We start from the raw sequence: 288,358 nt of genomic DNA on the forward strand, positions 1-288,358 counted from the left end.
AATAATTGCAAAATCTCTGTACCATGCCAAGTTAGCTGTCCAGGCATTTAAGCTAAATAAAAAAAATTTGAATATTTTATTTCCATATATTTTATATACCTACAGGGTGTTTCAGAAAAAGGTAATATCGTCTCTAGGATAGGTAAAACACTGAAAAATAATTGAGGTTTGCTCAGTAAAAAATTTTTATAACGCCATCCGTTTTCAAGATACAGGGCGTTGAAGAACAAAAAATTTTAAATATATTTTACGATTTTGCCGAAATTGCTGGCAATATTGTACGTCATGAAATTTGGTGGGTTTTAAGAAGTGTCTTCCTAATTATTTTTTATCATACAACTAAGAATTGTATTATTCATTATTGACGCGCATACAGGTAATGGTCACAAATATTTAAAGAAAGAAAATAGTATTCCACTAAGATATTTCAAATTAAAAACCATTTTTGAATTTTTCATTCAATTTGTGACAAAAAATATACCTGGCTTTTTTTCATACGACGCGCCGTTTTCATGAAAAAAATAAAACATCTTAACCCTTACATAGTATTCGAAATAAGTTTCTACAGGTTGTTTCAAAAAAAGGTAACGCCGTCTCTAGAGTAGGTAAAAATTGAAAAATAATTTGGATGTGCTTGGTAAAAAATTTTGTAACGCCATCCGTTTTCAAGCTACAGGGCATTGAAGAAACCAATAATTTTACAAAAGTTTTATAAATTATGAATGTATAGAAACTTATTTCGAATATCTACTATGTAAGGGTTAATATTATTTTATTTTTTGCATGAAAACGGAGCGTCATAGGAAAAATAGGGAAGATATAGGAAATGGATTTTGGGAAGAGCTATGACCTTGAAAATGTTACAAAGAATATAACTAAATATCTCTTTTCTTACTCCGACTCTTTAAAGTCTTTTACAATATTTTAGAATCGAAAATATTTGGTTATATTATGGTATTAAGGTATTGGATTTTGATAAAAGCTAGAGCTATGAATTATGCCGATTTAGTACGCATGTTTATGGGAAATTTCCAAGGTTATAGCTCTTTTCAAAATCGGCAAAATCCATTACCTATAAATGTTTTGTTCCAAATTGAACGAGAAATTAAAAAATGATTTTTTGAAGTATCTCAGTGGCGTACAATTTTTTTTTTTAATTCAGATCATCAGCATAAATCAGACAATAACTGAGAAAACACTGAGAGATAGAATACCGAACGACAGAATAAGAGATCTCTGTAATATACAAGATATAGTACGGTGGGGAAGACAGAGATGACGAGAGTGGAATCAGCATGTGACTAGAATGGACAGCGAGAGAATAGCCCGTATACGCTTAGAGCTCGTACGTAGAGGGGATATTTACAAATTCGCGAGCGCCAGTAGTGGCAAGTCTGTAAACGTTTACCGGAAATTTGACATAAATGTCAAAGTGATTAATTTAAAATTAAAAGTAAAAACATTAATTATAAAAAATATTAGTTGGTCAAAGCTGTGGTATATATTTTTACCTTAAATATACTTACGTTTTAAATACTGAATTTCAGTTTTTTTAATATTCCGTAATATGTAATTATAAATTACTCTTAGCGCCATCTACACGATAATTGTGAAAGTATCCGAAGTAAGAAATTCATATTTTATCAATAGAACGTCAAAATGATTAGCAAAATCTTAAAAAAATCGATTACAATTTAATTAATTTTTTGCGTTGTAAATATTAAGCGATAACAATTAAATAATAAATTTAAAAATTACCGGTGAAAGTTGAATTAGTAATCCGCCAGGAGCGCCACCAGCGAAGCTCAGGGCGTATAGCCAGGGATTCGAAGCCAACAGGCAAGAGACCAATAGGAAGTCCCTTTAAAAGGTGGCGAGATAGCTGGCAGTCAACATCACAGTTACAAATACAAGCTCAAAATCGGTTAAGAACAGGCCAAGTGACCTAATATAAGAAGAAGAAGAAGAAGAAGAAGAAGAAGAAAAAGAAGAAGAAGACCATCAGCATATGCACGCCAATGATAAATATAAAATTCTTAGTTGTATGCCAAAAATGCACAAAAGCTACTTCTAAAACTTACCAAATTTCATTACAATGTTGCCAGTAGTTTCGGCAAAATCGTAAAAAATGTGTAAACTTGTTTGTTCTTCAGCGCCCTGTATCTTGAAAACTGATGGCGTTACAAAAATTTTTTACTAAGAAAACCCCAATTACATATTTTCAGTTTTTTACCAATCCTAGAGACGGTGTTACCTACCTTTTTCTGAAACACCCTGTGGAAATAGTTATACTGGGTTGGGATAAAGTATGGAACCAAGCAAATATCTTTGAAACGAAAAGAACAATATTTATGAAACTTTGCATGCAAGTACAGTGACGCAAAAGGCATCTGTTGCCATATTTTTTGTTACTATTCCACTTCCGGTTTTACCGGAAATACCCATAACTTATTTAATTTAAATGGGACACCCTATATATTTTTGCGGATTTTAAAAGAACTTATTATTTTTAATTCATACATACCAAATTTGGTAGAGAAAATTTGTTAAAAAGTGTCTGTAGATAATTTTTTGTATTAATACAACCTAATAGGAAATAAACGAGTACCATCTATACTGTAGACTAAAATTGTTGTTTACATGCACTGCATGACTTATTTGAATTTAGTATAGTAGGTAAAACTGTTACTGAACTAATTGACAGAAATAAGTTGTATTAAAAATGGTTCATTTAAGTGGAAAAGATCGTATTGAAATATTAATGATAATAGGTTATGGTGAATTTCCATTTTTTGGCAGTGAATTTTCCAAATCCATGGATTGGACGTAGAGGATTCATAGAGTGGCCCACTCGTTCTCCGGACCTCAACCCGTTAGATTTTTTTCTTTGGGTTATCTAAAATTACGTGTTTACGTTAGGCAACCAACATGCTTGTAGGATTTGAGACAAAGAATAATAATTGATGAATGTGAAATGACTCACGAATTTATTTATAGGCTTGCACGCTGTCAGGAGGTGAACAGCAAACATTTTCAACATTTGAAATTATTTTTTCTATTTTTAATATCATTGGTCTAACGTAAATAAATTAACCTCTTTTTAACTGTAAAGAGATTTATTTCTTGTTTTTTATAGTTTTTTCTTCCAAACTTGGTATGTATGAATTAAAAATAACAAGTTCTTTTAAAAGCTGCAAAAATATACAGGATGTCCCATTTAAAGTAAATAAGTTAAGGGTATTTCCGGTGAAACCGGAAGTGGAGTAGTAACAAAAAATATGGCATCAGATGCCTTTTGCGGCACTGTACTTGCATGCAAAGTTTCATAAATATTGTTCTTTTCGTTTCAAAGATATTTGCTTGGTTCCATACTTTATCCCAACTCTGTATAAAAAATAATATATTTGAAAACTATGCCTTTTTATTCACCGGTATAAATTTCGTTAACAAATTGAATCTAGTGCGTTTAGTTAAACTTTTTAAATAAAATTATCTGTTACGGATCTCTAAGTTGAGTAATTCGAGATCAGATACACGAGAAACGCGAGATCCATTATCGACAGGTCACGTGCACTTTGCCCTTTAATCTATCAGATCCCCGGATAACTAACTGCTACAAAATATACGGCTCAGCTCCAACTATACCCTTTCATTTCCCAGAGTTAATTGCAACGACCGAATTGAAAGCTGACCCGACGATCCAGACTGAAATCCAGCACCGGAAGAGACGAATCTAAATCCTCTGGATTGATACCCAGAAAGTTAGTTTAGCGACGAAATTGCTGGTAAACGCTATACGCCATATTAGAGCGACGTCACATCGTGATATTTTGAGGTTAGGTTATTCTGAAAAAATCGAATTATTCGCGTTAGTTCCATAGTAATAGCAAAAATCAGTGGCGTGCGGTGACTTTTTCGAAAGGGGAAGCAATTCAATAAGGATATAAAAATATTTTCTTAAGGGTCGAGGGTCGAGCAACTTTCCACCTGATAACACTCTGATACGCAGGGGCTCTCTATCAGCAAAGTACTTAATTATGTGAGACGTCCTGCGTACAAGGACTCACACACTAAATCCGTGACGCGTGAATGCGTGAGGTACTCTATTCCCGCTATTTCTAGTGACTAGTGACCTATCATTGATCTGTATTGCTAGCTCGGGCCTTGAGTCCTCGCGCCGGGCTTGGTTTTCTAAAGAAGAATCCTATTTAAAAAAAAATATACTCCGAGGCATTTTCCACAACACACAACTTTCACTAAAATAACACTTATTTATACTCGAGGTCTATTCTCCTGTCAACTTCTGATAATTGTTGAATGCAGTCTTTTTTAATGGATAATAGGGCTAACTTTCAAAGTCTGTCTTCGCTTGTTGAATTTCTTTTAAACTCTTAATTTGAAACTTTTAATGCATCTTAATACTGCAAAACTTCGTTCAACTGATGCACTTGTGTCTGGGATAGTTAGTAGTACTAATTCACACAACTTGACCACTTCACACAGCGACTTGTTTAAACCAGTAGTTATAAAGAAATCCCAGATTTCTGGGTATTTCTTTATCATTCATGCCAGTTGTTTCATAAATGATACTTAACTGAGAATGCAAAGCTGGGATATCAAAAAATTTTCATTATTTAATCGTAATAACATAAATTCCTCTGTGGGAAATGTTGATGAATTATAATTAGAAATATTAAGATTATATATAATTCTACAAATTTTAAATCGTTAAAATTTTGAAAGCTAGAATTCATTTGTTGTAGAATATTATCAAAAGGTCTCTTTGTTTCCTCTGTTTTCTCTGTCTCTCTGTCTCCGAAATTATCAATCTTCATTATTTTTCTTTCATGTTCAAACCCCATATGTTCAGTTTTATCCCAAATATTTTTAAACTGCTCTCGTTTTTTTAATTATCGTATTAATAAAGTCATCAATTTGTCTTATACAAAATGCAATACCATTTGATTTCTGTAAAATGTCAAATAAAAGATCAGGAAAAGGAAATATCTCTGCAAAAAATTTAAATCGAAATATTCTTTAAGCGAATGTATATAATACCTAAGCACCCCTTAGCAGCAGTAACAGTCGGAGCATCTCACTTTCGGGAAGGCGATACGACGAGCGCTTCCATGGCATACCAAAATTCGCGCGACTAGTGGGTGCGGTCATTGAACCCTGGCCAATCATATTAAGTTCGTTCGTACGCGATTAATTTTTAATATTTTTCAATGCCTATTGGCTAGGTAATATGTAGATTATTTGGATTAGGGAAAGAAATTTTATTATTAAATATTAATTAATAATATATTTTCTTATATCGACGAATAAATAGGGAAGCGGCGCTTCCCCCGCTTCCATGGACCGCACGCCTCTGGCAAAAATAAAAATGAAAACGATTTGTAATGCAAACTGGAGTAGGGAAATAAACTATGGCATAGTCAAATTAAATCTAGAACAAATAAAGAGTAAATAAATAAACTTACGTGCATAGAAATCGGCCCACTTAAAAATTTGGTCATTTTTGATGTCTCATATTTCCTAAATCCTAAACCTGTTGGCCGATTTAAGTGATTTTTTGAATTTGTTATAGCCATTCTTTAACAATACCACTATAATAATATTGTTGCTAAATAGGTAAATTTTCATTGTATATTGGGTGTACCAATCAAACTGTATTTTTTTTCAAAGTTCGCATCACGCACCGTATGGAATATTATAGCATCTATAAAATACTGAAATTAAAACCAAACTATAGCCTCAGGTTTTCGTAACATTCTGTTTTTTGATTCATTCGTTTATGTTGGATAATAAAAACGTTAGGTACTTTAAGAGGATCGGTACGTATTTTCGGCTGCAATGCTATTCAAATGGGGATTCATTTTTTTCGAATCCTGAGAAAACTAATAAGTATTTTTGAAAAATTTAAACGCAGAATGAAAGAGTACGTTATTAGCGAGGGCCGAAAGTCCCTGAGAACTTCTATAATGTTTATTTTAATAAGTTACAGGTGTGAAAAACTAAGAGAAAATTTAGTGTGATTTTTAATTTCAAATATATCATTCAAAATAAACTTTTTATTTATTCTAAGGGACTTTCGGCCCTCGGTAATAATTTAGTCTTTAATTCTGCGTTTAAATTTTTCAAAAATATTTATTGGTTTTTTCAGGATTCGAAAAAAATTAACACAATGCCGTGGTAATATTTTCCAAATCTATCTTTGTCTTACAACGCACTCAGCCGAATATAATATTGTCAGCATATATTGTCAGTCAGACATTGACAATCAGTGACAATTTTAAATATTTGACATTGCATCGGGAATATGTTGAGTTATTGATTAAATATTATTGATATTCTTTTTCTCATGATCATCTTTCAGTGCGTCACAGTTTTTCGATTTCTCTCTAACGCATTAAATTGTATGTGACAGAAAAAAAGGCACGTCTGTGAATACTTTGGTAATTATTTTAGTTCGGTGATGATTCTAGTTATCGATAGATGGCGCCATAATCAAAAAAGAATTAATTATTAAATAAAATAATAATATTATCAATATAGTCTGTACAATTTATAAGACTATACAAATGAAAGAAAATACCATTTTATAAATGCAATAGACACAATTGATTTGGTTTTATTCCAAATTGAAAATAAAATTTGACAACTGTCAGATTTAACTAAAATGTCACGTAAGAATAAATGTCATAAATGTGTATTATCACGGACTTACCTTTTTTTCTATAATTCGTGACGCACTGAAAAATGTTCATGAAAAGGAGAATATATAGTGTATTTGATAAATAATTGATTTAAGACGTGAACTTAATAAAAAGTTATTTATTGTGTATTATTTGTGGAAGATCCAAGCAGAGAATAAATCAGGATAATATATTCTGTGATACAAGTATTTTGTTGTTAAAGATATTCAAAATTGTAAGCGTTCCATAACAATATATTATTAAAAAATCACTTTAACACTTTTCCTCTTTTCTCGATTGATTATTAGTCTTTGTTGTACAAATAAATTATTACAATCACTGAATACATAGTTAGTGAAAAAATTATCACATTTATTAACTGAATTAATAATTTGCAATTATAAAAATAACAGTTATCCAAGAACATTCAAAACCCATCTCTTTAAATTAATGATGACATTTTCAAGTAGAATGACATTCTAGTAATGTTTACATATCCATACCAGTGTGAATTTTACTACACGTAATTTGCCGTGTAAAGACAGAAAAAGTAGGGATACACGTAAAATATTTGCGAATTATGTACCCATAGCCTTAACAACCAGACATGTTCTTCATCTTCATCAATACACGGTGGTGTTTCTAAATAAGTGTGACAAACTTTAAGGGGTAATTCTGCATGAAAAAATAATGACAGTTGGCTTGATAAACGTATGTCCGCAAATGTTTGATTTCCGAAATACGGGATGTTGAATTTTTTCTTACAAACTAACGATTTATTTATTGCTTTAAAACCAGTTAAGATATGCAAATGAAATTTGGTAGGTTTTAAGTGATAGTTATTGCGGATTTTTTTACATAAAATTAAGAATTTTATATTCACCATTAGCGTGCATACGGGTAATATGATCGGTCATAGTACACCTTGGATAGCTCATAGGACAAAAGTTTCCATTCTAAACCAACTCGAGATTAAAAAAGGCTGTCCACAATATGTCTGCAACGAATTGTACAATTCTTCGGTCACGTGGTTTGCAGAGGTGACGATAGTTTGGAGAGATTAATTGTTTCTGGAAACGTTCCGGGGAGAAGATCAAGAGGACGATCCCCAACTAGATGGTCCGACCAAATAAAGAATTCAGCTGGAAACTCATTCTGCGAAGCTCTAAGAGCAGCTGAAGATAGAGACCAATGGAGAAACATTGTTGGAATATTGGAAGAAATCACGATCCTCAGTACTGGGGAATCGACAGACAGGAGAGAGAGAGACGTTACTCAATAATAATAATCCATTGAAAGATCAAAAAATGCCGATATGAAACTCTTATGATCTATAAAAAACGATGGCCTATAATGGATTAAATTGGATATTATTGCCAGTATCTTTTCTTAAAAACCTCCTCTAATAATTGATTGACATGCATATGATCGTATACATCTCACTGAAAAATTTTACATTATATTGCTTCCTGCGTAGATTATATTGCTGTGTGTCTTGCGAATAATTAGCAATCTATTACCCACAGTAAATTAAGCCAGCAGTTATAGGTACTAGGTTTTTTTTTCAAGAAAGTGCAACGGTAAAGTATGTGAGAACGTTAACATCACGACACAAAACAATTGAAACAGTTCCGGCAAATAAAAGTCTCAAAAATTCCGCTCGAAGCCACTGTGCTGAAGCGTAAAAAGCACAACAAAAGAGTTTTCAACAAAAACTGACTAGAAGCAGATATCCACTGTTTCAATTTCCTTAAATTTTATCTTCCACGATGCAAAAAAGTTAACATGGTCGTTTTTTTTCTGTCGACCATCTGCTTTACACTAATCAATTACTTTTATGACGTCATTAAGCGGTAATCGACGACACCTTCATTAAAACGCTGTAAAAAGGAGTAAGCTTGGCTAATTGAAAAAATAAAATGGACAAAAAACAAGATGCTAAAGACCAAGATGCGGGAAAGTTTGAAGTAACTATAAAGTATCAAACGCTAGAACATGTTCATTTTTAAAATAATCATAATAACAATAATGAAGTTATTAATTTTCTCTTAATACATAATATAAAATAAAATCCACAAGTAAATTAGATTCAAAAAATCCACGAGGAAAATAAAATTCCTGTAGATGGCTGTATACCATAAATCACAAAAAATACAGGATCCTTTGTGAAAGCTATATTTAAAAGACCCTAATAAGGGTTACATCACAAAACAAAACTTTTTCGGATTAACAAGTAATCCATCATCAGTGTTAAGCCCTAAAATGATAGTATAACCTAATTAATAAGAGAAAATGTAAAAGTTGACGAATTGACTAAGGTCATACTTACAATAACATGCATGTGTAATCCACCAAAAAGTTATGGGTAAAAACCCTTTAAAAGGTATAAGATCTTATATTATACTACATATTATGATGAAAGGGTTGCCAATGCGAGTCCATTATACAATTGGATATGGTAATTGAGTCAATACTCGCAATCTTTAGTTTGTATTTTTATTAGTTGTTACATAATCGTGGGGCAACCGGTTTCGAGTCTTACAATATATGACTCATCATCAGGCCCAGTACAAAAAAGGTCTTCTCAATACAAACTACAAGCTAAAAAACACAAAACGAGAGACATGTACACATATATATACAAAACATAAAAACAACTTTGTCTTGGTTTTAATCACACACCATGAAGCCAAGCAACTGTGTAGTATTGAACTCAACCTTCCATAGTATGTAAAGATGAGACTTATTGTCATTGGGAGCGACCAATCTGATGAAAATTGCTTGGTATATAATTTTAATATATATACTACCATCATTCCTCAACTAGTTAAGGGATGATGGAGTTCTGACAAGATAGTATGCGATCAAAAGACATAATATAAAGTTATTAGTAATTAGTATGTACTTACATAACAGCCATTGAAACTGTTCCACAGCTAAAGATGTACATGCAGTCACCAGCTCCCATAAGGATAGTTGATCGATCAAACAACCTTTAGTCTCTTATATTGTAAGTTGTGTTCAATGTGGAACTTGGAAAAGAAAAATTCTTATGTTCCCAAAGATGTGTGTTTTATATCCTTCACAGTTGTTTTTTGTCAAGCTTAGCCGTTGTTTTTATATGTTTTATGTTTAGTAAATATACTATTACTAAACATAAAACATATAAAAACAACGGCTAAGCTTGACAAAAAACAACTGTGAAGGATATAAAACACACATCTTTGGGAACATAAGAATTTTTCTTTTCCAAGTTCCACATTGAACACAACTTACAATATAAGAGACTAAAGGTTGTTTGATCGATCAACTATCCTTATGGGAGCTGGTGACTGCATGTACATCTTTAGCTGTGGAACAGTTTCAATGGCTGTTATGTAAGTACATACTAATTACTAATAACTTTATATTATGTCTTTTGATCGCATACTATCTTGTCAGAACTCCATCATCCCTTAACTAGTTGAGGAATGATGGTAGTATATATATTAAAATTATATACCAAGCAATTTTCATCAGATTGGTCGCTCCCAATGACAATAAGTCTCATCTTTACATACTATGGAAGGTTGAGTTCAATACTACACAGTTGCTTGGCTTCATGGTGTGTGATTAAAACCAAGACAAAGTTGTTTTTATGTTTTGTATATATATGTGTACATGTCTCTCGTTTTGTGTTTTTTAGCTTGTAGTTTGTATTGAGAAGACCTTTTTTGTACTGGGCCTGATGATGAGTCATATATTGTAAGACTCGAAACCGGTTGCCCCACGATTATGTAACAACTAATAAAAATACAAACTAAAGATTGCGAGTATTGACTCAATTACCATATCCAACTACATATTATGTTTAAAATAGTTGGATGTTACAAATATTCCTGGATATTACCCAGGGCAACACAGGACTCTAACCGACGTGGATGTGATATGAGAGGGATGAACCTCACATATTGAAAATTGAGTGTCAACTGAACTGAAAGGTGAAGGAACTTCAGAAGTATGACAGAGACAGATTGTCAATAGGACGTTATGAACTGTTTTGTTTTGTTACTTCAGCCAATGAATTTAAAATTTATATTGATGTTAAAAAATAAAACATTATCAAATATCCATATATTGTTGTTTAGTCCAGAAAGCCACTGCGCATCCGCTAGGAAAAATATTCTAATTCGGATTTTTTGCACAATCTTACTCAAAAAGGACTCCTTTTAACAAATTTGCATGTTGCCAGGACCGAAAGGTGGTCAAAAATTTTTTAAACGTTTTTTTTTGTTTTTTTCCTAAAATTATTTTTTTTGCACGGAAAAAAGTTTTTTTTAGATTTTTTGGATCATTCCAAACAGAAAAGGTCTTTAGTGACTTTTCTCTAAAAATGATAGTTTTTGACATATAAGCGATTAAAAATTGAAAAATTGCGAAATCGGTCATTTTTAACCTTCAAAAACTATGTGAAAAACTGAAAATTTAAATGTTGCCAAAAAAGATAGATAGTCTTTAAACATCGATTGATGAAATCCCGAAGAGTTTTTTGCAATACAATATTCAAAACTCCTTTGTTTTTTAATTGCTAATCCAGCGTGCGCGACACTATTTTCCACCGACAGTATGGTGCAAATGAAAGGAATAAATTCGTTATTTCGTTAACAGGCGACTTTAAGGAAAAATCCCGAAACAGGTCGATTTTTATTTTTAAGTTATGATATTGTGGCATGCATATATGGTATACTAGTGACGTCATCCATCTGGGCGTGATGACGTAATCGAAGATTTTTTTAAATGAGATAGGGGTCGTGTGCTCGCTCATTTGAAAGGGTCTTCAATTTTCTATTTAGTAATATAAACATTTATATAACTATTTATACAGGGTGTCTTTCTACTTCTTTTTTTGTCAAATAATTCAATTTAATAAAAAATGTTTGGACACCCTTTATAAATAATTATGTAAATGTTTACATTACTGAATAGAGAATTGAAGAACCTTTCAAATGAGCTACCACACGACCCCTATTCTCATTTAAAAAATCATCGATTACGTCATCACGCCCAGACGGATGACGTCACCAGTATACCATATATGCCACAATATCATAACTTAAAAATAAAAATCGACCTGTTTCGGGTTTTTCCCGAGTTGCCGGTTTACGAAATAACGAATTTATTCCTTTCATTTGCACCATACTGTATACACATGAAACGGTGTCGCGCACGCCTGATTAGAAATTAAAAAACAAAGGAGTTTTGAATACTGTATTGCAAAAAACTTTTCGAGATTTTATCAATCGATGTTTAAAGAATATCTACCTACCTAGGCAACATTCAAATTTTAAGTTTTTCACATAGTTTTTGAAGGTTAAAAATGGCCGATTTCGCGATTTTTCAATTTTTAATCGCTTATATGTCAAAAACTATCAACTTTAGAGAAAAGTCACTAAAGACCTTTTCTGTTTGGAATGATCCAAAAAACCTAAAAAAAACTTTGTTCCGTGCAAAAAAAATAATTTTAGGAAAAAAACAAAAAAAACATTTAAAAAATTTTTGACCACCTTTTGGTCCTGGCACCATGCAAATTTGTTAAAAGGAGTCCTTTTTGAGTAATATTGTGCAAAAAATCCGAATTAGAATATTTTTCCTAGCGGATGCGCAGTGGCTTTTTGGACTAGTTAGAAAAATCGAACTTAAATGTAGAAAATTGTAAAGTATGTAATGATTAAATATATGAACATGACAATTGATAAATAGGTACTGGAATTATTGAAAAAGAATGTGTGTGTACTTTGTACGCACGTAAGAAGTTATACTTCTATTATATGATTATATAATTATAAACGAAATTAATATACTTTTTATTTATATTTTATTTAAATATAAAACTAATTTATACTTACTACTTCTCAAACATTTTTATTAAAACAGTGCCAAAAATTAAAATAATAAAAGAATAAAACACACACAAACACATTAAAAATGCCACAAATAATTTCTGAACATTAATTGTCGGAAATTTTTTAACTAAATACGTATTTTCTGAAAATAAAATTATATAATAAATATACTTACAATCATAAAATGTATAAAAAAAATAAAAAAATAAAAGTTTCTATTGGGATTTGAACCAACTTACCAGCGCGGCTGGTATTGGCTTTGTATTGGGGTTTACTCGCATTTTACGCTTCGCCACGGAGACAGTGTGTCACTATGTGCGAAGATCGACTAACTAAACGGATTAAACTTTTGACATTTTTGCATTATGTAAATCAAATTATTTTGATTTTGAATTGAAATGATTTAGAATTGAAAAAATACAACAAAACATAGAGTAAGAAAACAATATATTAGGTGAATATTAATAGAAATTTTGATGGTAATCAAATTATGTAAATAAAAGTATTACATACTATGTATTTTGGTAGGTTCAAATGATAGTTCAAAAATGATATTACATACTATGTATTTTGGTAGGTACCTATGATACATTTACAATTATTACGTACCTGTTGCTTTAAAAACTATTTAAAAATCACTACAATTATAAACTTTTTTGTTTTGCCATATTGGATAATTTTTGTCATGTCATTTGAACATCCAATCAGAACAAAGTTGTAATGCGACTGCGCCGGGATCAAAGGTTTTAATCCTATTAAAATTCACCCTCTATCGCGCGTAAAGAAGTATAACTTCAAAAACTTAGAATTATTGAAAAGGCCTTTTACGTATTCACGTCTAGGATATCAGAATTTGTTTAATGTGTACATAAATGTACAATTATAAGTTATTAATTAATGTGTGAGTGTTTTCCATCCATCCAATGGCACTACAGCCCAAATCGAGCCTTGGCCTCCTTCAACAAGCTTCTCCTGTGATTGTGAGTGTGAGTGTTTTGATGACTGATAATTTGATCTAATTTGTTGAGTAAAGATGACATCTTGATGTAGATGTCTGTATACTATTAATCACAAAAAGGTACTAAAATCCTTAATAAAAGGTATGTTTTATTAAAATCCCTTAAAGGTCTATATCACAGAACGTTTCACGAATAACAATTTCATCATCAGTGCTTTTTACAGACTAAAAACGTGCTTGATACTCCAAAATATGTGGGTGAAAAAAAGAAAAGATATTGCTCAAAAAATAATAATGATACAGCGATTCTGAGGCATCCACATGAAAGAAGAAGACTTATGTTTTCAACGTATGTATTGAAAAATTCAATAAAAAGTCATTTTTCCAGTGCAAAAACATTTTACTAAAGTAGTCATTTTTGGCTTATAAATAATTTTCATAACTTTGTTAATATTGACTGTAGACTATATCCAACTTGCTATTTGAAAACCTGGTATTTTTACACGATTTAAAAAAAAATGACCTTGAACAATTAGGGTCAAAGTTAGTCACTTTTTTTAATTTATGAATTTCACAGCCACTTCTATTTACAGGGTGTTTGGTAAAGAATGGGCCATAGCTTAACCTTAGGCTCCTGAGCTTAAGATAGGTCGATTTAAGCTAACTTACCTTAGTACAAAAGTTGATAATAACCTAAATACAGGGTGTCAAAGTTAAACTTTTATTTTATTTATTTTTGAATATTTCCTGACAGGCATGGGACAACAGCACGAAATTTTGTAAGTGGTGCTGGTATTGTACAATCTAATAAATTATGTTAAACAAACGTTTCTGGCTACTACCAGAGGCGTACGACAAGGGAACATGAATGGTTTACCCTTCCCAAATTCTACGCCACTGGCGGAATTGCTATTTTAGTGCAATTTTTTGATTCTCCAATACTTTTTATGTAAAAACATACTCCTCATTGGTAACGATAAAGCCATTAGTTTTCGAGATATTTGAAGCTAAAAACGAAGGAGCATAATACATTAATCAAAATAAGTGTGCCTTTTCATTTTTAGCTTCAAATATCTCGAAAACTCATGACTTTATCGTTACGAATCAAGAGTATATTATTTGCATAGAAAGTATTGGAGAATCTAAAAATTATGCTAAAATAGCAGTTTCATCAGTGGCGTAGAATGTGGGAAGGGTCAACCATTCACTTCCCCTGTCGTACGCCTCTGGTATTAACCACAAACGATTATTTAACATAATTATTAGGATGTACAGTACCTACACTTTCTGCCAAGTACCATAAGGATATGTCAAATAGTTTTATAGTATCGCTCACATATATTTCTTAAAGTTTTAAATAAAGAATAAATTATTTAAAAAAAAGAATACTTTAAAATAATTTGGCATATCCGTGTGATACTTGACAGAAAGTGTAGGCACTGTACACCCTACTAAATTATGTTGAATAATCGTTTCTGACTACTACCAGAGGCGTACGACAGGGGAAAGGGAATGGTTGACCCCTCCCAAATTCTACGCCACTGATGAAACTGCTATTTTACCATAATTTCTAGATTCTCCAATATTTTATATGCAAATAATATACTCTTTATTCGTAACGATAAAGTCATGAGTTTTTGAGATATTTGAAGTTAAAAATGAAAAGGCACACTTATTTTGATTAATGTATTATGCTCCTTCGTTTTTAGTTTTTAGCTTCAAATATCTCGAAAACTAATGACTCTATGGTTACGAATGAAGAGTATGTTTTTTTACACAGTATTAAAGAATCAAAAAATTGCACTAAAATATCAATTCCGCCAGTGGCGTAGAATTTGGGAAGGGTCAACTATTCACGTTCCCCCGTCGTACCCCTCTGGTAGTAGCCAGAAACGTTTGTTTACCATAATTTAGTAGATTGTACAATACCAGCACCACTTACCAAATTTCGTGTTGTTGTCCCATGCCTATCAGGACGTATTCAAAAATAAATAAAATAAAAGTTTAAATTTGACACCCTGTATTTCGGTTATTATCAACTTTTGTACTAAGGTAAGTTAGCTTAAATCGACCTATTTTAAGCTCAGGAATCTAAGGTTAAGCTATGGCCCATTCTTTACCAAACACCTTGTATATAGATAATATTATATAATTCTCGTGTCACAATGTAAGTAAGCATTCTCCTCCAAAACGGTTTGAACGATTTTTTAATTTGACCCTTTCAAATGACTTCATAAGGTCCACGATACATAAATATACCGGTTTGTTGTATTCTAATGATTTCTCTTGCATTTCCCTCATTATAAATATAGAGTCAGTGCATGATATTCCCGAAATAAAACCTTGTTGTTCTTCTGCTAGTTTTTTAATTTCATTCAGTTTTTTGTTAGTACTTTGGTTGTTAATTTTAGTGTATTGTTTAATGAATTAATTCCTATATAATTCTGCGGGTCTGATTTGTATCCCTTTTTGCTCGATATCCATTCTAGGGTTATTCTGTTTTATTGACCCTTCGCTTCGTTATCGAACGTATTCGCTTCGTATCTGTTTAGTATACGAAGCGAATACGTTCGATAACGAAGCGAAGGGTCAAAAATCGACGCCCAAGTCCTATGTGCTTTATAAGAGTTCATTTGGTGTTCTGTTTTCATCTAATGATTTTCTGTTTTGTAACTTCCTTAAAGCTTCCTTTATCGATCCCTCCTCAATATTTATTTTTTCAGAAATGATTCAAAAATGAATAACCATTTTCAATTTCGTTGCAAATCGAAAATACAGCCTAAGCATATTCCAGTCCAATCAGAGAGTGCAGCAAGCACCTCTAACGGTTTCGAAACTCATTAGTCTCTCATCACGAGGCACATATGCTGCTCTCCCCAATCCAACCAAAACAAACCCCGGCGTGCAGTCACGGATTGCAACGAACGAAATGGCATAGATGCCCTAGCGGCAACTGCTAGCAAAAGATTAAGTTTTCACTCTAATGGCATAAAAAACAACGTAATGTTACTCTACATTCCACCAGACCGAAAACAATGGGAATCTTCTCTGCTTACACCTCCGAGGCTTCTACAATTTGCAAACCATATGGATGCTGAGACTAAGGAAGATGAGGGAATTTTACAATTTATAATTCACGTCCCATCTGCTCAGCGCGGTAAAGCTCCAACGAGAATGGTTGCCATATTGCCATTAGAGTGAAAACTTAGTTTCAAGATTATACTTATCAGTATATCGAGTAGATATATTACATTACAGCGGGATAGAATGCATGTCGGCGCTTTTTTGAATGGAACATTCTCCGGTTAATCTCCCATCCACTCGTACGATAGCTTTCTTCTTATAGTACAAGTTTTTCATATGTAAATCGCTAACAACAATGTTTTGGGTTATTCATTTATTCAAAAGCGTTTTGTGCTGTATACCCTATCGAAAGCCTTTTCGTACTCGGTGAAAGCTACAGAAATATCTTAACGTGGGTTTGGGCATTTTTTGATAAGGAAACTTAAGCCAAAAGGTGCCTCCTTATACAAAGAAACTAAATTGATAATTTTTTCTAATAGACAGACACCTTTTTGAAGTTATACTTCTTTAGGCGCGATTGAGACTGAGGGTGAATTTATATTGATCTGCGCGCATGCGCACACCGACAGTTTGGTATTAGTCTTTATACGGGCTCTGATTGGGTGTTGAAATGATCTGTCAATAATTGTTCAATATGGAGGTTATCGGTAAACAAAAATGTTGTATAATATATTAGTTTTTATTGTTGTGAGGACAGAAATAAAATCAAATTTATAATTATAGTGACTTTTTAAATAGTTTTGAAAAGCCACAGGTACGTAATTCTAAATGTTTCAGTTGTATTTCAATAAAAAATTATCTTCATACCTACTTGGAAAATGTAAACAAAATAATGTACTTACCGAGTACTTGCTATACTATACCCCTAGTAGGCAATGCTTTAATTTACGTAATCTGATTACGAACAAACTTTCTACAAATTTTCATCTAATGTATTGTTTTCTTACTCTATATATTGTAATATTGTTGTATTTTAATTCGACAAAAATCAAACTAATAAAAATTCATATAAACAAAATGTCAAAAAGTTGTTCAGTTTGTGTATATTCACACATGACGTATACGCGAAGGTGGTGCAGGTTGAAATCGCTTCGACTCTCGTACGGCGAGATACACGGGAAGTAGGTTCAAGCCCAATGCAAGTTATATCATTTTTTTTATTTTGTTATAAATTTTATGATTGTAAGTATATTATTATATAATTTTTTTCAGAAAATATGTATTTAGTTAAAATTTTTGGCAACAATTATTGTTCAGAAATCATTTGTGGCATTTTTCAATGTGTTTGTGTGTGTGTTTTATTCTTTTATTTTTTTAATTTTTGGTATTGTTTTAATAAAAATTTTTGGAAAGTAGTAGAGAAACTGTTTAAAGTATATTGATTTCGTTGAAATCATATAATAGAAGTATAACTTCTTACGTGCGTACAAAGTACACACATTCTTTTTTTTTTTTTTTTGTTTCACGCCTAGCACCTAAATTCAATTTAACTATCTACTCTGGGGTAATTAGCAAAATTCATGGAAAAGTTATTTACCAGCAATTTTATTGCTGGAATCGAATTATAAGATTCTATATATTAATAAAATAGGTTTGCAAAGTCCGCAGATAGTGTGCTACTTTTTTTATAAACAAAATGGCGCTGACAAATCGTATTTTTTTCAATTATTGCTCTATAACTCCAAAGATTTTAACTTAACATCAAAAACACCCGAATAAAAATTCACCACAATTAAATTTTGCATAGAGATATGTTTTCCCGATTTGCTCCGACGAAAATTTTCATCGGAAAATGCGGGTTTTCCCAACAAAATCTCTAATTTTCAAATAAAGTTTTAGGTAAGTAATTATTAATCAATAATTAAATAACTTAGTGACATCAAAGCTTTATTGGTATAGATTGTAATTCCAGAAGCCGGTGAAAATTAAACGAATATTTTAGCAACAATTCAATTAATAATTAACAATTTACGATCGCAATAATAACCAAAATAATCATGATACATTGATCAAACTTGTAAAGATTATAAAGATTAGATGCTTATTTAATATTTTATCGACAAAATATAAATTTTTCGGTTTTTTGCATAATCTTTAAATTTTGAAAAATAAAATAGTTATAATACGCTGGCCTAATTACTAAAGTACAAAGAAAGGATATTTACCAGCAATTTTATTGCTGGTGAAATAAAAGCTTTCTTGGTATAGATTGTAACTGCAGAAGCCGGTGAAAATTAAACGAATATTTTAGCAACAATGCAATTGTTAATTAACAATTTACAGTCGCAATAACAACCAAAATAATCATGAGACATTGATCAAACTTAGAAAGATTATAAAGATGTGATGCCTGTTTAATATTTTGTCGACAAAATATAATTTTTTCATTTTTTTGCACAATCTTTAAATGTTTAAAAAAATAGTTATAAACAAATTAACATTTCTCAGAAATTGTTTATTATATTATAATTTTAAAAAATACTTAAAATGCGTATTTCAAAGGTCTTGAAAATGAATTCTTTAAAAAAATTTTCCAACCATTTGCAAAAAAGTTATGAAACAGCAAAGTAAACATACGATTACTCCGTTTTTTTTATTTGTTTTAATTGTTTCAAAGCTTAAAAGTGAGTTTATGGTACAAACTCATTACTCTCAAAAAATATCAAACATTAGTTCAATGGTTATATTTTAATCAAAGAATAAAAATGTTTTTTTTGTAATTTTTAGCGCGAAAGTAGGCTTGATACAGAGCCGGAGCTAAAATGTTCACTCGAAGCGATTGACACGCAGCATTCAAATACGCGTGGCGGTCGTCGCTTCGAGTGAAAATTTAGCTACGGTACTGTATTAGTCTACTTTCGCGCGTGTAAATTACAAAAAAAATATTTATAATCTTTAATTAAAATATAACCATTAAACTAATAATCGATATTTTTTGTAAGTAATTAGCTTGTACTTTAAACTCACTTTTACGCTTTGAAAGAATTAAAAAAATTATAAACAACTTAGTAATCGTATGTTTACTTTGCTGTTTCATAACTTTTTTGCAAATGGTTGCAAAAAGTTTTAAAGCATTCATTTTCAAGAACTTTGAAATACGCATTTTACCTATTTTTTAAAATTAGAATATAATAAAAACTTTCTGAGAAAAGTTAATTAGCTATTTTTTTTTAAACATTTAAAGATTATTCAAAAAAATTAAAAGTTTATATTTTGTCGACAAAATATTAAATAGGCATCTCATCTTTATAAGATTTCAAAGTTTGATAAGCGTATCATAATTATTTTGGTTTTTATTGCGACCGTAAATTATTAATTAACAATAGAATTGTTGCTAAAATATTCGTTTAATTTTCACCGGCTTCTGGAACTATAATCTAAACCAAGAAAGCTTTTATGTCACCGAGTTATTTAATTATTGGTAGATATTTGAAATTTAAAGATTTTGTGGGAAAACTCGCATTTTCCGAGGAAAATTTTCGTCGGAGCAGATCGGGAAAACATTTCTTTATGCATAATTTAATTTCGGTGAATTTTTATTAGGGTGTTTTTGGTGTAATTTTAAAATGTTCAGAGTTATGGAGCAAAAATTGAAAAAAACACGTTTTGTAGGCGCCATTTTGTTAATAAAAAAAGTAGCACACTATCTGAGGACGTTCCATACCTATATTATTAATATATTGATGTGATCTTGATTATTGATATGAGATAATATTCTTATATGTTACTTAATTTAATCAATGTATTAATACTAATCTAATTAATTAACCAGATCACATATCAATATGTTTTCAATCTCAGGGCGAATTATAAATTAATTACTTACTTCCGTGGCTTCTAAATATTTCTTAATGGTTCCTAATCGGGATAGAAAAGAAAAGAGTAAAAAAAATACACATATGGGTTACAATTATAATCAAAATATTTTTTATTTTATTTAAAAGGCAATCAATGCTTAATATTTGCTATTTCTTATTATCCTTAAACATAACATTTACAAATGGGAATCTTATTTCCTTTTGGTTTTCAATTGAAAGTTTTTATTAACATTTAACTATTAGGAGTTATTAGGAACAACTCTATTTAAGTTTGATGAAGCTTTTCTGATATTATTGATTATGTTATTCAATTTTTTTATATGGAATTTAATACGAAAAACCCATACATTCATGTCCAAACAAATGAGACTGACCTTTTCCTGGTGAACTGAAAATGTCCTCACACAAGACCCTTTCCTGCTATCCTTGGCTGCGATCAAACCTCGTCCTGGCTTCCAGTGATGTTCTCCTTTGAAAAACTAGCTCGAATAGCTCTCGTTCCTGCTTTTGTCGTGATGCTGTGTTCTACCTTTCTCGAAACTGCTATCAGCTACCGGGACACTCTGGGCTCAAGGAGGTTCTTTTACTCTCGACCTGGCCTACTTCTCGTTCCACGATAGATACTCCACACTCACGGAACTACACCGGCTTTTTCACTCCTCGAACACTACCGTCTACTACTCGACTTCACTTCTCGACAGCTCAAAACATTCTGATCTCACTTTGTCATTCATTCCCCTACTTTCTAAATATCCCTTCCAAATTCACAAATCAATCTTCCACCACCAACTCTCATTCGTAATATTCCTCAAAACCAATTTTTAATCTTTCTAAATATGCTTAATGGATTTCAAAAGAAAATATTTAATTCCCATTCTAAAATACTTTCTAACTATTTACAAATTTTAATGACCTATTCTCTCTTTCAAATGAGTCTTATTTAGCATAGGCTAATGATCGAAACCTTCCGCGAAAAACGATAATGAACTATCATCTATTTCACTGAGTTTTATTTAGCATAGGCTAATGATCGACCTTCCGCGAAGAAACGATAATGGTACGCGTCATTCACTTTGTTTATTCTAAGCACATTGTTCCGAGTTTCGTACGCTTATTCTAATCACTTCTTAAAATTACATATAACAATTTGTTGTATACAGGTTGTTTTAAATTTATATGCCCGTGGTTGAGAAAATTGAAAATATTTTATATTAAATTGAATTCTGTTTATAATTATCAAAATTTAATTTTCATATCAAATAGAAATATAACAATATATAATCATAAGCTTCGATTCCAGCAATAAAATTGCTGGTAAATAACTTTTCCCAAAAATGGCCTATTCTTGGATAATCAGCCCAGACTAATCGTAAACTTGCCAACAATAAAAAAATTATAAAAATTGCACTCTAAAATCTCAAAAAAGTGACTTTGTTTAGATTTACACATTTAAAGTTTAATATCGACATTTTCTGTTCTTTCAATGGATTAATAGAAAACTTTCAAAACTGACTCCCATTAAAAAGTTCCTATCAAAATTCTCGATATCTTTTCGCACCTATCTAAAACGTCAATATTCCAAGGAGTAGTTGACTCACTTACAGAATCCCGGATTTGAGCCTCGGACAAGTCCGGGTAGTCAAGTGATTCTCTCCATTCTAACTTAATTTAGCGGAAGTCCTCAATTCACTTCCAGCTTCCCTTTCGGATGAAACTAGAGGTGAGAATGTTCACATAGTGTAACCAGTTGGTACGGTATGAGGAGTATTTACAATACAGTGACGAGCGCTCTAATAACCGGCAGAATAACGCAAATGATGGAAAACATATCGAGTTGTGAGATAAAAAGAAATGAAACTGTTAGAGGTGGGAAATTTAGCGATAAAAACCTATAAATTTATATTATATTTATTGTTTCTCAACTTTAGACGTATCGCGCGAGTTTGGCAACTGCCAATGTGACAGTGATAGTTTTAGTTGACATACTCCTCTGATAAGTCTAAAGATAGGAAACAATAAATATAATGAAAATTTATAGGTTTTTATCGCTAAATTTCCCACCTCCATTAGTTTCATTTCCTTTTATCTCACAACTTAATATGTTTTCCATCTTTTGCGATATTTTGCCGGTTATTAGCGCGCTCATCACTGTATATGAATATATCTTTTTAGTGTATTAGATTATTTTTATTTGTATTTGTTTTATATCTTTTTATAGTACGTTCTTTAAAGGTAAAATATTGCAAAACCTCTAAATTTTAAAGAACCGCTTGGATTGACATGAAATTTGGCATACACATAGCTAACAAGTCACAGAAAAAAAGTGATATTGTGCCGATGTGTGCCTTTGCCTTAGGGGTGAGTTTGACCCCCTTTTGGGGGTGAAAACATATGTTCAAAATAAGTCCAGAAATGGATAAAATTACTAATTCCAAGCAACTTTTGTTCTATAAAGTTTTTTCACAAAGTTAATAGTTTTCGAGTTATTTGCGAGTGAATATGTTAATTTTTCTACAAAATAACCACGTTTTCAGGGAGTTTTTTTGCAAATAACTCAAAAAGTAAGTATTTGGTCGAAAAAAAATTCTTATCAAAAATATAGCACGTAAAAAAGTAAAAACATGGTGTATATATTAGGTCAATATACGTAGTAGAAGCAGAGTTATAGCTAATGAAAAATAGGTTCATATTCGTCAAATTCCAAATCAAATATATTAGCGCGCCATAACAAAAAACGAAGCACTTTTTTGGAGAAAACTCATTTTAACTTTAAAGTGTTTAAAAAATGCTTATTTTTTTTATTTTGTTTTTATTTTTTAGCATCAAAAGTAATCAAGTTACGCTCAAAATAAAGTTGCTCCCTTTTTTGGTAATAAAATGGGAAAATTACCCAATAATTAGGATTTCAAATTAATTAATTGTTACCACTGCACAAGTTTTTACTCGTGTATGTATTGATCATATGATCTGTAAGTTTCATCGGTTCAAAGTCCTTATTTTTGAAAGAGCTGTAGTTAAAAGGGCTTGAAAGTTTGCGAGTGAATATGTTAATTTTTCTACAAAATAACCACGTTTTCAGGGAGTTTTTTTGCAAATAACTCAAAAAGTAAGTATTTGGTCGAAAAAAAATTCTTATCAAAAATATAGCACGTAAAAAAGTAAAAACATGGTGTATATATTAGGTCAATATACGTAGTAGAAGCAGAGTTATAGCTAATGAAAAATAGGTTCATATTCGTCAAATTCCAAATCGAATATATTAGCGCGCCATAACAAAAAACGAAGCACTTTTTTGGAGAAAACTCATTTTAACTTTAAAGTGTTTAAAAAATGCTTATTTTTTTTATTTTGTTTTTATTTTTTAGCATCAAAAGTAATCAAGTTACGCTCAAAATAAAGTTGCTCCCTTTTTTGGTAATAAAATGGGAAAATTACCCAATAATTAGGATTTCAAATTAATTAATTGTTACCACTGCACAAGTTTTTACTCGTGTATGTATTGATCATATGATCTGTAAGTTTCATCGGTTCAAAGTCCTTATTTTTGAAAGAGCTGTAGTTAAAAGGGCTTGAACGAGTCACTTATCACGAGTGTATGCAAATTTAGAAACACCGAATCTTAACCAATTTTTGTCTTACAGAAAAACAAAAAAAATACAATGTATTCAGATAAGTAAAGCCTACTATTTTTATTGTTTAATATTTTTGGTATCTCTAACAATTTTTAAGTTATTTCGAAAAAAAGCATTTTTTTCAAAATTAAAATTTTTAAAAATTTTACTTAAAACCAAATTTTTTCAAAAATAAGCACTTTGAATAGATGAAACTTACAGATCATATAAACACAACATATGTAAAGTAACTTGTGAAGCGGTCACGATAAATTTTATTTAAGTTGCTAATTGGGGGGTGATCTTCCTGATTCTTTTTTGCCAAAACAAAAGGGACCAACTTCTCTGATCACATCTCTGTTCTCTCAGCGGTAAAAATCCTCCCATGGGCTATGTTTAGAGGCGTTTGGCAGAGGCACCTGACAATATAAACGAACATTACTATGCTTATTTTTGAGACTTAATTCTAAAAGTGTTAAATAGGAACTTGAAGATTTACGATTTAAAAAGAATAACACAATTTACCCAAGGCAATTTGGACCTAGTAAATAAACATTTAAATTTTGTTTATTCTGGTTCAAAGATTCTTAGATGCAATTCAAATGTTTATATCTTTATGATATTAGAAATATGTACGTGAATTAGAAACTTACGAACATAATTCAACAGTATTGAAATGTTTTCTTTATTTTTACATTACTCACTTTGGAACCTCGAGCCTCCATCTCTATCTTCGGTGATAGATTCTCCATCGAGTGGACCAGTCGGGGCAGACGGACGTATATCTCCGTTGTATTGAAGAAGACACCTTCAGCGTTCAATCAACAGATTTTCGAGGGATCATACAAGTGATAAAATCGATTAAGGGCAAGGAAAAATAAACACACTTACTACAACAGAAATAGGAATAGAAAGAGGTCTATTGACTACAAAACGGTTTGGAAATTTTCCTATTACATAAAACTTGACATAAAGTAGAACATCGAGTGACAGGTTGATATTGTAGGTTTATGTCTTCATAATTATTTCAGCACAGGATTACTACAGACCAGAAAATTAAATTAGGAAATCTTGGTAATTTCTTATTAATATATTAGTAATTTTATTCAGGATCCAATCAATTGCCATCTACAGTGACTTCACCCGATTTTTTTTCAAAATTTTAGAATCAACAATCTTTCAAAAGAATTAAAAAATTCTATTTTTAAAATAATAAAGCCTTGCGCGTAAGCAAAGTAAATATAAAGTATAAGCTACATCCTTAAAAACAAAAGATATCCACAACATCTAAGACCAGGGTATAGTGTAACAAAACTGACTTTTCTATGATCTTTTGGGCACTAATGTTTAATTTTAGTTGACTTTATTTATTTTTAATAACTTACATCTAAACAAATGAAAAGCACTGAATTTATATCCTTTATTTAACAAACTACGATATCTAATTTATTTATTACACTAAATCTAATAACTTATCTAATTACAAATTCAAAAATATACCGCGTCCGTTACATATCAAAGTACACCGACGTTTTCAAATTCACAACTGCCCTGCTAATTACAAAAACCTACTATTTATACAACATTCAATGTTCTAGAAATAAATAACATCTTGAATAGTATTTACAAGAAACAAGAAAGAGTTTACTCCAAAAGTCGAGAAGGAATAGAACATCATAAATCATAAAAAAGGTTACTTGGTAAACAACTCGGGTCGGGAGCTGAAAACAGTATGTGGCATAATTATGGCACAATAGGTACAATCCATCCTACTTCCTATTCTCACTTATGGTTCTCAAACGTGGACGTTTACAAAAGCAAACATGGAGAAAATCATAGAAACACAATGAGCAATGGAAAGGCAAATGTTGCACATAAGACTAATGGATAAAAAGAGAAACGAGTGGATAAGAGAGAAAACTAAAGTTAGGGATGTTAGACAAGGAGTTGCAAAATTGAAATGGAGATTTGCCAGACACAATATAAGACAAAAAGAAGACCGATGGAACAAAAACCTTATAAATTGGAGACCGTGGGAATATAAACGAAGCAGAGAAAGGCCCCAAATGAGATGGGCAGATGATATCAAGAAGCATATGGGCTGTAGGTGGATAACTGTAGAGGCAGACAGAAAAGAATGGAAAAGGTTTGCTTAAAGGGAGGCTTATGTCCAAAGATGGACCGAAGAAGGCTAATTAGATAGATAGGTAGATAGTATCAACAACATAAGATACGCAGATTATACGGAAGTATTCTCTGACCAGTTCTGAAGTGCTGCAGGAGTTAATGAATAGGATCACAGAAGTAAATCTGTGATATGGACTTCCATTAATATTAATAAAACAAAATGTATGATGGTATCTAATAGCTCCTTCCCACGGTCTGCGATTCTACGGATCATCACGCACAGCCGACGACTACGGACAAGAACGCACCGCGGACAGAGATCTTCCCATGGTCCGCTGTCGGCGACAGTCTGTGTTTTTGATTGAGATTGAACTATTTAACTTTATTCCTCGCTAGCGAAAACACTGACGGTATCACTCATGTGACTCATTTAATTTGTAATTTAATTTGGGTATTGATTACATTGCATTTCTCATGTTTCTTATCACTTTCAATGTTTTCGTTAATAGCATACGGTGTGAAATGTGTAGTATGCACATTCCATGTAACTCAATAATTATACATATATGTGTTTTATTTTTAACAAAATGTGTTAAATTATCAACTTGTAAAAAAAATCGTTGGCCAAAAACAAATTTTGGACCAACTTTGGATATGCTTTATATTAGCCCAAGAGGAAGCGTCAAATTTGACCGGAGCATTTTAGCATGGGTGTTTTTCTTTATTTAATAGTTAGGTGTTCCATTAACAAATGAGGTGTCAGCTGGCCCAAAACCGGGGCTTTTAGGTAAAACAAGATAAAATATGAAACTAGATGGAAAAACCCTACAACTTTTATGTCAAACATTTATCTCCGTGGCTTACATCCATCATGGCCTAAAATACCTAGCTCCTGGCTTTCACCCAGGCGAGCCGGGTTCCATTCACCACGTTGGAAGTTTTTTTTTGTTTTAAAATTGACATTTTGATTTGAAAAAGAATTATTTTTATAATATCACGTTTTTATTATTTAGGTATACTATACAATATAAAAAAGTCTGTATGTCCTTTATAGAATCGTAAACTATGCATTTGATCATATAATATGATAACCTCAAGCAAAGTTTTTGTACATGAACCCGGGAAGGTTTCTGAGTTAATACGCCCAACCTAAGTCATCATTATTTACACAGACACCACAAAAAACTATTGTTTATTAGAAAAAACGGTTGTTTAGGTTGTATGTATCTTCTGGTTCTACATCATATAAAATGAAGAAAAAACAGTTTGTCCAAAAAAATAAAAAAGAATGTCAGGGGGGGCAAGCCACCAGATTGGTCGTACCAACTCATAATTATTTTTCAAATCAAAATGTCAATTTAAAAAAAAAAACTTCCAACGCGGGGAATTGAACCCGACTCGCCTGGGTGCAAGCCAGGAGCTAGGTATTTTAGGCCATGATGGATGTAAGTCACGGAGATAAATATTTGACATATAAGTTGTAGGGGGTTTTTCTATCTAGTTTCATATTTTATCTTTTTTTGCCTAAAAGCCCCGGTTTTGGGCCAGCTGACACATCATTAATTTGTTAATAAGCTTTGGAACACCTAACTAAATAACAAAAAACAGCCATGCTAAAATGTTCCGGTCAAATTTGACACCAGCTTCCGGGCTATAAGTCCCCCATTCAATTAAATACAAACGCTGAATTCTTTTGAATTCAGCTAGCCCAAAGTGAAAGTATTCCTTTGTATCCCTTTGGATACAGGTGGCCTAAATGATCAAAGTTATTTGTATCTGTAGATGTAAATGATACAACTGGCGTTTAATGTGTTAAAAAATCATGACAGCATCCGCACGGGCCCATAACGCACCTTTGATCTTTACCGATTTTCGACGGATCACCACAGACGTGTCTGTGCTACCACGGACGACCACTTCCCACGGTGCTTGGTGCGAGCTGGTTTGTGTCCGTCCGCGAAATTACCGATCCTGGGAAATCGTTGTTACTACGGACCAGCACACACCTACTTTGGTACAAACGTCAATGAATATTGGGACCATTCCCTAGAAATCAAATGTAGGTTAGAGAAAGCAAGATGTGCGTTTCAAAAAATAGCTAAGCTATTCAAATGTCATGATTTATCAATACCCATAAAAATTATATTACTACGGTGTTATATCTTTCCTATAGGTACTGTTATATAGGTATTTCCTATACTGTTGTACGGAGTTGAGTCGTGGACTTTCACAGACGCCACCTGCAAGAAAATTGAGGCTTTTGAGATGTGGCTTTATCGTCGAATCCTGAAGATATCTTATACCGACCACATTACTAATGAGGGTGTTTTGCTGAGAATGAAAAAAGAAAAAGAGCTGTTAATCAAAATAAAAACAGTCAAAATCGAATACCTCGGTCACATCATGAGGAACAGTGAGAGATATGGACTGCTGCAACTGGTCTTGCAGGGAAAAGTAGAGGGAAAGCGAGGACCAGGAAGGCGAAGGATTTCCTGGCTGAAAAATCTACGAACGTGGTTCAACACAACCACTACAAATCTTTTCAGAGCAGCAGTGTGCAAAGTGCAGATTGCCATGATGGTCGCCAACATACGAAACGGATAGGCACTACAAGAAGAAGATAGGTACTGTTATACGGAGTTGAGTCGTGGACTCTCACAGACGCCACCTGCAATAAAATTGAAGTATTCGAAATATGGCTTTTTCGTCGAATCCTGAAGATATCTTATACATACCATGTAAGGTACTAATCAGGTCATTTTATTAAGAATATAAAAAGAAAACTGGGTCAATGGTGTCTGAGGGATTTAAGGTCACGAAAGGATTGAAGCAGGGTTGTTGTATTTTGCCTAAATTTTTAAAATTTATCTGGAACAAGCACTCAAGCTGTGAAAAAGAAAATGTAATGGCATGGGAATCCCTCTCAATGACGACACAACCCTATACACTTTATGTTTCGATGATAACCAAATTCTGATTGCTCAGGATCATGACGACTTGAATTACATGACGCGGAAGCTAATAGAAGAAGCTAATAGAAGCTAATAACAAATGGGGTCTCGAAGTCAACATTAAGAAAACTGAAGCCATGTGTATTGGAGGAACAAAGCAGTCCATTACATTAGACGATGGGGTAGAAATTAAACACTGCGATGAATACAAGTACCTGGGCATGAAGATAACTCAAGATGGAACACTCGATGCTGCTATAAAAGACAGAAACATACAGGGTAGAAAAGCCATATCCATGATGAACGGCATTCTGTGGGACCAGACAATATCTAAAACGAACAAACAGCTCATATACAATAGCATACTTAAAAGTATAATCAGATATGACAGTGAAGTTTGGCCACTGAAACAAAGAACAGAGAAAATGTTACTAGTAACAGAAATTGACTTCTGGAGAAGAGCAGCAGGAAAATCAAGAAGAGATCGGATACCAAATGAGAGAATACGAGAAATGATGGGAGTCACACATACAATCATTGATGACATAAAAACAAAACAACTAGTATGGTACGGCCATGTACAGAGAATGCCAGATGACAGGATCCTTAAGCAGATTTTGGCATGGACACCACAATGGAGAAGAAAAAGGGGAAGGCCGAGAAGAAGCTGGAGGGAGGGAATTGAAAAATAACTAGAGGAAAGAGAAATCCCTCCAGGTCTATGGGTAAACAGAGAAGAATGGCGGTTAGGAGTCGGAAGGCGTCAGAGAACGCTGTAAACTGATAGTAGTAGTAGTAGTAGTAGTAGTAGTAAAAGAACAAGGAGCTGTTAATCACAATAAAATCAGCCAAAATCGAATACCTCGGTCACATCATGAGGAACAGTGAGAGATATGGACTGCTGTAACTAATTAACTAATTTTACAGGGAAAAGTGGAAGGAAAATGGGAACCAGGAAGCCGATTTTCTTGCTGAAAAATATACGTACGTCGTATGTGGCTCAACACTACAACCACAAATCTTTTCAGAGCAGAAGTATGCAAAGTACAGATTGCCATGATGTTCGCCAACATTCGAAACGGATAGGCACTACAATAAGAAGAAAAATATTTCAATAAACATCGTTGCCTAGACCCCTGTCATTAACAACCCTTTAGCCTAAACTCTCGACAACTACTAAATGAGACAGTCGATTACGAGATATTCATTTATTTTGTATATAATCTCCACCATCTGGAGGCCGGAGGCCTATGCCTATATAAACACTTCTTGATTGTATCCACTTTGTGTATGTCACTTCCCGTCTTTAATAGTTCTTAATATTAATTAAATTACCTTTTTATTGCATTACATTCTCGCCTCGTGGGTGCAGGTGCACCTGAAAATATCAACGAAGTATCGCTCAAATGTTTTATGATAAATTTTACGACAAAGCAGTTGTGGGACGTAGTGTTACAGGTGGAGGTATCTATAAGATGGTTACATATTATTGTCTGCAATATCCGTCATAAATAGTGGCTTCAAAAAATAAAGAAAGGAAAAGCAGTCGGACCAGATGATATTCCTGGGGAAGTATGGAGAGCATTGGGAGAGACAGGAATAAGTCGGCTAGCAGGGCTATTTAATAGAATTATGGAAGTTGGACAAATGCCAGATGAATGGAGAAGCAGTATATTAGTAGCTGTCTACAAAAACAAGAGAGACATACAACAATGTACAAACTACAGGGCTATAAAACTACTTAGCCACACCATAAAAATATGGGAGAGAGTAATTGATAGACGGATACGTGAAGAAACCGAAATATCCGATAATCAATTTGGCTTTATGCAGGGCAGATCAACAACAGATGCAATTATCATTGTAAGGCAACTGATGGAAAATACAGGAATAAAGAGACCAACGCTCATATGGTATTCATTGATCTTGAGAAAGCATATGATAGAGTTCCTCGAGAGATTATGTGGTGGGCACTCAATAAAAAAGGAGTCCCTGGCGAATAGGTAAAGATTGTGAGAGATATGGATGAGGGAGTAACGACTAGTGTTAGGACAGGTGTGGGAGAGACTGATAAATTTCAGGTGAAAGTAGGATTGCACCAAGACTCGGTGCTTAGTCCTTATTTATTCTCATTAGTTTTGGACCAGATAACAGCGACACTACTGGGTAGCATTCCATTATGCCTAATGTATGCTGATGATGTAGTGTTAATAGGAAATAGTGAAAGAGACTTAAAACAAAAACTGTAACAGTGGAGACAAGCTATGGAGGAAAAAGGTTTAAAACTTAGTAGGACAAAAACAGAGTAAGGTGAGTCGGGGTAAGATCGAATCTGGGGGAAGACCGTCCACTGTCGCTGTAACTCGGATTACTTCATGAAATCACGTCACCGGTAGTGCTTTCGCTTGCTTTACGGATTAGTTGGATGGTACCAAAGTTGGAGCGTGATTACTTACACTTATTTTAGGAAGTGAATATTCTTAGATTTAGTGTGTTTTTTTATCTAAATTTAGCTATTCGGTCTTGCCCCCACAGAAAATAAATCCTGATTCGAGGTAAGTACACACATTTAACTATTTAATACCGACTATTTTGTTACTTAGCTGTTGTCCCATGTGCTTATAAAATATAGCCTTACAATATTCGTAGATTTCTATAAAAATCCGATCTTGCCCCATGAAGGGTAAGAACGGACTTGTTATATGCATATGGAAATATTTTAAGTCCGATCTTGCCCTGTGTGCATTATATATCATTTCTTTTGAACAGTTCTCAAAATAAAATGGCTAATATATACTTTTTTTCTTACAGCAGTCATAATGGTTCGTGTATATGTCCGAAAATCAGAAAGAGCTAAGAAGTATACTAAAGACGATTTAAATGCTGCCATCGATGAAGTAAATAGAGGCGTGTTAACTATTCATGGTTCTTCACGAAAATATGGAATACCTAAGAGTACTTTGCATGATCATATAGCTGGAAAAACTGGTATTAAAAGTCAATCACTTGGTAGAAACCTGGCCATTCCACTAGCCCAAGAAGCAATTTTAGCGGATGGTCTCCGAACATTAGAGCGATGGGGCTTTGGTCTTTCGCGGAAAGAAGTGATTCTTCTAGTGTCCCAGTTTGTTATCCAAAATAAACTAAACACCCCTTTTAAAAACAATATCCCAGGGTTTGATTGGCTCACAGCCTTTAAAGTACGCCATAATCTGTCAATAAAAACTCCACAAGCTGTGGAATTTGCTCGTAAAAAAATGACAGACCCATTTGTTATTGGGGATTATTTCAAATTATTGAAGACAACCTTAGATGACTTGCAACTCAACGAAAAACCTACCCAAATATGGAATTTGGATGAGACCAGTCTCTCGATGTCACGAGGACAGTCAAAAATGATAATGCTGACATATTAGAAGCTGGACCAAGTGATGGTTTTTTAGAAGTCGGGCCGAGTGAAGCGTCATTCCAGGATCTTTTACTTGACACAGTTAAGCAGCATACAAGCAGTAGTCCAACAAAGAAAAGACGGATTGCAGCGGGGGCAGAAGTGATAACTTTGCAAGAAGCCAAGGAAAAAATTGCAAAAGCAGACTCAATTAAGAAGCAAAAAGGTTCTAAGTCAAAGAAGAAAATTAATAATAGATTAAGCAGTAGCGAAAGTGATGAAGACGATTATGAAATAAAAGAAATTTGTCAAGACTCAGATGATGACATAGATTTTCTGGATCAAAACAGTCCATTGGGGGAGGAGAATATAAGTGATTTTTCTACTGAAGTTAATTCCTGGGTTTTGCTAAAATATTGCCCAAAAAAGGTTTTTAAATACTATGTGGGACAAGTGATAGAAAAGACATTGAATGATGAATACCTGGTAAAATGCTTAAAACATAAGCATAACAGTGTCCAGTTTTTTTGGCCCGAGCAACCCGACGAAGATACTGTAACGAAAGATACAATTGTAATGATTTTACCAGAACCTGAGAAAGATCGTCGAGGCTCATGACTTTCCATATTGAATTTTCTGGCATGAACTTGTGCTAAAATTATTAATGTTGTATTTTTTAAGTTTCACCAGAAATTACTTTTTATTTTGTAGTTATTCAAGCACACATTTAGTTATAATGGGACTTTTCTTTATGTCCAGTTTTGTTCATAAGCATTACATTATTTCTTGTTATATACTGACTTAAATAAAATACTAAATTACTGCCATCGTTTGCACAGACAATTTATTTTCTCATTGGGGAAGAATGGAATTCGAACTTCCACCTTATTAGAACAAATGAATGTTCTCTACAATTTTGACCTCTTGTTCGGTCTTGCCCAATAAGTAGGTATAAGATCGGACACTGACTATATATTATTATTTTTAATATTTCAGTAAAACGGTTTTGTTAACTATAAATCTAACCTTGTAGATGAATAGAGTATGCCTTGAAAGTAGAGTATGCATATTATTATAATTCTATGCCTAATTTTCATTTTAGAATTGTAAGACAAATTTCATGTTTACATTTTTTGGTGCGATCTTACCCCGACTCACCTTATTTGGAATGTTCATTTAAAGATGGAGTTACTACAAATAAAATGGTATCTTTGGATGGTGAAATGATTATGAAAAGCAATAGTTTTAAGTACCTAGGATCAGTATTACAGAGTAATGGAGAAATAGATGGAGATGCATGCAGTAGAATTAGAGCTGCATTGATGAAGTGGAAAGAAGCGAGTGGTGTGTTGTGTGACAGAAAAATTCCAATGAAGCTGAAGGGAAAATTCTATAAAACAGCCATAAGACCGGCTATGATGTACGGAACTGAATGTTGGGCAGTGAAAAAGAAAGAGGAACAACGAATGCATGTGACGGAAATGAAAATGCTTAGATGGATGACGGGCCCCTGTCATACAATCAGCTACAGCCAAACCAAAACCACAAGCGAGACAAACAACAACAAGAGCTCCATCCGCCGAAGGTGCTGCACTGGAACATCAGCCGGCGCTCACTCAAGCGGGACGACCGAGGCAGCGCATGAGATGGACTGTGCCCATTAATGAAACCATTTTGCGCTTCTACTACAAGGTGACAAACCTCGGTCAAGAAACAATCGGCTACCGACAACAGCTGTATGCCGAATTTTGCAGGACGTACCCAGATATTCAAGTATCGGAGCAACGAGTATCAGACCAATACCGGGTAATTCAAAGAAACAACCTGATCCCAGAGACCAGACGCAATGCCATCAGAAGCGAAGTCAAACGGGAGATTCATATCCAGGGGCTAATTTTAGATCAAGTCCCTAATGAGATCGATGATGATCAGATTCCTCAGCTTCCCAACCCAGAAACTCAACCTGATGATACACAGCAGGAAAACAACGAATTGCGCGATAGTCTAGCAAACAAAACGGCTCGTGGCGTACAAGAGTTTAATGGAACAAACCCACTTAGCAGACCACCGCTACCACGAACAAACTCTTGTAAGAAACTAGGTGCGCTGTTACAAATTGTGAACACTGAAGTCCTACCCAATTATGTCGTAGAAGCTCACACGTTGGAATATTTGCATATGCGAATCTACTGTGCAGCAACAGAAATTGCTAATGTAATGGGCGTTAAAATCAGAACACGACGGGGTACAAATAACGAAAGAACTGGTAACAGAATTGCACCCTGGGAAAAAGGACTACTCGGAAAGATTCGCTTACTACGTAGGGATATTGGTATAGTCACAGAATACATACGAGGTGTAACAAGTAGAAAAGTTATCAGGGGGGCTGAAGAAATAATGCTGAGTACGGCAAGACTCTCAAGATATGGTCCAGAAAACAACACAGCCCATCAGTGTCTGGATACATTAAAACAAAAACTCTCAGTTTATTCAGGACGACTAAGGAGGTACAAAGTTAGTAACAACCGCAAAAGCGACAATGCTCTTTTTGAAAGTTCTGAGAAGGCGTTCTATCGAAAACTCAATTCCACTGCAGAACGTGTCGATAAGACTTACCCAAGCCAAGAAGAAATTATATAAAGCCGATGATAATATAGTGACCTTTTTAGAGCATATAATGACAGAGCGGAAAACTAGAATTCACCTTCAAATACATGGTGAAAATAACATCTAAACTGAAAATATCGCAAAGTCAGCCGGGGCTTGTTTCAAGGAGATTCGTTGAGTCTTCTGTGGTTTTGTCTAGCTATGAATCCACTATCTCAGCTATTGAACTCCACAGACGCAGCATCGAGACCATGGGTGAAAACGATATGTATAAATATCTTGGAGTAAAGCAAGCGCGGAAAATTGACCATAAACAAATGAAAACAGAGATAACTACTGAGTTTATACGAAGGGTAAAACAGCTGCTTCGCTCACACTTAACAGTAGAAATTTGTTTAAGGCACTAAACACCTACGCATGTTTCGCGCTTAGCTACTCATTTGGCATTGTTAAGTGGACAAAAACGGACATAGAAAATCTTCAGCGAAAAGTAAGAACGCACCTCACAAAGGCACAAAAACACTATCCCAAAAGTGCAGTAGAAAGAACGACATTACCACGGAATTTAGGAGGAAGAGAACTTATGGATATAGGCGAACAATTAGACAAACAAATTGCTAACTTAAGAACTTATTTGCAGATGCAGGCTGAGACATCTACTCTACATCGCGCTATCTGCGCAGTAGATGACACAACACCGATCAAACTGAGGGAACCAGAAATACGCATAAACCACCTCACTAAAGACGAAAAAATGCGCACCTGGATGGGTAAACCTCTACACGGACGACATCCCAATGAGGCCAGCCAAGACTATGTCGAAAATACAGCGTCGAACTATTGGTTGACATCAGGAAGGATGTTCCCTGAAACGGAGGGATCATTACTGGCCTTCAGGATCAGGTTATACCAACCAGAAACTACCTGAAATATATCGTCAAAGACCCTCAGGTTCAAAACGACAGATGTCGATATGGATGTCAAGCCCAAGAAACCATCTAACATATTACCGGGGGCTGCCAGGCATTTGCTACAACTGAATACAAAGAATGACATGAAATAGTTGGAAAGATCCTTCATCAAGAGATAGCTATCAAACTGGGACCTCTTCAAGCGGACCATCTCTCATATTATCAATATGTTCCTGAAAGTATGCTTGAGGATGGCAACTACAAGTTATACTGGGAGCGCACTATGCTCACAGACCAAACAGTGGCACATAATAGACCAGATCTCGTACTAGTTAATAAATTAACAAGACAAACAACACTAATTGATGTGGCGATACCTAACAACAATAATCTACGTAGTAAATTTACTGAAAAGATCGCCAAGTACAGAGATCTGGAAATTCAAATACGGAGACAATGGAGAATGCAAAGTACCCAGACAATACCGATTATTATGTCCAGAAGTGTGCGAAAATTTTTGGGAGATACACCTGCATACCAAGTCACCTAGGGCTCGATAACATGGAAAGAGTCCCATCAGAGCTCAATCCTTTTGATACCGTAGGTATCTGGGATGAGTCAATTTTCCCCTTAGAGGGAGTGTGAGCCGTATGGCTAAATCTGGGTAATCAGTAAAGAGCAGATCAGATGAAAAATGGAAATTGATGGCATAAGTATTGAACAAGCACTGGAAATAATTGGAATCCCACTGTCTAGCTACGGAGACCTGGACAAAGAAGTGAGAAATCAAGTACAACAACCAAATAGACTGGCAACACTATATGGAGAAACCGACACACCAAGAATTTATAAAGCTAGTGTAAGACGAATAATGACATAATAAGCATCAGAAACAACACCCGATACAATCACAACACAAAGACTACTGGAAACGGCATAGATGAGAGTACTGAAGAATTACAGCATATACGCTGAGAGATCGAAAATGGAGTGAAGATATTAGAAGAAAATGTAACGTACGGTAGAATAGCCACACAAGCAGAATGGGGAGAACCGTGTGATTAAAAGAGCAAGAGATAAATCACCAATCGGAAGAAGGAGTATTGGTCTACACCGCAAAAGATGGAGTGACAATCTTCTATTGAGTTATCAATTTTCCAATGTATAAGCAGAAATTAATCCTGAATTTATAAAATATGGACACCCAAACTATGGGATATGCTTAAAAAACTTTTCGAAAGATGTCTAAATGGAGAAAAAGTACCAGATGAATGGCTAACATCACATATTACTCCCATACATAAGAAGGGACCTAAAAATAACCCCAAAAACTATAAGGGAATCGCAGTCATCAGCACCATTGGAAGATTATACTCCAGGATATTAAGAAATGAAATAGAACGAGAAATTCAAGGAAAGCAAGCTGAAGAACAAGCTGGTTTTCGTGCGGGACGTTCAACGGTAGACAATCTCTTCACTTTAAAAATAGCATTAGAAAAAAGAATACAGAGAAATCAGGAAATCCACATCGCTCTTATCGACCTAGAAAAAGCATGATTGTGTCCCCATAATAGAACTATGGAAGTCAATGAAAGACATCGGTATCGATGGAAAACTCATACAAGCAACTAAAATGTTATATGAGACCACTAACACCAGAATCAAAAACGGCAAAAATTTCACTGAGGCATTTAATACTTCAAAAGGCCTCCGACAAGGATGTTGTCTATCTCCCACTCTCTTTAAAATATATCTTGACCAATCCTTACAGAGGTGGAGAAAAGCAGTAAAACCGATGGGACTGAAAGTGGGAGACGACTCCCTATTTATATTGTACTTTGCGGACGAGCAAGTTGTTATAGCCCAAGATCAAGATGACTTAAGCTATATGATACGGAAGCTAAATGAACATTACCAACAGGCAGGATTAGTAATAAATATGGACAAGTCAGAATACTTCATAGTGGGAAACGAAGACATTGAAAACCTACCATTGGAACAAGGATATACTGTTGGTGTGAAACAATGCAAATATTTGGGAGCTATATTTAACAAACAAGGAAATAGTGAAGATCCACATCCACATCCTACTATATACATCGGCGACTTCAACAGCCACCACGAAATGTGGAAGTACACCACGAATGATGAAAATGGGGAGGCACTAGTAGAATGGTCCGAAGAGCAAAACACATACCTAGTTTTTGATGCCAAAGACAGAGGAACATTTAAGTCAGCTGCATGGAGAAAATAATATAACCCAGACCTATGTTTTGTCTCAAAAGATACCAATGACAGACCACTAACAACTGCGAGAAGTGTCCTTGCAGACTTCCCACATACTCAACATCGTCCGGTGCTTATCACCATCGGAATATCAATTCCAATAATTAGATCATATCCTCGACCCAGGTGGAATCTTAGAAAAGCAAACTGGAAGAAGTTCTCTGAACAACTAGACCGGACCTTGAGCTGGGTCCCCCCTCCAACCAGCAAACATTATGAGAGGTTTGTGGGCGCAGTAATAAGCACTGCCAAGAAAACCATCCCTAGGGGGTATCGCAAAGAATATGTGCCTGGATGGACTGAAACATGTGAAGACTTATACACGAAGTTTCTCGAAAGTGGTGACCGAGAAATAGCCGATGAGCTTTTACACAACATCGATACAGCTAGACGCCAAAAATGGATAAAGACTGTCGAAAACCTTGACTTCAAAAAATCAAGCCGGCAGGCATGGTCCTTGTTGCGGAAAATTGGAGGAGCTAACCAGCTGGAATCCAGAGAGTCTAAAATGTCTCCTAACAAGGTTGCCTCCCATATAGTATCTCTATCCAGAGCTCCACGAGATCGAACACATACTACCAACGTGAAAAGAGACTTAAGGGCATTAAAACAAATGAACAGAACGAACTCCGAATATTCAGCAAGAATACTTATTTCTGAAATCACACTTGCGCTGAAAGAAATGAAATCAGGTAAAGCACCTGGCTTTGATGGTATCCATCCAGAGTTCTTGATACACAGTGGTGCATACACGAAACAGTGGCTTGCAATGTTCTTTAATGATATACTTCAGTCAGGTAACATTCCTTTCTCACTTAAGCGAACAAAGATAATTGCAATTCCGAAACCGGGCAAATCAAACGATAAGCCAGAAAACTACCGCCCCATAGCTCTACTCAGCATGGTATATAAACTATTAGAAAAGCTTCTCCTCAACAGAATTAGTCACAGGATACTAGAAAATGCCCCCATTGAACAAGCTGGCTTCCGCCCTCATCGAAGCTGTACGGACCAAGTGCTGTCATTAACAACTTTTATAGAAGCTAGTTTTCAAAAGAAACAAAAGACAGCAACAGTATTTATAGATCTAACAGCAGCATATGATACTGTTTGGAGACAGGGATTAATATATAAACTGGCCCGCATTATCCCCTGCAGAAAGATAATTAACCTCATTGACAACATGCTGACCAACAGAGCCTTCCAGGTTATAATGGGAAAGGAGACGAGTAGACAGATGAAACTTAACAATGGTCTTCCACAGGGTTCTGTCCTTGCCCCTTTACTTTTCAGCCTCTATATTGCTGACATGCCTGAAACCGAATCTCGGAAGTTTGGATATGCTGACGACTGGACCCTTGCAACAAGCCACCAATCTTTAGAAACTACAGAAATCACTCTCACGAATGACTTATCCATCCTCAGCGAATACCTTAAGAAATGGAGACTACAGCCAAGTACTACAAAAACTGAAGTATCAGCTTTTCATCTAAACAACAAGTTGGCAAACAGAGAATTGCGATTGTATTTTAATAACAAGCTGTTAAAACACAATAAATACCCGAAATACCTTGGGGTTACTCTAGACAGAACGCTCACATTCAGAGAACACCTGACGAAAACAGCAGCAAAATTGAAAACACGCAACAATATAATACAGAAACTCTGCGGCACTACATGGGGGTCCACAGCATCAACATTAAGATCCTCTGCTCTTGGCCTGATATATCCGGTGGCAGAATACTGTGCTCCAGTGTGGCTAAATAGCAGGCATACCCACCTGGTCGACACCCAACTAAACCGTACTATGCGTATGATAACAGGCACAATTAAGCCCACCCCTACAATGTGGCTACCTACCCTTAGTAATATAGCACCACCCAACCTACGCCGCGAACATGCATTGGTTAAAGAATATAACAAAATAATGGACAGTCGCCAGCTTCTAGTCCACAACGACATCCCCGATATTCTTGGAAACCGTCTCCGATCCAGGTTACCCCCTCTACAATCTGCTCAAGCGCTGCAGCAATCCAACTTTGACTTAAATACCCGATGGAGAGAAGATTGGGAAAGTAGGACAGATCCGCATTACCATAGTCTACCGGACATCATAGGGAAACCTGGCGAATTTGAACGTCCCCGTAAGATTTGGGCAGCCCTTAATCGAATTCGAACAAACTGTGGAAGATGCGCCGACTCCCTCCACAGATGGGGTAAACTCCCCTCGCCTTCTTGTGACTGCGGCGCTGCAAGACAGACGATCAGTCACATTGTTCAGGACTGCCCACGCAGAGCATACACAGGCGACCCTATAGACTTTGTAATGGCAATCGAAGGGTCAATCGAATATATAAAAAAATTGGACATCTGTTTGTGATGCATTGTATAATGCATAAATCTAAATATATTCTGTGATATACTTAAGCCATACGCTAAATAAATAAATAAATAGTGAAGATGAAATACAACACAGAATCAATAAAGGTAGAAGCATCACTAGATCCCTCAATTCAATTTTATGGGACAAAGATATCAGGAAGGAAACAAAGAGAAGAATATATGAAAGTATAATGAAGAGCGCTACAATCTACGGTGCAGAAGTTTGGGACATAAGTGCAAGAAATAAAAAGAAGCTACTTAGTACAGAAATGGACTTTTTGAGGAGAAGTTGCCAGGTCTCAAGATAAGAACATGTAAGAAATGAAACAATTAGAGAACACATGAAGGTGGAAAAAACTATAATAGACGATATTGAAAGGGGACAGCTGACATGGTTCGGTCACGTTAAAAGAATGAATGAGACTCGCTGGCCGAGAAAAATATTAGAGTGGGTCCCACCGGAGAAAAGAAAAAGAGGACGACCACGGAGAAGCTGGAGGGACAATATTCAGGAGGCAATGGATTCGAGGCAATTAGATGAAGATATGTGTTACGATAGAAAAAGTTGGAAGCTGGGTATGGACAGGCGGCGACAGCCGTAGAAATCCATTATATATATAAGCAGAATTGCTTATAAAGAGGAAGAAGAAGAAGACCTAATTTATTTCAAAACTCAATCTTCTAATCTAAAATCAAAGAAATAATTTAAAAAAACTGTATATACGATTCTGTTCTACCTTTGTTTATTTCTTCTGGTGCCTATGTATTTTATTTAAAAAATAGTTAATGACATAATTGGGGAAGTAAGAGACGCACCGATAACGAAAAGCGAATTAACTTTATAAACAACTTCTTACCAAAACTCCTGCGAGTAACTTCATTAGCAAAATTTATTTATCTCAACCAGAAAGTCGTCTCCGGGCCTACCAAGGTACGCGGTCCGTATTGTGTGATGGGGATGTATTATTGATAATGTTATAAACTCAAGTAGGAACTTGGCTAAAAGCCCCCACTCGACAAGGTGCCGGTCTTGTAGATAATGACGTTACCGATCGATTCTGACTGCGTGTTTTGTTTGGAGCCGGGGGGTTTTTGTGAAAATATTTCCCTCTGTTCAGATTGGAAATTTAAATCCTTATATCCTGCTGCTTAAGTAAAAGGCGTCGAAATCATAATCAGCCCGAAATTAAGACACGCTGTTCTAAAGGGTCTTTCTTATAAAACGAGGGGGGAAATTCATGCCGGAGAAATATGATAAGGTGCGAGAACAGGTTGAAAAAGTAGCGTTTGCGGGTATTTGTTTTGACAGCAGGATAAAATTTGATATAATAAGTAATAAATTAAATATTTCACAGGAGTATAATAAACGCATAAGTATCTACATGAAACTAAATATAGACTAATAAGTACAAACGTATTTAACATAAATAGTTGGTTTCTTCTTGTTGACGTGCCATATTAGAATAGGGAACTTGCACTAAAAAATTTTTTTGCATAAAATTGTTAATTTATGTTTTAAAATGTTATATTCAAAATATTACGTCTTAACAATGAATAGTGTACGTACAACATCTGATCAAAGTTCCGCGCCTAAAATTTCCGTTTCAAACAACTTCAAAAGCGAGAGATGGGGTCTGACGTCATAGGCCACTCGTATCGTTGAACGGGACTATTGCATTTAATGCAGTTTGCCCATAGATAAATAATATAGTTGAAATATCTTGTTTTACTCTGTGGCAAAAATGATTTTTTCTGTGACAGGCAAAATATTAACATTTTATCTCTGTTGACGTGTATCAAAAAGTTCTTTTTTATGAAATTACTTTTGTCGTTTCTTGTGTTGAAGAACAAAGAAGAAACAAGTAACTCAAAAATAAACGAAACTTTTAGTAATAAAAGTAAGAGTAACTAAAGAGTATTGGTGCTACTATAGTATGCGGTCTACAGTCGTGTTTCTACTATAGCTTGCGGTCTACCGAGGGATGCGGTGTAAGTATAAGCTGAGATGATAAAGATATTAACTTGTAAAATTACAATCATGATTCTTCTTATTTATGCGGATTATTAACTTTGTAAAGAAGGATTTTGTTGGCTATGTACACGTTCTATCGGTACGTCTGCTAATCACCATAATCTTTTCTCAGAAGGCTTTGAACACAATAATGAAAGGCTCCAGTAGGTACTAATAAACATTACAATAAAATATAATCTTTATTATAATGCAAATTACACCGTAATCTTTTCCAGGATATACGAAATCCTTCGATTAGAGGTAGGTAGATCAAACCCACGGAGTAAACCGTGTACTATAATATAATGGTACCAAACTATTGTTATAAACGGTTTAAGCATGCTTATTAATAACTCTTACTTATTTGCCTTGACACCTCGCATTTCTCCAATAGAATAGCTTTCACTACTTTTTACAAAAGTTTCCACCATGAAGCATAAAGACATCAACGGTAGGTAAGTTGTCAGACTTACCCTCGTCCGTCATATTATGCGTTTTAAACTCTTTACAAAGTAGCACTCAACTTTATCAATTTCAGTTTAAAACTAAGCTGATTGGGGAACTACTTATTACAATATATAAGATGAACATAAATAATATCTAGGAGTTTTCCATTAAAGACGATTAAAATGTAATATACCCGTGATACCTACCCTAATCGCGTTGTTTCCGACTGCTAGTACGGTTGACCGTGGCCCGTGACGTCGGACCAATAGAAGGAAGTTCAAGAGCCTCCTAAGATATTTGAATTTTATAGCATTTTCAAAGCGTCGTAATTAGCGTAAGGGTTAAAAATATTTGTTTTTTTCGCATGCAAGCTTTTTAAGATCGTGTTACCTTATGTTTTTAATATCATTTTAATATTTAAAAATTTATGCAAATTTCCTATTTGCGACGTTGGCGATCACCATTGTGAAAGCTTCCCGATCTTCTGCAATATAGAAAACTCATATTGTCCTGCATTTGATATCTGAGTCCATTCATGACTGTTTTTGAGTCCACTCTATTTGCCTTTAGGGATCAGTTGTAGTATTATACAGGGTGTCCCGAAAAGATTGGTCATAAATTATACCACACATTTTGGGGTCAAAAATAGTTCGATTGAACCTAACTTACCTTAGTAGAAATGTGCACAGAAAAAAGTTACAGCCCTTTGAAGTTACAAAATGAAAATCGACTTTTTTCAATATATCGAAAACTATTAGAGATTTTTTATTTAAAATGAACATGTATCATTCATATAACAGGAACATCTTAAAACAAAATTATAGTGAAGTTTGTCCACCCCAAAAAAATTTTATGGGGATTTTGTTCCCTTAAACCCCCCAAACTTTTGTGTACGTTCCAATTAATTCATTATTGTGGTACCATTAGTTAAACATAACGTTTTTAAAACTTTTTGCTTCTTAGTATTTTTCCATAAGCCAGTTTTTATCGAGATACGGCTTCTTTTTTAACATATTTACATAAAAATTTTATGGGGCTTTTGTTCCTTTAAACTCCCCAAATGTTTGTGTACGTTCCAATTAAACTATTATTGTGGTACCATTAGTTAAACACAGTGTTTTTATAACTTTTTTGCCTCTTAGTCTTTTTTTGACTAGTCACTTATAAATTTTCAGATTATTAACAGGTCTCTATAATCGTACTTAAAATATTTGTTGGATTCGACAAATATTCAAAATAGGTCGATAAACACTAGCTTATCGAAAAAGTACTTGGAGACAAAAAAGTTTTAAAAACATTGTGTTTAACTAACGGTGCCACAATAATAATTTAATTATAAAATAGAAATATATACCATTTTTATTCAGTTGCAATGCGAAGGCAAAACAATCTTAATTTTCAATTAGAATACGGAGCGCAGTCCAGTCCTCTGAATCGCGATTTTCGGCTCTTATTGGAGCCTCATCGGAAAGAACGTAGGCACTGTTCTCCATACCCTAATTGACCAGCGCCGAGAGTTTTTCCCACCCATTGCAACCGAAGTGAAGGTATTAGGTGACTAGCGTCATCCGACAATTGAAAGATGAAGTAGTTTTCAATCCTAGTAGCAAAATTTATAATATTGAAAATATTAAAAATATTACTAAAAGATTTTTAAATTGAAAACTTATTGGTACATTTACCTGGTGACACCTCCAAGGCTTCTACAATTTGCAAGCCAAATGGATGCTGCAGTGAAAACAAAGGGAAGGAATTCTACACTATGAAATTCACATCCCCCGTCTGCAGCTTGGTAAAGTTCCAACGGAAAATGCACCTGGTTACTCTATGGAGTAATACGACTATAAAATAAAAATGTATACCATTTTTATTCAGTTGCAATGCGAAGGCAAAACAATCTTACTTTTCAATTAGAATACGGAGCGCAGTCCAGTCCTCTGAATCGCGATTTTCGGCTCTTATTGGAGCCTCATCGGAAAGAACGTAGGCACTGTTCTCCATACCCTAATTGACCAGCGCCGAGAGTTTTTCCCACCCATTGTAACCGAAGTGAAGGTATTAGGTGACTAGCGTCTAGCGTCATCTGGCAATTGAAAGATGAAGTAGTTTTCAATCCTAATAGCAAAATTAATAATTAATAATTTAATTATAACGTACACAAAACTTTGGAGGGGTTTAAAGGAACAAAACCCCCATAAAATTTTATATGGGGTGCACAAATTTCACTTTAAATTTTTTTTTAAGATGTTGCTGCCATAAGAATGCCACATGTCCATTTTTAATAAAAAATCTCTAAGAATTTTCGATATATGAAAAAAATTTGATTTTCATTTTGTAATTTCAAAGGGCTGTAACTTTTTTGTGTGCACTATTGTATATAGGTAAGTGAGATTCGATCAACCTATTTTTGACCCCAGAATCTGTGGTATAATTTATGACCAATCTTTTCGGGACACCCTGTATATCGATTTCCCTTCACTACGTTATGTCTCAGATTTTCCGGTGTTTAACAGTCTTTCCCTCTCTGTGCTGACTCTCCTTATAGTACTTCCTCATTAGTTTGTCTTGCTCTCCAAGGCATCTTCAGCATCCGTCTACGAATCTACATTCCCAATGCTTCATTTCTGTTCATGGTCGATACTTTTAGTGGCCACACTTCTGCACCATACAGAAGTACAGACCAAACATAGCACTTAACCATTTTTTTATTAAAGAAAAGTTACCGCATCCACTAACAGGTTATTAGCAGCATTACTTGATAAACAAAGGTTAACAATTAGTTTTAACAAAAAACAACTAGATTTGGTACAAAAATATTGATTTAGATTAGATAGTAAATCTTTTACTGGACAGTTTTCTCCTGATAAAGCTGGTAGAGTGCTTGGTAGATTGTTTATCGAACGTTCACTTTGATATTTTGGACACTCAATTAACAGATGGGTGACAGTAGTACATAGGTCGCACCTGGGACGTTCACTAGCCGAAAGTAAATATGAGTGTGTAACCTTGGTGTGTCTTATAAGTAGGCGCGTTTGAACCGTTTGAATAAACCGTGAAATAGCACTTGTTTTCCACTGTCGTGTATCTGGTTTTACCGATCTTAGTTTAGATTTCGACAGACACCATTGGCGTTGCCACTGACCAATCACTTTTTGGAAAAAAAAACGAGATAATTACATACACACTCGCGCACTAATTCAGATTCTGCACTTGTTGCTGCATTACTAGAACTTCTGTCTGCCTCTTCATCCCATCCTATATGTGATGGGATCCATGTAAATTTCGAGTCGTGCTGTTTTCTTGGGCAATTTGTAGTTCAGTTTTTATTACTTTCTCTAAAGGATTTTTAGGATACAGATGCTGCAATGGAAGAAGACACTTGGGCGAGTCGGTGGGAAACAGGGATATTTGAGAGGTTTGCATGTTTTAGGGCGCGATACAGAGCAAATAGTTCGTTGAATGTAAAAAAAGAACATAACAATAGATAGAAACCAGCTGCTAATCTATGATGACTGTGATGCATCACTTTCTAATCCGGAGCCCACCTCTCCAAGATGAGCAAGTATTTTTTTATTCAAGTTGGTCAGCCTTGTTTTTATTGATCTTTCTATTAAGTAGGGACAATTTTCCTTTAACATGTCACTGAGACCTCTCAAATCAGAAGTGACGTCATTGATTGTGATGGGGTTTGATAAGCCAGCTATTCTGTTTAGGAGGAGGACTAATTGATTCTTGTTCAGCGGATAAGGTGGTTCGTGATTTTCGATGAAGGTTTTGACAGGATTTATCGTGGATGAAATGGATATATTCGAATGCGTTGTTTCTTCAAGTTTAGATGTCTTTGGCTTCTTTCGAGTTGCTGTAGGTTTTGGCACTACAAATGGGTTTTCTTGAAGTGCAATGTCGGTTTCTGGAGAGGCGGCTTCACTTATAGAGCGATTTAAATGAGTTTCTTTGTTTTCGGTTACGTCTGTATTTACATTTGGTAATTTTGACTCAGTATATTGTGAAATGGACGGGCATACATTTGACATAACAATTCTTTCAGCAGGTGTTATAAGTCGTCTAGCCTTTAAAAGTTCTCCTCGGATAGTGATTTGGCCATAATTATCTAAAAACTCATCTAGGATATTTTTGTTCGCAAGGTACATGCAAACTCGTTTGTTGGAATGACAGGAGGCGAAAATGATATTTTTAGGTTGAATAATATTACCAAGAGGGATTAGGTAGTCATGAAGTGAAGTAATTTTGATTGCACTAAAGACTAGTGCTTGGTCTTTTAAAGGAAATTTAAATTGATTTGTCACTGCTGAGTAGCTTTACGGTGAAATTTGGTTTTGTTGAGATTGTTGATCCATGCTTGCTTCGGTGGAGATCATTTTAGAAGAAGAGGTATCACCCGCAAGAGTGAGTGCGGCTCTTCTTTGCTGTTCCTCATGTACTCCTTCCAGGAATTTGCTAGTTTTGGATCAATTGGTGCTAAGGTTGCACGCGGAACAGCGGGACGCGGAACTTATTCTTGTACCGTTCCGGATTTCTTTTCATTCACACACATTTTTCCATCTGCCCCGTCCCGTGTCGTGCTGTCCCGCAAAGCTAACTTAAATTATTATATTTTTAAATTATGTTCAATAACTTTCAATGTATTTGAAATGCCCTTATATGCCTGTCAAAATTTTCAATGTATTTTAAATGTAATCATTTTTTTCGAATCCTGAGAAAACTAATAAGTATTTTTGAAACATTTAAACACAGAATGAAAGACTACTTTATTACCAAGGCAGAAAGAATGAATAAAAAGTTTCTTTTGAATAAGAGATTTAAAATTAAAATCACACTAAATTTTCTCTTTGTTTTTCACCCCTGTAACTTATTAAAATAAACATGAAAGAAGTTTTCAGGGACTTTCGGCCCTCGGTAATAACGTAATCTTTCAGTTTGGGTTTAAATTTTTCAAAAATACTTATCAGTTTTTTCAGGATTCGAAAAAATGAATCCCATTTAAATAGCATTGAAGCCGAAAGTTCGTACCCATCCGCTTAATTCAGACCCAAAGAGGACATGACAATTAGAGTTAGTAGAAGAAACTATCGCAATTTTATAAACAGGAAAATAAGGTTTATTTTTGTGGTTTTGTTTTCTTAGAATAAATTCTTTAATTCACTGAAACAAGTGTAACTATTTTTTTTAATAAAAACTGACGTCAGTTTTATGATTGAGCTAAATTACCTGCACATTCGTCGTTTTTGAGGTGGCCTCAGTCCATACAGGGGCATCAGTCACTGTCACCCTGTGTACCCCGGGGTGACAGACACGAACACCGTGATAATGGATCGGCTCCACGGCTCTCCGAAATGTTTAATTTCGTTCTTTTGATCTAGTCATCATGGTCTTTTTCTCACCACACCAAAAATTATACATATATATCATATATATAATTTAGTTTCTAAATGTGACGCAAGACAGTCCTACGGGTGGCGCAAAAAGTACTGCTGACATTTACCTATATCGCGTTATTAGTCCATTCACTCACCGTAGTGGATAAACTGACGAACTTTTGTTACATAGAGTATTTTCACTAAATCGATACTTTTCGAGTTATTTGCGAGTCAATATTTTCATCTTTCAACAAAAAAAATACGTTTTTAGACGGTTTTTCGCAAATAACTCAAAAGAAGTAGGTATTTTATCGAAAAAATACTCACTACACATACTAACAAAAATATAGCTTATAAAAAAGTGAAAAAAAGGTGTATGCAGGCGCGGATACAGGGGGGTACCACGGGCCCATGGACCCCCCTATTGTATTTAGCCTATAAGTATTTTTTTATTATTTATTATTTTTTTCTGTTAACTCTAAACTTTAAGCCATCAGTACAACACTAAATTACACGACAACCTCTTCCAAAGAATTGAAAGAAGCCATAAAATCTAATAAAACACCCTTCTCTGAAAAATAATCTGCAGGCGCATTTGTTTGGGTACCGGTGGAACCATAAACAACGGAAATATTTTTCTCAATTCAAAGACTAACAAAAATTATATTTTAAAATGCAAATATATTACACTGGGTATAAACCTTTTCTCATGAAAAGTCACGTTTGAAATTTGCGATACAATAAAGATATAAAAATTTGTATTTTACTAGATAATCCATGCGTACCTACCCATTGATGGTGGAAGGGTTAATCTTTATGGTAAAGAACGACCTGTGAGATTAATAGTCGTGAATTGTCTATCAATCCTTTTGATACCGTAGGTATCTAGGATTATATAGTGTATTTTATCCTTAGAGTAAGTGTAAGTCGTATGGCTAAATCTGGAAAATATAATATTTATTTGAGGTAAGTCTGGCCCCCACTATTATGAATTTCTAGATCCGCGCCTGGGTGTATGTATAAAGTCTGTAGACCCAGTTCAACCAGAGTTGTAGCTAATGAAAAGTAGGTTCTTATTCGTCAAATCCCAAATCGAATATTTCAACGTGAAATATCCAAAAAATGAAACATTTTTTCGGGAAAAACTCGTCACGACCAATTTAAAGTATTTAAAAAAGCTTTAGTTTTGTTTTTTTTTTAGTTTCTAATATCAAAAGTAAAGAAATTACAGTCGAAATAAAGTTGGTAAGTTTTTTTGGTGAAAAAATCGTTAAAATCACTCCCTAATTACCATTACAAATGAAATTAATCGTTACCGCTTCACAAGTTATTTTAATTATGTATTGTTTACATGATGTGTAAGTTTTATTGATTCAAAGTGCTTATTTTTGAAAGGGTTGTAGTTGAAAAGGCTTGAACAAGTCACTAATCACGAGTGCAAATTTTGAGCAGTAATATCTTAACGTCTTGACCAATGTTTGTCTTACAGAAAAACAAAAAATCGAAAACGTACATTTTTTTATTTCTTTATATTTTTGGTAGATACTAATCAAATTATAAAACAAAAAAAATTACTAAACCAAATTTTCTTTTTTGGCGAATGGATTTAGTGTCCGCAGTCATATAAACCCAAACAAACAACAAATTTTTTCAAACATCAGCACTTGGAGCCGATGAAACTTAAGGCTACGGCTCCACGGGCTGGAAATTGACGCTAGCAGTAGCCGCAAAACGAACTTAAGGTCCACGGAACGGAATAGGAATAGCCGAACTGAACCGACTACGCACAAGTCCTGTAGTCGGTACAGTTCGGCTATTCCTATTCCGTTCTGCGGAACCTTAAGTTCGTTTTGCGGCTACTGCTAGCGTCAATTTCCAGCCCGTGGAGCCGTAGCCTAAAGATCATATAATTTAAGTAAAGTAACTTGTGAAATGGCAACGATTAATTTTGTTTAGCATGATAATTAGGGGGTGATTTTCACGATTTTTTTTACCAAAAAAAGACAACTTTACTTTTTCGTGTCTGGATCAGACTACGTCTACACCCTTTGTATTTGCGAGCCATAAATCATCGAGGGTGCGTATACAGTTGAGTGTCCGCCAGGTTCTCCAGTCCAGGTTCATTCCATTGGGTCTTTCTAGATGTAGGGGGAACAGTTCGGGTGGTTCGACGCTGACATTTCTCATAAACCTTTTCCTTGATTTAAGTCGGCTGGTTCCTGGCGGTTCGTCAAACCCGTATCATTAGTGCCTTTCATCGGAAGTTTGTCTGCACTTCTCCACATATTGTGAGGCGCATCTACGGTCGTCTGGTAATGCGAATCCAGCTGCCCGGTACAGTAGGGGCAGAGGGGTAGGCTTCATACAACCGGTAATTATTCTACATGTTTCATTTAACGCCGTGGTGACTTGTTGGGCGTGTCTAGATCTACCCCAGACGGGACAAGCATATTCCACTGTTGAGAAACATAAGGCCTCAGCTGTTGACTTTAAGACCTGGGAGTTTGCACCCCACTTGTTCCCTACAAGTTTCCGGAGAAGGTTGTTTCTTGTAGAAACCTTTCTAGAGGTTTCACTAGAAGACACTACGGTCTAGTAGACGGTCTAGTATCACTCCAAGATATTTGGGCCTATCAGTATGTTCCAAGCTTTGTCGCTCCCAAGAAACATTCAGATTTACATGCGCAAGATGTTTGTTGAGATGGAATGCACATACTTGGGTTTTAGTAGGGTTTGGCTTTAATGAGTTTTGTTTGTAGTAAATTGACGTCATGTTTAAAGCCTCTTCCATTATCGACTCTACTCGTGTGAGTGTTTCCCCTTTACGGCGATACCAAGGTCGTCAGCGTAAACCAAACTCTCAGTATGATGGTGCCTTGGTTGGTCGTTGGTGTATGTGTTAAATAGGGATGGCGCCAGAACGTTTCCTTGAGGTAGGCCATTTTTTCGGGTTCTCCATCTGCTCTTCTTTCCATTTAGCACAACGTAGAAGCGTCTATTACACAACAGTGATCTACTGATATTTACCAGGTCATAGTCAAGCACAGTGTTATAGATCTTAGTTAGCAAGGTTCTGTGGTTTATCGTATCATAGGCCGCTGTGAGGTCTATCAAGGCTGGGTGTCCACTATCTCTTTCTGCTCACATCCGTCTTCTATGTACTCTGTATAGATTCACCACTTGGCCTGTGCATGATTTACTTGGTCTGAAGCCTGCTTGTTGTGGGATTAGATTAGCATGTAATTTTTCCTGGATGCGGTATTTGCAAAAAATCGTATAAAACGTGTTTTTGTTGTTGTTGAAAAATGAACATATTCACTCGCAAATAACTCGAAAAGTTGTGACTCGGTGAAAAATGCTCTATAGAACAAAAGTTGCTTAGAATTGGTCAGTTTATCCACTTCCTGGCATTTTTGAACGTATGTTTTTTCAATCCCGAGAAGAGGTGGTACTCACCCCCAAAGCAAGAGCACACATCGGTACAATATCATTTTTTTTCTCTTTGGCATGCTATGTGCATGCAAAATTTCATGTCAATTTAAGTAGTTCTTTAAAATTGAATGCCCAAAATGTAAGTAAATGAACTAAATGATGATTGTAGGTAAAATTGTAGAATAAAATATTTGAATGTTCGCTACCCTTTCTAATATCCCTAAAATGAATATGCTTATAATTGTTCAACGACTTTATGACACGAACAGATCCTTATCGCTGCTAATTAATATGATAAGGGAATGTGATACGTTGCTGATAAGGAAGTGACTTTGAAGTATTTTACAGTGCCATTTGGGCTGTTTAAAGCTATAATTATCAGGGTGAGTATACCACATAGATATAAAACTAGGAATTAATTAATACAAAAGTTAGAAAACGTATTTTGATGATTTATTCATTTATTTATTTAAGAGTAAGTACAAAATACTACAGTCATAATAAATAATGTAAAAATTTAATCAAATTAAAATTAAAACTATCTACATTTTAAAACTAGTTATAAATAAAATAGATACCATCTATTATACAATCTTCTAAGATTCTCTATGGTTTATTGAGCTGCATCTCCATTGTTTTGGATATGACCTTCACTCAGAAAGGACTTGGACACTTTTCTTATGTAAAAGCGGTTTTAGTTAAATTGGCTAAGACTTTGCAGAGAGGTAGTTTCTGAGTAACAGAGAATAAAATTCAATTTGAAAAATTTATAATGATTTCGAAATTTTCATAATACATAGCTCAGAACTAGATGATAATGCAATACTCAACAGCACTTACATGGATGCATTGAGTTTTATTTGGAATTTTCATCCATTTTAAATTGTATATGGTAAAATTAGTTGTCACTTTTCTCAAAAAATGGCGCTACTAGTGCCTATAGTACTGAATATATGTTTTTTTCAATAGATGGCGTTACTTTCTATATCATGTAAAATTTCCTTCTTCTTCTTTACGTGCCATCTCCGCGACGAAGGTTGGCAATCATCATTGCTATTCTAACTGTTGATAAATATTCAAACCATTATCTGTGATTTCTCAGCCAGGACATTTTTCGCCTACCTATGCTGCGCCTTCCTTGAATCTTTCCCTGCATAATTAATTTTAGGAGTTGATATCTGTCACCACGTGTTATATGACCAAAGTATTGAAGTTTTCTTATTTTGATGGAATCCAGTATCTCCCTGCTGTTCTATATTCTTGTTAAAATTTCCTATTCACTTGTAGCCGCTACTGAATATTTAAAATTTAATAAATAATTAATATTTCCTTTGATTTATGACTTTAAAATAGATTATAAAATTCTTTCATGACATAGGAATTGAAACAATAAAATAGTTTATAATTTTATATTGTGTCCTATAAATAATAAAAACGTAGTTGTAGAGATTATAAAAAGTAATTTTTTATAAAAGTGTAATTATAAAATAATATTTTTACACTCGATATACTTTACACCAGGCACGAACCAAGCACCACTGGTCTTATTCCTCATTAACACAGATAATGATACAGACTCTAGTCTCAAAAATGTTGTATGTGGGGTACCACAATTTTCAGTATTGGGTCCTCCACTTTTGCTTATCTTTGTTAATGACATCACTAGCTTAAAAATCGATAGAAAAGTTTTTCTTTTTGCTGATGGTACCAGTATCACTTGGAGCAACTCAAATATCGCAACTTTTCATGCTACTATAACTTCTGATCTACTCACAATAAAATCCTGGTCCGAGTCTAATGTACTCTCTTTTAACGTAGATAAAACAGTAGCATTATCCTATAAAGGAGCTCTTACCTCTTGGTATCGATGTGCTAAGCAAGAAACCATCCTCATCTTGCTTTAAAATAAGACCTGTTTCGAAGGAAATGAATTTAGCCTCTTCCAAAATATCATATTTTTCTTTGTTCGAGTCCCATCTTCTATATGGTCTCCCTTTTTGGGGTTCTGATACCGCTGCCAATCCGATGTTATTTTTAAATTACAAAAAAGAGCAATAATATATCTGTTTGGCCTCAGAAGAACAACACATTGCAGAAGCTACTTCAAAGATCACAGGATTCTAACACTACTTTCTTTATATATTTTAGAAACTAACTAGTTCTGAGAAATAAGCCACAATTTTACTAAAAAAATTATTTTATTAACGTTTCGACGCACAAATCGGGTGTCGTTATTTCCCATCAAAACTAGTTAATTGCAAAAATGCCACAAGAAAATAGCTTCAGAACAACATTTTAGAAACTGTTTACTTAATTCGTAAACATCTACATGTCATTCCAGCAAGACCTAGACATGACTATTCCACCAGAAATTCTACCTTTGACATCTATTTACCGATCCCGTCCAGTGAGTTAGTAAAGAAATCTATATTATATTCTGCAAAAAACTATACAACCATCTCCCTTAACAACTTGAATCTGCAACATCTTTCCCCAAGTTCCGTAAAATGACAAAAGCTTATTTATCTGAAAGACCATATTATTCAGTAGCGGAGTTTCTTATCGAATAACTAAGAAAGTACAGTATTCTTATTTATAAGTAGAATCTTAATCTATATTTGAGTGTCATAAGCAGCAGCTTAACTTAACTTTTTAAATTTCTTAAGGTAGATTATGCAATTTGCAATTTTTTTAAATATTGCAATAGACTTACTGTTTTTTGTTTTACTTCATTATATTTTATTTATATTGACGATTTATATAATTTTAGTAAATTGTATTTGTTATTGTTTTTATTTATGATTCTTGTAAGCTTTGTCTATAAAATTGTTAAATTTTTCATGACAATAAAGCATATTTCTATTCTATTCTATTCTATAACTTTTAATAAACTGCTAATTATTAAATATAGAGAAACTTTTATTTTCAGAAATATTAGGGTCATTCCATTTCAAATCATTCAATTTTGGAGCAAAAAAAATTTTGGACGTTCGATTTGTCTGAAAATTGGTATATAGCTTCTGCGGGACGTAAAAATAAGATATTTAAGGTCAAAAAATCATCTTCTTCTTTTTTTCTCAAAATGTTATTTTATGCGATTTTACAGTGATTTGGTGTTTATTTATACAAATTTGCATTTTCTATCGTAAAGTATCAATGGAAAACATAATATTTTAATAGAAGGGATTCAAAAATGTCATTATATGGCATTATAACAAGTTACTTTGATTCAGAACAAGCTTTTGATCAAATTTTATAGTGTAGAAAACGTTAAAATACCGTTTTTAGATTTTTCTCCATTCCCAAAATACATCATAATTGATTTGGCTGAAAATTTGCCCACAGATAGACAAAACATAGGACTTTAAGTGGTGAGAAGGATTTGAATTTTATTACAATACCAAAAAAGTTACATGCAATATTATAGTCAAAAATATAGGCGTCTACTGTAAGTACAATTAACTCGAAAATATCGACCTCACGACAAAAATTTTTAAAAAGAAATTGTAATAATTGTAAATAAGATTTATTTGGAACAATTTCAGTTCCTACCATTTTTGTCGAAAAGTTAGAAATGGCGGAAATATTGAGCAAAACAGGTTCTCCCTTAAAATCAAGATGGCGGCTAACGTAACGGAGGAATTCATTCGTGATTTTAAATTTAGGCTACTATTGACTCCCCTAAAGATCAGAAAAATAAAATTTTGGGCAGCTTGGCATTCAAGGTCAAATGCTATCCCGACTGGACTAATATATACTTTTGAGTCTGATATTATTGCATGTAACTTTATTGGTATTGTAATATAATTCAAATCCTTCTAATCACTTAAAGTCCTATCTTTTGGCTATCTGTGGGCAAATTTTCAGCCAAATCGATGATATTTTGGGAATGGAGGAAAATGTAAAAAACGGTATTTTAACGTTTTTTACACTAAAAAATTTGATCAAAAACTTGTTTTGATTCAAAATAACTTGTTATAATGCCATTTAATGACATTTTTGAGTCCTTTCTATTAAAATATTATGTTTTTCATTGATACTTTACGACAGAAAATGCAAATTTGTTTAAATAAACACAAAATCACTGTAAAATCGCATAAAATAACATTTTGAGAAAAAAAGAAGTAGAAGATCTTTTGACCTTAAATATCTTATTTTTACGTCCCGCAGAAGCTATATACCAATTTTCAGAAAAATCGGAGATCCAAAATTTTTTGCCTGAGTGATTTGACATGGAATGTACCATTAATATTTTCTGATAAATCGCGTACTTAAATGTCGTTTTAGGTTGAAGATAATGTATAAATAATATTAACCTTTCTCCTTAGGGGAAAAGTCTTGGTGAAAAAATGGTTGGAAAGGTGAAAATCTTAGTCCAATGTTATCTAAGCATTCATTTTTTTCGAATCCTGAGGAAACTGATAAATATTTTTAAAAAATATTTAAACGCAGAATAAAAGATTACTTTATTGCCTTGGGCTGAAAGTCCCTTAGAATAAACAAAAATATTCATTTGAATGAAATTTTTGAAACTAAACATCCCACTAAATTTTTCGCTTTTTTTCAACCCCTGTAACTTATTAAAATAAAAATTATAGCACTTTTCAGGGATTTTCGGCACTTGGTAATAATGTAATCTTTCATTCTGCGTTTAAAATTTTCAAAAATAGTACCTACTTATTAGGTTACTCAGGATTAGAAAAAAATGAATGCACTTAAATAACATTGGACCAAGACTTTGCGCATATCCCCTTAAATGAATAATACAATTGAATATGGCAATACATATATTTATTTTCTTAAAGTTATTCATCGCCAGTTTTGGTTGAAGGAGAATCGCTATAAGAATACACGCACTCTATAAAACCATATACATATATGTATGTATATACATATGTATCTTTATATGATATTTCCATTTTCCACATAACTTGTCCGCCTTCCCCTGAGTACGTTTATCAAAAAAAACCACCCAGATCTAGATCCCTCTCAAAGCACAAAAACACGTTCATCTTCCAAAATCCAATACGAAATATTTTCAAGCAAATTTAGTTCAGAATCGAGGTGGATAGACATGAGATGAATCACTCCATCAGCTCGCGAGGATGTCTGACATTTTTTTGCTATTTTCTCATCTTGTTCGGTGTAAAGAAAGGTGTGAGGTAATCTCAGACTGACACTGAGGGTTTGTTCTTTTAACGAGGGAGGATATTTCTGAAAGAAAACGAAAATGAAAATTCTACAGGGAAAAATGATGTACTGGGTTCTTGCAGCATCGTTTCTTTGTTAGAAAAATAAGTTTGCTGAAAGAAGTGAGACGTTAATTATTGTTAAATTCTAAAAATGTCTAGGAGCAGAATATGGAAAAATAAACAGAGATTCGGAAAATATGAAAAAATTCTACGAAAAATAAAAATACTTTTTGGAACTAAACTGCAAATTATAAAAATTATAGGTATAATTATTTTACATTTTAAAATATTGTTTTCACCCATTTTGAAAAAATGTGTAAACCTTGAATAATCCCTGTCTGTCTGTCCCAGAGACTTCACCAACACAACTCTCCGCCATTAAACCAGATAGGATGACAAGCGAAGCATCGAATGAAAGTTTATAACTAAAATCCGGATTATAAGTATTTTGCATTTTTTTGCTTTTTTTGCTTATAATTAGGATTTTTAGTAAAAATGCATATTTTAGATTGCAAGATATGTTGCTTATCTTTGTTTATTGTACTTCCTATGATAAACTATAGTGAAATTTCGTGTTACTTCCTGTGTTAAGCAAAATTCTATGAAATATATAGAGCTATAAAACTTTAATAATTCAATAAAGCATAAGAATTTTAATCCCTTAGGCTTAGGAGATAAACAGGAAAATCCATCGTTATACCTGTCATGTAATAAACTAATATGTGTCTGCAGACAGCCCAAATTTATTATATTGTTGTAAAATAGTACCGGTACATTTGTCTAAATTTAAATACGCACCAACCACATCTACAGATGTTGAAAGAATTTTTTCTACGTATAAATATATGTATACAGATAGAAGACATAGCTTTTTACAAGAAAAATTTGAAAAACATTGTTGATTGTTTTTTTGCTAATGGCCATGAATTAAAAATATATTAATGCTAATTATTTTTCGATTTTTTTTATTATATTATAGCTTAACATTTTGGTAATTTTTTATTTATTGTTAATAATACGATAATCAAAAATAATAGTTATTTATGATAATAAGTGTTAAAAGTACACGTTTAAGGCACGCATGTGAGTAAACGTAAATTCACATGAGTGTCTTAAAAATATACTTTTTAACACGCATATCATACAATATTTTTTCTACAAACGTAATTACAGAACAATATATACAAAAAGTTTTACTTGAACTTGACTGACATTCCATTTTTATATTTTTTTGACATTACATCAAAATTGCCTATACGGTCAATTAGACAAGGCGGAAACGGCGGGTTCGTTGGGAAAAATATTCCCATGAGATATTTTTGCATAATCACATTCGTGAGACATCCCAGAATAAGGTTCAAGAAGTCGCCCACGTGAAAAGTGGGCCAATTTTTTTTTAACAATTTTTTTTAATCAAATTGCAAAAATCAATATTTTTGGCCCGAACTATTTTTTTTAAGATTTTTTGGATCATTCTTGATAAAAAAGCTCTCTTATAATTTTTCTCTAAAGTTGATCTTTTTCGAGTTATAAGCAATTTAAAATTTGACAAACGCGAAAATGGCCATTTTTAAAACTTAATAACTCGGTTAAAAATTATTATTATGAAAGTCAGAAAGTGACTAAATCAAAGTTTAAAGTCGCCGCTACATGATTCTGAAGAAATCTGTGTCATTAATTTACTACTAAGCTGTTATTTTTAATTAAACACAATGTGCGGTTAGATCGTATTGACGCCGCTGTAAATGTGAGTGCGAGTAAGATGCACAATTGGACTGCTGGAATGGCTTCTCTCTCGCACTCAGAATTTACAGCGGCCGCACACGTGCATGGCTCTTATTATTATTACCTAAAAATAACAGCTTAGTAATAAAATAATGACAAAAATTTCTTCAGGATCTTGTAGGGGGGCTTTAAACTTTGATTTAGTCAGATATTGACTTTCATAATAATAACTTTTAACCGAGTTATTAAGCCTTGAAAATCGTCATTTTTCGTTTTTTTCAATTTTAAATTGCTTATAAGTCGAAAACGATCATTTTTAGAGAAAAATTATAAGAGACCTTTTTTGTCCAAAATGGTCCAAAAAATTAAAGAAAAAATTGTTCGGGCCAAGGATATTGATTCTTGCAATTTGATTAAAAAAAAATTGTTAAAAAAAAATTGGCCCACTTTTCACGTGGGCGACTTCTTGAACCTTATTCTGGGATATCTCACGAATGTGATTATGCAAAAAAATCTCATGGGAATATTTTTCCCTTCGAACCCGCCGTTTTCGCCTTGTCTAAATACGAAATGCAGTGCCTTAAAAATTTTAAAGCACTAGTGCCTTAAAGTAGCATTTTTAACGCTCGTATGGAGTGCTAAAAATTGCATTTTTAACACGGTTGTAGAAAAATGTAATTTAATGTTAATGCCCTTTATTCATATTTATATCATCATATCCATGTTTACTTACACGTTTTTTTTTTGTTTCCACGTTTTTTTTTTCTTGAACCTTGCTTATTTCATAAAAACTTTGTTTATTTTTGCCACATTTTTGGCTTATATAAGTACTTATTTTGATCTTTCTGTCATACTTATAATCTGGACTTTACTTCTTATAACCCAAGAGTGGTACTGAAAGTGAAAAATTTGAACTAGGATTTTCGGTTTTAGAGTTGCAACCGGAAGTACTGTTTTAAAGCCTCCGAATTAGTTCTAGCGATATATTATTCGACTCACGTTCATCATCATCCAGCCTTTTGCATCCAAAATTGAACATAGGCCTCCTCTAATGTCTTCTACCCTACTTCTTGGGCTTCCTGCAACCAATTCCCAACAACATTTTGACGTCGTCTGTTCATCGTGTATGTGGTCTACCTCTACTTTGTCTCTGAGAGTCAGTCCAAGTAGTGACGTTTCATTCTTCTTTGGGTCGACTTGACTTCTTTTAGCAAGACAAAAATAAATATATACTTGCGGTTTTTATATAATTTCCGGTTAAAATGGTGTAATTGAAAGTGCCACATTATAGTCGCAGAAATATTAGGTACATCTAATACATCAATCACTGCATATTGAAAAGTCGAGCTGCAGTATTTAGTTCCGGTTTTAATGGCATTTCCGGTTAAAAGTTATGACCAGAAATTTGGCAAAATGACTCAAAATTATAAAATTGTATTTCAATCGACGCAAAGATACACGAAAAGTTCAAATATCGATTTCCAGTAGTAGTCCAGAGAAATAAGATTTTTCTCGTGACACATCCCCCTCCAGGCCGAAACTAAATTTTTTGAGTAGTAAAGACATCTATATTAATAACCTATATGTTTCCTGCAGCCGATTTTGATGATATACATAGTTATAAACAAATGAAGATCAAAAAACGGTAAAGTTTCTCTTTTTTCGTCTATTACTAAAAAATAAAGCATTCTAAACAAATTTGAGAATAAAAAGCTCATAAATCATATAAAAAGATTCAATATAGCGTTCGCTAAATATGTCTAACCTTATTTGTTGCTTAGAAAATTGCAAAAGAAAGTCATAAATTTTGAGATTTTATAAATGTTCATAGTCGGTCTTGACGGTCCAGTTAGCTGGGGCTCAGTCGATCGACAAGTTTAGTGGATTTGCGATTTGCGGTCGCTGGTTCGAGCCTCAGCTAGGTCATGAAATTTATAAAAGGCCAACGCCGTAGTATAAAACTCAATAGAGTCTACGGCTTGGTCTGGAATAAACTGGCGTCTGATCGGCCTATGGAGGAGCGGTACGGGAAGGGATAAGGGCTTCCGGCTTGGTGATACTCCTCCATAGATCCCTACCGAAGGGCGTTGACGCCTAAGAACGGTGTATACATATATAAATGTTCATAACTTATGTAAAAATTAAGTTAGAACCTTCTTATTACACGGAATGCTGAGACTTCTTGTGCTTAAATTATATTTTAAATTTCGAAGCAATTGGTAAAATAGTTTAAAAGTTATTTAATTTGTTTATCCCAAATTCACTTTTTTGCAACACTGTAAGTTAGAAAATTATAAGGTTACAGTAACACTTCGGACAGTTTCTGAAAGAAGATCATTTATACTATTAACTTAATTAAATAAAAATGACAAAAAGTAATTTTAAACAGTGTAAAATTATTTTGCAAAAACATGTCGACTTTTTGCTTACTTAAAAACAATTAGAATAACTTTTTAACCGTTACCCGTAGAAAAATTATTTTTTCATATTTAGAAAGACTGAATTTTTATACACATTTAGAAAGAAAAACCATTGTCCCAGGACAATTAGGGACGAAGTTACCCCCCCCCCCTTTTTAATTCACATGTTCTTGCAAAATAATTTTGCAAAAGCAAGCAAGCATAGTGATTTAACCCAGCCTGAGAGACTTGCTCACCCCTAGAGAATAATTTTGCAATACAGTGGAACCCCGATAAGTCGGCCCCCGATAACCCGGAAGTCCGGCTAACCCGGACCGATTTTTATCAGACAAACATTTCAACAATAAAAATGTATGCAATATAATATTTGAGAGATAATGGGTATGGGTATTTGTGTAATTTGAACTACATATACGATAGTAAAAATGACTCATGACACACGACGTTCATTGTCGTGACATCGGAAACAACAGACACCTGTAGTATCCTTTATTTATTTCAAACTGTCTTAGCATTGTTTAAAAAAGACTAAAAGACTATTAAAAAAATCTTTTTTAAACAATGGTCTTAGTCTTTACTATTATTAATTAACATAACATTGTTGCGACATCGTATTGTGTGTAGTACAGTCGTATTGTTCGCTTCCGTTCTGTAATCGTTCGTAAATCTATTCAGATTTTGTGTTTCCGTGTTTTTTTGTCTACGTAATGGCAACAAAACGTAAAAATGTTGTAGTGACAATGGAAAAGAAACTAGAAGCATTAGGTAAAATTGATAAAGGTGTAATTGATATGTAATTCAGATGTGTACTGTGCATATATATTTCATGTTATTTGAATTATAACGGAGTTTATCTGTAAGTATACCGTATTTTATTAATTTTTACCATTTTCTCCGGCTAACCCGGATTTTCGATAACCCGGATCGGCCGCGGTCCCGATTAATCCAAGTTAACGAGGTTCCACTGTATTTAGAATTATTTTTTGTCATTTTTTTGAATTAAATTAATAGTGTAAATCTTCTTTTTTCATACACTATCCATAGTATAACTGTAACTTCATCATTTTCTGACTTATAGTGTTACAAAAAAAATTTATTTGTGATAAACAAATTAAATAACTTTTAAACTATTTGACCAATTGCTTTGAAATTTAGGGTCTGATTTAAGCACTAGAAGTCTCAGCATTTCGTTTAATAAGAAGGTTCTAAGTTAATTTTTACATAAGATATGAATATTTATATAAACTCAAAATGTATTATTTATTTTGCAATTTTCTAAGCAACCAATAAGGATAGACATATTCAGCGAACGCCATATTGTAGTTTTTTATATGACTTATGAGTTTCTTGCTCTCAAATTTGTTTAAAATGCTTAACTTTTTGGTAATAGACGAAAAAAGCGAAAGTTTACCGTTTTTTGATTTTCATTTATTTATAACTATGTATATCATCAAAATCGGCTGCAGGAAACATATAGGTTATTATTATAGATGTCCATACTACTTCAAAAATTTGGTTTCGGTCTGGAGGGGGTTATGTCACCAACAGGATATTTTTTTCCCTTATTTCTCTGAACTATAGGTACATGGATCACGTAAAGTTTGAACTTTTGACAAAATATTCTAGGTACCTACTACGATTATTTTCAAAATCGATATGTTTGAGCGTTTGGCTTATTTGGTACAAATAAATAAGTTAATAGAATGAGAAATTGGTAACACAATACAAAGCTATACAATAGAAAAATATATAATGCTAAGATGTAGCTCAGAATGAATTCCTAATGAAAGAGAAACTGAAAGACCAAGAATGAATTGGAAGCACCGAGAACATTGACATAAGTGGTAGAATTATAATCTATCATGCAAAAACAGAAAAATCCAGTGCTGGATTAACCATTAGGCAAAGTAGGCAGTTGCCTAGGGGCCTCGGCCCCAAAGGGGGCCTCGCACACTCAAAAAAATTTAGTTCGTAATATTGATTAACAGTAATTACTGAATAGTATAATGATTATTTTAATAAGTCACAGGGGTGAAAAAGAGAAAATTTAGTATGATTTTTAATTTCAAATAGACATACCATTCAACAGAAACTTTTTGTTTATTCTAAGGGACTTTCTGCCCTCGGTAATAATGTAATATTTTATTCTGCGTTTAAATTTTTCAAAAATACTTATTAGTTTTCTCAGAATTCCAAAAAAAATTAATGCGTTTAAAAAGAATTCGATAGAAATTTTGCACCTGCGCTCTCAAAAAGGATTAAATTGCTATACATTTTTGGAATATAAAAACATGTGCTAGAAATAAATAAGTTAATTAGCGGGTGGGGGGAGTGTAACACTTATTCCAGTACACTGTATAAGTGAAATCATATGAAAAATCACACAGTGTAAAGTCCTTTAGGTTAAGGACAAAAAAAGGGGGATTTAAAAAATTATTATTAATCAATTAATATCATACATTGGGCTATTGCATTCAGTAATTATTAATATAAAATACGTTCATAGTAGGAATGAACGAAACTGATTGTAAGAACAAATAGAATTGCTTGTAAGAAAAACCGTATTTATTGTGGGAATGAACGGAATTAATTGTAACAATAAACGGAAATAATTGTAGAAATAAACGAAATACGTTATGAGAAATAACACTGTTATTGACACAACGAATAGTCTTCGTCGGTCAATTAACGACGTTGTTGTTTCAATAAATAGTGTTCGTTGACTCAGTGAACAGAGATCGTAATACCAATAAAGTGATATTATGGTATGTATGTAATGTTCATCCATTCAATAAACGTAATACATTGGCTCAACGAACGAAAATAATGAATTGATGAGCATCGCTTTGTTGCTCCAATAAAACCAAGAATTGGACAAATTTTAAGTATTGCGTTTGTTGTCTGAATTAACATTTTTATTGATATTACGTACCTTTTTCGTTGAGTGCAGAGCCCAAAACGAAAAAATAATAATTAGAATTAAATAAAAACTGTATATCATATTATGTTGAAAAATTCAAAGAAAAAAATATCCAAGAGTCGAGTATAAAAACACAAGAAAAGCAGGAGAAAGCAAAGATCCCTAAGCAAGATCTAAAACAGAAGCAAAACTTATTTAAACTCAGTTTCACACGGAAATCCATAGCTAGTAAAGCTGCAATTAATAAAAATGCACATAATGAAATAGAAATAACTGAAGGAAACATAGCTTACGTAACTGAAGAAGATGAAACTACATGTAACGATAGTTCTATTCCATTTCAAAAAGTTAAAGAACAAGAAATCGAAACTAAGTTAGAAACTGAAGTTAAAGATAAATTGGGTCCTAAATTCGGAAAACGACATAGGATTACGGAATACAATAACTGAAGAAGTAAGGAAATTTTGGATTGGGAAAGGTCTTCAGAATGTAAAAACCTTGATGGAAGTATTTCAGCATCAAAAAGAAATTTTGAAGGCATTACAAGATTTTTACACAATCTATGGTTTTTCAAAAACAAATCAGGGGAACAAAAATTAAAAGAGATTGGCTGACGTATTCTCCCCCAAATAGAATATCGTATTTTGGGTTTGTTGAGTTCGTGTACAACTTTTTTCAGCCTCTACTCACCGTTTGGATGTTATGATCAAATGCTTAAATGAAACTCCACTAAGCGATCTCATTCGCCACGATCTAGTATAGTCCTTAAAAGAACAAGCGGCACAAGATGGACTGCAAGAGCAGCAGGTGCAACAAGACCTTTGTCTAAAGATTACAACGCTTTCAAATCTGTTCTTCATACTCTTGCTGAAGACACTAATCAGAAAGCTGAAACAGTTCATGAGGCTAAGTGTTTGTTGAAAGAAACAGAAACATTCATAATGCATGAGTTTTGGGCAACAACTTTAAAACTCATCAACGCTGTCAGTAAATAATTACAGAGAGAAGATATTGAACTTCAAACTGCAACTTGTAAATTCATTTTTGGAGATGGACATCTTAAAATTCCAAAGAGATAATTTGGCTTACTACCAGCAAAAGACCTGCGATCTACAATACTTTGAATATTCCGACGCGAAAACTACATTTCGATGATGCTAATTTATTCTGATGAAGTTTTTCTACAGGGTGGACAAAAGTTAAAGGTTAAAACATATCTACCAATGTTCGATAAGCTAATTACTGAGCTGAGTCGTCGGGTGACAGTGTACGGGCCAGTGAACTCAGTATAATTTGGTATTTTGTGTGTTTTACAAAATTGAGCAATACACAAATAAAGGAGTGTTTCAAAACTACATGAAAACTATGCTGATGATATTTTGAAAACAATTTATTCCTGCTTCAGTCATTTTGGGTCATTTGGCAATAGGCGAATGGACATTTTCAAAAATGAAAATTATTAAAAACGGAGAAAGCCTAGGTTTCTTAAGGGGCTCATAGCTTGAGTTGCGTAGGGGCCTTATAGCTTGGACCGATCTTCGCTTCGATCATACGTATATATTTGTTCTCGTCCTGCTAAGGCGCGTCGAATAATATATCGCCTATACTATTTCGGCGACTTTAAACAGTACTTCCGGTTGAAACTTTGGAAGCGGAAGTCTGAAATCTCTCACATCTAAACCATCTTTGGGTTATAATCTCTTAGTCGACACCTCATTTGTTATTCTATCTGGTTTAATGACGGAGAAGTTGTGTTTACAGACGGTTACATAGACATGGATAATTTAACGTCACATTTTTGTAAAGTGGGTGAGAACAAGAAAAACTAATCTTCTTCTTAACGTGCCCTATCAAGTCCCCTTGACGTTGGCGATTAACATGGCGAAACTGTCTCTGTCTCGAACTATTCTAAATAGGTGTTCTGCTTTCTTTATTCCTGTCCACTCCCGGATATTCTTCAACCAAGAGGCCTGCTTTCTACCAATTCCTCTGCGCCCTTCGATTTTACCCATCATAATAAGTTGAAGAATATTATACCGGTCTCCCCTTACTACGTGTCCAAAATAGGCCATCTTTCTATATTTGATGTTATCAAGCAGCTCGCGGGTAGCATTTGCTCTCTTAAGGACTGCCACATTTGTCAGCATAGCCGTCCATGGTTTTTTCAGAATACGTCTGTGCAGCCACATTTCAAAGGCCTCCAAACGGTTAATGGTGGATATTTTTAATGTCCATGCTTCGACACCATACAAGAGGACTGACCAAATGTAGCATTTAATCATGCGCTTTCGAAGTTGAAGTTGCAAGGTATCAACCTCATTTTTAAAAATGTCGTGCGGGCTATCTCGATTCTACATTTTATCTCTTTATCTGGATCTAGTTGTTCAGTAATATGGCAACCAAGATATTTAAAACTGGTTACTCTTTGAATTATATGACCATCAACATATAACCGTGAATCTTGATGGGCCAAACGGCTAAATACCATGTATTTTGTTTTTGAACAGTTTATATTTAGGCCAAACTCTCTTCCCACTGTGTCAATGGCATTTAAAAGGTGTTGTAATCCATTCATATAATCACTTAAAATAACTGTATCGTCTGCATATCTGATTGTATTTATCAGAATTCCATTAACTTTCACACCCCATTCCAAATTATGCAGCGCTTCCTTAAATATTCTATCTGAATATAAATTGAATAACGGTGGGGACAGTATAGAACCCTGTCTGATACCTCTTTGTATTTTGCATATTTCTGTTGATTTTCCATTTATGCAAGCTGCCGCTGTTTGACGCCAGTATAATTTTTCTATGATCCGTACATCTTGACTATCAACTCCTTTATCCTTTAATATTTTAATTAATTTGTGATGTGGTACTCGATCAACGGCCTTCTCATAGTCAATAAATACAGCAAAGACGTCTTTCCTTTGATCTCGGCATTTCTGCAATAACACATTTAGTGCAAAGAGTGTGTCCCGGGTTCCCAGTCCATTTCTGAATCCAAATTGTGTTTCATCCTGGTCTTCTTCACATTTATCTCTGATTCTACTGTGGACGATACGTAGAAAGATTTTCAAGGTGTGGCTCATAAGGCTTATCATTCTATAATCGCTACAGTTTTTCGGACGTTGTTTTTTGGTAGGGTTATGAATTCGGAATTTAACCAATCTTCAGGGATATCACCAATCGAATAAACATCATTGAAAAGTTTGACTAGTATTCCAATGTTTTCCTCATTTATGAGCTTTAACATTTCTGTAGGTATGTTGTCGGGACCAACGGCTTTCTTGTTTTTTGCCAATTTTATAGCATGTTGTATTTCTGATTTTAGTATTTCTGGTCCTTCACCTTCATCTAAAGTCTCCAGTTCTTCGGGTCTATCATCATTATACAGTTCATTTATATAATTATACCAGGTAGTTCGAATTTCGTGTTCGTCTATTATCATTTTTCCCGACGAATCGGTTATAGTATGTGGAGTTTTCTTATGATAAAGACCAGCTACTTCTCTAACTTTTTTAAACATATTAAACGTATCATATTTTTCATCCAACTTTTCTAATTCCTTGCATTTATCCTCCATCCATTTTTCTTTAGCTACCTTTATTTTTTGTTTAATTAGTTTCTGTTTTTCTTTGTATTCTGTTTTGTTATCTTTCGGTTTTCTTCAACCATTGTTGTTTTTTGTGCCTCTGCATCGTTGTTGTATATTTTTCCATTACTTTCCAGGTAAGATCTTTAAACGTGTTCCATATTTCTGTATTGTTTTCATTTGTTGAATTCTTTAGCTGATTATTCAGGTCATTTTCTATTAGCGTTTTGTTGGATGCTGATATATGTAATTTTGGTGATTTGGGGTGTTTTAAAAACTAATCTACCTTGTTAAATTATAACAGGAGTTGTAGCTTATTAGAACAACTTTAATCTGCAAAGAAATGTAATAGCTTATAAATAAAATAAGAAGTACAACATTTAAAGAGATTCTTCTGCAATTTTCTTCTTGCCGGCACGAAATACCGCTACACCCCGTAGATCTCGTATACCATAATTATCTCAAATACATAATTTGAAAACACAGTAGACGTTTCGATGGCATCGGGCATCCCATCTCGAGATGGGATCTCATCCTGGGTCTCTAGCATTACCATAACTCAACGTGTCATTCTCGCTTTATCCTTTCTTAATTTAGTGTCTCTAATTGGTAGGATCAGAAGAGTTGGCACCCTGAAGGTGCGAAGTAAACACCACGATGCCAATGATACATCGAATTTTTAGGATAATTATTTCAGTCACACCCATTTAACGCTCGATTTCTCTGATATTTCCGATAAAAACTTGAACATGAACATGAACGGAGATGTTTGAAGAGATCGGGCAAAATATAAGAACTGTAATACATGTTTCCACCTACCTCTACCGAAAGTATACTTTTCCTGACCTGATTGTAGGGAGCAAAGTTGTACTTTTCCTCCCTGAGGAGGAAAAGTAAAAGTGACGTCATGGTATTTCATTCATGAAATATAACTTATTGACGCCTTGTAGAATATCTATTTTTTATTACGTAAGTATCTAGTCGTGACCTACATCCCGATGCAAAGCTTCAATTAAACGGAGTCCAAGTTGAGAAAGTTCAGAAAATGACATATTTGGGAACTGTGATAACGGACCAACTAGATCCAGACATAGAAATAAAACGTAGAATAGCAATGACTAAAACTACTTTTATGAAAATGAAGTCATTTCTTTGCAATAATAATCTCAGTTTTGAACTAAGACAAAGAATGGTCAAGTGCTATGTTTGGTCCGTACTTTTGTATAGTGCAGAAGTGTGGACGCTAAAAGTATCGATTACGAGCAGAATTGAAGCATTAGAAATGTGGATTCATAGACGGATGCTGAAGATACCCTGGACAGCAAGAAAAACTAATGAAGAAGTACTAAGGAAGGTCAACAAAGATAGAGACCTGCTAAAGACTGTTAAACATGAAAAAATGTCTTATCTGGGACATATAGTGTGGGGAAGTCGATATAAAATATTACAACTGATTCTTAAAGGCAAAATAGAGGGCCGTAGAGGTGTAGGAAGAAAACAAGTTTCTTGGTTAAAAAACATTCGTGAATGGACTCAGATATCAAATGCAGGACAATTATTCCATATTGCAGAAGTAGAAGATCGAGAAGCCTTCGAAATTGTGATCGCCAACGTCGGATAATTCTGATATAGGCCAGGGTAATAAGACAAAAATATACCCTGTTCGTGACACTCGAGCAGCCAGGGTACTGAAGCGTTTTTTCGACAAGTAATACCTATAGGAACAAATTGTAACTATTTCCTGCGTAGGATCTGGCGGCCATTTTTATTTATAAACAATTAACTGTCAAAAAATGGCATTTTTCCCTTTTTTTTCAAATCAATGGAAAACAGTGAAACTTATGATTTTTTTAGTACAAATATCTTTGAGATTATGGAAAAAGCTTTAAAATGACATATTACAAAGTTTGATATACTCATTTATTGTTAATATAATTGCGAAAACAGGTCGGAATTGCAAAAAAAATTATTTTCGCAATAACTGCTGTAAAAGTTAGTGTACAGGTTTGAAATTTTTGTCAAATGAGGGTTCTTTGGTGCTTAATATGTGATAAAAATTTCAACTCGATTCATTCAATTGTTTAAATTTTATTCGAATTGTTTATCTCAGTGAGCATTTTTTTTGCACTAACATAAGTCAGAAAAAAATGACGTTAGAACCATTTCACAGGTGTCAAATGGAAGAGCATGAACTATATTTTCAACTTGGTTTAAAAAAAGCGAATAAAAAATGCATTTATTAGTAATAAATAATTGTGCAAAAGTATCGTAAATCTTTCCTTATAAACTTTTTGAATAACTTTTTCCAAAAAAATTAACTTTTTTACCCTGTTTTAAGTGCACAACTACCAAATAATGTTATTTATATCATAGTTGATAAAAAATTGTAATAAATATATATAATTTCTTATATAACAAAATAAAAAGTTTATAAGGAAAGATTTACGATACTTTTGCATAATTATTTATTACTAATAAATGCATTTTTTATTCACTTTTTTAAACCAAGTTGAAAATATAGCTCATGCTCTTTCATTTGACACCTGTGGAATGGTTCTAACGTCATTTTTTTCTGACTTATGTTATTGTAAAAAAAATGCTCTCTGGGATAAACAATTTGAATAAAATTTAAACAATTGAATGAATCGCTTTGAAATTTTTATCACATATTAAGCACCAAAGAACCCTTATATGACAAAAATTTCAAAGCTGTACACTAATTTTTACAATAGATATTGCGAAATTAATTTTTTTTGCAATTCCGACCTTTTTTCGCAATTATATTAACAATAAATGAGTATATCAAACTTTGTAATATGTCATTTTAAAGCTTTTTCCATAATCTCAAAGATATTTGTACTAAAAAACCATAACTTTCACTGTTTTCCATTGATTTGAAAAATAAAGGGAAAAATGCCATTTTTTGACACTTAATTGTTTATAAATAAAAATGGCCGCCAGATCCTACGCAGGAAATAGTTACAATTTGCTCTTATAGGTATTACCTGTCGAAAAAACGCTTCAGTACCCTGGCTGCTCGAGTGTCATGGAAAAAACCTTATTACCCTGGACTAATATGGCACGTGAAGTATCTATACATTTTAACGTTTATTTATAAAACACCTGTATTTGGCAGAATGGTAAAAAACAGTAAATTGTTATTTTGATTTAACAATGTTTACATTAATAATCTTACTTATATTTGACAGTTGACAGTTATATTGTACCTACTTGTTAGTTTTAGTTCTAATAAATTTTGTTGGTTAGTTACATAATTAAATTAAGTAAAAATAAAAAAATTACTTGTTATTTGAGGAAGGTGGAAAAACCATATGTATAACATGGGAGTAAAGTGCCTTTTCCTCCCTTGAATGATTACTGCCCTCCGCTACGCGTCGGGCAGTAAACTTCATTCTCGGAAGGAAAAGTAGCACTTTCCTCCCTTGTTATACAAATAGCTATTTTTTACGAGCGTGCAAAAAAGTCTACTTTTCCGCACGCGTTTTAGTTTTTGTAAAGTTTTACTTTTCCGCACTGAATTTAGATATTTTAATATGGCCTTAAAATAAGTTTAATACATGCAATAAACTAATATTTAGATACAAATGTATACCATTTTTTATTCAGTTGCAATGCGAAGGCAAAACAATCTTACTTTTCAATTAGAATACGGAGTGCAATCCAGTCCCTTGAATCGCGATTTTCGGCTCTTATTGGAGCCTTCATCGCCCAGTCGTATTACTCCGTAGAGTAACTAGGTGCATTTTCCGTTGGAACTTTACCAGCTGCAGACGGGGGATGTGAATTGCATAGTGTAGAATTTCTTCCCTCTCGTCTTCACTGCAGCATCCATTTGACTTGCAAATTGTAGAAGTCTTGGAGGTGTCACCAGGAAAGTGTACCAATAAGTTTTCAATTTAAAAATCTTTTAGTAATATTTTTAATATTTTCAATATTAATGATTTACTGTTAGGATTGAAAACTACTTCTTCTTTCAATGCCAGATGGCGCTAGCCACCTACTATCATCACTTCAGTTGCAATGGGTGGGAAAACCTCTCGATACGAATCAGTTAAAATATGGAGAACAGTGCCTACGTTCTTTCCGATGAAGGCTCCAATAAGAGCCGAAAATCGCGATTCAAGGGACTGGACTGCACTCCGTATTCTAATTGAAAAGTAAGATTGTTTTGCCTTCGCATTGCAACTGAATAAAAATGGTATGCATTTTTATTTTATAGTCGTATTACTCCGTAGAGTAACTAGGTGCATTTTTCCGTTGGAACTTTACCAGCTGCAGACGGGGGATGTGAATTGCATAGTGTAGAATTCCTTCCCTCTCGTCTTCACTGCAGCATCCATTTGACTTGCAAATTGTAGAAGTCTTGGAGGTGTCACCAGGAAAGTGTACCAATAAGTTTTCAATTTAAAAATCTTTTAGTAATATTTTTAATATTTTCAATATTAATAATTTACTATTAGGATTGAAAACTACTTCGTCTTCGTCTAATATTTAGATATTATTTACTAATTTATTTCAAATATATCTTATTATGTTTATGTTTTAATGAAATTAACGGGACAATTCGATGAAATAAAATTATTTTGACATAATAATATTCGAAAGTCAAATCAGTAGACAATAACAGTGGTTTTGAATCGTCGTCATGGAAACCAAGATCGTCGTCATGTTAACCAATTATATTGTAGGTTTGGTTTTAACAACCTTGTCAAAGAATTAATTTGTGTATGACAACACGACAATGAACGTCGTGTGCCATGAGTCATTTTTACTATCGTATATGTAGTTCAGATTACACAAATACTCATTAACTCTCAAATATTATATTACATACATTTTTATTGTTGAAATGTTTGTCTGATAAAAATCGGTTTGGGTTAGCCGGACTTCCGGGAAAAAGCAAACTTCATGCAAGTTTGTCACACTGTAACTAGCAAGTTTGATTTAAACTTGCTGCAAGTTTGCAAAGTTGCCATGGCAAACCTGCAACAAGCTTTTATGTTTGATGTATCAAACTTGTTGCAAGTTTGAAACAAGTTTATATTGCTATCTGGGTAGTAAATGAGCTATAAATAGCTTGCTTTAAAGAGACAAGTTGGAAAGGCAAATCCGCGAAAAGAAGAAGTAGAAGTTGTAGACGAGTGATAGAATAATGTCAGTGAAATTTGTACTTGATAACTAGATGTTACTAATTATTGTTGTGTGCGCATGCTCCTCAAAGAAGGCTGGGTGAGAATGAAAGAAAAGCTTGTTGTGATCAAATAGAAACAGTACATGGTGGGCTAGGGTTTGAAACTATAAATTAAGCTGGAGGTGATATTAGCAACAGTATGTTTTGTGGATGTTAAAAAATGAGAAGAAAAGTATGTATAATAAGGGAAGAATAGTAGAAAAATGTATTGTTACATTAATGGAAGTCCTAATACAATTTGGACGAAGATGGCCTGTACCATTAGAGATACTACTACTGAAATACTTCAGGTAAGGAAAAACGTCAGGAAAGAAATCCGACAATCAAGAGACTTGGTGATGATCAAACAAAGTTCAAGAAGAAATAAAACAGTAAAAGCGTATAAAAATCTTTCAATAAGCTTTCAATAAAATTATTGAGATATAAGCTCCTACTTTTCCGAGAATGAACAAATAAAAAATAAATTTGAATATCTCGTTGCATTGGAATAACAAAGTTCTATCTGCCTGTCTGCCTCAGGTGCCATTTTTAGTTATGGCTGTTTAAAGTTTCTATGTTATGTATTTATTTTACTATTGTCGCCACCTGTATGTGTTAACATTGTAAATTAAAAAAAAAATTAATATATTTTTATTAACCGTAAAATGTTACTTCAATAGTTAATACAAAAGAATTTGATTTGAGAAATGATTTATACATATAAATTCAGGTTCAAAACGTCCTCCGACGTTGTCCGACCTTGTTGCCAATATCTTCTATCATTGCAGTTTTCGTCTTCTAATCCTCGTACACTCATTGATCGTCTTACTCCTTGTATCCATGCCGTTCTTGGCCTTCCTCTTTTCCTGTTTTCTGTAGGTATCCATATTATCATTTTCTTTGGCAGTCTCTCCTCCCCCATTCTCTGAACATGTCCGTACCATGATTTAAATTTATTTAATAAAGGTTTATCTTCCACATATACACTGGTTTAACAATTATTATATAATAACAATTATATAATAAAGTTATATGATAAAGTCTTATTGTTAACTTATAAACAGTTTTAGTTTTTTCAGATAGGACCATGTGTATTTAGTTGACTGTTTTTTTTTATGTCAGTTAGAACGTTGTTAACTTATCGACATTTAAAATTCTCTTAGATAGAACCTTGTCACTTACGTATTTCAGCCTCCTCCTCTGTCCTTTATCCTTCGTAAGGATGTGGTGACGTTATGGTATTTGACGAATGGTTGCTATCCATTCTTCTCTCTCCTGGGCGCGGTGTGCTGCCTCAGACAGAGAGTAACCGGTGGCGCATTTTATTTGGTCTGACCATCGGAGTGGCGATCTTCCTCGAGTTCTTTTACCCTCTACCTTGCCTTCAACCACTAACCTCTCCATGCCTTCTCTTCGTCTGGTAATGTGTCCAAAGTACCTCAATATATTTTGGTTGATGATGGTGGTAAGCCTAGTGTTGATGTCGTGTTGATGTCGCATTGAGTGATGTCTAGTATTTCAGCCACCTGTTAATATATGTCGGTGCTAGTATCGTATTAAGGTGAAGAACATAAAATAGAAACAAGTTACATAAAAATCTCAGTTTAGACAAAAATTGCAGATAGAACCTTGTTATTCTGACGCAACGATCTGGATAACCTCCGCCACTGGTGGATTCATCATTTCTTTAGATTTTTTAGATAATAAGTATAATAAATGGCGCAAAGAAGCGATGCGATGCCGCATATCGCCTGCATCCACGATTCTTTTTATTAAAATGCACATTTTAATTAATGGATTCATTTGCATGTGTTTCTTTTGAGATAAGCGGTATACCTTCCCACTTCCCACTTTTGGTACTACTTGTGGGTACGTTCAGCGCCGTGGGCTATGGTTGGTTCTACTATATTTTTTTGGATACAGTAATGGGACCTCTAACGCCCTCGCCCGTGCCAGATGTACGGAACTACATAATTATGGTTTAATTTTTAATAATCTAAATAATTATATCTTTGTCTTAGTCAGTGGCGTTAAATCGCACGCAAAAGCTAGACATTTGTGTTGCTTTCTGGAATTTGTTCCGTTTCTCCCTAAATCGCTGTTTATTATTTTCCTTTTTCTTCTTCCTTCTTTATACAGTGCATTCATAAAGTGTGGAAACGGTCTATTATCTCATGACTTAATTATTTTCAGAGTTAAAGCTCTGACAGGTCGATTTTTATTTTTAAATTATGATTTCTTTACGTATATCCCATAATAGTGACGTCATCGAGTTGGGCGTGATGACGTCATCGATGATTTTTTTAAATAGGAATAGGGGTCGTGTGGTAGCTCATTTGAAAGGTGATTTAATTATCTAGTCAGTAATATAAACATTAACATCATTATTTATACCGGATGGCCAAAAAAATCATTTTTGAATTAAATTAACTTAAAAAAAAGGGAAGATAGAATTCTTTTCACAAACTGAACAAGGAATTCAAAAATGTTTTCTAATTTGATATATCGCAATGACGTACTATTTTTTTTTCTTTAAAGAATTCAGACCATTACCCGTATGTGCGCCAATTACGAATATCAAATTGTTAATTGTATGCGAAAAAATGCACAATACCTACTACTTAAAGCCCACCAAATTTCATTACAATGTTGCCAGGAGTTTCGGCAAAATCGTAAAAAATGTGTCAAATGTTTTTTCTTCGACGCTCTGTATCATGAAATCGGATGGCATTACAATTTTTTTTTACTAAGCAGACCCCAATTATTTTTCAGTTTTTTACCTATCCTACAGAACAAATGGTGTTACCTTTTTTGAAACGCCCTGTACTTATACTAAATTTATTTTATTTCGAATATTGTGGAGGTTTCTAAAAATGTATTTTTTTATAGTAAAATAATCAGAGTAAAATTTAGGTAATTCGTCAATTTTTGGTGATCGCAAGCCGTGTCTTCGCATTGTTTCACGAGAATTAAATCTCGCCAATCTTATTTCTATTCCATAAATATTTCATATGGGAACAACCAATAAAAGAAACATAAATCTGTTGGTTCTCTCGGTGCAATTACTGTACACAATGTAAAACATTGTAGAAAATTGCCCTTGTCATATTCCAAACGCACTAAACATTGATTTGTGTGTAATTTACAGCCTCTTAACGGGCTCCGCTCTTGAACAACACCAGGAATATTAATTAATGTGATTTTGTTGCACCGACATTAAGTCATAACCATCGAGGGAGTACAATGCAAGCGATGATTGCAAAAGTCCTAGTAATTAATAAAAATATTTTCTTTGGTCAAAACAAAATACATAATTGTTTGTAAAGCTTTCCGCAATTGTCTTCTTCAGCTTTACTTTGACTTTTATTAATCTGCATATTTAGAGGTAATAATTAACAATGAAGAAATAAAAACATGTAACAAATAATAATGAATATGTTTTAAATCGTTAACAATACTATGTACATTTTTCAATAATATCTATGACACTATAATATACTTAATATATAGGCTATATTCCAAAAGATTGTCTAGTTTCAGAAATTATTACATTATTAAAGAAACATAGTGAAAAAGTACGGAGAATATATGCTAATATGTCATAATAATTTCATTGTGGAGAGCATTTAGGAGCAATTTTTAAGTGCCTCAGGCACCTCAGGGCACCTAAAAATGTCCTCGAATAAATTGGTAACATCCATAGATGGTCAAAATTGATGTGTATGTAGAAGTCATACAGTCTTTTTCAATTCATATATGGACTACATGATGTTGAAATGCAACAAGTTCTCCGATTACAAATTACAACAGCACAAAACGCTAAATGGAGCACTAATCTCAGCCAGTAGTAGAAAGCAGCGAAAAGATATTTTCAGATCTCGCCCAAAATTAAAAGAAATAAGATTTAGAGAAAATTAGGGAGTCATTACCGCAGATAACCATCAATCTATTTGATCCCAAATGTTAAGCATACTACAGAATCTGTAACACAAATCTCAAATAGAGAACAGAAGATGTTTTAATTGCGTAAGAATAGGAAATTTGCAAAATAAATTCAGAAGCCAATCACAAGCAAGGAAAGAAGAACCAAGAAGTAATGAGGTCAGAAGATCGCCTAGATGGATATACAGATGTCCGTCACCTTTCAAGGTTATCCTAAATTTGAAAGAAACTTTAGTTTCTGATGCAAGAGTTATAGTGAGCAAGGATACAGAAATTCCTCAAAATTATGAAAGTTTCGTGGCGAGACTTAAGTAAATAACTCATTAGTGAATAATGGCCGGGATACACGAGGCTAGTTTTTCAAGCTAGGATAGCAAGCTAGATATCCCGGTATCCTAGCCTGAGTTACTGTCCTGGCTTGGCGCATGCTAGAACGGTTTACATGTAGCTAGGAAATTTTCAGCCAGTAGCTAGTACTATTGCAAGGTCAATAGAGCAACAAATCCACTAAAAATGGTAAATATTTCTAAAAAAAAAACAATGTTCGAGTGAACAGATACTTTGGAAACTGTGTCAAATTGCATTGGATGAATTAACAAGATTTAACGAAAAAATGCGTTTTGACAACGCTGAATCACGAATACACTTATACTTGCAATACATTTGTACAAAATTGAAATTAATCTCGGCACTTAATTTTGGCATATTAGTTTTAGAGGCACGGGGTTATCTGTTTGAAAAACTAAAACAGGTTGACAATACGCACTTGCAGTTCGAAAACACTAGCTTTGCCGGCCAGACGAGGGTGTACACAAGCCAGGATAGTAAAACCAGTAGAGGGGGAAGCAAGTAGCTTAACAAAATAGAACTCCATGCTATTAAACTATCCTAGCTTAAGGCACTGGCTTACTGTCTTTCTCACTAGCTTACTAGCCTAAAAGCTAAGCTAGGTCTGTATACATGAAGCTAGTAATACTAGCTTGCTAGTTTAAAAGCACTAGCTTGCTATCCTAGATTGAAAAACTAGCCTCGTGTATCCCGGCCATAATGGAATTTTGATAGCCAGGTGGCGCGTTACTGTAGATGAAATTTACGGAGGTTGGCAATCATCATAGCTATTTTAATTTTTTAGGCAGCAGCTCCAAATAGTTGTTTTGAGCTGCATCCAAACCATTCTCTCAGGTTCTTCAGCCATGAAATTTGTCTTCTTCCGATGCTTAATCTGCCATCTATCTTTCCTTGCATTATGAGTCGCAGGATGCCATACTTCTGCCCCGCATCACACGTCCGAGATACTGTAGTCTTCTTTCTTTAATTGTAAGTGCAACTTCCTTCTCTTTGCCTATTCTTCTGAGTAGGTACTTCATTGTTTGTAACTCTATCTACCCAGGAAACCCTCATAATTCTTCTATAGGTCCACATTTCAAAGGCGTTAAATCGTCTCATTGTCTCTACATTTAACGTCCATGATTCCACTCCATAGTATAGTACACTGTATACTTAACATTTTGTTAGGCGCACTTTAAGAGCTAATGTTAAATCTTTGCTACATAGGACCTTTTTCATTTTCATAAAATTAGAACGTGCTTTTTCGATTCTGACTTTGATTTCTGCAGTGTAGTCATTAATTTCTGTTATAAGTGTTCCTAGGTAAGTGTACTTTTTTACTCTTTCGATCTGCTAGCCCTCTACTATCAAGATTTCGTTAGTATTATGGTTGTTTTTACTAATTTTCATAAACTTCGTCTTTTTGATATTAAGAGAGAGTCCGTACTTCCTACTACACCTTACTATTTTACTCATGAGTATTTCCAGGTCTTGTAAACTATCGGCTATTATTACTGTATAATCTGCATATCTGATGTTGTTAACTAAGACTCCATTTACTCTTATGCCGACTGTTTCATCTTCCAGAGTTTCTCGCATTACCTCTTAAGAATAAGAGTTAAATAATAGAGGTGATAGTATGCAGCCTTGCCAGACTCCTCCCTTTATTTTCATTTCTTCAGATGTTTCGTTTTGAATTCTTACTATTGCTCGCTGATTGTAATAGAAGTGTGTTATTAGTCTTAAATCTCTTTCATCTAGGTTTTTATTTTTTAGAATTCCCATGAGTCGATCATGTTTTACTTTATCAAACGCTTTATTGTAGTCTGTAAAAGAGAAGTAAAGAGGAAGGTTAACATCCAAACATTTTTGTGTCAGCACGTTGAAGGAGAATAATGCCTCTCTGGTACCCATTCCATTGCGGAACCCTTATTGAGTGTCACTAATATCCAGCTCCAGTTTAGAGTGTATTCTGGCGTGGATAATTTTCAACAGAATTTTCAAGTTATGTGTCTAATTTGTATAAACAGCCTTTTAAATTGAAGAAAGAACAAGAAATAACATTCTGCACGTCAAAAAGGAAAAAAGACAAAACATATCACAAAAGGATGTCCACAAGGATCAGTATGTGGACCTATGTTCTGGGATGTAATGCTAAAGGAACTGTTGGAACAATTGACTATAGATCCTAAAGTGCTTGGAAGCATAGCATATGCAGATGATTTGTTGTTGATCATAGATGCAAACTCAAGAAGAGAATTAGAAAATAAATCAAATGAAGTATTAATAAGAGTAAATGATTGGATGAATAAAGTAAAATTAACAATATCAGATTCAAAAACAACATATAGTTTAATAAAAGGAAATTTAGAAAGAGATCCAATTATAAAAATTAGAGGGAAAACAATAAAAAGAAAAATGGAAACAAGATATTTAGGTATTATAATAGACGAACAAAAATTATTTACAAAACACATGAGTTGTGTCTGTGAAAAGGCAACAACGATCATGCATAGCATTGCTAGTCTAGAACAGAAGGAATATAGAATTTCGTTCCGACAGATGAGAATATACCTAAGTACAATACTTGCATCAATTGTAGGGTACGGTTCAAGTGTATGGGCACATAGATTAATAAATAAAAAAAAATGCAGAAAAATTAAATAGAGCTCAGAGAGGATTTCTTGTAAGAATGACGGGAGCATTTGGAACAACTGCAACACAGGCACTCACAGTTTTAACTGGAGTAATGCCAATGCACTTAGAAACACAAAAAAGAGCATGTAATTATTGGCTAAAAAAAGAAAAATATGAAAAAATAATACAAATAATAGGATTAGATATAAGAAATAAAAGAGAATTAAAAGAAATAATAAATAGAAAAAGACAAAATGAATGGGAAAATTCAACAAAATCTAGATATAAAAATACAAGGATCAGTATGTGGACCTATGTTCTGGGATGTAATGCTAGAGGAACTGTTGGAACAATTGACTATAGATCCTAAAGTGCTTGGAAGCATAGCATATGAAGATGATTTGTTGTTGATCATAGATGCAAACTCAAGAAGAGAATTAGAAAATAAATCAAATGAAGTATTAATAAGAGTAAATGATTGGATGAATAAAGTAAAATTAACAATATCAGATTCAAAAACAACATATAGTTTAATAAAAGGAAATTTAGAAAGAGATCCAATTATAAAAATTAGAGGGAAAACAATAAAAAGAAAAATGGAAACAAGATATTTAGGTATTATAATAGACGAACAAAAATTATTTACAAAACACATGAGTTGTGTCTGTGAAAAGGCAACAAAGATCATGCATAGCATTGCTAGTCTAGAACAGAAGGAATATAGAATTTCGTTCCGACAGATGAGAATATACCTAAGTACAATACTTGCATCAATTGTAGGGTACGGTTCAAGTTTATGGGCACATAGATTAATAAATAAAAAAAATGCAGAAAAATTAAATAGAGCTCAGAGAGGATTTCTTGTAAGAATGACGGGAGCATTTGGAACAACTGCAACACAGGCACTCACAGTTTTAACTGGAGTAATGCCAATGCATTTAGAAACACAAAAAAGAGCATGTAATTATTGGCTAAAAAAAGAAAAATATGAAAAAATAATACAAATAATAGGATTAGATATAAGAAATAAAAGAGAATTAAAAGAAATAATAAATAGAAAAAGACAAAATGAATGGGAAAATTCAACAAAACCTAGACGTTTATACAATTTTATACCAATATTAGAAAACATTCCAAATTATTTTAATCCAAAACAAGGATTAGTACACTTTTTAACAGGACATGGACGTACCCAACATATTCGGAAAGATTTAACTTAAAAGATGATGCATATTGTGAATGTGGAGAACTAGGTACACCAGAACATATAGTGTTACATTGTGAAAATACTATAGAAAATGAAGAACATAGAGAAATGAGAAGAAGATTAGAAAGAATTGAAATAAAAGATATATTACAAAATGAAGAATATTTTAGAATATTAAACAATCTAACAGCAATAATATCTAAAAAACAACAAGAAATCTATAATAATAGAAGAAGACAACAAATAATCCAACCCTGATGAAGTTGAGTAAGATAAACTTAAAATAAATAAAATAAAATATAAATTCAAAAATAGATATTTACAATTATAATAATAATAATTTAATATAAAATAAATAAATAAAAATAATAATTCAATAAATAATTCATTAAATTTTAAAAAAAAGACTACCAACTCTCTTCTGAAAATAGAGGGACTGTCTTTATAACTTAGAAGGTAATAAATTGTAAAAATAGATTAAGTAGTTTAGTAATAGTTATTTTCCTAACAAGTGCAGAAAGTCATTCTTTTCCGCACGCGACTGCAGTTTGCCGAACGACGCGAAGCGGGAGTTCGGCAAGCAGTCGAGTGCGGAAAAGAGACTTTCTGCAAGAGTTAGGAACAATATTTTTTCTAAGAGTCTTTAAAAAATTACCAAATCTTAATAAATTAATTTAGTTAATATGAAAATACATACACAAATTAATTCTTTGACAAGGTTGTCAAAACCAAACTTTCAATATAATTAGTTAGCATGACGACGATCTTGGTTTCCATGACGATGATACAAAATGACTGTTATTGTCTACCGATTTGACTTTCGAATATTATGTCAAAATAATTTTATTTCATCGAATTATCGCGTTAATTTCATTAAAACAGGAACACAATAAGATATATTTAAAATAAATTAGTAAATAATATCTTAATATTAGTTTATTGCATGTATTATATTTACTTTAAGGCCATATTAACATATCTAAATTAACACGCGTGCGGAAAAGTAAAAACCGCGTGCGGAAAAGTAACACGCGTGCGGAAAAGTGAAACTTTCTAAACTAAAATGCGTGCGCGAAAGTAGACATTTTTGCACGCTCGTAGAAAAAAAATGTAATAATATAAAAAAATATCTGTAATCCCATCAGGAAAAAACGACCTGGATTAGTCACTGGAGGCCAGGTCATATGTATAAACAATAAATAAATAAATAAAATTCTGCACGTCAATAGAAAAACTTAGTGAAAAATATCTGAAAAAATACAGCTTCCAGTTACCCAGTTGACGCTAACCTTGTGAAACGAAGAAACAACTAATGTTGTAATAATACTTACCACTCATGATGTAAAAAATGTTGATAACTTAACAATTGAAGAATTAGAAAAAATTAATTAACATATTAATGAAACCTGCGCAGTGGCGACGCGTGACTTTTTCTGAAGTGTTACCAAAACCAGATGCAAAAAATCTTATTTAAAAAAATGAAGATATGGCTAAATGTATATATACACTCACAGGCACAAAATTCCGCCACCCAAAATTTTTGATTAAGTTTGACAATCTATAACTTTATTATTTGTACTTCGATTTTCAAGATTCTTGCACGAGTTTGTAGGTACACTTCGCGTCATATAAAACTGGTACACTTTTTTTTCCCAATGTAAACCTGTGTCCAGACTGACAATTACGGTTCGTGAATCACTTCGTTGTTGCCATCACAGATAACGGAATTGCACTAAATCTAAATACAAAAAAATAACGTTTAAAATGTATATTTCCAATTGTAATACATACCTATATTTAAATTACACACTTGTTCACTGTATAAGTTATTCATTTTGTATTAATTTCAAATTAAGTTTTTAATTTTTCCAGTGTGTTTTATTTATTCTACACAACTTAATGCAGTTTTGTCCTACAATTTACGAGAAACCAATCACACCTCTCGATTTGACATTAAACATAATAATTTAAAGTCATGTCAAGATTTATTATCTATCATTATTTTTGAATTGAAATATTTTCATAAATTATAATAAAACACGAATCAATGTATGGATACTTAATTGAGATGACGGTAAATTACAATTGTTTTAGTTTTTAGTATATTAAAAAATGCGGTCTGTCGCACAGCCCCGTTTTTACCTAGTTTGATATAATATTTTCGTTGAACTGGCAACGTTGCCCTATAAATTGGAATGACACTTGTGACAAGATCAACTTACACAACTTGAAAAACACGATTTTCGGTTATAAGAGTTGTACCAGTTTTTTTTGACGCGAAGTGTACATGTATTCATATTGTTTGATATTATTCCGGTAATAAAATTTTTTTGCTTAGATGGCATTATAAGGGGGTGAATATAAGCGTTGTTTTTTCTCCTAACTTTAAAAAATTCTGTGGAAAAATTGGAGGGCTGATTTTGTTTCATACTCTTTTTGTATTATCCTAGAGGTATCAGTAAGGTCATGTTTTTTGAGTTATCTGAATATCTCTTTTCTTGTAAGAGCTGTAATTAAAAACACTGCTTTGAAGGTTTATTTAATTAAAAATATCAAACGCACTAAAATTAACAAAACAAAACAAATTTAACAACAAAACAAAACAATTCAATAGCGGTTATGTCCACCTCTTGCAGCAACGACTGCTCGCAATCTGTTTAGCATCTAATAAAGATGTGTTTTCCTTGCCTGGGGAATAGCCCGATATTCCTCTACCAGGGCCATAACTGTACCAAATTTTCTCGAGGCCTAGGATAATGGCAAATAGCTTTTTTATTCATCCCATAAATGCTCAATATGATTGAGATCTGGGCTGCATGCGGACCATTCTAATCTTATCAATCCAACCTCAATTGTATGAGTCAATCAGTGTTTTTATTTACAAAAAATGGTACAGCTCTTACAGGAAAAAAATATTCGGATAATTCAAAAACCAAAATGTTGGTGATGCCTCCGGGAAAATATGACAGGACTATGAAACAAAATCAGCTATTCCATTTTTCCACAGAATTTTTTAAAATTAGGAGAAAATACAACGCTTCCTTTCACCCCTGTACAACGACATGCAAGCAAAATTTTTTCTTACCGGAGTAATACCAAACAATATGAATACATGTACCTACAAACTGGTGCAAGAATCTTGAAATCGGAGCATAAATAAGAAAGTTATAAATTGTCAAACTTAATCAAAAATTTTGGGTGGCGGAATTTTCTGCCGGTGAGTGTAGCTTCAATAATATCATTTTGTATATCACTTGAAACTCTCTAAAAAACAGATGTTTCTAGATGTTGACAAAATTTTTGATCTTTTTTGGCAATTAATGTTAACAATTCCCTGTAATTGCCTCGATTGTCAGAGTCGTCGCACTCAAAATGACCACGAAACGCTAGTTCTTGTTTGGCCCAAAAACATACAGTATACAGTATCTATTATAAGTGTGCTAAGGATATGCCTATCTATTTTTTTAACAAACTCATTCTAGCAATATTTGCTTTAAAAGCTTGGTTAAGAGAACTTTTGATTTTTGTTTTGCCAAACTGAATCAAATTGGGTATACATCTTACATGTAGGTAACGGAGAAATTTCATGTCTCCTTTTTAAAAATCTAACACTATTTAAATCGTGAACCTGGTCCACCCATTTTTCTGTAGAAACCAGAAGACATGGCCAACAATACAGTATATTTTTCTTGCAACCATAATACATATAACCAAGGATTTTCACTGTACCTACCAACTAAATTTAAAATATCGAACTACTTTTGTTGATTCCTTTTTTAAATTGTTTAAAATAGGTCTTTCATTTTTAATCTCATTTTTTTCTTAAAAATCATACAAGGAGAATTACTTTTCAAGTAGTTGATCGATTAAGAAGCGACACTCATCTATGGTTAACTGCACGCACACTTTTTATAGGTACTGTCACCAATTTTAAATCTGGTAACAGCGCTACCGATACACAGCGCGCTTATGCCGTCGCTTCTTCAACATTTTCAGTCACTAGCCGGTCCCGAGCGCCAGCGTGCGTATATAACCATTTTAACCAGAAATGAGTCTGGTAACAGAGTATAATAAAGTGCAACTGAGTCACATAAACTCGCCAATATTTTCGTGTCTACGAGTAGTTGGCTATTTACTGAGTTAGGTACTATTACCACATAATATAATAATATATTTCTATTGGTAAAATATTGGTAAATAGAATTATTCATCGTCATAAAATATTTATTTGCAAGATTTTTTTTAACTGTTACCAATGGTAACAGTGGTTACATGGACGCTTCGCCAGTGAACCTGCGATATTTTTGAATCCGGAAAATTTACACGTTACCGTATGGTTAGTTTAACATAGAATTCATACTGATAATGCAGACCAGTTCGTCAAGCCCCGCGGAGATTACAATTTGCTAAATAAAAAAAGTTGAAAATACAGGGTGTTCAGAAACTCTACCGACAAACGAAGACAGGAGATTCCTCAGATACTTTTAAGACAATTTAACCCAATTCACCTAGTCCGAAAATGCTTCCTAAGGGAGCTAGAGTTATTTGAAGATGGCGTCATGTACTTAGTTTTTCTTAAATACCTCCAGAATGCTTCTATTTAGAAAAACGAAATTTTTTATGCATATTTACTTTCCAGAAACGAATCGATTCCATCCATTGCGAATTTCTAGTACCGGTCATAGGCGTCAGTTAGGTTATTTTATCGCATAACTTTTTTGTCTTTAACTTTTAAGCATTTTAATACTGGATTATTAAATTGTGAGGTATTCTAGTACTAAGAGATACTCTTGTTTTAAGTCGATAGGATACACCGTTTTCTAGAAAAATCGATTTGAAAATTTTTCGTTGTTTGGATTTAAAAAAAAATTTCAAAAAAAAAACAAATTTAAAAGGACGAAAACTGGTACATTTATTTATATTCCAGAGATGAATCGATTTCATTAATTGCGAATTTCTAGTACCGGTCATAGGTCCGTTTTGGGTAGGTCAACAGTTATTTTATAGCATAACCTTTTTGTCTTTAATTTTCAATCATTTTTGACACTAGAATATTAAATTATGGGGTATTCGAGTACTAAAAGTTACTTTTGCTTTAAGTTGGTAAAAACATTGTTTTTTTTTTTTAATTTTCAATTCTTTTTCAAATTCCCAAAACGAAAAACTTTCAAATCGATTTTTCTAGAAAACGGTGTGTCCTACCGACTTAAATCAGGAAGACCTTTTAATACTAAAATACCACACAATTTAATAATCCAGCATCAAAAATGCTTAAAAGTTAAAGACAAAAAAGTTATGCGATAAAATAACCATTGCCCTACACAAAACGGACGCCTATGACCGGTACTAGAAATTTGAAATGGATGCAGTCGATTCATCTCTAAAAAGTAAATATGCATAAAAAGTTTTCGTTTGTCTAAATAGAAGCGTTCTGGAATAGTGTTGCTTAAGTGCAAGACCAAGACGAGACTTAGAGAGTCTTGGTCTTGGTCTTGCGACAGTACACCTGGTCTTAGTATTGGTCTTGGTATTGCGCTCCAGGTCTTGGTCTTGGTCTTGGTCTTGCAGCAAGAGTCTTGCAAGTCTCGCAGTTGCCCATTAGCCTATTACATATCTTAGAACTAGAACAACGTAACAGAGTAGGTCAATTTTAAGCTTTAATATCACAGCCATAGTAAAGACCAACCAAATTAATAAATATCTAAACAACTGACACCGGGTGGGGTTTGAACCTACGATCTAAGCGATCCGTGTCTATATTCCAACTAACCAAAGTTTATTAGGAACTTACGTATTATTTCGAGTATTTGCCATTGACAATGTGTGATTTAAAAAGAATTCAATTCAGTGACAGATGTGCACAATATGAAGGGTCAGAGGGGAAAAGGATGAATGTCCATTTTTGGTCATTTTGAGATTGTTGTGCAATCTGTTAGCTTAGAAAGGGTACTATCAACCTGTGAATAGACAAGGGGAAATAAATATGATAATCGTCTTAAAATCACGTCACGATATTCGACGCAAGGGGTAAAAACAATGAATATGTAACTTTATTTCTCATTTTACCGAAAATGCTTGCAGATAGACATTCATCGTTCTTTCCCCTGGCCCTTCATATGTTAACGTCAGTTCTCATTTTGGTACCGAATACCAAACTGAGAATAATACACTTCCCCAAGAAATTAAGGCACCTCCTTAAAAATGGGTCATTTTTGATGTCTCGAATTTCCTAAACATGTCTGATTTAAGTGATTTTTTAATATTATATAGTCTTATTCGTTAACAATATCGCTGTAATAATATTGTTGCTAGAAGTTAAATTGTCGTTGTATAGGTACCCGATAACTTATCGGTACTAATGAGTGTACCAATCAAACTGTGTTTTTGGAATATCATCCTTTGGAATATCATTGGAAATCATCCTGTGGAATATTCTAGCATTTATAAAATACTGAAATTAAAACCCAACTACAGTCTGATATTTTTTTAACATTTTGTTTTTTCATTCGCTAATGTTGGATAACAGTAAAGTTGGGTATTTTAACAACTAGCCATGTTTTTCATCAATACAGGGTGTTTTTAAATAAGTATGGCAAATTTTAAGGGGTAATTCTAAACAAACGGGTCGTTTTACCCGTATGCGCGACAATGGTGAATATTAAATTCTTAATTGTATGTAAAAAATGCGTAATAACTACCTCTTAAAACCCACCAAATTTCATTTGCATATCTCAACCGGTTTTAGAGCAATGAATCGTCAGTTTGTAAGAAAAATTTTAACACTCCCTATTTCGGAAACGAAGCATTTGCGAACATACACTTATAAAGCAAACTGTCAAATTATTTCTCGTGCAGAATTGCCCCTTAAAGTTTGCCATACTTATTTAAAAACACCCTGTATTGATGAAAAACATGGCTAGTTAAAAAAAGTACCTAACTTTTTATTATCCAACATAAGCGAATGAATCAAAAAAACAAAATGTTAAGTAAATATGAGGCTATAGTTGGGTTTTAATTTCAATATTTTGTAAATGCTAGAATATTCCACAGGGTGATGCGAACTTTGAGAAAAAAATACAGTTTGATTGGTACACCCGGTGTACAATGACAAATTTACCTGTCTAGAAACAATATTATTACAGCGATATTTATACAGAATAAGGCTATATTATTATCAAACATTGAAATCAAATTATCAACCACTTAAATCGAACAAGTTTAGGAAATTTGAGAGACCAAAAATGACCCCTTTCTTGGAATTGTGTATATCAACCAAAGAGCATAACAAAAGAACAGTCGATTGATAAAACAAATGACCAATTTAGTTTAACTACCTACAGAAAAAACTGCTATAAATGTCCTTTTGTTTTCCATGTATTTCACTGTAAATATTTCTTTGTTGAATGCCTCGTAGACTAAATATTTGGGTATTTGGTTACACGGTATTATATAGCCGGCACGGCATTATCTGTTATAGTCTGTCTCCTTATGGTAATCACACTCAGCAGAAAAAATATACATAATAGTCTTATTATTCTATATATATATGGATATGATTTTTGTGTGTTTAAATTCGTAGAAAACTAATTAAGGAAAAAAATGAACTACTTATTGTAGGTATATTTTTTATCAGCATATTATGACATATTTTTAAAAAGTTTCCATACATTATAGGTCTGGATCCCGCGTATGGAAAAAAATTGATTAATAGCAAGCTGAAAATTTGTTAATAGCTTAACGGTGTCTAGTCGGATAAACTTTGATATATGGGAACACTGGAACAGGTTAAAAATTTGGAACGGTCAGACCACGAAAACGGCACATTTATTTTGAAATGTAAAGACTGAAAAAGTTTTGTACACACTTATGACAACAGGTAAAAGGGGGAGAAGTGTACTTTTGAAGTGTGTAAAATTAATAATTCTTAGCTGAGCGCTTTCGGCTTATAAAGCCATCTTCGGAGCTATGCTACAATAAAAGATCTCTAATGAATAATTGATCTTAGAATTCAAAGTTTAACTTACGTCAAAAAGGTCAAAATACCACTATGAAGAGAGATGGGTTCCATTTATGATATGAAATACTTCTGTTTCTTATGTAGTTTTTTATTGGTTGGAAAAAACCTTGTCTGTCTGTTTAAAAAATTGTTCAATTTGCCGCTGGTTGTTTTTGTATCCAGAAAAGTTAAACATCAAGAACGAGCACAAAGGACTTTCACACGAAAATTACATTATATATAAAACGAATATTTGATCATGGTAAGGTCAAAAAGACCTTACCATTTGAATACTGCGGTGTCAGATAGCAGAATGGTCGCCTCGCATGGAGGATTTTTAATGACAGTCGATGTAGACAGGGTGTGCTCGTTAAGGCGTCTTCACATTTTCTCATGTAAAGTGACAGTTGACATATGACATTTTTAGCAATTGGATTGAACAACTTTTCAACAAAGTCTGTAGTTACATAAATCTGGTTTTTTAAAAAATAATGAAATACATATTGAAAAGAGACTTAAGGTCTAGGATAAACCAATTGACAAGTTATCCTTCACAAACCAAACTCGAATCGGTTTTGAAAATTAATACATGATGTAAAGAAACTTGATGGTGAAGTTTTTTAGGAAGATGGGAAATAAATTAACAATGAATTTTGTGAAATGTGATTTTTAAAGAATAAGCTGCCAAATGATTTATTACAAATATTGTTTTAAATGATGCTTTAGTAAAGAATTAAAAAATTTTAAAAAATTATTTTTTGATTGCATGAGGTCAAACTTCTTCCTCCAGAGTCTCCCACAAGAGTCTGAACAAAGGTTTATAGTTGTAATTAAGATTGATTTGTGTATTCAAGCAAAAATCAGGATTAAGTTTCATTTCTTTAGTTATCTCTAGATCTTCTAAAAGGTTCATTTGTCTATAGTTTTTGATTGGGATGTTATGTAAAATTGTACTGTTTTCGGAAGGAGAGAAGGAATGGTTGCTAAATTTAACATGATAACCAAAATTTGATTTTTCTGGATTGCTGAGATGTTCTTTGATCCTCTGAGATAGGGTTCTCATGGTCCTGCCCACATAAGTCATGTTACAATCCCCACAAGACAGTTTGTAAATACCACTTTTATTTAGTTTGTCCGATTTTATCTTTGGTGTGGCTGAAGATGGATTTGATGTTATTTTTCGTTTTGAAAGATATGTTAAGGTTACTGACTTTATTACAAAGTAATCTTGATACTTTTTCTGAAATTGGCCCTAAGTAGGATAAGGATCTATAAATAGCTGTAGTGTTGGGTTCGTTCTCTGTGTTAAACGCTTGGTTTAGTCTCTTTTTGAGTATTGATCTTCTAATGACCTTATCTACAGTAGAAGAGGGGAAACCATTGTTGTTTGCTATTTGTTTAATAATTGAAATTTCGTTGTTGTAATTGTCTTGGGACATGGGGATGTTAAGAAGTCTGTGGACATAACATTGAATAGCTGCCATCTTATGTTGAAAAGGATGGTTAGATGATATGGGTATAATATGGTCTGTTTGAGTAGGTTTTCTAAATACTGAGTATTCTAAAGTAGTAGACGATGAAGAAGTATATATATATAGTGGCTAAACACCCCTTTAGGGGTTACGCCGCTTACGCTCTCTAGATCTATGTTTTGAGGTAGATCAGTCCTCATGTTCGTTATTTAATTTTCTCTGTTATTTTTCTCCACTCTTTCCTGTCTCTGGTTTTCCCTTTCCAATGTCGTATGCCCGCATTGTTGAGATCACTTACTACTTCTTGTAACCATGTAGATCTTCGTCTTCCACGTCTTCTTTTGCCAGCTGGTGTCCATTCCAATATTGAGTATATCGTCGTAGTTGATCCGGATCTCCATATGTGTCCTAGCCATTTTGCTCTTTGCTGTTTTATTTTACATACTATATCCTCCTCAATTTCTTCCAGTAACTCAAGGTTCGTTCTTTGTCTAAATTCATTGTCATTTATTTTTATTGGTCCTAATATTGCTCTTAGTATTTTTCTTTCTTGTATTCTAAGGTTTTCCTCTTGTTTTTTTGTCATGCTAAGAGTTTCGGCTGCATACATCATCGTCGGTCGAATTATTGTTTTGTATACTTTCATTTTTGATTTCTTACTCAATAACTTATTTTTAAGTAATTTTTTATTTGCATGGAAGCTCTTATTTGCTGTAATAATCCTTTCTTTGATTTCGGTTTCTCTTTCTCCATTGTTTGTTATTAATATTCCTAAATATTTAAATTTTTCGACTTCTTCAAAAGTGTATTCTCCTACTCTAACCTTTCTGTTTTCAAAGTTTTTGTCAAATCTCATTATTTTGGTTTTCTCTTGGTTTATTTTTAATCCCATTACTTTTCCTTCTGTTACCATTTCGTTTAACATTCGTTCCATTGTTTTTCTATTTTTTGTTATTAGCACAATATCATCAGCGTATGCTATTATTTGTCCTTCTCTCGTTCGGAGGGTGCCTTTGTTGATCTTCCTGACGACGTATTCTAGGGCAAGATTAAACAGAGTTGCTGATAATGAATCTCCTTGTCTCACCCCTTTATTGATGACAAATTCTTCTGTGTCGCCTACTTGAGTTTTTATACTAACTACAGTTCTAACGATGAAGAAGTGGAAGATGTATTCTTTTTGATGGTTAGGTCTAGAAAATTGATCATGTTGTTGGTTTCTAACTCTAGTGTGAACTTAATTGCTGGATGTAGGTTATTAATTATTGAAAGAATGTTGTTAGGTTCTGAAGGAGGACCTTCTATAAATGCTAAAATATCATCAACATATCTGTACCATAAGATTATTTGTGGATGTGAATGGACAAAATTATTTTCAAGAGAATCTAGGAAAAGATCTGCAAGTAGTGGGGATAATTATGGGGATGTATTATCCCCACTACTTGCAGATCTTTTCCTAGATTCTCTTGAAAATAATTTTGTCCATTCACATCCACAAATAATCCTATGGTACAGATATGTTGATGATATTTTAGCATTTATAGAAGGTCCTCCTTCAGAACCTAACAACATTCTTTCAATAATTAATAACCTACATCCAGCAATTAAGTTCACACTAGAGTTAGAAACCAACAACATGATCAATTTTCTAGACCTAACCATCAAAAAGAATACATCTTCCACTTCTTCATCGTCTACTACTTTAGAATACTCAGTATTTAGAAAACCTACTCAAACAGACCATATTATACCCATATCATCTAACCATCCTTTTCAACATAAGATGGCAGCTATTCAATGTTATGTCCACAGACTTCTTAACATCCCCATGTCCCAAGACAATTACAACAACGAAATTTCAATTATTAAACAAGTAGCAAACAACAATGGTTTCCCCTCTTCTACTGTAGATAAGGTCATTAGAAGATCAATACTCAAAAAGAGACTAAACCAAGCGTTTAACACAGAGAACGAACCCAACACTACAGCTATTTATAGATCCTTATCCTACTTAGGGCCAATTTCAGAAAAAGTATCAAGATTACTTTGTAATAAAGTCAGTAACCTTAACATATCTTTCAAAACGAAAAATAACATCAAATCCATCTTCAGCCACACCAAAGATAAAATCGACAAACTAAATAAAAGTGGTATTTACAAACTGTCTTGTGGGGATTGTAACATGACTTATGTGGGCAGGACCATGAGAACCCTATCTCAGAGGATCAAAGAACATCTCAGCAATCCAGAAAAATCAAATTTTGGTTATCATGTTAAATTTAGCAACCATTCCTTCTCTCCTTCCGAAAACAGTACAATTTTACATAACATCCCAATCAAAAACTATAGACAAATGAACCTTTTAGAAGATCTAGAGATAACTAAAGAAATGAAACTTAATCCTGATTTTTGCTTGAATACACAAATCAATCTTAATTACAACTATAAACCTTTGTTCAGACTCTTGTGGGAGACTCTGGAGGAAGAAGTTTGACCTCATGCAATCAAAAAATAATTTTTTAAAATTTTTTAATTCTTTGCTAAAGCATCATTTAAAACAATATTTGTAATAAATCATTTGGCAGCTTATTCTTTAAAAATCACATTTCACAAAATTCATTGTTAATTTATTTCCCATCTTCCTAAAAAACTTCACCATCAAGTTTCTTTACATCATGTATTAATTTTCAAAACCGATTCGAGTTTGGTTTGTGAAGGATAACTTGTCAATTGGTTTATCCTAGACCTTAAGTCTCTTTTCAATATGTATTTCATTATTTTTTAAAAAACCAGATTTATGTAACTACAGACTTTGTTGAAAAGTTGTTCAATCCAATTGCTAAAAATGTCATATGTCAACTGTCACTTTACATGAGAAAATGTGAAGACACCTTAACGAGCACACCCTGTCTACATCGACTGTCATTAAAAATCCTCCATGCGAGGCGACCATTCTGCTATCTGACACCGCAGTATTCAAATGGTAAGGTCTTTTTGACCTTACCATGATCAAATATTCGTTTTATATATAATGTAATTTTCGTGTGAAAGTCCTTTGTGCTCGTTCTTGATGTTTAACTTTTCTGGATACAAAAACAACCAGCGGCAAATTGAACAATTTTTTAAACAGACAGACAAGGTTTTTTCCAACCAATAAAAAACTACATAAGAAACAGAAGTATTTCATATCATAAATGGAACCCATCTCTCTTCATAGTGGTATTTTGACCTTTTTGACGTAAGTTAAACTTTGAATTCTAAGATCAATTATTCATTAGAGATCTTTTATTGTAGCATAGCTCCGAAGATGGCTTTATAAGCCGAAAGCGCTCAGCTAAGAATTATTAATTTTACACACTTCAAAAGTACACTTCTCCCCCTTTTACCTGACATTTATTTTGTCCGACAGAATAGACTTAAACTCTCCGAACAGAGATTAAACTCTCATGCAAAAATCAGACTGCTATTTATCACCTGTCATAATTCCTGTCACTTGACATATTCTACATGTTCCACTCATTAAAACGCCCATTTGGTGATAAATAGCAGTCTGATTTTTGTATGAGAGTTTAATCTCTGTTCGGAGAGTTTAAGTCTGTTTTGTCGGACAACATACATGTGCCGTTTTCGTGCTCTGACCGTTAAAAATTTTTAACCTGTTCCACAATTAAAACTTCCCCTGTTCCAGTGTTCCCATATATCAAAGTTTGTCCGACTAGACACCCTTAAGCTATTAACAAATTTTCAGCTTGCTATTAATCAACTTTTTTTCATACGCGGGATCCAGACCTATTAATTTATGAATGGAGGGCGGCTTTTCTTAAAACCTGGACAATTAATTTCAGAGCGAAGAATGTATGTTTGTTTATAGTATTGTTCGTAAAGCGCATAAGTCCAATTTTACAAATTTTTTTGCTTCTCATAGAGTACCTACCTAAGAATATACCCGAACTAATATACTTATTAAAACGACCCCCAGTTCTAATTGCAAGACGCAAGAGTCTTGCAGGCTTAGTCTTGTTCTTGCTCAAATCTTGCACGGTAAGTCTTGGTCTTGGTCTTGCTCAAATTAGGCGGTCTTGGTCTTGGTCTTGGTCTTGCGAAAACGCAAGAACAAGACCAAGACTGCAAGACCAAGACTGATTTTGGGCAACACTATTCTGGAGGTATTTAACGAAAACTAATTACATGACGCCCTCTTCAAAGACCTCTAGTTCCCTTAGGAAACATTTTCGGACTAGGTGAATTTTGTTAAATTATCTTAAAATTATGTGAGGAATCTCCTGTCTTCGTTTGTCGGTAGAGTTTCTGGACACCCTGTATAATACCTACATGAAAACTTCGGGCACTTCGGTTAAACAATCTTCACCCTCGGCGAATGGAACGACTGACAAAGCTGGAAACTGGGAACCGGCGAAAAACGCTATAAATAACTGGGATAATAATATATCTAAAAAAATAATAATAAAAATCTGGTTACATACAGCACAAGGGAAAACTTTGGATACAAACAGGGTGGCCATGTGTCCAGCAGTGTGTTTAAAGCAACTGATGAAATTGAGTAATCATAACAAAACTTGAAAACATTATCAACAAGAAAAACTATCTAATTTGGTTTTGTTAAGAAAAATATATGTATAACTCATCAGTAGACAGTAAAAAATAACAGTACCTACCTACTGCTTCTGGTATTTCCGCTTTAAAGCCGTCTTCAGTTCTCAGACCATTTTACAAAGAATTCGCATTAGTGTAAGTCGTAAAAGTAGCAACGATTTCTACATAAAATGTTTACCAATTCCCAACGATTACATCTGTCTTAAGTACCGTGTAGTTTTTCAATTTACATGAACCACCGAGAAAGCGACGCGCGACGATCTAGCTAAAATCGTCGGAATATTCAAAGTATTAATAAAAATTAATGTAGTTAGCATTTCAGAACTTAATAATTTAACCTGTACAGTTAGGCATGTTTCTTTATTTGTAGGTATATACAATGTAATGACTTTACAGTTACCTACTACAACTATTTATATGTAGAAGACAAACAACATTTTGTAACAACAATTCTGGATAATCTATCAAGTTATAAACCTACAAAATCGAGTGTTCCTCAGGGTAGCGTACTTGGCCCTTTCCTTTATCTAATTTTTACTGCAGACCTCCCACAAACCAACAATATTATACAGGTACCTACATTTGCAGATGATGCTGCAATAATAACATCAGTCGCGGACCCGACGAGACCATCTGAGAAGCTGCAGTACCACCTGGATATCCTTTCTAGATGGCTACATAAGTGGAAAATAAGTGATAAGTGGAAAATAAGTGTTAATAACGATAAATCCGCCCATATAACATTTATTACAAGAAGAAGCAGACCACCTCAAGTTACCATAAATAACAAACCTATCTCCGTAAAAACTATATTAAATATCTTGGACTCTACTTGGATGAGAAACTAACGTGGAAGACACAGATAAAAGCAAAAAAAAACCGACTTAATCTGAAAATTAAAAATATGTACTGGCTGGCTACTCAATAGAAAGTCCAAATTATCACTTGAGAACAAACTGACCGTCTACAAATATATACTAAGGCCAATTTGGATATATGGGATTGAGCTCTGGGGATGTACCAAGCAATCAAATACCAAAATATTACAGTCATTTTATTTTAAGACAATTCGTATGATATCTGGAGCACCTTGGTATGTAACAAATCTAACTTTACACAGTGATCTAAAAATCCCATTAATAAAAGATGAAATATTGTCTAAACTGAATAAATACAAAGAAAGAACAGATCATGACAATATATTCATAAGAAACCTATTCGATCAGCTCTTAGAAGATAGAAGATTGAAACAAATCTTGCCAGACGACCTACTTGAGTAACTGTATAGAGAGCCATTACTGAATGCTACACCCGGCACATGCATACCTACTACAAAATCGGAAGGGGACGTTTCATCGCCGCCGGTTCATCGCCAGTCCATTTCATTGCCGGCGCCGTCCGTTTCATCGCCAGTTAGTCAGTTGATTTTGTATTATGGGAGATGACACGACACGACGCACGTTAAATTCAGTTCAAAACTTATGACAAATAAAAAGAAAAAATATTATTATATTAATTTACTGTTCTGTTTCTACTTCCCCTAAATTTGATACTAGATAGTATTAAATTTGTAGTCTTAAATTATATGTTACATTATAAAAGTTTAACAGTCTATTAAGGGTCGATTTCTCATACCTGCGGTAATCTATGGTTCAGTTGAACCAGGTTCACCGGTGATCTTCGGTTTTGTTTGGAATGCATTTCTCATTGCACGTTCATGTCAGTACTCGTTCTACAGCTTTCGAGAAATGCCAATAGATGGCAAAAGGTAAAAAACTGTCGCCATTTTGAACTACCTTTTTTATGCTGTTTTTGAATAAAGTTAAATTTAAGTATTTATAGTCAAATAGTCATTTTAATAATTATAAATAAATATTATAAAAACAAAAATAATGTTATCGTTTATCGTTAGGCTTAATATAATAAAATAGGATATATTTATATTATTACAGCGTTTCGTATTAATACAACGCATGCGTATTCCATGAAATCATCTGAGCTGAGTTCTGAAACAGGTCTGGATCCCGCGTATGAAAAAAAAGTTGATTAATAGCAAGCTGAAAATTTGTTAATAGCTTAAGGGTGTCTAGTCGGACAAACTTTGATATATGGGAACACTGGAACGGGGGAAGTTTTAATTGTGGAACAGGTTAAAAATTTGGAACGGTCAGACCACGAAAACGGCACATTTATTTTGTCCGACAGAACAGACTTAAACTCTCCGAACAGAGATTAAACTCTCATGCAAAAATCAGACTGCTATTTATCACCAAATGGGCGTTTTAATGAGTGGAACATGTAGAATATGTCAAATGACAGGAATTATGACAGGTGATAAATAGCAGTCTGATTTTTGCATGAGAGTTTAATCTCTGTTCGGAGAGTTTAAGTCTGTTCTGTCGGACAAAATAAATGTGCCGTTTTCGTGGTCTGGCCGTTCCAAATTTTTAACCTGTTCCACAATTAAAACTGCCCCTGTTACAGTGTTCCCATATATCAAAGTTTATCCGACTAGACACCCTTAAGCTATTAACAAATTTTCAGCTTGCTATTAATCAACTTTTTTTCATACGCGGGATCCAGACCTAAAATCTTTGACCGGCCGAATTCCACCGTTCAAGCATCGTTCAAGTTTAAACTGCCATCGGTTGAACGTGAATTGAGAAGGACGATTTTGACTTTAAACTGACGTTTACTAGAAGTTCAGGTTAAACTGGAGTTGAACTTGATATGAGAAATTGGCCCTAAAAGTTTAAGTATGGCAACGGGAATGGTTATATCTCGCATTTCCTAGAATTCCTAATTAATACTAAAAATAAATAATAAATGTCACTGTCGAAAATTCGGAAATATATCAGTTAGCGATTAACTGACTGGCGATGAATCGCCTGGCGATGAATCGGCCAGCGATGAATCGGCCAGCGATGAATCGGCCAGCGATGAATCGGCCAGCGATGAATCGGCCAGCGATGAATCGGCCGGCGATGGACTGGCGACATCGAAACGGCGGCGATAAAACGTCCTAGACCCCTACAAAATATAAACTTTTTACTTATTAGGTAGGTACTTGAAATGTTAGTGTGGAGTAGATTGTAAATAATTTGCAATTAAATTAATAAAAAATCTGGATAACTGTCTACCTGGTAAGTCACAGACAATAAATATTTGATTAGCACAAGAACGGATCCAAAATTTAATAAAGGATATTTGAGAAAAGTATATAAATATTAGAAAAAACTGGGAACCAAGATGTACACCAGATTTTCGTAGATTTTCAGCAAGCATATGATGCGATAAAAAGAAGCATACTATAGCTAACAATGTTAGAAATGGAATGCTAAGAAAATTAGTGGAGCTAACTCAAATGTGCAGACTAATTTATGCACAGGTAAAAATAAGAAATAGAACATCGATGATATTTATGTAGTAAAATATTAGAAGTTAGACAAGGAGGCCTGTTATCACCGTTGCTATTCAATTTCGCCTTCCCTGTGGGTGTGGGGTGTGGGAGACCGCATTTTTTGGTCCCTCCACGGACTCTTCCTGGACTGTAGTGTTACATAGAAACATTTATACTATAGAAGGCATTTCACTAAATAGTAACTTTCTTTCTTTCTTTCATTCTTCGTAATTAGGGGAGTGCAATTAGAACGAGAAGATACAATGTTTCGGAAAAAATCAAACAAGGTTATATTTTTCTAAAACTTTTTTTGTTAGTTTATAAATATGTTAAAGTAAAAAGTTCTACTCACAAATTTCGCCGCTAATTGTTTATTAATTGTTTAAACAATAACAATTGTTTTGTATGAATAATGTTAAGAATATGAGTGAATTCAACATTTTATTTTGATAAAAAATGTTTTTATTTTAGTTTTGATTATGCTGAACCCGAATCTGACATTACAATTTGCAAATTCAAAATGGCGGATTCAAAATGGCGGATTTTTTCCTAAAATTCCTTAAAAAGCAGTTGTAAAATCCGAATTTTTTTTATAAAACGTGTTTGTTTACATATATGTGGATATTTTTGAGAGGTTGCTGAACCTGAATCAAATTTTGATAATTTAAATTATAAAATGGCAGATCCAAAATGGCGGATAACTTAAAAAATAGTTGCAAAATCATCATTTCTTTACAAAATGTATTTATTTCTACATATATTTATTTTTGAGAGCTTTGATAAACCTAACTTAAATGTTAACATTATAAACTATAAAATGGCGGATCCAAAATGCGGATTTTCTAAAAAGAACATAAAAAAGAACATTTTTCTAAAACATTTATTGTCTTTATTTTTAACAGGTTGTTGAATCTGAATTAAAGATTAAAAATTTAAATTTCAAAATGGCGGATCCAAAATGGCGGATATTTAAATGAAAAACAAGTAGAATCCAATCAAACAAATATGGAATTTCATTCTTAAAAAAAAAGATAAACAAATAATTTTCACAAAAATATTAAAAATTAAAATGTATTAGAAAGAAAGAACCAATTATTCAAAATCTATCTCTTCAATATTCAAAAAATTGTTGCAATGGAATCATAAATAAAAAGTTATTCTTAGTAAAAAGCTTTGCATATTCTAAAACTTTAAATGCAATCATAAAATATCAATTTTTATCAATTTTGTACAAGATATGTCAATAAATAAAAATTTCAGTTAGGAGTAAAATACATATATTTTTCATAATACTGAAAATTGTTATTATGGAAAGTTGTTCAGAATTAAAAACGATGTGTCAATATGCAATTACACTTTTATGCAATTTTTTTACATAATACCTCGTATAATATTGATAAAATATAATATTTTATATTTGCATATTAAGTGTTAGACCATGCACAGCTATTTATGACGAATAACTTTCTTCATAAAATTAATAATAAATCAGTTATCATAAATAATAAGTGAAAATTTAATGATGTTTGGTATAATTAATTTGAAACAATATTAAAAAAAAACAAATTTTCGATTAGAAGGATATAATTACATATTGGAACATAGTTTTTAATTCCAAACAACTTTTCTTTATAAAAATTTTCGATATTGTGAAATATAAAGGTACTTTACTCTTGAGTGAAATTCATATTTTTTGACATACCTCGTACAAAATTAACAAAATTTGATATTTGATGGTTGCATCTTATGTTATATACGATGCAGAGTATTTTATAAAGAATAACTTTTTTTCGTAAAACTGATATTAAAAAAGTTATCAATAGGTTCCAAGTTACGCAGACATACTGTATAAGAGCTAAAAAAAAATTTTTTTGTTGAACATTTATTATTTTTGAAGCTTATTATTAAATTAATTTTAGGTAAGTTTTACAGAAAAAAGTTTTGATCACTTTGTATATACATTTTTTCAGCTGGTAATTTTCGGTTTTTGTATTACATTTTTGTTATCTTTCTTAGTTTTCTCAAAAAGAAATTGTTTATTTCATTTTTAATCTAAAATAATTCAGTGTTTTTTAAAAATTACATCCTAGGCTTTAAAAAAATATTAAAAAAATTGTATTAGATTTATTCAAACTTGAGTAATACCGTCTTAAAGTGGTGGGAATTCTGTAGAACTACGAAGTTTTCAAAAATTACATTTTTTGAGACAGCGTATTATTTGAATTAAATTTTTGAGATTTTTTTTTAATAAAACATCGTTTAGTAAGATGATTGAGAGGTAAGTTGTGCAAATTTTAGAGCTTTGTAAGTAAAATTGTATTAGTTACACATTTTTAAATCATTTTTAAACAAAATTCATGTAAGTCTCACTTTCCGCCCACACCGTACTTATGTCCATACGTTTTATTTCTTTTTATTACAACCATAAGATAGCTTATTTTATCTTCTTTCATGTCCAATTTGTAAAATTTCTTTTGATCCATTAGTTAAAGAATTACATTAAAAAAACTCAACCGTGCACTTCTTCCAACGCTAGTTTACATTGCGCCAATGTGTGTGAGAAGGGTGACTTTAGCGTTATAAATAAAAAATTACAGAAGCTAGAGATTTAATTTTAGAAAAATCTTTATATAAGGTTTTTTTTGTAAAATTTTCTGAATTTTTCAATGGTCAAGTCAGTTTTTTTCTAAAAATTATATTTTCGGAGTTATTTAAAAAAACATCTAACTTCGCTGTTCATTTGTTTAATAAAAAATGAAGCACCCACTTCTCGAGTAGAACTTTTTGATATGTTGTTTATTAAACATTTCTTAATGAAATTACAAAAAGTTTTATCTTGTTTGATTTTTTCCGAAGTGAAAATCTAAATGCACTCCCCTAAATACGGTCTCGTTGGTTATCTTGTCCATCCATGATATTCTTAGGATTAGCCTGGATAGCCATATTGTATTGTATTTTAACCTGTAGTTGCAATTAATCAGAAAACATAAACAAATGTGCAACGGAACATAAATTAATCCTATGCAATCCACGCAGTAGGTCTCAACATTACCAAAAAAGCAAAAAAAGAGATCGAATTGCTTGGAACCAACATTACCACTCATAATCATTATTATCACATTACCAAGATATCATTTCTCTCAGCTTTTTGTATAGCAGGTTGCAGGTGTTCGGAAGGTCGCGAGTTGGTCATCCGGTGGCCGACAAAGGCGTTGATTCGACACGCCAGAACGAGGTGCAAATGAAATTTATGTATTTGATTAACCGGGCATAATGCCCAAATCTATCAAATAAACGAAAAAAGAGAACTGCAGGGTTGGAACGGGCCGTTGTTGTTATTATTTTCTTTTGAAGTTATACTTCTTTAATCAACTATTTTAAATGGAAAAAAGCTACAATTTTATTAAAAAAAAAAGAATGTGTGTGTACTTTGTACGCACGTAAGAAGTTATACTTCTATTATATTATGATTTCTTAAAAATAAATATAGTTTAAACAGTTTGTTTTATTTTTTCTAAACACCAAACTAATTTTGTGCTTACCGCTTTCAAAAAAATAAAAAAAAGTATAGGATTGCACTGGATTCGAACTCACGACCTCTCGATCTCTGGCCGAATTAGTCAAGGCATTGAAGCACAAAAAAAGGCCTTACTCTCGATTTTTGGCGCAGTAAGACGGATTTTAATGCAGTTTTGTGCGTTGGATTCGTGAGAATGTCAGGAAATTTTGTGAACTATTGTAATGAATAAGAAATCTGAAATTGCATTTGTGCATAAGAAAAATTCATTTCAAAAGTGCATTTTGAAATAGGCAATTATTATAAATTTGCAACCCGGTAAATAGTTGGGCAACATCCCGATTAATTATTTTAATTATTTTTAATTATTTTTAATCATTTATAAGTCCATATAATAATAGTCTAAGATGTCAATAACCATTAATAATAAACAAAAAAAATTTCCTTACGTGGGAATTGAACCAAGTACTAACGGGTCCGTGTAGCTAAATACACATACCGCTAATCTACGAAGACACTTGCTAGACAACGGCGATATTAGGTGTAAACAAAACAAATTGGTAAGTAAAAATTGTAAAGAAAATTCATACATACTTAAATGTATTATAAAATTAATATATTCCTAAATTTTAGAAGAAACATTCGTAAATAGGTATTATTAATATCTATTAATGTTACTAAATGAAATATAAATATTTTGACGTTTCACAATTTGACAATTCACTTTTAACTGCAGTGCCTTAAAATTTTTAAAGCAGCGGTGCTTTAAAGTAGCATTTTTAACGCTCCTATGGAGTGCTATAAATTGCATTTTTAACACGTTTGTAGAAAAATATATTTAAAAACACTAATATATTCTTTCCACACCTTTTCTGGACTGATAAATACATAAATTAAAACATTTAGTAACGAACTCCATACTGCCTGTGTGCGCAGATTACTAAAATTTCACCCTCAATGAAATCGCGCCTAAAGAAGTATAACTTCAAAAAGGCAGTATAACTATTAACTAACCTTTGTTGATTCTCTTCCCACAAATTTTAACACGCAACAACCATACATTACATAACCAAACCGTCAACCGTCCACACCACAGAGCTGTGCTACAGCTGCCATATTGGATAATTTTTGACATGTCATTTGAACATCCAATCAGAACAAAGTTATAATGCGCATGCGCCGGGATCATAGGTTTTAACATATAAAAATTCACCCTCATATCGCCCGTAAAGAAGTATAACTTCAAAAATGATTTTATTAACAAAAGTCGAATAAGTAAGGAAGTCAGGAAATAAAATTCGAAATTATTTATCCTCTGAGCTTATTAAGTTCGAAAAATAAAGCATAACAGAGTGGCGAAATACTCGACAAGGGAAATCTAAATTGCATTTCACGTCCTGTCATTCACCGTGATAATAATTTTAGCGAACTATTTCCTTTAATATCCACCAAAGGTGAATAAAGTATAAACTAAAAGAAAAGAAAAGATGGTTCAGATTTGATTACAGTACAGAGCCTCTACTATGTGCTTATACGTATTTCGGAATAACCGTTTCCTCATCGGAGCACCTGGGTGCCTGTACTCTGAACCATCTTTTCTTTTGTTTTAGATTTTATTAACGTTTCGACGTCCAAATCGGATGCCGTTGTAATTTTTTTAGTAAAATTGTGGCTTATTCCCATTTAAAATAGTTGGTTAGAAAAATGTCACAAGGAAATAGCTTCAGAACAAAATTATACTTCTTTAGGCGCGGTTAGGAGTAAATGTATATGTGCGCAAATTCATCAAAAGTCTTGGTGCTGGGCGCAGGTGAAACGTTATACACGTGCTCTCATGCATTGGGTAATTACAATGACCTGTTAATAATTGTTCAATATGTCGGTTATGAGTAAACAAATGTTGTGTATATTAGATTTTATTGTTGTGCGGACGGAGATAAAAGCAAGTTTATAATTGTAGTGACTTTTTAAATAGTTTTTAAAAGTAACAGGTACATAATTTTAAATGTTTCAGTATTGTAATAAAAAATTACATTTGGAAAATGTAAAATGTACCTACTGCTTTGATTTACATAATTTGATTACCAACAAAGTTTCTACCAATCTTCATCTAATATATTGTTTTCTCACTCTATCTTTTGTTGTAATTTGATTAAATTTAGAACTGTCAAAGTTTAAAACGTTCAGTTGGTATATCTTCTCACATAAGGCGTGTGTGTAAATGGCTAAATGCTAAGGTGCTTGGATTTCAAATCTAACCACCCTAATATACCCGGGCTCGATCCCAATGTAATTTTTTTTTATTTTTTTTTATGCATTTTATGATTGTAAGTATATTTGTTATATATTTTTTTTTTTTCAGAAAATACGTATTTAATTAAAGATTTTGCCAACAATTATTGTTCAGAAATCATTTCCACACTCAAACACCACACTCGTTTACAATAATACACCAAAGTACTTTGGGGTGACTCTTAACAAAACCCTATTCTTCAAGGAAAATCTGACAAAAACAGCGGAAAAACTGAAAAATCCAGAAACAACATTATCCAGAAGCCGTGCGGCATAACATGGGGAGCATCAGCTTCCACCTTGCGATCATCTGCCGTGGGCATTGTCTTCTCAACTGAGGAATACTGCTCTTAAGGCGCGGCGCAAATTGAACCTAAGGCCGATGCCACATTATGCGTTTTGACTGGATGCGGTGAAAACGCATCCGTTTCCAACGCAACCGGACCGACCTGTCACACTATGCGTTTAGTCTGGTGCAGTTTGTAAGCGCGTACCGATGACTCAAAACGCATCCGTTTCCAATGCAACCGGACCGATCTGTCACACTATGCGTTTTCACCGGATGCGGCGGAAACGCATCCGGTCAAAACGCATAATCTGACATCGGCCTAAGCCAGTCACAACCTGCGCCGGTGGGACGGGTGACCTGTGCAGTTATTTTTCTAGCGTGCCGCATATTAAACACAAGCTAACCCGACCATCGGCTGTCGCCGTAACGAATAGAGACGGGCAAAATAAGTGCAAACGTGTAACGGTTACTATTGATACCGGTTCTCAGTGGTACTGAGTACAAATACTGATTACAAAATACTGATGTATCTGATCCTTGTACTGAATTGAGTAGGCAACTAAAAAACGGTAGTTCCGTACATGTAACTAGTAACGTTTTAAAAATATCTTACATGTCCCTAGTAGTCGTAGCGGTATGACTTTCGAAAACATCGAATTTGATCATAAGCGGGTGCATAAAATGATATCTTACACTGAGTATTCTATTTCTACATACCTTTATAATAACAAGCATAAGTTAAACACTGCATTGATTGTGATTGCAAAAACGGTTCGCATGTTTTAAATAAGATTTTTGCTGATTATGTTTTTGATAAAATATTAAATCACACAAAAAATACAATTCCCAACCATCATTTAATTTTTAACGATAAACAAAAGTCTAATAAATATATGATGACAAGTTTAAAATTGAGCGACTTTGTCGATAACAGTGTCATTAATAAATATTTTTTACCATGAATCATTTTCCAATGATTGTGTGGATTTAGAAATACATACTGAACAATTTTTTGATCTGTATAAAGGAGATTATAATTATGACACATTATGGTACTCCTTATTTTTCAAATAATATGCTCTTGTAAACGCATAACTTTGATTTATTGGCTAAAGCCACACTAACTAGATACTTCACAAGAAATTAAAAATACTTAACATGTAAAAAATTCACTGTTTTAATCAGATATATTATATTCCCTACTATTGCGCCTACTATATTATATAATAAAATACATATTAAAACAAATAAACGAAAACTTGTAGAGTAGTGCTGATTGATACAACAGAGCAATAAAATGTTATTCATTCAAGATAGTGTAAAATATATCGCCGCTTATTCATTTCAGATATTTCCACCTAGCAAAACAAAAACACGTAAAAATTAACATCTGGCGCTGAGTCACCCGTCCCAAGCCCAAGAAAACTGTACGTCGATGACAAACCTTCCCAAGCTCGACATGCGAACGCATGAACTAATAGTAGGATGCGCAGAACGGTCTATGCAACTCGCCGGTGCCAGGTTGTGTCTGCTTAGGATCAATTTGCGCCGGTACTAAGTCTGTCTTAACAGCCCACATATACACAAAGTAGGTGCTCAATTGAACAATACAATGAGAATGATTGCTGGCGTTATCAAAGCTACCCCTACGCAATGGGTCCCAGTACTGAGCCAAATTCCACCACCCAAACTGCGACTCATACACGCACTCACTAGTGAGTACAGAAAGATAGTCGATAGCCTGTCAATCCATCAAATCAAGATGCTGCCAACGGTAACCGTCTACTCTCCAGACGACCGCCAATAAAAACAGCAAAAATTGTTGTGGAAAATGAGTTTAATTTAACGACCACATGGACTCGAGAATGGATGGAACCACAAAATAGCAACTTACCCTGCATCACACAAAAACCACCAGGTTTTGACTTACCACGCAACACATGGACTATGCTGAACCGAATCAGAACTCAATACGGCAGATGTTACATGATGCACAAATGGGGTAAACGACCATCCCCACTCTGTGACTGTGGACAACCACAAACCATCTGTCACATCACAGAACAGTGTCCCACAAGATCATATCATGGCAGGTCAGAGGATTTTCTAATGGCGACTCCAGAGTCGATAGACTGACTATATACATAAGCTAGATGTTCGTTTGTAAACCTATGTATTATGTTCTATTATACAAATTATATGTAAATGTGTCAAGTGCCATACGATAAATAAAAACTGGCTTTATAAATTCTTGATTTCATCTCAATGTTAATATGTCGGTGTCCCCATGTTTATAGTGTTACTAAGAGATTAAGACATCATGGCAGTCTATTTGCTTTTTGTAGTAGATTTCTCACTTTTTTGTCCAGATCTGGGTAGCTAGCAGTGTAATTCCAAGGTGTTTTATTTCCATTACTTGTTCAATACTGATACCATCAATTTCTATTTTATATCTGATGGTTCTTTACTGATTACCATGGTTTTAGTTTTTTGAGATGAAATTGTCATATTGAATTATTTTACTCTTATGTTAAATCTGTGGACTAATCTTTGAAGACTATCTTCATCTTGGGCTATCAATGTTACGACGATAGTCTCTAATGGATTGTATCCTCGCTCCGACCCTTGCTCACTGGTATTTATATTCGTGAATTCTCGCATTTCAAATAATGTATTTATTTTACATATATGTACGAAACTATATTATCGATCGCTATGTAAAAAAAATACATTATTATTTAAATGCGAGAATTCACGAATATAACGAATATAAATACCAGGGAGCAAGGGTCGGAGCCTAAGTCTAAAAATGAATATAAAAAAGACCAAATACATGATAATAACTAAGAAAACAAACATACAAACAAGCATACATTTGGGAAATGTACAGATAGAAAGGATTGATAAATACAAATACCTAGGAACCTGGATTTCAGAGAAAAATGATCAAACAACAGAAATAAGGACCAGGATAGAAATAGCAAGAAATGCGTTTGTAAAAATGAAAACAGTTCTCTGCAACAAAGACCTTAGCTTAGAACTGAGAGTAAGAGTTTTGAGATGCTACGTGTTCTCGATACTACAATATGGACTTGAAAGCTGGACATTAAAGCAAGAACACATAAATAAGCTACAGTCATTTGAAATGTGGTGTTACAGAAGAATGCTTAGAATAGCATGGACACAGAGGAAAACGAACACGGAAGTACTGCGAGAAATGGGTAAAGAATGCGAAATAATAAACACAATAAAAATAAGAAAGTTACAATATCTGGGACACGTAATGAGGGGACCGCGATATAAAATGCTAAGACTGATAATACAGGGAAAGATAAGAGGCGGAAGGAGTATAGGAAGAAGGAGAGTGTCATGGTTAAAGAATTTAAGGAACTGGTTTAGATACAGTTCTATAGAATTCTTTAGAGCAGCGGTGGATAGAGTAAAGATAGTGATGATGATATCCAACCTCAGATTAGGAGACGGCACTTGAAGAAGAAGGGTCGGAGCGAGGATACAATCCATTGCTCTCCGTAGTGAGCACAACTTGAGGCACCCTAGAGCGCTAGAGCGCAGGATGAGCCTCGTCTGCTAGAGTTTTAAAGAAATTGGATACAAAATCAATGCAAACTCGTTACTAGGGATTTTTGGGGCCGCTGAACACGAATATCACGTCGGTGACGTCGGTAATAGCAAATACTATTGCCTGTAATACATCCAACTCCCACAGAAATCTGGAAGTATGTACGTTGCCACTTGCCACTAGCGCGCTAGCGCCACTGTCGGCTTGAAGTGAAACTACGTTTTGAGAATGTAAAATTTGACGTAAACATTCAAATTTAATTTTATAAATTTTTGAATAACGAGCTAATTTTGCTAAATTAAATTAAAATAAAAATAGTTCAAACACTTATACAAAAACAATAATAAAGCAATTTTATAAATGTAAGGTTAGATTGCTCTGGTTATCACCGCACACCACTCGATGGCGCTATATTGTTTGCTTCCTCAAATGTAATGGGAAATGTCAAGAGTTGTATGTATTACAGTCAATAGTATTTGGCGATAGTCTCCGAGTGCCCAGGATAGGCCTAGCCTCCTGGAGTTTCATGGAAATTGGATACAAAATCAATGCAAACTCGTTACTCGTTGTTATTGAGGTTGCTGAACACAAATTTCATGTCGGCGATGGCCTCCGAGACAAATGGTGCCCATAATGGGTCTCATCTGGAGTTTTATGGAAATTCAATACAAAATCAGTGCAAATTCATTACTTGGAAATTTTTGGGGTCGCTGATCATGAATACCATGACGACGATGGTCTATGACGCACTTGGTGACCAGGACTGGCTTCGTGTCTTGGAGTTTTGTAAAAATTCGATACAAAATCAGTGCAAACTTCGTTACTCAGAAGTTTTGGGGATGGCTGAATACGAATATTTCTGGTGCCCAGGAGGAGACTCGTCTACAGCAGTTTTATGGAAATTAGAGACAAAATTGGTTGATTCTGCTCATCAGGTGCCTCGGAGACCATCACCATCATGATATTCTTGTTCAGCGGGCCCAAAAACCCTCAGGTAACGGAGTTGAACTCATTTCCGTCAATTATTTTTCATCACTTCGTCATCATCATTTTTGTTCACAAACGAATCGAATGCAAAAATTTTTTACTGCTTCATTGTTTCTCCTACTAGAGCAATTTACTTTCGTACTTCTTACGTTTTACAGTATGTAGAGTGAACCATTGGCTGTCACGTGTGTGACATATCCTTTCAGTGGTGCTTTAAGATTTTAAATTTTCAGCTATATTTGGGGCTTAGTGCGGTTCTGTATATAAAGTTAGGTGTATATGTCGAAATTTCCTGTGTTAAATAAACGTTATGGGTAATTTTTGATTATTACACGTTATCGCTGTTGAATCGCTATCTGAATGATTGCTTCTTTGGTAATTTGATATCCAAATAGTTTATGTAACGTAAGCAGACCCATTTTAGTGTAATTTTCAACGAAATAATGTCCATGATTAAGAAATTCAACAACGGCATTTGAAAGTTTACAGGTTTCCAAGTATTTCTTAACATCTGAACAAACCAATTGATTTTTAAAATTTTGCCAAAATAAATAGTACTAAAAGTGAACATTAGAATTTAAGGAATTAGTCTGATCAATAGTTTTCTTCTCTTCTTGATGTGCTTATCCATGACAAATGTTGGTGATCGGCAGTGCCGTATTTCCCATTACGCAAATTACGCCTAGGCGTAAGGCGGCAAAACTGGGGAGGCGGCAAAATTTCAAATAATTATCAGGAAAACTCTTAAACTGAAATTATATACGGGGCCATCACCCAAAATCTATTTTACGTATAATACAGCTAAAAATGAATGAATGTTTGGTAGGTTTCCAATGAAATCTAAAGTCTCCGCCCCGCCGTAACATGGTCGGGCAGAAGTACAATTGTTGGGAATGATTATTTTATCTGACTGTAACAAAAGGATACCGCTTATCTGCCGCGCGATTGCCGCAAAGAAGCCGCTTTAGATAAGAGCCGCGCTACTGATAGTAGTCAAAGGAAGTCGTAAGTGAACGTCTCGATTTTTCTAGTAAACTACTTAACTACTGGAAATTCCTAGAACATTCAGGAAACCCTGCCGGTAGGTATATAAAGCGAACAGTTACAGCTGTGTGCTATCACCAGACAGTTGAAGATATGAGTGAGAGAGTGACTAGCAGACAGATTGGCTAGACAGAGTGGTTTTAGTAGTGAGATAGTGTTAAGTAAGTGTTATTAGTTATTATTTGTAAAGAAGTAGAAGAGTGAAGAGTATTGAGTATTAGAAATCTGTAAATATTAGTAGGTAAATAGTGCAAGTATTGTTATACTTATAAGTGGACTTGTTGAAATAAAGTAGTAGTTTAAAGTTTTAAAGTGAGTTGTTGGTTTATTGAAGAACGAAGAACCCACGGAAAATACGACGGGTAAAAGTCGTAACAATATTCAATATTGTTCATCCCAGTCAGTTAGTTTAAACTGTTTAAAGTGTCGAGTCCAGTGTCGCAAAATTTTCAACACTATGAGTGACGGCCGAAAACGATTAAGTGGAGCGCAATACAAGACGCTTGCTGAGGAAAAGCGGAGAAAACTTCATGCAGTTTTAGACAAAACAAAAAAATTAAACAACTATTTTTTAATTAAACCTACAACTACAACTTCCAAAGCGCAAACACATGATTCGGATTCGGAATCGGAGACTGTTACTGCTGTGTCTGCTGTACCTATACCACCAGATAATGCGGAAGCGATGGACACGGAGCCAAGTGAGAGTGAGTATCGATTATGTCATTATGTGAATAAATGTGTTTTTTAACTACATTGCTACTCTTTGACTCTTTGGGCATCTCTTTGGCTCTTTGGCATATTTTAAATTTTCATTTAAATGGAATGCCCTGATTCTGATTGCCCTGTATATTTTGGCCTGAAATGAAACATCATTTTCTCAATTTTCGACATTTATATGGTATCTTCGTTTCTTCGTACGTAACTGTTAATAATTGTTAGTCCTATCAAAAAAAAATCATTGGGGGTAACTTTAAAACGGTAAACACAAATTTTAAAATTACCATCTCGTTTATGATATGGGGGAAAATAAAAAAATTACAATTTTGAAATGACTTCATAAATCCTTAATTAGTAGAGTTACAAAAAAATGTTTGATGTAAAATTTTATTTATGAAAGTTTTACAATATTATACCATCTTCGATTATCAAAATGCAAATTTTTAGTTTAGAGGCATATTCGCATATTTTATTGTTCTAGGGTCAGAATCTAAAATAGAAGCATCTGCATGTGCATCAGCTTCAGTAAATCTACAATGTTTACAAGCAGTTATCAGTAACGACCCTGCCGAATGGAAGGCCAACGATGCTACTATCGATTATTTGTTGTCCTTACCAAATGAAATATGCCAAAATACAGATGAGGATTTTTCACTAACAAAAACTGTTATTGGCAATAAGACACGGTATCTTACTAAGAACGTTTTCCGTCGGAAACTTGCCATTGAGGAAGAACAACCTCGTAGATACTTAATATATTCACCATCAAAGAAATCCCTGTTTTGCATTCCATGTCGTCTTTTCGGAGGAACCTCAAAAATGGCCACTGATGGCGTAAATGATTGGAGTAATGTAAATAAAATTTTGAATTTACATGAAAACTCCCACGAACACGCCAAATCCCAAGTAACCTTATTGCGGCGTCAACAAAAGCAAAACCAAATTGATTCATTGCTGTGTCAGCAAATAAGACTCGAAGAAGATTACTGGCGAAAAGTGTTAAAGCGGGTGGTTGCAGTGACTAAAAAATTGGCTTCCAGAGGTTTACCGTTTAGAGGAACAGTTGAAAAATTCGGCAATCCAAACAACGGAAACTTCATGATGTGCCTGGAGCTCATAGCGGAATTTGATCCGTTTTTAGCCACGCATGTATCTCAGCACGGAAATCCGGGAAGTGGTAAAACGTCATACCTCTCATCTACAATATGTGAAGAATTTATCGACTTAATGTCGACTGAGGTTCTGAATCACATTATGTCCGAAATTGGAAAGTCAAAATACTATTCAATTATAATTGACCCAACACCCGACATGGCACATATTGATCAATTATCCGTAATCATCAGATATGTTACAGAAAATGGAAAACCAGTAGAGCGCTTCGTTGGCTTTTTGCCAAATGTGGGACATAAATCTGAAGATATGGAAAATGCTGTAATTTCTAAATTGGAGAAGCACAATTTGGAATTAAAACATTGTCGAGGTCAGTCCTACGACAACGCTAGTAATATGTCCGGCTGTTACAGTGGTTTACAAGCAAGGATTTTGAAACGCAACCCGCTCGCTGATTACCTACCATGTGCCGCCCATTCATTGAATTTGGTTGGCGTCTGCGCTGCCGAATGTGCCGGAGAGGCTGTAAGGTTTTTTGAAACGGTGCAGAGCCTATATACTTTTTTCTCGGCGTCTACTCGTCGTTGGGAAATTCTACTTTCCAATTTAAAACCCGGCGCTAAAGTTCCAAAACGGGTCGACGGAACAAGATGGTCTGCACGCCATGATGCTTTAATGAGCTTACGCGGAAGCTGGAGCAATTATTTAAATGCTTTGACAACAATTGAAGAAGCGGTTTCAGAAAAACCAACGGTTCGAACGGAGGCAGCTGGGATTAAACGTTGCTTAAACCGTTTCGAATGTGCCTTCATGTCGGTTTTTTGGGAAGTGATATTAGAGCGTTTCCATAAAACCAACAAAACTCTTCAGGGCGTCGATATCGATACTGGCGACGTAACTAGACTCTTTTTATCATTGATAAATTTTGTCAAATCTTTGCGAAATACTGCCATGTTTGAAACGTACATTGACAAAGCCAAAAATATTATGGATGAAAGATACGATGATGACCATCAAAGAAATCGGAGACGTAAACTTTTCCCAGATGAAAATATGGATGGTGACACAATTCTGACAGGAAGGGAACAGCTAAAAGTGGACACATATTTTTCTATACTTGATAGGGTTTCAATGGAACTGAACAAAAGATATGAAGCATATGACAGTGTTTTCAAAAAATTTGGATTCTTTTACGTTATAAAAGAAAGTTCGCAAGAACAGTTAATCAAAAGTGCCAGGTACCTACAGGAATGTTATAAGGACGATCTGGAGGATGCGTTTCCAACAGAATGTTTGCATTTCTCGGAACTGTTAAAAGAAACCGACATAAAATACGAAAAATGCACTTTATCAAATATGCTCTCGCACATTCGACAATACAATTTGAAAGCAGTTTTCCCCAACGTTGAAATCGCCCTACGTATATTTGTTGCTATGGCTGTCACAGTTTGTTCGGCGGAGCGCTCATTTTCTACCCTCAAACGATTAAAGACGTATTTAAGATCAACAATGGAACAAGAGCGATTAAATGCATTGACAATTTTGACGATAGAATCTGATTTGACAACAAGCTTAGATTTTGATAATATTATAAACTCGTTTGCGGCTATGAAATCCCGGCGAAAACTAATATAATATTATTATAGTTCATATAGTTGTGAAAATAAATATTTAAATTTAAAATTCTGGTTTTATTGCTGTTTTTACCTAGCTAACCTAAGGGCGGCATTTTTTAACTGGCGTAGGGCGGAAAATTGGTAAATCCGGCACTGGTGATCGGTGATTATGATCATCATGATCTTCCCTTCCAAATATTTTCCCTGGAACAATGGCTTGTAGGAGTTCATATCTGGATTCATTTCGCATAATGTATTCGAAGTATTGTAACTTTCGAGATTTGATGGTGGTCGTCAGTATTACCTCTCGTTTTTCTTCATTCTTCTGTGGAGCTCTTCATTTGTGACCAAGTCTGTACACGGGATTTTTAAGTATTCTCCGATACAGTCACATCTCAATAGTCCAATAAAGATATTTGTATTCTTAAATAAATTAACATTATAAATCTGTCGTGTTTTAGTACTTATTAGTCTTCTTGTTGTTAAAGTGCTCTTTCCTCAATGGATGTTGGCTACTAGAATTAGAAAATCTTCTCTGTCTTCAGCTGTTGTTATTAGCTCTTCAAAATTAAGCTCTGAGCATTGTCGGATGTTTATTTGTCACGATATTATTATTATTTTCCGTCTTAGTCCTCTCTTTCCCTAGATCTTTCCTTTTACTATTAATAATTATTCTCAATTTATTTACGGTCCACGTTTCAACTGGAGAAGAGTAGACTAGACATAAGTATGTATGTAGTTGAATTTCTAGTTTTATTCGTAACATAGCAAATTGCTCACAGACCGAGTTGATCCTGTCAATGGGTCGTTGTAGGCTGTAGTCGGAATCCGCAATCAACATCGTATCATTGGCGTTTCTGATGCTGCAGAGCTGCTCTAGAATACTAAAACCATCTTACACGGATAGTATTTTTTAAACGCTTTTCTTTAGTTCAATGGTTTGGGTCAAATCTTTAGACGTTAATTTGACTGCCTTTTCTTCAATACAAATGACTGAACATTTGCAGATATATGCATTCGCGGGAACAATACACGAATAGTCAATAAAAAATTTTATGTTTATTAATTGTTTAAATAAAAAACGATTTTAATGGAAAATGCTTAAATTCTCTTGTTTTTACAATGAAGAAACTTGAAACTTTTACAGATTGTAGCTAATTATATGAACTATAATACATAATTTCACTTTTTACGTTAATTGTTTACGTTATGCTTCATAAATAAACAATAAAGTATTTTTTACCGATTTCGACTACTTTTCATGTTTGTACATCATATATGTTTTATACATATTTTAATAAACATGATATATGTTTGATATAAACATGACAATAAACATATTTTAATGTTTGAAAAGTGTTAGACTAAAAAGTAAAATATAAAAAAATATGAAAAAAAATTTTTAAGAAACGCTTTTTTTTAGTTACGAGTGACTAAAATTAAAAATAAGTATTATAAAAAAATCAACCAAAAAGTAAAAAAATAAAAAAAAAATGAAAAAATCTAACACATTCCTTAAAGAAAAGCGTGGGGCTAAAACCATTTATTCGATGAAGACGCGCTACGCTTTTCTTTGACGAATGTGTTAGATATTTAAAAAAAAAATATTTTTTGCTTTTTGGTTGATTTTTTTTATAATGTTTTTAATTTTAGTCACTCGTAACTAAAGAAAAGCGTTTCTTAAAAACTGTTTTTTTTTTCATATTTTTTTATTTAACTTTTGTTTAAGATGCCAAATAGTCGTCTCCATAATTATCCGTTCCGGAATGGTTTTTAGTTTGACAGATATTAAATAATATTGTCTAGAAGTCTAGATGATTTGTTAAATATGTTTCTTTTATGTTTTAATCTCCAGTGTTGTAGATTTGTAAGAAATTTGTGTCTTCATACTATATCATACGTTTTAGTGGCTACATACGGAAACCACATACCTACCTAATAATTGATTATAATGAATTAATTAACAAACCACACAAACGAATAATTTATTTTGTTCAAGTTACCACAGGAGCTTACTGTTTATTATTTTTTATATTACTATAGGTACATAATTATGATATTTGTTACCACAATTACCACAAATTTAATTGAAAATACGCTATATTTGACGTTTCAATTTCTACCTCGAGAATCGTTTTAACACACAAATTATTATTGAATAAATTCTTTTAATGTGTTACTTGGAAATCTGTTATATACTAACTTCTTCTGTCAGTTTAATTTTATCTGCCTCATTCGAAATCAATTTTCAGAGATTAAGTATACAGGGTGTAACAAAAATACAGGTCATAAATTAAATCACATATTCTGTGACCAAAAATAGTTCGATTGGACCTAAATTACCTTAGTACAAATGTGCACATAAAAAAGTTATAGCCCCTTGAAGTTACAAAATAAAAATAGATTTTTCCCAATATATTGAAAATTATTAGGGATTCTTTATTAAAAATAGACATGTGGCATTCTTATGACAGGAACATCTTAAAAAAAAAATAAAAGTTGAAACTTGTGTACCCCATAAAAATTTTATGGGGGTTTTGTTCCCCTAAATCCCCCCAAATATATGTTTACGTTCCAGTTAAATTATTATTATGGTACCATTAGTTAATAGACCAGGGCGGATCTGTAAAAATATTAGTACATTTTGACGTTGAGAGGTGACTCAAATTTTTTTGCAGAAAATGCTTGAAAATAACTCAAATAATAATATTTGAGTTATCCTCCCTCTCAAAAAGGTCCGGAACATTGTTTAAATAATCAAAATGTCAAAAAATGAAGGAAAAATTCGATTTTTTCTTGATTTTTTGATTATAACTTTAAAAGTATTCATTTCCGAGAAAAGTTGTACTGACATAAAAGTTACATAATTAAATTTCCTACGATATAGAATTGTTTAAAAATTTAAAAAATGGTCACCCTTGTTGCAAAATAGTAATAATTGAGAAAAAACTATACAAAAACAAGTATTCGCATTTTACGTTTTTTCAACCATTTATGCTACACTTAGGACCTTCATATTTCACCCAGAAAAACTTTATGATACAGTAAAACAATACTGTAAATTTCATTAAGATCGGTTTAATAGATTTTGCAAAATAAATTTTGCAATCCAGCTTTCGCAAAAAAAATTCGTTTTTTCTTAATTGTTACAGGACTGAAAATAAAGCAGATAGCAAGTTGAATTTTTTTTACGTATAGAAGTGTACTGTACCTTTTATTTGCAATTTGCAAAATTAAAATCGATTAACTGCCACGGCGTCAGGAATTTTTTTAAATAAACATTAATTATTGGTGCTACGCGCAGGACAGCGGATAGTTTGCTCTGATTGGGCATTTCAATGACCTTTGATAATGATTGATACATTTTAATTTTTATTACATTTCGATATAAATAAATAAATTTGGTTATTGCAAAATAAAAACACATACTCTATCCTTTGAAATAACACTTTTTTAGCAAAAACTTTCTTTGTTCATATATTTTAACTTAGAGAATAAAAGTTTATTATTATTAAACATATGCAATTGTTTAAACAATATTTCACAAACAATAATAAAATTAGTTTGATTTTTGTGGAATTAAAATATTAAAATACAACAAAATATAGAGTAAGAAAATAATATATTAAATAAAGATTAGAAGAAATTTTGATGAAAATCAACTTGTGTGAATCGAACACCGCTGTCCTGCACGCAGCACCAAAAATTAATGTTTATTTAAAAAATTTCCTGACGCCGTGGTAATTATTCGATTTTAATCTTGCAAATTGCAAATGAAAGGTACAGTAAATACACTTCTATAAGCAAAAAAAAAATTCAACTTACTATCTGCTTTATTTTCAGTCCTGCAACATTTTTAAAAAATGAATTTTTTTTGCGAAAGCTGGATTGCAAAATTTATTTTGCAAAATTTATTAAACCGATCTTAATGAAATGTACAGTGTTGTTTTACTATATCATAAAGTTTTTCTGGGTAAAATATGAAGGTCCTAAGTGTAGCATAAATGGTTGAAAAACGTAAAATGCGAATACTTGTTTTTGTATGGTTTTTTTCGCAAGTATTGCTATTTTGCAACAAGGGTGACTATTTTTTAAATTTTTAACCAATTCTATATTATAGTAAATTTAATTACGCAACTTTTATGCCAGTACAACTTTTCTCAGAAATGAACAGTTTTAAAGTTATATTCAAAAAATCAATAAAAAAATCGAATTTTTCCTTCATATTTTGACATTTTGATTATTTAAACAATGTTCCGGACCATTTTGAGTGGGAGGATAACTCAAATATTATTATTTAAGTTATTTTTAAGCAATTTCTGCAAAAAAATTTGAGTCACCTCTCAACGTCCATCTCAAAACAGATGAGCCCTGGACTATAATTAAAATGTTTTTAAAACTTTTTTGTCTCTTCATAACTTTTTTATCGAGAGTTTTTATCGAGATATTTTGTACATTTTTAAAATCCAACACACATTTTTACATGTAAGTAAGATTATAGAGACCAGAGAATAATATGAAAATTTATTGTGAATTTACATTTTTAGGTAAGTATATTTTGAAATATATTAGGTAATATCTTGATAAAAAAAGGTTTATCGAAAAAATACAAACAGGCAAAAAAGTTTTAAAAATATTATATTTAACTAATGGTACCGCAATAATAATTTAATTGGAACGTACACAAACATTTGGGGCGTTTAAGGAAACAAAACCCCCATACAATTTTTATGTAAACATATTAAAAAAGAAGCCGCATCTCGATAAAAACTGGCTTATCGAAAAAGTACTAAGAGGAAAAAAAGTTTTAAAAACATTGTGTTTAACTAATGGTACCGAAGTAATAATTTAATTGGAACGTAAACAAAAGTTTGGGGGGTTTAAGGGAACTAAACCTTCATAAAATTTTTATGGGGTGTTCAAATTTTCACTGTTATTATTTTTTGAGATGTCCTTACCACAAGAATGCCAAATGTTAATTTTCGATAAAAAATCTCTAATAGATTTCGATACATTGAAAAAAATCGATTTTTATTTTGTAACTTCAAAAGGCTGTAACTTTTTTATGCGCACATTAGTACTAAGGTAAATTAGGTTCAATTGAACTATTTTTGGTCCCAAAATATGTGATTTAATTTATGACCTGCATTTTTGTTACACCCTGTATATTTTAGTAGATAATAATTGTTAAACGATATTATCAATCTTTACAAGTGCGTTTCTTGGACGACTTTATTAGAGGATAGTTCATTTGATTACATGAAATTAAATTTCTTCTTCTTCAAGTGTCCTGTCCTTTGCGAACGTTGGCTATTAACATGGCAATTCTGACCTTAGTAATTATGGACTACTTCACCTTTACTACCATACAAACTAAACTTTAGTGGGTTTCTCCACAATAAAGAACATAAAGAAACTTATAATTTCACTCGAAGATAGAAATTTTTACTTACTAAGGAAGTAAAACTTCTCTTGTGGGTAGATGGCATATAAATTTACTAAAAATTTTTTCTAAATTCTAAAAGATCCAAAATGGATTGAAGTGGGTACATCACTAGTACAAAAAACACAAACGTTTTCTGACCAATCAGTCCATCATCAGGTTGAAAACCTAAAATAAGCAAACCACTGGATAAAAAGGCCAAGTTGAAATTTTGGCTGTTAGAAAATTAGGAAAAATTAAAACATGTGGTTACTTACTTTAGATCCAAAGTAGTTGGAACTACCTACATAGTTAGGTCGAAAGATCTTAGTAATACAAGAAATAGGCCATTTCGGCTACAACAATGTCGACAATAAGCCGATGTTAAAAGAATGTAAAAATGTAATGAGACTATAAAGGAGTATTCATCTTGGCTTCAAACTGACAGACTGAACATTACGTTACATTCTTTTAACATCGACTTATTGTCGACATTGTTGTAGCCGAAATGGCCTAATTCTTGTATTACTAAGGTCTTTCGACCTAACTATGTAGCTAGTTCCAACTACTTTGGATCTAAAGTAAGTAACCACATGTTTTAATTTTTCCTAATTTTCTAACAGTCAAAATTTCAACTTGGCCTTTTTATACAGTGGTTTGCTTATTTTAGGTTTTCAACCTGATGATGGACTGATTGGTCCGAAAACGTTTGTGTTTTTTGTACTAGTGATGTACCCACTTCAATCCAATTTGGATCTTTTTAGATAAAAATTTTGAATAAATTTATATACCATCTACCTACAAGTGAAGTTTTACTTCCTTAGTAAGTTTTTTTATTATGGTATACAACTAATGAGAGGAATCTTTTCCTTTTTATTTTATAGAAATATTGTTTGACTTTAATGGAAATTGAAGATACTGGAGGGACAAGCCCACAATACCTGGCGAAAAAGCCAAACTATCAGTCTCTTCAGTAGCTGGAACGCCAAGAGAGCTCTGCTCATCGAACGATTTAACTAAGCCAATATAAAAAATGTTATCGAATGCAATTTGATAAACTGTGAGCACTCGTAATCAGGGCAATGGTTCATCCGGATGGTCATACGGACCCGGATTTTAGTTTTACATTTTTAACAGCTTAAGTAATCATGGTCAGGATTTTAAAGCCGCCCCTAACGATTTTTGTGAAGTGGAAAAACTTTTTTCTTCCTACAACAAAGAGTTCTTTTCGTTTTTTCAAGGTCTTTTTCTGTAACATTACCTTCTCCCTAAAGAACTAGTGCATTAGGTAGACCCAGGCCTACTTTGTCTTCAGTGTTGCTGTCTAAAACAAAACAAATTTTGAAATAAAATAAAGAAACTATAACCAAAATATTTTACTTTATCTTTCCATTAGTAAAAAACAGAAAACACAACACTTTTCTCAACGAGATAGGTACTATTAGTTTGTAGTCCAGGGTAATAAGGTTTTTTTCCATGACACTTGAACAGCCAGGGTACTGAAGCGTTTTTTCGACAGGTAATACCTATAAGAGCCAATCGTAACTGTTTCCTGCGTAGGATCTGGCGGCCATTTTTTTTTTATAAACAATTAAGTGTCAAAAAATAACATTTTCACTTTTTTTTCAAATCAATGGAAAACAGGGAAACTTATGGTTTTTTTAGTACAAATATCTTCGAGATTATGGAAAAAGCTTTAAAATGACGTATTACAAAGTCTGATATACTCATTTATTGTTAATATAATTGCGAAAAAAGTCGGAATTGCAAAAAAAATTATTTTCGCAATAACTGTTGTAAAAATTAGTGTAGAGCTTTGAAATTTTTGTCAAATAAGGGTTCTTTAGTGCTTAATATGTGACAAAAATTTCAAAGTGATTCATTTAATTGTTTAAATTTTATTCAAATTGTTTATCCCAGAGAGCATTTTTTTTTTGCAATAACATAAGTCAGAAGAAAATGACGGTAGAACCATTCCACAGGTGTCAAATGAAAGAGCATAAAAGAGCATATGTTCAACTTGGTTTAAAAAAGTAAATAAAAAATGCATTTATTAGTAATAAATAATTATGCAAAAGTATCGTAAATCTTTCCTTATAAATTTTTATTTTGTTATATAAGAAATTATACATATTTATTACAATTTTTTATCAATTATGATATAGATAACATTACTTGGTAGTTGTGCACTTAAAACAGGATAAAAAAGTTATTTTTTTTTGGAATAAGTTATTCAAAAAGTTTATAAAGAAAAATTGGCGATACTTTTGCATAATTATTTATTACTAATAAATGCATTTTTATTCACTCTTTTAAACCATGTTGAAAATGTAGCTCATGCTCTTTCATTTGACACCTGTGGAATGGTTTTAAGGTCATTTTTTCTGACTTATGGTATTGCAAAAAAAATGCTCTCTGATAAACAATTTGAATAAAATTTAAATAATTGAATAAATCGCTTTGAAATTTTTTTCACATATTAAGCACCAAAGAACCCTCATTTGACAAAAATTTCAAAGCTGTACACTACGTTTTACAACAGTTATTGAGAAAATATTTTTTTGGCAATTCCGACCTTTTTTCGTAATTATATTAACAATAAATGAGTATATCAAACTTTGTAATACGTCATTTTATAGGCCAGGAATCGAAGCTTTTCACCTCACAATTTTTACAGAATGGATCGATTTGCTAGAAAATTTGAGAATAAGTAGTGGATAGTCCAACGATCAAAATCTATATGATGCCGAAAGGCGCTTTTACTATGGGGATGGTTGACACCCCATCTCGGGGTGGAAATTTTTTATTAAATTTTGACCGCAAAATTTGATAAAATCATTCATTTTAAGCAAAAAATGTTCTATACATTTTTTTGATAAAATTAATAGTTTTCGATTTATTCGCTATCGAAAGTGTTAGTTTTGTATAGAAAAAAAAATCAATGTTTTTCGATATACTTACTCACTTATGATTCACTCAATTTTGGCCGTAGAAAAATTTTTTTCAAACCAAGTTCTTGAGAATTAAATAACCTATAATTTTATATTGACACATTTTTCCTATCTCTGATGCTAATCTTTCTATACTGAAGAAAATTGCATTTTTTACCAAACTACAAAAATTCGTTATTCACTTTTAACTCCAGTTTTTTAAAACTGATCATTTTAAGCCAGTCAAACTTCTAGAATCTATTAATAATACATAAATAAATGAGAATGAATAAGGCCAATGACTAAAAACACCGCTAACTTACATTATTATGCATCCAATTGGATTTCTCCTTTTTTTTTCAAAAAAATATATTGATTTTTTAACCGTAACTTTTTATTTTTAATCTTAGAAAATTTGGTAAAAAATGATTTGATAGGTTTTTACAAGATCTGTAAGACTATTAATATTAAATCTTTTTAAAATTCTCAGTCGTAAAAATATGTGACTTTGAAAGGGTTGGTAAAGGTGGTTTTTGCATGTGATTACAAGTTTTAATTGTTAATAGCTCACTCAATTTTTATCATAGAAAAAATTTTTGCAAACCATGTTCTTGGGAATTAAATAAGCTACAATTTCATACTTAAACATTTTTTCGTATCTCTGATGCTAATCTTTCTATTCTGAAGAAAAGGCCATTTTTTTCCAAACTTCAAAAAATCGTCATTCACTTTTAACTCCAGTTTTTTAAAAACTAATCATTCTAAGCCAGTCAAACTTCTAGAACCTATTAGTAATACATAAATGAAAAAGACCAAATAAGGTCAATGACTAATTTTAATTAGAGTGGTGATTAGGGGGTTGCTTGCGATCACTTTTTCGCTGAAAAAAATAGGGACTGACATTCTTTTCATCATAAGTCACTTAATTTTTAAGCTAGAGACTTTTTTATTTCTGGAGATAGATATTTTTAAGTACTTTAAATTAGTTTGAGCAAGTTGTTCTCGAAAAATGCATAGTTTTCCCGTCTTTTGACTTTGAAACTACAATATTTAGCATTTGATGAAGAAGAGCCATCATATAATAAAGTATAGCTCGATTACTATTGGTCTTAAAGGAAATTAAAAAAAAACGGTTGTTTATTTTTTCAAAAGGTACATTTTTGTTAAGTAAAGTTGTTTTAATAAAACGAAAAAACTTTTGGAGTTATTAGCAGAAAACTTATTAAAAACATTGATTTTTTTCGATATGAAACTAATACTTTCGATAGCGAATAAATCGAAAACTACCAATTTTATCAAAAAAATGGATAGAACGTGTATTACTTAGAATGAACGTTTTTACCAACTTTTGTGGTCAAAATATAATACAAAATATCCACCTCCGAGATGGGGTGGCAACCACCCCCATGGTAATCATATAGATTTTGATCCTTGGACTATCCACTACTTATTCTCAAATTTTCAAGCAAATTGATCCATTCTGTAAAAATTGCGAGGTTTTGTCCTATTTTAAGCTTCATTACTTGGACTATTTAAAGCTTTTTCCATAATCTCGAAGATATTTGTACTAAAAAAATCATAAGTTTCACTGTTTTCCGTTGATTTCGAAAAAAAAGGGGGAAATGCCATTTTTTGACAGTTAATTGTTTATAAATAAAAATGGCCGCCAGATCCCACGCAGAAAATAATTATAATTTGTTCCTATAGGTATTACCTGTCGAAAAAACGCTTCAGTACCCTGGCTGCTGAAGTGTCACGAACAGGGTATATTTTTGTCTTATACCCTGGCCTATAGACCTATCTTTTGCAGGTGTTATTAGCCAAAACGTAATATTATACGTAAATATATATATATTTTTGGTATGAAATTGGGATATTATTCTCTATTAGTATAAAAAGATTTAATATCAGTGTTGAAAAAATTGCACCGTTTGCTGTTCTATCTCTTTCTATCCGTGGAAAAACCGGATAGAGTTATAAAATTAACCGGTCGCATTTTGTTTGTTTTTCTATTTTTCCCACAGAGGAGACGACCGAACCGAGCGATTTTATTTAAATTTCACTCGATGCAAATCCAAGAAAAAGCGTAAGAAAAATCGGAAGCAAATCTGAGGAGCTATTGGAGCCCTTTGATTGGATTACTGGCAGATCTGGCGTCTCTATCATCTGACTCTGCTGCATTAATATTATTATCCCGGTAGCGCGAAAGGGAATCAAATTATAGAATGAACTTGTACGGCCGACGTTGCCACTCTGTTTAATCAGGAAACGATGGAAATAAGTAATAAAAAACAACATGACCTGACAATGACGAGGAGTCTTTAACTTTTTAACAATTGCTATAAAAAAAAACTCGAAAAGTGAAGAATATCATCATCATCAATGGTGCTACAGTCCTATGAAAGAGCCTCGACCTTATTACGTCAGTCAGTCTATTACGTCAGTCAGTCCTATCCATTGCCAACCGTTGCCAGTTTGCTGCCCATATTTTTCTCCCATCCTCATCCACACCATCCTTCCATCTGAGTTTTGGTCTACCCCTATTTCTACTTCCCACAGTTTGTAACATAAGGATTCTTCTAAGAGGATTGTTCTGCTGTGATCTTGCTAGATGTCCTGCCCATCTTAGTCTTCTTATTCTTATAAGATAATGAATGATATAGGAACAATAATAATGTAGATAGGTAAAGTATTTTTGAAAGTACAGCAAAAAGAACAATACACATGTGAACAATAAGGGGAACAACAGGTCTTTTTTTCGTATAAACACATAGTAAAAATTAATTAATCTCTATAGTGCAGTGAGTGAGGATATTTGGCTCCGAATTCCATCCTACTGAATCAAGTTACTTGATATTTCACAGTAAGTAGGGAATATTGGTAGTGGTTCCCAGCCCTTCTCGGGGTGGAAAATTTTTTGATCAAAATAACCACCGAAGTGGCTATAGAACCAAATTCTAGAACCTCTTTTTTTTTAAACTCAATACTTTTGAGTTATTCGTGATAGAAAATTTGCCATTTTCGTTGAAAAATCACACCTTTTCGAACGGTTTTTTACGAATATCTAAAATTATGCATCTAACTAAAAGCACTAAGTATATAGAAAGAGATTTTTTTCATGTGCTCATATTAAAGGTCTTTTCAAGCACTACATACGGTATTGGTAGCATTATACCCATAAAATCGACCAATTCTCTGTTATTATAAGTTGAATAAACCGATTTGAACATGCACCAAAAAAATCTTTTACCTACTATATCTCTTTTTGTATTATAACTAGAAGATTTACGAAGAAACGAATCTCTTTAATTTTTCATAAGGTACAAAAATATTTTATAAAGTTTTTTTCGTTAGATCCATAATTTTTAAAGAATTCGGAAAAAACCCTCCGAAAAGGTGTCATTTTTCAATAAAAATGGCAAATTTTCAAAAACGAATACTTCAAAATGTATTGAGTTTTCAAAAAAAAGTTATAAAACGGTTTTTGCTTAGAATTAGGTTATCTAGTCACTTCCGTGGATATTTTGACCAAAAAATTTTCCACCCGCGTGAAGGGTGGGAACCACCCCCAAGATAAAAGCGACATATAGTATATAGGGAAGACTTTGAATTAGGAGATAGGTAAGTAGAGGCTATTCCCAAAATTTCATTGAAATCGATGCAGTAGGATAGAATTCGGAGGTAATATCATATTTTTGCTGTCATTTTTTGGCTGAATATTAAATTTGGAAATGCACGGTTTTTATAGTAAAAGATTACAACGCTTCATTATTATACAAAGTAGAAACATTAAAAATACCGATAACTTCTTGTATCATGGTCAACTTTAATTTTTTTGTTAGTGATAGATTTTTAATAATTGTTACTATTGTGTTGAATTGATTTTTTTGTAATTTTTTTGTTCAGTCCAATGCATTCAAAGGACTGACTTCAATCCTACTATCCAATAATATTTTTGTAATTGTCCAGATATCACTGTAAAATTAAAAAAGAATGTGTGTGTACTTTGTACGCACGTAAGAAGTTATACTTCTATTATATGATTTAAACGAAATTAATATACTTTTAATTTATATTTTGTTTAAATATTAAACTAATTTATACTTACTACTTCTCAAACATTTTTATTAGAACAGTGCCAAAAATTAAAATAATAAAAGAATAAAACACACACAAACACATTAAACAAGCCACAAATGATGTCTGAACATTAATTGTCGAAATTTTTTTTAACTAAATACGTATTTTCTGAAAATACAATTATATAATAAATATACTTACAATCATAAAATGTATTAAAAAACACAAAAAAGAAAGTTTCTATTGGGACTCGAACCAGCGCTGATAAGCGCGGTTGGTATTGGAATTCATTCGCCTTCAACGCTTAGCCACGGACACTATGTGTCATTATTTACGAAGATCGACTAACTAAACGGATTAAACTTGTGATATTTTGATATTTTGAAAATTGATCAAATTATTTTAATTTTGAATTGAAATGATTTAGAATTGAAAAAATACAACAAAACATAGAGTAAGAAAACAATATATTAGGTGAATATTGATAGAAATTTTTATGGTAATCAAATTATATAAATAAAAGTATTACATACTATGTATTTTGGCAGATCAAATAGGTAGGTTTATACCCATGATACATTAACAATTATTACGTACCTGTTGCTTTTAAAAACTATTTAAAAGTCACTACAATATTATAAACTTTTTTGTTTCTGTCCTCACAACAATAAAACTAATATATTATACATTTGTTTACCTTTACCTTTAGCTTTACCTCCAAACCACAGCTGTCCTACAGCTGCCATATCGGATAATTTTTGACATGTCATTTGAACATCCAATCAGAACAAAGTTATAATGCGCATGCGCCGGGCTGATAGGTTTTAACATATATAAAAATTCACCCTCTATCGCCGGTAAAGAAGTATAACTTCAAAAAAATATTGTATCATCTGTACTTATATATACCTAATACCTTATGATATTTAGCCATTCAGCGTTTATTAATATTCCTTTACCGCACATTCCAAAAGCTTTCCTAAATGCCAATTCAGAAAAAATTATGAATACCAAGGGTGGATAAAATACGTTCTAGAGTACTGTAGTACTCCTCGTCTCAGTACGACTTTATCACTTAACTTATTTCCTATTTTAGTTGAGTTGAGTCTCAACTATTAAGTAGTCCAATTAGTTCATTCCATAACTAGACCAAAAAGCGGAAAATCTCCCTAAATGAAGGTAAATCAGTTCATAAAGAATTTACTAACAAACGTGAGGGACACAAACCTGTAAATACAAACGGACATGAAATTCCATATGCTAATACAAATACACACCAAATATCTAGCTCTAACCCTAGATTAAAAGCTGAACTGGAAAGCACACGTAAAAAACATTAAAAATTGGGTATCAAGTTCAAAAAGATGTATTGGTTTCTGGGAAGGCCTTGACAATTCATAATAAGATTTAACTGTACAAGCCACAAGCAGATTCTAAAACCTAAGTGGACGTATGACATTCAACTGTGGAGTTGTACCAAAAAAAACTAATATTAAAATAATTCAGACTTTCCAAAATAAAGTATTGAGGTGCATTGTTAACTCACCTTGGTAGGTACATCCGCAACCAAGATATCCGCAGAGACCTAGAGGTGCGGTATGTTGATAAAGAATTGCAAAAAATCGCCTCCAGGCACGAAGAAAGGCTTTTACAGCACCAAACGTCAAGGCCCTTCAGCCAGTGGCGAATCCAGAAATTTGGGGGGAGGGGTGTCATGGATCTTGAGGGTGATTTAATTATTTTTCTCTGATGCAAGATCACTAAGGGCCGGTTGTTCGAACGCTAATCAAAACTGATCATTATCAAATATTTAATTACAATTATATTTGATTAAGCGTACTTCTGACAGATGTCGCATTTTGAGGTTATGTTGACTGATTTATTTTATTATTTTGCTTTTAATTTAAAATAAAACATAACTAAACTCTTTCTGATGTTAATTTCTTGTTTTTACTTACAAATCAATAATAATAATAAGCAATTTTTAATAATTTAAGAGCTGCGGCTATATTTTAATTACTGTTTTACCTACAATCAATAACTGATTAGTGTTTTACATGTATTTTTCATGTCGCGATTTGATTCCCATCAAGAAAATTGATTACAATAAATGATTGATAATAATCACCTTCTTGATTAGCGTTCGAACAACCGGCCCTTAGTCTTCCCACAACCACCCGTAGGATAAGTGGGTTTTCAATTATTTTTTGGATGGGCTTAATTTTTTTTTGTTTGACTCCTCTTGGTTTTTCTTTTTTTTTAGGATTATTGAATTCGTATTTATTTTCGTTTGGGGGGGCTCATAACCCCGTGAATCCCCCTCTGGATTCGCCACTGCCTTCAGCTTCTGGCTTAAAAAAGGACTTAAGAGGAAAAAGTCATTATTAGTTAGTGAAGTGCATAGTACCAAGTTAAGTTAAAAAGTGTGATTGACGTACAAAAAAAAATGGCTTAAAAATTGGAAATTGTGATTGTTGTACAAGAAAAAAATGTTTTAGAAATTAGAAAAAGCTAATAACACCACTGGGTGATTCATGGATTAAATTAGGTACAGTCCGTCTAATATACCGATGCACGTCATTATCTACGTCAGAGATCTAAGTTTGACATTGTTGACCAATTACAAAAAATTACTGAATTTATTTTAAATCACATATGTCACATAATTATTGCGAAGTAGATTATACAACAAAACAAATTAATATACAATGTAAATAAATAAAAGCATTATTAGAAATAGAAAACAAGAATTAATTTATAATCTTACGTAAAAGTAAATAATAAAAACAATAAATAATATATGTAAGACAACAAATACTTACAGTCAAGAATAAAAACAAATCTAAAGTGTTAATACCGCAACTGTCAATAAGTTTTACCAATTTATGCCAAAATATCTCCTTCGTTCGATTACAGTTACAGTGTGTTCCGAACAAACGTGCTTCATAAAAACGCTTTATAATCCATTTATACAAATTAAATGAAACATATTATTGTGTATTTCTTTAAGTTAACATTAATAGAAATCTTCAAATATTATTTCTACGTGTATATAATAAAATATGTCTAGTGGCTGTAATTCCAGTGTACTCGGCAAACTGATTCTAAAAAAGAACACACCTACCGCCCAAATATTTCGTGTTGGTATCATGTGACGTCACGGGCTATGACTCGGATGACGTGCAACGGTAAGTATATTAGACGGAGTTAGTAAGTTAGGATCTATAAAAAAGTTACTAATTGGTCTTTGACTAACTAGATTGTACCATTAAATAAATAATGTAAAAAAGATTTCCTATTTTATATTTGACCGTTTGGTTGCAAGGAATATTTCTGACAATTCTCAGTTCTATAAATGTATGTTCATTACTAAACTGAATTAATATGAAAAATAATAGATATGATATTTAATAATGAATAAAAAAAAATTATCAAAATCATACTTCTCACTGTTAAAATCCGGCAACGTCGCAAGGAAGTGACTCCTGCGAGTTCAGTTCCTGAGTACTGATTGAGGCGAGGAGCAGATTTCCTTTTCGCAGATTGTGCATATCTGAAATCAAAGTGTACGCTCTATTTCTTTAATGTGCCGGTTCTGCGTCATTGGCTCGTGTTTTGCGTCCCAACTAGAAACCCGACGCCTCTGAGCGTCGAGACGGTAACGTTACAGCGAAGACGAAATGTAACCAGATAATGTGACACAGCAGAAACGGGTAATTATTTTAATGTTATGGTATATGGATATATGTAATATATTGTAACGTTATAAAGGCCACATTAATTAATTAACGTTTATTAATTTATATTTAAATAATTATTATATTGTTTTCACCTATTTTGAAAAAAGAATGTGTGTGTATTTTGTACGCACGTAAGAAGTTATACTTTTATTATTATGATTTCAACGAAAATAATATACTTTAAACAGGTTATTTATATTTTATTTAAATATTAAACTAATTTTAATATTACTACTTTTCAAAAAAATTTATTAAAACAATACCAAAATTTAAAAAATAAAAGAATAAAACACACACAAACATATTGAAAAATGCCACAAAAATTATTTCTGAACAATAATTGTTGGAAAAATTTTAACTAAATGCGTAATTTTTTGAAAAAAAATCTATAATAATATACTTACAATCATAAAATGTATAAAAAAAATAAAAAAAAAATAAAGTTTGTAATGGTGATTGAACCCGCGTACATTGGCGCGGTTAGTTTTGAAATTCAAGCATCTTTAGATTTGGCTACGGAGACATATGCATCATGTTGGAAGATAGACCAACTGAACGTTTTAAACTTTTGACAGTTTTAAATTTAACCAAATTAGTTTGATTTTTGTGGAATTGAAATATTAAAATACAACAAAACGTAGAGTAAGAAAACATTATTAGATAAATATTGGTAGAAATTTTGTTGGTAATCAAATTATGTAAATCAAAGCATTACATACTAGGTAGGTTTATTTTACATTTTCCAAATATGTAGGTACCTACGTAATTTTTTATTGCGATACTGAAACATTTACAATTTAAAACTATTTAAAAAGTCACTACAATTATAATCTTGCTTTTTTCTCTGCCCTCACAACAATAAAAACTAATATACACAACATTTGTTTACCCATAACCGACATATTGAACAATTATTGACAAGTAATTGTAATTAACCAATCACAGCACGTTTAACGTTTCAGCTGCGCTCAGGACCAAGACTTTTGATGAATTTGATAGAAGGACAAATTAGCACTGGCGAAGCGTCCATGTAACCATTGTTACCATTGGTAACAGTTAAAAATCTTGCAAATACATATTTTATGACTACTATGAAATAATTCCATTTATACTTTTTACCAACAGAAATATTTATTAATAGGACCTAATTCAGTAAATACCCAACTAGACGCACGAAAATATTGGCGAGATTATGTGAATCCGTTGCACGTTATTATACGTTGTTACTACTTTTGGTTGTGGTAACGCAGGATGATCCTAGCTATTGCTCGGGACTGGTTCGTTTTTGAAAATTTTGAAGGAGCGACGGCTCTAGCGACGGCCTAGGCATGTATATCAGTATTGTTACCATTTTTTGTTTTGGTAACGTTAGTTTAGTACCTATTACAGATTACAGTGTGCATGCATTTAAACATGGAAGAGTGTTGCTGTGTAATCGATCACCTGCTTGAAAAGTCATTCTCCTTGTATATTTTTTTATATATAATTTTGAAGTTGAAGAAAAAATGGGGTTTTTCCTATATTCCTTGTTCATTTTTTATGTTAATTTTATGGTAGAATAATCTGTTTACTTTGTTTATTATGTATTGTTATACCCATTACATATATACATAATGATTATCATCAATGGTGCTACAGCCCATGAAAGAGCCTCCACCTTCTCAAGTCTATTACGCCAGTCAGTCCTATCCATTGCCAACCGTTGCCAGTTTGCTGCGCCTATTTTTCTTCCATCCTCATCTACACCATCCTTTCATCTAAATCTTGGTCTACCCCTATTTCTACTTCCCACAGGTTGTGACATAAGGATTCTTCTAGGAGGGTTGTTATGCTGTGATCTTGCTAGATGTTCTGCCCATCTTAGTCTTCCTATTCTTATAAGAGATACTACGTCTGTACCACCAAATATATGTTTATATCTGTGGTGTACCTCGTAGTTGTACCTCCTCCTCCAAATACCATTTTCAGCAAGCAGAAGGTTTTCATCTGCCTTGGAGATGGTCCATATCTCCGATTCATATGTCAACACTGGTTGTATAAGGGTTTTGTATATGGTTATTTTTGTTTTTGTTTATTATGTATTGTTATACCTATTACATATACATAATTACATACATATAATTTGGGAATAGTAATTTGTTCAATTTTATCCCAGAGGATTGAAAACAAAAACTTATATTTGGGAGTTTCAAAATATTTTTTTTTTTAATAAAATTTTGTACATCTGGTTTTGGTAACATTTTAGAAATAGTCACGCGTCGCCACTGCAAATTAGGTGTCAAATGAAAGCTTATTATATTATTAAAGATGAAAAATTTGACCTCGGAATTCCGGTTTTAGAGTAGTATCCGGAAGTACTGTTTTAAAGCACCCGAAATAGTATAAGCGATATATTATTTGACACGCCTTAGCAAGACGAAATCAAATATATGCTACCGGTTTCATGTCTGTCTGTCTGTCTGTCTAGGAATATAATTCATACGTTATTAAAACAGGTAGAATGGCAAATGAGAAATCGCATGCATAGGCGTAACCAGAGGGGTTTCGGGGTTATAACCCCCCCATTGAGATGTACTTTGAGCTTCATACGCCTAACAGCATACCCCCCTAGACCTTGAGTAGTTGTAACCCCCCCCTTAGGATCATCCTGGTTACGCCGTTTGGTCGAATGAGACCTTATAACCCAAAGATGTTATTGGAGGTAAGAAATTTGACCGCTGACTTCTGCTTCCAGAGTTGCAACTGGAAATACTGTTTTAAAGACTCCGAAATAGTACCAGCGATGTATTTATTCTTCGAGCGCCTTAGAAAGATGGGAACAAATTTTTCCCATATCTTTCCGGTTAAAAATGTCTAACCGGAAGTGCCATATTATAGTCACATAAATAGTGCATGTGATATATCAATATATGTGTATTGAAAATACAAGAAGAAACAAGTCAATTTATCAATGTTCCCTATTCTAATAAATTAAAGTGCGCAGTACAAATAATTTAGCTTTAGCAAAAAACAAATACAGAGATGGAAACCCTAAAATCCATAAGAGGTATCACACTCAGAGATAGAAAACGAAACGAAGGCACATTGAGAAAGCTAGGCGTTCAAGACGTAGGGGAGCAGGGGGCTAGTTGTAACAATTTTCATAAAATCAAATATATCTTGACAGGTATTTTCCCAATTATCACTAATTAAACACTAAACGTTAGTTTAACTCTTTCTGAATAAAATTGAACTGAAGAAGAGTTAAAAAGACTGGTATTTTTTAATCAACTAGCATTTTACCAAAAAAAAGTGCATTATTACAACTTACCCCGCGCTTAGGGCTAGTTGCAACATCTATTGGGGCAGGTTGTAACATTACGAAAATTCGAATTTTTTGGAATATTTCGAAGAAAATACCAACGTTGGTCCTGTTGAAAGATGTTGCTCGACTTAATAACGTGGCTTCCGGTGTTCTTAAATATAAATGTAGATTTCTACGCATAAAACTTTGGACCCAATCTGGACCAACCGTATAATTTTGATACCAAGAAGAAAGAAGTTCTTAGCACTGAGTTTCACAGCACATTAATAAGGCAGTTTTCGCATCTTCATGGTAATTAGTCCAAAATATATTTCGGTGCACTTCAGAATATACGAAGCCATTTTACTTTCTTCTTCGGCTGTAAAAACTATCCCTGGTTTAGTACAGCCCACTTGTAGGGTCTTAACGTTTTTCTTTTTTTCTATATCGGGATCAAGATACATGACACAGTCCGTGCTGTTTTACTTGCTTGCTTTATGATACATTGATTATCTAAAATTTCCGCTGAACCTAACTGGTAGACTTCACTTTCTGGCCCTTGGTTATGGTATATCGGGGCAGGGTCCACTTGTGAGCCCTTCAGACCTTAGACGTATTAGGTTGCCTTGAGTTGCCCTTTCTGATTTTCTTTTATGTTGTCTCATACTGGACTATTACTAAACTAAATAATACGTTTTTATATTGTAGATCATAAATTTAGTAAGATTCAGCGCAATTTGTAACATGTTACAACAAGCCCCAACGTTTTGTTACAACATGCCCCGTAGCAGACTTTTGTATATTTATTAAAATAACTGTAAAAATATCTTGCTATTCTTTTTCTCATGAGCATCTTTCAGTGCGTCACAGTTTTTAGATTTCTTTCTAACGCATTAAATTGTATGTGACAGAAAAAAAACGCACATCGGTGATTACATTTCGTGGGTGACATTTATAACATTTATTCTAGTTGTCAATAGATGGCGCTATAATCGCAAATAATATAATTTGCGAATTATATAATATATCTACGAATATAATCTGAACAATTTGAAAGACTATACAAATCAAAGAAAATACCATTTTATAAATGCAATAAACACAATTGATTTGTATTTATGCCAAATTGCAAATAAAATTTGACAACTGTCAGATTTAACTAAAATGTCATGTCACTAAAATGTATATTATCACGGACTTACCTTTTTTTCTATCATTTGTGACGCACTGAAAAATGCTCATGAAAAGAAGCATAATCGTAAAATCGTTAAGCAACATCAAAGTATAACTAAATTTAGAAAAGAAATGAACACCGAAAGTTTCATTTCCGTTTAAAACAATAGCGATAACCAAAATTTTATGAGAGTAAAATTTTAAATTACCTCATCCAAATGAAGCACATGCACAAAACTACTATTTGCAACTATCGGAGGATGCCTGGCTAGATGGTGTCATTTGCAGGGCGATAAGAGAATAAGATTGAGTCAGCTAAATTAGTTAAAAACGGTTAAATATCCTATGAAAAAGCCGTGTTATACTACTTACCCCTGTTACAACAAGCCCCTTGTTCCCCTAATGAGGACAAGAGCACGGCGACGCATGTGGAGAGACCATGTAGATCGGATGGACCCTGAACGTATGGCGAAATGGTCGAAGACACAGAAGCCCAACAACAAGTGGCCCATAGGAAGACCCAGAAAACGATGGTACGAGAGCTGTAGCTCCGAATTGCATTAGATACTGTAACTGTAACAGAAGGAACAGGACATAGTCCTAATAAAAGAAGAAGAAGAAGAAGAAGAAGAAGAAGAAGAAGAAGAAGAAGAAGAAGAAATAACTGTACTACTAGATATAGAAAAACTAACAAAGAAAAACTATACAAATAATTTTATTTTATTGTTCCGTTTCAAGACATTGCTTTGCCTTGCTCTTCAGGGGTGTCTTTCTTTATGTAACAGAACCAAAGAAAAACAAAAACATTAGCTAGTATAAATAATACAAAAAAGAAGATAATTATATTGAAAAACTCTATAAACTTTACAATAAATATTTCTCTCCTTTATTTGACAGTTATCGTCTCCACTGTATGCAATACTTACTATCTCTATTTGTGACAATATCCTAATACGTTTAAGCCCGAATCCTACTGTTTGCTAATCAAATATTTATTTATATTATTAGCTTTATTCAAAGTAAATTATCCAACCCCTTCCTCTACTCTAACCCTGTTTGCTCTCATTAAGAAACAATACTTGACGAAGAATAGCCGGAAAGTTTACTGAAACATCATGCAGTCCATTAACACTTCGGCATATGCAGTTTTGAAAAAACAAGGGGGGTTCGGTCCCTGTAGTTTTCATCCCCGTTAGCCGCCGCGTCGACGGCGGCGCATTCATACTAAGCCCACACAAAAAATAACGAGCGGCACAAACACCACTTCACGTTTTACAAGTTGGCTAAATGATAATTCCATTACAGTAGCAGCGTCAGTGGTTCTCAAACTATCCAAACGTCAAATAATAGCAGAATCAGGGAATCAGACACAAGACAAACTAAGCGAAAGGCCACACGGGCGATAATTTACGGAGCCGTAAGAGCAGTAAACACGAGGTATTGGTTGACTAAATCCTATTTCATCTGCAATTGGTTAGTCAAATGCCTCGTCAGGTTTACTGCTCTTACGGGCCGTAAATTATCGCCCGTGTGGCCTTTCGCTTAGGGATACATAAAGATTTTTTAGATTTAGGAATACCAACATGTTTAAAACAAAATGTTGCATACATACCTGATTCTTACAATTAAGATTCTTAAAACTAAGAATCAAGTTCCTAAATAGTCCAGGGCGGATCTGTTTTGAGATGGACGTTGAGAGGTGACTCAAATTTTTTTGCAGAAATTGCTTGAAAATAAATCAAATAATAATATTTGAGTTATCCTCCCTCTCAAAAAGGTCCGGAACATTGTTTAAATAATCAAAATGTCAAAAATTGAAGGAAAAATTCGATTTTTTTCTTCGTTTTTTGATTATAACTTTAAAAGTATTCATTTCCGAGAGAAGTTGTACTGACATAAAAGTTGCGTATTTAAATTTTCTACAATATAAAATTGGTTAAGAATTTAAAAAATAGTCACCCTAGTTGCAAAATAGCAATAATTGCGAAAAAACCATACAAAAACAAGTATTCGCATTTTACGTTTTTCAACCATTTATGCTACACTTAGGACCTTCATATTTGACCCAGAAAAACTTTATGATACAGTAAAACAATACTGTAAATTTCTTTAAGATCGGTTTAATAGATTGTGCAAAATAAATTTTGCAATCCAGCTTTCGCAAAAAAAATTCATTTTTTCAAAATGTTACAGGACTGGAAATAAAGCAGATAGCAAGTTAATTTTTTTTTTGCTTATAGAAGTACCTTTCATATGCAATTTTCAAAATTAAAATCGATTAATTACCACGGCGTCAGAAAATTTTTGAAATTAACAATAATTTTTGGTGCTACGCGCAGGACAGCGGTGTTCGATTCACACAAGTTGATTTCCACCAAAATTTCTTCCAATTTTTATCTAATATATTATTTTCTTACTCTATATTTTGTTGTATTTTAATATTTTAATTCAACAAAAATCAAACTAATTTTATTATTGTTTGTGAAATATTGTTTAAACAATTGCATATGTTTAAAAATAATAAACTTTTATTATTTAAGTTAAAATATATGAACAAATAAAGTTTTTGCTAATAGAAGTGTTATTTCAAAGGATAGAGTATGTGTTTTTATTTTGCAATAAACAAATTTATTTATTTATATCGAAATGTAATGAAAATTAAAATGTATCAATCATTATCAAAGGTCATTGCAATGCCCAATCAGAGCAAACTATCCGCTGTCCTGCGCATAGCACCAATAATTAATGTTTATTTAAAAAAATTCATGACGCCGTGGTGTTAATCGATTTTAATTTTGCAAAATTGCGAATGAAAGGTACAGTACACTTCTATATGCAAAAAAATTTTCAACTTGCTATCTGCTTTATTTTCAGTCCCGTGACATTTTGAAAAAATGAATATTTTTTACGAAAGCTGGATATCAAAATTTATTTTGCAAAATCTATTTAACCGATCTTAATAAAATTTACAGTGTTATTTTATTATGTCATAAGGTTTTTCTGGGTCAAACATGAAGGTCGAAAGTATAGCATAAATGGTTGAAAAACGTAAAATACGAATACTTGTTTTTGTATGGTTTTTTTCGCAATTATTGCTATTTTGCAACAAGGGTAACTATTTTTTAAATTTTTAACCAATTCTATATTGTAGTAAATTTAATTACGCAACTTTTATGTCAGTACAACTTTTCTTGAAAATGAATACTTTTAAAGTTATAATCAAAAAACCAAGAAAAAAATCGAATTTTTCCTTCATATTTTGACATTTTGATTATTTAAACAATGTTCCGGACCTTTTTGAGAGGGAGGATAACTCAAATATTATTATTTGATTTATTTTCAAGCAATTTCTGCAAAAAAATTTGAGTCACCTCTCAACGTCCAAATGTACTACTATTTTTACAGATGAGCCCTGGTCTAAAAGTGTTATGTGTATTCTGCATTACTATGTGACAGTGTTGCCAATCGGCGTATAATTATCAGATTTGCGTATCTTTTTGAGAGTTGTCGTATCTTCTTCGTATCTTTAAATAAATCGGAGATTTGCGTATATTTTTCAGTGTATCTACCAATCTACTACAACAGACTAATAAAAAAAATAAACTTCTCCGGAAAAAATCCGCTTCTCATTCATATATTCCCAACAACACATTAATTTTCTTTGGTTCCACCCAAATTTCTATAAATAGCATAAGGCATTCTATAAATTGCATAGGGCATACTGATCCAACTCAAATTTCAAAAACAGGGATTCTGCCGTCCGATTTTATTTCTGGGTTTTTTTGTCTTTGATAGCCACTGCACGATTTAGTTTTATTTTTATTTTATGTAGTGCAATGCTTAAGTAAACGTCTGTTGAAGCAAGTTTTGGTTTGTGAAAATACTTTTTTATAATGGATAAATGGTAAAATTAGAAAATGAAGCTAATATATATTTGTTTCCTAATTTAAAGAAGTATTTTCATTGCTATTTGTTTTACCATTTTCAAACGCTAGTGTAGAAAGGTTTTTCAGTAATGTATTCAATATAAAAAAGATAAAAGAAACCAGGAGCATCCTAATCCTAAGGGATGGGGGGGGGAGGTCATAACTACTGGATGGTCTCTGGGAGGGGTCGCCTCCAAAAAAGCAACTTTGAAACGAGAAGTAAAAAATATGCCTGTAATTTTTTGAGCATTATAAAGTGAGTACAAAGACGTACAAATTTTTTTTGTAATTCCATCTTCAATTTACCCTGCATTTCTCGTAGGCTTATTGATGAGGTAGAGTTGTTACTATTTTGAGTCGCACCCCTCTGGGTGGTATGGAGAGCTCAAAGTACATCCAAAAGGGGGGATATAACACCAACCCCCTCCTCCCGTTACGCATATGAGCGTATATTTTCGTCGAACATCGGATAATCTAGAGAAATGCGATTGGCAACACTGCTATGTGAAACTTGGACCATGAAGGTTAACATGATGAGTAAATTAGAGGTCTTCAACATAATATGCCCATATCGTAGAATACTCAAAATATCCTGGGTTCAACGCATTTTAAACATAGAACTCTTAAACAGAACGGATCAAGACGAAGCTGACTTGACGAAGATGATAAAAAAGAAAAAACTTTAATATCTGGGTAATATAATGAGAAGTATGCTGCAGTTAATACTCAACGTAAAGATCGAGGGAAAAAGTGGAATTGGTAGAAAAAATATGCATGGCTCCGAAACCTTTGTCAATGGACTAGTTTATAAGCGGATGAACTGTTACATGCTATACACGAGCGAGAAGAGTATCTGCAAACTGTCATGGAAACTACCATGGGCGCGGTACTCAAAGAAGAAGAAGATTGCATACATGATTTATATAAGTACCTACTTGGTTATAGGAATTACATGATTACCTATTGTCATTTACAAACGCAGAATTTCACAAGAATGAAGAAAGTAAATAACAAAACAAAACAACTAAGGACTGTGAACAGCGATCCCATATATAGATAAATAAATAAATAAATAAATAAATAATAGCTTTATCTTTATTACCCAACAGTTTCCCATTTCTAGTGTAAAAATTTGAAATACATTTTTTAGTTAGCATACAATCAGTATGTTGAAAATAAAGACTGAGAACAATTTAATTAAACAAATAACTATGTAAATAAGACATAAAAATAAATAAAAAAAATTAACAATTTAAGGTACCTACTCCATAAACCAATGCGGTATCAACTAGATGATTAATTGAGCATGAAAAAATATCACAATGGTTGTATATTTTGTTATAGGTATCGCACATAACATAAATCGGTGACTTTAGTAACATGTTAGTTCTCGCGCGTGGACAAGTAAACACGATAGTTGACCTGGAAGATATTCGTGGCATATTAAATCTAATTTGGTCTAATATATCGCTGCAGTCAATACAGTTGTGTAATAACTTAAATAAAAATGAAACCGAAAATATAACTCTTCTTAACTCTAAACTTACAATATCAAACCTGTTACATAACAAATCGTAATCATAACCATGAGCAGGATATACTCCATCAACCTTAAATGCTAAATATTTTAAAAGTTTCCGTTGTACCTTTTCAATCTGTTGCATATAACATCTATAAATAGGATACCAAATTAAGCTACAATATTCTAGTTTTGTTCGCTCTAACGATAGATACAGCAGTTTAATCGGTCTTATATCGCTAAAATTTCTACAGTTTCTGATGGTAAAACCGTACATTTTCATAGCATCAGATACTTTCTGCTCAATATTGTCATTAAAGGTTAATTTTGAATCAAATATAACTCCTAAATCTTCAATGCTATTACATTTTTCCAGTTCTGACCCCTGAATTATATAATTAAAATCAACCTTATTTTCCTTTCTAGAATATCTTACTACTTTACATTTATTGACATTAAGAAAAAGTTTGTTTTTTATACACCAAGTATCTATATAATTTAGAATTTAGATCGTTCTGCAAATCTATACAGTTAGCAATTGTCTTAATTTCACAGTATATTTTAAGATCATCCGCAAAACATAATTTTCTGTTATTGATATCTAAAAATAAATCGTTTATATATAATAGGAACAACAATGGACCTAAGTTTGATCCCTGTGGAACGCCGGATGTAGTAAAGATTAATTCTGATGCTGATGTGAAACCATTATATGATACAAATTGGCTCCTACCTATTAAATAGCTTTCAAGTAACTTTAAAATGTTTCCAGAAAATCCTAAATTTGATAATTTAAAGAGAAGGTATTTGTGATCAACCTTGTGAAACGCCTTAGAAAAATCAGTATATATTACATCTACTTGACCTTGTACATCCAAAACATCTGAAATATATTGAGTTATTACAGTTAAGTTTGATACAGTAGAGTGTTTATCTATAAAGCCATGTTGATAAGGTGATATCCATCCCCTAACAGAAGGGTATATACGATTATATACAGTTACTTCGAAAACCTTTGAAAAATTTAATAACAAAGATACCGGTCTGTAATTGGATACATCAGATTTCATTCCGTTTTTGAATACAGGGCATACTTTTGCATTTTTCCACAGTTCGGGATAAGTTCCCGTTTTATTGACAAGTTAAAAAAATTTTGAAGTGGCTTTACAAATACCCGAGGACAATCTTTGATTAAAAATGCTGGAATATTATTCGGTCCGGACGTCATTTTATTTTTAATTTTTTTAAATGCTACCAAAATTTCGTTTTCTTGAAATTCGCTAAAATAAATAGTGGGTAAATAGATATCTCTACATTCTTGGTTATCAAATGTATTGTTTTCTACAGGTATATAAACTTTTTCAAAAAACATCTTAAAAGCATGGATTATATCGTGAGGAGTATTAAATATATCGCCGTTGTAGCACATTTCACCTGGGATTCTAGAAGTTTTATTCTTTGCATGAACATACGCCCAGAAATTATTAGATTCGTTAGAAATACTAGTCTGAATTTTTTCAAGATAAGCGTTATATTCAGCTTTAATCATTTGTTTTATTATTTTTCGCAACATTTTATAGATGAAAATAAAGGTGCTGGCTGTATTTTAACAAACCAAGCAATGACTCGTAGAGACTATGAAAGTGCACTGATAGCTATAGCTTACCAAAACTCTAGAGGAAAGCAGATGTAATCGAACAATGAAGCTTGTAATTACCGATATAGTTTAAAAGCTTTCATCCAGTTTTACTTCAAAATTACCCTATATTTCAAAGGATAAATCTGGATGAATGGATCTTTTGATGAATGGATTTGAGAAAGATAATATGAATCTATTTGGATGTGAGTAGGTTCTAGCATGGTCAATTCAATTTTGTAAACTAGTTGTCAAGCTATACATATGTACAGTTGAGGTCGTGAATCTTTACCCGTGCGTCATCATTTAAAGCATACGAAATAAGCCGATGATAAGTCGGAAATTGAAATTTACAAAACGCAACAGGAAGTGATAGTAAGTGACCCGCTGTTGCGTTTAGTAAATTTCAATTTTCGACTTATCATCGACTTATTTTGTATGCTTTAAATGATGATGCACGGGTAAAGATTCCCGGTATTGCACTGAACCAAGAAGTGAACTGTAGAGTAAACCAAGGATATGTTGTAAAACAGAGTAATGGCTAATGGATTTAGTGTACGCAGTCATATAAACAGAAACAAACAACAACATAAACAGAGGATTTTTCATATCTGTGTAAGGAAATAGGAAGTACGAACTAAATGAATAGTTTATCTGTTTTATTATACCATAGTTACAGCAATGACCAGCTTAAGGTGCCAACCACCAGAAGATATTTTTATGGGAATGACATGGGTATTTGCAGACAAGAAAAAACACATGCTGATGTAGAAACAAAACCACCAAAGGTCATAAAACAGTTGTCCAGGTATTATCACGCTAAACGTATCTGAATTGTAACACAATTATCTGGATTGTGTGACTTTTTAATTAATATTACATGTTACTGTATGGGAGGGAAGTATGCTAAATTTGCAGTCACTCGAGCGTTATGGGGACCTATTGGGTTGTAATTATTAGGTCCTAAAATCAAAAGAAGTTACGTAAAGTTTTTTATTTTAGTAAGGACTTTCCATTTTTTAATTTAATTTTCCATTTTCAACAATCTTTTTTCCGATTATAGCGCCATCTATCCATAATTCGAAAAAATGTCTCGAATAAAAGTTGCTTATTTTTACGTAAAGAATCTAAATCTGCAATAAAAATTTGGGGCTCCTATTTAAGATTTTAAAGTAACCCCCCACCCCACCTCGGTGGGGGATTGTGTTTGATACCATTCGATAGATTTTTCAAAAATATTGAATAAGTGTATTTTACAGTTTTTCGATCTGATGTTCATTTCGCGAAATATCGCGGGTTTCGTATTTAAAATTAATTTTAAATTTACCCACCACCCCTCTCCGAGGGGGGTCGTGTTTGGTATTATTCGATAGATTTTTGAAAAATATTAAACAGGTATTTTTTAATTTTTCGATCTGACGTTCATTTCGCGAAATATTCGCTTTATTGTGAAATTTTTTGACTCGGCCATTTCCTTACTCAATTAGTCAGATTTTTGAAATATACTCTTTTGCATGTATGTACTTAACTTACCTACCTTATCTTAATCTGACAATTTCGAGTTTTTCTAAGTATAGATTTTTTTTTCGGGCCCCCCTTAACGAACTTCCCTGTGTTAAGAGCCAATATATATTATGGTAAAGGTACCTCTGCAAGGTACCAGGTTTCTCCCCATATTTATGATAATCTGACGCGCTCGAGTAACTGCAAAAATCCCCGCTTAGGCTCCCCTACCATAATATTATTATACGAAATATCACTCCTATCAATTTTTAGATCTATTTTAAATGTTTTGTAAACGTTTACGTATTCTATATTTGACGTATTGAACTCATATTCCTTTATAAAAGCTATCCAATTTTAAGGAAACTTGTTGAGAGTCACTGCTTTAATCTACACCATGCAGCAGAACGTTGGAGAAGAGAAAATCCACCGCGAGGATTACATTATAACAATTAGTTAAATCAAGTTAAATCTTGCGTATTGCTAAATATGCACCTACCCACATTGTCATGCCCTATTCACTTTTTTCGTTTATTGTTTTGAAAACTCGTGTAAATTTTGACAATATATTCAGAATAATGGAGAATGTAGAATAAATCTAGATGTACCTAAACTAATATGATTGTCAATAAAATACTTAATGCATGTACAGTTACCCGTGTTGAGCTGCCCCCCCTCTTGCAAATATTAAAAAACAAATAGCACTGATTTATGAGCTATTTATGAGCTCTCATATTCCGCAAATTAAAAATTTTGAGCTCGTTCCACTGAGCAGGAATTTAATATTTTAGTGGGGGGGCTGAGTCCCCCCCCCTAGTTAAAAATAGGAATATTGAATCGATTTTTGCGACAGAATTACGAGCTATTTATGAGCTCTTGAAATTATATAGTTTCGATTTTTGAGCTCATCCCCTTCACCCCCAAACAACCCTTTAATTGATTTAACTTAAGAGAAAAATGCTGAGAAAACTTAAAATATATCGTATTGCGGATATAATTCCTATAGCTTATATATTCTAAGAATAAACTATTAAATCACGTGCATTTCGATTATTGAACTACAACCCCTTCGCAAGAAAACTACCCCATCTTCCCGGCTTAAGAGAAAATTGTACTTAAAATGCATTAAATTAATTATTAGGCGACTACATATTATTAATAATTTATGAGCTCTCAAATTACGCGCATTTAGATCAGTAAATTGCAATTTATTTTGTATAGTGCAGTCACTGAAGGTAAAAATCAACGATTACCTTCAATTTCGGTGAACCTTCATCGATTTTCACGAAAATTGGTCAGTGGTTAGAGGACACCTCAAGAAACAAAGGTGACATGGTGCCACCTTGCGTCTTTACCCTGAGGGTGGATACCGCCCCTTCTCGGGGGTGAAAATTATTTTATAAAAAATAACTGTACAAATCAATAAAAGGACAAATTATAAGCAACATCTGTTATATAAAGTTATTAAAATAAGTCAATACTTTTTAAGTTATTAAAGATCAAAGATTTTAATTATTCGTGAAAAAAATGCATGTTTTGAAGCGGTTTTTCGTAAATCACTGAAAAACTCAGTGCCGGATTTACCACTAGGCCGACTAGGCCACGGCCTAAGGCCGCAAGCAAAAGGGGGCCGCAGCGTTTTGTAAAAAAAACTTTTTTGGTAAAAAAATTTTACTACTTGAATTGAAATCAGTAAACAATTTTTCAAATAAGACCACGGCTATTCTACTAAACACTTGGTACGGTATTTTACAACGTTTTGACAAGAGTAGCAAAACATTAACTGCTACAGACTTGAATGTGACTTGCAACACACAAATCTCTAAAGTAGTGTATGCATTGAGTCTGAGAGACAACTTTGATTCCTATGAAAAAAGAGGAGAAGAGTTGTCTAAAGATGAAACCTATATTTTTGAAATATAAAGACGCCCGAAAAGAAAAGCTCTCCCTGCCTAAGACAAAGAAGATAAATCCACTGAACCCCACCTTAATGGCAAAGAAAACTTAAAGATTCAATGTTGTAATTGACACGCTTTATTCAGAATTGAATGAAAGGTCCGAAGTTTATTTCAGTCTTAATGAAGAATATGGATTTAAAACAACTTATCATCAATTTCCAATGAAGAAATCGGGGTAAACGTTAATATTTTGACTAAAAAGTATCGAATCGACATAGATAGCGACTTTGGAGAAGAGTGTGTACAGTTCAAAGGCTTTGTTGAAGGTATATTTGATGAAGAAAGAGAACCTCATGACAACAAGTTAACAACATTATTTCCGAATATGGACACGGCTTTGCGCATTTTACTATGCACGATGATATCTAATGCATCTGGAGAAAGATCATTCAGCGTGTTGAAAAGAATCAAAAACTACTTGAGTTACTCGACTTCTGACGAAGATTCTAGATTGTCTAGTTCGGCCAGTTTTGTTTCAAATGCTGAGCTTTTTAAAGCCTTAGACTTTAACAATTTGATTAAAGATTTTGCAGCCAAAAAAGCTAGAAAAGTGAGTTTTTAGAGTTTAGATATGATATTTATTATAAGAGAATAATGAATAATGAATTGAACGATCTAGAAGTTTATTTGTTGTATTCTTAAGCGTCGTTTAAACACAACGATAAGTCACAGCAACTAGTTGTGATGACAAGTTGAAACGCTGTTTAGACGCTGCGATTCAATGCGATACCACCTTCAACCCAACTCCAACTTTGATAAGTTGTGCGATGCACCGTTTACACACAATGATAAGTTGCAACAACTCGATTGACCTTGATAAGTTGTTTGATTTATCGCTGTGTTTAAACGACTCTTTATGCCTGGTTGCACCAACAGATCTTAAGCGTACATTAACGAAACATATGCGTTGCACCATTGAGTCTTAAGCGTCGTTTAAACACAACGATAAGTCACAGCAACTAGTTGTGATGACAAGTTGAAACGCTGTTTAGACGCTGCGATTCAATGCGATACCACCTTCAACCCAACTCCAACTTTGATAAGTTGTGCGATGCACCGTTTACACACAATGATAAGTTGCAACAACTCGATTGACCTTGATAAGTTGTTTGATTTATCGCTGTGTTTAAACGACCCTTTTGATCAATTTTCAGCTTGCCACAATAAATTGTCATGTGGATTGCAATGATAAGAATTCAAAATTATGGTGCAACGTATGTGACACTTAAATCGGCCCTATCTATAAGCTGAGCTGGGTTAAGCTGGAGCTTAAGATTTGTTGGTGCAACCAGGCATTAATATTTTTATTTTTTAGTACCGTAGCCTATTACTAGTACATTCATATTATTTTGCTTGTTCTTTTACTTATAATGTCTTTTCAACTCGGCTTTTTTTAGTTTTTTGTTATCATCTGCGTACTTTTCCCTCCGAATAAAACAAATGCTATTTAATTTTAACAATTAACTACAATACTAATTATTTATAATATAATCATTTTAGCAATATAATAATTTTACAAATAACTGCTGTTTGATAACATTTTGAATTATATATTTTCTATCTTCTTCTTAAGGTGCTTTCTCCATTACTGAAGGTTGGCTATAACTACAGCAAATTGTTCTCTATCTTGAGCGATTCTTAGTATCGAATGTGTGTCCATGCCTGTCCACACTCAAAAAAATTTAGTTCGTAATATTGATTAACAGTGATTATTGAATAGTATTTCGTTGTAACAACAATTTAATTTGTTGGTTCAACGAACTTTTAGACATTAACGAATGTATTTGGTTATTGTCACAATGATTGAATAATAATTGTGAAAATAACTAGAGTACATTAATCAATAACACTCAATTTATTCAGCCAATAACTTAGTTTCGTATATTTAATAAATAATGTTAATTGTGGCAGCAACTCACTTTCTTGATTTCGTACATGACAAGCAATTACCTTGGTTTATTGTGACAACGTACAGATTTCATTAAAACCATGAACAAATGTTGTTATTCTTGTTCTCATGATCATTTTTCAGTGCGTCACAGTTTTTCGATTTCTCTCTAATGCATTAAGTTTGATGAGACGGAAAAAGCGGTAGCTCCGTGATTAAACACAAAAATAATGCAGCATTACAATGGTTATATACATAAGATGTCTATTCCTAACCTACGTTTGATTCGTTGATATTTAGAATGCGCGTTTTTTCTAGCCAATCAAATACACGTATTACGAACATTTGACGAAAACTTCGTCCATTTTGGCCATTTTTTAGAAGTGTCAAAGAGTCAAGTGACGGTTATTATTCAGGTCAGTATTTTGTGTACCTGTCATTTTGAAATTTCGAATTCGACTTCCCTTGTGTTAAACAACGTTTTTGTGCATTATTTTGTGTTTTGGTTTAGAATTTAGTTCGTTAAAAGTTAGTTTTGTATTTTGGTTTAGAATTTAATTCGTTAGAAGTTAGTTTATACTCCAGGTCTTTATGCAAGAAAAATATCCATAGTAAGGAGACGTAACTCATGGCTGAAGAACCTTAGGAAATGGTTTGGATGTAATAACAATGAATTATTTAGAGCCGCGGTTTCAGAAATAAAGATCGCTCTGATGATTATCAACTTTTGAAGCGGAGACAGCACCTAGAGAAGAAGATAAAAACACAGTTTATGGATAGTTTTGTGTCATTTTTTAATGTTTCCATATTTATAAATTTAATTAACATTATTGTTTACTTTTTAATTTTATTCCCCTTTATAAAAAAACCTACATGTTAACATTGTGTAAAAATCAAATCTACTAAATTACTAATTAGTTTAATTCCACAAGCTTTTCACCTATGGCTAAGTACGATTCTGGCATCTGTCAGATTCGTCAATAATTACATGAAATAAGTCTCGACACACCCAATACAGTATATGACGTCATAATTAATGACGCACTGAAAAATGATCATGAGAACAAGAATAATATAGAGTAATATATGATTATTGTATAGATGTAAGCTGATTGTTGTGACAACGAATCCATTAATCAATCTACTATTGCGTTTAATACCCACAATCAATGCGTACATTGTGACAATAATCGTAGTTGTTAAGACAATAAATGTTTTGCTTGACCATTTGAAATGTAACGGCTTTTCCTTATCGTGATACCCCTAGCTTCTCTGTGTTACCATTGTTTAAGAAAGAATTCTTTGTTAAACAATGCTGTTACCTCTACCGAAGTGCCGAATAATAATTTATTTCGTTTCCAAGTGTAGTCCCTAGTCGAAGGAAGTTTTCGTGTGTCTCCCATCGTGAGAAAACTAATTAGTATTTTTGAACATTTAAACGCAGAATAAAATATTACAGTATTATCGAGGGTCTGAAGTCCCTGAGAACTTCTATAATGAATATTTTAATAAGTCACAGGGGTGAAAAAGAAACTTTATATTTATTCTAAGGAATTTTTTGCCCTCGGTAATAATGTAATCTTTTATTCTGCGTTTAAATTTTTCAAAAATACTTATTAGTTTTCTCAGGATTCCAAAAAAAATGAGTACGTTTAAAAAGAATTCGATCGAAATTTTGCACCTGCGCTCTCAAAAAGGATTAACGTGTTATACATTTTTGGAATCATTATTTCAAAACTCTTTTAAATGAGTTGTCACATGACGTACTTTCCCGTTTAAAAAAATCAAAATTACGCCTGTCACCTGAAGAGGGATCGTGTAAAGTTCGAAACATTGATGTTATAATATACTTTGATTATTTTAAAAATCGACCTGTCCGAGCGTTTTGCTTATGTGCTAAAAATAAATAAGTTAATAAGGGGGTGGGGGGAGTGTAAAACTTATTCGAGTGCACTGTATAAGTGAAATCATATGAGAAATCACACAGTGTAAAGTCCATTAGGTTAAGGACAAAAAAGGGGGATTTAAAAAATTATTATTAATCAATTAATATCATACAGTGAGCTAATGCATTCAGTAATTATTAATATAAAATACGTTCATAGTAGGAATGAACGAAACTGATTGTAAGAATGAATAGAATTGCTTGTAAGAAAAACCGTATTTATTGTGGGAATGAACGGAATTAACTGTAACAATAAACGGAAATAATTGTAGAAATAAACGAAATACGTTAGGAGAAATAACACTGTTATTGACACAACGAATAGTCTTCGTCGGTCAATTAACGACGTTGTTGTTTCAATAAATAGTGTTCGTTGACTCAGTGAACAGAGTTCGTAATATCAATAAATAGTTTTGTTTTGTTTTTTTATTTCCACGGGACAAGCCCAATAAAGTTACAATTGTTTACAAATTTTGGAACAATTTAGTATACTAAATATAAGTCATATATATATATATATATATATATATATATATATATATATATATATATATATAACACATAAAATATAATAGTTAAAATAGAGTCAACATAAATAATATAAATTACATACAGAACAAATTAGAAACAGACTGGTAAAGGTGGACATAACAAAACAATTAAGAGGCAATATTAATTTGTTGTAAGTCGCGTATAAATTGGTTGGGTGTGGAACTAAAATTAAGCCTCTCCGTATTTTGATTTGCTAGACGTAACATTCTAGTTATAGGTTCATTGAAGCCATAATTACATCGATGAAATGGTACATGAAAAGTGGTTTCGACTGCATTTCGAGTACTGTATGAAGGAACTTTAAAACCAACCTTAGACAATAAATAATGACTATTTGCTGTACCATTTAACAAACTATATAGAATTTTCAAATCATGGTGATAACGACGTTCTTCCAGGGTATTGATATTTATAAATGCTCTAATTTCGTCATAACTGTAAAACCTGTTACTCCCAGTAATAGCTCTAATTTTAAATCCCAAAAACCTAAGGAATTTGTTTTGGACCTTTTCAATTTTTTCTGCGTAAACATTATAGTAAGGTGACCAAATACTACAACAGTATTCCAAGTAAGGTCTAACAAGATAACAGTATAACAATTTCAGGGTATTGGGATTTTTAAAATCATAGCAGTTTCGTTTCATGAAGCCAAGCATCTGTAAAGCCTTTGAAATAATAGAATCAATATGATCTGCGAATTTTAGCGATTTGTCAAACAGTATTCCAAGATCTTTTATTGTATTAACACAATCTAGTGGTGTGTTATCAAGTTTATATTCAAACGGAATACAGGTTCTACCTTGATAAAAACTAATTTTATGACACTTTTTGACATTTAGCTCCATTTCATTTTCTTTACACCAATTCTGTATTTTATTTAATTGAAATTGCAGATTTTCGGAATCGTCGCAGGACTAGATATTTTCGAAAAGATTTTTAAATCATCCGCAAACAAAAGCTTATCACAGTTTATATCTGCAATATCATTTATAAATATAATAAATAATAGCGGACCCAGATGTGAACCCTGAGGGACCCCAGAACTGACAACTACATCCTGAGATAGACAATCCTGGATCCTTACTGCTTGGCGCCTTCCTATTAGGTAGCTTTCCAGCCATTCAAGCAGTTTCCCATCTACTCCAGCAGCTTCTAATTTAGACAATAGGATGTTATGATTTACCCTGTCAAATGCCTTGGAGAAGTCTGTATAAATAGAATCAATTTGATACCCACCCTCCAAAGCACTTGACAACGCATCCAAATAGCAAAGAAGATTTAATTCCGATGATTTGTGTTTCTGAAAACCATATTGCTCATCTACTGGAAACAATTTGAAACATACCGAGAGGCAGTCGGACACTAAGCTTTCAAATAACGTAGTGTTCGTTGACTCAGTGAAGAGAGTTCGTAATACCAATAAAGTGATATTATGGTATACATAATGAATGTTCATCCATTCAATAAACGTAATACATTGGCTCAACTAACGAAAATAATGAATTAATGAACATCGTTTTGTTGTTCCAATAAAACCAAGAATTGGACAAATTTTAAGTATTGCGTTTGTTGTCTGAATTAACATTTTTATTGATATTACGTACCTTTTTCGTTGAGTGCAGTCTCTCACGTTCTTCAGCCAGGAGTATTTTCTTCTTCCTGAACCTCTTCTTCCTTCCACTTTCCCTTCCATTATGAGTCGTAAAAAGTTGTATCTTTCTCCTATGTAAATTATTTCCTAAATAACTCGTTTTTTCTGTTTTTTACAATATTTAGAAATTCTCTCAGTCTCCATTGTTCTCAGCACCTCGTTGTTGGTCACGTGATCTGTCAAAGAGATCTTCAGCATCCTTCGAAAAACCAACATCTCAAAGGCTTCTATAAATACAGAATTCTTTCTATAAATTTTCTTTTTCGAAATTTCTATAAATATAAAAATTGTTAGAGCTGTTTTGGGGTTTTAGCCAAATTTGCAAACCAAGAATATTTAATTAGTAAATACATTTCATCATATTTATGTCGGTATTCAAATAGAACATTAGAGGCATTTCTATTCATTTATGTTATGCTTTGTATTACGAATTTTAAAAAGTAAAATTAAAATAAACGTTTTAATTATTATTATTAAGTCTTTATGCTTTAATTACATAATCGTGAAGTTAGCGGGGGCTGCTCTAAGGGTAATTTGGCCTAGGGCCGCAAATACCCTAAATCCGTCACTGGAAAAACTGTAAAGTTAATAGTAGTTTAATTCGTATACCTTATATTCTAAGAATAAACTCTTAAATCACGCGCATTTCGACTATTGAGCTACAACCCCTTCGCAAGAAAACCATCCCATATTCCCGGCTTAAGAGAGAGTTGTACCTACTTAATAGTTATTTATGATATAAGTGTTAAAAGTACACTTTTAAGGCACGCATGTAAAAGTTTGACACATTTAGTTTTAAGGCACATGAGTGCCTTAAAAATGTACTTTTTGACACGTATATTACAAAAACAAAGATAATCAAAGTGTGGAAATCGTTAGAAGGGTACTACTAGCATCGGCAGCATTTGGAAAATTCAGTTGAATACTTAAAATACCTCAGTATTTGAGGAGCAAAGTGTTCAACCAGTGAATCCTTTCCATCGTGGCATATGGACGTCGAACCTGGACACTAACCAAGGCAAATATGAACAAACTAGTCACACAGAAAGGCCAATGTTAGGTTTACGACTGCCAGATAGAAAGAGAATGAAAGAGGAATGATAGCCAGAGGAAAGTGTATAAAAAAGAGAATCAGATAGAAAAATGATGTCTTGGCTCTTACTCTGAACGTGAAAAAATGGTTGAAAAAACTTCAATTGGACTATTCCGATAGTTGCCACAAAAATAATGATAGCCATATTAATTTCTAACATCTTCAACATTGGTCTAAGAGCTATAGCAACGTTTTCGAGACACTATTTTAAGCCAGCTGATTCTTTCATATATTGTTCCCTATGCTTCCTCGAACACCGTACCGGCCATCTGGCTGCTGATACAGGTTGCGTTCATTACTGCGCAGCACACCTGTACAGGTAAATACAAAATCAGAGTCAGGGTGATTGATTAGTGTGATAAAGCTTAGTAGATCCGCTATAGTAATAGATAGCAATAAAAGTTAATAACAAAACTTGTAGCCAACTTTGAGCTTCACATTACAAAATTAGTTAGAATGTTACAGGGTGTTCGATATCATAGTGGCAGACCAAACTTATGTTTTTTTTAAATGGAACACCCTATATTTTATTTTATATTCGAAATTTTCTTAACTTCCCCATCACAAAAATATATAGGTTTGATATGTCATACAGGGTATTTACAAAGTTATAACCAATGTTCTACGAAAATCGTAATAGGTTCAGCTCCCTGTATAAATAAAAATAAGCACAACAGCTCCCATGACCATGGCTTATAGGTGTCATATTTTTTTGTTGATTGTCAAAATTTATAAAAATTGTTGATATTGCTAATTTTTTTTATATCGAATACAGAATAAGTCAAAACGCAAGTACATTATTTTTTCAGTAATTTTAAATAGACACCTTAATTAATAACTTGCTCTGAAAAATGAAAATATATCGAAAACTACAAATTTAGACATAGGGAATATTATACAAAAATTAAAGTACGGTAATGATACTTTTCGATAGTGATTAAAATGCAGGGTGTTTCATTTAAAATTTTTGAGAAAATAATATACTTGCGTTTTTTTTTTTATTTAGCTAATGCCTCGACAACTAATGGCCATTGGCATGGTAGGTACGGTAATTTTGAACAGTTAGGTACCTAGTGTCATGTGTAGTGTGTGTGTTGAGTAAGTGTCTTGTTACTTTGCAAAGTCGACATCATTGTCTTTGCAAAGAGACGCTAATTGTATCCGAACGTCTGCGGTCCCTCCGGTGAGTACCGATCCCACAAGGACAGAAACTTGCGTTTTGACTCACCCTGTATTCGATATAAGGAAAATTAGCAATATCAACCATTGTTAAAAATTTTGACAATGAACAAAAAAATATAGCACCAATAAACCATTGCTGTTGTGCTTACTTTTATTTATACAGGGAGCTGAACTTGTTATGTTTTTCATAAAAAATTACTTATAACTTTGTAAAAGCCCTATATAACATAACAAACCTTTATATTTTTATAATGGGAAAGTTAAGAGAATTTTGAATATAAAATAAAATATAGGGTGTTCCATTTAACAAAACGTAAGTTTGGTTTGCCACTATGTTATCGAACACCCTGTCTGTATTAACATTCTAACTAATTTCGTAATGTAAAGCTGAAAGTTGGCTACAATTTTTGTTATCAACTTTTATTGCTATCTATTACTACAGCGGATCTACTGAGCTTTATCACACTCATTAATCCCCCTGTATATTGAATTTAAATTATTTTAGGACGAAACATTTTTTTGTCATTACTTTTTAAACCAAAAAAATGTCAGGCAATTATAGTTCATATTTCTAATAATGTTTAAAAAGTAATGACAATAGCTATTTGTATAACAAGGGAGGAAAGTGTTACTTTTCCTCCCGAGAATGAAGTTTACTGCCCGACGCGTAGCGGAGGGCAGTAATCATTCAAGGGGGGAAAAGGCACTTTACTCCCATGTTATACATATGGTTTTTCCACCTTCCTCAAATAACAAGTCATTTTTTCATTTTTTACTTAATTTATTTATGTAACTATAGTATTTTTACTACAAAAGCGACGTAATATCGCTTTTGTAGTAAAAATACTATAACCAACAAAATTTATTAGAACTAAAACTAACAAGTAGGTGCAATATAACTGTCAACTGTCAAATATAAGTCAAATTATTAATGTAAACATTGTTAAATCAAAATAACAATTTACTGTTTTTTACCATTCTGCAAAATACAGGATGTTTTATAAATAAACATTAAAATGTATAGATGCTTCGTAATAGAAAATAGATATTGTATAGGGCGTCAATAAGTTATATTTCATGAATTAAATACCATGACGTCACTTTTCCTCCCTAGGGAGGAAAAGTACAACTTTGCTCCCTAAAATCAGGTCCGGAAAAGTATACTTTCGGTAAAGGTAGGTGGAAAAATATTTTTTCGTCTTACAATAATTTTAAATTCGATATGTTTACCTGTACAAATGTGCTGCGCAGTAATGAACGCAACCTGTATCAGCAGCCAGCTGGCTGGTACGGTGTTCGAGGAAGCATAAGGAATAATACATATATTAAAGAACCAGTTGTCTTAAAATAATTTTTTTTTCCGACGTTGCTAGCTCTTGGTCCACATCTTTAAGAAGAAGATATACCACAAGAGTTATCGGCTGATTTCTTCTGTTCAATATGGCCTTTTTCTTGTTTATCTTCATTGAAAAAAGTTACCCCAAACTTTAGGCATATAGTATCCAGAAAAATGTGTGATTTATAAACAGGAAATAGTATATTTTAATTTTACAAATTTAACAACCAGTCATTATTTTAAGAAAAATATTATTTTTAAGGCAAGTACCTAGTTTTTTCGAGCAGGGAAGCATGTTGCTCTTTAGGCACATACATATTTTAATCTAGTAACATCGACTTGTAGTCATAATATTTTATCATAAGGTACAATGTAAGCCATATATTTTGAAGTTACCACCTTCATTGGTGTGCTAGTTACAAATACTTTGCGGAATGTAAGTATTCTCCACATAATTTTCTAATTAACAGTCACAATTTTAACCTTTTTGCCTTAATCTAACGTGGAAATACTTCATTCCAGGCACTGAAGATGTTCTGTTCAGAACGAAAACGTTTTGCAATCCATGTGGATGACTTTTAGAAGTTTTAAATAAACTATTTTATACCAAAATACAATTTGAAGTTTTTACTTCTGTATAGGTTTTTTTATTATTTCTAGGAAATTATCTTCTAAACGTGAAGTTATAATTTGGTCCATACTTTATTGACTTACCTTGTATATACCTAAAAACCCGATTATACATGTCAATCCCTGTATTCATTCGACAGCAAGCAGGCTTACCGCGTCAAACGTTCAATCTGATTCAGTTTTGTTTAAAGTGAAAAATATATTCGCGTTTGGCAGTCAGATGGGAAAAAGAAAATCACGTCTTAGGAGACGAGTTTTTCTCTTAGTAACACTGGAAAACGTCTTTGAAGTCAATAGGGTTTTTCTATGCCAAGAGAAGTGCGTGTAGAATGGGAAACGGGATTTGAGCTACGCTGGAAGAGAATATGTCATGATCAATTTAACGGACAAAGCATAGAAAAACTGAAACTTTTATTGATTTATTTAAAAAGCTCAACAGAACTTGAAGGCCTAGGGCTGAAAATCCAATTAATACACTAAGCATCAAAATTAACTCACCACCTTAAAAATGGGGCATTTTTGATGTCTTATATTTCCTAAACCTGTTGTCCGATTTTAGTGATTTTTTTAATATATTATACCTTTATTCTTCAAGAATATCGATGTAATAATATTGTTGCTAAACAGATAAGCGTCATTGTATACCGGGTGTAACAATGATAATGTGTTTTTTCCTCAAAGTTTGGAACACCCTGTGGAATATTCAGGCGTATATAAAATATTGAAATTAAGACCCAACTGTAGCCTTAGGCTTTCTTAACATTATGCTTTTTGATTCATTCGCTTATCTTGGATAATAAAAAAGTTAGGTACTTTAACAACTAGCAACGTTCTTCATCAATACAGGGTGTTTCTAAATAAGTGAGACAAACTTTAAGGAGTAATTCTGCATGAAAAAATAATGACCGTTTGCTTTATGAACATATGTCCGCAAATGCTTCGTTTCCGAGATACGGGATGTTGAATTTTTTCTTGCAAACTGACGATTTATTTATTGCTCTAAAACCGGTTAAGATAATATATGCAAATGAAATTTGGTAGGTTTTAAGAGGTAGTTATTGCGCATTTTTTGGCATACAATTAAGAATTTTATATTCACCACTGGCGTGCATACGGGCAATATGACCGGGTAATATGACACGGCCAACCAAACGGGGGCCTTCTTGGCCGGGGGCCCCGGGGCACTTCCCCGGTTGCCCCAATGGTAGTTACGGCCCTAACTATTATGTTTAAAAAAAGAGCTAAAAGAAACTACAACGGGGTTTTATTGTTTCACATGGTCAATGGCCCTGGTAATATGAAAAAACCGCCAATAAGTTCGCCGCTCACAGCAATTTTGGGCCATTTTCCCTATTATTTCGCAAACATTGTTCTGTAACTTTTTTCTACTCATTTCTAGGTACCTACATACATATATGCAATGGTACATTTAGTAGGAAGAGAAGCAAATTACCTTTAAAATTCTCATAATTGCATAAGGTTGTATGTACTACTATTTTTAAGCAAGTTATGGTTTTTCAAAGTTTTATACTTTTTACTTTTAATGATTTTTGATATTTTTTACGATTATTTTTTAAATTTCCCATTATTTTTTTTTGTAATTAGATACATTTAGGTATATACATCGTGCAATAAAAAAGAAAGTTTCTTTTCTTTACTTTTCTATAATATGGTGTTAGCATTTCGATTTGCATGAAAATAGGTGAGTGGTTAGAGGATATCTCAAGGAACAAAGGTGACATGGTGTCAACTTGCGCTTTTACCCTGGGGGTGGATGCCACCCCTTCTCGGGAGTGAAAATTATTTTATTAAAAATATCCTCAGAATTCGATAGAGGGGCAAATTCTAATCAAAAGTTACATAAAGTTATTAAAATAAATCAAAACTTTTTGAGTTATTAAAGATCAAAGATTTTAATTTTTTGTAAGAAAAATGCATGTTTTTAACCGATTTTTCATAAATAACTCAAAAACTATAAGATTTAACAAAAATGTTATTACTACCAAAATTGAATCTAATAAGAAATGAAATAACCTCCTTACTGAAAAGACCTTTTAATGTTAACTAAAAGTGAGTTATAGGTAAATGAATGTATATTTTTTTCGGCGAGTACCCAAATCTAAGTATTCGAGCTTAAGGAACGGGAAAATGATGCATTTTATAACATAACCTTATTAAACATTAATTTGTCAAAGTACTTAGAAATATATATCAAATGAGCCCCCTAACAAGTTGATAGCATTAAAATTTATGCACCAAATATTTTTCAAAATTTATCTTTTAAGAATTTTTCCAAAAAAGTTATTGTTTTTTTTTTAATAACTCCGTTAATTTTTGCGATATCAGGTTTGCCTTAACACCATTTGAAAGTTAATTTTATTGACTATTAAACCGCGTTGAATTTAATTTTTTAGACCCGTTACCTTTTTAAAAATAAAAGGTTAAATGGCCCCGGATACAAGGTTCTCGCAGAAAAATTTAAGTTTTAAACGTTTCTATCTCGGTTATTCCTTTATACCCTATACTTTGCCCTATAGTTATATACCCTATAGTTTGATATAGTTATATAAAGTTAAAATATTTGATACAGAGAAAAATAAAATATGGTTATACATTTATCACTTTTTAAATATATATTGAGTATTTTTGGAGTTATGTATTATCAAAAGAAAATGAAAATTACGATAATTTTAAAAATTCTGATTTTTTTAAATTATGTCTTTTTTTTAATATGTATTCTAAACTAGTCAAAATTGTTGAAATCATTATTTATGCTAATATAAAGAAATTCTTCTAAGGATTACTATAAATTTTAATTTTTGTGGAAATGGCATATGTTTTATTTTTCACTTTTTCCTAAAAAGTTCTAAAGGGTTCTCTTATTTTCATCATAACTTACTTAATTCTGATGATGTTGACTTCTACTGGAGCTCATTTGATAGGTACTGCGAAGTACTTTGACAAGTGTTTAGTAGGTATATTTTATAAAATGCATCGTTTTTCCGTTATTTAAGCTTGAATACTTAGATTTGAGTACTCGTCGAAAAAAATATATATTTAATTAACCATAACTCACTTTGAATTAACATTAGTTTAATTCTTTAAGCAAGGAGTGTATTCAGCTTTTTATTATCTTCAATTTTGATAATAATAACTTTTTTGTAAAAGCTTATAGTTATTGAGTTCTACGTGAAAAACAGCTTTAAAATATGCATTTTTTTACGAAAAAATAAAATCTTTGATCTTTAATAACTCAAAAAGTATTGATTTATTATATTAATCACTTTATATAACAAATTTTGAAATTTTGCTTAGAATTTGTCTCTCTATCGATTTATGGAATTATAAAAAAAAATAATTTTCATCATCGAGAAGGTGTGGCATTCACCACGGTAAAAGCGCAAGTTGGCATCATGTCACCTTTGTTCCTTGAGGTATCCTCTAACTACTCACCAATTTTTATGAAAATTGATGGAGGATCAACGATATCGGAGGTGAAAACCTACAGTGACTGCACTAAGTGGATTGAAAGATATTTTCCCTAATTTTGACATTGCTTTGCACATTTACTTGTGCATCCCAGGTGCCAACGTGTCCGCTGAAAGGTCATTTTCGAAAATGTCAAGAATTAAAAATAATTTCTCATCAAGTATGACGCAAGAACGTGCAATTTGTCGATTTTGTCAAGAAAAATTGTTTTTTTTTGAAGTCTTTTTTTAAAAGAAGTCTCTGATGTGATCGAACTGGAATGAAAATTTTTTCTGTTATAGGTGATGAGCGTGCTAATAACCGGCAAAATAGCGCAAAAGATGGAAAACATGTTAAATTTTGAGATAGAAAGAAACAAAGCTAGTAGAGGTGTTAAATATAGCGATAGTAACATATCAGTTGACGTTATATTGATTGTTTCCCAACTTTAGACGTACCAAAGGAGTATGTCAACTAAAACTGTCACTATATGACAGTGGCATTTCTCAAACTCGTCCGATACGTCTAAAGGTGGGAAAAAATCAATATAATGTCAGTTTAAAGTTACTATCGCTAAAAACACCTCTTCTAGGTTCATCCCTTTTTATCTCGCAACTTAATATGTTTTCCATCTTTTGCGTTATTTTGCCGGTTATTAGTGCGCTCATCACATCGTAGTTTAAATCCATTTTTAGGGTTTTTGCAAATTTCTGCAATTTTTTTCGCAAAAATGGTACATGGTTGAAGGGCGGCTACTAGAGAATTGCCTAGGGCGTCAATTGACCTAAACGCGGTCCTGAGGTATCCGTAGGATATCTATGGGTACCCGTAATTTGAGAAATATTTTGAAATTTTTTATTTTTTTTTCAATAATTAGAAGAATATAATTGCATATTATCAGTTTTAATTCCATCTTAATAACACTTCTTAATAAATATACCTATACCTTCTTGAATAACACTTTTCGATATTGTGAAATATAAAGGTACTTTAATTTTGAGCGAAATTCATATATTTTAACATAAGTATAATCTCGCATAGGTAGCTATCTACTTTACTATTTATTGATAAAATTTTTATAGCTGAGGATTGCATCTTAGGTTTTAGACCTAGCATGTTATAAAGAATAGGTATCTACTTAATTTTTGTATAAAGTTAGGTAGGTAATAATAAAAAAGTTTCCATATGGTTCCAACTTAGTGGGGCATATCGCATGTGTAGGTAGGTATATGTCACACATTGAAAAAGCATATCTTGTTTAAAAATAGTCCTAGATTTTTTTACAATACAACATTTTAAAGTGAAGTAAATGAGCTTTCTTTTTTATTGCCATAGGCGTAACCAGGGGGGGTTTTGGGGGTTATAACCCCCCCCCCATTGGGATGGACTTTGAGCTCTATACGCTTAACACCATACCCCTCAGAGACCTTCCAGTAGTTGTAACCCCCCCTTAGGATCATCCTGGTTACGCCTATGTTTATTGCACAACGTATAGGTACCTATAGATACCTAAATGTACAAGAAAAAACGTTATAATAAAAAATTTTAAAATAATCGTAAAATATATCGATCAAAAATCATTAAAATTACCTTTAAAACTTTGAAAAACCATACCTTGTTAAAAATAGTCATACAGCCTTCTACAATAGACGATTTTAAACATGGAAGCCGTGCCCCCCCTAGCTTTTCGGGTGCTTTAAACTATGTACCTATATACTGTTATGATCTGCTCTCTATTACTTTTATATTAATTATTATTTATTTGGTCAATTATTTAATTAACGCAAATCATACATAAAAATTAAGAAAGAATCTCAGGGTGCCTTTTTATAATATAAAAAAAGTCTAAATTATCTTATGTTATAAGGTACATGCAGCCAATATGGCCATGCTAATACGTTTTATTTTTTTACATAATAATGTTTTCAGTTTTTCAAAACTTTTGATATGCTATAGTATAAACTATATTATTAGACAGATATTCTAAGTAATTAAAAGTCAACCGTAAGAACCGTTACAAAAATATGAGTAATATAAGATATATAATATGAGTTGGCCATATTGCCAACCGGGTGTATGTGTATGGCAATAAGGCCATACAAAATATTCATTATGTACAGAATTACAAAAAAATGTTATTCGGGAATAATTGAAATAAAAGGTCAAAATAATAACATAAGCTCAAAAATTAATTTATTGTGAAAGGTCAATATAGGGTAACTGCAAAAACAAATTTTTTATTCATAAAAATGAAATTTTTATCCACAATCTGGACACATGAAAATTTCTATGACATCGTCTTTAGTGAGTCCCATGCACTCCTCATGGACGTAAGCGTTGCATTTAACACATAAGCTCATATCTGCTTGTCTATCTTCCCTGCAGAGTTTACAATACCAAGACTCATTTAAAATTTTACATTGTGGTTTTGGTGCTCTATAGATATTTTTGATTTTTTTTTTGATATTCGTACTTGATACTGAAATATCCTTAAGAATTTTGTTTTCCTTAGTGAACAAGTTTCTTGTGACAACTTGGGCTCTAGTGTTCAGAGCAGGTTTTCTGGGTTTCTTAGCTTTGGTTAATACCATATCTGGAGTTGGTAGCATCTCAGTAAACGAATTGTTCTCGTTCAAGGCAGGATCTTGTACAATTTCTTCGTCAGAATAAGAGTTACTAGATTCATCGTGTACACTGAAATGACTGTCTGAATCACTGCTGCTGTCATCATGGGTACAAGTTCTGGCTCTAGTACCGTTTTTCTTTTGTGATCTTACACCAGATGTGGATGGACCAGCTTCTAAAGAAATTGAGCGATCGACATTATTTTCCTTATTCTCTAATAAACCAGATGTATTAGATGGAACTGTTTCTTGAGACATTTGCTGTTGCTGTTGAGGTTCTTGGTCCTGATTTTGACTTGCAGTGCTTGGAGCAAATGCAATCTCTGGAATTGCTTCACGATTTAGAGGATATATCCCTGTTGCTCTGAGGCCTGCTTTAATATTTGACATTGTCATTGTTTTATCCCAAACAGCTGAAAATATGCCTCCAAAACGCATCTTACTAATTGAACGTTCGTCTGGATGCGTGGAAAAATATTTTACTACCTCATCGTCCCAGTAATACTCAAACGCCCTAAATACAGCCTTATCCATTGGCTGGAGTTCGTGAGTCGTATTACTGGGCAAACAATACAACGTTATATCAAATCTGTCAGCGGTTTCCAAAATACTGTAGTCCAAGTGACACTTGGCTCCATCAAAAATAAGCAGACATTGATTGAACCTTAAACTTTGCAAAATGTTCTATCCAACGGGAAAATGCTGCTTGTGTCATGCTACCTTTTTCGGTCATAAGTACTGAAGTCCCTGCAGGCATTGAATCACTCCATTCTTGTTTCATGCGCTTCCCTTTAAATAAAATTACGGGAGGTATTGCTGTTCCGATAGCATTACCACAGGCTACAATTGAAACATTTTGTGCGTGTTCGTTCGTAACGAGATGTACCCGCCGTGACCCTTTTGCAGCTAACACCTTTTGTTGATGGTGCAAACAGAGATGCATCCTTTCTCGTCGATATTATAGATTCTTTCAGGATGTTCCATTATATGTAAAGATCGCAATATTTCTTCTAGCTTGGTGAAATGGTCATTTACAATGAATTTGTTTAGTTTTTGGGCTCTTGTCGGATTTAGATTTTGTGCTTTTCTAACTCGAATTTGAGGGTTTCTTTCCATAAATCCCTTTAGCCAATATCGCCCAGCCTTTTCTTTTTCTTCTCTAAAAGGATTTGGAATATTATTCAACTTGGTATACCGGTAAACACATCGACGAAGTACACTTGCAGTTAGCGGGTAACCTACAGTACACTTGCAGTTAGCGGGTAAACTACTTCGGATAACCGAATAATTCTTCGACTTAATTCAGCTTCTTGTTCTTGAGTTAAGATGGGTTTACGACCCATGGCGGCTTTTCCTGTCTTACCTTGCTCGACATAGCGCCTAAGGGTTCTCCTTGGTAGATTATAAGTTGTACTGGCCCTATTTACTGACATACCCGCGTTCACAGCTTGAAGCGCTTGGGTTAAGTCTTCTTCACTCCATTGCCCTCTTATGCCTCTAGAGCGAATACGACCCATCGTTATTCCTTAAACAATAGAGAAAACATTACAAAAAAACTGGTATGATACATACGCTATTAGGAAAATGTATGCATAGCAATATGGCCATGGCCATATTGCTGTCTATCGATAATGGCCATATTGCTCACATGAACCAAATCAACTGTTTTTTCAAATATAAGGCACTATCATAAACTTATCCAAAAAATAACTGCACTCATTTATCATCGTACCTTTGCACAATCTAAACGTAATATCTACTTAAAAAATACTTACGTGATTGTTACTGTAAAAAGAGATATAATAAGTTTCACGTTTATAATGACGCACTTACGAGGCACTATTTTCTTCTGTAATGCAGCACACACTCACAATGTCGGCTTAAGACTGATTACTCTAGCGGCTGTCGTATTTGGCGAACATACTGTTTATATCTATTGCGCCATCTACTTCAAATTCAAGGTAGTTACCGAGTTATAAGGAAGTGGCCATATTGCCTGCTTGGCCATATTGGCTGCATGTACCTTACTTATCTTCTCTCGTGGTTTCAGTATCTCTTAGTTGATCCGTATCGGGATAAAATAGGAAAAGGAAATAAATAGAAAAATACCTTTATTATCAAAAGCAATGCTCTGTAAATTTATTAATTAAATCCTGTGGGCATATCTAACTGTCCAAAAGAAACTTTTACCATATAAATTAATCTAATTCAAACAAATATTTATCGCTTTGTTCTTGATACTATTAATAAAACAAGCTAAACAAACAAATTTGGTATTCGCAAATTACTTATACTTCCTATTAAATTTTTGAAATGTTGGAATCTTAAATGCATATGCTTTTACGTAAAAAAATTTAACTTCTGATTATTAAACAAAATCTATCACATAGGTTATTGACTGACCTTTTTGATTCACACACAATTATGTCTCCTCTTGACCCAAACAGTTCCTCCTTGTTGATTATGTTAGGCTACCAATCAAAGCCCTTTCCATTCTCAGCAAACAATCCAGCGGGATACCAGCAACTATTTCTCCAAAACACAAGCCAGGCCTCTTTTTTGCCAGTACTCGTTCAATAAACTCCAAAACTCTTTCCTCTCTTTCTCTCAACAATGATCTCCTGAGACTTAAGTATCTTTTTTACTTGGTGTCATAAATAATTTTTATAATGATAATTCTTGTAACTTACTCTCTTGGACTGTACATAATCAAAGAGATATTTCTTCTCGATTTGATTTGTCTTTCGTACCACTTTTCGGCTACTCCCACTATCAAAACAAAACACTAGTACTTGCTGCTGAACTACTCACGAAACTTTTGACTGCCCCTTTTGGATGCCGGTAACACAATGAATTCCTCTTTCCAAAACTATCTCAACATTCAAACAAAACTTTCCCCATTCCAAATTGCCAAGCCAATCAGAAACATTTCTCTCTCCACCTCCCTCTGTTTCAATCGAAAAACCCAGTCATTCTTTCAAACAATAGGGGAAAGTGAGGCAAAATGGTCCCTCTAACATCTTTTAAGGCTACACATAACAATAAACGAAATATTTAAGCACAGTTTAATTAGATAAGAAGTTGCGTATAATAGAACATATTTCTTTGAAAAATTTTTATTTACGTATAGAGTTAAAAGTAAAATAACATTATTTTTAAAAAGCCCTAAAGGGACCATTTTACACCATGGTTAGGGTAAAATGAACCCACGCATAAGGTAAAATGGACCCTATAGTTCTTTTGTAAAGGAAACGTAATTTCTACATTTTTATTTACAAAAATCGCAAATATACAATTTCTGCTTTCCAGTTACACCCGCAAATAATAAATGACACCATTTATTGCACAAACTGCACTTGATCCAAACCTCCTTCGCCTGCGATTTACTGAATAATTCCGAGCAAAATATACAGGCAACGTCATCTTCATCATCATCAAATCTCTTATTTTCTTGTTTTTTTCCAAACACAACAACTTCTGGATTTGAAGCTGCAGTGACTATAGTTTCATTGTCCGATAATTCTCCGGATTGTTTCCAAAAAGGCTGACATCATCCGAAGATTGTCCACTAGCTTCCCATTTCTCTGAATCGTCTGATGAAGATATGTTACGAACTTTTCTTTTCCCTATAGATAAAGCCCTTACAAGAGAAAAAGTATCTCTTTGTGGAGAAGGGGTTCTTTGTTCGTGGATGGGATCAACGGTGTCATTTTCCACTAGAGGTCGATCAGTCGTATACGATGGTTTAAATTTCCAATCTGGGAATATGTTCGGATTAAAAGGATAAATGCCTGTTTTCTCAAATCCACTGAGTCCGTTGTTAAGTGTGGCAGCTCGTCGTCGGTACGATTTTCCAAACAAGCTAGCTATGTTATACAGAGTTACGACCTTTCCAGGGTTTGCCTTAAGCCATAAAATAATTTCCTTATTAAAATACGTCATTAGAGGTGAAAATACTGCTACATCCAATGGCTGCATCTCGTGCGTGTAATGTGGAGGAAACGACAGCATTATAATGTCATTTTCTCTGCAGTTTTCTATAGTTTTAACAGATTTGTGGCTTGAATGACTATCAAGCAATAATAGAACACTATTTTGAACTGAGCACTGTGTATGCTGTTGGAAATGCTTTAAAAACAGAATGAAGGTGTCAGATTTCATGTATCCAGATTCGTTGTAAAGAGAAAGTGTTCCAAGTGGGACACCTTGAAATAATAATTCATTCCTTCGTTTGCGTGGGAATATTATTGCTGGAGGGATGAACTGACCTGCAGCATTTACACAGAGAACAACGGTGACATTTTGTCCTCTTTCAGCGCTTGTTAGGAAACCAACCTGTTTCCGTCCTTTATGTGCTAAAATTTTGGTTAACTTGCCCGGGACCGTTTGGATGCCAGACTCATCCATATTATATCCTCATAGGGTTTATGTTATTTTTATTTTGTGTTTCATCTAAAAGAGAAAAAAACTTAGCGACTGCCTCTTTATTAAAGCCTCTCGCCCTGGCAGCTGAGGTAGCCTCAGGAGTTCTAAAAGAAATCTCTGGGTGTCTCTTCAGAAAATCTCTAAACCAAGCCGTTCCAGCTGACTTTTTGTTTTTAGAAAACCTGTGTTTAATACCATTCCTCTCCGCAAGGGAGTACGCCATTTCACAAATGTTTTTCTTCGTCATGCCAAATAGTCGGTCTTCCATCTCTAAAACATACTCCTTTAAGGAAGTCTCCAATTTTCGGGCAATGTTGTAGTGAATCGACCAAGTATTTTCGAATAACTAGAGATGCATCAAGTCAAACTAGTTTGATTTTACTCAACAAACTTGACTTGAAAACCAAACTTTTTTTGTAAAAAAGTTTGACTTGACTTGATTACGATATCTTTAGGTTTGACTTGAAATCAAACTTCTTCAAACAGTTTGAAGTTTGAATATCATACTGTGCAACGTGTTTATTTTTAATTCTAATTGACAGCATACCGCCTTTAGTTTTGACTTATTTAGACAGATCTGAACCTGTATTCTGCTACTCCGCAAATTAGTTATACATAGGTTATATTCATATTAAGAAGCATAATATGCTTTGCTTGTTTGTTGTAATACGTTAGTCTTGAAAGGTGTGCTTTGCGCAATAATGTCTGAACCTGAACTTTTTCCGCTCAGAGTACGTACCAGAACAAAGTGAGTCTCATTTTGAAAATATCCCCACTGCAAAAATTAAGAGAAAAAAATCTGTAGACGAGGCAGAATTGATTAACAAGAAAAATAAATATGTAGGTATACTGATTTATTTAATGTTCCGGCAGGCGATTCCGAAACAATGAAAATTGCAAAGTGCACATTATGTAAAAATAAAAACAGTGTTAAAAAATTGACATAGTGGAACTAGTTCTTTAAAACATCTGAAGGTGCATTTAAATCAAAGCGAACACGAACGAACGAACGAAGGAACGAATTCGTAGGTGTTCGCTAGGTTATTCGTTCGCTACAAAGTAGGACCACAGCATAATAAAATCTAATATATTCTAATCTAATATATACTTATATTTACTATGCTATTTTATATTTACTATGCTATGGTAGGACTATTTACATTGAAGCGAACCAATGTCGGATACAGATGAAGATATAATCGTTAGCGCTGCTAGTTTTATAGTTATTGCAGGACTTGCCGAAAAAAAAGGAAGAAGAGAGTGTGGTGTTCGAGTTTGTTACAAAAGGGAAAAAAGGAGGAGGTGATGCCTTGTTAAGTGATTTAATGACTGACAATTTATTCCAAGTTACAAATTTCTGTAGAATGTCAATGGAAGATTTTGAGATTTTGTTGAATTTGATTGGACCTAGTATTTCTAAAAATGATACAAATTTCAAAAAAGCAATTACTGCTAAAGAAAGAATGCTGCTAACCCTCCGCTTTCTTGCAACAGGTGACTCCCATGCAAGTCTTAAGTACTTATTCAAAATTTCAACTTAAGAAAGTAACAAATGAATTATGAAAAATATATTTAATGGTAAAATTTAATTAAACAATTAATTATTTTAGTAGGTCTGTAATTTTGATATTATATTATTTGTATATGTACAAAAATAAGTGCACTACCAGACATTAATTCGGTTTTAGTCACCAGCCAGATGAATTTAAAAGCGTAAAAATAATACGTATTTAGCAATGACGTAAATTTTCGTTATTTTTGACTATTTGTAACGATTCCTATAACTATCAATACCAGGTACTTTAAACTCTTTAAGGGAATAGTTTTATTAGTCATCTAACAAATATAAAACTACAAAAGTGTATTTTTGGACCATCGTTCTGCCAATTCGTTTTCATAATAGATTAAAGAATAGTAGGATTTTTTTATTACAGTTACAACAATAAAGCAACAAATAATGTAAAATATCAAAGAACCTTTTAGTACTGGCAGGTACCCATTTTTACCCAAGTTTCGACAAATGCGGGAATGCATATTGCCCGCACGTGTATTTAAGATGGGTCAGTCACACATTGTGTTTAAGTTTATTGTCGTGTTTCTTGTCAGTGAAATTTTAATACAATAATAGCTTAGAAAATGCAATGTGTGTTCTGCAAGGGAAAAAATGAGAAAATAATCAAATATGTCATTTTCTTAAATTAATATAAGTATAAATTGTGATACGACTTCAATTTCATTTTGTCCTGTCTCTATTCTATAATTATTTAATTTAAAACAAAAATAATTTATCCAGTATTTTTTATTTTGTTGAAAATTTTGACAATAAGTTTTATTTATTAATATTTAATTTAAATCTGTCATTATCAACTAATAGTTTGTGATAAATAAAACGTGCAAAAAGGTCTGGCAATGATAAATTCATATTTTTTCTTTTTCTTCTTAAGATGCTGTGCATTTCTGCAAAGGCGTCCACCGTACATTGTCTTGTCAGGTGAAACGTTAGATAGTCAGGATTACATATTTCTGTTTTTAACAGCATTGCGAAGCATTTCATAGTTGTGGCTTCCTGTCCATTGGCGATTACGCAGCCATGACATCTTTTAACGTCCCAGTCCTCTCTTACCCTCTATCTTTCCGTCGAGTATCACTTACTGAAAAATGTATCGTTCTCCTCGTAATATGTTCCCCAAGTATGTAGTCTTCTTTTACTTTTAACACAATTAGAAAGTTCCCTATCCTGTACACCCGCTCTTCTTAGTACTTCCACCTTTCTGACTCTGACCATCCATGATATTCTATGTATTCGACGTAGGCACCACATTTCAAACACTTTCGACGCCCAAATCGGGTGTCGTTGTCAAAATACAAAATATTACTAAACTAAACAAAAATGTTGTTGCTTAGTAAAAAATTTTTCTAATAATTTATTTAATCTGGCTCATTTATATCTGCAATTCGGACATATATTATACATTTTAAAGTTGAAGATTTTAAAATGATATTGCCAATATTTATGAGTTGCGTTCCTGAAAAATTACTAAACATTTTATCTCGAAGAAAAGTATAATATCTACTAAATAAATTAATTTTCAAACTCTTTCAAACTACTTTGACAAACAGTTTGAATTTTCAAACCTGTAACTATTGACCAGTTTGACTTTACTTGAATTAATTGCCAGAAGGATTGACTTGAGTTTGACTTGAAATTAAGTGAAACTCAAGTCAAGTTCAAACATTCAAGTCAAACTTGTGCAACTCTACGAATAACCTGTTGCCTAAAAGAAAGTAACGATAATTTTCTGACATCTCCTTTATAAATAAACTAGTCTAGGTACTTTTAGTTCACTTCCCAATATATTTTGATTTTTGGCCCTTCTTTTTAAAGTAAGTACTTAAAGGCAGATTATAACGCCTAGCAGCTCTTTTAAAATGCATACCTTTAGAAATATTTTCCAAGGCAAGTTTCATTGAATTTGAATCCCGTTGCTGTCTTGTCGTCTTCCGAACATAAGTTCTAACCATTATTTCTGTAAAGATAATATAACTACATTTGATTATTATAAAAAATATTTCTGTATAACTCAAAACTTTATTTGATAGGCTAAGCAAGGGTAAAATGGTCCCCGGGGTCATTTTGCCTCAACATGGAGGGACCATTTTACCTCAAAATCTGATCAAATATATAAACTAATTTACATGGGTGACTTCTGATAATTAGAGAAATTGTAACATATCTGATATACACAGAAAGAATACCTTTTTAAACTCCATTTAAAAAAATTCTACTTACTTTAATTAAAACGCCTAAAAGCACAATTTTTGCGAGCACGAAATTAACAATATCACGTGTGTTTTTATAGGTTATATTAAAACTAGCCTAATATTCTTCGCACATCTTCACAGCTTCGTACATATGTGGCGCTAGTAGTACTGAATATAATAAAGAAAGCTAAACGATGGTTTTATGAAAATTATGAGAAATATGTTGGGGAACCATTTTTCCCAGGGGGACCATTTTATCCGACTTTCCCCTACTTCTACTCAAAACTAATGACTTTTCGGAAATTATCTAAATATTCCTGTCATTAAACAAACATATTTAAAATTCCAATTCTCTTTACCTCTATTTTTCTAAAATCTAATAATTACCTACATCTACCTGTGGATTTCCCTTTTCCGTAATAAACAATCGGTTTAAAATTATAATCCTAAATAACTTTCCCTTCACTTTTATTTACAAAATTGTTTTTAATTCTTCATGGAAAACTCATTAAAAGAGAAACCCACTTTGCGTGAAAGCTAACTTCTAATAAATATTTACAAATCAATATACAGGGTGTATCAAATTTATGTGCCCGCGTTATTTTAAAAAAATTAAATTTTTATTCTATCTTTGATTGATAAATTGATACACAATGATACATATTCGATATCTATTCTATTATTATCCAAAGTAGGTATAAATACAAAATATGATGTGCAATATCTTCACGTCTACCACCCTCCCCTAAAAATTTTTATATGGGCGCCCGTCATAATTGTATAATATCTAGGTATATAAGGTAATTGACATTTCTTCCTATTAAATGTAGGTACATATTGTATATACCTAAAGCTGCGTAGAAAAAAAGTTACAGAACAATGTTAACGAAATAACAAAGAAAATGGCCCAAAATCGCTGCGAGTGGCGAAATTTGAAAAATAATATTTTGGAAACTACAAATCCTAGAGATTTCTACCAAACAATGTTATAAAGAGGAAGGATAGGATGTACCTACTTTGTACATCGTATACCTATACATAGAGGAAGGATGGAAGTTTTTTTCTGTGAAGCGGTGCCTATACCTATATCCCCGTGGAAAAAAGTTATGGGGCAATAAACAAAATTTATTTCTTTCGTGTTTTTTTTTGCTTTTTTTAATACATTTTTGTAACAAAAAAATATGTTTGACTTTAAAAGGTGATACCTATTTCGATAGTAAATTTAATCTGGAACAATTTTTGTGTAAAAAAATCTATTATTTTATATTGATATACTTAAAATATTTTCATGTTCATGTAGAGTAGGTAAATCCTATGTGACTGTAGGTAGGTACCTAGGTACCTATACCTACTTACTTATCTACCTATAGGTAGAACCTAATTAAAAAAAAAGTAAATAAAAGATGAAATATTAAGAAATTTAGGTAGTATCGATGAAATATGTAAAAGATAGGTAATAATGTGTTCCACTAAATTGCCAGTTAAATTACTAGATTACAGTATTTAGTACACCCTACCATTACTCAATAAGTATCGTTAATTAATATTTACATCTCATTCATCTAAAAATATTTGTCGTCCTACCTATTGCGCCATCTATCCACGAAGTACCAAACTACCTCCAAAAGGGGCGTGCTCGCACGTAGCTACAACCCTAATTCCCCTCTAAGAGCCTTCGCGAGGGAGGAGATTCATTTCAAATTAGCGAGGAGGGGGTAGTGTAATGGCTGCCAAACTCGGCGAGATATTGAGACAGATAATAGGAGATATCTTATTATCCTCCAGCTTCTGGGTGCAGTAATGCTTCTAATTTGATCCCATGGGAAAGTCAGACAAATAATCCGTGAAACGTTGGAGCAATCATTTTCCAAAGGATGATCTAAATTTGGTTCAATTAGATTTGAGGAGAAAATGCGAGAGACGAGAGGAAATATTGCTAGGCTTGCTGGGATTGAAACAAATAGAAATTTTGAAAATAGTTTTATCTATAAAAAAAAAGGTAGATATTATCTACGGTTTTTTAACAAGGTGAATGTAGGTAATATGGTTACAATAACGGAGTTTTTGCCATAGGTACCTACTTTTGAACAAAAAAAATTACCTAAGTAAGTATACAAAAAAACAGAAGTATATATAAGTATAAAAAATTAGATAATTTTTCTTGTCAAAATACAAATAATTAAGCCTTTATAAAACTGATGACCTTCATTAACGTACCTAGATACCTAATATCTTGCAATTAAGTATGATAAGAAGAAAGACCTATTTTAGAAGTCGTAGGTTATAGGTTATAGGTAGATAGATATTATCAACTGATGAGCTAGTTAATATAGATAATATAACCAATTTGAAATACATCTAGGTCCTAGGTACATAGATAATAATAAATAGGTATAGAAGAACTGGTACCATTGGTACCTACACTAAGTTTTTTTGGTTTTATCTAAAATTAATCATTCTAAGCAATTTTTAGAACAAACCAGTTTAAATTTTATCCTAATCTCCTGCTTCTTTATGGTGCACAACATTAGGTAGGTAGGTAGGGGAGACCGGGGTTAGTGGGCCACTTTTTGGATTCTGATTTTTTACAATTACATGAAACTAGATTAGTACTTTTTGTGAACTATTATACAATAGAATACAAGGTGTGAGCCAGGGGCGGCTGGTCTGTAAGTGAAGGGGGAGGTCATATCCGGTGGTTCAAGATTTTTTTGGAAAAACAAGACCTACAAATCCCATTTTAAATAATTTCTTATTCCATCATCTGTATTGGTTTCTTATAACTTATTTTGCAATATGTTGTTTAAATTTAAGCGGATCTTTATTTGACAAGTAAATATGAAATAAGTAATAGGAACAAGTCTTCATTACTAATTGTCAAATAAATCAGATAAATAGTATGATATAATATGTAATTATAACAGCCAGAATATCAACAAACTACTTAAACTCAAAGCCTAAAATAAATAAAAACTTACATTTTAATGCGGATTTAAAAAGTAAATCGATTCTTCTTCAATTTAATTTCATTTGGCGTTGGAGTTCATTTATACTAACCACTACCGATATTTTATAAAAATCTATAATAAAATAGATAATATTAATCTCACGAACGCACTTAACTTAACTTTGTAAATTCCGAACTAATCTTACCCCCTGCGTAGATAGTCACGTCTCAACATCAACCGTAGATCTACGGTCTACGGTCAATGACCACGATGGTACCAACTTGCATTTAAGAGCATATTTTCGTGAACGTTCGGAATCCCAGTGCTGTATTCTCTAGTGTTGCCCAAATGCAAGACCAAGACGAGACTTGGACAGTCTTGGTCTTGGTCTTGCACCAGTACACCTGGTCTTGGTATTGGTCTTGGTATTGCACTCCCAGTGCAATATTTCATGGTCTTGGTCTTGCAGCAAGAGTCTTGCAAGTCTCGCAGTTACCCACTAGCATATTGCTATTTATTAATAAACAACTCACAGTAGGTGGGTTTGAACCCACGATCTAAACTATCCCTGCCTATACTCTAACTAACTGGGCTATCTACCATGTCCCACGGGAGTCAGTCTGTTTCTTAATAAACGTTTGCATATTTAATAACCTGACATGCGCTAAAACATGGTGAAAACACAAAAAATCAAACAAATGACATAAACTTATCTAGACTGTATATTAAAGAACATTATCTGTCTAGAAAGGGATTGATGGACTCTCACATTAGGTATATGAAATGAAATGGAATAAAAGGGTTCTACAATTTGCCATTTATTCAAATAAAAAATAAAAAAAATACAAATTAAATTACAGCACACTACGCAACAGCTTTGACACTATTATTAGTTGAAAATTTTTGTTTGCTATTAGTTGAAAATTTTAAGATTGACTTTTTTTTAACAAGAATTAATACAAAGTAATACACGCAGTTTAATTATATAACATTTATACAGAATGAGTTTTATGTATGGAACGCCTCAAATATCTCGGAAACGACTTGAACGATTTTTATAGAATTTGGTGAGTAAAGGTCTTCTAATGCGGCCGATATTATAGTGGTAATTACATATTGTTACCAGATCTTGCGTTTTTTTGAAAATATAATGAACTTTAGTATTTCGAATAGAACACCCTGTATATTTTTGCATTTTGAACCATAATAACTACCTACTACTTAATTTTCATGTAATATTTCCTATACCGAAATGCCGTAATTTCGGAGTTATTTCTATATTTATTTAAAAAAAATTAAACAAATTATAAAAATCAATTGTTTCAGCCCTGGCAGCCTTCTTTTAGGTTCTTTGAATCATATGAAACAAAAAAGGTCTTTTGTAGTTTTTGTCTAAAGTTATTCGTTTCCGAGTTATAAACAATTTAAAACTGAAAAAAATCGAAAAATGACGATGTTCAAGGCTCAAAAACACAAGTAATAGCTATTTGTATAACAAGGGAGGAAAGTGCTACTTTTTCTCCCGAGAATGAAGTTTACTGCCCGACGCGTAGCGGAGGGTAGTAATCATTCAAGGGAGGAAAAGGCACTTTACTCCCATGTTATACATATGGTTTTTCCACCTTCCTCAAATAACAAGTCATTTTTTCATTTTTACTTAATTTATTTTATGTAACTAACCAATAAAATTTATTAGAACTAAATCTAACAAGTAGGTACAATATAACTGTCAACTGTCAAATATAAGTCAAATTATTAATGTAAACATTGTTAAATCAAAATAACAATTTACTGTTTTTTACCATTCTGCAAAATACAGAGTGTTTTATAAATAAATGTTAAAATGTATAGATACTTACGTAATAGAAAATAGATATTATACAGGGCGTCAATAAGTTATATTTCATGAATGACATATCATGACGTTACTTTTACTTTTCCTCCCTAGGAAGGAAAAGTACAACTTTGCTCCCTACAATCAGGTCCGGAAAAGTATACTTTCGGTAGAGGTAGGTGGAAAAAAATATTATTTTTGAAATCTCGAAGTGCCTAAACTGAAGTTTAAACTTTATTTATCAGTTGTCGATAAGTAATTTGTTTATTTCATTTTAAAAAACATTGTTTTTTAGTTTTTAATGTAGCCCGATCACCCATCCTCTCATAAGTTCTTCATTAACAATAAAAAAACAATGGCAAAATCACACATACGCCAATATCTCTTTTTATATAATAATAAATATCTCTTTTTTTGAAATTTGAAGGTTTTGTAGCATTTTACCGTGCGCGAATGGACTATACATGGTAGTCAGGCATCATCTTACCTACTGCTTTTTCAGCAAAAAATTTTGTTTGGCCGATTGATCTAATATCTAATTGCACACCCTGCAAAAAGTAGGACGTTTAGTCTTTACGATATGGATAAGGAAAAACAATTGAGTGGTTGTCCGTAACAGTGAATATGGTATTCGTATTATATTTTTATTACCTTATAGGCGACATACTTCTTTAAAAGTTTCAATGCGATATTGTTATAAACACAACACAAAAAGATTATTTTATGAAAGGTTGCTATTCTCAAAATCTAGACAATTGCTCAATTGTAATTAATTTCGGAGCGAAGGCGTCGTCTGATATTAGAAAAGAATGAAATATTTTATTTTTACATTGTATAATAATTTATTATGACCTCTGAGTACGTATCCAATACATAAGTGTTCATATTTTTAATTCGGTATGTATGTTCATCGTATTGTTCATAATGCGGATAAATCCATTCTTCCAAATTTTTGTTACATATTTTTTTGTATCTCATAGTCTCTAAGCATATACCCGAACTAATATACAGGGTGTAACAAAAATACAGGTCATAAATTAAATCACCTATTCTATGACCAAAAATAGTTCTAATGAACCTAACTTACCTTAGTACAAATATGCATATAAAAAAAGTTACAGCCCTTTGAAGTTACAAAATGAAAATCGATTTTTTCCAATATATCGAAAACTATTAGAGATTTTTTATTGAAAATGGACATGTGGCATTTTTATGGCAGGAATATCTTAAAGAAAAATTATAGTGAAATTTGTGCACCCCATAAAAATGTTATGGGGGTTTTATTCCCTTAAACCCACAGAAACTTTTGTGTACGTTCCAATTAAATTATTATTGTGATACTATTAGTTAAATTCATTATTTTTAAAACTTTTTTGGTTCTTAGTATTTTTTCGACAAGGCAGTTTTTATCGAGTTGCGGCTTCTTTTCTAATATGTATGTTTACGTAGAGATTTTATGGGGGTTTTGTTCCTTTAAACCTCCCAAATGGTTGTGTACGTTCCAATTAAACTATTACTGCGATACCATTAGTTAAACACAGTGTTTTTAAAACTTTTTTGCTTCTGTGTATTTTTTCGATAAGGCACATTTTATCGAGATGTGACTTCTTTTTTAATATGGTTTAAAATATACCTAAATATGTAAATCATAAATAAATTTTCCTATTATTATCAAGTCTCCATAATCGTACTTAGCCATATCACAGATGTACATAACATATATGTGGCCATATACAAATATGTGGTGGATTTGACAAATAATATGCAAAATATTTCGACAAATACTGACTTTTCGAAAAAGTACCAAGAGGCAAAGAAGTTTTTAAAGCATTGTGTTTAACTAATGGTACTACAATTATAATCAAATTGAAACGTACACAAAAGTTTGGGGGAGTTTAAAGGAACCAAAACCCCATAAAATTTTTATGGGGTGTCTAAATTTCACTATAATTTTTTCTTAAGATACTACTGCCTTAAGAATACCACATGTTCATTTTCAATAAAAAATCTCCAATAGTTTTCGATATATTGGAAAAAATCGATTTTCATTTTGTAACTTCAAAGGGCTGTAACTTTTTTTATGTGCACATTTGTACTAAGGTAAGTTAGGTTCAATCGAACTATTTTTGATCCCAAAATATGTGATTAAATTTATGACCTGTATTTTTGTTACACCCTGTATTATTCCATAAAACGACACTCAAACTGCAAGACGCAAGAGTCTCGCAGGCTTGGTCTTGTTCTTGCTCAAGTCTTGCACGGTCAGACTTGGTCTTGGTCTTGCTAAAACGCAAGAACAAGACCAAGACTGCAAGACCAAGACCGATTTTGGGCAACACTAGTATTCTCACAGTGAGGTCAAATAAATTTCTTGACCATCATGAATGTTCGTATTTAGCTGTTTAAGAGTAATATTGCGGTAGTTTCAGTCAAAGATAAATTTGGCTTTTCGGTACTGTCAAACAGCTCGTATTTCATGTTTATTTATCGGTAATCTTTTGGCGGCATCTTTGTCGCTATATTTTACAACAACAAAATGACTGAAAAGTCAATACAATAAAAGCAAAATTTAACTTTGAACGATACTATTGTATTCCGAACATTTTTAATACAGAAAATTTTCTTTTTTTAAGGAAATAATTACATTATAATCGTTTGATTGTACAACTATTACAGAGAGGTCATTGACCAATTGACCTAAAGAGATAACCGTCACTGGTGTGAGCACTATATTACAGTAGAAATAAATACTCAAAAACAAATGTTTAAAGGTATTATACAACTTACATATTTTTGTTCGCCTGGTCCAGTGGGCGAACTAATCCCTGAAGTGGGGCAAGTTAGTCACATCATCGGGGCAAGTATGCCCATACTTTTAAATAAATATACAAAACGATAATATCAATAAAAATATAGGTACCTATTTGTAAAAATATAAGTAGGGGAACAAGGGGCTTGTTGTAACAGGGGTAAGTAGTAACACGGCTTTTTCATAGGTTATTTGACCGGTTTTAACTAATTTAGCTGACTCAATCTTATTTTCTTATCACCCTGCTAATGAGACCGTTTAGCCAGTCATCCTCCGATAGTTGCAAATATTAGTCTTGTGCACGTGCTTCATTTGGATGAGCTAATATAAAATTTGACACTCATAAAATTTTGGTTATCGCTGTTGTTTTAAACGGAAATGAAACTTTCGGTGTTCATTTCTTTTCTAAATATAGTTATACTTTGATGTTGCTTAACAATTTTACGATTAGGAAGTTATTTTTAAGGTTATTTTTAATAAATATACAAAAGTGTGCTACGGGGTTTGTTGTAACAAAACGTTGGGGCTTGTTGTAACATGTTACAACTTGCGCTGAATCTTACTAAACTTCTGAAGTGCGCCGAAATATATTTTGGACTAATTCCAATGAAGATGCGACAACTGGCTTACCAATATGCCGTGAATCTCAGTGCTAAACAACTTCCTTCTTCTTGGTATCAAAATTATACAGTTGGTCCAGATTGGGTCCAAAATTTTATGCGTAGAAATCTACAATTATATTTAAGAACACCGAAAGCCACGTTATTAAGTCGAGCAACATCTTTCAATAGGACCAACGTTGGCATTGTCTTCGAAATATACCAAAAAATTCTAATATTCCTACTGTTACAACCTGCCCCATTAGGTGTTACAACTAGCCCCAAGCGCGGGGTAAGTTGTAACAATGCACTTTTTTTGGTAAAATCCTAGTTGATTAAAAAATACCAGTCTTTTTAACTTTTCTTCAGTTCAAATTTATTCAGAAAGAGTTAAACCAGCGTTTAGTATTTAATTAATGATAATTGGGAAAATCGCTGTCAAGATATATTTGATTATATGAAAATTATTACAACTAGCCCCCTGCATGCTCCCTACAATCATTAATCCGTATCGGACAAACAGTTATCGCACACAAAAAAAAAAGAATAGGTAAGTATATCCAGCTGTGTAAGCTTCATAAGCCCAGTCTTTACATTTAGTGCACTGTACCCATTTCTGATTTTTACAATTTTTGTTTACCAAAAAAAGTGACCAGCTTTATTTTGAGCGTTACATAGGTAGTTAATATTAATGCTAGAAACTAAAAAATGACAAAAATATATGGTTTGTTCCAACACAACGAAAAACCGTCCATGTAACGATCACCGTCTTGCGCAGTACCATGGAACGCATTATTTCGTTCCCATGGAACCCATCAGTGGCGTAGCCAGGAATTGGCTTTGGGGGGCCACCGGGGGGTCTGGGGGCCTGGAATACCCCCCAGGCAAAATTTTTTTTTGAAAATTAGACCTTGAATTAGGCGTTTGGGACTCATTTAAGCATCAAAATCTTAGGTTACAAATAACTTTATTATAGTTTTCAATTCCTCTCGAAAAGGAAAAATCAACGACATTTTATTTTGTTGATTAAAACTTTAGGAAAGATGTAAAGTTGTGTGTTAATGATCCTTGAGTCATAATTTGATTGATGCTCTGTCATACTGTATACTCTACCACTTTCTTATTGAAAAATACTCATATTTTAACAGATCAAAACCCATAAATATTACAAGTAATGTTCATAGAAAGGTTTCAAAACTCAATACAATTTTTTATCCGTTCATAACATTTATTATGTGCACAAAATTAGCAAGTTTACTTTCAATACAATCCTGAATTGGTAATAGGTACATATGAAGATATGCCCTACTAATGGAACTGCAACCTTCTTGGAGTTCTTGTGTATTGGCAGATGATTTCTTCTGTCTTCACTTGCAAATCTCGATGTATGGATAAGAGTGCAAGGGAAGTGAGCCTTTCTTCACCTAATGAATTTCTTAAATAGGTCTTCAGTCTTTTCAGTGTTGAAAATGATCTGAAAAATTAAAAAAAGCTGGAATCTTTTGAACTTTAAAGTGAGGTAATGAGTAATATTACTGACAAGCTGTCTAGTATTATTAAAAATTGTTACAACTTCAATAAATTACAATGAAGAAAACATATTACTAGAACAACTAAAAAGAACGATATTAACTATTTATAGTTCAAAGTAAACTCATCAAAGTTTATAGGAAATATTGTATAATAATTTACCTTTCAACTGATGCTGTTGTGACAGGGAGGACTGCCAATATACCAAGCAGAATCTTCATGTTAGGAAAAGCATCATCTTCGTCCTTCAAAGCCTTTAGCACTGAAGTAGCAGTTTTAGGCGTAACCTGGGCAATCTTCCAGTGGCTTTTCCGTAACTCCCACTCCGCATTAAAGATGTCCCGGTTTGTGTGGACCAAATCGGATTGGTAAAAATCCAAGGCAGGCTCCAGATCAGTGAACTGCCTTTGTTGGATATTGCAAGGAAGTACACTGTCTAAAAAACACTGTCTAAAAAATTAGGGCCTAAGCCTAAAAAAAGTAAAGGTACCGTAGAGGATAGACGTCCAGTTACCTTACATGAGTTGGGTGACAGGCAGTGTCGTCATGCCATGTGTTTCACTTCACGGCTTGGTCCGAATCGTTCATCATTCGCGGCGCCGCCGTGGTCCAGGCAGTAAGGCGAGCGCTTAGAAAATATAAGGTCCCGGGATCGAATCCCACTCTGACCTGATTTTTTTGCTCCCAAATTAGATATATAAAAATTTGGTGTTATTTTTATTTTATAATTATTTTTGTGCTAGGCCTAGTGCTAGTTATATTCATAATAGGTTAAGTTACGTTGGGTAAGGTTAGTTTAGATTTTGCTGGTTAAAATAATCAGTTTTTAGACTTGTGAACCTATTGACGTCACTGCCAGACACTCAATGCGCGTACGGTTACCGTGCGTCTATCCCCTGCGTTTAGATTTACCAAACTGGTAGTGTAAAATGTATTCTTAGACTTAAAAAATAAATTATTTGTCAATTTGTACAAACTTTATACTAAATTAGGCATCAGCAAAACGAGGAAACCTTACGGGAAATAGTTGGTCCAACAAAAACAGACGTAGTCTTAATAGATAAATAATGTTTACAATTAGACCCAATTTCAATAACAAAGTAAAATATTTAAATATAGGCTATATTATCGAACTTAACTTACCGGTACTTCTTGAGTTCGGGAATTTACTCCTCCGTCCGTACTCAATCTCGGTTTTTTTAGAAATGCGTCCATTTTATTTATTTAATATGAATATAAATTATCATCACAGTTCACAGCAAGCATTAGACTGAACACTAAAACACTTCACCATGTAGGCCTATGAATAATTACGTTTTCAACTGTAGAGTCGAGTCGGTGCGTCCTAATCTCAAAACAAACCAGAAAGGCGTGAGAGCGAAAAAATCTTAGCAGCCTAGTGGCTGCTGACAGTCGGTCCCATGAACAGTGTTGCCAACCTTTACCTTCTAGAGAACAAAATATACCCAGTACCGACACACTGTTACTTTATAATAACTGCAACTCTTTTTATGAATGCAATAATACGTGTACACTGTTAAATAAGATGTGTGAAGCACGTTGTTTTACGTACAAGATTTAATACAACTAAACCGTAAGTCAATACCCGTAAAACTTAGTTTTTTATGATTTCTACAATGTTTAAAATTTTATAAATTTCGGGGGGGCCCGGCCCCCTTGGGCCCCTTCCCTGGCTACGCCACTGGAACCCATGGAACTTTAATTATCTAGTAGTAACGTGATCGTTACATGACGGTTCTTCGTCGTATTGGATCAAACCTTATTAAAAAAGTTGTGATGACTTTTTCTCGAAAATTGATTCATTTTTAGTTATTTCACGGTGAAATATTCGATTTGGAATTTGACGAATAAGAACCTACATTTCATGACCTTCTGGTTTTAAACACTTCGTATATAGACTACACCATATTTTTCACTTTTTTATAAGCTATATTTTTACTAAAAATATTTATTTCGATAACATACTTATCTACTTTTTAGGGTATTTGAGAAAAACCGTCTCAAAACGTGTTTTTTTTTTGAAAAATGAACATATTCACTCACAAATAAGTCGAAAGGTATTGAATTAGTGAAAAAACTCTATTGAATTTAAAGATTGCTTATAGAATTAGTCAATTTATCCAATTCCGGACTTATATTGAACGTATGTTTTTCACCCGAGAAAGGGTAAAACATACCTAGGGCAGAAGCGCACATCGGCACAATAGGTATCACTTTTTTTGTTTGACATGTTAGCTATGTGTATGCCAAATTTCATCTCAATCCGAGCAGTTCTTTAAAATGTACAGCAAAAACCGTGAGTAAATGGACTATAAATTAGCTTGAGATTTTATGATATATTTTATGATATAATATGATGATTTATAATTAATGTTTTGGGCGGGGGCCTGCATCCCAACTGGAACCAGGGCCCGCTGATCAGATCTATCAGTACGCTACTGGCCATTAACTACCAAAATATTACGAAAAAAAACGTATATGCTTTTGTTAAAGTATTAAAGAGGCAGGAATAAGGCATCCATTCTAGGTTAGAAAGGAGAAAGCTGGGAAAAATTAGATGATATTGTTTTTATCAAGGCATCCTGTCATTATAAGGCTCAAAAACTGAACATGACCAGAGCCTAAAAAAATGCTTCGACAGGTTTTATATGAGGTAGATTCCGCAGGGAACCCTGCTTAAATTTACAACATATGAAATAGAATGCCAGCTAAGACTTTGTCACTAAAGTCGCGTTTACACGATGGCAATTGGCGAGACAATTGTCAGAAGACAACTGACTGGCATGAAATTATTGTCTTCGTGTAAACACTTCAGGCCAATTGCCTTGCCAACTGCCCTCACAATTGGCCCAAAATTCAGTTGTCTCCGGGAGTAGACTGGGGACAATGAGCTGCGTCCAGTGAGACCCCCACCACTCGAAATTTCAATTGTTGCGACAATTGGCGCCGTGTGAACTTTGTAGGCCAGTAGTGCTGTCTTGTTTTTTGCCAGTTCCCTCTAGATGACGAGCAGTCGGCCATGTTTTAGCTGTCTACTGCCATGGCAATAGTTGGCCCCGTGTAAACATCTTCTCCTTCAACTGGACTGGCCTCCGACAATCCGCAACCACGTGATGACAATTGTCCAATGACAATTGTCTCGCCAATTGCCATCGTGTAAACACGACTTAACATTAACTGTAAACACAGCGGAAATGTAACAATCGTGGCCTGTGGCTGTGGCAACGGCACAGGCAACAACATTCAATTAGATACCTACTTACAATAATTTATAAAAGGCCAACGAATTAACTTTTCGCATTTTATTTTAAACGCATATATGTTTAAAATGAGAAAATGAGAAAACTCATATATGAGTTCAAAATATATGAGAAAACTCATGAACCACGAAGTAAGAAAACTTCTGAAAGGAGAAGACATCGTCAGATTTATCAAGGCACAGAGACTCAGATGGATGGGACATATACAAAGGAGGAATCCAGAAGCCGCTAACAAGAAAATTTCCAAATGGAGACCTGTATCAGGCAGACCACGAGGAAGACCCAAAACTAGATGGAAAAACCAGATAGTGGAGGACCTAAAGAAGATGGGAGTCAGAGAATGGGTAACCACGAGCAAAAACAGGAACTAATGTAAAACCACAACCAACTGTAAAACCAAAATGTTAATGCGGATTGATTCACCGCGACAAACGAATCGGAAGAGCCCAAACAGGGCGGCAATCACTCCGCTAGGGGTATCATGATGATGATATGTTTAAAATTTTATATCATAAGGGATTTCTGAAATTGCTGATTACCAATACATTTTCTTTATGAAGTACAATATTCAGAGCCTATTATGTACAACCGCCCATACATACTCAACAATCCAGAATCATGTAATATGCGTCATTTCCCACTTTTGTATTCAAACAACTACCAGCAATGCATAGGCAATTATCGGCAGCTAAACCAAAGTGATTATGTATCTTCTTACTATATATTTTAAGATTATTAAACATTTGTCGCAGAATTATGCAGAATTTTGTACTTTTTGGATGTATCTTTACAAAATTTTGATTATTTCAAGGATATTATCACTATTTATGCATTAACAAATTTAAGGCATTTATTGTTACTAAATTTTAAGTTACCGTACATCATATATTGATGTCCACGTCAAATGCCTTTTTAAGGTCCACGAAACATAAGTATATGCCGGTTTGTTGTATTCTAACGATTTCTCTTGAACCTGCCTCATTATAAATATAGCATCGGTGCATGATCTTACCGACCTAAAACCTTGTTGTTCTTCTGCTAATTTCATAATTTTATTCAGTTTGTTTGTTATCACTTTAGTCGTTAATTTTAGTGTTGTGTTTAATAAATTAATTCCTTTGTAATTCTCTGGGTCCGATTTTTCTCCCTTTTTGAAGAGAGGTATTAGGATGCTCTAATAAAACATATAATGGACTCATTAAACATCTAAGATCTAACAACATCACGAGAAAAACCAAATGCAAAATATACAAAACCCTGATAAAACCGATCCTTATATATGGATCAGAGACATGGACACTGTCGAAAAGCGATGAGAACTTATTACAGTCGGAAAAATGAAAGAATACCCATGAACGAACGTATAAAACACGCTGTATTTTCCTGTCACCGTGTCACAAAGAAAATTGTCCAGTGCAAGTACATGTAAGAATAATTATTACATGTACTTGCGCTGGCCAATTTTTTGTGTGATACGGTGACAGGAAAATACAGCGTGTTTTATATGTTCGTTCATGGGTATTCTTTCATTTTTCCTACTGTAGGTACGTTTCAACGAAAAATCCTTAGACACATATATAAGGGGGTGAAAGAAAATGACGTATGGCGCAGAAGATATAATTTTGAACTATACGCAGCATACAACGAACCCGACGTCATAACATCCATAAAGATCGGACGTCTGCGCTGGATGGGCCATGTTTAACGAATGTTGGAGACCGAAACACCAAAACATATAATGAAGCAAACACCAGTAGGGAGAAGGTCAAAGGGAAGACCCAAACTTAGATACATTGAACAAGTGGAACAAGATCTTAAAACACTTGAGATTACTCACTGGAAGAACAAAGCATGGAACAGAACAGAATGGCGGAAAATCCTAGAACAAGCCAGGACCCAAAAAGGGTTGTCGAGCTACTGATGATGATGATTAGGATGCTTGATCTCCATTCTTCTGTTCTGTTCTATAATTTTTTACTCTTGTCCTCCGTACTTTAGGAGTTCATTCGATATTCTGTCCTCTCCTGGTGATTTTCTACTTTTTAATTTCCTTAATGCTTCCGTTACCTCTGCTTCTTCAGTATTTATTTCTTCGTTTGTTGTCACTTCAGTTCAGGTGTTGAGTGTTGGTAGTTCGTTATCGTCACCTTTAGAAAACAGCGATCGAAAATAGTCTAACCAAGATTCCTTCTGAATGTGTTTCGTTTTTATTAGTTCGTTCATCTCTTTTCTTTGTCCTCTGATCATTCTCCATATTTCATTTTGTGTTCCGTAGAAGTCGTGTTCCATCTGTTTTGAGAAGCTCTCCCAGTGTTCCTTTTTTGTTTGTCTGGCTAAAGTGTTCGTACAATCATAATACTAATACAAAAATAAAAGGACAGCTATCCTGCAGTAATGGTAACGATGTAAATAACAAGAATAAAAGCAAACCATTTCTGAGTAGTCAGACGACAAAAATTAGAAAAAGTTTTTCACACTCTCAGATGAAAACAGTGACTCATATGGGTCGTACACAAGCGGTACAGCTTCCAGGTGGAGATAATATGACAAAAATACGGCTGCAAAACAAAGTTAGGCAGATACATGTAAGGGACTGTTGAAGAGCTAAGAGCTCCGTTGGTCTCAGTTAGTCTGTACTTATCACTCGTAGCGATAAGGTCGCTCAATTTTTTCGAGCAGGTACATCCATGTTCCCTTAAAGTTAATCCAGTAACATTGACCAAGTGTTGTTTCTAGTTTTAAATTTTAATATCATATTAATGTAGCACTCACAATGTAATGTAAGGTTTCAAAAACCATAAAGTGGGCTAGTTTCAACTACGAGTAGAATGTTTCACTGATGATGGTCTGATTAGACCGAACAAGTTTTGGAAATTTTGTAATCCACACGAAGTTTTTACTTCCCCTTTTTTGTAACTATGGTGTACATGTAAGTTAGACAAGGCGAAAACGGCGGGTTCGTTGGGAAAAATATTCCCATGAGATTTTTTTGCATAATCACATTCGTGAGATATCCCAGAATAAGGTTCAAGAAGTCGCCCACGTGAAAAGTGGTCCAAATTTTTTTAACATTTTTTTTTAATCAAATTGCAAAAATCAGCATTTTTGGCCAGGGAAATTTTTTTGTATGTTTTTTGGACTATTCTGGATAAAAAGGTTTCTTATAGTTTTTCTCTAAAGTTGATCGTTTTCGAGTTATAAGCAATTTAAAATTGAAAACAAAACGAGAAATGGCGATTTTCAAGGCTTAATAACTCGGTTAAAAGTTATTATTATGAAAGTCAGAAAGTGACTAAATCAAAGTTTAATACACCCCTACAAGATCCTGAAGAAATTTTTGTCATTATTTTATTACTAAGCTGTTATTATTTTTTAGTAATAATTGCAGTCCAATTATTGTGCATCTTACTTGCACTCACATTTACAGCCGCGTCAATACGATCTAACCGCTCATTGTTATGAATTAAAAATAACAGCTTAGTAATACATTTATAATACAGATTTCTTGAGGGTCATGTAGCGGAGGATTTAAATTTTGATTTAGTGACTCTCTAACTTTCATAATAATAATTTTTAAGCGAGTTATTAAGTCGTAAAAAGGGTCATTTTCGCATTTTTTAAATTTTAAATTGCTTATAACTCGAAAAAGATCAACTTTAGAGAACAAAAATTGAAGGCACTCGTGGGAGTGCCGACAGAACTGAAAACAAACTTCTTATAGTATACATATAAATTACGAGCTCAATGCTTTTTCCTCATCCAAAAAGAAGTGCTATATCATATACGCGATGCGCTTGCCCTATGCTATTTATGTATACATACACATAATTTATATACGTATAAAATTTATTTCAGCGAAGTGATGACAGTCGCAATATCATTAATTTTTTTCCATCCAAGAAGTGCACAACGTCCCTAAAGAAATTTTAAATTAAAAAATTTATTTCGTCGAAGCGATGACGGTCGCTAATTTAATACTTTTCTCCATGCAAAAAGTGCACAACGTCCCTCAAGAAGTTTTCACTTCAAATATTTATTTCGTCGAAGCGATGATGGTTGCGATGACGTTCCTCAATTTAATACTTTCTCCTATCCAAAAATGCACAACGTCCCTAAAGGAATTTTCACTTCAAAAATTTATTTCGTCGAAGCGATGAAGGTCGCTAATTTAATATTTTTCCCCATCCAAAAGGTGCACAACGTCCCTCCAGAAGTTATCACTTCAAATATTTATTTCGTCGAAGCGATGACGGACGCGATGACGGTCGCTAATTTAATACTTTTTCCCATCCAAAAAGTGCACAACGTCCCTAAAGAAATTTTCACTTCAAAAATTGATTTCGTCGAAGCGATGAGGGTCGCTAATTTAATACTTTTTCCCATCCAAAAAGTGCACAACGTCCCTAAAGAAATTTTCACTTCAAAAATTTATTTCGTCGAAGCGATGAGGGTCGCTAATTTAATACTTTTTCCCCATCCAAAAAGTGCACAACGACCCTCAAGATGTTTTCACTTCAAAAATGTATTTCTTCGAAGCGATGACGGTCGCCAATTTAATACTTTTTCCCATCCAAAAAGTGCACAACGTCCCTAAAGAAGTTTTCACTTTAATACATATACCTACGTACAAAATTTATTTCGCCGAAGAGATGACGGTCGCGAAATAAATCCTTTTTCCCCATCCAAAAATACGTTTTACATTTATTTTAAATTTAAATACTTCTATACAATTTATGTATAGATACACATAATACAGATACGTACAAAATTTATTTCGCCGAAGTGATGATGGTCGCGATGACGGTCGCGAAATAAATCCTTTTTCCCCATCCAAAGATAGGTTTTACATTTATTTTAAATTTAAATACTTCTATACAATTTATGTATAGATACACATAATACAGATACGTACAAAATTTATTTCGCCGAAGTGATGATGGTCGCGATGACGGTCGCGAAATAAATCCTTTTTCCCCATCCAAAGATAGGTTTTACATTTATTTTAAATTTAAATACTTTTATACAATTTATATATACATAAAAATAATATATAGCATAAGCGATGAGGTCGCGAATTCAATGCCTTTCCCCGATCCAAAAATCGCACAACGTCCCTAAAGAAGTTTTCACTTCAAAAACTATAAGAGACCTTTTTTGTCCAGAATGGTCCAAAAAACCTACAAAATTTGTCCAAGCCAAAAATATTGATTTTTGAAATTTGATTAAAAAAAATTGTTAAAAAAAATTGAACCACTTTTCACGTGGGCGACTTCTTGAACCTTATTCTGGGATGTCTCACGAATGTGATTATGCAAAAAAATCTCATGGGAATATTTTTCCCAACGGACCCGTCGTTTTCGCCTTGTCTAAGTACCTAAGTAAGATTTTCCCTTTTAATTTTTTAAACTTTATTTTATTTATATTATTTAACAAAATTATTTTTTTAAATGGCTCCAAAACCATTCCTTGGTCTAATTGATTTCCAAAATGGTTATGCCTGTCCCTATTATCAACTGTGATTAAATCTACTATATGTATAAACTAACAAAAATATTTTTTGTCTGTATTTAAAGTGAACCCTACAAATTATATTGACAAGAAAAACAATTTGTTAACCCATCTTGGCGGAAAAGAGTGCTTGGCTCCTCCCTTAATGTGTTTTAGATTAATAATCATTGTTTAGGTTCTGATGAGTTGATTAGTGACTACCATTAAAGACTGGCCGATATCTATCACCATAATATATTACATGGAATTAATATTGAAAGTGCTCGTACTCAGCAACAATAAGGACCACCTCAAAATATACGAATTTGTCGATTCAGACCTATCATTAGAGTAAAACATCAGATAAATAAGAACTGTAGACCATTATAGATAAACAGGGACGGTTCAAGGTACCAGAATTTCTGAAGTAGATCAGGGTGCTGAAAACCAAAACAAATAAGGAATAAGCTTTATTAGTTATTATCCTTTTTTCATTCTATTCCTTCTTCTTCCATTATATAAGCTATTTGGCTCGTTCATTGGCAGGTTGTTGCCTATATGGAAGATTATCACTCCGTCTCTTGCACGATTGGCTGATACTTTTACCACTTGGTGATTTGTCTTTTCTTATTTTAGCGATTCTTGTAGCCGCAATTCTACGAATGTGATTCTTTTTTCGTGTCCACTCATTTATATCCTGTACATTATAACTTGTGCTAGTGTCGTCACTCCTTATTCGGTCTCTCAGCGTGTTTCCTCTAATTCTTCTACGTATTGTCATTTCTGTTGTTTCCAGGATTCTCTGTGTTTTGGCTGTGTCGTGTTTTGTTTCTGATACATGAGTAGGTCAATATTGGTCTTATACTGTCTTTATAGATTCTTGATTTCATCTCCCAGTTAATGTGTCGCCATGTTAAGATATCCTGCAATCCTGCTAATGTATGACTCCTTCTCAGAGGCATCTTTCAGTGCGTCACAGTTTTTAGATTTCTTTCCAACGCATTAATTTGGAAGTGGCAGAAAAAAAGGTACGTCTGTGATTAAAGTCATTTATTCTACAAAATGATGATGATAAAAAAATGATTTATGTATTATCTATACGACTATAATCTGTAGAGGAAAGTCGCCAATTATGGAATACCATTTTGTTTTGGGGATATAAAATAATACCTTTATAGAAATGAAAACAATTTAATGTTATGACACAACAGTCATACATTTTTATTTAGTAATTAAAAGCCTTCTATTAAATATCCTAATTAACAAAAAAAAAATCGAACAAAAAAGCAAAATCACAAATTAGTAACCAAATATGGAATATGTACCCATATATGGAATATAGGCATAAACCAACATATCAATAACAAAAATAGACGTAAACATCCGAGATCAAATAATTTTAAATAAGATAATTGTGTAAAATGAAAGAAGTAGCTTAATTCACTTGCAGACATCACAGATCCATGTATGAAACTCTGGACCAGCACAATCATAATGAGCCCACTTACACTTAATCCACTATTCCATAATTAGGCACCAACTACTGTCCATATTTGGATCTGTACATTAGTTCAAAATAATATCAACATTTTTTTAAGTCGTAATATTTTAATTACAGAAGGTCATAAAATATCAAAATAAAGGTACTATTGATATACGCAATAGCATAACAAGTCTGTGTTCATGCATAATAACCAATAATACTCGTTGAATATATTTACCTTTGAAATTTTCTGCGAGACGATAAAACAAAACGCGCCTGTCAGGCACGTATCGTTCGCGCATCTGACACAGAGGTGTGAATACGATAATAAAGAGAGCGACTGAAATAGAGGATGGTCTTGTAGTGCACTTCCAACTAATACTTATTTTCGGAGAAATCAAGGAATTCCATATTAGGGCACTATTCCATATTTGGTTACTTTCCTCTACAATTTACAAGACTATATTTGTTGTTTATCAAACAACGTTCCTTTTTATAAATGAAATAAACACAATTGATTAATTTTTATACGAAATTATGATTACGATTCTGACAACTGCCATATTTACCTAAAATGTCATGCTATGATTCTCTGACACACTGACAGACGTTCTGAGAAGAACGTACAGATATGTAATAGGTAAATAATGGGTAAGTAACTAAATCTTTTTCCGATTATAGCGCCATCTATCAACAACTAGAATAAATATTATAAATGTGTATGTATCACGGACTCACGGACCTACCTTTTTTCTGTCACTTGTGACAAACTGAAAAATGCCTCTGAGAAGGAGTATATTTGTTCTTTATACTTGATTGCTTGATTGCTTACTTGTTTTTCAACGTTTCCATAGCTGAACAATATAATACCTAGGTACTGCATTTTAATTACTTGTTCAATGATACCTGCACATACTTTCAGTTTACTCTTATTGGTTCGTTACTGATTACTATTGTTCTAGTTTTTTGAGTTGAAGTCAGCATGTTAAATTATTTTGCTATTATATTAAATCTGTGAACAAAGCTTTGAAGGCTATCTTAATTTTGGACTATCAAAATTGCATCGTCTGCGTAATAGAGAATTTTAATTTCATTATTCCCCATTCTGTATCCTCTTCCTTTTTTGATGCTCTTTATGGCTTCGTCCATGATTAGATTGAATAGCATAGGGGTGTCAGTGAATCCCTCTGTTTTAGCTTATTGCTTGTATCTATACCTACTATAAGTTTCGTAAGTTGTCCATCTATTCCGACTTCTATCTTAATATTTTGATAGGCGTTTTCAATTGATTTTATAATATCCAACGGGATTCATTTGCTAAACTTATGTGCTGATTTATTCGTCCTTACAAAATTTTAATTGTAAAGGCGGCTGCACAATTGCCCGGGAACGGGAACGAGAACGGAAACGGGAACGGGAAGAAAGTTAACCTCTATGTAAATTAATGTTGTAGATGCACAATAACCGAGAACGAGAAGCTGTCCGGTAACGGGAACGGGAAAGTTGACCATGTTTCAACTTTCTCGTTCCCGTTGTATTCCCGGAACCAATCAGAAGGCAGTATTAAAAATACTGTCAAATGCCCAATAAAAATTTGTTATTAAAAGTGTGTGATCAAGTTTTATTGACAATTTTTATACATTTTGCATTAAAATAAATGACGAACGACGATTGATTTCTTTATTGGAAAAATGTCCTCATCCGTATGATTGATGTAGATCATAGTACGTGTTCTTATATGGTAACTAGATACAATAATAATATAAATATTTGAATGATATGCTTTTTATCTTTATGCTGACAAACCTTTGCGATTGCACACATATTAGTTCCAAGATTATAAAAAACGAAAATATTATAAAAGCTCGTCATCAAATAAATCCATATTTTTAGAGTTCACAGACATGTTCTTTTAATAAAATTAGAAAAAGATCGTTCCACAAAATTTATTTTGAGAAGAAAAATAATTAATAGCACAAGTGACAGTGACACAAAACAGCTGTTTACCATAATTGTGAATCTGCTGATGCTTTCAGTTTCCGTTCTCGTTCCCGTTTCCGTTCTCGTTCCCGTTCCCGGTCAATTGTGCAGCCGCCTTAAGTTTCAGGGTAGTATCTAACAAGTTGATAGCTTGTAGTTTTCTGGTTGTTTACTATAACAGATTAGCTCGCTTTTGTACCATTCTTCTGGTATTTTATTGTATCTTAAAATCTTGATAATTAATGTTGTCAGTTGATCTGTTATTGCTACTCCCCCATATTTTAACAATTCATTTTTGATTCCATTTTATCTGTAGCTTTCCTGTTCTTTAGTTTTTCAAGTATTTTGATTACCAAGCTCTTGCTTGAGCCATGTAAACTTCTTCGTTTATGATAATTAGTGTTCCCAAATGCAAGACCAAGACGAGACTTAGACAGTCTTGGTCTTGGTCTTGCAACAGTACACCTGGTCTTGGTTTTGGTATTGCGCTCCAGGTCTTGGTCTTGGCCTTGGTCTTGCAGCAAGAGTCTTGCAAGTCTCGCAGTTACCCATTAGCCTATTACATATCTTAGAACAACGTAACAGAGTAGGTAAATTTTAAGCTTGAATTATTTATTCGTTAACAATATCGCTGTAATAATATTGTTGCTTGAAGGTAAATTGTCGTTGTACCTATAGGTACCGGATACCGTACCGGTACCAATGAGAGTACAAATCAAACTGTGTTTTTTTCTAAAAGTTCGCATCATCCTGTGGACTATTCTAGTCTTTATAAAACACTGAAATTAAAACTCTACTACAGTCTGATATTTTCTTAACATTATGTTTTTTTATTCATTCGCTTGGATAACAACAAAATTAGGTATTTTAATAACTAGCCATGTTTTTCATCAATACAGGCTGTTTTGAAATAAGTACGTCAAATTTTAAGGGGTAATTCTAAACAAACCGGTTACACGTAGGTGTAAGTATGCGCGCCATTGGTGATTATTAAAATCTTAATTGTATGTTAAAAATGCGTAATAACTAGATACCTCTTAAAACCTACCAAATTTCATTCGCATATATCAACCGGTTTTAGAGCAATAAATAAATCGTCAGTTTGTAAGAACAATTTTAACATCACCTATTTCGGAAACGAAGCATTTGCGAACATCCGTTTAAAAGAAAATTGTCATTACTTTTTCGTGCAGAGTAATTACTCCTTAAAGTTTGTCATACTTATTTAAAAACACCCTGTATTGATGAAAAACGTGGCTAGCTAAAAAAGTACGTAACTTTTTATTCTCCAACATAAGCGAATGAATCAAAAAATAAAATGTTAAGAAAATATGAGGCTATAGTTGGGTATTAATTTTAAAATTTTATAAGCTAGAATATTCCATAGGGTGATGCGAACTTTGAGAAAAAAACACAGTTTGATTGGTACACCCGGTATACAATGACAATTTACCTGTCTAGCAACAGTATTATTACAGCGATATTTTTAAAGAATAAGGCTATAACATATTAAAAAAATCACTTCAATCGGACAACAGGTTTAGGAAATTTAAGACATAAAAATGAACCGTTTTTAAGGTGGTGCGTTAATTTCTTGGAGTAGTGTATATCACCAAACACTAAGAGTAACAAAAGAACAGTCGATTGATAAAACAAATGACCAATTTAAGTTAACTACAGAAAAAACTGCTATAAATGTGCTTTTGTCTTGCATACATTTCACTGTAATATTTCTTTGTTCAATGCCTCGGTAGACAGTATATCGTTATTAAATATTTCGTTATTTAGTATACACGGTATGTATAGCCGGCATTATCTGCATTAATGTGTCTCGTTATTAATACTTTTAAGTATTAGCCGCATTATCATTGCACAATCAACAGAAAAAATATACATAATAGTCTTACTATTATATATACTGATAAGATGTAATAGGTATATTTTTTATCAACTACAGATTTTTAACGACATTATTGTCGGCATCGTAGGGTCGCAACGCAAGAATATTAATTTATGAATAAAGGCCGGCTATTCTCAAAACCTGGACAATTAATTTCAGAGCGAAGATGTCATCTGCTGGGAAAGTATGTAAAAATATTCTATTTTTGCATTGTAATAATGATCTCTGAGTACGTGTCAAATGTGTCAAGTGTTATTTTAATAGATATTTTGATTCGCTATATATGTTTGTGGTATTGTTCGTAATGCGCATGAGTCAAATTTTCCAAATTTTTCTTAAAATTTTTTTTTTGTCTCTCATGGAATATCTAAGAATATACCCGAACTAATATACTTTCTAGACCCTCAGTTCTAACTGCAAGACGCAAGAGTCTTGCAGGCTTAGTCTTGTTCTTGCCCAAATCTTGTACGGTAGGTCTTGGTCTTGGTCTTGCTCAAATTAGGTGGTATTGGTCTTGGTCTTGCAAAAGCGCAAGAACAAGACCAAGACCGATTTTGGGCAACACTAATGATAATTTCTGGTGTTTGCGGTTCTAACATCTTTGTTGGTCTTCCTTATATAACTTCTTTAGATAGTCAATCCATGCCTCCTTTTCGATATATTTCGAATCTGTTAATTCTTTCATCTCTACTCTTCTAATTCTTCTTAAAAATACATGGGTTTCGGTTCTCTCTTTCTAAGTCATATAATTTACAGTCTTCTACTTGGTTTGCAAGTTTTTTGTATACCAATAGGGTGACTCCATTTTATAATATGTAAACATAACTTGGCCTTCTCCCTTTTCTTTGTCTCTTAAAGTTCACAGATATCAATATTCTTCTATTTAAATTCTTTCGTTATTTCTTGTTCCCTGAGATTTCTCTTTTCCTTGAGAACTAATTGCATTTTGATTAGATTTTCTTTCAACAAATACATAATTGGAATGAATCTTTTCCTCTACAGTTCCACAGCTTTTCATTCAAAGTTCTGAATAACTTTCCATGCTTATATTTTGAATAGTCATCGATATATCCACATTTCTAATTCTTAAGTTAGATTCATTCTTTTATAAATTTTGCATTGAGATACATACCTACTTACTTCAAATCTAGATCTAATTGATCTGTCATGATAGGTAGGTACTTAATTTTTGGTTTCTGAATAGTAGTCCAAGAGCTGGGAGCGGATTTTGCTTGTGATAAGTAATATGGACAAACTATACGGGGATAATGTTGAATTAGTTGTGTACATGACTTTCCTCTACTGGCGGAAACCAGAGGGGGGACGGGGGTAGTTATAAGGGCTCAAAGTCGCGGTTTTTATAATTTTTTTTGTGACGCTCATAATCGAAATAGTGCACCAAAATTTGGGAATAAGTAGGTCATGACGTAACTGATCAAAATCTCCAGGGCCGGAGAGCTCCGTGGAGGACAAAGGGGTGGCGGGCAGGGATGAATATAAAAATTATAATGTTTTTTTTGTGACGTTTGTGATCTAGATAGTGCACCAAAATTTGGGAATGAGTGAATCATGACGTAACTAAGCAAAATCTCCAGGAGTGAATATAAAAATTATAAGAACGAACGTCACAAAAAACCCCTTATAATTTTTATATTCAACCCTGCTAACCAACCCTTTGTCCCCCACGCAGCGTTCTGTTCCTGGAGATTTTCCTTAGTTACGTCATGATCCGCATACGATTCTGCTTAGAACGTCACAAAAAACCCCTTATAATTTTTATATTCACCCCTGTCAACCAAGCTTTTATCCCCCACGCAGCGTTCCGCCCCTGGAGATTTTGTTAAGTTACTTATGATCTACTTATTCCCAAATTTTGGTGCACTACCTCGATCATGAGCGTCACAAAAAAACCAATTCAATTTTTTACATTCACTCCTGTCCGCCACTCCTTTGTCCCCACGGAGCTGTACATTTTGCTTAGTTACGTCATGACATGACCTACTTATTCCCAAATTTTGGTGCAAAAACAGCGACTTTGACCCCTTATAACTACCCTCGTCCCCCACTCTGGTTTCCGCCCATAGGGGAAAATCATGTACACAACTGATTTAGCATATTCCCATATAGTTTGTCCATATTACTTATCACGAGCAAAATCCGCTTCTATCTCTCCGACTATAATAGTTTCAATTGGTTCATCTAGTTTAAGTTTTGTATCTGGATAGTTATTTCGGTAATTTGGTTACTTTACTTCGAAACGTTTGGTTAGCTACTATTCTTAATGGGAAATAACTACAATTCCAAATGAAATACATTCATTAAACGAAATAAAAAAGGGATGTTTGACAAGGTAACAATTATCACCAAAGCTTTTTATACCTGTCCTAGAACGTGCTTTTAAATCGCTAAAAAAACAACGTGGAACTTATCTGGAGTTAGGTGTTTTATGAAGTAAAGTTGTTGTAAGACCCGTTTCTAGATCAACTGCCGACAGGCCCACAAATTAGGATTTTCAACTTGTATTGGTACCAAAATCACTTAATTAAGTTGCGATGAGCGTCCAGAGTTTGATCAACAACAAGTGCCTTTTTTGCTGACTCGTCTGAGAAGGGGCCTCGATTATAAAGACAGCTAAATCAGTGCTTTTCATGGGAAAAGTGAGTTGTAGTATCTGCTGGGATCCGTTTTGTTTATTCTCTGGATGATTAGATGAAGTGTTTTTTTGGGGTACGCCAGAAGGTTTAACCCAGAGCGTATTTTGCATTTCCTATTGGTTAAGATTTTGATTAAGTGAGTGCCTTAAGTGTGTAAGTGGTTGTTGAGGATTATTGATGGGGAAATCGAATGATTTTGGAAGGTGCGTTTGGTTTCTGAAGATTGAATTTGGAGGATCAAAAAAGCAGTCACGTTTGAGCCGTAAAGAATTCAAGTTGGAGCCGTCGAGGATTCTAGTTTTGGCATCCAAGACAGAGGTTAGTTAGCCTCGGCGGTAGCCACCAAAGGCGGTTACCGAAGAAATTTAAATAGTGAAGTTCTTGTTCAGTCTTAGTCAAATTTGATAGCAAGTTTTGTATTATAGTGTTCCATTATGGTCTAAGCAAGTCGTACACCACCGCGGTTTCGCTGTTTTTAGGCGAACGCGACCTTTTATACCAATGCCGTTATATAATCTCTTCGTAAGCAGGCAGGAGATAGTTAGAAGTTTTTTGTGTTAGTAGTTTCTAACATTACAGTTGAAGCATGGAGTTGCTTTTTGTATTTTTGATCCCGTTTAATATACTAAAGAATGAGTTTCTTCAATATTTTGTTCCAGCTGTGCCGAACAGTTTTCTATAAAATATGGATAGCATAATATGTACTTTCCATGTATATATTCCTTTATAAAGTGATTTTAGTGACGTATAACTGTGCCTAGGACTTTTGAAAACTAACCAAGAGAAGATACAGGACAAGTCACGGTGTTCAAGAGAAAATCTAAATAAAACTTGATCGAACTCCCTATTTTTTTTGCTGTTATGCTAGCAGTATCCCTTGTAGACCAAAAATACGTCAAAATTAAAATCCGATACGGCACACTTTTTTGCGCATGCGTAAAAGAAGATTTTTTCTATTTATTTTTCTGGTTTTTTATTTTTCTTTATCTGTATACTCAGATTTTCATATATTTTAATATGTGTGACTATATAAATGATATGTATACACACTCACACATATACAAACAGACACACACACACACACACACACACACACACACACACACACACACACACACACACACACACACACACACACACACACACACACACACACACACACACACACACACACACACACACACACACACACACACACACACACACACACACACACACACACACACACACACACACACACACACACACACACACACACACACACACACACACACACACACACACACACACACACACACACACACACACACACACACACACACACACACACACACACACACACACACACACACACACACACACACACACACACACACACACACACACACACACACACACACACACACACACACACACACACACACACACACACACACACACACACACACACACACACACACACACACACACACACACACACACACACACACACACACACACACACACACACACACACACACACACACACACACACACACACACACACACACACACACACACACACACACACACACACACACACACACACACACACACACACACACACACACACACACACACACACACACACACACACACACACACACACACACACACACACACACACACACACACACACACACACACACACACACACACACACACACACACACACACACACACACACACACACACACACACACACACACACACACACACACACACACACACACACACACACACACGCACACACACCCACACCCACACACACACACGCACACACCCACACACGCACACACGCACACACCCACACACGCACACACACGCACACACACGCACACACACACACACACACGCACACACACCCACACACACCCACACACACACACACGCACACCCACACACACGCACACCCACACACACGCACACACACGCACACACACACACACACACACACGCACACACCCACACACGCACACACACGCACACACACGCACACACACGCACACACACACACACACGCACACACACCCACACACACCCACACACACACACACACACACACACACACACACACACACACACACACACACACACACACACACACACACACACACACACACACACACACACACACACACGCACACACACGCACACCCACACACACGCACACCCACACACACGCACACACACGCACACACACACACACACACGCACACACCCACACACGCACACACACGCACACACACGCACACACACGCACACACACGCACACACACACACACGCACGCACACACACACACACACACACACACACACACACACACACACACACACACACACACACACACACACACACACACACACACACACAGTGTAGAGGACTGAAATGTGTTTTAAAAAGAAATGTTAAAATTGTTCTACGAATTAAATACATTCCAAAATTTTGCAAAAATATAAAATAATTGTCAGCGTATTATTAGTCCAATCGACCTCTAAAAGTCAGATTTGATGTCTAAAAAGATGTCTAAAAATCTTATGAATCTGTTTTTTGCTAAGAATATCAATTTTGGGACCCCAAAAAGATGCAAACCTGTTTGCCACTCCTACCTCCGTGCTTCCTCCTAAAACCACCCCTCATAGAGGGGGAAACCGAAAACTTCATATTACCAAAAATATGTTTAACTATGTCGTATAAAAGAAATGTTTTAAACAAAAAATGTAGCTCAGATTTTGTACAAAAATGTTTGTTAGCATTTTTTGTGCAGAATGAACCATTCTTTTGGAAACAACGCTTGAAGCGACCGGCGATTTTGAATGTCAGTTAAGCGCGCGAACTCAATTTTTTAAATATAATTTGTATCAAATCGACGGTAAAAATTCGATATGTTTTGATCAGAGTGTCCTATTACCAAAAATAAGAATACGTTTTAAATATAACAAAAATTTGCAGCTTTGATATCCAATTGTTGCATTTGGAGAAAATAAAGTCAGTTTCTATATAAATGTTTAATAAATAAATGTTATGCGATTTTTGCCATTTTTTTAAATTCTCATGAGATCCAGATAATTTATTATTTTCATTCACTGGTCGCTATGGAGTTTCCATTATAAGAGTAGAGCACAGTCTTAAAAATTTGTAACATGATACGTCGATTTTGAGTTTTGGCAACCACTCTGAGGCATTTGAAATATGCCTAAAACACGCTAAATTTAAATTATCACATTACCAATATCTCACGCCAGGGAAAATGCTTTCACGAAGAAAGACGTGAGTGGTATTTGTATCAAAATTTGTTTAATTTCTAGAAACTTACTTGTGTCATCGAACAGAAGCAGTTTTCAACGTTTTAGATCGTTTGTAACGTGAAAGTTTAAATTCAGCGTGTTTGGGCATATTTCAAATACCTCATATTTGTTGCCAAAACTCAAAATAGAATTTTTAAAGATTTGAAGATTGTGCTCTAATAATGAAAAATCCAAAGCGACCAGCCAATGGAAATAATAAATTATATTGATCTCATGAGAATCATAAAAAATGTGGCAAAAAAGTAATGTTTATTTCTTTATCAGCTATACAGAAACTGACTTCATTTGCTACAAAATGCAAGAATTAGACACCAAAGCTGAACATATTTTATCTTTAAAACGCATTTGGATTTTTGTCAAAAGGACGCTCTGATCAAAAGACATACAATTTTGATCGTCGAGTTGATACAAATTCTATTTAAAAAATTGAGTTCGCGGGCGTAACTGACATTTAAAATCGCCGGTCGCTTCAAGCGTTGTTTCTGAAAGAACGGTTCATTCTGTACAAAAAATGATAACAAATATTTTTGTTCAAAATCTAAGCTATACTTTGTTTATACGGCGTAAACATATTCTTGGTATTATGAAGTTTTCGATTTCCCCCTCTACGATGGGTGGTTTTAGCGGAAAGCCCGGGGGTAGGAGTGACAATTTTTTTTGCAGCTTTTTGGGGTCCCAAAATTCATATTCTTAGCAAAATTCAGCTAGTTCGTTATGGTTTTTGCAGCTTTTTTGGGGTCCCAAAATTCATATTCTTAGCAAAATTCAGCTAGTTCGTATGGTTTTTAGAGGTCAAATCTGACTTAGAGGTCGATTGGACTAATAATACCTACTCTGACAATTGTTTTACATTTTTGCAAAATTTTGGAATGTGTTTAGTTCGTAGAATAATTTTGACATTTGTTTTTAATACAGATTTCAGTCTGCAAATAGTTTCTCATGACTTTTGATTTAAAATAATTAGGGAAGCAGGAATTCAACAGTTAAGAATTCCCCATTGTTTCCTATGGCCCGTTTGACTATTCAACACCCCGTATATTTGTGTGTGTATGTGTATGTCTGTGTGTATATGTGTGAGTGTGTACACGTATCATATACGTACTCACCCATATTAAAATATATGAAAATCCGATTATACATATAAAGAAAAATAAAAAAACAGCAAAATAAATAGAAAAAAATCTTCTTTTACGCATGCGCAAAAAAGTGCCCCGTAGCGGATTTTAATTTTGACGTATTTTTGATCTACTGCTAGCATATCAGTAAAAAACATAGGGGGTTCGATCAACTTTTATTTAGATTTTCTCTTGAACACCGTGTTGTTCAACGTATTAAACGTATTATTTTTTTTGTAAACTGTTAATTCTTTTTGGTAAACATGATCTCTTATTTTTGTAAAACCGCAAGAGATAGTATTTTTTAATTTAATTTCATTTTGTTTCAATATATTGATGTGATCTTGATTATTGATATGAGATAATATTCTTATATGTTACTTAATTTAATCAATGTATTAATACTAATCTAATTAATTAACCAGATCACATATCAATATGTTTTCAATCTCAGGGCGAATTATAAATTAATTACTTACTTCCGTGGCTTCTAAATATTTCTTAATGGTTCCTAATCGGGATAGAAAAGAAAAGAGTAAAAAAAATACACATATGGGTTACAATTATAATCAAAATATTTTTTATTTTATTTAAAAGGCAATCAATGCTTAATATTTGCTATTTCTTATTATTCTTAAACATAACATTTACAAATGGGAATCTTATTTCCTTTTGATTTTCAATTGAAAGTTGTTATTAACATTTAACTATTAGGAGTTATTAGGAACAACTCTATTTAAGTTTGATGAAAGCTTTTCTGATATTATTGATTATGTTATTCAATTTTTTATATGGAATTTAATACGAAAAACCCATACATTCATGTCCAAACAAATGAGACTGACCTTTTCCTGGTGAACTGAAAATGTCCTCACACAAGACCCGTTTCCTGCTATCCTTGGCTGCGATCAAACCTCGTCCTGGCTTCCAGTAATGTTCTCCTTTGAAAAAACTAGCTCGAATAGCTCTTGTTCCTGCTTTTGTCGTGATGCTGTGTTCTACCTTTTTCGAAACTGCTATCAGCTGCCGGGACACTCTTGGCTCAAGGAGGTTCTTTTACTCTCGACCTGGCCTACTTCTCGTTCCACGATAGATACTCCACACTCACGGAACTACACCGGCTTTCTCACTCTCCGTACACTACCGTCTGCTACTCGACTTCACTTCTCGACAGCTCAAAACATTCTGATCTCACTTTGTCATTCATTCACCTACTTTCTAAATATCCCTTCCAGATTCACAAATCAATCTTCCACCACCAACTCTCATTCGCAGTATTCCCCAAAACCAATTTTTAATCTTTCTAAATATGCTTAATGGATTTCAAAAGAAAATATTTAATTCCCATTCTAAACTTACTTTCTATTATTTACAAATTTTAATGACCTATTCTCTCTTTCAAATGAGTCTTATTCAGCATAGGCTAATGATCGAAACCTTCCGCGAAAAACGATAATGAACTATCATCTATTTCACTGAGTTTTATTTAGCATAGGCTAATGATCGACCTTCCGCGAAGAAACGATAATGGTACGCGTCATTCACTTTGTTTATTCTAAGCACATTGTTCCGAGTTTCGTACGCTTATTCTAATCACTTCTTAAAATTACATATAACAATTTGTTGTATACAGGTTGTTCTAAATTTATATGCCCGTGGTTGAGAAAATTGAAAATATTTTATATTAAAGTGAATTTTGTTTATAGTTATCAAATTTAAATTTTTATATCAAATAGAAATATAACAAATCCCCGCCTTGTATTCGATAAAATTTATCTGCATTTTTAAATAAATTTTCTCGAGGCAAAACCAACTCCCTGTATATTTCCTTACTTTAATCTATGTCTTATACCCTAACTTACTATCTACTTCATGTAATTCTGTCTTTTATTCGTGATATTTGTATACATCGTGGATATTATAAATTCCTCGGATCTTTTCCGAGTTCCTGTGCCTCAACTCATAACTATTTATCCCATTTTCATTATTCACGATGTACGGGCCTTCGAAAACAGGCATCAACTTTGCGCAAATGCCCCCAGGAAGATTTGATACTCGTAATGCCCTCACGAGTACTTTTTCACCCTTTTGGAAAGTCACTGGTCTTCTTTTTCTATTTTGTTCCTGTCTTTGGATATATTTTTCGTTGCTTCGCCGTAATCTTCTCTGTACGGTTTCAATCACCTGTTGATATTCTTTTGGCTCTTGGTCTTCCCATGGCCTTATCGGCCATACACCCTTCATGATGTATTCTGGGGTCTCTTTTGTTACTGTGCTCGGAATTGTATTTAGATACCTTTCTATTTCCGCCATTTTCCTGTCCCAGTGGCGATGTTGACCATCTGTTGCAATGCGAAGAAATTTCGTCACTTCCTGTATGAATCGTTCCGAAGGATTACTCTGTGGATGCCTGATGCTGACAAAATTTGTCTCTATTCCTCGTTCTCGAAGTTGTCCCTTGAAACGATCATTTCGGAAATACGTTGCATTGTCCAGTAGAATCTTTTTTGGTGTTCCTACTATGGCTATAAAATTGTCGATTTTTCTTAATATTTCCTCCCCATTTGTGGTGCGGCAACTATATAATTTTACGTATTTTGAAAACACATCCACCATTACCAGAATATGTTTGTTCCTTTTAGTGGTCATAATTAGATCGCTTAACATATCTATTGCTACAATGTCTAGTTTGTTTCGGGCTTCAATATTTTTGGCAACATTTTCGTTTTTGAAATTCCGACTCTTATATTTTTGACATACATCGCACTTCTGGGTAATTTCCTTTGCAATGCGGTAATCCTGTCGGCTGATGTAATTTTCCCTAAAAACGAGCCAAACTTTTCTGCTACCGATATGCCCATTGTCCTCATGTAATTTCTTTATTATTTTTTCGGCCAATGTCTGTGTCACTAAATATAGTTCCTTTCCGTCTATTCTCTTAAAATATATGTCATTTTCTACTTCCGCTCTTCTTTTCTCTCTTTCCTCTAGGTCTTCTTGGTTTGTCCTTATCTCATTTAACGAATATATCCCTTCTTCTTGTATTAATCTATTTAGTCCCACCTGTAGAGTAATTGTTTCCTTTTTTCCCGTGTCCTCATCCCGTGTTAGAGCGTCGGCTATTATGTTGTCTTTTCCTTTTATATATCGGAACTCAAAATCATACTCCTGTAATAATAGAATGCCTCTATGTATTCTATTATTTACTAATCTATTCTTCATGATATGTACTAAAGCTGCATGGTCTGTTTCGATTGTGAATTTTGCTCCCAATAAGTAAAACCTCAATTTGTTTACGCAATATAGTACACTGGCAAACTCCAATTCTGTAACACTATATTTTCTCTCATGTGTTTTAGTCACTCGCGATATAAAACATATCGGCACTTCTTGGTCGTTTTGTATTTGAGATGGTTTCTGATAGTTTCTTTTGCTGTTTCGAAATTTCCGATGTGCTGTATTTTCTTTTTCAGGCTATTTATGAACGGCACTGGGTGTAATCTTCTTACATCCCCGCCAAACCTTATCTTCACGTCATCTGTGCTATGTATAACCATTTCTCTTCTTTCTCCGACATTCTGTTGCGTATTGATTTCCGCAATCTTTCTTTCCACTTCTTCTATGTCTGCTTGAATAGCGTTTTGCAACTTGTTTTCCAAACTTTCCATTTATTTTTTCTGGCAATTCGTTATCTCCTTTATTTTGCTTTTGATTTCTTTAATCTCTGTCTCTTGTTGTCCCATATCGTTCTTGATCATTGTCAAAAATCCTTTTACTTCCTTTTCATACTTTCCTATGCGTTCCTCCATTTTCTTGTTGTTCTCTTCTATTGCTTGTTTCATTTTTTGTTGTGTTTCATCCATTTTTTGATCCAATTTTTGTTGTGTTTCATCCATTTTTTGTTGTGTTTCATTTTGATTTTTATCCATTGTCCTTTTTGCTTCATCCATTGCTAGTTTTGTTTCCTCCTGATTTTTATCCATTGTCCTTTTTGCTTCATCCATTGCTTGTTTTGTTTCTCTTTGATTGTCATCCAGTTTTTGTGACTGGAGTTGCATCAGTTGTAATAGTTTATCTATTCCTGATAATTCTTGCTGTTCTGATGCCATGATTGTCGTGTCTAAAATATCTTCTTGGTCTGAATGTTCTTTTTGTTTTTTGTTGTCTTTGCTTTGGCTTCTTGTCACAGACATTTGTTTTCAAGAAGTACTGTCCCCGCCAAATATGAAATTTTACTAGTATGTTACCAAGACGACTTTTTCTCACCCAAATATTATAAATTGTCAATAAATATATCAAATGTAAATATCGTAAAAAAAAATATTAAATCAGTTACGTAAAATTTGTACCTAAAGAGATTTAAAATTTTATGTTATCAAATGTATCTCACTTTTTACCACAGGCATATAAATTTTCAAATACCGGCTTTACTCTTTCTATCCTTCAAATTTGCCACTAGAAATACTTTACAATGCTTTCCACGTTGGACGACAGTTGATGTGATCTTGATTATTGATATGAGATAATATTCTTATATGTTACTTAATTTAATCAATGTATTAATACTAATCTAATTAATTAACCAGATCACATATCAATATGTTTTCAATCTCAGGGCGAATTATAAATTAATTACTTACTTCCGTGGCTTCTAAATATTTCTTAATGGTTCCTAATCGGGATAGAAAAGAAAAGAGTAAAAAAAATACACATATGGGTTACAATTATAATCAAAATATTTTTTATTTTATTTAAAAGGCAATCAATGCTTAATATTTGCTATTTCTTATTATTCTTAAACATAACATTTACAAATGGGAATCTTATTTCCTTTTGATTTTCAATTGAAAGTTGTTATTAACATTTAACTATTAGGAGTTATTAGGAACAACTCTATTTAAGTTTGATGAAAGCTTTTCTGATATTATTGATTATGTTATTCAATTTTTTATATGGAATTTAATACGAAAAACCCATACATTCATGTCCAAACAAATGAGACTGACCTTTTCCTGGTGAACTGAAAATGTCCTCACACAAGACCCGTTTCCTGCTATCCTTGGCTGCGATCAAACCTCGTCCTGGCTTCCAGTAATGTTCTCCTTTGAAAAAACTAGCTCGAATAGCTCTTGTTCCTGCTTTTGTCGTGATGCTGTGTTCTACCTTTTTCGAAACTGCTATCAGCTACCGGGACACTCTTGGCTCAAGGAGGTTCTTTTACTCTCGACCTGGCCTACTTCTCGTTCCACGATAGATACTCCACACTCACGGAACTACACCGGCTTTCTCACTCTCCGTACACTACCGTCTGCTACTCGACTTCACTTCTCGACAGCTCAAAACATTCTGATCTCACTTTGTCATTCATTCACCTACTTTCTAAATATCCCTTCCAGATTCACAAATCAATCTTCCACCACCAACTCTCATTCGCAGTATTCCCCAAAACCAATTTTTAATCTTTCTAAATATGCTTAATGGATTTCAAAAGAAAATATTTAATTCCCATTCTAAACTTACTTTCTATTATTTACAAATTTTAATGACCTATTCTCTCGTTCAAATGAGTCTTATTCAGCATAGGCTAATGATCGAAACCTTCCGCGAAAAACGATAATGAACTATCATCTATTTCACTGAGTTTTATTTAGCATAGGCTAATGATCGACCTTCCGCGAAGAAACGATAATGGTACGCGTCATTCACTTTGTTTATTCTAAGCACATTGTTCCGAGTTTCGTACGCTTATTCTAATCACTTCTTAAAATTACATATAACAATTTGTTGTATACAGGTTGTTCTAAATTTATATGCCCGTGGTTGAGAAAATTGAAAATATTTTATATCAAAGTGAATTTTGTTTATAGTTATCAAATTTTAATTTTTATATCAAATAGAAATATAACAATATATATTGTTTGATTCATTGCAAAATACTATTTTATTATTAAAAATCCACAAGGAAGAATTTCCTGTAGCTGGCTGTATACCATTAATTACAAGTAAAATTTAATAAAAAATTTTGGTCTTGGTAAAAGGTATATTATTTTAAAATGCCCTATAGGGCTGCAAACATCGAACAAAACGTTTTCGATCTGTAACAAGAGCATCATCAGTGTTACAAAAACATGGTAAGCCACCCAAAAATACAAAGGTTAAAACTTTTTAAAAATAGACTAAAAGTCTTATATAAATGTAAACATCGTAAAATCCAAAGGATGGATATAATTCCTATGGACGTGGCTTTAGGGCAACAAATGATTCCCACACGTGGTACCTAAGTGGGTTACTAGGTAATCTGGATGTGGCTTTAGGGCAACATATGACTCCCACACGTGGTAAGTGGGTTACTAGGTAATAATTAATTAGGTCATTACGTTACAAGAGGTGGCAGGCAACTAATAGATGAGATTTCAAAAGCGAATCTGTCTGATGTCAGGGCAACAATTGTCAGTGAAACTTAAAGTTCATATTCTAAATTGATTACCTAGTATCCCACTTACCACGTGTGAGGGTTATATGTTGCCCTAAAGCCACATCCATAGGAATTATATCCATCGTTTGGATTTTACGATGTTTACATTTATATAAGACTTTTAGTCTATTTTTAAAAGGTTTTAACCTTTGTATTTTTGGGTGTCTCACCGTCTTTTTGTAACACTGATGATGCTCTGGTTACAGAGCGAAAACGTTTTGTTTCTATGTTTGTAGCCCTATATGTGCTTTTTAAACTAATATACCTTTTACCAGGACAAAATTTTTTATTAAATTTTACTTATTTTATTATTGTTATCTTTTCCCTTTCTCTTGTTTCGTAAGTACAACAAATATTTGGCTTAGCAATTGTCTTAAGAGAAAGGTCCAATTTCCTGCATATATCATGGTCTGGGGAGCATCTCGTCTAAATATGTGGAAAAGGTACATTGTATAGATGGATTTATTTATTTAGAGTCTCTTTTACCGATTATGGAACAAAGTCATTTCAAGCAAGTCAAAATCATCGAAAGATTTTGTCTTACAACAGGGCAGCGCAAGTTGTCATACCTCAAAAAAGGGTTTAAACTGGATTGAAGACCATGGTAGGTATACCACTTCTGAAATGAGTTTCTAACAGTTCCGACTTGTTATTGATATAAGTTTTGTGGTACGAAATAAAAAAAACATCGAGGAAACATCCTACCAGGTCAGCGAATTAAAGCAAAACTTGTAACAAATATGGGATCCATTTACAACAACGTTTGCCAGAAATTTTTAAAAACTATGCCTCGAAGAAAATTAAAAATGATAATGAAATTAAAAATAAAAGGGATGTCAATCAGTTGTAAACTTCCACATTTTTGTGTTAATATTACATACTTATCTTATGCATCTTTTCAATTTCCATATATTCTGTTCAATTATTCGTTCCCATTAATTTAATTTTTTTTTCTATAACTATGGAATTCCAAGAATGTAGTTCGATGAATTAAAACCTTTTTATTTAAGCTAGACTTTTCCTTGTCTTCAATCTACATTGAGTCAGCTGACATGGTAAGGGGCTCCATGTATTGTAATGTATAGTTTTTGTGTAATACTAATACAAGTATCTACCTACATAAAAAATATTTGTGCTCTGGATTAAACAACAATTTTTTCCGGTATGCTTAATATCTTGAACCGCCTCTGGTGAAAACTACTGGGACTTAGACAGTAGCTGAAACGCTTCTGTAATATCAGACGTGGCCATTGTCTGTTCTTTAACAATATATAATGACATGACAGCATGTCTCAAGTGGGTATCGACGCCATTACTTTGCTCTACAGTTGGCTGACATCCGTAAAATATGGGCCGATGAAATTATAAATACTTGTTGAAGATCATAATTTTGATAAAAAAAAGAAGTAAATTGTTATCTACGAATAGGAACAATAAACATTTTTGTAGTTAGTCATTTTGATTTTGAAAATTCTTATGTTGGTGTTAATTGATCGATGATTTAAATGCCCTTTCATAAGTTATATGTCAAAACAGTAAGAATGTTTTGTACAAAAAAGTATTAGTCCAACATAAATATTTGATTAAATATTGTTTAACTAGTTTCGTCCTTGGGGAATCTTCGACAAGATCTGAAGACTCTTTTAGGAAAGAGCTGACAGAGTTTTAACAGTCCATTAGGTACTAACGTTCACAGTTAGTATAGTTGTTCTGGTAATAGACAGTAAGGACCTGTGAAAAAACGTCTATTTTTGGATGTGAGAGGTGGCATTCGGATTTTTGCAGATAAAGTTAGGTGACAACGTCAATAATTATAATTGACTTATGCTCCTTCTCAAATATGCCCGGAACATTAATAAAAAAATTAAAATATTTAAACATTTCGAAAAACGTCGATTTTTTTCTGCTTTCTTTGCTTTTAGCTTTAAAACGATTCGTTTTGGAACAAAGTCGTACAGAAATAAAATAAAGATAATTGAATTTTGTATGATATAAGACTGGTCAAAAATGTCTTAACATATTAGCTTTTCTGCAATATAGCAATAAATACAAAATAAGGGGGCAAAATACGCCTGTTGTTATTCAATGTTTTTAACCACTTTGGTGACATTTAGAACCTTAGTAATTCGCTTAGGAAATTATTTGTAACATACTTAAACCGTGTACCAAATTTCATTAAAATCAACCTAATTTTTTAAAATCCTTTTGAACAAAAAGTAGACCATTTAGAAGTTGGCTAATTTTTTTAAGAGGAGCTCTACCTATCTAATACACTTTACAGAATTAAAATCGGATTATTTAAGGGGCCTCAGCAATGTTTTAAACTTATAAACAATTTTTTGGCTTATAAACAAATAGCTTTGTTTAATAATAAAAAAAATAATTTTTAGCAATGCAAATAATTAAAACCGGTATAATTTGACTTAAACTTTCAAATGCTGTCAGCAAAATTGCTATTTTATGGTCAAAAGTTATTCGCGTTCAAAAATTGCAATTTTTCGATTTTTTGAAAGTTTCTCTGCGTTTATCTCGAAAACTATGCATCCTACGAAAAAACTTGTAAGAACATTTTTTGCTTAGAATTACCCAAGAAATACAAAAAATGTTTTATTTTGCGAAAAATCGATGTTATGTAATTCCTCAAGTTCTTTGTTTATAACAATCTTATCGACATCCGGATCAACTGTTACCCAAAAAAATCGTGTTGTACGGGTCAAAAAATACATAAAAATCTTATGGTGGTTGCTGGATATTTACTATACTGGAATGGGGTTTGTTTAACAGGAAGGCACTATGTACTCATAACTTCTTTATTTGGTTAAACTAATACCGTATAAATGTATTCAGTTGATGAGTGACATTATTCTGCTCTATCGGCAGCAACCTCCCAAGCCTAACTAACTAATTCGACTGACCCACTAATGACTCAAATCTGATCGTGTTCCCATATTTATCAAATACTTCGTTTTGTAAATATGTTTGTATATATTCTCGTTAGTGTGTCAAAATGAATAATCACAACCTTGTTGAGTAAGCAAAACGTGGACTTTAACTAAGGTGTTCTACTTTGCAATTATTATAACAAATATGGGTAATGTTTATTGTTTTATAAATAAATATCTAACAAATACTTTAAGGTAATTTAAGGATTTCTAAAATATCTAAATAATGAGATAAATCCCATTATATCATCCCCCTTAGAAAAGAAAATTTTCTGAGCCATGTACTGTGCTTCCTTTTTCCTCCCCGAAGAGAAGAAAATTTTCTTATTATCGTTGTTCTGAAGCTATTTCCTTGTGGCATTTTTATAATTACGTATTTTTTATGGGAAATAAGCCACAATTTTATCATTAAATATTCTTATTATCATCATCAACTGACTACGTTATATGTATAGATTTATACAAATTTTTACAAAAAAAAATATAAACAAAATTTACAAATATATACAATTTATTTCACTAATAATTATCAAACATCGTCTATTCTTAGTTAATTCTTTTCTTGTGACTCACGAAAATCTATACTTAGAAATTGTATATTACACTTTACTTTGATTTCAGAGGTTTAAAAAAATTACAACTCCTACATTTGAACTTACTTGTTAATTCTACTTCTTTACTAGACCATTAAGACAAATCTTTTGATGTTCTCAAATTTTACATATTCTTCTATTAGAAATTATCTCTTTTTTTCTTCTTCTTCTTCTTCTTCTTGTCTGGTACTTCACAATAATTACATATTTCTTCATTTTGTTTATACTTAGTACTTTCTTCATAGTGTACTATTAAATATAATTCTTCTTCTTCTTATTTCTTCATTATTTCTTTATCACTTACTTTATAAATTTTTCATTTTCTAGCCCTTACCTACTCGGTGGGTAGTTTTTCGCAACTTTATATCCTTGCATTTGCTTCCGGTCCTTTTGCACGTCGTTAGTCGTGAGAAGGTTAGTTCCAAAAAGACAAAATTGATAGTTGTGCGCTTAAATAAATCTTCTACATCTTGCATCCCTAACTTCCTGTCTGATCTGATATACTCAGTCTAGGTGAGATCCAGTTAGTTTCAAAACACGAAATGGGTATGCTAATATCTTCTAATTTTCATTTTGTACCTTTTCCTTGACAAGAGTTGGTTTTTATTGTCTAAATTGTCTTTAATTGTATTTTATTATAAAATATTTATACTAAAATTCGACCGATATTTAAAAAATTAAAAAAAAAGTCGGTATCAAAAAAAAATTCAGCATTCAATTATGAAAAAAAATCGAAAGAAAGTGTGAATAAAAATAGACCATATTTTGTTAAAAAACTATCATGAAAATCTCCTACTAATGAAAATCTCCTGAAATATCATGAAAATCTCCTATACATAAAGAAAATTTCAGCTTGCAATTGCTGAGTAATTAATATTAAGTCTGGACGTCCATTAAAATATTTACATAAAACTACTAATGAGAAAAACCTACAATAGCTAAATAGTTAATCTAAATTTTTGTTACTAGTTAAACAGAAGTTCAGTTTCTTCACGCGAATAGTCACTTTTACGTCACAAAAATAATCTCTATTTCTTCAATTGAAATACAGTCTTACATGACTTCATTCGAATTAAATAAGTATATCTGTATTATAGAAATTTAAAGTTATTTTATATATTATACTAATAATTATGTTACTTGAAGCCGTACAAAGTATTCTTCTTAAATATTACTTTTTACTGTAGGTACTGTAACTTTTTGTACTGTAGGTACAAAATTCTCTTCAATTCTATTTTCCATATCTTTTGACATTAATCTTCTTCAAATTATCCTTAATACTTGTCTTTCTTCTAAGATAACTTTTTATGTCTTAATTTTCCTAATTCTTTTGTCTTTTTCCTTAAATGGGATTTAATTTTCCTTTAATATAACTCCGTTACTTCAATGTATTTTTTTAACTTGTTTTGTCTTTATTTTTCTTCTTATATCAGTTCATCCTCATTTCTTAACTGACTTTCTTTTCGTCACAAATCATTGTATAAAAATAATTCACTCTCTCACGATTAAATTCGTTTACTCAATAAACATTCCATCTGCCATTATGGTAGTAGTTGTGGGCTCTCTCACGAGGACGAATTTTATTAGTCCTATGTACGTGGTATAATCATACTCCTTGTATATAAAAATTGAAAATGGTTATTCATTTAAAAAAAAATTTAATATCTTTTCCATAGTCATTTTTAATTTTTGCTTTTTTGGGTATATTTCTTTGTCTTGTCATATTTATCATAAGTAAAAATCTTTGCATTTACGTGCATTTCTCAACAAAAATTTCCATTGATTGAGACATTTCCGTCTCCAATATAAGTCCTTTATGCTGGATTTTCCAATTTCTCCATCATCTTAAAATACTTTCTTTTATCTTTCCTTATTTATAAACATATTGTTCGAATACTAATATCTTATATTTTCAGGTTGATTTTATTTATCATAATAAACTTTCTTCATAAAAATTTGTCGTTTAGCGAATTCCTATGTAGTTCATTCGTTTCAATTTTCAATGTCAAACACGTCATATCATCATAATATTATACTCGAAGTACTTAGTTTAAAAATAGTAAATACTGTTCTAAACAAAATAACTTCCTTATGCAAAATGTGCAGAAAAAGCAGAAATACATAAATCAAAATAAACTTATTTACGTACTCGTATGGCTAAAAATAATTATATTATTTCCTACGATATAAAATATAAGAATTGTTATATTTCTATTAAAATAAAACTATCGATTAAGATTATCTATATATGATATATGTAATTCTTAAAAAAAATCTTCTAAATTAGTGAAATACTCCTAAAACTTAATAATATACGAAAAAAATTTAACCTAATTTAATTATATTTAAGTGAAAATTAATAATTCTAGTTTTTCTTAAATAATTATATTTATATTTTATTAATAAAAAAATTCATATCTGTGAGACTGTATATGCAATTTAAAAAAAATAGCTAAAAGTTACTCACGATTAGGTACACATTTGTCCACTAGGCATTGTCCATTTCTTTCCATTTGTCCTCTTGACGTTTGGGCGTGGTCCCAAGTCTCCAAACCTTCGTCCATGTCGACGTCTACCATTTGGACTCCCTTGTCGTTGGTCTCTCCAGCTCCATTTATAGTCCGTCCCATTCTCCATCTAACGATACCAATTAGTATGAGGATTGGTACTTTACCCCAAATTTTCTTCGTTTCCTCCAGTTTTTTGCCATCTTTCCTGTTTTCTACTGTTTCAGAAGTCCTAGTTCGTCTCTCAGGTCGCCATATGGTGGTATCTGTATATTGAACTATACTGGAATGGGGTTTGTTTAACAGGAAGGCACTATGTACTCATAACTTCTTTATTTGGTTAAACTAATACCGTATAAATGTATTCAGTTGATGAGTGACATTATTCTGCTCTATCGGCAGCAACCTCCCAAGCCTAACTAACTAATTCGACTGACCCACTAATGACTCAAATCTGATCGTGTTCCCATATTTATCAAATACTTCGTTTTGTAAATATGTTTGTATATATTCTCGTTAGTGTGTCAAAATGAATAATCACAACCTTGTTGAGTAAGCAAAACGTGGACTTTAACTAAGGTGTTCTACTTTGCAATTATTATAACAAATATGGGTAATGTTTATTGTTTTATAAATAAATATCTAACAAATACTTTAAGGTAATTTAAGGATTTCTAAAATATCTAAATAATGAGATAAATCCCATTATAATCTTGGGTAAGTCCATCTAAATAAAGGAGCCCGTAGCACCCCCTCCTGGCTACAGCACTAATTTGTTTATAAGCCAAAAAATTGTTTATAACTTTAAAACATTGCTGAGGCTGCTTAAATAATCCGATTTCAATTCTGTAAAATGCATTAGATAGGCGGAGTGCTTCTTTATGTGTAAAAAAATTGACAAATCTTTGTATGTTCTAGTTTTTGTTGTGCAAGATTTTAAAAATTTTAATTAAAAAAAAATAGATTGCAAAATTATTGTTAAAAATCTAGTAAGTCAATTTTAATGAAATTTGGTGTACGGTTTTAGCACATTACAAAAATTTTCTAAGCGAATTAGGAAGATTCCTAAGTAACCTAAGTGATGGAAAATCATTGAATAAGGACAGGTTTCTTTTGCCCCCTTATTTTATATTTATTGCTATTTTGCAGCAAGGGTGATAAATTAAGACATTTTTAACCAATCGCATCTGATAGAAAATTTAATTATCATTGTTTTATTCCTATACGACTTTGTTCCAAAATGAATCGTTTTAAAGTTATAAACATAAAAAGTAGAAAAAAATCGATGTTATTCGAAATTTTTAAATATTTGAATTTTTTTATTAATGTTCCGGGCATATTTGGAGCATAAATCAATTATTATTAACGAAGTTATCACCTAACTTTATCCGCAAAAATCTGAATGCCACCTCTCACATCCACCTAAAAACAGATACTTCCTGGTCTATAAGTATAGTTCTGAAACTGAGGACCTTTTTTATATTTGAGATTTTGATATTCATCTTGAAAATTGTTCTCAAAATAAAATTTACAGAAAATATTTTGGAAATTGATAAATTCTTCTACCTAATAGTGCAGGCCCTGGAAGTACTTGAGTATGCAAAACTTGAGGACCGGAACTATGTTCAGATTCTTCTACCTGAGACTTTGAACAATAAAAAACTGAATCTTGCCGGAAGGTGCGATAATGCCTTGCTACCCCCTTCCCCCCATATGTTACGGGCAGATAAAAAAACGATTTTTTGCAAAAAATTTTTTGAATTTTTTGGGTAAAAATCACATTTTTGTATTTTTTGGGTCATTCTAAGCAAAAAATGTTCTTACAAGTTTTTTCGTAAAATGCATAGTTTTCGAGATAAACGCGGTTTAACTTTAAAAAAATCGAAAAATTGCAATTTTTGAACTCGAATAACTTTTGATTAAAAAATAAAATAGCAATTCTTCTTGCAGCATTTAAAAGTTCAAGTCAAATTATACCGGTTTTGATTATTTGCATTGATAAAAATTAATTTTTTTATTGTTAAACAAAGCTATAAACAAACTGTATTTGAGCGTTTAGTCGCATGTCAGCACCGCTCCAAGGAAGTCCTACCTGGTCGGTTCCATGGTCGGTTCCATTCGGTTTTAATCCTTGGCGCGGTGCGGACATGCGGCAAAACGCTCAAACACTGTTTGTTTATAACTTTGTTTACCAATAAAAAAATTAATTTTTAGCAATGCAAATCATCAAAACATAATTTGGCTTGAAGTTTCAAATGCTGCAAGCAAGCAGAATTGCATACACATAGCTAACACGTCAAGAAAAAAAAATGATATTGTGCCGATGTGTGCTTTTGCTCTTAGGTTGAGTCCACCCCTACTCGGGCTTGAAAAAATATACGGTCAAAATACGTACGGAAGTGGATAAACTGTTCCTTTTTCATTTTAAAAGTATGTTCATTTTTCAAAAAAAATACGCTTTTAGAAAAAAATATTCTTAGCAAAAATATAGTTTATAAAAGGTGAGAAAATGGTGTTTGTATGTGTGAAGTCTGTAGACCCCGTAGAAGCAGAGGTGTAGCTAATGAAAAGTAGATTTTTATTCGTCAAATTCCAAATCGAATATTTCAACTTGAAATAATAAAAAAATCAAGCACTTTTCAGGAAAAATTTATCATAACTTTTTTAAAGTGTTTAAGAAAAGCTTTATTTTGGGTTTTTAAAAAAGTTTCTAGCATCAAAAGTAAGCAATATACTCTCAAAATAAAGTTGATCCCTTTTTTGGGTAAAGAAACTTATGAAAATTACCCTCTAATTAGCATCTCAAATGAAATTAATCGTTACCGCTTCACAGTTATTTTAATTTTGTATTGTTTATATGCTCTGTAAGTTTTATCGGTATAAAGTGCTTATTTATGAAAGTGCTGCAGTAGGAAGGGCTTGAACAAGTCATTAATCACGAGTGTATGCAAATTTTAACAGCTATATTTTAACCAATTTTATTCTTACAAAAAAACACAAATCTAAAATATTCAAAAAAGGAAAACCTATATTTTTTTACTCTAAGATTTTTGGCACCACTAATAGTTTTTAAGTTATTTTAAAAAAGACGTATTTTATTAAATTAAGTAAATTATAAAGCGATAATAATTATTTTCATATGGGATGCACACTAGGGGGTGATTTTCAAGATTTTTTTGCCATCAATATTGTTTGGAGCTTAACTTGCTTAATTTTAATACTAGAAAAAAAAACAAAAATAAAGCTTTTTTAACACTTTAAAAAAAGTTTGATGATTTTTCGTTTAAAAGTGCTTCATTTTTTGGTTATTTCACGTTGAAATATTCGATTTGCAATTTGACGAATAAGAATCTACTTTTCCTAAGTTCCAGCACTGCTTATACTGGGTCTACATACTTCATACATGCACCATTTTTTTTATTTTTGTATGTGCTATATTTTTCCTAAGAATATTTTTTCGATAAAATACGTATTTTTGAGTTATTTGTGAAAAACGGTCTAAAACGTGTTTCTTTTTGTTTAAAAAATTAACATATTCACTTGCAAATAACTCGAAAAATATTAACTTAGTGAAAAAACTATATAGAACAAAATTTACTTAGAATTAATCAGTTTATCCATTTTCGTACTTATTTCGACTTATTTTGAACGTATATTTTTTCACCCCCGAGAAGGGGTGAAACTCACCTCCAGTGAGGGTGAAAAGGTGAATAAGTATTATTCACCCAAGGAGTGAATAAGTATCAAATAGCTCTTTTAACCATTATGTGGTCTAAAGTTTTAGAACGTTTTAGTGCTGCTAATAAACATTAGAAGATAATCGTACAACTATAAATTTATCAGATGCAGTTATTTTACTTAAATATTTAGCAAAAGTAATAGAAGTAAAAAATGAAAAATTATCTTCTTTATATTGTCGTAATCTATTTTTGTAGTAACTTCTTCCCAAAACAACATAAATATCTGTAAATTTGTTTTAACTAAATGGTCGCTATAAAGGGGCCTACTTCTTATGGTCGCCTAGGGCCCCACGCCCCACGATGCCTTAAACCGTCACTGCCCAAAGGCTGTTAATTTATGTAATAAATATGATTTGCGCAATTCTTTGTGTAACGATTAGTCTAATGTAAACTATAGTCTCGATTTGTGTGTGTACCTACAAAAATTTAGTTGCACAATTGAAATAAACAGTTTTTTTTCTAAATATAGTTCTAAAAAGCTTTTGTTCTTGTGCATGAAGGTGAAAAAATATTACAGTCATCAGGATTTCCGATGAAATTAGTAATTTAGTCAGATACACTAAATATTAATAAACCAATACCAAAAGTGTAGATATTTATGCACAACAATACCCAGGAACGTCCTCCAAGAAAGAAACTCTAGGTTCAATGGAAATCCAGCTCCTCTTCGTCGACCAATAATCGGCTTCATCCAATAGCAGCATCTCTGCATTCATCCACTGCTTATAATATTAAATACCACATTAATCTGGTCACGTACCTAGAAACGGACAAAATTTGAATTGTTGCTATCAAAATGTGTATCACGTGCTGGCATGAAAGCCCTGAAATTATAGAAATAGCATAGCAATTGGTTTCGGTGCAATTCAGTTGCATAAACTTTTGTTGTGTATACGGTGAAAAATGAAAAGTTCGAATTCAGATGCTACTTTTATATGTACGTATGGAAGATGTAACTAATAAATTCAAAATAGTATAAATAGGGGCAAAGAAAACCATTGTGAAATAACTGAATTTAGTTTTATGGAATTTCAATTTAAGAAAAGGAAACTCAAATATATAAACTTTTATGGAAAATAGTAGGTAACCTACCTATTATAATACGTAATTTTTTCTTTTGTGTCTTGGACCAGACAGCACATATTGTTATACAGGATGTTTCATTAACAATTGTCCATATCGATAGTCTAGTCTTAAAAGATAGATTTCCTCTATTACCAGAGGCGTGCTGTAGGGATATATACTTCATTTTCGCTCTTTTTCCCCCTCACAATACACGCCACTGTCGTAATAATCATTTCGGCATGTTTTTTTGATTTTTTTTTATTGACTATAATACATAGATATTATGATAAATAAGGACGGTTTATTTATTTTGAATGACTCCTTATTTTTCTGCAACTACTTTCACAAACATCTTATCTCATTTTAACCATTTATTTGACTTACATCGACTGGTTTCTGAGGCATTGATTTATCTCGCTATATTGTATGATTGTTCACTTTGACTAAATACTAAATAATAAAATGATGCCAAAAATTACCAGAGAACGGCAGTTCTCGCCAGTGGCGCACATCCACACTCCCCTACACGCGACACTATAATACACAAAATTTTCGATTTTCTAAATCTGACTGAATTGAAAATTAGGCCAACTCCCATCTTAATGTTCAGGAAAAGACTCACCCACGGACTCACCATCACGGATGTCAACCATTCATTTTGGTCCACAGGTGTGGATTTTACAGCCCTTCCTATTTAGGGTCTGTTTTTCGTTCTCGTCCCCAAAACTCCCAAAAACTTCGAAAATTTAACTCCAACCTTTGCGGCTTCTGATAGTACTGATCATTACCTTTCTAACGCATGTCTAATTTTGAAAATCGTTTATACCATTCAAAAGTTACCGAGCTCAGAAATATGACTCAATTTTTATTTAAAAAAGGGAAAATATTTGTCGATATGTATGTATGTGGAAAAGTTAAACCGATCTGATTTTTTTTCTATGCTTGAAGAGGGGGTCAGGACTGATTCAGAACCGATGTAGTTTGTGACTTTTGATCACCCATAAGCCAGCTATAGGACTTGGTAGGTACAAAACGGCATATTTTTTGGGGGTATATATCTTCGGTTCAAGAAGAGACAGGAGAACCGCAAATACACCAAATTAATAGTATTGAGTTAATCTTTTAAATGGTGTTTAAGCCGCCAGGATCAGACATACAAACGGCTCAGTATAGCCAAGAAACTGAAAAACCAACCTGTGAGAATTTTGGTTTTTCGACAATTACTCAAAATTTCAACCTAAGAATTGCGCCAATAACTGAGCGTTTGTAGAAGGACTCTAGGCGAATCTAAAGGTGTATACCTCATATCCGGGAAAATTCGAATTTTTAAGTTATAGGATTCATAAGTATGATCAAATCTATTTCTTTGTGGGAAAAACGGGTTTTCAAGCTCAATAATTCCTGTAATAGCTTCAGTTATCATACTTGACCTTAGATGCATCAGATACTACTTGTCAATACGTTTCAAACTCATGTTTAGTGATCAACATCGGTTAAGCCGTTTAGAAGTTATTAAGCTACAAATGTATAATCCAATTAACGATTTTTCCTTCTGCGGACGTGGACTATAATTTCAACGATTTTATAGAAAAGCTTGTCTCTATCTTCAATAAGGCATTTCCTTTAATTTCAATTAAGCCAAAACATCACAAACCCTGGGCTACCAAAAGTATCCGCATATCAGCCAAAAATATGCGCTCACTATTGTATATCAAGAAATTTGCTACCAACGTCTCTGTCACTCAATATATCACTAAGTACAGGGTAACCTATCTAAAACTCATCAAATCAGCTAAAAAAGCCTGCTATCAAAATCCTCTGGAAAGCTCTAAAAGTGTTGCAAAAGAAACTTGCTCCATAATAAACGATCTTCGAAATAGAACTCACGCAGTTCAAACATTTGCCCTTCCAGACCCGGAAAATCTAAACGAGTACTTCGTTAATGTCAGTAAAAATATAATTTCTACTATTTTGCCACAAAAAGATCCCATTTCATATCTCTCTAATTCAGGAGTGTTCTCGAATTCATTCTTTATAAGACCAATCGATAAATCTGAACTGATCCAAACTATCAATAGTATTAAAAGCAAATCATCGTGTACTACTGATGGACTATCCATAAAAATCTTCTCAAATCTCACAGAAAACGTGTTGGAAATCCTGGTCTCACTAAATAATGATTCCTTTGAAAGAGGCAAATTCCCAGAGTGCCTAAAGATAGCCATTATTATTCCCCTTCATAAGGGTGGTGAAAAATCTAATGCTTGCAACTATAGACCTATTGCCTTACTACCGGTACTTTCAAAAATTATTGAGAGACTCGTATAAACCCGTCTTATGTCCTTTCTCATTGATAACAACATCTTATCCCAAAATCAGTTCGGCTTTTTAACTAATAAATGTACCACTGATGCCATGTTTTCTGTGCTTCATGAGGTTTTCCAAGCACTAAACAATAATCTTTATACTGCCACTGTTTTCTGTGACTATGCCAAACTTTTGATTCTGTAAATCACGACATTTTGATTAAAAAACTAAATTTCTATGGGATTCGAGGTATTTCCTTGAATTGGTTCCAATCTTACTTGAATAATAGGAAACAACTAGTTAGAGCAAATGATACTGACTCTAGTCTCAAAAACATTGTATGTGGAGTACCACAAGGTTCAGTATTGGGTCCTCTACTGTTCCTTATCTTTATAAATGACATCACTAACTTAAAAATCGATGGAAAAATTTTTCTTTTTGCTGATGATACCAGTATCACTTGGAGCAACTCAACTATTGCATCTCTTCATGCAACTATAACTTCTGATTTGCTTACGATAAAAACCTGGTCTGACTCTAATTTACTCTCTTTTAACGTGGATAAGACAGTAGCATTATCCTATAAAAGTGCTCTTCAACCCCTGCTTGTTAATAACATCCAGATCTCTACCGTTGATTCTGTAAAATTTCTTGGTATTTTTTTAGGCAGCAACCTCAAATGGTCCCTTCATATCGATTTGTTAAGTAAGAAACTCGCCTCAGCCTGCCATGCTATAAGATCTGTTTCGAAATAACTCAATTTAGCATCTTCTAAATTAACATATTTTTCCTTGTTCGAGTCTCATCTTCGATATGGTCTTCCTTTTTGGGGTTCTAGTACAGCTGCCCAATTAGATGTTATTTTTAAATTACAAAAAAGAGCAATAAGGTATCTGTTTGGCCTCAGAAGAACAACACATTGCAGAAGTTACTTCAAAGATCACGGAATTTTAACCCTTACATCTTTATATATTTTAGAAACTGTTTGTTTAATTGCAAGGCCTCATCATGACTACTCCACCAGAAATTCAAATTTTGATGTCTATTTACCGATCTCGTCCTCTGAGTTAGTAAAGAAATCTATATTATATTCCGCAAAAAAACTATACAACCATCTTCCTTTACAACTCAAATCTGCAACATCTTTCCCCAAGTTCCGTAAAATGACAAAAGCTCATCTATCTAAAAGACCATATTCAGTAGAAGAGTTTCTTAATGACTAACTAAGAAATTACAGTAATGTAATTTAAGTAACCAAACTTATCTATATTTGGGTGTCACATGCAGCAGCTTAAACTTATTAGTTCCTATGTCTATAGTTTACTTTGTTGTATGTTCACTTTGCAATTTCTATAAATTGTTGCAATATATCGATTTTGTTTTTTTTTCTTTACTTTATTAACTTATATTTTGTATTTTTGTATTTTTTTTATATTGACGATTTATCAAATTTCAGAAAATTTGTATTTGTTATTGTTATTGTTAGATATTATTTATTTATTTTTTCTGACTTTATATTAAGCTTTGTCCATAAAATTTGTATAATTTTCAGTGACAATAAAGCATATTTCTATTCTATTCTATTCTATTCTATTATGCCCTAAATGGTTTATCTAGTTGTAGTGGTTATGACGCTAAATTTGATCTGGCAACGGGCAATTCGAGTTCATTTACGGGCCATTTCAATTTTTTTCTCAATCTATTTCGAATAGAAAAAAAATCTAGTGTACATTCGATGGACACTAGATCATTTGGGAGATAATGCGACAAAGGCGACTTTTTATAAAGCTTAGCGTGTAATCGAGAAACAATGCATTTAACTTCATACATTTGATTTATAAATAACTTTGAAAAACACCTGATACAAGAATAAAAAACCGCTAAACGCCGTAAAAATGAGTGGCGCATACAATATTCCAGCTACAAAAGACCTGATATGAATATTACGTGGCGCGAAAATGTATTTTCATTTTAATGCAAAACAAAATTCTAGTTTTATTTTAAAAGATTTTTCCATAATATTTGCTAAATTTGAAGTAAAACGCGCCACAAAAGAATAACTTAGATACAGTTTGAATTTTGAAACTCTTTTGTGGCGCGTTTACTTCAAATTTAGCAAATATTATGAAAAATCTTTTAAAATAAAACTAGAATTTTGTTTTGCATCAAAATGAAAATACATTTTCGCGCCACGTAATATTCATATCAGATCTTTTGTAGCTGGAATATTGTATGCGCCACTCATTTTTACGGCGTTTAGCGGTTTTTTATTCTTGTAGAAAATACACTAGAATATTCACAAAGCAGACTTAGGAAATAATCAAGTCTAATAATTTATTGTTCACCTTAATTTTTCGAGGGTTCGTTGTATACATTATAGTTTTAAAATCCATATCTTTATAAATAATTATACACGACCATAACTTCTTCGTCTTCTGAAAATTCTTGTTGGCATTTCTCCTTATCTCTGGATCAAAATTATATATAAACGTATCACCTGACTGTCTAAATATTAAGAACTTTGCTGCATTTCTTGAATTCGCTGACTCACTTGCTGTAACGATGGGGAAACACAGAATGTTTAGATCGCACAGTCGCTCTTTTGTTCTCTAATTAGCTAAAATTTGATTTTTTTATTGCTACTGTTCGAGGCATTATGGTTCGTTAAATATCTCTGACTACGAAAAATTATCTTTCGCGCTGAGAAGAATAGAAATGGTTAGCTGATAATCTCGAATAGAAGGTGCCTATGTGATTAGTTTGCTTTCAAATTAACATTTGAGGGCAGCGTCTCTATACAATTGTAAACAAAGAAATTAACAAGTAGAATATTTATTTTGATCACTCACTACAGGAAAGGATCTAGCCGCTTAAAATAGTGACAATTGTCCCCAGCTATAGGTTTTAGCTATAGAGTTACTTAGGTTTTATAGACTTTAAAAAGGCATTTGTTAAGATTCAACATAAAAATCTTGTATATATAATCTATGTTAAGGTTCAACATAAAAATCTTGTATATATAATCTTGACAGTCGTGATATGAAAACTATATCTAATTTATGGTAGGGGAGCAAAGTATGCTAAATGTGCAGTCACTCGAGCGCGTTGGGGATCTATTGGGTTGTGAAGAGTAGGTCCTAAAACCAAAAAAAGTTTAGTAAAGTTTTCCGTTGTAGTGGAGACTTGTCCATTGTTAATTTAATTTTCCATTTCCAACATCGTTTTTTTAGATTATAGCGCCATCTATCCATAATTCGAAAACATGTCTCGAATAAAATTTACTTATTTTTATGTAAGGAGTTCAAATGTGCAATAAAAAATGGGGGCTCCCATTTAAAATTTTAAATTAACCCCCCACCCCACCTCCATGGGGGGTCGTGTTTGGTGCCATTCGATACATTTTTTAAAAATATTGAATAAGTGTATTTTTCAGTTTTTCGATCTGATGTTCATTTCGAGAAATATCGCGGGATTCGTATTTAAAATATTAAATTTTCGATCTGTCATTCATTTCGCGAAATGTTCGTTTTTTCTTGTGAAACTTTAGGACTCACCCATTTCCTTACGCCCCGCTTAAATCGTCAGATTTTGGAAATATACACTGTTTTGCATGTACTTAACTTACCTTCTTATCTTAATCTGACGATTTCGAGTTTTTCTAAGAATATATTTTTTTTCGGCCCCCCTTAACGAACTCCCCTGCATTAAGAGCCAATATATGGTATATGTACATTTTCAGGGTACAAGGTTTCTCCCCATGTAATATTCTGACGCGCTCGAGTAACTGCAAAAATCCCCGCTTGGGCTCCCCTACTGGCATCAAACTGCCCAGATAAGAAGAGTTGACAACTACAACACCCGAGCTATTAAAATACAGATAGGAATCCTTCAAGGTACATAGCTATCTCCGCTGTACTCTTCAATGTCTACAGTGAAGCGGTATTTAAAGAATCACTTTCAGATTCAATAGAAGACATAAATGTCCATGGAGAAGTTTTGAATTACTTACGTTTTGCAGACGATATAGTAATAATTACAGATAACGACAATGATTTACAGAACATAATACAACGCCTTAATGAATGCTGTCATGGATACGGACTGAAAATTAATTGAAAGAAAACCCAATGCATGATCATTAGGGATGGACACAAGCTCGAGCTTAGCTCGGCTCGGCTCGAGGCTCGGCTCGTTTGACGAGCCGAGCTTCGAGCTCAAGCCTGTTTGTTTCTTGCGAGCCGAGCTTCGAGCCGAGCCAAATTTTTTTCGAGCCGAGCCGAGCTGAATTGGAAACGAGCCGAGCTTTCCTTAACGAGCTTGTCAATATTTTAGCTAATACTCTAATATTTTTTCTATTTATTTTTGATACCACTGATACTTTTGTTTGAGAATAAGTAATTTAGACGACAAATATGTATTTGCAATATACAGTGTGTCCGTAATGTATTAAATAAATGGGATATTTCCTAAACTAAAAGTCTTTTGAAAAAAATCTAAAACACGTCGATTTTTAATTTTAATGATCTACATTTTACAACCAAATTTAATTACACAGAGTGATACACATAAAGGTGATGACGCCATCGGATTTTTTGTAAATATAACAGCTTCATACACAATACCTGCAAAAGGTAAATATGTGGGCTAACAATTATCGGACCCTACTTTTCAAAGGTAATTGAAACGTCAGTCTTTAACGGGGTATCTCGCACCTACTTTAATTTATTTATTTCCCAGTAGAATTAATCCTGGAGGTTTTGATGAAAGTTTATGGTTTCAATAGGATATTGCGCCTCCGCATTATGCTGTAGATGTTCCAAGGTACGTAGACGAAATTTTTCCGAACAGGTGGATTGGAAGACGTGGGAGTGTGAAAATTTAAGATAAAGTCATGTATCAATTACTGGATTACTTTCAAATTCTTAGATTAATAATTTGAAATCAATAAAATTTATTTTCATAGCGCATATCTTTGAAATTCTGTCCGTTAGACCCCAAGTATCATACCTTTTTAACATCAGCTCATTTTTTCGATCTAAAAATGTCACAACGTAGGTACAGAGTGTACATTTACCTCATACATATCAGCTTAATGTATATCACCCTGTATAATCAAATTTTATGGTAGAAGGTAGAACATTAAAATTAAAACTCCACGAATTCCAGATATTTTTAAAAAGGATTAAGGAAGTATCTAATTTATTACATATTTTACGGACACTCTGTATAAATTCCTTTTTAAATAATATTCTTGCATTTCGATTATCCCTAATATCGTCACTAAATATTTGAATAGGATTTATAAAATGCAGTTATGTACTTCTCATTTTTACTATAGTTACTCGGAAGAGGTAAAAATTTTAATGAACATATTTTTTTGTTATGGTAAAATGTAAATATTCGCATTCCTAGAAGTTAGTCTTTTTGATAAACAAATTCTTAAGAAGGTTACAAGAGGCAGTTTAAGTTTATGGAGGATTATAAAATTGGGATTCTACCTCGTACCTCCATACTTGAATGGTTTTGGACATAATGATATGAATTTAACAATAGAAATTTACTGTTAATCTGTACAGTTGAATGTTTTATTGTAACTTATTTCTCAGTATAAACTTTGCTAAATCTGTAGGTATTAAGAAAATAATTCCGATTTTAAGAAAACTAGCACGTTTGTATTTTACGGGTAGTAGGAAAGAAATCTAATAGTTATTACAATCTTTTCAGTCTTGAGAAAGAAGTTGAAGTTGCTGTTCGTCCATTTCTGTTTAGGAACCTAATTCCAAATTTTTCGCGTTTTTAAAATGTTTAATTACGATAGTGATGATAGTTTTATGGACACAAATCTTCCTTCTCCAAGTCCAAGTGAAAATAGTGAAGTGTCAACTAAGTCGACTGAAAGCGTTAGCGGCGATTATACTCTTGACGAAACTTCGACATTTCGGAGCAAGTTTACATGCTTTTTTGAGTTTAAAATTATTGACAAAATAAACAAATTAGCGACATGCAAATTATGTAACAAACGAAAAATTAAAAGTGAGTTTAAAGTAAAACTTTCCGTTACAACTACTTTAAAAAGGCACTTATTAAGTAAACATCCAAAGGAATATGGTACTATTTTTCCAAAGCTCTCTCAACCTGGAACTAGCAAAGCTGGACCACTTCATAATTTCTTAACAATTAAGGTAAGAACACATTTTACTATTGTAATGTCAATATTCAAAGTATTAACGCCAAAGTTTTCGATGTGCCAAAACAATGCAAATATTCAAAAATAATATTTTATTATTTTTTTGCATGATGTTTCAGTTTTTATTTATTATTGTTGGAAAAAAAAGTGTAATAAAATTTTTTGTTCATAACCAGTTTTTTTGGGAATTTTCTTAATAAAATTTTTTTTTTGAGTGAATTTGATGGCCTTGGCCGAGCCAATTAGCCAGACATTTTGTTATTTTAAAAACAAACAAATTTGATTTTTCAATCAGAGGAATTTTTTCTGTATTTCTAACTCTAAATACATAACAAACTAACATTATAATAATACATAACATAATAATACATAACAAAATAAAATTAATAACACATAATAATACATAACAAAATAAAATTTTGGTCGATGTAATAATCTGATAAATATTTGGCATTAAATAATTGCTTAACGTTAAACAATGTTGTCAAACTGAGTAAAATTATAAAATTTTAAGCTGTTAGTTTTCAGTACTAACAATTGCATTAATTATAATGAAAATTGATATACCTACTTAACCTAAAATGCAAATCCGAGATCCATTGTCTAGTCGCAACAGAGGGGGTCCCGTGGGAAAGTTCGAGCTCCCCGTGATTTAATGGTGGTATTATAAGTTTTTTGGGTCGCTGAATCCAATGGAAGTGGTCTGGAAGCCCAAATATGGTCCGTTTAATTGTTATTAACAAATTATGGTAAAATAAGGGCTTTATGAGAAGCCCTGTAAAGAAATTGATAGTATTAAGGTCTTTTTAGATTCTTTGGATAATTCTGAGCAAAAAAGGTCTCTTGTGATATTTGTCTAAAATTAGTTGTTGTCGAGTTATAAGCGATGACCTCTGCCAAACGTCATTTTAAAGAGGAAGGATGAATTTGCATTTTTTTATTATATTTTTTAAAAAACACTTTTAAACTTTAAAAGGTGATAATTCAATAGTAAATTTAATTTCGAACAATTTTGCTGTAGAAATGTATGTACTAAAAGGGCATAGAACTCATACTATGCACCTTAGTTCATAGGGGTTAATTCACCCCTTTCTCAAAAACGCACCCCTGTAAATGGAAGCACTCCGCGGTGTTTTCATATTTAGAGGTCCATTGACCATATGAAACAAGAAACAATAAAACCCCGTGAACGTTGTAGTTCCTTTTAGCCATCTTATTTTGAACATAATCAATAGCCTAATATATTCTCTTCTATTACATCATCATCATTATACATATTTGCCTTTTTTGTCTTGAGCCACATCAGAATAAATATTCTTTACCGCCATGTCATTCCTAACTTTACCATAACGGCTTCTTCTTCCTCTCTTACTAGCTCCAGGTGCGACACACATTTTCGCTTTTTGGATGAAATGGTACCTTTGCGCATTGTACGCGCCATAACCACCTTAAACTTATCTCATTTTATCTTTAATAATTGGTACCACACCCAAACTCCCTTTTATGTTTTTTACCATGTTTTATCACTTTCATTTTACTTTTATAAAACTTTTCCGTCTGCGACAAGTAATTCTTGCCGTTTTCGTCCATAATTTAGTTTTTAATTACTTCTATTTTTGTGTTGTTTGAAACCAAAGCTTACAAAAGTCTGAAAGGAACCAAAAATTAAAATATAAAATACGTAAAGAACATTTAACACTTAACAACCATTGTCTCCTTATTCTTGCTAATATTCTTGTTGGTTCAATTGCCGTAAAGTTGGTAAAAATAATTTTGTTTACCCGCTGGGCTGCTATAATAATTCTAAACAATTAGATAATTTCTCATTATCTATTACTACTTTTCTCAATGATTTAGTTTTTTAACAATGTAAATGATATTGACTTAAAGAACAAATAAAAGTTATAATTAAAATATTTTATATTTCATAATTTTCTAAAAGACTAGGTCAATTTAATTTGTTTATTTATGGAAAAACCAAAAAAAAAGTTCAAAAAATTCAGGGCCCAATTCGGTAATCCCTTTAGTGTGCAGTTCATTGTACCTACCCAACGACCTCCAATCCTATTTTAACTATTAGCGGGCTCTGGTAATTTAGTGTGAATTCATGTTGGCTGGGAAATAATAAATAGCAAAATAAATACAATAAAATAATAGCTTTATTTTAAAAATAATTCAAATTTACATTCAAATATCAAGTAATTTACACTCGTTTATGTTTATTGCAGAAATCCGTGAATGAACCTAAAGATGAAAACTTTATCGTTGATTGGGTGGCCACTAAATACCTACCTTTTTCGTTTTTTGACGACGAAGCAACAAGGAACTTCTTCGATCAAATCAAACCTGGAATAAACCTGCCTGGACGAAAAGCTTTAAAGAGAATGGTTGTGTCCCGTTTTGAACAGGATCAAAAAAAAGTTATGCATATACTACAACAAAACACATCAAGAATATCTTTTACCATTGATGGCTGGACGGCAATTAATGGAAAATCTTATTATGGGATCACCGCCCACTTTATTGATGACCATTGGCAACTCCAGTCTGTAAGTATCGATTTCTCACCTTCACATGGGCTTCATACTGGGAGAGATATTGCCAAGTTGTTTTATGACTCTTTGCAGAGCTATGGCATCACATCGAAAATTCAAGGCATAACTGTTGACAACACTGCAGCAAATACAACGTTCATGCAGGAGTTAAAAAAGCTTATTCCTTCTTTTGATGACGTTAATCAACATTTTAAATGTGTAGCACATATTCTGAACTTGGCTGTTCAAGATTGCTTAAAATCTCTGAAAATAGAAGAAGACGTAGGAGGGGAGGCTGAAGATGAAGAAAGCAGTAACGTAGATGAAGAGGTTGAGTTCGAACACAACGATGTTCTAGATGAAGATATTCAAACACCAACTAACTGTTTGGATAAAATTCGTTATATATTTAAGAAAATAAAAAAATCTGAAAAATTACGGATCCGTTTTAAAAGTGCGTGCCAAACTGCTGGGGCATCTACACAGATTTCACCTATTCTGGATGTTCCAACAAGATGGAACTCCACTCATGATATGTTGGATGTCGCATTAAAGTTAAAAAAGGGGATCGACTGTCTATGTGCAAGCGACAGTGTCAATAAATTAAACAATTTTCGACTACACCAAAACGAATGGCAGATGTTAGCTTCCGTCTGTAAATTTTTAAAGATGTTTAAAATAGTAAGCGAAAACCTTGGAGGAGACAAATACGCAACGCTTCCATCAGTGATAGTCAGTTTAAATATACTGTTAGACAAAATCGAATTACAATCAAAGTTGCTTGACGATAAACCGAATCGTTCCTGTGTAGATGAACAACTGTTAACTGCATTTCAAAAGGCCAGAGATAAAATTTTAAAATATTACAGACAAACAAATTGGATTTACTGTGCAGTACTTATTTTAGACCCAAGACATAAACTTGAAGCATTTGATAACTCACTTTGGGGAAGGGACTTAAAGAACGAATCGTATTCAGTGTTTAAAAAACTGTTAAAAAAGTATGAAGGAAATCAGCAAGCTGTAGAAAATATAACGCAAAGTACATCTGAATCGTCGGTGGTCATGGAAGTACAAGATGAGCTTGAAATCAATTTCGAAAGCTATTATCAATCAAAGGTCATAACAAAACCAAAAGACTTAAGTACTGAATTCTATGACTACATAGCACTCCCGCAAAGTACTGGCAACGAAGATATTTTAAAGTGGTGGCAGGTAAATAAAGGAAGATTTCCTGTTCTTGCTGAAATGGCCAGAGACTTACTAAGTATTCCTGCTACGTCCGTACCATCTGAGCGATTGTTTTCGAAAGCTGGCTTAATTATTCGAAAACAACGCAATAGATTGACTAATGAATCGGCTAAGTGCCTCTTATGTCTAAACTCTTGGGTAGAAAACCCAATTTTGAAAAATGTGTAACACAATTTTTTTTTAATTTTAATCGTTTAAATTAGTTCTAGGTTTAATTTTATTTATTGTTGAAGTAGAGTCGTATATGTATAATTTGGTAAGAATAGAGTTATAATGTTATTTTTAAATATATACCTACACTTTCCTCCTTTCCTCTTGTAAATGATTTTTATTAACAATGTAATTTTTTTTAAATAGTATCTCCGATATAAAATGTTAATGGAGATACTATGTACCTATTTATAATTGACTGTAAGTGTACAAAATATTTTTCAGGTGACACAGGTTTTTTAGTTACTTAAATTAAAAAAAAAGAGTTACAACTCATCTGTATTAAGTTTAGTGAAAGATTTATTTTATGCGAATCTAGTAATATAAGACAATAAAATACTTGATACTTTTTATTTATATTTTTATTTATTTATGCAGGCCTTTTAGGTGGTAGGTACTACATTACAATATTACCAATAGTATTATACAGTGTGGCAAAGCCAAATGGAATAAATTCATTATTTCGTGAATGAGCGATTTTGGAAAAAGATCTCAAAACAGGTCGATTTTTATTTTTAAATTACGATTTTTTGGCATATATAATACCTACATATATCATACTAATGACGTCATCCATCTGGGCGTCATGACGTAATCGATTATTTTTTTAAATGGGAATAGGGGTCATGTGCTAGCTCATTTGAAAGGTTATTAAATTCTCTATTCAGTAATATCAATATTAACATAATTATGTATACAGTGTGTCCAAAAAAAAATTCGAATTAAATTAATTAACACAAAAAGAAGAATGTATGTAATTTATTTAATTCACAATACATTTTACTGCTGTCAGAAAACATAAAAAATGTTTATTTGACAAATAAACACAGCTTTTCGCTTAAATTAAATGTTCAAACTACCAAGAGGCAGGTGAGTGGCATCTTGAACATTGAATTTAAGTGAAAAGCTATGTTTATTTGTCAAATGAACATTCTTTCTGTTTACTGACAGTAGCAAAATGTATTTTGAATTAAATAAATTACATATACATTCTCATTTTTGTGTCAATTAATTTAATTAAAAAAAAATTGGACACCCTGTATATTATGTTAATATTTATATTACTGAATAGAGAATTTCATAACCGTTCAAATGAGCTACTATCATATACGAGTATATGCCAAAAAATTGTAATTTAAAAATAAAAACCGACCTGTTTCGGATTTTTTTTCCAAAAGCGCTTATTCACGAAATAATAAATTTATTCCATTTGGCTTGGCCACACTGTATGTACATATGAATATTGATATTTAAAAAAATGTTTTCATAAAATATGCTGCTTTTTCCTACTCCGATTATTTATGGATTAGTCTGGTCGTATTAGACTTTACTTTTTATTGTTATTTGTATTATTTATTATCACTACACTATACGAAATCCGGGTGTTATCAAACAATTCATCCACTATCTTGTCATAATACTTAATACAAATATGCCATCGTATTTGAAATTTATATTAAACTATTGTAATATATCTACCTATATAGTTTCTCAGCGATAAAACTATTTTCTTGGCTTCCTTTAAATCCGGTTATTTTAAAAAGACTGACATTATTTCAGGACGAACACTAAAATCATACATTATCATAGTTTTTTAAACAGAAATTAAGACAAACTGTGAAATAAACATTTTTAATTTCTCCTATTTGTTCATTAATCTAAGAAAAAAAATATCTCGCTCTTCTTGTCTCCTAACGTTACTATGACAGAGTATGTAGCTATTATGTGAAAAGCATTTAGTGAATTTCTTATTATTTCTTATATTTGACTATTATAAGTAAAAAAAATTACTACGAATGTTATATTTTACATTCATTATTATGTTTTTGAGCTCGGCTCGGCTCGGCTCGGCTCGAACTATTCGAGCCGAGCCGGCACGAGCCACGAGCTCAACCTGCAAGCTCGAAGTTCAAGCCGAGCTTCTATCTCGAGCTCGGCTCGAAATTTCGAGCCGAGCACAAGCTTTTCAAAAGCTCGGCTTGGCTCGGCTCGAGTCCATCCCTAATGATCATGGCAAAATTAGCAGATGCAAAAATCCAATTAAATATAATATAATTGAGAGTATGTATACCTGCAAATTCTTAACATGGATAACACGAAATACAGACCAAACCACAGGAATTAAGATACCACGAGCAGATCAAGATTGAAATAAGCAAGGTGCAAATACTTGCTTGTCTGGGGATCACGGGGGCTATGAGGGGCACAACTTCGGCAGCTATGGAGGCACTACTGGATCTCCCTCCTTTACATATAACAATAAGAGGTGAGGCGAGAATGGGATATTATAGACTGCGAGAAAAACTGAGGAACGTACCAGTTAAATCAGGACATAGTAGAATAATAAATGAAACTAATGATGCCAAATGGATGATGATTTCTGACCATATGACATCCAGATACAAGCCTGAAGTACCTTTTCAAGTGACATTTGCCCACTAGACGAATGGGACAGAGAAAACTCTCGACCCAGTCTGCAGGGTTATACCTAGTATACGGATGGGTCTAAAATTCTAAAACTGCAGAAGGTTCGGGCACAGGAATATTCTGTGGTGGAAATTTCAACATTTCTATTCCACCAGGAGAGTAGGTATACCTCCGTATTTCAGGCAGAGATTTTTGCAATCTTGCAGTGTGCAAGAAACAGTATAAAAACAAGAAAACTGGAATATTTGGGTCACATTACCAGAGGAGAAAAATATGAGTTGCTCAGGATTATTATGCAAGGAAGGATCTAAGGAAGAAGAAGCATAGGAAGAAGACGCATCTCCTGGCTGAAGAACCTTAGAGAATGGTTTAACTGTAGTTCATTACAACTGTTCAGAGCAGTAGCAAACAAAGTGACCATAGCCATTATGATATCCAACCTTCGATAGGAGATGGAACTTTAAGAAGAAGAAGTGTGAAAGAGAAAACAAATTGAGGGCCTTCGAACTGCAGCGGGTTAACATATGCACAGATACCGAAGCAGCCATTGGGGCTCATATAAGCCCTAAGGTTAACTCTAGGCTAGTGTGGAAATGTCGACAAGAACTTGACAGACTGGCGCAACATAACAGTGTTATACTGGAATGAGTTCCAGGTCATCGGGGCATATACTGCAATGAAAGAGCTGATGCACTTGCCAGGAGAGCATCAGCTACAAAATACCTGGGTCCAGAGCCGGCCGTGGGAGTGCCGAAAAGCACCGTTCTCGTACGTAAAAAATGCTGGATCCGAAGCCAACACAACTCACACTGGGAGAGTATATCTGATCAAACACATGGCAAGATGTATATCGGACGGGCATGTGCTACTAGGGCTGAATCACTGCTGAAAACAAGCATAAAACAGCTCAGAGTCATAACAGGTTTCCTCACTGGGCATGCGCCAGTTAAGGGTCACCTGCATACAATGGGGCTGTTTCATGGAAACTTGAGCTGAAGACTCTGTAACAGAGAACCTGAAACAGTCAACCATATATTGCATGACTGTGAGACATTGGATCGGAGGCGGCAAACACTTTTGTGAGACATCGAAGTGACTCCAAATATATATGGTGGATACCAACCCACTAGACCTTATAAGCTGGTACAGAGTTCCAGAATTCTGGAATGGGTTTCACAAAGGAATTGAAGATATACAATAAGCCAAGTGGCGGCAGTACGACCGGTTCACAACAGATGGCTATCTATCTATCAATCGGTTTTAAAACGTCTTGCGACGTTGTCCGATGCCTAATTTCCATGACACTCTATCATCCCATTGGCCCTCTCTAAGATCTCTTGCGCTCATCGCCTTCGTTACTCCCTCTCTCCAAGATTTCTTGGGCCTTCCTCTCTTTCTGCGGTTTGGTGGTACCCATTGCATAATTATTTTAGGGAGTCTTGAGTTATCCATCCTCTGGACGTGTCCGTACCATATCAGCTGTTTTCTTTCTATGTCTGTTGTTAGAGAGCCGTCAACCCCCATTCGCTGTCTTATCTCATCATTACGTATTCTCTCTCTGCGTGACACTCCTACTGATCTTCTAAAAGCGTCCATTTCTACTGCCTCCAGTTTTCTTCTGTTGTTTTCGGTTATCCGCCAAGTTTCTGCTCCGTACAATAGACTGCTTTTAATAAGAGATTCGTAGATATTGTGTTTTCTTCTTTTTCCTATTTCATGATTCCACAGTACGCTGTTTAGACAACAGATGGCTTCCAGAAAAAAAAAAGATTGAAATAGCACGTGCATCATTCATTAAACTTAAAAAGTATCTTTGTTACAGGGATATAAACTTAAAACTACGCCTAAAGACGCTTCAGTGTTACATGTTTTCTACTCTTGTTTGTGGCTTGGAGGCGTGGAGACTAAAACAAGTGCATCTTAATAAGTTGGCCACCTTTTCATTTTGGTGTTAAAGAAGAACCCTGAGAATATCATGGATTCAAAGAATGTCAAACGTGGAATAACTAGAGGAATAGGAAGTGAAAAGAAAATAAAATTAAAGACGAACGAGGAAGGTGCGTCTAGCTTTTGATGAATTTTCTCCATTCTTTTCTGTTCGCCATTTGTGTTCGCTAAGATTTGCCTTATTTTGTCATATCTCTGCTATGTCGTTGTTACACTCTTTTGTTGGTCTGCCTCTTCTATTTTTCCCTCCTTTTATTGGTCCTATATAATATTCATATTAATATAATATTGTTAATGGACGATATTTTGTAAAAATGTGTATCGATACCGGTATAACCTGTAGAGTTTTAGAACATCCTGTATAATATTGTAATTCAAATTCATCCTCTGCACTCCGTCAATGGTACCTACCGAAATCACCAGCATGGGGCCCAGAAGGACCCTTGCGAAGTCAAGGGCGTGTCTCCCCGCGACTGATTGGCTCCAAGAAGAAGGGTGTCGTTGCATAACGTGCCCTTCGTGTTACGCGACCCCTCGTTAATTCCACATGTTATACTTTCAATTTGTTCTTCTGCCATTCAATAATTGGAATTGAACTCAGCCAGCGCCATTGTTAGGCCTCTGCTTGCCATCGGGAAAGATCCATTAAAATAATGTTATTATTTTCAAGTATAATGGGCGATAGGGTGTTTTTTACAGGAGGGTGTCCCAGATACGGGGAGTATCAATTGGAAGTCTGTTGGAGTCCTAAATACGAAATTTCAATTTCATGGGTAGTAAAATGAATACACCAACTGCTCTGAACAAAAAATATATATTAACTCCTGGACATAATACTAAAGCAAATTTTATATATACCTAAGCGACCAAATTCACCAAAAAAACTTTTATTAGGAAAAATTTAATACAATTATTTACTATTTTTGCTAGGAAAAGCCACAATTTTACTTTAAAATTAAGTTTATTTGACGTTTCGATTTCCACTTCAGAGATCGTTCTCAAAATACAAAATATTAATAAATTAAACAAAGTTTGTTTTTTCTCACTTGGTAAAAAACCTTCTTCTAATATTCTTCTTTATGTTACTCACTCGTTCTACTTGTTTTCCCTCGATATCTAGTATTCCTACTGTATGTTGCTTAGAAATAATCATGAACTTGGTTTCCTTAACGTTCATTTGCAGTCCATATTTTATACTGACTTGATGTTGAAATCTATTTACTAATCGGTGCAGTGCTTCTAGACTGTTTGCAAAATAGCGGTGTCGTCTGTGAGTCTTATATGTTGTTTAAGATTTTTCCGTTTATTGGTACCCCCTGTTCTGCATCTTATATTGCTCTGAGTACCCCGACTGAATAATATCAATTCATATGACATTAAAATATCAAGCGTCATAACAACACTATTTCTTTCATTCCTAAATTTTAAAGTACCTACGTAATAATCAATACCGTTATAATATTTATGTGACACCTCTCATATACAAAGGCAAACGAAGAGAGACCACGTGTTTGGGAAAGAAAAATCCTAAGGAAGCTCTTTGGTCCTGTGCTGGATGAAGCATCAGGATAATATAGGATAAGAACTAACAATGAGCTCGAAGAACTTTACCCAGACGCCAACATCATAAAAGAAATAAAGTCCAGAAGACTCCAATGGACAGGACACCTCAGAAGACATTCTGACCAAAGAACGGTAAGACTGGTGTGGGAGGAAGTCCCAACTCGAAGAAGACCACGCGGACGCTCTCGACTCCGGTGGCGAGATAATATAGCAGGAGACCTGAACACTATGGGCGTGGAGAATTGGATGGAGGTTGCTCAAGACAGAAAACAGTGGAGGCATGTTGTCGAGTCGGCTAAAACCCACGAAGGGTTGTAACGCCACGGAGTAAGTAAGAAACCTCTCATATACGCTTTGAAAATATGTATCTTATCTTGCGTATGTATCACCAGCCACAACGTAAAATTCCAACTAAGTATATAAAGAATCGCATTTGGATTTTGAAATCTGCAAGGATGGGCAGGCAGGTACCTACTAGTGATTCAAGACACAATCTCTTCCAGAGATTGACCAGAGAAAACCAGAATCCTTCTGCATGTACTACATTAATACTATGTTGGTAATAATCTGTTGAATGGAACACACCCCTATATCGTTGATTGATGTATAGGGCCCGTTATACCTAGTGTTGCCCAAATGCAAGACCAAGACGAGACTTAGACAGTCTTGGTCTTGGTCTTGCGCCGGTACATCTGGTCTTGGTCTTGGTCTGGGTATTGCGCTCCCGGTCTTGTTCTTTGTCTTGCAGCAAGAGTCTTGCAAGTCTCGCAGTTGCCCATTAGCCTATTGCCTATCTTAGAATAACGTAACAGAGAGGTACGTGTTAAGCTTGAATATTATAGCCATAGTATAGACCAACCAAATTAATAAATATCTTAAACAACTGACACCGGGTGGGGTTTGAACTCACGATCTAAGTGATCCGTGCCTATGTTCTATCTAACGTTTATTAGAAACTTATGTATTTTTCCGAGTATTTGCCATTCACTACCTGTGGTTTGAAAAGCATTCAATTCGGTGACATTTATTATCCAATATAAGCCAATGAATAAAAAAACATAATGTTAAGAAAATATGTGGCTTCGTTGGGTTTTAATAATTTCAGTATTTTATAAATGCTAGCATATTCCACAGATTGATGTTAGCTCTGAGAAAAAACACAGTTTGATTGGTACACCCGGTATACAATGACAATAATTGACCTATCTAGTAATAATTTACAGCGATATTTATCATAAAGAATATGACAACATATTAAAAAAGTCGCTTAAATCAGACAATAGGTTTAGGAAATTTGAGACATTAAAAATGAGCTGTTTTTAAGGTGGTGCGGTAATTTCTTGGAGAAGTGTATATCGTTATTAAATAATATTCCGTGTTTTTTTGTTTACACGTTATCTCTGGCACTATCTTTTCTTTTGTCTCGTTATAATACATACTTTTAAACATTACATACATACTTTTAGCCGCGTTGTTTCAGCAAATTTTTTTAACCGAGTGACCTCATAGTACACTCAGCACAAACAATACATAATAGTCTTACTATATACCGATAAGATTTGTGGTGTTTGGATTCCTAGAAAACTAATCATGAAAAAAATTAATTACTTATTATGTATATTTTTTATCAGTTGGTGACATAATTTTAAAAAGTTTGGATACGATATTCGATATTTTCGATAACGAATGTTATGTTATGATTAGAAGGCGACTAGGTATTCTCAAAACATGGACAATTAATTTCAGAGCGAAGAAGTCGTCTGCTAGGAAAGGATGTACAAAACGTTTTATTTTTACATTGTAATAATGACCTCTGAGTACGTGTCAAGTGTGTCAAAAGTGTCAAAAGTGTCAAATGTGTCAAAAATTTTTGTTACAATTTTTTTTGTTTCTCATAGAGTATCTAAGAATATAGCCGAACTAATATACTTCCTAACACGACCCTCAGTTCTAACTGCAAGACGCAAGAGTCTTGCAGGCTTAGTCTTGTTCTTGCTCAAATCTTGCACGGTAAGTCTTGGTCTTGATCTTGCTAAAATTAGGCGGTCTTGGTCTTATTCTTGGTCTTGCAAAAACGCAAGAACAAGACCAAGACTGCAAGACCAAGACCGATTTTGGGCAACACTAGTTATACCTAATATTTCAATCAACGATTATAGATACTTTTTATGGATTTTGACAGCTTATCTCATGCTTCTGTGTGGAGAGAAGAGCTAAGAAACATCCCGCATAAAGTAATATTTCCATTATAAAGTCACTGTATATATAATAAGGCGAAATGCAGCACGACACACAATGGTATCAACAGTGAAGAATTTAACGTACCTACTTACAGGAGCCAGACAGAGATGCATGCTTTCTCAGTTTCTTTTGTACCTACATAGCTGTAGTCTAGGTTCTCTCCAAACCAGACTCCGGCACAAGAGGGATACAATGGACGTTAACCACAAACCTAAGCGATCTAGAATACGCCGACGATATCTTCCTATTGGGACAAAGGTTCCAAGATGTTGCTGACTAATTGGAAACACTTTCCACTGAAGGCAGTAAAATAGGCTTGACAATAAATGTTAATTAAACCAAATACATGAGAAAAATTCAAGAAATTACATACTATTTACTATTAACAACATGCAGATTGAAAATGTTGAACATTTTACGTATCTTGGAAGTGTAATAACATAAAGCGGAGGTATTACAGAAGATGATATTCGTATGAGAATACGAAAGGCTCAATAAGCCTTCAGTATGCTCAATCCTGTTTGGAGGTTTGGTCAGTATACTACAAAGAGAAAGATTCGAATATTCCAGTCAAATGTCAAGTCTGTTTTACTCTATTACTGATGTGAAACCTTTTTTTTCCCTTGGGTTTGTATGACTGCGCACCTTAGGGTCCATTCGCCCATCTAACCGATTTTGCTCATTTTTACATTAATTTCAACTACTCTATGTTTATTTTCCTTCCCTATTTATACATTACAATATCATCATATCATTATTATCCAGATTTAGCCAAACGGCCCCGCACTCCCTGTAAGGGGAAAATTCACTCATCATCCCAGATACCTAGGGTATCAAAAGAATTGAGCTCTGATGGGACTCTTTCCGTGTTATCGAGCCCTAGGTGACTTAGTACGCCGGAGTATCTCCCAAAAATTTTCTCACGCATCTGGAGGACGAGAGTAGCACAGCTTTCTGCAGAGTCTGGTAAAGATGTTCATTTAGACCCAGCTTTTTGATATTTTCTATGAGGTTCTTTGGAATGACTCCAGTAGTAGAAAGAATAATAGGTATTGTCTGAGTCTATATGTCTTTCGATTCTCCATTGTCTCCTTATTTGTATTTCGAGATCTCTATACTTGGCGATCTTTTCGTTGTGCTTAACACGCAGATTATTGTTGTTAGGTATCGTCACCTCTATTAATGTTATTTGCCTAGTAAGTTTATTAACTAGTATGAGGTCCGGTCTATTGTGTGCCACTGTTTGGTCCGTGAGCACAGTGCGATCCCAGTATAGTTTGTAGTTGTCGTTTTCAAGCATTCTATCAGGGACGTATTGATAATAAGGAAGATGGTCGGTTTGGAGAAGTGCAAGTTTTCTATTCTGAAGAGGTAATCTTATTCTGAAGAGGTAATGCGAGAAACTCTGGAAGATGAAACAGTCGGCATAAGAGTAAATGGAGTCTTAGTTAACAACATCAGATATGCAGATGATACAGTAATAATAGCCGATAGTTTACAAGACCTGCAAAGACTCATGAGTAAAATAGTAAGGTGTAGTAGGGAGTACGGACTCTCTCTCAATATCAAAAAGACGAAGTTTATGAAAATTAGTAAAAGCAACCATAATACTAACGAAATATTGATAGTAGAAGGCCAGCAGATTGAAAGAGTAAAAAAGTACACTTACCTAGGAACACTTATAACAGAAAATAATGACTACACTGCAGAAATAAAAGTCAGAATCGAAAAAGCACGTTCTAATTTTATAAAAATAAAAAAGGTCCTATGTAGCAAAGATTTAACATTAGCTCTTAAAGTACGCCTAACAAAATGTTACGTCTACGGTGTACTATACTATGGAGTGGAATCATGGACGTTAAATGTAGAGACAATGAGACGACTTAACGCCTTTGAAATGTGGACCTATAGAAGAATTATGAGGGTTTCCTGGGTAGATAGAGTTACGAACAATGAAGTACTGAGAAGAATAGGTAAAGAGAAGGAAGTTGAACTTACAATTAAAGAAAAGAAGCTACAGTATCTCGGACATGTGATGCGGGGCGAGAAGTATGGCATCCTACGACTCATAATGCAGGGAAAGATAGATGGCAGAAGAAGCATCGGAAGAAGACGAATTTCATGGTTGAAGAACCTGAGAGAATGGTTTGGATGCAGCTCAAAACAACTATTTAGAGCTACTGCCTCAAAAATTAAAATAGCTATGATGATTGCCAACCTCCGTAGCGGAGATGGCACCTGAAGAAGAAGAAGTTTTCTAGCTAGTTCTTGGTGGAGAATCTTTCCTACTGAGTCGTGGCGTTCTTTATAATCAGTTCCGACAAACGCCTGGCAGCCCCCGGTAAGATGTTGGATGGATTCTTGGGCTTAACATCCATATCGGCATTTGTTGTTTTGGACCTGAGGATCTTTTACAATGTACTTCAGGTATTTCTAGTTGGAATAACTTGATCCTGGATGGCAAGTAGGAAACTCCTTCTGTCTCGGGAAACATCTTTCCTGATACCAACCAATAGTTCGACGCTCTACTGTCGACATATTCTTTGTTGACCTCTACTCATTGAGATTCCGTCCACGCAGTGGTTTACCCATCCAGGTGTGCATTTTTTCGGCCTTAGATAGGTGGTTTATGCTCATTTCTTGTTCATTTTTATTATTATTATACATTACCATTTTTTACTTCTATTTTTTATTATATTATTCATTTTTTATATTCAATTATTTTTTTTCTTTTTTTGTATCTTTTTTGTTATTTTTTTATTTATTTTTTTTTGTTTTTTTTTTATTTTTTGTTTTTTTTTTCATTACGGTAAGACTAAAAACCGATTTAACCTCTCGGAGGTTATTCGTCTTCTTAATTGTTCATGTTTTTTTTTTACTTATTACAATGTCTTTACATTTTTTTTACAATATTTCTAAATACAGATAGTTAACCATAGCTACTCATCATCATCATCAACTAGCCTATATTTGTCCACTGCTGAACGTAGGCCTCCCGTAAAAATTTCCACCTATTTCTATCTTGAGGTTCTTGCATCCAATTTGTGGTGATGCGCTTGATATCATCCGTCCATCTAGTCGTTGGTCGTCCTCTGCTTCGATATGTCTCCTGCCTTGGTCGCCATTCCAGAATCTTTTTGGTCCATCTGTCATCCGTCAGTCTGGCAACATGTCCTGCCCAAGCCCATTTAGCCATGGCTATTCTTTCAACTGCCTCCGTGACTCCTGTTCTTCTTCTTATTTCTAGGTTTGGTACTTTATCTCTGATGGTAATACCTAACATTGATCTTTCCATAGCGCGTTGTGTAACTCTTATTTTATTTATTGTTCTTTTTGTCAGAGTTAGTGTTTCTGCACCATATGTAAGAACCGGCAAAACACACTGGTCAAAAACCTTTCTTTTTAAACAAATTGGAATATTCGACTTGAAAATGTTATTTAATCTACCGAAGGCAGCCCATGTGAGACCTATCCTTCTTTGTATTTCAGTTGTCTGGTTATCTCGGCCTAAGCGAATCTCATGCCCTAGATATTTGTAAGCTATTACTTGGTCGATGCTATGACTCTCAATCTGAATTTTATCGCTGACTACAAGGTTGGTCATAAATTTTGTCTTTGAGGTGTTAATTTTAAGACCAATTGTTTTTGACACTTTATAGAGCGTGTGCAGCATTTTTGTAGCTTTATCAACTCTATCAGATATTAAAACGATGTCATCGGCAAATCTTAGGTGGTTCAGATCCTCCCCGTTTATATTGATTCCCATATTATCCTCTCCTTCCATTTGCTTGAACATATATTCAAGAACAGCTGTAAACAATTTCGGGGAGATAGTATCACCCTGTCTAATTCCACGTTCTATTCTAAATTTCTTGGTATCTTCATGAAGTCGAACACAAGCTGTACCAGTTTCGTAGATACTTTTAATCAAGGCGATGTATCGGTAGTCAATGCGGCAGTCCGCCAATGCTCGAAGCATTTTATGATGATCTATAGTATCGAACGCCTTTTCATAATCCACGAATATAAGAAAGATAGGCTTGTTATACTCTGTGCACTTTTCTATTAGCGTTTTTATAACTTGTAGATGATCGTTTGTTCCGTATCTGGAGCGGAACCCAGCCTGTTCACAAGGTTGGTAACTATCCAGTTTGTTCACAAGCCGTTTTGTTATTATCTTCATGAATAGTTTGTATGTATGGGAGAGCAAACTAATAGGTCTGTAGTTCTTCAGATCTGAAATGTCACCTTTTTTATGCATTATCGATATTATTGCATTATGCCACTGAGAGGGGGTTACGCCTCTTGTCAAACAAACGTTTCTCCTCCTTCTTTGATGTGTTCAATGACTATCCCATCTTCTCCAGGTGATTTATTGTTTTTCATCTCCGAGAGAGCTGATTTTATTTCCTCTGTTGTGATATCTGGGATGCCTTCTGAGCCTACATTTTGAACTTTTGGTATTTGACTTTGATCAGGATCTGGAAGTTCTTCTCGCTTATAAAATTCTGAGTAAAAATCTTGAGCAATTTTTTAAAATATCTTCCTTATTTGTTAAATTATTAAAATATCAAATAAGGAAGATAGCTATAGTCGGTTCGCTAAACTCAGACGCAACTGGCTAGATATTTTATTCGATAATTTTTTGTTTTTTGCCAATTTTGCAAAAATTGGCAAAATTACTAACTATTTGGTGATTATTAACTATTTAGTAATTTTTTTGCCAATTTTACTAAAATTGGCAAAATTACCGACTAAAATATCTAGAAAGTTGCGTCTGAGTTTAGCGAACAGACTATACTCATATTTTCAGTTTAATATTTTTAATATGCTCACATAATAAAATGACCACTTGTGGATTATTACTTTGATTTAATAAGAACTTTAAATTAATTGGATTTATGACATCCTTTAACTTATAAATTTTGTCCAAAAAGATTTTCACTTGAGCTTGTTTTAGAGAGGAATTTAATATTTGATGCTCTGCGTCTCCTATTTCTCCACAATTACAATATGGATCGGTTTTTAAACGAATTTTAAATAGAAATTTGGGAACAGGTACGTGATTAAACCTCAAACGACAAATTTTTCTTCTTGCATTTTTGGAAAGATTCCCCTTTACAATCCATGGTTTTTTGGGAATCGTTTCTTGAATTTTTTTGTGATTTCTTTGATGTGAAACCTGGAAAGTGACAAAACCCTTACAGACAAATTTCAGGTACCTATTTGTTGATGAATTAATTGTTCGTATTTTCTGGCTAATGTCACCAGAAATGAAGATCTGATATTCCTAACCGAACAAAGGAGGGCAAAGAAAATGAAATAAAGTCCAGAAAGTGGGGTTGGATCGGTGACACGCTCCAAAAAATAGCTCCAGTATTGCAAAGACTACCATAGAGTGGAATCCCCCAGGAAAAAGAAAGAGGTCGCCCAGCACACACTTAGTGAAGATCCATCATGAGATTTTCATTCCATCTTGAATGTACAGCCTCTTTATTATTTTTGAGTTTATTAAATGCCCCTTTTTACATTTCTTTCAGATTCGATTAAAAGTACCGACTGAATAATATCAGTTCATATGACATTAAAATATCAAGCGTCATAACAACACTATTTCTTTCATTCCTAAATTTTAAAGTACCTTTGTAATAATCAATACCGGTATACTATTTCTGACACCTCTCATATTCGCCTTTGAAAGTATGTATCATATCTTGCGTCTGTATCGCTAACCACAATGTACAATTCAGTGTTAACTATAGAAAGAATCGCATTTGGATTTTGAAATCTGATAGTATGGGCGGAGAGGTATTAGAGATTCAAGACGCAATCTCGTTATTTAATTTAAATGTAATTCCCAGCTGCCCTTTCGAGCAATTGTTCCATATGAGAAGAATGTAATTCGATTCTGTGACAAATATAACGTTGTTAGTGTATCACAAAACCATCACCACGCCTGCTATTTTGGGGACATATACACTGCCCGAGGAAAATAATGATATGCACACATAATTTAATAATTTAATCTTATGCGTTGGATTATGGATTAGGTGTTGAATATTCTATAAAATGTAGATTTATTTACATTATGCGGGGTATTTTAAAAGTTATGGTAAATAATAACCGAAAACAATTTTTATTTCTAGGCCCGTATGGGAGGAAAGCTGGGAAAACTAAAAAACACATAGTTAAAGCAGCAACAGAATCATTTGGAGAGTAGAAATTAACGAAAACTAACAAATCAAAAAAGAAAGCCCCGTAGTTTAAACAAAAAGTGAAGATAAAATGTGAAGAAATGAAGAAAGAATTTTTTCAGTACAGAACAACATAACCAACAAAACAAGCATACAACCACTATAAACGAATCAAAAATGAAAGGAATACTTTAGTCATGCAAATAAAAAAGGAACACGGGGAGAGCTTCTCAAAACAAATGGAGCACGACTTCTACGGAATCGGAATAAAAGAACACAAAAAAAATGGAGAATGAGTGCCCCCCTGCCCCAGTGCCCCACTGCAAATATATATAAGCAGTGGGGTTTCTACGGTCTTCTCCGCATCCCACATTTCTCTCGCCATCGTTTTCTATACACCCATTCCTTTTATTCAATAGCTCTATCTGCCATAGACTGTTCAATGCATTTCTTCCATGTTTCTGTAGGCATTCCTTTCCTTCTTCTATTTATTTTCTAATGCTCTTTTCTAATTTATTGCTCTTTTTGGCCACCTTTCCTCTGATATCCTCATAACATGACCATACCATAGCAATGTCTTTGTTTCTATATGTTCAACCGTGGAATATACACTCTTTGTCCGTCGTCTTATTTCCTCATTTGGTACGTGTTCTAATCTAGACACCCTGCATACTCTACGTAAGTAATCTATTTCTGTTACTTCTATATGTTTTCTTTCCTTTCCTGTAAGTTTCCAACACTCTGCTCCATAAGTTATAATAGGTTCCACAATTGTTCTGTAGTTTGTTAATTTTGTGTCCAGCTTCACCTTGTTAGACCATAGTACACCATTTAAAATACGAGTTGCTTTCCTTCCGTGCTGTATCCTATGCTGTATGTCTCTTTTTTAGTTCCTTCTTCTGATATTATGCTTCCTAAATATCTATATTCCTTACATTTTTTTATACTTCTTAACCCTAGTTCCGGATCTTCGGTTTCCTCTCCTATTCTCAAATATTCCGTTTTCTCCATGTTCATACATAGGCCCCATTTTTCATATTCGATCTGTTAAGCAGTTTTCTTCAATCATTATTCCCATCCCAGCAACTGTTTTCCTCCATTGTTCCAGAGCTTTCTGGATGTATATTTTAAATAGTGTTGGCGATAAGCAGCCCCCTTGCCTTTTGTAACAGGGAATGGTTTCGAAATAGATTTTTTCCTGTCTAATACAGCTTTTCGGGTATTGATACATATTTTGAATTGCTTGCACAGATGCTTCACTTATGCCTATCGTGGTCAAAATTTCAAAGAGTTTCTTTAAAGGTACCGTGTCGTAGGCTTTTTCCAGATCAATAAATGTTAGGTGAGTAGACAGATTACTTGCTTTTCTTTTCTCTATTACTTGTTGCATCACGAATATGTTATCTACGCACGATCTACCGGCAAGAAAACCACTTTGTTCTTCCATGTACTGAATTTCTGATCCTGAAGATCCAAATAACAGCATTTAAGATCACATGGACTTTCACATATTTTCTGAAGCTATTTTCTTGCGGTACTTAATGCAGTTTACTATTTTTGTTGGAAATAAGCTATATTACAAGTATTTTGAGAACGATTGCCGAAGTGAAAATTCAGCACTATGATGGATGACCGAAGTTATTTTTAACGTTTGCGTTAAAGTTAACATAACTATGATGGATAACTATCTCTATGTCTCCATAACTATTTACGTAAATTTCGTGTGACGTATCCGTCACTGTTATGATACGAGTTATTTCTTAAACGTTAAAAGAGAAGTAACATTTGAGTAACAAAGTTTAAAGTAACAAAGAAAACCTTATATAGAAATAGTACAAATTGGAGTGAATGCAGAAGATATAAAAGCAGCGTTGCCGGAGGTGGTACTATTGTACCAATTTGATACAATTAACAACCAAACTTGTAATACTAAAGTATTCTAAAATAAAAACCTAAAATTTTGTGATATAAGAAATTTGCTTTAAATAATATTAAACGACTTTTTTTTTAAGTTTTTGTACAAAATGTGTTGTTTTAGTACATTTTGTTTCACTATCCAGTCATGCCAGTGCATTTACAAAAATTTCTCTGGCAACACTGCAGATAAGTAGGTATGGATATGGAAATAAGCCACAATTAAATTGAAAAAATAATTTTATTAACGTTTCGACGCCCAAATCGGGTGTCGTTGTCAAAATACAAAATACTACTAAATTAATATTATTTATAATTTAAGCATATTAAAGAAAGTCAGAATTTGGTATTAGTTTTTGAAAGTAAATTAAATGTAAGGCCAAATACTTACGATGTCGGGATAGTATCACGAGGTTTTTTCCCGGTTTTCCCTCGTGATTTACTATGGAATCTCTAACGCGAGAATTTTAATGTAATCGTTGCATTTGGTTGTCTTTTTAAAGACAGATCACATGCTATGATTTTTTTGTGACGGATATTCTTGAGTTGGGATTGATTTCATGTAATGGAATGAATTATCTTTTAGTAAAGTCGTCCCAAGAACGCAACTCATAAATATTGGCGATATCATTTCAAAGTCTTCTACTTTAAAATGTATAATATACGTCTGAATTGGCAATAAAAATGAGTCAGATTAAATAAATTATTAGAAGAATTTTTTTACTTAGCAGCAACATTTTTGTTAATTTAGTAGTATTTTGTATTTTGACAACGACACCCGATTTGGGCGTTGAAACGTTAATAAAATTATTTTTTCAATTTAATTGTGGCTTATTTCCCATCTAAATAGTTAACCATAAAAATGCCACAAGGAAATAGCTTCAGAACAACATTCAACTTATATGAATACTTAATTCAACAATAATATCTCGATTTAATTTTTGTATGATTTTACAATTGTATTACCCTTTTATTCTTAAACTATTAGCTTTACTTTTCATTTTTAATTATTGTTTTAGTCTTATTATTACCTACGTGCTTTTAATTGTTATTTGAGGCCTATTTTTTTGATATTTTCAATTTTGTACTGCTTTATATTTGATATTAAATTAATAACATGCCGCACAAAATCCTAGGACAACCTGAAGCAGCGTTCTTCGTTGAATTTTCACTAGATTTCTATCTGAAAACAAGTCAAAAGATGAACCTAACCTTACACATCTTTACATACCTAGATAGTTATCTCATAACTTGAGGTTTGATATATAGTGCGGCAGATTAGTGCAAATATTATAAGAATTGTGCATTTAATGATAATAGAAGCACATAATTTGGACCACACATACTAGCCATATAAAGGTTCAAAATTAGATATGAGGCCATCTTAGATTTTACCTTTTACAAAAATTGCGGACATTCAAAATGGCGACGATACATATGTGACTAATAGCACGATAACTTTTGAACGAAAAGTCCGACTTCAACCAAATTTGGTATAGAGCTTCTTTTTTTGGTGTATAAGATTGAGCTCTTGAACCGGAAGAATCGGTTTACTAGAAGTTGTGTTTTTCCTGATTTTTTATGTAAAAATATGTTGTTTTTGTTTCAATTCTTTCACCCTGTATAGATTAATTTCTTAAAAAGGTAACACCGGTATTAAAAGGAGCGTAAAAATATTTTTTAGGAAATATTTTGAACTTCTTAGTTATGTATAACTTATCTTCACATGTACCTATGTGCGGCAGATTCGTGGAAATATTATAAGAATTATTGTGCATTTAACGGTAGAAGCATATAATTTGGACCACATATACTACGCATACAAAGGTTCAAATTTAGATATGAGGCCATCTCAGATTTTGCCTTTTACAAAAATGGCGGGCATTCAAAATGGCGACTATACATAGGTGACTAAATAGCACGATAACTTTTGAACGAAAAGTCCGATTTCAACCAAATTTGGTATATAGGTTCTTTTTTTGACGTAAAAGATCGAAGTCTTGAACCGGAAGAATCGGTTTACCAGAAGTTGTGTTTTTTCTGATTTTTTATGTAAAAATATGTTGTTTATGTTTTCAATTCTTTCACAAACTCTTTAGTTATGTTAAATACCAATTAATAAATTTATAACTTATCCTCACATGTACCTATGCACCTATGTACAGCAGATTCGTACAAATAATAGAAGAGTTATTGTGCATTAAATGGTAGAAATATATAATTTGGACCACACACACTACACACACAAATATTCAAATTTAGATATGAGGCCATCTCAGATTTTGTCTTTTACAAAAATGGCGGGCATTCAAAATGAATCTGCCGCACATAGGCACATGTGAAGATACGTTATGCATTTATTAAATGTTAATTAACATAACTAAAAAGTTCAAAATATTTCCTAAAAATATTTTTACTCTCTTTCCAATAGCGGTATTATCTTTTTGAAAAATTAATATATACAGGGTGAAAGAATTGAAAAAGAAACAACATATTTTTACATAAAAAACAGTAAAACCACAACTTCTGGTAAACCGATTCTTGCGGTTCAAGACCTCGATCTTACTTATCAAAAATAGAACCTTGATGCAAAATTTGGCTGAATTCGGACTTTTCGTTCAAAAGTTATCGTGCTATAAGTCATACATGTATAGTCGCCATTTTGAACGCCCGCCATTTTTGTAAAAGGCAAAATTTGAGATGGCCTTATACCTAAATTTGAACCTTTATATGTGTAGTATATGTTGGCCGAATTATGTATATGCTTCTTCTATATTTTTAAACCGTTAAATGCACAATAATTCTTATAATATTTGCACGAGTCTGCCGCACATAGGTACATGTGAAGATACGTTATGCACTTATTAAATGGTAATTGACATAACTAAAAAGTTCAAAATATTTCCCAAAACACATTTTTACGTTCTTTTCAATGGCGGTATTAACTTTCTGAAAAACAGCATATTTTTACATAAGAACCGGGAAAAACACAACTTTTGGAAAACCGATTCTTCCGGTTCAAGCCCTCGATCTTATACATCAAAAAAAGATCCCATATACCAAATTTGGTTAAAATCGGACGTCTCGTTTATAAGTTATCGTGCTATTAGTCACATATATACAGGGTGTAACAAAAATGAATGTATACACCGTTCTTAGGCGTCAACGCCCTTCGGTAGGGATCTATGGAGGAGTATCACCAAGCCGGAAGCCCTTATCCCTTCCCGTACCGCTCCTCCATAGGCCGATCAGACGCCAGTTTATTCCAGACCAAGCCGTAGACTCTATTGAGTTTTATACTACGGCGTTGGCCTTTTATAAATTTCATGACCTAGCTGAGGCTCGAACCAGCGACCGCAAGTCGCAAATCCACTAAACTTGTCGATCGACTGAGCCCCAGCTAACTGGACCGTCAAGACCGACTGTAACAAAAATACAGGTCATAAATTAAATCACATATTCTGGGACCCAAAATAGTTCGAATGAACCTAACTTACCTTAGTACAAATATGCACAGAAAAAAAGTTATAACCCTTTGAAGTTACAAAATAAAAATCGATTTTTTCGAATATATCGAAAACTATTAGAGATTTTTTATCGAAAATAGATATGTGGCATTCTTATAACAGGAGCATCTTAAAGAAAAATTATAGTTCAATTTGTGCTCCCCATAAAAATTTTATGGGGGTTTTGTTCCCTTAAACCCCCCCAAACTTTTCTGTACGTTTCAATTAAATTATTATTGTGATACTATTAGTTAAATTCAATATTTTTAAAACTTTTTTGGCTCTTCATATTTTTTCGATAAGGCAGTTTTATCGAGTTGAAGCTTCTTTTTTAATATGTTTACATAAAAATTTTATGGGGGTTTTGTTCCTTTAAACCCCCCAAATGTTTGTGTACGCTCCAATTAAACTATTACTGCGATACCATTAGTTAAACAAAATGTTTTTAAAACTTTTTTGCCTCTTTGTATTTTTTGAAGAAGGCACCTTTTATCGAGATATGGCTTCTTTTTTAATACGGTTCAAAATATACCTAAAAATGTAAATCATACAATAATTTTTCATATTATTACCAAGTATCCATAATCGTACTTAACCATATACAAATATGTGGTGGATTTGACAAATATTCAAAATATCTCGATAAAAACTGACTTTTCGAAAAAGTACTAAGAGCCAAAAAAGTTTTAAAAATATTGTGTTTAAGTAATGGTACTACAATAATAATTTAATTGGAACGTACACAAAAGTTTGGGGGGTTTAAAGGAACTAAACCCCCATAAAATTTTTATAGGATGTCCAAATTTCCCTATAATTTTTTCTTGAGATGCTACTGTCATAAGAATGTTATATGTCCATTTTCAATAAAAAAACTTTAATAGTTTTCGATATATTGAAAAAAATCGATTTTCATTTTGTAACTTCAAAGGGTTGTAATTTTTTTTATATGCACATTTGTACTAAGGTAAGTTAGGTTCAATCAAACTATTTTTGGTCCCAGAATATGTGGTTAAATTTATGACCTGTATTTTCGTTACACCCTGTATAGTCGCCATTTTGAATGCCCGCCATTTTTGTAAAAGGCAAAATCTGAGATGGCCTCGTATCTAAATTTTAACCTTTACATGTGTAGTATATGTGGCCCAAATTATATGCTTCTACCATTCAATGCACAATTGTTTCACATATCGGCTGCACTAATATCGGATATATATATCAGAAATATAGTCGCGTTGATATATCAGATAACTCAAGAACTATCAAGAAATAACGCAAGTAGTTAAGAGGATCGGTACGTTTTTTCGGCTGCAATGCTATTCAAATGGGGATTCATTTTTTTCGAATCCTGAGAAAACTAATAAGTAGTTTTAAAAAATTTAAACGCAGAATGAAAGATTAGGTTATTAGCGAGGGCAGAAAGTCCCTGAGAACTTCTATATTGTTTATTTTAATAAGTTACAGAAGTGAAAAGCTAAGAGAAAATTTAGTGTTATTTTTAATTTCAAATAGCTCATTCAAAATAAACTTTTTATTTATTCTAAGGGACTTTCGGCCCTCGGTAATAATTTAGTGGTTCATTCTGTGTTTAGATTTTTCAAAAATATTTATTGGCTTTTTCAGGATTCGAAAAAAATGAACACAATGTCCGTGGTAATATTTTCCAAATCTATCTTTGTCATACAACGCACTTAGTCGAATAGAATATTCTCAGTCAGACACTGACAATCAGTGACAATTTTAAATAATTATTTGACATGAATCAGGAATATTTTTAGTTGTTGATTAAATAATATGGATATATAGTGTATTTGATAAATATATAGTGGATTTAAGAGGTGAACTTTATAAAAAGTTATTTATTGTGTATTATTTATGGAAGATAGAAGCAGAGAATACATTAAGATATATTCTGTGATCCAAGTATTGTGTTTTTAAAGATGTTCAAAATTGTAAGCGTTCCATAGTAATAATATATTATTAAAAAATCACTTTAACACTTTTGCTCTTTTCTCGATTGAGTATTAGTTTTTGTTGTAGGTACATATTATTACAATCACTGAATACATAGCTAGTGAAAAAATTATCACATTTATTAACTGAATTAATAATTTGCAATTATACAAAAAATAACAGTTATCCAAGAACATTCAAAAGCCATCTCTTTAAGCTAGTTATGACATTGTCAACAAGTAGAATGACATTCTAGTAATATGTACATATCCATACCAATGTGAATTTTACTACACGTAATTTGCCATGTAAAGACAGAAAAGGTAGGGATAGCCTTAAGTTAAATATGATACATCACACCAATTCGAGGATTATAACTTAACTAGAGGATAACTTTACGTTATATTTAACGAGAGTGATTCATCACAGGGCTGATTGTGGCTTATTCCCAACAAAAATAGTAAATTGCAAGGGCTATGGGTTTACATAATTCGCAAAGATTTTACGTGTATCCCTACTTTTTCTGTCTTTACACGGCAAATTACGTGTAGTAAAATTCACACTGGTATGGATATGTAAACTTTACTTGACAATGTCATTCTACTTGAAAATGCCATCATTAATTTAAAGAGATAACGTTGACGTTGAAAAATAAAACTGTCAAAGTTGAATGATATACTTATATCAGAGTTCTCTGAAAAAGCCGTTTAGTTGAGACAGAAAAAGTAATACTGCAATAATTTTTGTCACGTAGCTGCGAGAACTATATTCCGAAGTTAATTCTGAGAAAATTTGGATAAAAATAGCTAATAATTTGGAATTTAAAGTTTGATTGATTTTTTGACAAGGTAGTGGTGTCAAAATTTGAATTGCTGTCGGCTTTTGAAAGTCAGGTATTTTAATAAAATCTTTTATAAATTATAATTCTAATAGCCTAAATTAAAACACTTTAATAGAATAATTAAAAAAAAATTAAATAAATAAAGCAAACTAGTTTTAAAAATGGGGGACACGTCTGGGGGTGATAAGCCCCCAGATTTAAATTTAGTCGAAAAAAATGATAACTTTGATGTTCCAATGACTACAAATACGAGTTATATAGGCAATCTAAATAATAATAATAATTTAAGAAATAACAAAAAACAAATAATTGTTACTGATAAAAAAGAAAGTATAAATTTAAATAACATCCCATCTAGATATGATATTTATGATAAAGGTCCGTTTGAAGTCTATATAGAATCCAATAATGAAAATTTGAATATCGGGAAATATAACTATTTGGCCATAGCTAGAGAAATCTATGATCTAAAATTAAACGAAATCTTTAAAACTCATAAAAAGGGGATAAATAGAATTAGTGTGGAATTTAAAAACAGAAAAGCGGCAAATGATTTTTTGGATTCAAATACGTTAAAAGATAAAGGATATGACTTGTTCATCCCTAATAAGAATGTAACCTGTAAAGGTATTGTAAAATTTATCAATAGAGACTTCACAGAGGATACCCTGTTGAAATACTCAGAACCCAATACAAAAAATTGTAAAATTATTCATGTCAAACGTTTTAATAGAAGAATTAAGCAAAAAATGGATGAGATATCTCAACAGGGCAGCCAAAGTGAGGAGGTGGTTACACTTCTCCCAACTGGAACTGTTTGTTATACCTTTACAGGGACTACTTTACCGAGGGGAGTATTGATCTGCGGTATAGAACATAGAGTCTTGCCATATATAATGCCAGTGATACAGTGTTATAACTGCTTAAATTACGGGCACACCAAAAATCTGTGCAAAACAAAAAATAGTAAATGCATTAATTGTACTAAAATACATGAACCAAATGAAACGTGTGTTATGAAATGTGTTCACTGTAACAGTATTGAGCATAATAGCACAAGCCATCAATGCCCCGAATTTATGAGACAAAAAAAATTAGAGAGATGATGTCTTTAGAAAATCTATCTTTTTTTAAGGCTTCTGAAAAAATTCCAAAAACAAAAAATAATAATTTCATTAACCATCCGAGTGATTTCCCTGCCTTTCAAGGCACTAAAAACCTGGAACCACAAAGTATCCCATTAAACTCTAGACGAACGACACACGTCAGTAATCAACAAAAATCCAGCACTTATAGTGTCACACTTAAAGGAAATAAAAGGCGAGCACAAGATAATGGGACATACGATAAAGATCTACACAACGAGAATATATTAAACCCCAATGGTAGGTTGCCATCCACTTCCTCCATGGCATATAGTACCCAAATTCACCAAATTTTAATAAAACCAATAAACAAACCTCTGAAAACGTTTTCAGAGAAAGCTCTCAGTCCCTTCAAGATATTATGAATATGGCTAGTAAATTAAATAATTCAGACAGAGAACATGTTCTCAATTTTATTGCACAAATTTGTAATTTTAAAAGCATAGGCTCACCTACGTTTGACACAGGCTATTTAGATATTAACTCATCACCCCCATCATTTTATGGATCAAAATAAAAATAAAAAATTCCAAATGCAAGGCTGTTTCACTCTCATGCAGTGGACCATTAGAAGTATTAAACCAAATTATGATAATTTAAAAATCTTCATTAAAGAACTTAAACCCGATGTAATCTTATTAAATGAAACATGGACAAATAACACGTATATATTAAATATAAAAAACTATTTCATATACAGGGAAGATATATATGATGGATATGGTGGCATTATGATCCTAATTAAAGATATTTTTGAACACACTAGTATACGAGTGAGCAACTCTGACAGAACATCAAATATGCAGGTGATAGGTATAAACTTACCAAAATTTGACCTAAATATAATTAATATCTACAACCCTTCAGGTCGGCAAATAAAACAATCGACATGGAATAATATTAAAAAAGATTTTCACAAACCTTATATAATCATGGGAGACTTAAATGCACATGATCAGGTATGGGGATGTGCTGGTAACAACCATAATGGGAAAATAATAATGGAATTCGTTGATGAAGAACAATTAGTTATAATGAATGATGGTACCTCCACCAGAATGGTACAACCAGGGCAGAATCCATCAGCAGTTGATCTTACCATAGTAACTCAAGATTTAGCATCTAAGTGTCATTGGTGGGTACACCCAGATAGTGGACAAAGTGACCATTTCCCAACTATATGTGAAATTATCCAAACACAATCCTCAAATGGAGGCAGCATATTAGGTACCAGAAGAAATTTCAAAAAAGCAAATTGGCCAAAATACATGGGCACTATAGAAACTAAGCTGTCTGATCGACATGACGTGGATTATAATGAATGGCATAATATTGTCAATTCTAGTGCAGAAGATAATATCCCTTACATAACAGTTAGAGGTAAAACTAAGGGGGCACCATGGTGGGACAACGAATGCGATGAGTTAATAAACAATAGACGAAAAGCAATCAAAACCTATGTAGATAACCAAACCGTGGAAAATTACATAAACTGTAATAGAATTAAAGCTTTCGTTAAAAAACAATTACAAATTAAAAAAAAATCTAGTTTTAGACGATTTTGTGGATCACTTACGAGGGAAACTCCAGTTAAAAAAATTTGGAGCACAATTAAAAAATTTAAAACTCATTTTTCTAATAGCCATGTAACTTTTCCCAATAACGAAACCTCGATAAAAATTCTAAATAATTTAACTTCATGCAATGTAGATCCCTGGTTTAAACTTCTGAGCCCTAGCAATGAAACTGTTGAGGAAATAACCTACACTGAGTACACTAATATAATATACTCAAAAAAAGATAAGGCCACTGGTATGGATAAGGTATCATATTCGATGTTAAAAAACATACCCACAATAGCAGAATCCCATTTGATAAAAATTTTCAATAATATATTAAAAACAAGTAAGATACCATGGCAGTGGAAACAAACACTAATATTACCTTTCCTAAAACCTACTAAATGTCCAAACAGTCCAGAAAGTTACCGACCAATCGCCTTAACGTCATGTGTAGGTAAAATTCTAGAAAACATAATTAAAAATAGAATAGAATGGTTCGTAGAGCATAATAGTATTTTGCCCAGCTATCAGCTGGGCTTTCGCAAAGAAAGTGGATGTAGTAATGCGCATGTAGCGCTTTCCCACATAGTACTTAATGCTTTTACTGAGAGAAAAGCGGTTTTAACGGTCTTCCTTGATCTAAAAGCTGCTTATGATAATATAGATATCTACCTTTTATATAGAAAAATGGCGGATTTAAAAATACCATATACATATAATAACCTAATTTTTGAATTCTTAAATAACAGAAATATTTATATCCGAGATAGGGAATACCAAATAATTGGACCCAACATCACTGATAAAGGGCTGGCTCAGGGATCGCCCCTGAGCCCACTACTATTCAACATATATACCAAAGCGCTACATGACATTATTCCATCTAATTTCAGGCTAATTCAATATGCAGATGATCTAGCCCTCATAACAGTTGGTGAAGATATAAATAATCTTATAAGATTAACTAATATATGTCTTACTCACATAACTCAATGGTTAACAGAAAATAAACTACCCTTGTCCCATGGTAAATCCTCTGCAGTAATCTTTAACAAAAAGAAAAACATCACCAATAATATTCCGTTAAAAATAGAGGGAGAGATAATTCCTATTAGAGAATCAATTAAATATTTAGGGACAATATTCAATAATCGACTTAACTGGATTGAAAATATTAAACGTATCGAAACACAAGCTCAAAAAGGTTTGAATATAATGAGGGCAATATGTGGAACCTGGTGGGGAGCAAACCCCCATACAGTCTCATTAATTTATAAAGGAATCGTAAGACCCCATTTGGATTATTCATGTGCAATATTAAAACCCTGTAGTAAGTCCCCACTCTCAATATTAGATAAAATTCAGTTTAAAGCTTTACGAATCATCACGGGCTGTATGAGATCTACCCCCACTAATGCTTTGCTAGCAGAAAGTGGAGAAATTTCATTAGATGCAAGAAGGAAAATACTGTGCGCTAAGTTCTATCTGAAAATCCTAGCTGATCTGAAAAATCCACTGAACGAAATCCTGTCAGAGTTGGGAACCAAAGTAAATTATAAAATAGGATTTTGGAAATCACAAGAGCCACCATATTTGATTGAAATCAAAAATAATTTTGACAAATACCTCATTAATCTATATAAAGAGAATATTAAATCCTGCTTTCAGATCGAACTGAATTATCTTACGGGAACATTTCAGACAATTTTCTCAACCCACAAAAAAATGGAAATCTATACTCATCAGGAATTTCTTAATGAATTTTCAGCTTCATATGGAAATTATACATGGGTATTTACAGATGGTTCTTTAGATCCCGAGTCGAGGACAGTAGGTTTTGGGGTACACATACCTTCAATCAATTATAACTACAGTCGGAAAAATGAAAGAATACCCATGAACGAACATATAAAACACGGTGTATTTTCTTGTCACCATGTCATAAAGAAAATTGCCCAGCGCAAGTACATGTAATAATAATTATTACATGTACTTGCGCTGGCCAATTTTTTGCGTGACACGGTAACAGGAAAATACAGCGTGTTTTATATGTTCGTTCATGGGTATTCTTTCATTTTTCCTACTATATGCATCCAGATTACATGAGCACACTCAAATATGCACTGCAGAAATTATTGCAATTAACAAGGCAGTATCTGTTTGTATTGAAAAAAATATTAAAGAAGCAATAATTTTTTCAGATGCTAAAAGTGCTATCCAAAAATTACATAACACCACCTGGGGGACAAACAACCATATTGTAAACCTAACTAAAAGACTTATTATTGAGTCAATGGAAGCAGGATTTAATATAATCTTAGCTTGGATTCCAGGCCATACTGGAGTAAAGGGGAATACAGAGGCTGATAAATTGGCAAATATAGGCAAGACTTTAAATGTTCCTGCAGACATTAAAATAGATAAATTTGACTTTTTGCCTTTTATTAAACAAAAAATTGTAAACGAGTTTAAAGTTGAATGGACAAAGCAGTTTAAAACTAAAGGGAAATGGTATCAACAATGCCAAAGTGATTTTTCTATGAACCCTTGGTTCCACAAATTCACATTTGTAGATCGAAGGCACTTAACATCTATTATTAGAATGCGAACGGGCCATTGTCACACACCAGACCATTTGTTTAAAATTAATTGTAGTGATACTCCTTTTTGTGAATGTGGACAGATAGGAAGTATAACTCATATGTTACTTGAATACCCAATTAACAAAACAAATCAATTTGACCTGTATCAGGAACTAGTTAATATAGGAAGTCCAACCCCTATTTCAATACAAAATCTCTTACATAATATTAATGACCAAACCTTAAGAAAGATCAATCAATTTTTAACAATATTTCAAATTAAAATATAAAATAAAAATAGTTATTTGAAAATCATATCACAATGAATTTAAAGAAGGGAATATGGAAAAATCCAGACCCTTTGAAAAGAGGATTCCCTTCCAGTTAGTCTAAATACGAGGACTGGCCAAGTACCTAAGAGGTGGAGGCCATGAAACTACAAGAAGAAGAAGGAAGAATTTAAAGAGATGGCTTTTGAATGTTCTTGAATAACTGTTATTTTTATAATTGCAAATTATTAATTCAGTTAATAAATGTGATAATTTTTTCACTAACTATGTATTCAGTGATTGTTATAATTTATTTGTACAACAAAAACTAATACTCAATCGAGAAAAGAGGAAAAGTGTTAAAGTGATTTTTTAATAATATATTGTTATGGAACGCTTACAATTTTGAACAGCTTTAACAACAAAATACTTGGATCACAGAATATATTATCCTGATGTATTCTCTGCTTGGATCTTCCACAAATAATACACAATAAATAATTTTTTATCAAGTTCACGTTAAATCAATTATTTATCAAATACACTATATATCAATAATATGTAATCAATACCTCAAAATATTCCCGATGCAATGTCAAATATTTAATATTGTCACTGATTGTCAGTGTCTGACTGACAATATATGCTGATAATATTATATTCGGCTGAGTGCGTTGTAAGACAAAGATAGATTTGGAAAATATTACCACGGCATTGTGTTCATTTTTTTCGAATCCTGAAAAAACCAATAAATATTTTTGAAAAATTTAAACGCAGAATGAAAGGTTAAATTATTACCGAGGGCCGAAAGTCCCTTAGAATAAATAAAAAGTTTATTTTGAATGAGATATTTGCAATTAAAAATCACACTAAATTTTCTCTTAGTTTTTCACCCCTGTAACTTATTAAAATAAACATTATAGAAGTACTCAGGGACTTTCAGCCCTCGCTAATAACGTAATCTTTCATTCTGCGTTTAAATTTTTCAAAAATACTTATTATTTTTCTCAGGATTCGAAAAAAATGAATCCCCATTTGAATAGCATTGCAGCCGAAAATACGTACCGATCCTCTTAAGATGCTACAACAAAATAACTTCAAAAAAATATTTGGTCATAAATGCTGTTATTTGGATCTATATAGAACATCAACTTTTCTTCAGTGGGAATGTTAGTTACACCTTAGATAAATTACTGAAGAGACCAGAAATAAATCAAATGTGAATTAGTTCAAAAATTATTAAAAAATTTTATTTTTAAGATAACAAATAAGATAAAAGGGCATTAATGTCTTTACAACTTTAAATTATGATTTAATTGTTGGTCCACTTCATATAATAATATTAGATTAATGTGAAATTAATTATAATATTAGATTAATGTGAACATTGAATATAAAGAGAAATGGAGAAGAAGAAATTATACCTAGTACAAAAATTAAGATTATTGTCGCTTATTTATTATACCCGTTGTTGTCATGGGATTAAGGATATCGACCTTCATAGAGATCCTATATAAACATCAGACTTAAATTATTTTTTCTACAACCGTGTTAAAAATTGCAATTTTAGCACTCCATACGAGCGTTAAAAATGCTACTTTAAGGCACTATTGCTTTAAAATTGTTATGGTATTGCAGTTCGTATTGACCGTATAGGCAATTTTGATGTACTTAATGTCAAAAAATATAAAAATGGAATGTCAGTCAAGTTCAAGTAAAAGTGTTTGTAGATATTGTCCTGTAATTACGTTTGTAGAAAAAATATTGTATGATATTCGTGTTAAAAAGTACATTTTTAAGGCACACATGTGAATTACAGAACTCACTTCGCTCATTCTGCAAACTTTCACATGCGTGCCTTAAACGTGTACTTTTAACACTTATATACTCCAGGGAAATAAGGTTTTTGTCAGGACACTTGAGCAGCCAGGTTGCAAATGGGTTTTTTGGGTACTATATACCTAATACATTATACATACAAAAATGCCCGTCACAGTTCGGACGAGAATTTTAATTATTAACAAATAAGGGTCAAAAATGGCAGTTTTTTCGTTTAAATCGCTACAGGTAAAAATACGATAATTAAATATCTTATTTATAGTATTCTTCTTTTAGTAGATGAGAAAATGTTTAAAACGGCAGTTTTTTAATTTTGGTCCGATCATTTGTTGCTTCGAAAATTGCAAAATAAAACTAAAATTTCGAAAATAAAAAATTTGCTGTAACTTTCGCGAAAGTGACCTTACGACTTTTATATTTCACAAAAAGTTGAGTCAAAGAGTTCATATACAGCACAAAAAATTATAAGACGATTTGTCAATTTGTTTAAATTTTATTCAATTTGTTTATCCCAAAGAGCTTTTTTTGTAATGTTATTGTTCAGAAAATAATAATTATATAAAAATTCTGTGAAAACCACATGAAAGAACAATAGTCTTGTTTTCAAATTATTGAAAAAAATCATTAAAAAGTAATTTTTGTTACTACGAAAACATTTTACTAAAGTAGAGTCATTTTTGGCTTGAAAACAATTTGAATAGCTTTGTTAATATTGACTGTAGAGTAAATTTACCTTGGAATTTCAAAAGCTGGTATTTTTACAAAAATTTTCAAAAAAAACCTTTTCGCCTATATCAATTAGGTCAAAGTTAGCCACTTTTATTATTTAATTCACAGTTATGTACTTCAATATACATAAAATTCTCCTGTAACAGTGTTAGTTACCATACTACTCCGAAACGGCTTGGCCGACTTTTATGAAATTTTACAAGTGTATCCTATGGGACTGAGAATAGGTTTTAATCTATTTTTCATACCCATAAGTTATAAGGGGGGTTGCCACCCTGACATTTTTTTTTATTTTTTGGACAAAATTATCTATCTTAATTTTATATGATGAAGGATTAAAAAATACATACAACCCTTAATTTATACTTTTCCATCACCAACCCCTATTTGTTAATACACATCTATATATTTACATCTATAAAATTCTCCTGTCACAGTGTTAGTTGTCATACTCCTCCGAGACCGCTTGACCGATTTTTATGAAATTATATATGTATATTCGGTAGGTCTTAGAATCGGTCGTAATCTATTTTTAATATTCCTGAGTGATAAGGGGAACTCCCCCTAACATTTGAAATGTTAGGTGGGGATTTACGTACATAACGTACTCTACAAGACTACGAGTACATACAATTTAAAAAAATTATGATCAAAATCCATCAACAAGCTCTGGAGATATTAATCGCAGCATATGTTTGAAGAATCAGTTTCATTTTTTGAGTGCACGGATTTTAATAATTCATTTCCACCGACCACAAGTCGATTTTCGTTAGAACGTTATTTTAAAGCTTTATTAACAACTCTGTTGAAGTTTAAAGTTTACTCAAACTTTTACACATAAACTATATACCTTCAACTTCGAAAAGGCGCTAGTTGGGTTGCTTAATTGTTATAAACAAAGTAGCTGTCAATTAAATAAAAAAGTGGCAAACTTTGACTGTAATTAACCTAGGCAAAAAGTGTTTTTTTTAAAATTCCACACCTGTAATTTTGAACCAATCAAAATACGTTATTTTGACAGATCACCATGGCAATGGAGGTATTTTATCGGAAATTTTTTGCTCGTGGGGTACCCAACAGCGAATTATTGTGGAAATTTTTTGACGTTTACAATAACAGAACATTTTTGACAGACTGGTTTTTATTTGTTTACATAATTTAGTTTTGATTCATTTTCTATCACTTGTAGTTACTCAAAACTTATGTAAAATTGAAGAATATACTATTTTCTATCTTGAAATGGTATTCCCATGCAACTACAATGAGTAGAAATTACGAATTTGAAAGCCTAAATAATTGATGACAAAGCTATGGCGCGCTATTAATCCGTTCATGCAGCTTTGGATTTTCAAATGCAAATTATTTTCTTACCGAATACCACGCGAAGTCAAATTAATATCCGGAAATTTTTTTTTGATCATGAATATTTTTAGAAAATTTCCCTCGTCTGCGACTCGGGAAATTTTCAAAATATTCATGTTCTCAAAAAAGTTTCCGGAAATAATTTGACCTCTAGTGGTATTACTAGTGAAAATTCGTATAAAAATACCAGCTTTTTAAATCCCAACGCAGTTTTAATCTGCAGTCAATATTAACAAAGTTATTCAAATTGTTTATAAACTAAAAATGACCCTACTTTAGTAAAACACTTTGAAATCATGACTTTTCTTCTTTCATGTGGTTTTCACAGAATTGCTATTACATTACTATTATCTGAACAATAATATTGCGAAAAAAAGCTCATTGGGATAAACAAATTGAATAAAATTTAAACTAATTGACGAATCGTCTTAAAATTTTTTGTACATTATATGGACTGTTTGTTTCAACTTTTCGTGCAATATGAAAGTCTTAAGGTCATTTTCACAAAAGTTATAGCAATTTTTTTATTTTCGAAATTTTAGTCTTATTTTGCAATTTCTGAGGCAACAAATGATCGAACCGAAATTCAAAAACTGTCATTTTAAACTTTCGCTCATCTACTAAAAGAATAAGAGTATAAATAGGATATTTAATTACCCTATTTTTACCCGTAGCGATTTAAACGAAAAAACTGCCATTTTTGACACTTATTTGTTAATAACTAAATTTCTCGTCCCAACTGTGACGGGCATTTTTGTATGTATAATGTATTAGGTATATAGTACCCAAAAAACCCATTTGCAACCTGGCTGCTCAAGTGTCCCGAACATGGTATATTTTTGCCTTATTTCCCTGAAGTAATATCATAAATAACTATTAAATCTTTTTATGTTTTGTTTCTATGAACATATTTGGAATTATTCTTATGCACAATTATTAAGAGCGTAGGCTTAAAATTTCGTTTCAATGCTTTTTGAATGTATTATTTTTTTCGAATCCTGAGAAAACTAATAGGTATTTTTGAAAAATTTAAATGCAGAATGGAAGATTGCATCATTACCGAGGGTAGAAAGTCACTGAAAACTTCTATAATGTTTATTTTATTAAGTTACAAGGGTGAAAAAGACGAGAAAATTGAGAGTGACTTTTAATTTTAAATATCTCATGTAAAAGAAACTTTTTGTTTATTGTAGTGATTCAATAAAATTGTGTTTTGGCTAGGAAAGTTTTGGGGTAGTTCTGATTTCTTTCATTATATATGGATTTTGGTCTGCTAAATCCGAATATGAGGTTTGCGGACAAAATTTCGTGACGGAACGTTGAAAAAATTGCGAAAAAGCGAAAAATTTCTGCTTTTTCTCGCTTTTTTGCTTAAATCTCGAAAACTATTAACTTTTAGTAAATGATCTGTGAACATAAATTAAAGTACTTAAAATTCTCTACAAATATCACTATTTACTTTTTTTTTCAGACGAACCGTTCGGTCTAAAGTGCAAGTTGAAAATTGCGAATTTTGAATGGTCTCTGCAAAACCTACTTTATTTTTTATTAGAATGCTGTCATTTGATAAATTTCTCCTGGATTCTTATAAATACATAATACATTTCTACTACTTATAAATAAATAAGAATTATTTCCAATATTTCTTCGTTTTTAATGACAGAGTAAGATTAATAATTAAGCTGTTAATAGCGCGAGGTCGTAAAAATTACAATGATGTAAAAATGATTAACGCTTACTTGAACAAAGTTGAGGAGGATAGGGAGCAAATTCAGAGACGTTCTACTGCACCACCTTTTAATTTCAAAACTCAATGTTTTATGTGTGGTCTCGTCATAACACTTGAGTTTATAGAACAGCAAAGTAAAAAGACAACCAGCCGCAATATGGTGTATCAGGTTCGAGTTTTAAAATTTAAAGAAACTGTTATAAAACGAGCAAAAGAACGTGATGATCAGTATGGCAAAGCCATAATCAAACGCCTTTTGCCTGTCTCAGACTCTGTAGCCTCTGATTGCCGGTATCATAGTTTATGCATGAGAAAACTGTACAATCGCCCAATCACTCAAAAAAAGATTAAAAAATCGGGTCCATTTGCCGATGATGTTGAAAGAGCAATGCAAGATGTTTACAATTATTTAGAGAATAGGGATGGGGAGTGCCAATTTTTGCTCGATGATTTGATCGACCAAATCAAGGGTAAATATCGTCCTGACAAAAAGACAGCCAAAGCTCATCTACTCAAAAAATACGGAAGCGATATAATTATTACCATGTCCCGAAACAAGAAGTCGGTCGTTGTAGGAAAGACTACGGATTGTTCAGACGGCTGCTGCCATTATTGTTGAGGATTTCCGGAGCCAGATTTATGAGACACAGGAATACCCCCCACCGGATAAGTTTTTAGAAGGAAATGAAGAACTAATTCCTGAAACACTACGTACATTTATGGAAAAAGTTGTACTTCATAAAAAACGTGGGGAGTATGATAACTGGAAGAAGAAAAGCAACGCGCTTGCTCATAGTCTTGTAGCGGCGGTAAGGCCCAGATCATTCGTCTCACCAATCCTTGTAGGGTTGGCCGTGCTTCTCTACAAAAAGTACGGATCAAGAAAATTGGTTGATGTAGTTTCCTCTTTGGGGTTTTGTTCATCCCATAAAGAAGCTATTTGTCTGAAAAAATCAGCAATCGCAGGCGATCCGCAGAAAATTGACCAGCCGTGCTTTACACAGCAGGTGTATGATAACGCTGATTTTAAAGTACATACAATCGACGGATACAACACTTTTCACGTCATGGGTGGCATTTTTTGTATTGCACCAAAACATGCAGTAGAGTTTCTCGGTTGAAAACGAAACTCACGCCTGAGATTTATGCAAGTCAGGGAGCTGTTCAACTAATTCATTTTGAAAGGACAGAACCTCAAGGTTTATCAGAAATCAAGATAATAGATACGAAGGTAATGTTCACGCCAACTGAAACTGTGATTCCATCTGTGCCTGATCTTCTGTGGCTCTATGGGAAAAGTAGAGATATTCCCGGCCTCTTAGGATGGAATGGATTTATGGAAGCTGTCACAAGAAACATGCCATATGAACTAACATTTATTGTTTACCAGCTATTTATCAACGCTCCTCCAAGTGATTATGATACAATATTTACAGAATTGTTAAACGGAGTAGAGAAAACTAAATCCTTAAAGCAAGTTACATGTCTGGTGACATTTGACCAACCCCTCTACCTCAAGGCAAGAGACATCCTTGCTAGTCGTCCCGATGATCCTGATCTGTCAAATGTTGTTATAAGGCTCGGTGGAACTCTGGCCAAAATAGTGATTAAGTCAATGGCCCTATCATCAACAATGGTGGATCAATTAGAGGAGATCTTGTTCAACTTAGACAGAACAGTGATTCTTTCTAATGATGTAAAAAATATTGTAAGATATGTGCCAAAAGAATTTAAATCCAAGCTTCAACTGTTGGCAGAACGTGGCCCCCTGTCTGGCCTGTTGTGATACTAAATTTGTACAATTTTGACTTTTTTTCTTTTTAATTACTTTTGCAGAAAACTAGCAGAAATGTATCAAATGACAGCATTCTAATAAAAAATAAAGTTTTGGAATGTAAAATGTGGGCTTTACAGAGACCGTTGAAAATTAGCAATTTTCAACTTGCACTTTAGACAGAACGGTTCATCAGAAAAAAAAAGTAAATACTGATGTTTGTAGAGAATTTCATGTACTTTAATTTTTGTTAACACACCATTTACTAAAAGTTAATATTTTTCGAGATTTAAGCAAAAAAGCGGGAAAAAGCAGGAATATTTCGCTTTTTTCGTGATTTTTTCAATGTTCCGTCACGAAATTTTGTCCGCAAACCTCAGATTCGAATTCAGCAGCCCAAAATCCATATATAATGAAAGAAATCAGAACTACCCCAAAACTTTCCCACTAGGCGGCTCGTAGAGTACAAATTCACTGAATCATAGGGGACTTTCTACCTTCAGTAATGATGTAATCTTTCATTCTGCGTTTAAATTTTTCAAAAATTTTTACTAGTTTTTCCAGGATTCGAAAAAAATGAACACAATGTCCGTGGTAATATTTTCCAAATCTGTCTTTGTCATACTCAGTCGAACAGGATGTGTTGACAAGACTACTAAATATTTAACAAGACTTCAGGAATACATCCATACCTCGCCTTACGGCCTAGATACGTTCCTAAAATCTTGGCCGTAAAGCGAAAAGCCGTATAACGAATCAAGTGTTCTAATACAAATTAATACAAATTCAATGGGATCGGTTCCAAATTTTTTAAATGTGTAACATGGTTCAAAATGCATTTTATTTTATGTAAATCAAAAATACATACATAAAATACATACAAACAACTTCGTGTTAATGTTAATCGTTCTTTAGCACCTTATAACCAGGCGCAGGTTTTGCGGTTTATGAAATGTACGTGCGATCAGGCATTCACTTTCACTTTCAATAAAGCCTTGTTTCGTCTACGTTAAACACTTGTTCAGGTTTATAACCACCTCTTTCAATAATTCCCTTTAATATGTTGGGATATTCCTTGCGGTCTCATCAGCGCTAGCTGTTTTCTCTTTCATTTTATGCAAATTAAACCATTTTTTTATCTTCAAACCATACTTGGACTGCTTGAAATGTGGCATCTTCAACAGATGCATCGGTATTTCTATTCCATTCCAAATTTTCGAAAATACTTCAAGGTTTTTCATGGATAGTCACATTTGACTTATTGTCATTCTCTGTTTGTAATTATCCTCAATCTATATAATCAATAGTGTTTCCATTTTTTCCATAATCGAGTTAATATAATTTTCCATAATGTAGATGTATCGACATCGAAAAAAAGTTTTTTGGTATAGCGAAACATTTTAGGCCGTAAATCGAAAACATGCATTGAAGAGCGCCGTTATAGCGAAATGCTGTATAAAGAGCGGCCGTATAGCGAGGTCTGGGTGTATTTTGAGTTTGTTTTTTAAATAATATTGATATTGTACCTATTTGATAAATAAATAGGTACAATATCAATATTATTTAAAAAACAAACTCAAAATACACCCAGACCTCGCTAGACCGTATAGCGAGGTCTGGGTGTATTTTGAGTTTGTTTTTTAAATAATATTGATATTGTACCTATTTGATAAATAACTTATTTAAGACGTGAGATTAATAAACAGTTATTTATTGTTTATTATTTATGGAAGATCCAAGCGCAGAATCCAGCAGGGTATATTCTGTGATCCAAGTATTTTGTTGTTAAAAATGTTCAAAATTTATCTAAGCGTTATATAGTAACACTATGTTATTAAAATCACTTTATCAGTTTATTGTATCTATAGTATATAAATTGTTGTAATCACTGAAGACATAGTTAGTGACAAATAATCCTATTAATTAAATCAATTAATAATTTAGGCGATTATACAAGTAACGGTAATCCAAGAATTTTCAAAAAATTATCGAAATAGCCATATATATGTTAATGATGACAATGTCATTGTCAACTAATGTTTATTATGTCCTACAGTTTCCATACCAGTGAGAATTTTAATACAGGTAATTTGCCGTGTAAAGAAAGAGCAAGTAGGGATAGCCGTAAAATATTTGAGCTTACGCTGTTAAGGAAAATGTTGCTAATTTTATTAAACGTAATAACTAGTATGGTATAGTTAGACCCAAACCCAGACATCCAAAGTGAAAGTTATCCTCCAACACCAAATTGTTCTATATGGTCCACATAATGTTCAGAAAAAAGTCACACCATTTTGAGCGTCGGGTTTGGGGGGGAGAGGGGGGAGGAATCTGCAAATTCGTAGTTTTTTAGGTTTTTCGTCAATATTTCTAAAACTAAGCGGTTTACCAAGAGCAACCCTCTACACAAAATTGTTCTACATTAAATTTGAAATAAAAAAGGCCTTATGCATAACCCTTCTAAAATGAACGGTTCCAAAGTTACGGAGGTAGTATAGTATAATTGGTCCAAAAAAAGGCCTAACCCAGACATCCAAAGTAAAAGTTTTCCTTCAACACCAAATTGTTCTATATGGTCCACATATTGTTCGGTAAAAAGTTACACCATTTTGAGCGTCCGGTTTGGGGGGGAGATGGGGGAGAAGTCGGTAAATTAGTAGTTTTTTTAGGTTTTTCTTCAATATTTCTAAAACTATGCTTTAGTGTAAGGAATTTTTTGTAGAAAAATGTTCTATATAAAATTTAAAACAAAAAAGATTCTATACATAATTGTTATAAAATCAACGGTTCCACAGTTACGGAGGGTGAAAAGTGGAGGTTTTCGATAATTTTTATATTTACCGATTTCTCCCCCCCTCTCCCCCCCCCCAAACCCGACGCTCAAAATGGTGTGACTTTTTTTTGAACATTATGTGGACCATATAGAACAATTTGGTGTTGGAGGATAACTTTCACTTTGGATGTTTGGGTTTTTGGTATAGTTACATCATAAATATTGCCATGGGATAATGAACATAGAGTTCAGTGGAGAGATTCAAGTATAGTCCTGAAAGAATCAGATAGTAAAAAGAGAAAAATCAAAGAAGCGGCTCTAATTATGCTAAATGAAACCAATTGTGTCGCAAATTCCTCGGTAGAATGCAGTAGGATGTGGTTACCCATACTGAAAGAGGAAGTCAATAGAAAGAAAATACCACGATTAGTAAGTCAATAACATATCGAGTTAGTACAAATTTTATATTTTAGTATTACTTATTGTATACCTATGTAATATTAATATTATTTATAATTTAAACATATTAAAGTCAGAATTTGGTATTAGTTTTTTGAAGGTAGATTAAATGTAAGACCAAATACTTACGATGTCGGGATAGAATCACGAGGTTTTTTCCTGGTTTTCCCTCGTGATTTGCTATGGAATCTCTAACGCGAGAATTTTACTGTCATCGTTGGATTTGGTTGTCTTTTTAAAGACAGATCACATGCTATGATTTTTTTGCGACGGATATTCTTGAGTTGAGATTGATTTCATGTAATCGAATGAACTATCTTTTAGTAAAGTCGTCCCAGGAACTCATAAATATTGGCGATATCATTTTAAAGTCTTCTACTTTAAAATGTATAATATACGTCTGAATTGCCAATATAAATGAGTCAGATTAAATAAATTATTAGAAGAATTTTTTTACTTAGCAACAACATGTTTGTTTTATTTTAATAGTATTTTGTATTTTGACAACGAAACCCGATTTGGGCTTCGAAACGTTAATAAATTCATTTTTTAGTAAAATTGTGGCTTATTTCCCATAAAAAATACATAATAAATATTGCCCAAAAAATATTGAAAGTATCGAAAACGTCGACTTTTCACCCTCCGTAACTCTGGATCCGTTGATTTTATAACAATTATGTATAGAACATCTTTTGTTTTAAATTTCGTGCAAAACATTTTTGTATATAACATTGTTTACGTTAAAGCATAGTTTTAGAAATATTGACGAAAAACGTAAAAAAACTACTAATTTACCGGCTTCTCTCCCATCTCCCTCCCAAACCGGACGCTCAAAATGGTGTAACTTTTTACTGAACAATATGTGGACCGTATAGAACATTTTGGTGTTGGAGGAAAACTTTTACTTTGGATGTTCGGGTTAGGCCTTTTTTGGACCAGTTATACTATACTACCTCCGTAACTTTGGAACCATTCATTTTAGAAAGATTATGCATAGGGCCTTTTTTATTTCAAATTTTATGTAGAACAATTTTGTATAGAAGGTTGTTCATGCTAAACCGCATAGTTTTAGAAATATTGGCGAAAAACTTAAAAAAACTACGAATTTACCGATTTCTCCCCCCTCTCCCCCCCATACCCGACGCTCAAAATGGTGTGACTTTTTTCTGGACATTTTGTGGACCATATAGAACAATTTGGTGTTGAAGGATAACTTTCACTTTGGATGTCTGGGTTATGCCATCTTTTGGATCAACTATACTATACTAAACAAAAAACCTACATAAATACGAAATATTTCAGTTTCGACTCTCCGGTCATTAATGGGTTAAGTATCTTCAACTCTATTTAGGAACGTTCATGCCAAAACGGGGATTAGGGAGTACAGAGAAGAGTTGTTAGTGGAGCCTAAAAGTCAACGGTAGCAGAGATTCATCAAACAAATGATCGGCACGTTTCAAGAGCCTCTTCATGTAGTCAAGAGGGAATGTCGAGGACTCGCGAAACAACTTGAACGGGAAAACGGGGGAGAAACAACAGCCACGAATGGTTTGGGTGGCGTTTTATGCCGACCGATTGACGGAGAAGGCGTGAGAGATATGCGGGTTTAAGATAGAAACTAAATAAATCGAAAATGTTTATTTGGCATTACCAACGGCTCTGTTCCGATTCTGTTCAAAGAATCACGACAAATTGTAAAATATCTAAACTTCTCAGGTGTCGACATTTTCGCTTCCAAAAAAGGATTTTTCAGATAATTAAAGAAACTTTTGTAAATCTTTTTTTGATTTACTCAAAGATACCTGCATCAACTATTAAGGGTTATTAGCGGAGGCACAGACAGGAACATTCCTCAAACATTTCCTCAGAAATTCCTCAAACCACCAAAAATAAAGAAGAAATCGTGGATGACAAACCAGATTTTAGATATGATGGAAGAGAGGCGAAAGTCCAAAGATCAGGACATGTCATTATACAAAAGAATAGATAAAGAGATCAAAAAAGCAATTAGAATAGCTAAGGATACACGACTAAGACAACAGTGTGCGGAAACCCAACAATTGCAACATAAACACGGTTCATTCAATATGCACAAAAAAGTTAAAGAAGCTGAGGCTTATACAAACCTAGAATAGTTGGGTGTTTGGCAGATAACCAAGGCAAACCACTGTTAAGTGTGGAAGAAAAACTAGACACGTGGAAGAAATATGTGGAAGTAACTTTTGCAAATGAAAGGCAGAATACCATTGACATTGAAGACACTGAATGCCAGGACCCCCGATTACCATTGAAGAAGTCACGTCAGCTATTAAAACAACTAAAGATGGTACAGCTGTAGGGCCTGACCAGTTTTATGTAGAATTCCTAAAACTTATGGATGAACAAGGAATAAAATGGACAACAACTGTATTCAACAAAATATACGTAACTGGAAAAATACCCCAAAGCTGGTTAAAGTCGACCTTCGTAACTTTACCCACAAAAGTAAAAGCCAAAACATGTGAAGACTACAGAACAATTAGCCTAATGAGCCACTTACTCAAAACGTTTCTGAAAGTGATACACGGCAGAATATATAAAAAATGCGAAGAACAGGTATCATGGACGCAGTTTGGATTCCGCGATGCCTTAGGCACCCGAGAGGCTCTAGTCGCTGTCCAAGTGCTTATGCAAAGATGCAGGGATGTTGACTGTGACGTGTATATTTGTTTTATCGACTACAAAAAGGCGTTTGATAGAGTGAAACATGATAAACTCATAAACATCTTGAAAGAAGCGGGAGTAGATGATAGAGACTTGAGAATCATATATATAATTTGTATATTACAACCAAACTGCCAATATTAAAGTGGGTGACCAATTGACAGAGGCAGTCTCCATAGATAGAGGAGTGAGGCAAAGATGCATCCTGTTCCCGGTGCTGTTTAATATATACTCTGAATGTATCTTCGAGCAAGCGCTGGGAGAACTACAGGAAGGCGTATTAGTCAATGGAGTTCGTCTGAACAACATTAGATATGCCGACGACGCTGTAGTTTTTGCAGACGGTCTAGATGGTTTGCAAAGAATAATGTCGCGCATATCAGATATAAGTAGAGAATACGGACTTGATCTCAATACGAAAAAAACAAAGTACATAGTAGTCAGTAAGCGCGAAATATTAAATACACAGCTTTTGGTTAACCAACAACTAATTGACAGGGTCGACAGCTACACGTACCTTGGTACCAACATAAACAGCCAGTGGGACCACTCAAGTGAAATAAAACAACGCATAGGAAAAGCGAGATCAGCGTTCATAATGATGAAGTCTCTTTTCAGAAGCCACGATTTACCTCTTGCTACCAAAATCTCTATCATCAGATGCTATGTATTTTCTACGTTATTATACGGAGTAGAGGTCTGGACACTTTCCGAGGCTTCTTTGAGAAAACTCGAGGCATTCGAGATGTGTTGTTACAGGCGCATTTTGAGAATTTCGTGGGTGGATCGTGTGACTAATGTTGAGGTTCTACGTAGAATAGGCAAGGAATGCGAGATTATTAACACAATCAAAAAGCCCAAACTAGTATATCTTGGCCATCTTATGAGGAATGAACAGATATATGGCTTGTTGCAACTCATTCCTCAAGGCAAGGTATTTGGAAAGAGAGGAACTGGGAGAAGAAGAATATCTTGGCTTCAAAACCTGAGAAAGTGGTTGAATACATCAACAACCGGAGTATTCAGAATAACAGCAAGCAAAGTTAGGATAGCCATGCTGATTGCCAACATCCGGAACGGATAGGCACCTTAAGAAGAAGAAGAAGACAGTAACATACATCTTCATCTTCTTCCTCTTTAAAAGCAATTCTGCTTGTTGATTGGAGGATTGACACCTCTATGGAAGAGAGCGTGACCAGGAAACAACTTTGGAAAGCAATGAGAAGAATGTACATTAGAAAGAAATGGGTGAATATAACACAAAGAATGTATAAAGGAACACAGGTGCAAATAAAGTTAGGCAATGAAATAATAAAAACAATCATCGCAACAAAAGGCCGCAAACAAGGATGTGGTCTATCACCTACACTTTTTAACATATAGGTAGGTACCTACATCCATGAGGCTTTGAAAAGATGATATAGAAAACGTGGAACAATGGGCATACCAGTACAAGAGAATATATTATTACATTAACTACTACTTTTCGCTGATGACGAAGTCATTTATGCACAAGACAGGTAGGACATGGAATATATGATACGGAAATTACAGGAATAGTATAAAATATGGGTACTCCAGATTAATATGTGTAAGACCAAATACTTATATATTGGATCCGAGGTTGTAGATTTGAACTTAAGTTTAGAAGAGACTATTAAGACTTCCAAGTCAATGATAAGACGATATGGAATTTGTATGAAAGATTTACAGTTCGTAATATACTTACCGTGCACGTCAATATCTACGTCAGAGATCTAAGTTGACACTGTTGCCCAATTACAAAAAATTCTTGAATTCATTTTAAATCAAATATATCACATACTTTTTGAGGAAGTGGATTATACAACAAAACAAATTAATATTCAATGTAAATAAATAAAAACTTTAGAAATAAAAAACAAGAATTAAGTTATAATCTTACGTTAAAGTAAATAATAAAAACAGTAAATATAATGACACAAATACTTATAGTAAAAAACAAAAACAAATATGAAGTGTCATCACCGCAACTGTCAAATAAATCTCAGACTTAGATCTCTTGATAATAAGATTTGGTTACTGAATTTAGTTCTCGAATACAAAACTTTTTTGTAATGTGGTTTGCCTAACTAACTCCACTTACAGTTCACGTGAATACATTTTTAACTATAACAATTAGTTTAATCAATTTTAAATGATAATTTTCACAATGGAGTATGTTGTCACATCATTTCTAATTTTAACAAGCTGTACACCATATTCTTTAAATATGACAGGTTAATTTTCAACTTCCTGTGGAACTGTCATTTCTGCCTTGTCATCGTTCGGAGGTCTCTATCCATTTTATTGTCACTTGCCGTCATACTTTCAACATGAGAACAAGTCAAATTCACAGCTCAGATGTTATCTGGGGCAGATTAGCAAATATTTTAAACATCCACGCTTAATGTAGCATTTTAAACCAATGTTTCCTTGACGGCCTACTTTTACTGGGCTTTGACCCACATATTTTTGTTAAATAATATCTTGGTGGTTAGCATGTACAAATGTAGATTGCACGTGAGTATAACCTATAATTTTTTAACCGTAGTCAAAATTTCAATATCTTTGCATTATTTTATCAGGTTATATTCTTCATTTTAGGTAAGCACTGATGATGACTGGTAAACCAGTCGAAAACTAGTTATGTGATTTTGATGTGGCCCTTTTGAGGGATTTTAAATATACCTTTTATACAGGATTTTACTGTTTTTTGTATTACATGGTATACAGACAACTACAGGAAAACTTTTTCCTTGTAGATTTTTTTGTCAAATAAATGTTAAAAATTTATGCCAAAATATCACCTTCGTTCGATTACAGCTACAGTGTGTTCCGAACAAATGTGCTTCATAAAAACGCTTTATAATCCATTATTTGTATAAATTAAATTAAACATATTATTGTGTATTTCTTTAAGTTAACATTAATAGAAATCTTCAAATATTATTACTACGAGTATATAATAAAATATGTCTAGTGGCTGTAATTCCAGTGTACTCGGCAAAATGACTCTAAAAAAGAACACACCTACCGCCTAAATATTTCTTGTTGGTATCATGTGACGTCACGGGCTATGACGCGGTTGACGTGCAACGGTAAGTATATTAGACGGAGTATAGAGATGAAAACAACACGGGAAAACAAGCCACGAAGGCACTACATGAATACCAGAGCATAGTGCTGAATATTACCCTATATGGAGCGAAACTATGGCCAATAACAACTTCTTCTTCTGGTAGCACTACAACCCGGGGTGGGTCTTGGCTGACTGCACAACTCGCTTCCATCTCGAACGCTCGTCCATGATAGTTGGGTCAATGGGTAGCCCCATTGTTCTTAAATCTGACCATATATACTCCAGGCTGTGGGTGAAAAATAGGTCGATTTCAGGATATAATTCAGGAATTTTTGAAACCTATCAGGTGTTGTAAAGGACGATGCCAGGAATAACTTCTACTAAAATGTGACCAAAAATATTGTGAGCTTTTTTTGTTATTGCGATTTTCATTTGTTAAATTTGCAATTTTTAAAGATTTTTAATTTTGCAGCTTAGGATATTGATTCTAGGGAAAAACTTTTTAATATGAATTTGTAGTAAATTAAAAAACCTACAATTTGAGCTATGGTAAGTTTAATTTCGTTTATTGGTTATTGCAACACAGCCTGCGAAAGGTCCAAAATGGCCATTTTTTACAATTGCGTTATTTATTGTACAAATATTTTTTAATTTTTTAAAGCTTTAAAATGAAGATCTTTCAATTTCAAACATAAAAAAATTATAAGGCCGGATTAACGAATTTGTTGCTTAGATATTATAAATTGTTTATCCCAAGAGGTCAAATGTCGAAGGCTATAACTTTTTGAAAAAAAAATCGTAGAGAGTTGGTTAAACATCCAATCTCCTTCTAAAGAGTTATATTTTCATATTCTGATGTAAATAAATGCGTAAAACATTTTTAAACTTCTAATTTTTGGGTTTGAAAATAAGGGGGCAAATTTCGTTATAAACATTTAGAGCTGAAGCGGCCCTGTACATCCTATGAGTTTTTAACTTACAGATTATTGTTGCTAAAAAGGAAACGAAGATTTATAAAAAAATAAAAAATTTCTACGACCAGCTTAAGCCGAGCTAAATGTTGGGCTTGAAAATAAGGGGGCAATATTCGTTATAAACATTTAGAGCTGACGCGGCCCTGTACATCCTATGAGTTTCTAACTTACAGATTATTGTTGCTGAAGACGAAACGAAGATTCATAAAAAAATAAAAATTTTCTACAACCAACTGAAGCCGAGATAATTGTTTCTTTTTTCTTAAATCGTAGTGCCTTTATTTACAACAATTAAGAAATTATTTTACAGTCATTGACTAAAGAAGACTTATATTATCGTAAATTAAAAATAATTATAAAATATAGTTGCATTTAATTATTAAAAATTATTTTTAAAATCGGTGCTTTTGCGAGGGTCCGAATTTTGCAAGTCGCCCGGCTCGCTTCAAATCCGCGCGCTCGGAAAATGTTTACGTAACTTGTATTAAATTTTGACCGAAAACAATTTAATAATATTACCATTATAATATACAGTCTATTTACCACTGTATTTGTTTTTCTTGATAAATTTTTATATGTGAAATCTCATTTCTGAAGAAATAATATTACAAAAATGATACATATATATGAAATATATAACTATATTTTTAATTTTTTCATTGTTATATAAATATAATAATAATAATGTTGGCGACCATCATGGCAATCTGTACTTGCACACTAAATCGGTACTGCTGCTCTAAAAAGATTTGTAGTTGTTGTGTTGAACGACGCACGTAAATTTTCTAGCAAGGTAATCCTTTGCCTTTCTGGTTCTCAGTTTCCAAATGGGGTTTGCCAAATTGCCATGATGGTCGCCAACATCCAAAACGGATAGTCACTACAAGAAGAAAAAGTTTTATATTGTATAATAAGAAGTAACATTATTATTATTATATTTATATAACAATGCAAAAATTAAAAATATAGTTATATGTATCATTTTTGTTATATTATTTCTTCAGAAATGAAATTTCACATATAAAAGTTTATCAAGAAAAACAAATACAGTGGTAAATACACTGAATATTATAATGGTAATATTATTAAATTGTTTTCGGTCAAAATTTAATACAAGTTACGTAAAAATTTTCCGAACGCGCGGATTTGAAGCGAGCCGGGCGATTTGCAAAATTCGGCCGCTCGCAAAAGCACCGATTTTAAAAATAATTTTTAATAGTTAAATGTAATTATAGTTTATAATAATTTTTATTTTAAGATAATATAAGTCTTTCTTTAGTCAATGACTGTAAAATAATTTCTTAATTGTTATAAATAAAGGCACTACGATTTAAGAAAAAATAAACAATTATCTCGGCTTCAGTTGGTTGTAAATTTTTTTAATTTTTTTATAAATCTTCGTTTCGTCTTTAGCAACAATAATCTGTAATTTAGAAACTCATAGGATGTACAGGGCCGCTTCAGCTCTAAATGTTTATAACGAAATTTGCCCCCTTATTTTCAAACCCAACATTTAGCTCGGCTTCAGCTGGTCGTAGAAATTTTTTATTTTTTTACAAATCTTCGTTTCCTCTTCAGCAACAATAATCTGTAAGTTAAAAACTCATAGGATGTACAGGGCCGCTTCAGCTCTAAATGTTTATAACGAAATTTGCCCCTTATTTTCAAACCCAAAAATTAGAGGTTTAAAAATGTTTTACGCATTTATTTACATCAGAATATGAAAATATAACTCTTTAGAAGGAGATTGGATGTTACAACAACTCTCTATGATTTTTCTTAAAAAAGTTATAGCCTTCGACATTTGACCTCTTGGGATAAACAATTTATAATATCTAAGCAACAAATTCGTCAATCCGGCCTTGCAATTTTTTTTTATGTTTGGAATTGAAAGATCTTCATTTAAAAAAAAAATAAAAAAAATTATTTGTACAATAAATAACGCAATTGTAAAAAACGGCCATTTTGGACCTTTCGCATGCTGTTTTGCAATAACCAATAAACGAAATTAAACTTACCATAGCTCAAATTGTAGGTTTTTTAATTTACTACAACTTTCTGTCAAAAAGTTTTTCTCTAAAATCAATATCCTAAGCTGCAAAATAGAAAACCTTAAAAATTGCAAATTTAACAAATGAAAATCGCAATTAAAAAAAAAGCTCACAATTTTTTTGGTCACATTTTAGTAGAAGTTATTCCTGGCATCATCCTTTACAACACCTGATAGGTTTCAAAAATTCCTGAATTATATCACGTTTTTTCACCCACAGCCTGGGGCAATAGCGAAAGACCACACGGGCGATAGTTTACGGAGCCGTAAGAGCAGTAAACACATTGGTTGACTAACTCCTCCACCAAATTTAGATGAAATAGGAGTTAGTCAACCATGCCTCGTCAGGTTTACTGCTCTTACGGCGCCGTAAATTATCTGCTATTAATGGCTAAGGCCGTGTGGCCTTAGCCATTATGGAATAGAATTTAGTAGAATAGAATTTATTCAATCAAATATACAAAATTTCTTCTGTTTTTGACAAGTCAAAAGAATAACGTTCATTACAAAATTTTGACAAAATTTAAAAGTTAAATATTATAAATTATAATGAAAAAAAAAATACAAACAGGTACTAACATATTTAAACAATTTAACACACTATGTAAAAACGTAAAGACATGGAATAAACATAAAAACATAAAATGTCGTCATAATCGGCAAAAAAACCCTGACCAAACTAGTACTATTATTATTATATAAAAGCAGTACCTAAGTACTCTGTCTTTGTGTAAAAACAATGTTTTAAAAAGTGTGATTTTATTTTATTTTTAAACGACTGTAAATGAAGACCTTCTACTTCATCTGGCAAAAAATTGTACAAACTAACATCAGTCGAGTTTTTTATACTTTTTGTCAACCTAAAACTTTCTCTAACAGCATCTCGCGATCTTGTATGGTGATCATGGAAGTTGGAGTTTATGTTAAACTTACTTTTGTTCGAATGCATTTCAATCAGCGTCAAATAGAGTGAAGGTAATGACATAATACCTAATTTCTGAAATAAAGGTTTACAGTTTTCCCTATACTCTGCTCCTGCAAGTATCCTCACTACTTTCTTTTGTAATTTAAAAATTCTGTCTGCGTGACAAGAGCCACCCCAAACAGTTATTCCGTAATTTAAATGGCTATGAATCAGTGCAAAGTTGATCATTTTAAGGGTACTTTTAGGGATCATAAAAACTAAGTTGCGTATCAAAAATATAGTTGTAGCAAGTTTAAAACTTAAGTAGTCTGTGTGAGCACTCCAGTCCAAATTATCATCTAGAAAAATTCCTAAGAGTTTAACACTATTTCCTAAGACATACTTCCAATCAGAACTAAACATCAAATTCTGATTTTTGTCTTCATTTAGCTTCAGACCATTATGCAAAAACCAGTTTTTTGCTTTCTGAGTATCACTATCTATTTTAATTTTCAAATTATGTTGATTAATGTCAGTATTTATGAGAGTCGAATCATCTGCAAAGCACACACATTTTATGGGAAAAGTGTAGTGAAAAGTGAAATAGATCGTTCAGATAAATAAGAAACAAAGTCACTATTGTCACTCCATCGCATTCGTGAGCATATTAAGGGCCTTCTTCCTGAGGGGGCTTCCTCTCAGATCAGTTTGGCAAGGCGGTTATTAGGGAGTCTATAAACATGGCCAACCAATCTTAGACGCTGAGATTTAATTTCTTGGACTACGTCTCTCGCCCTACACATCTGCTTGACTTCAGCATTTGTTCTCATTCGGTATTGGTTACTCTTAGGGTCGTGATTCGTGATAAGGTCCAAAGATTCTTCTGAGGATTTTTCTCTCAAAATTGAAAGTTTTCTTTCAATTGCTATGGTCAGAGTCCACGTCTCACACCCATACATGAGCACCGGTCTAATCACTGTTTTATATATTCTGATCTTTGATGCTTTGTGTTAGGCTCTTAGATTTAATAGTATTGTGGAGGCTATACATACATCTGTTTGCTGCCTGAATTCTCCCTTTAATCTCTTCTGTGATATTGTTATCTGCAGTGATTGTTGCTCCGAGGTATTTAAAACTCTCCATTCTTTCAAAGTTATATGGGTCTATCGTAACATTTTGCCCTATTCTATCTCGTCCCTTTTGTCTGTTGCTGCACATGTATTTGGTTTTTTTTTCATGTACCCTTAAACCAGTTTTCTTTGCCTCTACCTCCAATTTATTAAAAGTCTCCTTCACATTGGTGACTGTGTTTTTCACAATGTCAATGTCATCCGCGTATGCTAGTAGTAATTTTGGTCCATTTACTGTCAGTAATTCTGTTCTAATTTGTGCTGTTCTTACTACTTTCTCCAGGATTATATTAAAAAGGAGAGGTGACAGCTAGAGATGCACAAGTTTGACTTGAATGTTTGAACTTGACTTGAGTTTGACTTAATTTCAAGTCAAACTCAAGTCAATCCTTCTGACAAATAATTCAAGACCAAGTCAAACTGGTCAATCGTACAGGTTTGAAAATTCAAACTGTTTGTCAAACTAGTTTGAAAGAGTTTGAAAAATAATTTATTTAGTAGATATACTTTTTTGTCGAGATTGACATGTTAGTAGCTAATTAAGATAAGAAAATTATTATTACAATGAGTGCCACTTAAAAGTATCTTGATACAGGAAGCGATTATAATCAAATAGGGTAAATTTTTTAAAAATGATTTCTGTATATATGTTAAGAAAATTGCTTGCTGGTAAGTTTCGTTTTATCAATATAACTTTTTTATGTTAGAGTGTCACTAGATTAAAACAAAAAATTCGTTGGATAGTTTTTTTATCATACCAAGTGTAATTTAATCTACTTTGGAAGCTTTAAAGTATTACGTAACGCAAGTTGGGGTAGGGTAACGTAAGTTAGTAAATGGACTAATTAAACATCTAAGATCTAACAACATCACGAGAAAAGCCAAATGCAAAATATACAAAACCCTGATAAAACCGGTCCTTATATATGGATCAGAGACATGGACACTGTCGAAAGGCAATTCATAAGGGGGCGAAAGAAAATGACCTATGGCGCAGAAGATATAATTTTGAACTATACGCAACATATAACAAACCCGAGGTCATAACATCCTTAAAGATCGGACGTCTACGCTGGATGGGCCATGTTAAACGGATGTTGGAGACCGAAACACCAGAACATATAATGAGGCAAACACCAGTAGGGAGAAATTCAAAGGGAAGAACCAAACTTAGATGCATGGAGCAAGACCTGAAAAGACTTGAGATTACCAATTGGAAGAACAAAGCAAGGAACAGAACAGAATGGCGGAAAATCCTAGAACAAGCCAGGACCCAAAAAGGGTTGTCGAGTTGCGATACATAACAGCGCGTTACATAACATTGTTTTTTAACTTAAATAAAAAAAACTACGGAATCACAATCGACCAACTTTTCAACTTTCAAAAAAAAACCTGCCTTTATCTTTTTCAACTTTCGTTTATATTTTACATAGAACCCCTGGATTGTATTATATTGCCCCCTCACGCTCCGCTCATGTTACAATAGGACAATAGTATTCAAGTGACAAAATCTTAAAATTTGTCTAAAAGATCAAGCACAGTAACACATGTTGGCAATAAATAGCTGGACCATTCTTCACAACAAAAGATGAAAAGGTACAGATGGGATAAAGAGGTTGTAAAATTGTGTTACTACGATACTTGAACGGCCCCTTTTTAAAAAAAAATTATGAAGGAACAACAAAATATTATATTTTTGATAGACTAGGTTTAATGATTTTTTTGCGAGTGCAATGTCGTCTTAAAGAATTAGTTCACTTATTGTCATTTTATAACACTGTTCTTTATTTTTACATAATACAAGTACAGTGGAACCCCGATAAGTCGGCCCCCGATAACCCGGAAGTCCGGCTAACCCGGACCGATTTTCATCAGATAAACATTTTGATTTTCAATATTTTGTATTTTTCAATTTAATTGTGGCTTATTTCCAATCAAAATAGTTAATTATCAGACAAACCTTTCAACAATAAAAATGTATGTAATATAATATTTGAGAGATAATGTGTATGTGTGTAATCTGAACTAAGTATACGATATTAAAAATGACTCATAGCACACGCCGCAGAAACAACAGCCACCTGTCTGTAGTATATATTCCTTTTTATTTCAAACTGTCAGCATTGTTTAGGAAAGACTATTTAAAAAAGTATTTTATAAACAATGGTCTTTAGTATTGTGTGTCTTGTATTGTTCGCTTCCATTTGCTTACGTTTGGGTTTGGTGTTTTTTTTAGTAATTTTAATGAGTAGGTACTGTGCATATTTATAAATATATTTCATGTTATTTCAATTCTAACGGAGTTTATCTGTAAGTATACCGTATTTTATTAATTTTTACCATATTCTCCGGCTATCTCGGATTTTCGATAACCCGGATCGGTCGCGGTCCCGATTAATCCGAGTTATCGAGGTTCCACTGTATGTACTTTTCAATTTTCATTGTTTTGAAATCACCTGCCGCAATATCAAATAAATCAGTATATTATTATTTTTCTTAATTAATTCTACTTCAACTACAGATTTTTTTCTCTTAATTTTTGCAGTGGAAGAGAAGAGATGCCTTCAAAATCAGACTCATTTTGATCTAGTACCTGTTCTGAGCCGAAAAATATTCAGGTTCAGATATTATTAAAAGTAAGAACAAAAAAAAGTATACCAAATGGGAGAAAAACAACTTAAAATAATCTGCTATGCAGACGACGCAATACTAATCTCTCAAAGTGAAGATGATTTACAACGTATGCTGCGCACGAATTTAATATAACCGCTAGAAAATTTAACATGTTAATTTCCCTAAAAAAGTCTAAATGCATGGTTATAACAGCAGATCTAATAAGCTGTAAATTAGAGCTGGAGGGTCAAATAATAGAACAGGTCATGGAGTTTAAATATCTAGGCATCACACTATGCAGCTACGGAAAGCTTGAAACAGAAGTGGAAGATCAGGTGAATACAGCACAGCCGCAGGCTGCCTGAATGAAGCAATATGGAGAAATAAAAACATCGGAAAAGAAGTGAAACGCAGAATTAACAAAACAGTCATCAGACCAATAATGACATACGCGGCAGAAACACGACCTGATACAGAAAGGACAAAAAGAATGCTAGAAACAGCAGAGATGAAAACACTGCGAAAAATCGATGGTACGACGCTGTGGGATAGAGCTAGAAGTGCAGATATACGAAGGAGATGCAAGGTGGACAACATTAATAACTGGGCGAAAAGCAGAAGAGTAGAATGGAACGACCACATAAGCCGAATGACAACAAATAGAGTAGTAAGGACGGCGAGGGACGGTTCCCCAATAGGAAGACGATCAGTGGGAAGACCACGAAAAAGATGGAATGACAACTTACTGGAGGCACATTGAAAAACAGACAGAGTAATGTCTATATAAAAAGAAGAAGAAGAGAAGATATTATTTCACAAAGCACAAACTTCAAAACGAACGTAATAAACAAGCCAAGCACATACTTCTTAATATGAACTACAAACTAATTTGAGGAGTAGCAGAGTACAGATTCAGACCTATCCTAATAAGTCAAAACAAAAGTCAGTAGGTACCCTCTCAATTAGAAATGGAAATAAACACGTTGCCAATATGACATTCAAGCTTCAAACTGTTTGAAGAAGTTTGATTTCAAGTCAAACCTAAAGATATTGAAATCAAGTCAAGTCAAACTCTTTTACAAAAAAAGTTTGGTTTTCAAGTCAAGTCAAGTTTGTTGAATAAAATCAAACTAGTTTGACTTGATACATCTCTAGTGACAGCGCATCTCCTTGTTTCAGGTCACTACTTATTTCGAACGATTCTGGGAGTTTGTTACCTATCCGTACAATAACAACAACTATATACGAAATAAAATACGAACAGTTCAATTGGATTTTATGAGAAGATGTCTACAAGTCAACAGAGACGATAGAATAAGAACCGAGTAAATATGGAAAAGAATGGAAGTAGAATGTAGAATTACAAAAAAGTTGGAAAACATAGTCTTGCAGTGGTACGGGCATGTACAAAGAATACTGAAAAGTGGCCGAAAAGAATATTGAACTAGGACTCGCCAGGAAGAAGACGGAGACGTAGACCTGCTATGAGATGGAAAACTTACATAGGAAATTCTATGATAGATAGACCTAGAGAAAGTGACTGGGAGATAGAGTGCTGTGAAGGACGAAAACGGCGTACCTACTCATAATGGGAAAAAGCCGAAGAAGAAGAACAAGAATAATGATAATTTATGGGCTGAATATTATACTTCAAATTTTTTTTAAAACCCAACCAATATATCACTTGTTAAAACTTATACAGTACGCCAGTGATATATCATGTAATAATTCCCACATCTAGTCCGTATCGTTAATATCGAACAATGGCGGCCTTTTTCTCCCTTCCATAAGGGCGCGTATCGCTCGCCTGGTCCGGGGATATGCCGAGGGACGCCACATTTCATTCTCTATTCTCCTGGCTCAATTTTGTGTATGTCATCGAAGAACGTGACTCAACTATGAATGTAATGTAAAGGAAATTGTTTTATGGCAGTTGGCAGCCATGCTCTGGAGTCTACGACTGATTCTCATTTACATTTTATGCAACCGAGGGTTGACTTTTTGCGATAGAGGGTTCATATCCAGATTTAGTTTGTTTCTATTACACTTGAAGCCATTCTACAGGGTGGGAAAAATCGTAAAAATTATTTTTGTTGATAAACTTGAATCAATTGCTAGAGATTAGTTACATTGTGTCTACAATGAGCAAACTAAGAGTGGCACAGAGAAGAATGAAGCGGTCCATGCTAGGAATAACTCTGCGAGACGAAGAGATCAGGAGAAGAACAAAAGTGACATCATCGGAAGGATAGTCAGACTAAAATGGAGATGGCAGAACACATAGCCAGAATGACAGATGAGCAGTGCCGGATTAACGATTAGGCAAAGTAGGCAGTTGCCTAGGGGCCTTGGCTCCAAAGGGGGTCTCGCAGAGCCCAAAACGAAAAAATAAAAATATGAATTAAATAATAACTTAAAATAAATCATAATATTATGTTAAGAAATTCAAATATCACGCAATACCATAAAAGTAATGGTGGACGTATCAAAATGCATTACAAATGCATACTTTTGTTCACATAGAAAGCCTATGTTGTGAGAAGAAGTCGCTAATGTAGAAGCCGTTTGGTAGAAAGAATAGTACTACCTGTCAGTCTGCACGGTTTCCCTCCCTACCCTCTCCTCCACTACCCATGCCTTTCGCTCTAGTTTCCCGCGGAATTTATCATTTAGCCTCTTATGTCTTCTTATCTTAGTTTGATTTTGTTCTTTGGAAGAGAATGACTGTTGTGTAGTTAGGTGCAGTAGTTGATCAAATAGTAAGTAAGGTAGGTTACCCACCGTTGGGAAGTCATGATCAAATGCTTAAATTAAACTCCACTAAGCGATACCATAAACTCTCAAGCGTCTGTAGGACGGACTAGAAAAAGATGGAAAGATGCAGTCAAAGAAGATCTGGAGAAAATGGGAGTGAGACAATGGGAATTAGTGGCACAGGACCGACAAACATGGAAGGCAATAGTAAACGCGGCAAAGACTCACGAAGGGTTGTAACGCCATTGATGATGATGATGAAGCAATACCATTCGCCACGATCTAGTCTTAAAAGAACTTCAAAGAACAAGCAGCACTAGATGGAGTGCAAGGGCTGATGCAACAAGAGCTTTATCTAAAGGTTACAACGCCTTCAAATCTGCTCTTCATACTTTTGAAGACACTAATCAGAAAGCTGAAGCAGTTCATGAAGATAAGTATTTGTTTAAATAAATGTCAAAAAAACATTCATGTTGAATGAGTTTTGGGCGACAAATTTTAGAACGCATCAACGCTGTCAGTAAATCATTACAGACAGAGAGAAGACTGGACTTCAGACTGCAGTTGAGCTTCTAAATTTACTTTTGGAATTCTCAAAATCCCAAAGAGATAATTTTTGCTTACTACGAGCAGTCAGCAAGAAAACTACATTTTGATGATGCTATTTCTAATAAAGTTTTTCTACAGGATGGAGAAAAGTTAAAGGTTGAGACGTATCTACCAATTTTTGATAAGCTAACTGCTGAGCTAAGTACTCGGTTGACAGGGTATGGGCGTTGTATGAGTCAGTAAATTCAGTGTATTGGTGTTTTGTGTTTCTCCAAATATGAGTGATACTCAAATAAAGGAGTGTGCTTCAAATCTACATGAAAACAGACAGAATAATCAGACAGAAGATAAGACGTGAACAGGGCGTATTTTACCACTAGGCCAGTGATGCACCTGCCTTGGGCCCGCATTTTAATGGGGTCCGGAAAATCATCAAAAAATTTTTATTGCAATAAAACAAGATAAATTTTCAAATTTGTCAACTGTGGTCTTAGAACCACATGAGCCACACTTTGAAAATCTTTCTACGTATCATCCACAGTAGAATCAGAGGTAAATGTGAAGTAGACCAGGATGACACACAATTTGGCTTCAGAAATGGACTGGGTACCCGGGTCGCACTCGTTGCACTAAATGTATTATTGCACAAATGTCGAGATCAAAGGAAAAACGTATTTGCTGTATTTATTGACTATGAGAAGGCCTTTGATCGAGTACATCACAAATTAATTAAAATATTAAAGGGTTAAGGAGTTGATAGTCAAGATGTACGAATCATAGAAAAATTATACTGGCGTCGCGACAGCTTGCATAAAAAGAAAATACAAAGAGGCGTCAGACAGGGTTGTATACTGTCCCCACTGTTGTTCAATTTGTATTCAGATAGAATATTTAAGGAAGCGCTGCATAATTTGGAGTGGGGTGTGAAGGTTAATGGAATTCTGATAAATACAATCAGATATGCAGACGATACAGTTATTTTAAGTGATGATATGAATGGATTACAACACCTTTTAAATGCCATTGACAGAGTGGGAAGAGATTTTGGCCTAAATATAAACTGTTCAAAAACAAAGTACATGGTATTTAGCCGTTTGGCCCATCAAGATTCACGGTTATATGTTGATGGTCATATGATTCAAAGAGTACCCAGTTTTAAATATCTTGGTTGCCATATTACTGAACAACTAGATCCAGATAAAGAGATAAAATGTAGAATCGAGATAGCCCGCACGACATTTTTAAAAATGAGGTCATTCTTCTGTAATGATACCTTGCAACTTCAACTTCGAAAGCGCATGATTAAATGCTACATTTGGTCAGTCCTCTTGTATGGTGTCGAAGCATGGACATTAAAAATATCCACCATTAACCGTTTGGAGGCCTTTGAAATGTGGCTGCCCAGACGTATTCTAAAAATACCATGGACGGCTATGCTGACAAATGTGGCAGTCCTTAAGAGAGCAAATGCTACCCGCGAGCTGCTTGATAACATCAAATATAGAAAGGTGGCCTATTTTGGACACGTAGTAAGGGGAGACCGGTATAATATTCTTCAACTTATTATGATGGGTAAAATCGAAGGACGCAGAGGAATTGGTAGAAAGCAGGCCTCTTGGTTGAAGAATATCCGGGAGTGGACAGGAATAAAGAAAGCAGAACACCTATTTAGAATAGCTCGAGACAGAGACAGTTTCGCCATGTTAATCGCCAACGTCAAGGGGACTTGATAGGGCACGTTAAGAAGAAGATTCAGATATAATATTTAAGGAAGCGGTCCATATTTTGGAGTGGGGTGCGAAAGTTAATGGAATTCTGATAAATACAATCGGATATGCAGACGATACAGTTATTTTAAGTCATGATATGAATAGATTACAACACCTTTTAAATGTCATTGACACAGTGGGAAGAGAGTTTGGCCTAAACATAAACTGTTCAAAAACAAAATACATGGTATTTAGCCGTTTGGCCCATCAAGATTCACAGTTATATGTTGATGGTCATATAATTCAAAGAGTACCCAGTTTTAAATATCTTGGTTGCCATATTACTGAACAACTAGATCCAGATAAAGAGATAAAATGTAGAATCGAGATAGCCGGCACGACATTTTTAAAAATGAGGTCATTCTTTTGTAATGATAACTTGCAACTTCAACTTCGAAAGCGCATGATTAAATGTTACATTTGGTCAGTCCTCTTGTATGTTGTCGAAGCATAGACATTAAAAATATTGACCATTAATCGTTTGGAGGCCTTTGAAATGTGGCTGCACAGACGTACACTGAAAATACCATGGACGGCTACTCTGACAAGTGTGGCAGTCCTTAAGAGAGCAAATGCTCTCCGCGAGCTTCTTGATAACATCAAATATAGAAAGAAGGCCTATTTTGGACACGTAGTAAGGGGAGACCGGTATAATATTCTTCAACTTATTAGGATGGGTAAAATCGAAGGACGCAGAGGAATTGGTAGAAAGCAGGCCTCTTGGTTGAAAAA

Source organism: Diabrotica virgifera, chromosome 1, assembly GCF_917563875.1.
Source record: "Diabrotica virgifera virgifera chromosome 1, PGI_DIABVI_V3a".
NCBI classification, from domain to species: Eukaryota; Metazoa; Arthropoda; class Insecta; order Coleoptera; family Chrysomelidae; genus Diabrotica; species Diabrotica virgifera.